At 29.6% G+C, this 261967-nt stretch overlaps 23 protein-coding genes and 4 long non-coding RNA genes across 70 annotated transcripts; 14 read left to right on the top strand and 13 right to left on the bottom strand.

Annotated features, from left to right (window-relative positions):
• Positions 1-21468: 21468 nt before the first annotated feature.
• On the bottom strand, positions 21469-24957 carry LOC122524927 (synaptic vesicle glycoprotein 2B-like). The gene is made up of 10 exons (XM_043647447.1): positions 24717-24957; positions 24386-24548; positions 24189-24310; positions 23858-24102; positions 23510-23682; positions 23037-23214; positions 22413-22527; positions 22162-22321; positions 21636-21763; positions 21469-21536 (listed from the first exon to the last, which is right to left on the bottom strand). Exons 1-10 carry the CDS (start codon positions 24955-24957, stop codon positions 21469-21471), a joined length of 1593 nt encoding a protein of 530 aa, XP_043503382.1.
• Positions 24958-43906: 18949 nt separating this feature from the next.
• Positions 43907-85998, top strand: LOC122525168 (phosphatidylinositol 4-phosphate 5-kinase type-1 alpha-like). Of its 11 annotated transcripts, none has more exons than XM_043647837.1 (18): positions 43908-44786; positions 49217-49251; positions 51001-51129; positions 51516-51764; positions 51884-52036; positions 52339-52503; positions 52586-52801; positions 53606-53832; positions 54355-54490; positions 54697-54784; positions 60202-60264; positions 63160-63237; positions 65656-65709; positions 66391-66777; positions 69906-70113; positions 71198-71409; positions 75853-75953; positions 77556-77780. In XM_043647837.1, the coding sequence occupies exons 1-18, from the start codon at positions 44663-44665 to the stop codon at positions 77574-77576; spliced, it is 2646 nt and encodes an 881-aa protein (XP_043503772.1). In that variant the 5' UTR covers positions 43908-44662; the 3' UTR covers positions 77577-77780. The 11 variants fall into 11 exon arrangements, with proteins under 11 accessions (XP_043503774.1, XP_043503772.1, XP_043503773.1 ...); XM_043647838.1 differs by lacking the exon at positions 77556-77780 and adding an exon at positions 85662-85998 and having other exon boundaries at positions 43909-44786; XM_043647833.1 differs by lacking the exon at positions 77556-77780 and adding an exon at positions 82868-83098 and having other exon boundaries at positions 43910-44786; positions 53609-53832.
• A 4950-nt stretch (positions 85999-90948) lies between these two features.
• Positions 90949-128893, top strand: LOC122525079 (tropomyosin Per a 7.0102). 15 transcript variants are annotated; one of them, XM_043647673.1, is made up of 10 exons: positions 90949-91053; positions 96535-96690; positions 96918-97043; positions 110726-110859; positions 113717-113834; positions 116579-116649; positions 119401-119476; positions 119980-120042; positions 121383-121452; positions 128758-128893. In XM_043647673.1, the coding sequence occupies exons 2-10, from the start codon at positions 96577-96579 to the stop codon at positions 128838-128840; spliced, it is 855 nt and encodes a 284-aa protein (XP_043503608.1). In that variant the 5' UTR covers positions 90949-91053; positions 96535-96576; the 3' UTR covers positions 128841-128893. The 15 variants fall into 15 exon arrangements, 13 of the variants coding, with proteins under 13 accessions (XP_043503608.1, XP_043503612.1, XP_043503611.1 ...); XM_043647677.1 differs by lacking the exon at positions 128758-128893 and adding an exon at positions 127857-128233; XM_043647676.1 differs by lacking the exons at positions 113717-113834; positions 116579-116649; positions 119980-120042; positions 128758-128893 and adding exons at positions 113040-113157; positions 118811-118881; positions 120512-120574; positions 122849-123078.
• Positions 128894-134660: 5767 nt separating this feature from the next.
• On the bottom strand, positions 134661-149797 carry LOC122525030 (LIM and SH3 domain protein F42H10.3). Its single transcript, XM_043647570.1, has 6 exons — positions 149712-149797; positions 144917-145011; positions 137211-137482; positions 136741-136950; positions 135632-135774; positions 134661-135000 (listed from the first exon to the last, which is right to left on the bottom strand). Exons 1-6 carry the CDS (start codon positions 149778-149780, stop codon positions 134821-134823), a joined length of 969 nt encoding a protein of 322 aa, XP_043503505.1. The 5' UTR covers positions 149781-149797; the 3' UTR covers positions 134661-134820.
• Positions 149798-150734: 937 nt separating this feature from the next.
• Positions 150735-153684, bottom strand: LOC122525031 (3-hydroxyisobutyrate dehydrogenase, mitochondrial). Its single transcript, XM_043647571.1, has 7 exons — positions 153174-153684; positions 152544-152722; positions 152252-152373; positions 151983-152193; positions 151784-151910; positions 151489-151660; positions 150735-151174 (listed from the first exon to the last, which is right to left on the bottom strand). The coding sequence occupies exons 1-7, from the start codon at positions 153303-153305 to the stop codon at positions 151161-151163; spliced, it is 957 nt and encodes a 318-aa protein (XP_043503506.1). The 5' UTR covers positions 153306-153684; the 3' UTR covers positions 150735-151160.
• A 1536-nt stretch (positions 153685-155220) lies between these two features.
• LOC122524925 lies at positions 155221-159141 on the top strand. Its single transcript, XM_043647446.1, has 12 exons — positions 155221-155389; positions 155473-155617; positions 155732-155914; positions 156033-156187; positions 156252-156342; positions 156435-156501; positions 156623-156863; positions 156948-157131; positions 157716-157806; positions 157932-158087; positions 158662-158745; positions 158836-159141. The coding sequence occupies exons 1-12, from the start codon at positions 155221-155223 to the stop codon at positions 159139-159141; spliced, it is 1872 nt and encodes a 623-aa protein (XP_043503381.1).
• Positions 159142-159757: 616 nt separating this feature from the next.
• On the bottom strand, positions 159758-161403 carry LOC122525029 (proline-rich protein PRCC). The gene is made up of 3 exons (XM_043647569.1): positions 160878-161403; positions 160722-160778; positions 159758-160641 (listed from the first exon to the last, which is right to left on the bottom strand). The coding sequence occupies exons 1-3, from the start codon at positions 161241-161243 to the stop codon at positions 159772-159774; spliced, it is 1293 nt and encodes a 430-aa protein (XP_043503504.1). The 5' UTR covers positions 161244-161403; the 3' UTR covers positions 159758-159771.
• Positions 161404-162393: 990 nt separating this feature from the next.
• LOC122525028 (alpha-endosulfine) lies at positions 162394-165116 on the top strand. Of its 2 annotated transcripts, none has more exons than XM_043647568.1 (3): positions 162394-162453; positions 164185-164304; positions 164821-165116. In XM_043647568.1, the coding sequence occupies exons 1-3, from the start codon at positions 162394-162396 to the stop codon at positions 164989-164991; spliced, it is 351 nt and encodes a 116-aa protein (XP_043503503.1). In that variant the 3' UTR covers positions 164992-165116. The 2 variants fall into 2 exon arrangements, with proteins under 2 accessions (XP_043503503.1, XP_043503502.1); XM_043647567.1 differs by lacking the exon at positions 162394-162453 and adding an exon at positions 163415-163813.
• A 2132-nt stretch (positions 165117-167248) lies between these two features.
• Positions 167249-177201, bottom strand: LOC122525027 (long-chain-fatty-acid--CoA ligase ACSBG2). 3 transcript variants are annotated; one of them, XM_043647566.1, is made up of 14 exons: positions 171852-172012; positions 170308-170375; positions 170149-170203; positions 169868-170072; positions 169634-169768; positions 169359-169554; positions 169177-169278; positions 168953-169099; positions 168536-168869; positions 168394-168469; positions 168087-168301; positions 167856-168007; positions 167645-167770; positions 167249-167540 (listed from the first exon to the last, which is right to left on the bottom strand). In XM_043647566.1, exons 1-14 carry the CDS (start codon positions 171871-171873, stop codon positions 167346-167348), a joined length of 2028 nt encoding a protein of 675 aa, XP_043503501.1. In that variant the 5' UTR covers positions 171874-172012; the 3' UTR covers positions 167249-167345. The 3 variants fall into 3 exon arrangements, with proteins under 3 accessions (XP_043503501.1, XP_043503500.1, XP_043503499.1); XM_043647565.1 differs by lacking the exon at positions 171852-172012 and adding an exon at positions 176939-177201 and having other exon boundaries at positions 168394-168869; XM_043647564.1 differs by having other exon boundaries at positions 168394-168869; positions 171852-172011.
• Positions 177202-177784: 583 nt separating this feature from the next.
• Positions 177785-178411, top strand: LOC122525026. Its single transcript, XM_043647563.1, has one exon. It carries the CDS (start codon positions 177949-177951, stop codon positions 178180-178182), a length of 234 nt encoding a protein of 77 aa, XP_043503498.1. The 5' UTR covers positions 177785-177948; the 3' UTR covers positions 178183-178411.
• LOC122525024 (protein TIPIN homolog) lies at positions 178224-179491 on the top strand. The gene has a single exon (XM_043647560.1). It carries the CDS (start codon positions 178331-178333, stop codon positions 179174-179176), a length of 846 nt encoding a protein of 281 aa, XP_043503495.1. The 5' UTR covers positions 178224-178330; the 3' UTR covers positions 179177-179491.
• On the bottom strand, positions 179258-180028 carry LOC122525025 (U6 snRNA-associated Sm-like protein LSm6). 2 transcript variants are annotated; one of them, XM_043647562.1, is made up of 3 exons: positions 179921-180028; positions 179678-179768; positions 179258-179579 (listed from the first exon to the last, which is right to left on the bottom strand). In XM_043647562.1, exons 2-3 carry the CDS (start codon positions 179766-179768, stop codon positions 179431-179433), a joined length of 240 nt encoding a protein of 79 aa, XP_043503497.1. In that variant the 5' UTR covers positions 179921-180028; the 3' UTR covers positions 179258-179430. The 2 variants fall into 2 exon arrangements, with proteins under 2 accessions (XP_043503497.1, XP_043503496.1); XM_043647561.1 differs by lacking the exon at positions 179921-180028 and adding an exon at positions 179833-179864.
• Positions 180029-180150: 122 nt separating this feature from the next.
• Positions 180151-184625, top strand: LOC122525022 (lysophosphatidylserine lipase ABHD12). Of its 4 annotated transcripts, none has more exons than XM_043647558.1 (10): positions 180151-180556; positions 181850-181982; positions 182306-182424; positions 182510-182615; positions 182850-183049; positions 183125-183260; positions 183524-183641; positions 183720-183881; positions 183986-184113; positions 184324-184625. In XM_043647558.1, the coding sequence occupies exons 2-10, from the start codon at positions 181912-181914 to the stop codon at positions 184370-184372; spliced, it is 1089 nt and encodes a 362-aa protein (XP_043503493.1). In that variant the 5' UTR covers positions 180151-180556; positions 181850-181911; the 3' UTR covers positions 184373-184625. The 4 variants fall into 4 exon arrangements, with proteins under 4 accessions (XP_043503493.1, XP_043503490.1, XP_043503494.1 ...); XM_043647555.1 differs by lacking the exon at positions 180151-180556 and adding an exon at positions 180563-181071; XM_043647559.1 differs by lacking the exons at positions 180151-180556; positions 181850-181982 and adding an exon at positions 180563-181071.
• Positions 184626-185186: 561 nt separating this feature from the next.
• LOC122525021 (glycerophosphodiester phosphodiesterase 1) lies at positions 185187-188274 on the top strand. 6 transcript variants are annotated; one of them, XM_043647554.1, is made up of 8 exons: positions 185365-185567; positions 185936-186055; positions 186183-186396; positions 186481-186536; positions 187089-187264; positions 187346-187547; positions 187649-187878; positions 188084-188274. In XM_043647554.1, exons 2-8 carry the CDS (start codon positions 186038-186040, stop codon positions 188220-188222), a joined length of 1035 nt encoding a protein of 344 aa, XP_043503489.1. In that variant the 5' UTR covers positions 185365-185567; positions 185936-186037; the 3' UTR covers positions 188223-188274. The 6 variants fall into 6 exon arrangements, with proteins under 6 accessions (XP_043503486.1, XP_043503489.1, XP_043503487.1 ...); XM_043647551.1 differs by lacking the exon at positions 185365-185567 and adding an exon at positions 185187-185273 and having other exon boundaries at positions 186183-186536; XM_043647552.1 differs by having other exon boundaries at positions 185366-185543; positions 186183-186536.
• Positions 188275-188715: 441 nt separating this feature from the next.
• LOC122525020 (dystrophin-related protein 2-like) lies at positions 188716-191782 on the bottom strand. Its single transcript, XM_043647548.1, has 10 exons — positions 191530-191782; positions 191243-191450; positions 190941-191184; positions 190752-190863; positions 190491-190657; positions 190313-190428; positions 190018-190240; positions 189616-189937; positions 189212-189511; positions 188716-189006 (listed from the first exon to the last, which is right to left on the bottom strand). The coding sequence occupies exons 1-10, from the start codon at positions 191627-191629 to the stop codon at positions 188885-188887; spliced, it is 1914 nt and encodes a 637-aa protein (XP_043503483.1). The 5' UTR covers positions 191630-191782; the 3' UTR covers positions 188716-188884.
• Positions 191783-192034: 252 nt separating this feature from the next.
• LOC122524657 (serine/threonine-protein kinase RIO1) lies at positions 192035-195800 on the top strand. 2 transcript variants are annotated; one of them, XM_043647025.1, is made up of 4 exons: positions 192035-192530; positions 192995-194001; positions 194082-194599; positions 195537-195800. In XM_043647025.1, exons 1-4 carry the CDS (start codon positions 192424-192426, stop codon positions 195636-195638), a joined length of 1734 nt encoding a protein of 577 aa, XP_043502960.1. In that variant the 5' UTR covers positions 192035-192423; the 3' UTR covers positions 195639-195800. The 2 variants fall into 2 exon arrangements, with proteins under 2 accessions (XP_043502960.1, XP_043502962.1); XM_043647027.1 differs by lacking the exon at positions 192035-192530 and adding an exon at positions 192543-192856.
• A 1298-nt stretch (positions 195801-197098) lies between these two features.
• Positions 197099-197683, bottom strand: LOC122524658. Its single transcript, XR_006305596.1, has 2 exons — positions 197287-197683; positions 197099-197205 (listed from the first exon to the last, which is right to left on the bottom strand). It is a non-coding gene; the product is annotated as an uncharacterized LOC122524658 (long non-coding RNA).
• A 125-nt stretch (positions 197684-197808) lies between these two features.
• Positions 197809-206711, top strand: LOC122524656 (activating transcription factor 7-interacting protein 1). Of its 2 annotated transcripts, none has more exons than XM_043647024.1 (14): positions 197809-197898; positions 201609-201953; positions 202142-203200; positions 203290-203633; positions 203716-203976; positions 204068-204388; positions 204468-204615; positions 204714-204889; positions 204970-205059; positions 205146-205206; positions 205284-205360; positions 205456-205555; positions 205644-205813; positions 205928-206711. In XM_043647024.1, exons 2-14 carry the CDS (start codon positions 201686-201688, stop codon positions 206021-206023), a joined length of 3171 nt encoding a protein of 1056 aa, XP_043502959.1. In that variant the 5' UTR covers positions 197809-197898; positions 201609-201685; the 3' UTR covers positions 206024-206711. The 2 variants fall into 2 exon arrangements, with proteins under 2 accessions (XP_043502959.1, XP_043502958.1); XM_043647023.1 differs by lacking the exon at positions 197809-197898 and adding an exon at positions 200518-201037.
• Positions 206712-208029: 1318 nt separating this feature from the next.
• On the top strand, positions 208030-210771 carry LOC122524599 (probable E3 ubiquitin-protein ligase RNF144A). 3 transcript variants are annotated; one of them, XM_043646929.1, is made up of 5 exons: positions 208030-208180; positions 208775-209642; positions 209719-209881; positions 209961-210283; positions 210412-210771. In XM_043646929.1, exons 2-5 carry the CDS (start codon positions 209076-209078, stop codon positions 210646-210648), a joined length of 1290 nt encoding a protein of 429 aa, XP_043502864.1. In that variant the 5' UTR covers positions 208030-208180; positions 208775-209075; the 3' UTR covers positions 210649-210771. The 3 variants fall into 3 exon arrangements, with proteins under 3 accessions (XP_043502864.1, XP_043502863.1, XP_043502862.1); XM_043646928.1 differs by having other exon boundaries at positions 208030-208453; XM_043646927.1 differs by having other exon boundaries at positions 208030-209642.
• A 3790-nt stretch (positions 210772-214561) lies between these two features.
• On the bottom strand, positions 214562-221668 carry LOC122524598 (activating transcription factor of chaperone). The gene is made up of 3 exons (XM_043646926.1): positions 221511-221668; positions 220150-220482; positions 214562-215726 (listed from the first exon to the last, which is right to left on the bottom strand). Exons 2-3 carry the CDS (start codon positions 220406-220408, stop codon positions 214813-214815), a joined length of 1173 nt encoding a protein of 390 aa, XP_043502861.1. The 5' UTR covers positions 220409-220482; positions 221511-221668; the 3' UTR covers positions 214562-214812.
• Positions 221669-222089: 421 nt separating this feature from the next.
• Positions 222090-225176, bottom strand: LOC122524683 (hydroxysteroid dehydrogenase-like protein 1). The gene is made up of 6 exons (XM_043647064.1): positions 224631-225176; positions 224328-224477; positions 223973-224180; positions 223667-223900; positions 222966-223309; positions 222090-222580 (listed from the first exon to the last, which is right to left on the bottom strand). The coding sequence occupies exons 3-6, from the start codon at positions 224130-224132 to the stop codon at positions 222371-222373; spliced, it is 948 nt and encodes a 315-aa protein (XP_043502999.1). The 5' UTR covers positions 224133-224180; positions 224328-224477; positions 224631-225176; the 3' UTR covers positions 222090-222370.
• Positions 225177-227560: 2384 nt separating this feature from the next.
• On the top strand, positions 227561-232359 carry LOC122524850 (carbohydrate sulfotransferase 11-like). The gene is made up of 5 exons (XM_043647329.1): positions 227561-228168; positions 230259-230653; positions 231128-231415; positions 231509-231744; positions 231860-232359. The coding sequence occupies exons 2-5, from the start codon at positions 230330-230332 to the stop codon at positions 232023-232025; spliced, it is 1014 nt and encodes a 337-aa protein (XP_043503264.1). The 5' UTR covers positions 227561-228168; positions 230259-230329; the 3' UTR covers positions 232026-232359.
• A 2049-nt stretch (positions 232360-234408) lies between these two features.
• LOC122524856 lies at positions 234409-235994 on the top strand. The gene is made up of 3 exons (XR_006305650.1): positions 234409-234897; positions 235284-235451; positions 235531-235994. It is a non-coding gene; the product is annotated as an uncharacterized LOC122524856 (long non-coding RNA).
• Positions 235995-236629: 635 nt separating this feature from the next.
• LOC122524855 (sodium channel protein Nach-like) lies at positions 236630-241208 on the bottom strand. Of its 3 annotated transcripts, none has more exons than XM_043647341.1 (10): positions 240746-241208; positions 240383-240644; positions 240072-240288; positions 239739-239996; positions 239355-239493; positions 239103-239180; positions 238782-239012; positions 238531-238697; positions 237921-238024; positions 236630-236748 (listed from the first exon to the last, which is right to left on the bottom strand). In XM_043647341.1, the coding sequence occupies exons 1-10, from the start codon at positions 240746-240748 to the stop codon at positions 236645-236647; spliced, it is 1563 nt and encodes a 520-aa protein (XP_043503276.1). In that variant the 5' UTR covers positions 240749-241208; the 3' UTR covers positions 236630-236644. The 3 variants fall into 3 exon arrangements, with proteins under 3 accessions (XP_043503276.1, XP_043503275.1, XP_043503277.1); XM_043647340.1 differs by lacking the exon at positions 236630-236748 and adding an exon at positions 237376-237584; XM_043647342.1 differs by lacking the exons at positions 236630-236748; positions 240746-241208 and adding an exon at positions 237376-237584 and having other exon boundaries at positions 240072-240183; positions 240289-240475.
• A 95-nt stretch (positions 241209-241303) lies between these two features.
• On the bottom strand, positions 241304-247136 carry LOC122524853 (cAMP-dependent protein kinase catalytic subunit 3). 2 transcript variants are annotated; one of them, XM_043647339.1, is made up of 6 exons: positions 246969-247136; positions 245772-246569; positions 243235-243397; positions 242265-242528; positions 241657-241987; positions 241304-241562 (listed from the first exon to the last, which is right to left on the bottom strand). In XM_043647339.1, the coding sequence occupies exons 2-6, from the start codon at positions 245860-245862 to the stop codon at positions 241416-241418; spliced, it is 996 nt and encodes a 331-aa protein (XP_043503274.1). In that variant the 5' UTR covers positions 245863-246569; positions 246969-247136; the 3' UTR covers positions 241304-241415. The 2 variants fall into 2 exon arrangements, with proteins under 2 accessions (XP_043503274.1, XP_043503273.1); XM_043647338.1 differs by having other exon boundaries at positions 245772-247136.
• A 2455-nt stretch (positions 247137-249591) lies between these two features.
• Positions 249592-249948, bottom strand: LOC122524730. The gene is made up of 2 exons (XR_006305612.1): positions 249824-249948; positions 249592-249716 (listed from the first exon to the last, which is right to left on the bottom strand). It is a non-coding gene; the product is annotated as an uncharacterized LOC122524730 (long non-coding RNA).
• A 2049-nt stretch (positions 249949-251997) lies between these two features.
• Positions 251998-252962, top strand: LOC122524729. Its single transcript, XR_006305611.1, has 2 exons — positions 251998-252421; positions 252582-252962. It is a non-coding gene; the product is annotated as an uncharacterized LOC122524729 (long non-coding RNA).
• Positions 252963-261967: the final 9005 nt, after the last annotated feature.

The following is a 261967-nucleotide window of genomic DNA, read 5'->3' as shown; positions in this document are numbered from 1 at the left end:
TAATATCAAAATAAATTGAATTAACTTAACAGTAACTTAATGCAATATATTGCATAATTGCGTACCTTGAAATTATATATAAGAAAAGTTTATGAAAAAAAAGGAGATAGGGAAGAGGGGAGGGGGTCGTTGATCCTTGTTAGTTGACCCTGAGACAATCAGGGTCGGCATAGTTTGAGTTTGAAAGATATTGAACACGGGTCACTCGATCCTGCACCTTTGTTCCTTTCTATCGAGAAGGACTCTCTCAATCGGTATCCTGATGTCATCTCACGCTCCGACACTCCGCGGTCACTGGTTCGTCACGAACGACTTACCGACTTTACGGACAAATTCATCCGGTACCACACCAATGGGGTGCTTCCTCTTAATGACACGCCTTCTCTTTTTCTAACTGCATTCTTCTTTTCTTTCTCTTTCTATTGCCATTTTGATATTTCTATTTTTGTTCTTCGTACGTTGTCGTTGTGTTGTGTTGTGTTGTTTCGTTTCGTTTCGTTTCGTTTCATTTTCTTTCTCGTTTCTTTTTTATCTCTCTCTCTCTCTCTTTCTCTCTCACTCACTCAATCTCTTTCATTATTTTTTGGTTCTCTTTTTATTTAACTTTGTTTCTCATTCTTCTTTCTCGTGAACGTGAGCGAAATTGAAACTTTTAAATGGTCTCTTCTCCGATAGGGTGGTCTAGCTATGAACTGAAAAATTAGAGAGCAGTGGTAAGTGACGGTCATTGATCCAACCGCTTCAATCTATTTCCACTTGTACCTTTTCTTTCTTTCTTAACCTTTGTCTTTGTCTTTCCAATCATTGTCATAAGACATTGCTTTTCTTTCTTAACCCTTTCTTATTCTAAAAGGAAGTATTTTTATTTTATGCTTGGAATTAACGTACCGATACAAAATATTATTTATTCTACGTATAGTATCGTATTATTTATTTTGTTAATACATTATTGTCCGGTTAAATTATTGTTACGTTAATATTTTATACTTTTCATAGTACAATGATATTTGGATCGAAATATTTCGATTGGCATAATTCATCCCGATTAATTATATTTTTTATTTACGTTCGTACATTACTTTGTTTTTTTTTCTTTTTTCTAAATCGGCAAATACTTTCTTATAACGATTACAAATATACTTACGTGTGTTTTGTTAATACAAATTTTTAATAATATGATAATATGTAAAAATTACTATGAGTTACATAAAATTTGTAAAATAATCATTATGTTAATAATTAGTATAAGCATTAGGGTTGTTTGAAAAAATATTAAAACTAATCGAGTTGCATACAAAAATTGCATACAAAAGTATCGTAAGATTATTGAAACATTTGATAATTAATATGAATCATCGAAAAGGACAATGAAATCGATCAAATGCAATGAAATTAAAGAAATAATGAAAAATACAAGAAAATAGGAAGAAGAAAAAATAATGGCAGGGGTGGGATCGACAGTGTCACTCGACAGGATCGAAGGTGTCACGGCACGCGTGTTCTTCAATTAACCCTCCCCACGATTATGGTATCGCTAGATCCGATCGGATTCTTCGAACGATCGAGCGGTACTTTCGCTTCGATCTCAACGTAGGATGATTCGATGATACCTACCATGATATTCCATCTCAACGCATACATTTATATGCATATATGTGTATGTATATATGTTTTATGCATAATCGAAATCGAGTATTATGTTAAAAATATTTTTCGATCGATGCAAGACCGTCTCGACAGTTTCTTCTTTTTATTTTTTTTTTATTTATTTATTTTTTTTTTTATAAATACCAGCACAACCCACGTTGATAGATCGTCTTTTCTTCTTTGCAATCGATGATCGTTTATTGTAGAGTACTCGCATACTTTCAATATTAATTGTAAGCAAGTAATCATTTTTTTTTCTATAAGAATTTTATAGCATTGTCCGTTTATTCATTTTTTGTTTGCATTATTGCAATTTTAGATATTTAATAATTTATTGTGTATGCTTTTTATTTGTATAATATGTAATTTTGTATAATAATATTATTTTTTAACTATCGTAGTATTAAGTGTAAAATTGTGAATTTAATTATACGTAATATTAGATTGTTCGAAAAGTACAAATTTAATTACTTTAAAATTATTATTACATAAAGTAATGCAAAATTTACAATATCCAATTATTAATTATTATTAAAATGTCAATCCGCAATAAAAATAATTTTAAATAATATCAAATATTACTGAAAATGTATATGATAATAAATTTTGTTAAATAATAATAATATTCGAATGAATTTGAATGAATCATTAAGCCGTCAAAAATAAGGACAAATATAAATCAAAGAAAACTGAGTTATAAATTAGAGAAACGATAAAACAATTTCTTAGTTCGTCTATGTCCTCTACCCCATCCCCTTAGAAAATAGTCACGTACAGCAGTCGGTCGACATTGAAAGTTTACAAACGGTACTTTAACGTTAACGGTCTGCTCGTAATTAAGTAAATTGTGAATGTTGGTTCGCGTGTACCCAACATACGTCATGCGTTATGTGACGCGTGCGTAAACACTAGTACGGATCTCGTGTTGGTTGCTAGACACGACACTAAATCGCACATACTTTACATGTAACTGACGCATTTGACTAAACTTCCGATATACCAAATCCTCATAACAATTCTTTTCAACTTTGTCAAATAAAAAATAACAATTCATATATATTATTTGGAAATTATACAAATTAAAATAATACGCAATAATATGACAAATTATAATATCAAATTGCATATAATGCATATTGCAAAATACAAATATACCCAATTAACATTTAATTATTATAAAATCTTATCCAAAATTTCAATAGCAATTAATTACAATACATTTTATCGTTCTCACTTCCTTTCTCTCTCTCTTCCCAGAATGTACTTCATATAACCACCTAATTAATTTCATAATTACTATTGTGATATTAATTAAGATAAAGTTTTCAGATAAAACATTGTATTTTAATTTTCTTTTTACGAGATAAGGGTACGAGTCTAATCCAACAAATATTGAATCTGGTTCTCTTTCTGTCTGTCTGTCTGTCTCTCTCTCTCTTTCTTTTTATTTCTATCTTTGTATCGAACGGATAGTCGCAAACTGGTAGTTGAGTTATGAAAAGGAAGAAACGTTAGGAGTAAACGACGTGCTTGGTACGCTTCTACGTTCAGATTTAGATGAATCGAGCGACAGCCCCGAACAAGTTAATTACCAAGTACCGACAACTTTACGGAACGCTTAACTTTTTTTCCACGCAAACTTATATCCGATAACACATGTAAGAGCCCGAGGGTCTCTACTTCTTCTTCTTCTTTTTCTTCTTCTTATTATTATTATTATTATTATCATTATTATTATTATTTTTTATATTTTTCTTCTTTTTCTTTCTCGTACTACCACTGCTACTACTCGTTTTCTTCTTAGTTGAAAGGAAGACGTAACTTTTCTTTAAAAAGAGTACAAACAAACACGAATATTTTCGATTTGACCCGTTAAGTTCCGTTAAATAATAATTAAAAAATAATTAACGAATTTCTCGAAATAGGAACGAACTATAAAATCCGCGGGGGAGGGGTGGTACAAAAATTGGAAATTGATTTTTATTGGTAATTAAGGAATTTTTAATTATTATAATTAAGGATAAGTGTTGGAAAAGTATTGGAATTTTTTCATTCCTTTTATAATTAAATATATTTTAGAATTAGTTAGTCTCGTATTTTCTTTTTTCTTTGAGAAAACGTTAATTTACTTATTATTATAATCGATCGATTTATATTCGTTATTGTTAATTTATTTAAATTACTTATTGGTTATCGAATCAATAATTTAATTTTTTAATTTCATTTAATATAGACACGTTGTTAAAATATAATATATTTGAAATAAAATACAATTATTCTATGATCATAATATGAAAACATTAAATTTCATTTTTGTATGTTAAATAAAACACAAAACACAGAGAAATGAGTTCTAAATACAAATCTAAATAATGTTTGTTTAGCCAATGAATTTAAACATTAACTGTTGATAGCTGCGTCGTATGTACGCTTGTCAGTCATAGTTCGACATTCATGGTGAAACATTACGTACGTATGTCACTCAAGTTGTTTCTTTAATTCCAACAGCGTGAAATATATAATTTTTCTATTTTCCTAAAAATTTAATTAAATGTAATTAAATAAATACGCCCTTCTCTTAGACAAACATTCATAAATCGAAATAAGAATAGGTAAATGAGGGTTACATAATTATCAATGATTAAAAGTAATATTAAATCTTATAATTGATATTTTCTACAAAATTTAATTAAATATAATTTAATAAATACGCCCTTCTTCTAGATGAAATAAGTAAATTCATGTTTCAAAAATATTAACGATTAAAAGTAATATTAAATCTTATTATTTATATTGTTTTTTCAACAAAAATAATTTAATTAAATATAATTTAGTAATTACGCCCACCTTCTAGATGAAATAAGTAAAATCGTTTTACATAAATATCAATGATTTAAAGAGTAATATTATGTCTTATAATTGATATTTTCTACAAAATTTAATTAAATATAATTTATTAAATAAGCACCCATCTCTTCTAGACAAACATTCATAAATCCCGATAAAAAATAAGTAAAATTGTGTTACATAAATATCAATGATTAAAAGTAATATTAAATCTTACAATTGATATTATCTACAAAATTTAATTAAATATAATTTAGTAAATAAGCACCCATCTTCTAGACAAACATTCATAAATACAGATAAAAAATAAGTAAAATTGTGTTACGTAAATATCAATGATTTAAAAAGTAATATTAAATTTTATAATTATCGATACAATCTTGTCTTGTAGGTAGTCTCGCGATGGCCTACTTTCGAAGTTCGAGAACGTCTCTTTCTCTCTCTCTCTCTTTCTCTCATACACACACAGTTATCGTATAAGTTGTAGATACGCACGATCTCAAGACAGAATTTATCGTTTCGCGGTTGAGACATCTTCGTACCAGTGGTGGACAGATTCTCTCGCGAGTAATCGAGATGTTTCGCATAACGGCTCCTTCCTAGATCTTTCCGCCTTCCCTTCGAGCGTGGCTATACGCTTCTATGCGATCCTCACGGCCATTGAAACGGAATCGGATGAACCAAGGAATAAACGAAGGAACGAACGAACGAACGAACGAACGAACGGTGCCTTTGAATAATTAAGATTATTCCCGATCGTTGGGATCTTCGCTAATTAGCTATTCCGTAAGACTCATATACTGTACTATGTGTATAAATACCAATATGTACACTATCAACCAAAATTTTGAAACCATTAGATGAATTCTTAGAAACAGGATATTGGTAAAACAAATGAATATTTTTATAATAGTAAACTGTGTTTCTCACAAAAACTTTGTAATATCACGTATCCTTTCTAATAATTTCACTAATTATTTGTTTTAAATAATATTATTACATTGGATTATATCGATATCGTTTGTCGTGTTTGAAAAATTTCATCTTACATATTTAATTAGTGTTAGCTATAATTTTTATGATTATTTCAAATTGCATAAAAAGCAGAACAGGAATATATGAAACAATTGAAATAGTGATGTTTTTTGCGAGAAAGGGTTCCATCAAAAATTTTTACACTTTAACAAGGTTCCGTGAACCAATTAAGATTGGAGATAATTAATTATTAATGATAAATAATTAACTGATATAGTTAGAAAGAAAACATATAAACAGCTACATGAATTGGAAGAGGAACATTTAATCTTAGGTGGAGACTTTAATGCACGGATAAGAAGGAAAAGAACTTCGGCAGACCAATTTACGAACAAGCAACGATAAGATTTATTACATTAGATAAAAAACAAAGGTTAGCAAATATTAAATAATAATTATTTGGTTAAATGGAGATTGAAATGATAAAAATGGGGATGAATTATTTTTTTCCATAGAAAAAATATCGAACAAGAAATTAATCAAATTTGTTTCTCGTTAAAAATTTGGTAAAAATCGGATACATCAACAATTTAATACAATTTGTTTATTCATAACAAACTTAACTGTATTCGTAATAACAGTAAACTATTTAAAAAGCAAATCTTTTTCAATTTAATATCCCTCGGCCACGCTTCGTCCTGTTACGAATAGGATAAAACAGATTCCCACGAAGAAAGTGTACAAAGAAAGACGAATTTTGCTCTCTATTTCCTTTTTTTTTTAAAAAAAGAAAAATAAATAAAAGGAAAGATCAAAAAAGGAATGAAACGATTCTTCGTTTACGTCTTTTGCAAAAGAAGGGTAATTTCATTCTTGTTCCTCTTCCTTTATTGTCACGCGATCTAAGATCGATCGGTAGGACCTAACTTCTTCTCTAACGATTCAGAAGATCTAATCGAACGATTTACGTAATCTCCTATTTTGTCTAGTACTCATTGTGAAATACGTCAATATAAAGAAAAAGAAAATTGAAAAAAAAACAGAAAATGAGAAGGTAGATTCTAATTCTAAAGAACGTTGAAGAAAACCTTTCGGTAAGATACGATCGAAGTATACAAATGAAAATAAAAGATGTAATCAACCATTGAATACCACCATTACAATATGTAATTTTATACCATATACACCTTCCGTATTGGGTGAACCATTTAATTCGTCACTAATCGATTTATTTATTTTTAATGTGTATAGTTAACATTAATATGTTTTTTTTGTATATACATTCAACGTTTTATACATATATTTTTGTATCAATTCGTTTGACAGATATTTGAATATTTTAACAAATAAATTTTAATTTTATATATTCGTATCATTTAATATTTTCGATACATAACAAAAATTTAAAATAATATTTATAAAATATTATTACATTTATTTTATTAAATCAAAAATTATATATTTTATTAAAATATATCAATTCCTTTTTTTTTTTTTTTTTATACAGATTGAATCATTTAATTTGCGAAAGATTTAATAAATCAATTTTTAATAGACGAATAAATTACAAAAATAAATGTTGTATATACTATAATGAAACAATTGTTAATAATATATTTATGTAATTCTAATTTATAACGTGTAAAAATTAATGTCCGAGTTAAATGATAGTAATCTTTAACGTTATACATATTGTAATTTATGTGTCTCGTTGTAATATGTTGTAAGGACGATAAAAATATTTTCTTTCCTTATCGGTTCGACTACGAAGTAACATCGAGTGTCTGGTTTAGTACAGAAGTAGTGGCAGAAGGTACAACTTCCCACGAAGAATCTGATTGGACACGCTTGTCCCTCTGGTCTGTTCAGAAAACACAAACACTACGACGAATACCAAGAGAATGTCTTTTCGTTCTGCCGTTGCTGCTCTACTTGCGTTAGCCTAACGTTATCGCCTTCGATTTACTCACTCTGATCAACAACTATCCAGATCATGAATTATTTGTTTTTTTTTTTTTATTAATTATTTGATCTTTGACAATTTTTATAAACATGAGTTTTTTTTGTTTAGAATCAATAAAAAATTGTTAATGTTACAATTAAAGAAAACAATATAATGGCAATTATTTACATGTCTAATATTTTGATTTCGATTCAAATTTAAATGAAAAAAATATTAATGATGATCATTTAGATATAAAATGTATAAAAAATTAAACATTAATTATATTGTGAAATATGATAAAAATGTTGTAATAATATATTATTAAATGAACAATAATAATTAATTAATTCTATTTTATTGTCGATAAATTTACAAAAATAACAATTTCAAGATTTACGATAAATCATTGTATGTTGAGATATTCTAAAGAAATTTAATTAGCATAATTTGCATATAAGAATAATAAAGATCTTTTAATTATAATATATTGCTAAATGAAGGATAATAATTATTAAAAAAAAAAAAAGAAAATAAAAAAATAATGAAATATTGAAAATTCGTGGTAAAGATAATAAAATCTGAAATTGTTGTAACATTTGAGTAATGAAATTTAAATGAAGATGATTCAGGAATACGTGAGAGGAGAAGTATGTATTAGATTAGTAGATAGTAAATGTATCTTCTAGGTATATATAAACCTATATAATATACGTTTGCTTTACGGAAGTACATAGACGGCGATTCCTTGATGAAAATCGTACCGGATCGTGCAATGCAACGCATTACGCTCGGACGAAAGGACGTTGCACGCGTCGCGAACCGCTGACGTCACCTTGGACATCCTCCGTGAACACGAGAAACACGAGAAAGAATTTGTACACGCACGGTGATGATAACCGATAGACAAAGAGAATAAACAAAAAGGATAAACTCATCATTTCAAATATCTTAACTATTAAACAAACGAAAATAAAAAACAACAAAATTATAATAACGAATCAGGAAGAAAAAATATTGGGTAAAGTAATTTTTATCCAAAATTAAACGGACGAATTCTTTTAAGTAACATAACAAAATTTGATAGTATAATTTTTAATGAAAAAAAAAAAAAAAAAAAGAAAAAAGAGATAGTGCGGATAAAATTTGTTTTATTTAATTGAAAAAAAAAATCCGACTATTAATACAATTAATAAAAATCTTTACTTAATAATAAATAGATTTTCTTTTTCTTTTTAACAATCTAAAAAAAAAAAGATTAACGAAATATTTGACTATCTTTTTCCAGAAATTTTTATTTTTCTTCCGTCTTCTTGATTAGTATCGTTAGTATCTGTTACATCTTCTTCAATTTGATCTGTCATCACCGAGGATGTCAACATTTCTGGTTCGTATTCCCGATATCTTCGATCCAATTGAAAATTATGTTTAAATTGTTCGAAAGCTTCCCAGAGTTTGGCAAATTTTGCTGATAAAAGGTTAATGAACTCGTCTCGTTGATTTTTAAGTTTACTCTTAAAAAGTTGTTCCAATCTACGCATATCCTTCGTATTCATTTCTCGATAATTTAATAACTCATTGTCCTTAATAAAATTGCATTCTTGATCCTGCGATCTTCTTTGCATTTCTATCGGCAATTCTGTTCTAACGGGTGACTTTAATGAATTGTGTTTCATCCCGTCTTGATCGCTATGCCTTAAATAAATAATTTTCATTTGTTTGGTCACGCAGTGTATTTTAAAATAATTTAGAATATGTATTTTGTTAACAAAAAATTCATTAACGTGCATGAATATTATAATAATAATTTTTCAATAATTTTAATTATAGTAAAATATCGTCAGAATTGAATAAATATTGGGATGCATTCAGATAATGTATAAAATAGATAAACAAATCTAAATATTAATCATTGTATTAGAATAAAAATTAACGTATATAAAATTTGTACCAAAATTTAGGCTGCTGTCGAAATTCCTTCAAATTATTCTCATGCAATCGTATAACTTCCTCCTTCAAACGTTCCTCCCAAACATTCATCTGTTTACGAAAATTCACATAAGAATTTCGATTACGTTTATCCAAATTCTGCAAATGTCTTTGTATCTTTTCATAAACTTTTCTAGTATTTTGCATTTCAACGTCTTGACGTATTCTTTCATTTTTTATCAATTCGGTGATCTTTTGAGAATCTTTTTCTTGCCATTCGTTCATACTCTTTTGTAAAGTCTTCGTTATTTCCTAAAATATTTTTCTTACAATTAAACAACAAGTTATTACGTCGATTATAATGATTTATTAGAATGAAAATATTAATAGAAGTTGATTTAACGTGGCAAAAAAACACGTGTCAATGATCTTTAAAAATAAATTATAAATTACTTTGTTAAGTAAATTAAATCGGTAAGTTGATCAAAATGATTTATTAGAATAAAGATATTAATAGAAGTTGATTTAACGTGGCAATAAACGCGTGTCAATGATCTTTAAAAATAAATTATAAATTACTTTGCTAAGTAAATTAAATCGATAAGTTAATCAAAATGATTTATTTGATTAAAAATATTTATCATAGAAGTTGGATTTAACGTGGCAAAAAAACACGTGTCAATGATCTTTAAAAATAAATTATAAATTACTTTGCTAAGTAAATTAAATCGATAAATTAATCAAAATGATTTATTTGATTGAAAATATTTATTATAGAAGTTGAATTTAACCTGGGAACACATTCCGGTAACCTTGGCAATTTCTTCGCTGATCCTCTTCCTCTCATCCAGTTGCCATCTGACGATTTGCGCCTTGATTCTCGCGTCTAAGTTGTTTTTCCACGCGTGTAGATCGTTTTTCAGTATGTTCTGTGTCTGCGCGTGTTTCTCGTAACACTGCAAGGCGTACCGTCGATTTTGAAACTTTTCCAAACCGAATTGTTTTCTCAAAGCGACTATGTCCGTTTCGCATTGTGACAATCTACTTTCTAACCACTTCAAAGTCTTCGACAGGTTTTCTTCCCGAGGACTCGAACATTTTGCTTCGTCATTGTCACCGGATGCTTCCATTTCTAACCGAGAAAGTGTTTTCAATGTTTCCAAACATGTTTTATTTTATTTTATTTTATTTTTATTATTTGAAGCTTCGTGCAATTGCATAATTTGTTAAAATTTATAACCATAGAAGGAAAGTGGTTGAACTACAAGGTAGTTCGCCCTATTCTCTTGCAAAATATAATTTTCGGCCTCCAAGAAAAGAAAAACTTATAATATATTATATAAAAAATATTAATATTGGTATTTTTAAAATGTTTTATAATGTAAAATTATTCTTTCGATATTTTTCTAGAATTGAGATTTTCTTCAAGCTTTTAAGAGAGGATGGGAAGAGAATTTTAAACATTCAATAAACGCAAAAAGTAGGGTTCTTTTTTTGTCAATGTACTTTTATAATCTAATTTAAATTAGGGATAATTTAAATGAAATGAAAAGATAATAAATATTGAAATGTTGCGCCCCTTTCCACATTCTCCCGCGTTGCGAGGTTTTGAGATATTGTAAATAATTTCCAGCAAGTTAATAATATGTTTACCTAATTTCGATCGATCGCAAATTTGATAGCAACAATTTGTTTCGGCGGTGTTTCGTTCGTCACCAGAACTACTTTCCCCGGAAGACGAATTCTTGACATTGTTCGGCTCGTTGGAACGAAAGGACGAGTTGTCTCGTCGATTACGATCGTAATTCTTCGGCAAAGCACTTAGACAAGCCTTGTTGTATCGAAAACGTGTCGTCTGATAAAAAGAATCTTCTTCGGGATCGTTGAGAGTGTAATCCACCAACTGTTCTGTCGAGGATTCCGATTCTTCTTCGATCGGTGATAATACTCTATCCTCTTCTAAATTGTCCTTGTTACTTCTCGAGTGATTTGTCTTCTCCCTCGATTTTCTGTCTCCTGCAATACGATTACTAAAACACTGTAATTCTACTGTGTAAACGTATCTAAACGACAATGCACGAAATAAAACACCAACAACAAATTGCTCTCCCGTGGTCAGATTGCAAAAAGAAACTAAATTGCTCTTTTTATCAGAGTTCAAAACAAATTTGGTGTTCGGATAAATTGAAAATATTCAATTATCGTATTTTTGTCGAATCAGAAAAATATTACTCTTCTTGTCAAATTTAAAAACATATAATGCTAAACTAAATAGAAAATTACTAAAATATTGTGAGATCGCACAAAATCAACTAAATTTAAAATTTTAAAAAACATAGGATGACTAAACAATCTTTTAATATACAATGTGTGTGTGTGCACATTGAAAATAATCCTAAATCAACGATTGCAAGTTTAAAAAGTTTACAAATTGAACAAATTTAAATTTGAAAAAGAAACAAATCTCATGAAAAATAATAAAACCGTCCGAAGGACTTACCCATCACCCAGATCGAGGATAAAACCTTCTTTCTCTATGATCCCATAAAAGTTTTCACCTTCGACTGGACTCTATAAAGCATCCCAGGGTCATCAGAATCGTCGAAGCGAAACAAAAGCCTTCGCCAACGAGAACGACGCACGTTCGAGATGATAAAAAACAATCAAAGAATATCTTTTCTTTATCCAGTGAGTCAAACCCTAAGCGATGCCCACCCACTTTGGAAGCCACCACCCTTTCGACGTGTTACACGAGTGCCGACAAAAGGAATAAGGAAAAGGGAAGAAAAACAAACGAGAAGTAGAGAAAACAGAAACAGAAAGTAAACTGAAGGATGAGAGGTGGAAGAAGGAGGAGGAGGAGGAGGGTGGGGGAGGGGAAGATAAAGATGATAAAGAAGAGATGAAGAAAATAAGAAAATGAAGAGGTGTGAAGGTTGGTGGAGAGGAGTCGATGGCGGTGGAGGTTGTGGGAGGGGAGGGGGGTTATGGGGAAAGAAGGAAGTGGCTTAATGGCCGAAAAGGATTCTCGTGCTGAGAGTGCAATTTTCAATTTCGCTGACGTCGCGCGTAACTTCTTTCCGTCCTTGTCTCACCGAATTATTGAGACATTGGTCACTTACTCTCTCTTTTTCTCTGTTCCTCTCTTTCTCCGTCCTGCTGGTTGTTTGTGATGCGGTACGGATTTGACATGGACAGCTGTCGGATTGGTACGCGCCGTCACGCGAGATAGAGATGGAGAGAAAGAGAAGGATAGCTACTTCATGACACACGATGTCGTGGAATAGAATAGAATAGAATAGAATAAAAAAAAACTCCCCAACGAAGAAATGGTAGTAGGGAAGGAATAAAGAAATAGAAAAGTATTTCTACTGGCACGAACTTAAAGCTTGAACTAGCAAACGTTAACTAAAACTTTGTATACTTCTTGAAAAACTTTTATCTCTTTTTTTTGTTCCATTTATTCTTCTTCTTTCTATTCTATTTCTTGGATTTAACAAATGTGTGTTATCTAAGTGACTCCCTAAATTATCAAGGTTTCCATTTCCACGAGATTTGAATATTAATAAGGTTTGATTACTAACCTAAGTTTAAAGTTGATCGTTAAGACCGTGAAGTTGTTGGAATTCATTATTTGGAATTTGTGTAATCGATCATCTCGAAATGTTCGATGTTCACTTTTAGTTTGAATACGATATATCGATTTTTGTGTTGAATTTTATCAATGAGACGGTAGAGATAAATAAATCAAATATTTTATTCTCTTATTTATATTTGAATTATTTAACAATTTTTATTTCCAAACGTTATCACCATTAGATGGAATAAATGTGGAAGTAATAATTATTTATTAAAGAAATGTATGCTCTTGTGTCTTAGGAGGTATGAAAAGTTCTAAATCTAGCATGTGAAGGCATTCTACGAAATAGAATGATTTGGCATTTCATACATTATCTAAACCAGGTAATGTGCGAAATAACATTTACACACATGAAATACATAAAAGTATTTTATATACGTAAAAGAAGATATACGAGGGCTGAAAAGTTCTAAGTTTAGTATGTGAAGAGTTGAAAATTTTTGTGAAGATTTATTTGAGTCTTACTTCATCATTTTTTCAAGATTGCCTCGAAAATTTTTCCTACTTACAACAAGATAATTCTTAACAGACATTGTTAGTGTATAATTAATAAAAGAGAGAACGAGAAAGAGAGAGGAAATGTTATTTAATATCCTCATTTTTTTTAATGATTCAGCGTATTTACTAATAAATTCATTTATAAGATTAAAATCATATTCTCAAACAAACTGGAACATAATTATTACACACGTTCGAAACGAGATCGCATTTGAGTCGAAATAAAATTAAACAAATTAGCGGAACGGTAGATAAAATACACGAGAAATAATCTCACGAAATTGTTGTTGTGATCGTAATAATTGATAAAGAATGTAATAACATAAACGAAAGTGGAATTAAATTCTTTGTCGGTTCGTGTACAGTTTACTGACGAGTCGAATGAAAGAAAGAAAGGAAAGAAAGAAAGAAAGAAATACGGAAATAAAAGCAGACGATGAAGAAGATGAAGAAGAAGAAGGTGAAGGTGAAGGAATGAGAGGAGAGAGGGTTGGGAGGAACGGTGGATTGTATCTGCGGGGGAGGGGGAGGGTGGTTTGTTGAAGAGAGAAGAAAGACCGAAGAAGAGCGATAAGAAGATGAGATAATGAAGAGGATAACCGACGTGGAAAGTTTATGAGAAAGAGATAGAGACGAGAGGATAGAGATAGGTTAAATGGAAACTGAGTGAGAAGGGGGCTGGTGGAAGGAGAGAGGAAATGGACGAGAGAGGCGCGAGAAAGGAGGTAAGAACGGTAAGGAGCAAGGATTCACACGGTTCCAGGACTGGCATAGCGGTCCTAGCGGTAGATACTTGCGGATAATACGCTCATTTACATAGCTAACTATATATATGTGTATATATATATACGAGTATATAGTATATTCTGAAATGAAAAAGTACTTGACGACATAGATCATAATATAAATCGCATACGCGTATACATAGATTAGTATAACTCATACCTGATGGATCCTATAAATTTTATATATATATAAATAACTTTTGACCTATTTAAGAATTTTTCACATACTCCATCAGTGTATGATTGTACCTAAAAATCTATGACACATTTTAATTATTATTTTTTTTCTACTTCTTAGAGTAATAAATATTAATTAAATATTATTTTACAATCTAAATTATTCATTTGGTATTCTTATATATTTATATATATATATATATATTATTTTGTAGAATATTCATTAAGTATTCTTTTTATTTTTGGAAAGAGATTTTGTTGGATAATATCAGTTTAGAAAAAAGAAAAGTTTAAAGAAATAATAATTAATTTTTAATATCACCTAAAAGCTTTTGACCTATCCTGTACATAAACATCCGCGTATTTGTACCGAAGGAAAAATCAAGTAAGAAAGTTTGACGTCATATTTCATAATTCATTCATAAATCATGTACACGTACGTATTCATGTAAGTATAATACATTAACTCAGGATCATAATTTACTAGAATGATCGAACGAAAATAAGTTTTGACATATAATTTCATTTTCTTTTGATCTTTTTAAAGAAAATTCTATTCCTAATAACCGCACAATTAGTTTACGTAATTATTGGTAATTATAATTAACAGATACAATCTTTTTCATGACATTTTTAAATTTGCATGAAAAAAAAAAATAATATAATCAACTCGAATCAACTCTACGAAGATTAATATTAAACGTAATTAATTAATTAACTGGAAAGTATACTAATCTGATCGTCGTGTTACATTATAGGTATGTACGCATGTGAGTAAATAAGTATAGTTAAAAGAAACACGTGTTCTACGTGTTGCGGCTCGTTTCAGTTACTAAATCACTTCGCAACATTCTAAGTTCAAAAAAAAATAAAAAAGTAAAGGCAAATTAGCTTTCGAGAGAAACGATAACGATCATCCAGAGTATAATACATAAATATGTATACTCGTATGAAAACTTAAAGAGAGACCGTGCGTTGAGCGTTATTCAGAATCACGATAATTAAAATGTTAACCTTCTATAATCATCATATTACTTCGAAAATTTTCAAAATAAAATACACTTACACATAGATTTTTGATATTGCGTTTTACATATCACCATATAATTATTTGGTCATTCATATATACATTTATGAATTGTTATTAAATGTTTTTTGTGAGATCTATTGTAAATTATATTTAATATAATAAATATATACCGGTAATTCAAATTGGAGGATATTAAATTTGAAATTTGAAATTATTGAGAAATATTTCTTCCGATAAATTTAATTTCAATATAAACGTATTATGTCATTTATTTTATTTTAATTAATGAAATAATTCAAGACTCTCTCTCTATTTCCAAGGTTCATGCTAGTTTTTAAATAAGAACCAATATTTTTTCTAATGGAAATATATTTTATAAAAGAATATAAAATATATATTTATAAAAGAATATAAAAATATGTTTAAAAAAATGTTTTTAGAAATTACACGTAAGCTCTAGTATAAAAAGAAACCAATGGTTGCATTTATGATATGAAAAAAATATTTGCGTTTACGAAAACTGTGTTAATTATATTGACGTTCATATTATATTATTCATATAAAGTTTCATTTACAACATTTTGTAAAATAATACAAGGAGTAGGGTACTTATGATATTAAAATTTAGTTGAGATGGAAATAAAATGTCGTTGACGTCTAGGCCATTGTGTTTTAGTCGGTTCACTGAATTCAGAGACACAGCGACGGATCATCGAGGCCGTGAGACAGTTTGGAAGTGAGAGAGTCAATCTCCTTTTAAACAGAAAAGAGAAAGAAAGAAAGAAAATGAGAAAGAGAGAAAGAGAGAAAAGAGAAGAAAGAACGAAAGAATTAATTTACGTCACGGTCTGTGATTTCATCGAATGCCGTTACTTTTTGCATGCAACCGATTGCGCCGCGTTTATCATTAAAACAATCCACCCAAACATTTCGATCATCTTCTTCTTATTCATATTATTCTTCTTATTGTTGTTCCTTTTTTTTCTTTTTTTTTTATTGAAAATTAATTCAACGAATTTTTTATACACGTAAATCTTTCCACACCAACATCATTTCAATCATCTCTTCTTATTGTTCTTTATTTATTTTTATTGAAAATTATTCGACTAACTTGTATAGAACTCGTATTCTCTCGAGCGTGACGTCTTCGAATGAATGCAAGGACAACTTTATGTTTCTTTTTATTTTTTTTTATTTTTTTTGGGGGGGGGGAGTGGGAGGTCTTTTATTCTCTTTCTGATCTTCTCTTTCGGATCTTTTATTCTTCGTTTCAAGTTTCAAAAGGAAATTTATTTTACGAAATGTCGACCTTGAGTTAATTAAGTCGTATTTACTATGATCATTTCGAAATTGGGATATACATGGCAAATATTTGTTTGAAATTTGTTAACATAGAAGTTAATAAATTTATCGTCTTATTGATAATATTGGAATCCGTTGAAACGAAGAATTTTTATATGAAAGAATAGATGATAAAGAATCAATGTTACGTTAATTAATTTCATTTGCGATTTGAATATAATTTTGGTCTTCTATGTGTAAATATAATTTCATCGATAATATTTTGAATGGATAAATGAATAAATTTATGATCTCTCGTTTTTCAAAATTAATCTAAAGAAATAGAAACGTAATTCAACCTTGTATTGAATAAATCAAATTTACGATTTGTCTCTTAAAATTGAAACGAATGAATAATAAATAGATTTATCATCGTTTCATCTACATATACGAGAATAAATTTACAAAGAGAAAAAGAGAATAAGAAAAATAAAGAGTTCTAAAAAGAAAATATAAAGAAAGAAGCAATGTAATTCAATCTTTCGATGATAAATTAAATTTACGATAGTTTCAAAATTAATAAAAATTTGTCAAAAATCCTTAAAAAGGGATATTCCAATGTGAGCACCTTATTTTCGACGTAATTTTTGGTAATTTAATGTAATTAAACGTTTCTATCTACAGTGTTGCTTTTTTGCAGTTATATTTATACATGTTTCAAGTAACATATCAAATTTTTTTAAAGCATTTTATTGGAAATTGTACATATTACAGGATTTTACTCAGATCAAGTAACGAAAAATGTTTATGTCATCGGGAATACTGATTGCGGCCGCCTTCGGAATCTTAAACGAACAAATTTTATTTTTGATTTTATTCATAACGAATTTATTTATCGTTGGGAGAGAGGGAAATATAATTAAAAAAAAAAAAAATTAACAAAATAGCAGGTCTTCAAATAGGGAACTTCGATTTTTACGAAAAAATATTCACTACTCAGGATCCAAAAAAATATTAATATTAAAGCAATCGAAAAAAATCACAAATATTCTACATTATTCTGAGAAAAATGCACATCCCGATTTGAAGAATGTTATTTTAATAAAAACGTATTTAAAGTTTCACATTTAATCATAATTTAAATGTGAGCGAAACCTTCGTATCTTGATTATTAGAATGAATTTCATTATGAAATTATCGAGACCGAATTATCGAAAAAACAAATGTTTTTTTTAATCAGGCGTACTAAAATACACCCTTAAAAACAAAAGAAACGAACAGATTTATCATTTCTACGTCTACGATAACAAATTTAGAAAGAAGAAAGAGAACGAAGATGTTGTATCTGGTGTTGAGAGAAGTCTTAATAACGAAGAAAGGAAAATAAAATAAAAATAAATCAATCCAGAGAGAAAGAGAGAGACAGTTCGTTACTTTCGATAATTATAGCTGTTTACGTCAAAGCATACCGTCCGGTTTAATAGTTGGACGTATCCGAAGGGAGCAATGAAGCACGTTGAAAGTGACTCACTCGTTCATGGGGAGGGGTAAAAAGGGAGGAAGAGGATAAGATAGTGGTGGAGGTGGAGGTAAAGGTGGAGGTGGTGATGAAGAAGGAAGAGGTGGAGGAGAAGGAATAGGAGGAGGAACGGTCATCCACCGACACTGAAGAAGCAACCTCCGAGATTACAGAAGAACTGCAACCGCAACGACTTTTGTTACTGACCTCGAACCTTTCCTCGACTCATTAACGACAAATGAGAATAAGAAAGAAAAAACTCGATTGTTTTCGAGTTTCAACGAATCGATCCTCCGTGACGAGTTGCGAGTTCTATTTCTCGATGATTCGGAAAAGAAAAAACTAACTGAAGCAAAAGAGAAAAAAACGAAGTCAAAAATTGGATCCGGTCAAAGTTTAATTAATTTTGAGACTACTGTGCGAATCTTCTTCATTTTTTTTTTCGAATCGAATTGGGGAGAGGGAGGAAAAAAGAAAGAAAAAAAAAGGAGAGAATAAAACAATGTCTTTCCTATTTATTTTTATGGTGAAGGTGTTCGATGATTCGAGTCTACCTCAGTTTTCGATTCTTCCTTTACCGACTTTCAACTGACTTTCTGTTAATTAAGTTCACGGAATAAACTCGGGACTACCGTGATCTTATTTTCCCACGCATATCGATTTCACAGATATGAGAAAGTACTTTTTTGTTTTTATTAAATATCCAAATAAATTGGAAAAGAAAAAAAAAAGTAATTTATTTATTAATTATTTTCGTACAATCGTTTATATTTTTATCGATGACTTGCAAATCGACGAATTCACAAAAATCCAAGTATTATCAACAATTCCAAAACTTCGTTTCAATGTTAGACCAAAAAACTTGTAAAAAAGAGAAACAATACCGACATCGATCGGACTAGAATTCGAATAAATTAAAAAACAAATTCTTCCGTATTAAACAAACTTAACTTAAAATAAAGATAATGAGAAAAAATGTAAAAGAGCAAAAGAAGGGTGAAGAGAAGGAATAAAACAATATGAAAGAAGAGATCGAATCTCGTGAGAGAGAAAGACATTTCCTCTCTTCCTCTAACGATCTAATAATTCTAACGATTCAATACGGGTGGAAGTCAGTAGTCATCATATCGCGATTTCACAGATATGCTTTTCTGTCCAATCATTCTTCTTCACTCGAACCTTTTTCCATCTACAATAGTTAATTGTATCCCGAATAAAAGACAAAATACGCGTGGGTAAGTCAGCGGTATGAAAAAAGATAAAGAGAAATAAAAATAAAGATAAAGATAAAGATAAAGATAGAATAAGATAAGTATCTTTATCGAGACGATACTGTTACTGTCTGTGTTACTCCTTCTATTCCGTGAAAAGCTTTCTCAGCGCGAGGAGCAGCAGCAAGCATCTGCCACTTCCGTTCCTTTCAATCGGTTCGTTGCCTTCTCTACGATCACTCGTTTATCTAACGATTTTGCGCCTTTCGATGCGTTTATAATAGGGGACCCCAAGTTATTCTATACCACGAGATCGAATTAGAAACTCGTTTATTATACACGCTTAACTGGATATTTTACAGATGTGTTTATGTAACCTGTGTATGGGTCTATTATTACGCGTATATTGGAAAGAATTTGTCAATATGTAATTATTATATTAAATATTTTTCGTAATATTTATCTACATATAAATAATATTTACATTATATATAATACATATAATATTACATTATATATATGTTTATGTATCTTGTGTATGCGTTTATTATTACGAATATATTGGAATTTGTTAATAATTATTATATATATATTAGATAAATAAATATATAATAAATGTATTATTATATATATAAATATTTTTCGTAATATTTATTTATATATAAATAATATATATTTACATTATATACATATAATATTACATTAATATATGTTTATGTATCTTGTGTATGCGTCTATTATTACGAATATATTGGAATTTGTTAATAATTATTATATATGTACATATATATATTAGACATTTTTTGTGATAATATTTATTTATATAAATAATATTTACAATTTGTATTAAAAATTTATTTTCATATTTGATATTTAAATAAATAAACACATACATAAATACTGTTTGTATGTATGTGTTTGTGTTCGGATTAGACAATAATTAATACATATAATTTAGCTAATAATTAATACGATATAATACATCAATTTTTACAATGTGAAAGTTGGCATCAAATTTGTAGACTTGTAAATTTTTTGAAGAAGAAAAATTTGGAAAAAAAAAAGAAAAAATATAATCATGTTTTAAATATTGCCTACAAATTTTTTTGACACGCCTCGTGCATATAGAAACATAATCGCGAGTATCAAAGTTCCCCTTAAAACGATTCTCAATTTGTTCCTAAACATAATCTAATACATATACCTAAACTTAAAAACCTAATTCCTATAAATAAAATTAATTTATATACACAAATATTTGTACAATTGAATTAAAAATTTTCTAAGCTCGTGTAGATTCGGAATCTCGAACAAAACAATTAAAAAAAAAACGAAAAAAAAGTAATAAAAGTTTCAATTTTTTAACTTAAAATATGTACCTTGAAACTTTTGGAGGCTGAATTTTGTGAACATTAAAACGCCGTGTATCGGCGTTCCAATTGGAATTAGAAAGATTTCAATGGAGATTCCGAATAAGAGATTGGACGACGAATAAGAAGAATAAGAAGAAGGTGTAGAAAAAGGATAGAGGAGAGCGAGCATGTGGGTGAAGGCTGGAGGGCTCTCCAGGATGTGTCGAAAGTGAAACCCAAGGCCTCCGTTCGTACGTGTTGCACTCTCTACTCTCAATCCTCCTCATTGTGTCCATCCTATTTTTTTGATCCTAAGTTCTCCCACATTATCTCAATTCTAATAAAACACAAAAATCCTTTCAGGATCAGACAATCAAAATTACCAATTCCAACACGATTTTCATAATCCACGTGCTTCCGTATTTTTTTTTCCCATCATTTTTGTCAGAGTTATTCCTGATTTTGTTTCATATTCTTGTTTTTTTTTTTTAAATTGTATTTCGATAAATCTTTTCGATCATTCCAATCATTTCGATTAAATGAACTTCTTGATAATATCTTTTTCTTTTTATTGCAATTTCTTAAAATGTTCCTTTTTTTCTTTTTGTTTTATGGTGATTGGTTCAGGAAATTTATTATCCAGACACATTTTTGTTTTCCTTAATCTTACTGGTCGGTATGAAATATGCTAATACGATACCAACTGAAATTAGAGAGAGAGAGAGAGATAATAAATTAAGAAGGTATTAGTTTGAGATTTGTACAAAAATATTAAGACTTTAATATGAAGATTTATTCTTACAAAGGGGAAAGCAAGCTATCGTCATGATCGGAGTTATGCATCCGTACTGAAGCAACACCGGAAACACGACATTGCCGATCAGAGATCCAGATCTTCCTATTATCATTACCAAACTCACTGCCATGGTTCTATTAAAAATGAAAAATACAAAAATTTAAAAGAAAATAAACGACCTAATTAAACTTATCTGCAATAAATGTTCTATGTTATTTATATTTGATAATAAATGTGGTTGCATATATGCACGTGTGTATGTAAGTGTGTATGTATAAAATATTTATTGTATTTTTATTCATTATTAGGATACTCATCTAAAATTCATGAAAATTTACGAATATCCATGAGTGGATTGAAAAGTTTTGAGCCTAACATAAACAATTGTTTTTTCGGTCAAACAATTTGTCTTAAAATTAATAACAATTTTCTGATCAACCTAATCGTCTAAGTATTAAAAATATTAATCGGCACTAATCTTTCCGAGGAACCTAATTTATTTTATATTTTTAATTGATAATAAAAATGGTACCTCAAAGTAGTTGGAAATAAAAGTACAGTGGCACCAACTATGATGTTCAATGATACCATCATAATACCAACAAATAGACATGTTAATATTAATGTCAACGTGAAAGTAGTGGACCATATCATGGATATCAATGATGAGACACACACCGTGTAACAAATATCTGCATACGAAATGAATAATATTAATTTGTATTATTTTGTTTTTCCTTTTTTTGTACGTCACACAAATGAATTTTTTGATTGGTTACTCACATAAAAGATTCTTGTGGCCCAGTAAATTCACAAACATGGTGGCAATAAAAAGTAAACATATTGTAGACAACGATACTATCGTTGAGTCTGTGTACATCTTTTCAGATATTACGATCTATGTGATAAAAAAGATGATAAAAAGAATTAATTATATTCGTTAACAGACATTTTCGTATCTAAAATGGTAAATGTAATTTTTAAGAATATTTGAAGAAGAACTTAGGATAACGAATTGTAATTTATATTCTACAATATCAGCTGTTGTTTTAGAATTATGCTGTAAATTTTTATTATGCTAATCCAACAAGTCGTCAATAAAAATTTAAGTTCTTCTTTTTAAATTTTACAATACAATAAAAAATATTAAATTTTAGATATTGTAAAGATACTCAGAATATTACATTTCTGTTTCTTTTTTTTTAAATTTATAATAGAAAAATGTGCGGTTTCAATTGTAATTTTTGAGCACCCGGTATAAATGTTATATCTAAAAAAATTCCGAGCTGATATGATAAAACTTATTTCTGAATTAAATACACCAAATATATCCAACAAAATAAATGAAACTTTCAAAAAATCAGTAACATTTATTTGAATTACTTTATCTTTTTAATTTGAACTTACGTTTGAACAATCGACTACTTCGATCAAATCGCTGGTTAAATTTGTACTCTTTGAATAAGTGACGATGTCTAGAATTTCACAAAATGCTGGTTCGTGATCGGTAATATTGTAATCAGTCGGTTCGAAGTCATTCAATATAGAGAAGAGTTGTGGTTGCCATAATCGAATTGTGTTGAGACTACAAAAATAGCAATAATGTTATCAGAAAAAGTGATAAGCAATATGTTCAGATAAAAATGAATTATGTTAGAGAAAAATTGTCAATGATCCAAGATATAGTTAATAACTTGAAAATATTCATTCCTTAACGAGATATATAATACAATAAGATCGTAAATTAATTTCTATGTGTTAGTTAAATTCATATCAATATGAATATCTTTCTTTCACCCTCTTGTATAACAACGTTAAGTCATATTTTTTAAGGAATTAACAATCTTAAATATTCTGAAAGATTTGTTTATACAACTTACGAGAGCATGCTGCAAAATTGAATAGTCAAAATCAAAAGTAATCGGAATACATGTGGTCTGAAAAAGATCGGTTTCATTTGAAGTAGACCACTTTTAAATGATTTTTTAGATGGATCCACCGTTGTTGAATCAGTTGAATTGATTGCTTCGAAATCGTCAGCTAATTCGGTTATCTAATTAATAATTTAATGTCTCATATCGTTCAAATAAAATTATAAATTATATAATTAATAATATTATATAAAATATATAAATAAATACTTTTAAATATTCAAAATAAAATTTTATAAAATCCCAAAACTGAATTATTATGATTTTAGTAGTGAAAAGATTAAAATAATAATTTACCGGATAAGTTTCTTTTGGTTTGCCAGTGTTAATACTATAAATTTGTCGAAAAACTTCCAAAGCTTCTTCCTTGCGTCCTTGACTCATCAGAAATTTAGGACTTTCCGGGAAAAATGAAATTAGAAAGACACCGATCAAAGTAGGCACTCCGCAAAGAGACAAAAATATTCTCCACGAATCGTAAACAAAATAACCGTTCCAGAGAACGATTGACCAATTTTGTGGTATTACCAACCAAGCCAAAGCTTAAATCAAAAATAACATCGATCAATTAAATAATTAAAAGTATCGTTTTATATTATAATAAAATACAATTCTTGATTAAATTTACCCGAAGTCATAAGGGTTCCAGCAGTAACAGTGAAACCAACAATAAGTGTAACTCTCGATCTAGCTTTGGCACCAAAAAATTCGGCATAATAAGTCATTGTTCCAGCATATGGTCCACTAATTCTAAGATTCATAACAAAGAAATAAAATTTCATTCAGACTTGGACTAAATAATTTGGAGTTATGGTTAAAACTTACATAAATCCGCTAAGGAATTTAAAAAATAAGAGCGTTTCAAAATTTTGTGAGAATCCTGATAATACGTTGCAGATTCCGTCTGCCATGAATCCATAAATTAGAATTGATTTTCTACCTTTTACATCTGCTAAGTATCCCCATATTAATCCACTCGATACCATACCTAAATAAATATCAAATTTTAATTATGAATTTTGTGAATGAATTTCAAAGAATTTAATATATGTTAGAGATAATTGGTTTGTATTTTTTGAAGAATATTTTTCTGAAAATTTTGTAAAAATAATTCTTCTTAAAAAATATTAGATTTTATGGGAAATAATTTTCTCACCGATATAAACGACAGCATTTAATATTCCTTTGTGAATAAGACTTAATTGCAAATCGCATTCTGCTGCAGGAAGAATGACAGATATGTTACCAGTATCAAAACTGGATGCCCAAGAAACTGGTATTATTGCTAAGTATAATAGAATATGAAATTTTCCATATCCGGTCGCATTCACAGCGCTTTCGAAATCAGCTGGTGGCAACTTTATATCTTGTACATCTTTAATTACAATATTATACATAAATTACATTAATTTTATATATCAATTAGGTGAAGGCAAAATATTCTTTAGAATTTTATATTTAAATAAATGAAACTAATATTTTCTGTATTCCCCCCAAATTTTGAATATTTCGTATCTAACTAAAAATCCGTTACATATCAATTGTAAATCAAAATGTTTCTAAGTATTTTCTATTTCAATAAAGAAAATTAATATTTTATATTATCAATTTTTAAATATTTTATATCTAATAAAATAACACGCTATAAAATATTTTGATCATTACAATACCGGAGCATCTATTTTAAAATGTTTTATATTATATGTGTCTTTTAACTCTCCCTTTTCGTGGGTTCGAGTTTCTGGAGTCAAAAGCACACGGTTTTTGATTTTTTCCGAACAAGTCACCTATCCATGTTATTAACCGTGTCCACGTTGCTTGATTGTAATTATCTGACGAGAATTAGTAATTTAACGTCGCTAGACTGTTGACTTTCAAATATTTTATATTAACAATTTCGACATTACTTAGAAATCAACCCAATTACATAAAAAAATTAATTAAACGATATTAACAAATTATCTATCACAAAATATATTTAAAAATAAAAAACAAAAGGGAAATCACAATAATTGCGAATAAACTTACATGAATTATTACGATCACTGATACTTTTTTTTTTATTCATGTCAATGGCACTGACCGTACTGTTAGGTGGCATATTCAAAAGATGTGACAAGAGTATGTGTACAAGTATCGAATCGCGATGTTGTGGTTCAAATGCGGAAACAAAATAGTCATCCAGAAACTAACTGTGGAATGAACGACGAATAGGAGTGTTATAGAGAACCTTTAAGCTCTTTCTCTTTCTCTCTTCCTCAGTAAATTTGTTTACAGATGATACCACCTGATCGTTAATAATAGATAAACACTATTATCACTTGAGCAAACTAAAAGAATAATTTTCAGCACAGTCAGAAAAATCTCTGATGCCAATGGTCCAAGAACGTTATTCGTTAAAAACAAACACACGTGTTATACACACGTCAAGTATTTTATTTATGTTACTTTTCTTTTTCACGCCAATGTATTTTTGCATTAGGATAAAAAGAGATATATCCAGTTAATATATTCCATTAATTTTACGCTAATATTTATTAGATCAATGTTTATTATAAAATATTTATCAAAAGTAATTTTAAATATTGATCGATACAATAGAGACATTAATTATATGTATTATCCTCATAAATCACTAATTATATTTATTTACAATTAAAAACATTACTGGGGGATTAGCTACTAATATTAATTATTTATATTTTAATATATATATTTTACTAAAAATTTTGTAATATTTCCTATCCATATAGATAACACCGTAGATATTTTCTATTAAATAATCCATCATAAATTATAATTGGCAAATCCAGTAAAATTGTTTAACACTTTAATCATAACCACGAACGACAGTTTTATTTTCACATACATTTTTCATAAATCAATTCAGTCATAAAACGATAAAGATCGCGTGAATCCAGATAAATTCTTTTGAAAATCCTATTCTACTAAATAGAAATAGAAGCGTGGGAATTTCCAACGTATTTCGTTGTAAATCAATTTTCACGTCAATTTTGAAAAGACCACCCGCGTAGTTGTCATGATTAAAATTTAATTTATTAGTTGAAAGTTTTTCATCCTCAACAAAATTCTCTCTCTCTCTTTTAATTCTTTCTAATCTTTCTTTTTGTTTTTTTTTTTCGTCTGAAAAAGACGACCTTGTCGTATCATTTGATTTCAACGAGCTTGTCACGCTTCACGCGGTTTGCATCTTCAAAAGTCGTCGTTGTTTCTTTCTTTATTGAAACAAGCGTGTTCGATGCAGGAAATATCGTGTTTATCCTGACCTTAACGATATCTGCATTCGCAAAAATGTTCTGAACAACGTCGTTTTATCAAGAAAGTATATATTTAATTAATACAAGATCACGATTTTAACATAAATTTAATGAATAATTTTATTTCGTCTGTTTATATTTCGGAGCTTAATTCTTTATATTTTTATTTTTTTATCTTATGATTACAACCACCAATTGTCTTCTATTACATTTGGTATTAAGTAGTAGAAAAATATTGTATTCATTTATTTCTTATTTGTAATTTATTTAAATTTTCAATTTATATTTTTAAATTATTTGAAATATTTTATTTCTTACGATTTTTTATATATTTAATTATACAATTAAACCATCATTGTACAAATTAATATATATATATAGTTTCGCTTTGTAATTATAGAATTAAAAAATCTTGATTATTTAACTGCATAACTTCCAAGTGAGAGAGACTTCATTTTTTATTATTACTTTTATTTACAATTCCTATATTTGTTTTATTAAATACACATGATAGCAGACAATTACCATCTGATGATAATTATTTTCCATGACATTAATCATCAACGAACAATTTCATTAGAAACATTAACACGTGAACACTCATATCTGTTAATTAATTCAAATTAGGCAAAAGAAATCTGTGTTTTTGGATCCTACTTACAAAACATAATAATAATAATAATTATTATTGTTATTGCTAGGATATGAGCAAAAAATTTATCGATCCTGATGAATATCCGATTCGTTGTCCTTGGCAAATAAAAAATGATTTGATTTGGCAAGTTTCCTTCGATAATCTTCTTTCATTCTTTCGATCTCATTGTGATTGGACTTCATGTACTCGTTTACCTTCGTGTTAAAGAAGAAATGGAAAAGATTACAAGGTCGAACTATCGCAAGACAGAACGTTCGAAAAAGAATAAGAAAAAGAGGTTCGTTTCACCGGAGTAATTAAAGTTTCCTGCTTTTCAAATGTGGATTCGCCGTTGCGTGGCAAATGGCCTGCTTTTTAAATCGTACATTAAAGATCAAGAAAAATAAAAAGAAAGAAAGAAAGAAAGAGAATTTGATAAAAAGAATAATCGAACATTATTTGTATTACTAAACAAGTGACCGGATTGTTGAAAATAAATCTGTACAAACGTGCCTGAGTTAAATTTACCGACAAAAAATATTTAGATATTGTAGCTAATTATAATATCCAATTAATTGAGAGTATGAAGTAATTTAAGTTACGTAACCAATCTGTTTTTAATCACTGCAGATCGAAAAAGAAAAATATAAATATGTAATCTTTAAAACATTCCTTTCTTCATTTTCCTTAATCACACGTTTAGATAATATTAGGTATGATTTATTGAAGGGAAAATGTTGATGATGTAATTGGGTGGTTAAAATGTGACAGCAATTGATAAGTTGAATGGCATTTTGTTTCTCGGCGTTATCGTACGCCGCCGATCTTATTTATACTTCGGTAGCAACGTTAAATATTTGCAGTGCATGCTTCGCTTATAATCAAGTCTTGATCATAACGGGAATCGTAACGAAGCATATATAGTCAGAAAGAGAGAGAGAGAGAGAGAGAGATAGACAAACATAGTGAATTGCGTCGATTGTATGCCAATGTAAATCATTTCGTGCTAGTTGATTTGACTCGTACAGATTGCGGTATACACGCACACATACACTCACAAATTCTTATCTTAAACTAAATTTCTAAATCGTCTGTTACATACCCAGTGTCTCATTTTGAAGAATATCACCAAATATTTATGATCCTATCGATTTTATAATCAAAAGTTTCAATTAAAAGTTACTAGATTTTTAAAAAGAAATGCAATTTATTATAAAGGTCACTGTTATCCAAATTCAAAAGTCCTAAACATATTTTTTTTTATAGAAATTTATATTTTAATTTTAGTAAAAATTATAAAAAATATTAATACAAATTTAAATACCTATAATATAACTTTTGAATCAATGTTTTATTATATCTAACTGTAAACGAGTATTATATGTTCTCCTCTTAAAACTTAGCAACTGTTGTTTCTGAAGCATTTACCTATAGACAATCTATTCATTAGTTCCTTAAATATTTGATTATATCGTTTCAAATAAGACACCTAAATGTAACACTTAGATTTCAGTTGTTCATGGACTTACTTGATTCTGATAATCAATGTAACCACTGAAAATTCCTGAAGCTATTACAATAGCTACCCCCAAAATAACGCTTCTTTGAAACCAAATCGACTCCCATTTAATTTTCATCCTTTTTCGCATCGACCCGATGACTTTGTTCACCAAATTTGAAACTATTTAAAAAATAATATCTATTAATTGAATATATTTTCCTAATTTTGTTTTATTTTCAACTAATGTGTACTATTAACAAACATTTAATTACTTACACATGTTACAATTAGTTTCTTCAAAATATACACTTCGATGATTCAATCGTTAGCAATGAAATTTAGTATAATAAATATAGGAAGATAATTAATCAATGTTTAACTGTGACAGAAAATTTTTTTTGGCATTGAGACGTATTCAAAACAAGACATAAAAGTCATAATACGATATATATCGAAGATAATCGAACGAATGACGTATAAAAAAGTTGACATAGAATTACAACAGTTGAAAAAAACAAAAAATATATGCATTTAATTGCTAGCTATTTGCTAGTTCAAAATTCATAATTGCTAACTTTTTTAATGAATTATTTAATTAGTTATTAATAATTGAAAATGTCAAAACTTTTTGTTTATTTCTAAGTAAAGCAACGTAGTTTGCAACAGCAGAAAAAAATAAATAAGTGCGCAAATCTGTTAACAAAATGCTTATTTAAAATCCATAATTGCCAACTTTATAGTTTAATTATTTAATTAGTTATTAATAATTACATATGTGGAAGAGTCATGAGTGGGAGATTTTTTCAAAGTGCGCTTGCGCCTTGAATTTGTGGTTGCGCATGCGTATAACATATTTTTTAAAACTTTTTAAGGCTAGACAGAAGTACATAGAAGCTCACAAGTCCACTTTTCTCGTAACCACGTTCATCATAGTTTCTAACCTGACCATCAATGGGCGATAGTAGATACTTAATGCGATGACGGTACAATACTATAAAAGAATGCAATATTCTTTGATAGTATATGATAGTATATGACATATACTTTGATAGTATATATAGTATAGTTATATTGTAATATAGAATTTTATATAATTATATTTAATTGTGAATATATAAACACATGTGTGTGCCTTCAGAAATGCATTTATATAAATATATTTTAAAATGAAGCAATTTAAGACACTCAAATAAAAAAGAATCCAGAAGGTTTGATGATAAATCCAACGATGATCACCTGTAACAAGAAGAAAACTATATTAATCATACAATCAAGTGATACAATAGCCTGACATATAAGTGGTCCAATTCGCAGATGCACTTTTCAATTAAATCCTTTATTTACTTTTTATCAAATCTCTAATTACCGTTGCAATAAAATTAAATGTAAGCGCGTGATTTTACATTTATATAAAATAAATAAAAATAAAGAAATAGGAAAAATAATACTAAGTTACTAAAAAAAAATATCTATTAATTATTATGAAACACTTTTAAACTGCATTCTATAGAAAAGAAAAATTGCAAATGTAATAAAATACGATCAAAGTGAAAAATTTTAAAGACGAAACAAGAAAAGAGAAATTACTGTAATATTTACCGAACGTTATTTAAGCTTCAAAATTTAATAATACAAAAATTTTAATATTTCTGAGTCTAACTAAACACATATGCATCTTTTGGACGATATGGCACACAGATTTGATGTGCCAAGGAGATGGAATAGTCCATCATCTCCAATTACAATTACAAATTAATGACGAGCAAATAAATAATACAATAGAATATAAAATATGACTAAAGAGCTATTTTCGGAAAGTTCGAACTTGCTGTTGAACCTTTGAAAATAACTCAATAGTCTATGTAGTTGCCCTCTTCAGCCACAATTAAGTGGGGGCCTCTTCGGCATTAGCCTCTTCGGCATTAGCCTCTTCTTTCTTCATTCCCTGAAAACTGCATTGGACATTTTCTACGAGCGAGAGAGATAAGATCTTTCATACTACTTTTGCAAATTAACTCGTATTATGTTGCAATTCTAATTCTCAATTATTAAAAAATTAATTTACATTTTCTGTTCAATAGTAAAGCTCGTGAACTATCAATGAACTTAGAGTTCATTGACATATACACGAGCACAATTAAACGAATGTCCAAGCAAACAATTATCGATGACCTAATAACACGTCGCACTTTTAATGTCAAAGAATAAAATAGAATTGAAATAAATAAAGCAATAAATGTTATGCATTTTCTTGCAATATTTTCATTTCATTCATTCGTTATATTGAATTATATCAAATATTTCTAATTGAGAAAATCGCGACTGTGCGAAGTGCTAATATCATAATACTTAAAACTAAGTATCAAATAGAACAAAGTATTTGCGAATTTGTTCGACTCTATCTCGTTCGAGATAGAATCGAAATAGAAATAAATCTTTCAAATCGTTGCAAATTCCTTTGAATCTCATGATACATAATAAAGATACAGAAGAGTTACAAAATAGATTTACAAATATGATGAATGACAAATGAATGAATAAACAAAAAATTTTTGTAACAATTCTGTATAAACCAGGAGGCGAAATTTCCACTCCGGAGTGGAAGCAAAGCTCGTGCCTTTCCTGGATCCTACCTACTTAAAATTAAAGTTTTCACATTCGCTCAAAGAAATATGCTACCTGCCTACCAATTACCCATATTTAAAAAGAGCAAATACACATACGTACCCACCCACTCACTCCACGATTCTCTCACATACCACCAGGGTGCAAAAGCCTAAACTAGAGAGCATGCCCCGGGGCACCTCCGACACCCTAGTTCAAACGCGTGTTTTCTAAACTTATGGGAGTACGTACCAATGCTGTAATCGACTGCCAAGGCTAATGATTATTGCAATAATGACTAAAGCAAAAATACTGGTACATACTAGTATATATCAGCATACTAATATAATACAAGTATTGTTAAATTTCCACAAACAAATGTGGGAACTCTACTATTCAAAACGATTCGAAAAAGAAAATGAGAAAAATTTAATATAAATAAAAAAATACAACCATGTGTAATTTTCATATCACACCTAACTCTAGGTGAATGAAATTTATTAGTATTATAAAAATTATTTAGATGACGCTATGTCTTTTTGCGGGTGACTACCCCGTATACAACTACGTGCATGGACTATACGTCACAGCGGCGGTCACTGTGACGTAGGCACCGCTATATTACAAATCTGTCAGCTATATATGTTCCAGCGTATTGCATCATCCCTTTTAATTCAGGTAATTGAAAAGTATTTTACACCTTTCTATTATATATCAAATGATAGCTACACACAAGATTTTCATTCGTGAGTGTTTTCAAAACGAAATATTAAAAAGTTCGAAAGATCTATGTGACAATGTAACTTCCATATATCTCAGCGTCCCGCCAAATCTCATCAATGTTACTTTACAATATATCTTCTAATTTCCAGCTTTTTTCATGTTATCGATACTTACTACCATCTCTAATGATGCTCTAATTAATTATTTTTCATAATTATGTATTCAAAGATCGTATTTCGTGTTAAATTTGATTTTTATCACATACACACACATACAGGCATATATACATAAGTATAGGTTAACCACTCATACACATACACTCATGTATTTGATTTTCTTTATATTGTACTAATGTAATTTTATTTTTTATTTCTCTTAGATTTCCGAGTATTGGAGAGTCCAGAACGAATTCATACACCCGTTCTAATAATTGTGTTTACTCTTTTTTATCTTCATATTCATTGAGGTAAGCGTTATTCTTTTTTTAAGCCATATAGAAATGTATAGAAAGAGTGAGAACGAGAGTGAGAGAGAGAGAGAGAGAGAGAGAGACAGAGAGAAAGAAAACAAAACATTCACCTACAAGCAGCTATGAATTTGTATGTATATTTGTAGGAATTTCTCGAGTTGAAAACAGAAAAATAACCGTCGAAACGAAACGTAAACAGCCGAGCACCGAGCATTCGACACCTCTACGAGATATACGCAGAGAGATCTCCATTCCCCTTCCGTCTTTCAACGAGTAAATATCTAACGAACGTGATGTATAAAAAAAAAAAAAAAAAAAACAATTTAATTATTTTATTTCTAATCTTATCATTATTGAATTAATCGTTTAAAAAGTTTATTATAGCATTGGACAGCAAAATAATTGATATACTTGTTAGGTTATTCTTTATTGAGTTTACTACTACAGTTATTGTCTTCTTTAGACTTCTTTAAAGATTTTTATTAACAGTTACTAATAATATTTTATATTTTATATGCAATTTTACACAAGTAATGAGATTTAGGCAACTGATATTGCTTGTGTTTGTATATTAAAATACAAAGCAAGCACTATCAAACAAATAGTTGCATACTTTGATAAATTCCATAAATATTGTTTAACTTTTACTTTTAATAATTTTAATTCTTTATGATAAAATATCTTTGAAAGTGTGCAATGCCTTCAGAAATGATTTCAGGAAATATTGTAATATAATTTTTAGTATGTTTCAGCTTTTCAGAGTTTTATTTAATTTTATTTTATTCATCGTCATCCTAAGGGTAGGATACCCATCCTGCAGTCATCAATGAAGACTAAAAGTAAGTATATTTTCCTATTAAACGTTTCTATGATAACTTTAATGGTTTTTTATTATAACGATGATATTAATTGTTCTTTTTCTTTTTCTGTTTCAGAACATCATTGCAATTGAGCGCGTAGGCAATGAAGTACTCGTGTGTTGCTTCGATAAAATAAAATATAAAAGAATCGGAAAGTAAAGTCAGTGTTGTACGCCGTATGTAAAAGTTTCGTTTGCTCGGTAAAGAAACTCCGTAAGTTTCTTTTATTCGGTTTAAACGTGTGCTCATCGTCATCCTAAGGGTAGGACACCCATCGTGCATTCATCACTGAAGAATAAATGTAAGTCAATTTTTATATAAAACATTTTCTCAATAATTATAATAATGTTTTTATATCAATGGTCTATATAATCTTGTTTTTATTTTTGTTTCAGATCATCGTTGGAATAGTGTTACAATTTATTAATTAAATTCATTTGGAAACTCGTTTAACACTAGATTTTTTCATTATTGTTTCATTTACTATTTTTTAAAAACTTACAAAAATTGTTTGCATGAAGAAATGGGTAGAGGGGAGGAATTAATATTTACATATATTTCATTATGGTATTAAAAATCAACGTATATTTTAAAAAAATAATATTAAAATTTTATATATATGTAGCATATGTAGCAAAGAAATTTGATACGAGTCAAATTGGTTTATTGTTAGTTCATTAATCTAGTGTTAATTGAATTAACTGCATGTAATGCAGTTGTAGAATCAGTGTTGGTCATTGTCATCGTCATCGTCATCCTAAGGGTAGGAGACCCATCGTACATTCATCGATGGAGATACAAAGTGAGTATATTTTTTATTTTATAATTCAACAAACATTTTAATTGTTTTCAGAAATATTAATGTGGGGTTTTGAATTGTTTAAGAAGTATAAATATGAATGTGTGAATGGTATGAGTGTGAGAGTGATTGAAAGAAATGAAAGAATGCATCCGGTCGAGGATAAAGAAAGAGCGTGAGATAAGAATATTAGTTTTGGGTATAAGGTTACATCATCTGGACTTGTCGCCTTTGTATAGCTACATCGAAGTCTCCCGAACGTTCTCGATAATGTGAAATACCGGAAAACCTTTGCGCGTGGTTTGGAATTTTTTTTTTTTTTTTTTTTTTTTTTTATTCATTACAGAACATACAATCAATTCTCGACGAGAATTATAAGTACTTTAGGCTGGCGTGATGTAATAACATGAAATGTAAATAAATAAGATTTACAATGGTGAGTGTAGATATAATACATTAGACTCAAATAATATTACTATGTTTTAAATCATTCAAATCTTGTTTTAAGGTCAGAAGGGTAGAACCTTTTTAGTCTTCGTACTAGTTCATTTGCTTCCAGTAAATTTTTTGCTAAAGGGTTGGGATGTTTGGCTAAACGGGAGTTGTAGCGTTCACTGAAGCTAACAATTTCTTCTTTTATTGTAGATATTCTTAAATCTTGATGAATTCTTTCGTTTGTAACGTACCATGGGGCATTGCAGATGTTTCGTAGAGTTTTTGATTGGAACCTCTGTAAAATCTCTATATTGGAGTTACTCGCAGTTCCCCATAGTTGGATTCCGTAAGTCCATATGGGTTTTAGAATAGCTTTATAGATAGCGAGCTTTTTTTCCAAATCTAACTTAGACGATCTACCAAACAGCCAATAAATTTTTCTTACTCGTTCTTTGAGGTGTTTTACTTTGGTTTGTATATGTTGCTTCCATGTCAGCCTTTTGTCTAGGATAATACCTAAATATTTGATCGAGTCTCTAACAGGAATATTTACCCCATTATGACCACAGGGGGACACGTGCCTCTGCGCAATGTGAAGGTTATATGAGCTGATTTACTTTCGTTGATATTGATTCGCCATTTCTGACACCATTTTTCTAGTAAGTGCAATGACGTTGGAGAATATCAGTCGCGTTTTGTGGATCACTCTCAGATGCTAGCAGAGCTGTATCGTCTGCAAATGTAGCAGTAGTTATCCCTTCTGAGGTAGGTAGATCTGCCGTGTAAATTGTGTACAGTATGGGCCCAAGTACGCTGCCTTGTGGAACACCGGACAAGATTGGATAAGCTGAAGTGAATTGGTTTTGATATTTAACCATGAATTTTCTATCTGTAAGGTAGGATTTAAGGATCAGGAAAAAAGGATATGGAAATATTTTCTTAAGTTTATAAAGTAGTCCGGTGTGCCAGACTTTGTCGAAAGCTTGCCTTATGTCCAGGAATACTGCGGAGCAGTATTTTTTCTTTTCAAGATCTTGCGATAGTTGACGAGTTATTCTATGGACCTGTTCAATTGTTGAATGGTATTTCCGAAACCCGAACTGATGGTCGGGAAGAGTAGGGACATCCAAGACATTTAGTAGGCGATTAGTGAACATTTTTTCAAATAGCTTAGATAAAGAGGATAAGAGACTGATTGGTCGGTATGACGTAACGTCGTGAGGTGGTTTACCTGGCTTGTGAATGAGTGTAATCACTGCTACTTTCCATGAAGTAGGATAGTAGCCTAGGCGTAAAATGGCGTTGAATAGTGAGGTAATATACGCTATTCCTTTTTTTGGTAATTCTTTGATCATCTTTCCGTTGATTAAGTCGAGGCCAGGTGCTTTTTTCGGATTAACGTGTGATGCAATTGTTGCTTTGACTTCCATTGAGGTAAACGGTTCTATTTGTGGAGATAATTGGAAAGGTGAGTGCATAAATGTCCAGACGTCTTCATCTTCTGCAGGTACTGAAGGTGAAGATGGTTTGAATACATCTGCCAGGTAGGAGGCGAAGAGATTGGCTTTATCTATTGGTTTTCTTGCCCATTCACCCTGGGACTGACGGATAGGTGGAATGTCTTGAATTGGACGAGTAAAACGCCTTGTTGCTTTCCAGAGTGAATAGTTAGAGTCTGCAGTAGGAGTTAAGTTCTGAAGGTAACTTTGAAGACCTTCATTTTTAAAGTTCTGCAGTATTTTTTTTAACACTTTGGTAGCTTTATTAAGTTTACGTTTGTCCTCAGGAGATCTACTATTGTGCCAATTTCTACGCAACTTACGTTTTTCTACAATTTTATTTAAAATATATGCAGGATAGTCATGACCAGAAATATACTCCAGAGAAGGTGTAGAGGCTCGAACTGCATTTATTATGTTGTGCGTTAAATGGTTTACTGCATGGTCCACATCATCAGTTGTTTTCAATGGTAAAGTGGTATCAACAGTATTATTGAATGTTTCGCGGAAGAAATCCCAATTTGTTAGTCTATTGTATAAGGAGATTGGTGGCTTTTTGTCGATAATAGTTGTATTTATTGTTGCTATGATTGGAGTGTGATCGGAAGAAAGGTCAAATGAAGAGCAGACCTGTATATATCGAGGAGATAGATTTTTAGCGATAAAAAAATCAAGCAAGTCAGGGATTTTATTTACATCAGTTGGCCAGTAGGTAGGCTCACCTGAACTAATGCAACATAATCTATTAGTTTCGATACTTTTTGAGAGTGCTTTACCTCTTGGTGTTATAATTCTACTACCCCAGATGTTATGTTTGGCATTAAAGTCACCTCCGGCTAAGAATCTAGAGCCTAGACTTTCGAAGAAATTATCAAAATCTTCTTTTTTGATAGTATGTCTAGGAGGACTGTACACTGCCGAGAAAGCTATTGGGCAATGCCAGTCATATATCATGACACTTGTTGCCTGAAGATGATCTTGTTTATATGGCGCAAGCTCGTAATGTCTTATGTTAGATTTAACTAGAATCGCAGTACCACCATGTGCCCTTCCACTTGGATGATTCGTGGAGTACATCTTATAACCGAAGATTTTAAAATAATTTTTAACCGTAAAGTGTGTCTCCGATATTAATATAATTTGTATGTCATATAATTTTAAAAATGCTTCCAGCTCCAATTTACGTTTCATTAGGCCATTAGCGTTCCAAAGGGCAATGCGTAATGTCTTCATTATTTATTAGTACACGACAGCTTACTTACTACTACCGTTAATAATGAAATGAGATTGTTTGATTGTTCGATTTGTTTATTTATTAGTTCACTTTGTTTTTCGATGAGTTTTTCTAGTCTACTTATAGAATCTGTAAGACTTGAGCCGTTATTATTGTTTACGTTATTTGAATGCTGCGGATTTGAAGTATCTGATATTTGTATATTTTTATTTACGGCTTGTGCGTAAGACATAGATTGGTCGGCGTAACGTTGAATGTTTACCGGTGGGTTGGTTTCGAGATTAGATTGAATATTTACAGTTTTCCTTATTCTAGGTGTTGGAAACGTCTTTTTGTACATCTCTTGGTAGGAAGGGCACCCTTTGTAGTTCGCAGTATGGTTGGCACCGCAGAGGAAACAAGTTGGTGGAGTATCTATAGATTTCTTACAATCTGCCGTAGCATGCTGACCAGAACATTTAACACACTGAAAATTGCGATTGCAATACTTTTGAGTGTGACCATACTTTTGACATCTCTTGCATTGAACAATTTCCTTTTTCTTACGTGGTGATTCAAATTTGACTATTGTGTTATTCAGTTTTTTTATATTGTAGACCATGTTGTTGTTAGGTTTTTGTTTAAGGTCAATAAAGAACATGGATAGTGGGTTGTGTGTAGCTCTGTGATAAATATTACTGATGTTTACAACTTCGTGACCCAGCTCCATTAGTTCGTCTTTCAGGTCGTTCAAATCAGCAGAGTGATGTACGTTACGTAACACAACTCTAAACGAACGTTCTTGTTTTAATTGAAATGTGTGAAAGCTAGCATTTAATGTTTTTAAGGTTTTAGTAATATTTCTGTAGGAGTCCGCATCTGCTGGTAATATACGAACCTGATTATTACTAATTTTATAGGTGTAATTATCTTTTTTAACTGCATTATTTAGGCATTTAGTTAAAGATTGAATGTCAAGGACGTCATCTATGTAAATTGGAGGAGGTAGTGGTATTTTCTGCACTTGTTCGTTTTGCGGCATATCGCAATCTGTGACTATACTTGAAGTTAAGACCGAGAATCTGTTAACGGTTTCGGGTATTCCATTACTTCGAGGAACATTGTTGTTATCATCATCTATTCTTGCTCTTTTATTGCTACAAGAAGCATGCTCACGCCTATGAGTAGTAACCTTTTGCCATGGTGGAAATGTGGTTGATGTTTGCATATCCCGGTCAAGGATATGCGAATGGTTTATTGCCATGAGCTGGTGACCGATTTGTTAAAAATTTGAAAATTAAACAACCAGGTAACGAATTTATTCGTTATACATAAAATGTAAACAATATAGTTATAAACACGCGGATCTACACTCTGAACGTCCGTACACTTCGAATGCTAAGACGCGACGCGTGGTTTGGAATGATCGTGAAGTTTCCAGGGGAACGACGAGAAACAACGGAAGACGATGGTGGGGATGTTGGGTATAAGGTGGTGACGAAAAGGACTGGCGGAGCGTTCTGCGGGCTGTGCGTTTTTCTGTGAGTTCGCTAATAATTGACGAGTAATAAGTGTAACGGAGTGTACGGAAGACAACGGGGAACGGCGAAGGATTACGATAGGCGACGACGAGTCGGGTTCGGGTGTTCCTTGCGGTTGTTTTCCGACGTAGAGAGTTACACTTATTGTGAGCATTAGATCATTAGATTATAGATACTTACTATTTTATTTCCTACAAACATTATACCTTGTTATTATTTTTTAATAAATTAATACTTTACTGTTATCATTATAAATATATATCTCATCTCTATACGTAAATCTTGCATAATTGATATTAATAGTATTGTTTTTCATTTCTGTTTCAGATTGCAATCGTGCGCGAAGCAATATACGGGAGTGTTGTATCGATTAAATATAATTAAAATCACGGATTAGAAGCACGTTCGTTCGCTCATTTCAATTCGTTCGTGTTACGCGATTGTATTAGAAATTTGTCATATTAAATTAACTGCGACCAAAGCAATAATTGCATTAGATTTTGTTCGAGAAAAGTTATATTTTTATTTTAAAACAGTCGCACAGACTGTTCGCGTATTAGAGTCAGTGCATCAATGAAGATTTTTTACTTGCATTGACTGTGTGCAAAGCAGTCTTTGGAAGCAGTTGTAGAATCAGTGATCGGGCGCATAATAAATTCAAATCATACGCGAATTAGAGCCAGTGTTGTTCGCCGTAGAATAAAATTTCGGTTTCGCGATAAGAAACTCATCTATAGTTTCTTATTTTCGTTTATACCGCGTTTTTAGATTCACGCGAGGTGCATCGCCATGGTGCAATTGAATTTCATCCCATTGGAATGCATTGTAAGTATCTATTTTTATTTACATTTTATTCGATTTTATTTTAATATAATTTTGGATTATATTACAGATAACTTATCGTTATGTTCTATTTTATGTTACAGATAGGACGATGGATTTCCTTACTTTTCAAAGATGTGGAATGAATTCTTCGTTGGATCTTCGATGGATCTTCATTGGATCTTCGATGGATCTTCGATGAATCTTCAGTGGGTCTTCGATGGATCTTCAATGGGTCTTCGATGGATCTTCGATCAGCAGACTACAATACTTGCTGCGAAATAGGAGTTTTTTGGAGCCATCGTAGAATTTCTTACGCAGTGAGTCAAGAAGTTTAAAGTCCCTCCGGTGCTCAATCATGTCGAGGATGAAAGGTCCTAATCGGCACGAGTTACTGGTTGTAATTATTTAAAAAAATTATTGACGAGCACATGAGTAATTTCTTTTTAGGAGTTACTCATGAAAATTGTATGTTGTAATATATGTTGTATTGTATATTTTATTAGTTCAGGATAGGTTTTCTTGTCTCATCGGCTAAATTCGTTTAATTAATAATGTAATTAATTATTATACTTTATTTTATATTACGTGTTTTGTTCGTGGTTAGTAGTGGTGAAATCGAGCATTAATTTACTCGTTTTCGTCCAGAAAAGCATCTAATAAATGTCTTACATGCATTGCTTCGTACTTAGTTTATCTAATCGCGATTAATTTTAATATATCGGTACTTCGATATTATAAATAAATGAGCAAGAAAACAAACTTATTCGCGACGGATAGATTCTAGCAGTTAAGTGGTGGCTCAAAGCCCAGTTCTTTTATTAAAACAGCCAACTTAATGAAAGGAGTCGTCCGAGGTTTTGAAATATATTAAAATATATTAAAAGATATTAAAAGTTATTATTTATCAAATAAATTGTAGAGTCCTTAGCCGCTTAGATAAATTTCTATAAAAATGTATTTATGTCTTATGTATATATGTGTTTTTAATCATATTTTTTAGATCAGGATTTTCAGCTTCTAATATACTAATCTCCCGTTTCTCCCCCCTATACTTTCTGCGTTCTCATCTATGCTTGTGCCCAGGTGCTACTCGTATGGGTGAGAAACGGTTAGTATGGGTTTAGTTTTAAGTTTTTCTCCCCTTATTGGCGGCTGTCATTGTGCTAGTGATTGCACGATGTACTTTACACCTGTGTGTGCGTATTAGGTATAGTGTTTTGTACATCGTTTCGTGATAGTTTTTAATTAATGAATTATTTAATACTTAGAGTACTGCTTAGTATAGCACACCTAGAGTTAGGTGTGATATGAAAATTACACATGGTTGTATTTTTTTATTTATATTAAATTTTTCTCATTTTCTTTTTCGAATCGTTTTGAATAGTAGAGTTCCCACATTTGTTTGTGGAAATTTAACAATACTTGTATTATATTAGTATGCTGATATATACTAGTATGTACCAGTATTTTTGCTTTAGTCATTATTGCAATAATCATTAGCCTTGGCAGTCGATTACAGCATTGGTACGTACTCCCATAAGTTTAGAAAACACGCGTTTGAACTAGGGTGTCGGAGGTGCCCCGGGGCATGCTCTCTAGTTTAGGCTTTTGCACCCTGGTGGTATGTGAGAGAATCGTGGAGTGAGTGGGTGGGTACGTATGTGTATTTGCTCTTTTTAAATATGGGTAATTGGTAGGCAGGTAGCATATTTCTTTGAGCGAATGTGAAAACTTTAATTTTAAGTAGGTAGGATCCAGGAAAGGCACGAGCTTTGCTTCCACTCCGGAGTGGAAATTTCGCCTCCTGGTTTATACAGAATTGTTACAAAAATTTTTTGTTTATTCATTCATTTGTCATTCATCATATTTGTAAATCTATTTTGTAACTCTTCTGTATCTTTATTATGTATCATGAGATTCAAAGGAATTTGCAACGATTTGAAAGATTTATTTCTATTTCGATTCTATCTCGAACGAGATAGAGTCGAACAAATTCGCAAATACTTTGTTCTATTTGATACTTAGTTTTAAGTATTATGATATTAGCACTTCGCACAGTCGCGATTTTCTCAATTAGAAATATTTGATATAATTCAATATAACGAATGAATGAAATGAAAATATTGCAAGAAAATGCATAACATTTATTGCTTTATTTATTTCAATTCTATTTTATTCTTTGACATTAAAAGTGCGACGTGTTATTAGGTCATCGATAATTGTTTGCTTGGACATTCGTTTAATTGTGCTCGTGTATATGTCAATGAACTCTAAGTTCATTGATAGTTCACGAGCTTTACTATTGAACAGAAAATGTAAATTAATTTTTTAATAATTGAGAATTAGAATTGCAACATAATACGAGTTAATTTGCAAAAGTAGTATGAAAGATCTTATCTCTCTCGCTCGTAGAAAATGTCCAATGCAGTTTTCAGGGAATGAAGAAAGAAGAGGCTAATGCCGAAGAGGCTAATGCCGAAGAGGCCCCCACTTAATTGTGGCTGAAGAGGGCAACTACATAGACTATTGAGTTATTTTCAAAGGTTCAACAGCAAGTTCGAACTTTCCGAAAATAGCTCTTTAGTCATATTTTATATTCTATTGTATTATTTATTTGCTCGTCATTAATTTGTAATTGTAATTGGAGATGATGGACTATTCCATCTCCTTGGCACATCAAATCTGTGTGCCATATCGTCCAAAAGATGCATATGTGTTTAGTTAGACTCAGAAATATTAAAATTTTTGTATTATTAAATTTTGAAGCTTAAATAACGTTCGGTAAATATTACAGTAATTTCTCTTTTCTTGTTTCGTCTTTAAAATTTTTCACTTTGATCGTATTTTATTACATTTGCAATTTTTCTTTTCTATAGAATGCAGTTTAAAAGTGTTTCATAATAATTAATAGATATTTTTTTTTAGTAACTTAGTATTATTTTTCCTATTTCTTTATTTTTATTTATTTTATATAAATGTAAAATCACGCGCTTACATTTAATTTTATTGCAACGGTAATTAGAGATTTGATAAAAAATAAATAAAGGATTTAATTGAAAAGTGCATCTGCGAATTGGACCACTTATATGTCAGGCTATTGTATCACTTGATTGTATGATTAATATAGTTTTCTTCTTGTTACAGGTGATCATCATTGGATTTATCATCAAACCTTCTGGATTCTTTTTTATTTGAGAGTCTTAAATTGCTTCATTTTAAAATATATTTATATAAATGCATTTCTGAAGGCACACACATGTGTTTATATATTCACAATTAAATATAATTATATAAAATTCTATATTACAATATAACTGTACTATATATACTATCAAAGTATATATATGATATTTCAATTATCAATAATTAAGTAAATAAATTATTTAAAAAGTTAGCAATTGTTGATTTTGTATTAGCAAATAGCTAGCAATTAAATACACTTATTCATTTATTTCAGCTGTTTAGCTGTTTTTTTAACTGTTTTAGTAGCTGTTTTGCCAACTTTTTAATGTTAACGAATGAAACACTCCGATCGAATCGACCTCCGTGAGTCAACTATGAAGATATTCGTAAGAGTTGAATCGGTAATACAAACAAGTTTCTATTCTATTCTATTCTCTAATATGTATACCTTTAAAGATTTAAATAGATTTTTCGATATAGTTATTATTAACAGTTACGATGAGCTAATCAATCTAATGATTCATATTTCGTAAGAAAATTGACTGATTCATCGAAAAGTTTTATTTATTTTCAAAGATAAGTAAGTTTCACAAAAACAAATATTACATCTAATCAAATCGAATCAATATTTAAATTAATGAAAAGTAAAATTAAAAAATCTTGTAATTGAAATAAAAAAACCAAAATTAAACGATAATTATTAAATTCTGCGGTCGATAAGGAAGAGAGTGAATTATCCACGTTAAAGGAATCCAACATGGCGCCTAGTTGTCTATCAATTAGATACGGTCGATACGTTATTACGGAATTAAACCGCATGGCGGCGTGGAGGGAGCGTCGACAAGATGTCCGGTCGATAGAAGTCGGCGTGGCGCGGCACGGAGTAGACGAGAGACGACGACTCTCTCTTCTCGTTCGTGTCTGTTCTTGGGTTAAAGAGAACGAAAGAAGAGAAAAAAAAACGACGAAAAGAAAAAGATATAATTTAATTATTGAAAGAGAAAAGAAACGGTAGTATATCGTAATCAGTAAAAATAGAGTTATACACGTTGTGTCGAATAAGAGATGTTTGTCATTGACATCCTTTACGTGTGAAAAAAAATAAATCGAGAGAGTTTTTAGTGTTAGTAAAAAAGAAGGAAAAGAAGAAAGAGAGAGAGAGAGAGAAGAAAGAGAAGGAGAAGAAGGTGACGTGTACATATAAAAGAAAGAGATAGAGAATGTGCATTGAGACAAGGATACACGTTGGTAGCAATACGTGCACTCTGGAGCCACCACTGTGAGAGAGACAAAGACAGAAAAATTGTAAGGTAGACAGACAGACAGGGAGAAAGAGAGAGAGAGTGACAGAGAGAGAAAGAAAGAAAGAGAAAAGTTTCTTTCGATCACGCGTCGAGGAAGATGCGTTCGCGCGTATTAGTAACGCGGAGGACGACGAGGAAAGAGAGGAGGCGCTATCGCGAAATCGTCTTGGTGTTGAATTTAGCGTGAGTCAGTCGTCCCGTCGTGGATCGTAACGGGCGGCCACCACGTACAAGATGGCTTCGGGCGACAATGTGGACGCGATCGAGGTGGTCGAGACGAGCTTCACCGGACCGGCCCAACCTGCTGCTGCTACTTCCGAGGATTCCACGAGGGCCGATCAGTCAGCCGAAGACGACAGTAAGTATTTCTATGTTTCATTCCTTTTTCTTTTTTATTTGCATTTTTAACATACATTTTGCGTCCTTCCTTTTTATACTCACTGTTAATCTCTTTTTCTCTATATCTGTTTTATTAGTTTTTCTTTATATGTCTATCTCTTTCTATCTCTATCTTTTTATTTCTTTCCGTTCTCGTATTATCGACATAACCTATAACGAGACACGGAATGAAAGAAAGAAAGAGAAAGATGAATATTTACGGTTAGTTAAATAAGTAAAAAAGATACTACTACTACTACTACTACTAATACTATTATTACTACTACACAACTACTACTACTGTTACTTTACTCTTACTACTACCTACTATTATTACAATTCTCCGAAAAAGGAAGGACGAATGCGTTCGCAAAATTCGATATCCTCTTTCAATTTCTCAAATTCTCCTTTGCTATGTTATACTTCGGTCGATTTTTCTTACATTAGACTATGCCGAAGACTAAAGTACTAAAGACTAAAAAGAAATAAGACAATAAAGAAGCCGTGGTATCCCTCGGGGAAGCTCCGAAGCGTCTCGTAATCTGGCTCGCTCGAGCACGATTTGACAGCTGATGGGTGTCACCCGTGTCTACCCCCTTCCCCCTCACACTCCCCACTTTCCCAGCCCCCTTTCCTTCCACAGCCCATCGTCCATCGTGCGCCACGCGCGTCTTCTCTTCCCGAACGAAATCGATGCCTCTTTTACTTCCCCCCTTTATCCCTTCTACTCAACCCCTTCTAAAACCACCCTCTCAACAACCCCTCGAACCTTTCTATCTATTTTTCTCCATCGATTGTGTCCATTATTCGATCACACGAATATATCTGCCCCGGTGCGCCGGTTATTGATACTCAATTTTGAAAAATAAATATTCTATTTTTGTATATTTTTTGTATTGTATTGTATATTTTTCTGTTACATTTTTTCTTTTTTAGTAATTATTTATAAATTTTTCTCAAACCAAATTTGAGATAATTAATTGACGTATTTGTTTTATCGATTGTTAGATTTGTTCTACATCTTTTTTGTATTAATTTGTGGAGTAATTATTTCAGCGGTGTTTTCAATTGATTTTGAAATAATTATTTGTAATATTAATTTTTATAAACAATTGTTTTTGTTATCAAATTTTGTATTTATCGTTTTAGCAATTATTTGATCGATATTAAAATGTGTTTCAAATTGATTTGTATATTATTATTGAATATGAATGGAATTAACAATAGATTTCTTTTTAAATTTTTTGCAGTAATTACTTATAGATGATATTGAAACGTGTATGGTTTTATTTTTTATATTTCATTCGAGATATAATATTGAATTTTAATCTAAAATTTAATTGATGATTTTGTAAATAATATTTTTTTCAATTGTATCTGTTAAACGGATTTATTTTTTGAAAATAATTTTATACTGGTTGCAGTCTTTCTTTCTCTTTCTTTATCTTTGTTTCTTTCTTTTTTACTTTTGGCACGCGTGAAAGTAGGAAGAAGGGGCATTGTACCGTTTATCGAACCTACGCACACTGATCCCAAGTCTTCAAAACGTGGCCAAAATATGAAAATGTAGTTTAATTTTGTTAAAAATTAATACTTGGCGTGGTTTTAAGGTCGCTGATTACAAATCTGATATTATCATTTTGATAAATAGAATATTAAAGACAAAATCGAAAATAATTTAGAATGCATTATCACTGAAAGTAATATTGTGTGTTTAAGAATAGGTATTGTGATATAGGTAAAATAACAATAAAGAAATATTTGAAAGAAACAATTATTTATTTATTAGCTTATATTGTGTATTCAGTTTATTTGTAATTAAATAAAGTAATAGATAAAGTGTAAAACGTTTTTAGAAATACGTTTGTGCATTATCATAAAAAATCGTCATGAGAACAAGTTAATGTAGGAACTATTAGCAGGTAATTTTGTAATATTTATTAGATAAACTATCGATAAACAATTTAAAACCGATTAGAGCGCAGAATTTCTCAAGAATTTTTACTTACAATTAAAGCTCTTTTCAATAAATATTTCTAATACCGTGCATAACATATAACAATTACATTTATTACTTGTATAAATATTGAAAAACATAATTGTTAGGCGAAAATTTCATACCCATACTTTGAAATCGGTCAGATATTAACTTTATTATACGCGTTTAAAATAACCGTTATTCTCGGAGAACAGCGACTCACAAATACGGATGTTGTACTCAACGCTCATGTTTAATTTAAAAATTTTACACATATGAATAAACATTTATTTATTGTAAACAGTTGAAAAAATCACTACGATATTCACTGAACATATTTCAAGGGTTAAAAGTACCAAATAAAAAACTTGTTTTCGAGTATTGGCCACGTTTTGGGAATATGAAACCACTGTGAGAGGAACGTATCGCGTGCTGCACGATGCAAGTTGCGTGTTTTATAACCGAGTATAAAACTTTGAAAGAAAGAGAGAAACAGATACAGAAAGGAAGAGATAGAAATGTTACTTGTGTGTCGGTCAAGACGATTAACTCTTAAAACATACTTGCACCATTAGGCTCAACAAAGTTATTCTCGTAATCTCTCTGACGCACACACTACATATATTTATATGTGTGTGTGTATCTCAAATGTCACAGTGAACATTGTTAACCCTTCGATTAGACCATGCCCAGTAACTTTGTTGATTTTTCCCCTTTTTTTCTTTCTCTTTTTTCATCCTGCAAAGTTCACTCTCTGTTCCATCCCACAAATATGTTTACACGTGTGGATTAATGTATGTGTGTGTCAAAAGCTTTGATCATTCTATCGTGCATTGCACGTGTATGATGTATTGCATATACAGGTAGTTCAGTTTAATGAGAATACCTTTTAATATATTTTCTTCCATGTATGCGTGTGTATGTGTATTTAGGTTGGACAGTTTGATCAAAACACCTCAGTTATTTATGGTTTAATGGAAAAAGTCATTAATTGATGCAGTTCAATATTTTATTTCACTACTGTTTACTAAATTTGTATTAAATGCATATCTCGATTTCTTTGCAATATTAACATTATAATATCTCTTTAAATTATCTTTTGATACAAATAGATTTATAGTTTATTTTTTTATACAGAATTACAATAAAATATCTACCACTATTATTGAGTCAATTTTGAAGAGTCTTCTTTTTAATTTATATTTTTCGATAATTATTTCGTGTACCTTGCATCGATTAAATGATTTAAAAAATTCATACCACCATCACCACCACGTGCGTCCAATTGAAACGACGTAATTTTGTCCTAAAATTCTTTTCCATAATAACAGTAATAACCAAAAAAATATTTACGCGTTCCAATTTAAATGCCCCACCTGGTGTAGTCGGTGCATACATTGTAGTTGAAAAGATTCTTGGTTTAAAATGGTATTCCATTTTACGTTCTTTTCATCTTAAAAAACTCGACAATTTTTGTCACCGTTAAATTTCGAATAACCTGTTCCTTTTATCTGTCATTTCCATTGAAATGACTCCGTTTTGTATATTCAGCATGTATACACATATATTTTATTGGAAAAGTCATAGCACGGTTAAAGCTTATATCAATTTTTTCTTCTTTTCTATTTTTATATATTTTTTTTTTTTTTTTTTTTTTTTTGTTGAACAACCGACCGGCCTTTGATCTTTTGATCAAAGCCTTCACTACTCTTCATAGTTATACTCCCACCATTACCACCCACACCACTACCAGCATTCTATGAATTAAACCCAACGTTACCGAAAGTGCTACCTATAAATCAAAGGCTTCTAATTAGACCTTATATAGTATATTGATTATCGATTACATTAAATAGAATTTGATTAACACGAGATGTGATATTCTGGTCCTGGTCCTCGATTTGACCGACGCTTGCTTGATATCGATCCTAGTATGATGAAGTGAGTAAGAGAGAAACGGAAGGAGAAATAATCAGTTCCTTTTAAAAATGGCGAATACGTTTCATCCCACGAATTGAAATCTGATGAGATCATTTCCCTAACAATAGATTTCACTTCGTAAATAAAATATTTGGATTTAAAAGGAATGTGTTATTTTTTTTAATTTTAGTTGTTATATATACTTGTAAACAAATGATTATATATAAATGTACAAATTCTATTGATTTGTAAGATTGTCTTTACTTGTAATATATAAAAATAAAATGTTTAATTTAATTCTTTTTGCCTCCAAATATTTTAAAATGAACTAATAAATATGAATTATTCAAATGATCTTAATAATATTTATTTGTAATATAAAATTATAAAAATGTTTAATGTAATATTCTCTTCTATTAATTATTCTGTTTCTTGTTTTAATATTTTAAAGAAATAATTTAATAAATGTGAAAAATTGCGATATTAAATATTTGCATGTGTTGTTTTCACAGATAAATCCACGGGAGAAAAAGTAACTGCACTCGATGTAAGTATCATTATCTAATCAATGCTTATAATACACATTATTGTTTGGAATTTTTCGATCTGTCCCTTTTGAGTTTTCAAGAATAAAGAAATAAAGAAGAAAAAAATGTTGTTATTGACGCAATTAGTTCGTTTACAATACTATGCTTTCTTGACGCTCGAGAAATACGTATGTACTTATTCGTTTGTACGTCAGAAGATAACGTGTAGCTCCTATCGCATTCAAGTTTTTATCGTCCGACGACGTACATTACAAGCAGTGACAAAAAGGAAAATATTTCTGCAAATGAGTACGGAATAAAGAGTTGGAATTATTGTTAGAAATAAAACGTAAGGGAAAAAATCGAAATTGGACAAGATTTGTCCAAATTTCTTTTTGTAAATTTACAAAAAATATACACACACGCAGAAAAAAAGATATTCACGATGAAAAGATTATCTCGTCGTAGATTGTAAAATATTGAAATTAAAATTGAAAATAATATATATTCGATAGAGAGAGGAAAGGAAGAAAAAAATATTGAAGTAGAATAGATTTTGATTTGTTATTGTTTTAATTGAAATAAAAATCTCTAAATATAACAGTTTATTTAAGTTTATATAAATAGAATAGAATTAAAGTAGGACAAATTTAGAAATCGAGATAGAAAAATCTTAAAATTGATTACGTTGTTCCTTTTTTTATTTTCTATTTTCTATTCGCGAGCAGATATTTTTGCTAATTAAAATATTCAAAGAGATAATATCTCGATACTTCGTAGAATGTTAACATGTAATAAAAAACGAGACTCTCCTTGCATAACTCTCATAGTTACCGTAGTCAAAGAGGTGGGACGGTTCGAGGGAGGAGAATTGGGAGGGAGAAGAAAACTAACGTCGCTTCGTTAATCGCTTCGTGTAATACCGACCTCGTAATCATAGTCCTAGTCATCGTGTTCGCATTTTTTCTTTCTAATTTACATCGAAAGTTTACAAAATATCTATACGATGTAATAATCTTTAGCAAATATAACACAAAAATGAAAATCTTATCGATTATCGTACAATCATTTTTAGGTCAAATTTATAATTATCAGTTTCTATCATATTTCATTTTTGTATCTTCGCAAAAATTAATAAAAGTCACGCTAACAACATTTTATTAATTATAAATAACGACAATTAATCGGTTGGAATTTTCGAATCAAATGTTTTTTTCTGAATACTTTTATTCCTTTTATTTTTAACACTAATAATATATATTTTATGAATTATCGTACAATAATTGTTAACCAGAATTGGAATCACTATTATTTTTGATTACTTTCATTCTATTTATATTTATTTGTTTATTGCAATGACGATCAATAAAAGAATGTAACTTAAAGTGTACATATGTGTATACAGATCTATACGTGACTTAATACATAGTTGGACTTCCTTTTAATTTCCTCGGGTGAAATCAGCTCTATTTCCGGTCTTAAAATACGTTAATCGATTCGTCATCGATTTCTTGATCAACTGCATTTCTACTTTTCTTCTTTATTTCTTTACTTTCTTTTTCTTTTTCTTTCTTTTTTTTTTATAAATATTTCTAAAGAATAATTTTTCTATTACAATTTTTTCTTTGTTATATTTCATATAATGAAAATGTCTCCTATATAGAGGATAATTTTTAAATTTAAATAAATAAATTGGTTAATAATATTTGCCTAATTTTTTTTTTTATATCATGACGCAGGAGATAGTAGACGGGTAGTTTATTTTGCAGAATTCAATAACACAGCATGGAACGGCGGGGCTCAAAACCCCTGCGGGGGTGTCGAGAAATAAATCGGAAAGGGAAAGGAAAATTGGACATCGTCGAGTTGGAGTGGGAGGTGAAATTACGTACAAAAAGGTAATATAATTGTACAAAAAAAATATTAAATCGATACGTAAATTAAGAAAATATTATATTTGAGATTAGTCAATAAGTAATTTAGAATATTTCTTTATTTCAAAACTTGTTTGTTATTCTATATCCAAATAAAAACAACATTACAATATTTCTTATTTAAAATTTGTAATATGTTAGATTGAAATAAATAAATAATTTATGTTTAAATATAAAAAGCAAATATATTTCTAATTTTTTATATTAGAAATTTTAATATTACTTATTGGTCGATCCAATATATACATATTTATTAATTATTATTATTTTTATTATTATATATGATAGTATTTTGTAGGTAAACCTATTGTAACTATATTAATAAACGTTTTCTTGTACAAAACAAATAGATACAAACGACACAGATTATGGGATCTATACAACTTGGTATACAACATGCGGTCGGTGGTCTAGCAAGTAAGCCAGAACGAGATTTGCTCATGCAAGACTTCATGACCGTCGAGACAACGAATTTTCCAAGCGAGGGATCGAATCACACTCCTGCTCATCACTTTTCCGAATTTAAATTTAAAAATTACGCCCCAATTGCATTTCGATATTTTAGGGATCTCTTTGGCATTCAACCGGATGACTTTTTGGTAATACTATTTAACGAAATAATAATTATAATGATAATTCGTATTTTTCTTTATAGAATTAGAAGTCACATATTTTTATATTTAATTTTTCTATTTATTTTATTTGTTATTTTCTTTAGATGTCAATGTGTAGCGCCCCTTTGCGCGAGTTATCCAATCCGGGTGCCAGCGGAAGTATATTCTATTTAACGGAGGATGATGAATTTATTATTAAGACTGTTCAACATAAAGAGGGAGAGTTCTTGCAAACTCTTCTACCAGGATATTACATGGTAAGAATAATCAGATACACAGATTGACCCACGACAACAGAAAGTTTTTAATAATCCTAGGTAATTGTTAAAAATCAAGTACAATAAAACACACAAAATACAAATATAAATTAACAAACGAAAAGAGTAATTTATTTCTAATTTCACCATTTGGAACATTTGACACGTTCTCTACAATTTCGTTGTGACGTTAATTTTATTATATATCAAATTGTTTCATATATGTATCCGCAACAATATGATTTTTTAATTTGGCCAGTGAATCAAATTGACTAATAATCAATGTGTTTTTTCGTTTTCAGAATTTAAATCAGAATCCAAGAACATTGTTACCTAAATTTTTTGGCTTGTATTGTTATCGGTGTAACAGTAAAAATGTTCGATTAGTAGCTATGAATAATCTCCTTCCTTCAGCAGTAAAATTGCATCAAAAGTACGATCTCAAAGGATCCACGTATAAAAGAAAAGTATGACGTGTGATTTTATTTATTCTAAATTTGATTTTTCTTACTTTATATAGTCTTCATATTTCTATTTATCATTTTTTAGGCATCAAAGTCAGAAAGATCAAAGTCGTCTCCAACGTATAAGGACTTAGATTTTATGGAGCATCATCCAGAAGGAATTTTTCTGGAAGCTGACACGTACAATGCTCTAGTTAAAACAATTCAACGAGATTGCCGGGTATTGGAAAGCTTCAAAATTATGGATTATTCGCTTCTTGTTGGAATACATAATCTGGATCAGGCTGCAAGAGAAAAAACTGTAAGTAAGAAAATTTATTTATGTATTTGTTTTTCAAATTTATTAAACTGTAGATTTTAAACTAATTTGCTTACCCTTACACCAATTTCCGTAAATCAAATGTGAACCAAATTTAAAATTGCATTAAACTTTATTTTTTGCAAAATCATCAACACCGTCATAATATGAATAATAAAAAATTTGGTCGTTAAACTGTCACGTAGAACACCTGAATTTTGTATTCAAATCCTAAAGTGTCGAAATTACTGCCCACTATGCATTCAGTCATAGTTGTATTAATATAAAAAATAAAAAAACAATTGATTCACAATCCTGTAAAAATCATTAATAATCAATAATCAGAGTATAGTGATTCTTAAAATATATGATACTACACTTCGAGGATTGTTTAATATCTTTTATTTAAGTATGAGTTCTTCCATTATAATGACACATAATAAATAAAAGATTAACAAATATTTTTAACACAATCTCCGTTCAATGAGTCGAGTCAGAAGTAAATAAATGCACGTGATTGAAACGTGATCAGTACAGGAGCGTATTCACTTTCAAATACTGTAAAACTGTTCTGCTAAAGTTCCTAAAAGTTCAGCCGTGAATCCAAAGCTTGGCTATCCATTTATCAGTTAATGTGTATCAAGAAAATTTGTATACATCCATCGCATGTTTAACACGTCAATGTTTAGTTAACTTCCCCTGACTCGACTAACACTCGAATGGGGTGTACAGAAATAGTTGTCGCAATAAATAAAATAATTCCAAGTAAAAATATTCCAGAAACGTTTCGTTGATTCATTTGATTAGCAGGAACAAAGAATATCGGCCAGTGCGGACGACGAAGTTGGCGAGATGACTGGCGAGGGTGGAGCTTTTAATCAAGCGGAAAGAGAACGTGACAGGGAAGATAGAATAGGTGCTACGGCATTGAATCGATCGAGAAGCATAAACAGGCAAAGATTGGTCGCTCATAGTACAGCTATGGAAAGTATTCAAGCTGAAAGCGAACCAATTGACGAAGAGGATGATGTTCCGTGAGTTTTCTTTTACACGTACATATATTTTTCATCCATTATTTTTATTACAATATATAAAAGATGGGTCAAAAATTCTTTAATAGGCTATCAAAAGTTAATGAGCAATTTTCTTCAAAAATTAGCTAATTTTTTTTCCTAAATTTTTGGGTATGTTTATGTAGTAATATTTTATTGTCCATTGTGTAAGAGCAAATAAAAAATTAGTATGTATTCCGTATCTTGGCACCATCTTGTTCCTATTTTAAATGCTGACCAAATATATAGGAGTGAAAGTTTTTTTTCTTTGTTTAACTTCATCAATTAACTTTCCACTTATGAGAACGGTCAATACAATACTACTACATCTACAATTGCAAGCTTAAAGATTTTGTTTCAATTTATTTGTAGAAATCATCTAAGAATTTTGTTGACCTACCTAGAAATTTGTGATTCCATCCTATGCAAATTGATTTGTTGAAAGTATAAATATCAAGAGTTAAGTATCTAAATGTTAAATATAAATTATTATTTTTTTCCTAGCAGTCCTGGTGGTATACCTGCAAGAAATGCTCGTGGTGAACGGCTATTGCTATTTCTTGGTATCATTGACATTTTGCAGAGCTACAGACTTAAGAAGAAGCTCGAGCATACGTGGAAATCGATGATACACGATGGTGTAAGTTTAACAATTTATTTATATTATATTACAAATTAACATGTACAGTATAAACAAATTTCTAGTCATCAATTTATTTATCATTGTATTTTCTATACCATTTAACAATTTGATTTTAATTCGACAACAATATAAATCTAAAAATACACCAATTAAAATAGATTGAATAGATTGAAACAATATTTTTTGTTATTTCTTCTCTTTAGGATACAGTATCAGTACATCGACCAGGATTTTATGCTCAGCGTTTTCAAGACTTTATGGCCAAGACAGTATTCAAGAAGATACCTTCACGTAAGTACCATCCTAATCAGCCTTTACTAGCAAACTTGACGTCAATGTTAACATTAAACAAGGCTCATTCTTAAGTTGTAAGTTTAATTAAGATTAATTGATTATTATCGCGATGGCCATTGCTTTCTGGTTGATGTGATTTATCTCGATTATGATTAATTTTTTATACTTTTTATATTTTCTCTCTATTTTATATATATATATACACATATAATAATATTTTTAAAAACGTTGAAACGTAGCTAATTATCTTTGTCATTCAACAATGATATAACGCTCTAACATTTTTTAAGGTTGTCATTGCAAAGACAAACATAAAGATAACTATAAAAATGTTTTGTTTTTTTAAACTATTGACTGTGATTATATATCCTTGTCTGTCTGAATACTGTATGTATATATATGTATGTATCACACATATACTGTGGTTCAACCATATGCAATGCTATTCGATGATGTATTTTTCTTTATTTTTATTTTTTTATTTTTCTTTTTTTTTTTTTTTTAATTCGATAATCGCGTATTGGAAATGTACTTTACAAAATTATTAAATTTTCTAGGAAGAATTAGGATATTTGATTATATTATAAACAAAAGAAAAAGGGGAAAAAAAGGCAAATGGCATAGCTAACATTATTTAGCATATGGCTTTTCCCACAAGCACACTTACATTTAATATTAATAAAAATTAATATTTGTCGGTACTTAAGATTGAAAAAAAGTAATACGTATACGTACATTCATTAACACAAACACAACGCAAATTAAAATATATAAATAGTGCAGTAAGCCGTAAGCTAGGAAAGCTGTATTTTGTTTATGTGCAGTATTCTCATTGTAATCTTATTGAAACAAAAAGAAAAAAAAACAAAAACAAAGAAAAAACGTGCGAAAAACATAAAATAAAAACAGAGAGACAGATAATATCTTAATTAATAACACGTACTTATTCGATATTAGCATAATTAACTATGTCCTTTTCCAAAGAGTAACAAGTTCTCGTTTTTAAATGTTCATTTCAAACAATGTCCAATATGTGAGACTATTAATCATATTATTGTTATTATTATTATTATTTTTAGGATTATTATTATTATTATTATTATTATTATTATTATTATTATTATTATTATTTTTAGGATTATAATTATTATTTTTAGGATTATTATTATTAGTAGTATTATTATTATCGTACAAGTCGATTGTATCATTTTGTTTAAATCATGCATTTATCATAAACGATTAAACTACTCGCAAGAAAAGAAAGGAAATGAAAAATTAAAAAAAAAAAAAAATAAGCAATTTCGCGTAAAAAAAAAAGAAAAAAAGAACATATATATATATATATTTTATATTTTACAAACTATCTTCCTTTTTCTCATGCAAAAGATAAAAATAGATATATCATAGCCGTCCAGAATAATATTTTAAGAAATCGTAGGGAAGTGGTTTTTTTTTCTTTTTTTTTTTTTTTTTTCAAAGATAACGATAAAAATAATTGCACGGATCTCGCTGGTATCTGAAAATTTCTATTAAATCATTCGCTTTTATAATACATATATGCATTAAAATTTATGTAGATATTTAAAAAATATGTATATAAATATGCATATGCATATTTTATGGACAAAAAAGTTCGTGCCATTTAAATCCAATAGAAACAAATGATACAAAAAACCTAAAAACTGCACAAACTTTTTTTGTCCAACTAATATAAAATAATAAACTATAATAATAACATTATATACATATATATATATATATATATATGTGTATAAATATGAAATTCGAGCTGCCAAACAAACGTGTAGATTAATATTATTAAACAAATTCACGAACAATTAAAACGTGATATTTGAATAAGTAATACGCCATATCGATAGCACAAATTTGTAGTTGTTTAATGTAGGATTAATGATTGTTTTAAATTTATTAAGATATTTTCAGATACCATCAGAGATAATTCATATAAAAAATATAAATCAATCAGAGTAGTGTATATAGATGTATAACAAAACTATCCAGAGAAAAGAAAAAAGAAACCTTAATCAGTAATCGTATAATCACTTATTGGGTTTTGTTTTGGTGTGACTAATTGCTAACACAATGTATACGCACATTTATATTTTCATTTTTTATTTTATCTCATTCATGTTTCATTTTTTTTTCCTCATTTTTATGCATTTAATATGTTTTAATTTATTTTATCTCGGTTTATATAAAAAAAAAAAGATAATCTCTCGTTCGTACATCATTTTAACATTCTCGTCCGAAGGCAGTATTTAAATACAATTAATTAATTAATTAATTTAAAAAAAAATTACATTTAAACGAGCAGTATTTTAATCGGCTAATTTGTAAAATTAATTTAATCGATAGTCTCTGTTCACTGGTGTCCACAAAACATAGCTGAGTATTTGAACATTGTCGGATATAAGTAGAAATGAATTATATTTTATTCGTTAATTAGCATATACAAATGAAATTATATAATAATAATAATAAAAAAAAAATTTGACCTCGACTTTACTTCCTATGCGTGTGTGGACTTGATTGCGTATTGCAATTAAATATTTATATATAATAAAGAAAAAAACAAACAGTTCCTCGATAAGCAAGTACTTACCTGTGTGCCAAAGTTTTGTAAGACTTGTTTATACATTTATACATATATATACATACACACACACACATTGTATATTATTTAAATAATAATAATTAGTAGAGTGTACATGAGTTGCCTCTTCTAATACTAATTCTATTTACACGTAGAGAGCTTTCTATTTTATTATTCATTCGGGTATGCAATGTGATTAAAGCTTGTTACCGAAAAGGATATAACAGAATGCACGATACGTATTAGTATAATATATAAGTCAGTGATTATGATTATTATATAAATTAGGACTCCTCAAACTTTCCCACTTGGCGACCCCCTTTACCTAAATTAATATTCTTGTAAATCTAAACTCTACACTATATCTTCTTTTCTATTGTCATAAACTCACAGATATACTATACGTGTATTGTTTTGAATGAATTTTTAGTTCGTTCAGGGTCAAGGAATTTTTTACTTTTGCTCAAATATTTGCGAGCCCATATTATTTGGTGGTTTGTCATGGTTGCGTTGAGAAGTTCTGATTTAAATAATATATATTTTTTGTACATCTATTCTTGTACAATTTAATTTAAAATTGAAAATTATTTCAACAATTTTATCTTCTTTTTTATCCGATTTGAAACATTTTTTTCCAAAATAGGACGTAAGAAAAAAATATGTATTTTAAATGATCTGAAATGATTAAAAATTAGTCCACTTTCATAATCACCGATTCATATATTCGTACGCAATTATAATTGATTATTAAAATGATCTGTGATCGATCGTTAGGATCTATTTCAAATAATGATTTATTTTCGTGCTTTCTATCATTTTTTACTGACCGAGAGTTCCTCGTAACGAACAAATTGTCAAAACTTATTTAAGATGTATATACAATAATTAATTTTTTTCGGATTTTGAAAAGAGAAAGAGTGAGAGAGAGAGAGAGAATGAGTGAGTGAGAAAATGAGGTATGAAAATTAGAGATAGAAATATCATTTTAAATGTTAAACAAAGGAAAATAAAAATTACAAAACAAAAAAGATAACAAGAATTATAGAAAGCAGATATTAGAAAGTAGAAAAGGAAAGTAAATAGAAACAAAAATATTCAGCTATAAACTCACACTGTGGACACCAATGTACAACATTTATATACGTATATATATACATACATACATATTTATATATATACATATATATTTTTTGCCAATAAACATTTTCACGATTGACAATTTCATTTCATTTAAAGAGCCTACCCGCACTACTACTGTCTCACACTTGATCTATTTCTTTATACTTTTATCGTTTTCTTCGTTGTTATTTTATCTTTTTTTTTAAATACAAAATATAATTATTAAACTTTTGATTATGAACAATGTCGCTCTTTCGGTGCTAACGGCGCTTATAGACGTCCAAAAAATGTTTGCTCATATCGAACGATTTCCGAACGTTTCGAAGTCAAAAGGTTTATAAAAGTAAAAGGGGGAAGAAAATGAACTAAATTCGTCTGTGTGTGCTGTGTCATACTAATTAATTAATCAATTATTTTGTGTGTTATTATAATTTTAAATCATGTTCTGCACTCCCATATCTATAATCATTGATTTATCCAGATTTTTATTTAATTCATTCTTTTCTTTTATTTTTTTTCTAATCTTTTTTTTAATTTTTTAATAGTTTTATTTTAAATTCATTTAATCATAATCATAATCATCATTGTCATCATTTTATACACCTTGCATACTGTCTTCGATAATTATTGTGTTTTCCATGCGATGTGTTCGTTGTTTGTGTTTTTCTCGTACAACACATTTTGAGGATTTTTCTTTTTTTTTTTAATCTTCACTTGTTAACGCAAATATATACAGGGTGGATCAACATTTTCTGAAATAGGCCAAAAGCTTCTGTTTGATTTCTAGTATCAGTTATATATTCCTATTTAATTTTTTTTTTGTAAAATTATTGCGTGGAAAAAGTAATTGATTTTTCAAAAATTGTCTGGTCAATTTAGAAAACTTTTGGCTCACCTTGTGTATATTTATCTATATCTATTTATCTATCTCTCTATTTATATTTATATATTACATATATTATAAATATAAAAATTGTGTTGTGTCACATATTTCAAAACAAATGTACATTACCGTTAAAAAAAGAAAAAAGTAATTAGGTTTCCGATTAAAGAAGCAACGTGGGACGTATAAAAATTAAAAAGAATAAAGAAAAAAAGAAATAAGCGAAATAACCCAGGGATAAAGAAAAATTACTAATACTTACACTTACACGCGAGATCGTGATAAAATTAGACATCGTGTGAATGTGTCTGTGCATATTTAAATTGAATTACGGAATTTGTCCAACAAATTCTTTAATTTTATTTTTTTCTCTATTAATTAATTCGAACATATATATATATTTTTTTTCATATTTTATTTTATTTTTAATTCTTATTCCTTTCTTTAATATATATTTGATGAGCCTATAAATACTCTTTAAAAATCCTCGACTATATTTGTGTTACTTATTCTTTTTTATAATTTCACAAGACGGAAATTTTGTATCACTTAAAGAAATGATAAGAACAAAAAAATAAATAAAATAAATTTAGTTAGAAAAATATAAATTATAATAATGAGAGCAACCGGTATGTTGTTAGAAATGATGTTGACGTAAATAATTGAATATAACGGAATCAGCTAAATGTTGATATTTCTGTGTCCCGTGCATTACTTTCCGTGTCAACCCCAAACGAACCTGATCTGATCTGACCTGATCTGCTACCGATCGATACTCGAAAACTCGAATACGAAAAGTGGACCTGCCTGAGATTAAGGGGAACCATCGCAAATTCCGTAACCTCGTCACCAGCTACATAGGTAACTCTGTCTGTCTCTGTTGGTCCGTCTCTGTCTGTTCTACATTTATTTTTTATTTATTTATTTATTTATTTATTTTCCTTTCGTTTTTTGGTTTTGTTTTCAAATTGAGTTCTTTTTTTTTTCTCTCTTCTTTCTTCGCTTTTTTCCCTTCTCTTTATCTTTATTTTCCTTTTTTTTTTTCTTTTAATTTTCATTTTGTTTCCCTTACTTTCTTTTTTCTCACTTGTATGATCGTCCGTAAAAAGTTTGTTCCTTTGTTCTAACCACTTACGCTTGTACACACTCGTATTTGGATTTGTTTTATTTTCTTTTTTTTTTTTTGTTTTTTCTTTCTTTTAGAAGGTAATATTTATTACAAAACAATATTTGTACTATTTTGTAATTTATTCTTGTTCGGCACCCACGCTCACGCGCATCAGAAATGCTTCTCAAAATCTTCTCTACTTTTCTTTTTCTTTTTTTCCTCTTTGTTATTACCTATTTGCATATTATTTCTTATTTATTTGTAAATCGTTATACTTAATTAATTTTTATTGAGCTTCCTATTCCTTTAATTTCGTCCTTACTAATCGCTTCTATTAGCATCTTTCGCGTCTTAAAATCTTAGCTCGTTTCTTATCGTGTATATGAGCGTGTGCGTGCGTGTATATACGTGAATATATGTATTTTTGCATCTTTTTTTTATTTATTATTTTTATAGAATTAATGAATGCTTTAAGTATATGATAATTAAAAATTATCTTGCACTCGTTCTAATGTATTTTCTATATTCTATCCTTCGTGTTAGTGTAAGTATCGCTTATGTTTCTAATCGAATAATTAATTAATCAATTAATTAATCACTCAATCAATTGATTAATTAATTAATTATTCTGCCGTTAGAGTAGAGAACATTGATTCTAGAAATATTCTAATATCTTCTTATCAATCTAGTTAGAAGATTTTCTACATTCCCATAAAAAATGTTTAAACTTGCTAGAAAAAACCTTACGTGTGGTATATTTGTGTGTTTATGTATTAGAATTTCTCATGATGAGACGTGATCAAAAAATGATTGATCTTTCAGTCGCATGTTTAGTCTTCGTGTATCCTCTCGTTGATGATCCATTTGTTATCTTTGTAGCTTTCTGTGTGTTATTACATCCAATAATCGTGTACTTGATGATATTTTATGTACAGGATGGAATAAAAGTTCTTAAATCTTTTTATTTTACATTCAAAAACAAATTGGAAATAAATATTAAATTAGTGTTACGAGAAAACAATTTTGTCGAATATATTCTTAATTAATCATACGTGGGAACTTTTGAACCACCCTGTACTTCAACCTTTCTTACCATCCTTTTTCTTATCACTTTTTTTTTTTACATCTATCTTTATCTTTCAATCTCTCTATCTTCTATTTATCTATACTTTTTATTTTCCTTTTTTCTCTTTTTCTTATTTTTTGTTATTTTTTTCCAACTATTTAAACACATTCATCAAGAGTTCTCGAAATGTGGTCGCGTTTTATTCGAGATAAGAAAAATAAAATAAAAAATAGATCCATATAGGATTATTCCCATTATCCTGAAACAGAGAGAGAGAAAAGAAAATTTAAATAGTACGGACCAATGACCAATCAACTTCGCGCGTATCAATATCTTTTTTTTTATTATTATTATTATTATTATTATTTCTTTTTGTTGAATTTTTTTGGTCTTAATTCCAGCCACATGTCCACGAGAAGATATTCTTTTTTATTTCGTGCAGCAATTAGTTTAGCCTAGACATAACCCTCCTCTTGAAAAAACATCAACGAAGATTGTTATAAAAATAACAAATTATTATTAATTTTAATATTAATAATAATAATAATAATAATAATAATAATAATAGCAGATGTGTACGATTCGCTACTTTTTTAGGAAATTTTTTTAACGGACGTTCACGATCACGTACGTACGTATATATACACACACATATATGTATATGAGTATATGTTTGTATAATCAAGGCTTCTTATACTTTTTTACTTTGCGAATATGAAGAAATATTTTCACAATTTTGGTATATAGATTCCTTTTTTTTTTATCATAAACTCACAGATATACTGTACATGTAATGTTGTCAAAATTTTGAGATTTCTTTAAATTTCTGCAATCCCGTATAGGGTTGTCAAGGTTGCATTGAGAAGTCCTGGTATATATACAAATTATATTTGCGTTAATTATACCAATATACATATATGAATATATTATTATTATTTTTATCGCTAATGATTAAACATAAAAATAAAACACATAAATACACAAGGCATGTAGCGATTTACACGTAGAGGGTTTAACTACAAAATCATTGACAAACTTTTAATGTAAAATCTATTTTAATTGTTAGAATTAATTAGAACGATTTATTATTGAGAGAAAAGCATATTTCTTCCTTTTCTTTGTTTTTTTAGAGAGAGAGAATTGCTTTTCTTTGAATGTTGTCAGCTTGGATACGTAGTTTGGTTCTTATTATTTTTTAATTGTTATAGAAGAAAAAGAACTAGGAAAAAAAATTATTTATGTTTAATTGTAGAACGAAGAAGAAGAATAAACATCAAACAGGATTTAGATTATACTTATATGTAAAAATATTTTATGTTAGAATTATAATTAGTGATCAGTGCTGTAGCGAGGATAAAAATAATAATATTTTGTAAAAAATAAAATAGGAACTTGCTACGGTACTGACTAAGCTTCAGTAGCGTATAAAATTAATGATATTTTCCTTATTTATTTAAACGGGCACTCCTTTAACATTAAATTTTATTATTATTATCATACGGATATTAAAGTTCTAACAGAATCAATAGTAATGAACCAACCGTACCTGAAATTACAGCAAATGTTGTGTTTTGTGTTACAGCACTGAAACATTCCCCATCAAAACGAAAAAGTATAACGAGGCCGCTGAGGCCACTCGAGGGTGACTTCGATTCCACCGGTAAGTCCACGTCCATTTTTTATCGTTTCTTTTTTTTTTCCTTAAATTTTGTCTCACTTCAATTAAGAATTGTTTCAATCTTATCTATTTGTCGACAAATTTTAAACCGCTTCGAAATTTACGCTGCAAACGAGATCTTTTTTCACGTTGAAACACTTTTTTATAAAGTAAATTAAAACTTTTTTTTTTTAACCTATTTTTTAACCCAATTTTTAACCCAAAATGTTTTTCAAATATTTCAAAAGAAAATACGGGATCTTCTGTAAAGATATACAAATATTTATATACGCATATATTAAAATTAGTTTGATGATTTCAATGCTGAGTAAAGTTGAAGAAGAATATTAATTTAAAGAACAAAATTTCGAATAATTATTTTAATTATGAGTTTCAACGTGAAAATAATGCTTGATAATAATTAATCGATAAATGAAAAGAAAGTCGTAGAGATTTTTGAAACTTTTTAATTATGATTAATCATAGTAAGGATTTCTTTGTATATTATTTAGACAATCCTTAAAAGAAACAAGATGAAATTCAAAGTATCAGAATATATTTAAAGTTCACAGTTTATTATACGTGACATAATTTTGTTTATAAAATGTTTCAAAAATCATGCGACGAGTACGACGAAATTCTTATCGATCCACGAATTTGATCTCTTGGAGAATATTTTTCTAATGGCTTTGCGCTGAACTTCACACGTGTTAGCAAAGCACAGCGAAGAGTGCAGTAAACTTAGATGCGGCATTCCCAAGTTACCATTGCCCAGATCCAAAACCTTCACGACCGTTCCGAAATTCGAGAATCCTACGTGAAAAATAATAATAACAATAATAAAAGAAAGAAAAAACCGAACAACGAGAAAAACAAGTCCTGGACCCCTTCGATCCCACCAAACACGGTTTTTCTTTTACCATCCAGAAGAGAGCTTTCACAAACAGAAAAGAAAAAGGCAAAAAAACCAAACGAAAAGAACATCAGTATGTACGTATTTCGATTTTTGTGTCATTGCGTATTATTTCCCCGATAAAATATTCGATTGAATGTTTCCCCCACTACTTCTCCTCCTTTGTCACAATATTTAATTGTAAACGAAGTATTTTCATTCGTTTTTCTTTTTTTTTTCTTTTTCTTCACGTTGAGAATTGTTTGACATCCCTTAACTTAACTTTTCCCTTTCCTGATCATAATTTGTCCCCAATTTATGGTGAAACGTTTTCCCTATAAATATTATTCTATGTTGAGAGATGAAAATTTTATGGTTTTCCCGTTTTATTCTATCACGTTGATATCCCTTATTTACTATTGTCACACAACCTAATCTACCCTAAATCACCCCGAATCCAGCCCTTATCCTTTCATCGGCCAAATTGCAAGGAACCTATGCATACATAGCTTTTTTTACGGTGAATGCCAATCGAATGCGAGCAGTTTCTGGATATTACGTCATCCCTTTGTTTTTTTTTCTGCCATTTCGAACGTCCCTTCCTCGAATCTTGGATTTCTCTAAATATGCATAGCGGTATTTAATCGGAACAAATAGGAGCAACCAATGCACAGGGAGATATTTTTATTCGAATGCTGGCCAAAAATATTTTTATTCGAATGCTGGCCAAAAATATTTTTATTCATTCATCTAACAATATGTTCCTACAAACTTAATATTTTATTTCATTTTGGGATAATTATATATATGTATTTGTAAATTATTTTAATATTTAAACATTCACATCGCGCACACAAACCATAATAAGAATTTTATTGAATTCTTAATAAAATACTAAAAATATATTGTTTATAATTAATGTATGTATACTTAATTTTACAAAAATAATCAAATTTAAAAAAAAGTGAAAAAGATGTTTTAAGATATAAAACAATTATGGCATATTAAATATTTGATATTTTTCATAAAGCAGAACATTAGTTTTTTCAGTAACCTATTGTAGTTTGCTACCAAACTGTTGTTGATGAAAAAAAAATATTACAGTTTACTTGCATATACGAAGATGAATTAAAAAGTCTTCGAGTTCCTAAAAAATAGTTTATTTTTTCTTTTTTAAAGAGAAGTTAGTTTGACTTAAAAAAAAATTATTTTCATGTTAGGCTCAAAATGTTTCAACCTACACACCTAAATTTAGGAACTAAAAGAGATGAAATGTTATTAATCATTTAAAAAAAAAAATTAAAATGTAAATATTTGGTCAGTTTTTAAGTGCAAATATCTCACTGTGCGATGGGACAGAGAACCAAGTATCAAAATCCTCAGACACTAACATAAGATTCGACAATGTTCGGAATAAGAAACGATGGATGCAGAAAAAGAAAAAAAATTTTTCTCTGTCCGATCGCGTTAAAAGCCAGGCACATTGCTCTAATTACGGTAATGGTATATGGTGTTGTATGGTGGTTTAGCGGTGGCGGCTATGGGAACCTCGACAATGCATGCTACGTCACCCACGAAGCCCGGTGAGTCTCACACGATCTCAATTTTTATTTCGTTAATCTCTGATATCTTTCTATAATATCGATCCTTCATGGATCGATTGATCATTATATCTTTTATCTCTTCTATCGAATAACTTTTTATATATTTTAAATAATATAGAAGAAAAAAACAAAACGAAAAAAACTATCTATCGTTCGTTGTATTGTTCGAAGTTAAAATCGTAGAAATATGAAAATTACGTAAAGTCATTTCGAGAATATTTTCAACATTTCTCATACATTGTTCATATTAATAAAAAAAAAAAATAAATAAATAAGTTAACGAGCGATGCAACAAACATTTCATCGTTGTTTGACGTAACATTGACCTACCTTATGCATGTCGTAAGCCCCTGAAGAAATCCATTTTATGTATATAATAAATAATACTATTTGTTACAAAGAAAAATTCCTAAAAATAAGACGAGAAATGAACGTTGCATCGCTCGATTCGTATAAACGCGAATCAGTCTCATTCGGCTTCTCTCTATTTTCTTTCTTCTCTTTCTCTCTCTTTCTCTCTCTGTCTCTCTCCACATCTCTCCCCCTCGTGGTTCCAAACCCAACGTCATCGTATCGGACAACAAAACTGTTCGCACGGGATGAAACAAAAAATACGACTAAATTCGGTGACTCGGTCGCTTTTGACAACCAACGACGAAGCAGGCAGCCCAATGGATATCGCACCTTCCACCACCAGCACAGTTATGTCGAGTGGTTCGGTCCCAATTGCCACTTCCACACCTGTAAATCTAGCAGCTGGTCCAGTAAGTCCACCACCATTGAGCTTGGGCATCACCCAATCTGTTCCTCATCAAGAACAGAACGCTTTGGGTGGTGGGAAATCAGCAACAACAACAGCTGGATCAACAACAGCAACCAGTTACCCGGCCGTATTGAAGGGAAGAAGTGGTGCGAGTCCTCCTAATCCTAATCTGGTACCTTCTGGAAAGGTTCCACCACCTGTACCACCTAGAGGCTCAGGTGCAAGGTCTGCCAGATCACCTGGACCTACCACAACCTCCTCGTCTTCGATAACTTCCAGTCGAGGTGACGAAGCAGCCCTAATCACGAGCAGACAATACCGCTTGCATGACAGTTCGACTATCCTGCATCACCGTCCCTTACCCTACAATACTTCTACTACTACTACTACTATTTTTGACACCCCCACAACCATTTTCAACACTACCACCATCACCACTACTACCACCACCATCACCACCACCACCACCATCGGCACCAAAGAATATCCAACAATGTCGGCCGCGATCTACGACGCATTGCATGCTCGTGCATCCACTCCAGCCTTTTTACCACCCTGCCATGAGAACCTACCCCCCGTCGATGACGTCATCCGAAACAGGGGTGTCATCGTCGAGGAATCATTCGAGCAACAAGACGACGAAGAGGAGGAATTCGTTAGCGTTGAAAAGATCGACGATCGTTACTTCATCAAAACCAGTCCTTATCCTTTCAGACCTGAAAGAAGGAAATACAAATCTACGACAGACGTAACAATGCAGTCAACCAAATCATACCCCATCGAAGACATTTCTAAACCAACTAAGAAAATCGATCATATGGCTAAATTCACTTATTTCATAAACCCGGCTTCCAGAGATGATCTCATGAATTATAAAATGTCGCGGAAAGATAAAAAACATTCGGAAACTTATCACGAACGAATGAAACGTAAACAGATGGAAATCGATGCTTCGATCAATACGATCACTGCGATTACTCAACAAAACCGATCAGATGTTCAATTCGATCCAAAATCTCGATCATGGAAAATGTTTGATTCAACTGAGAGACTTCCAAACGAGTCAACCAATGTTATCTCGAGAACGACCGATCAGAATCCTTCCAAAATTGTCGAAGTTAAGAAAGAAAATCGTTTGTTAAAAAAAATCAAAGAAAAATCCATCAAAAGGAAGAAAAGATTGGCACCAATGCCAAATTCGAAGAGACAATTCAATCGAGATTTTCACGAGGCTGGACAAAAAAGGATTATGAAAGAAATCGAGAAAGTGTCCTTGGAAAAGGATACAAGTTCTAGTACTTACGTTGATGGTACTGCATCCTGCGATAACGTCAACATCGATATCCAAAATGTTGATACTTCTTATCAACGTTCGACACATTACTACGATCATCAGGTTGATCAAAGATTAGAAAACGTTAGAAAAGATCATCGGGAAAGGATCAGTAGTCCAATTGCTTCCACCAGTTCGAAGGAACCACAATCCGGCAAATTTCTGAACAAATTTACTCGAAAAGAATCGAAGATGATGAAAATGAAAAGTGGATTGGATAAGAAGACTGTTATTCGAGATCAACATTTTCTTTCGACGGGAGGAAACGTCGAGGGAATCAATTTAAGAGACAAATCCGACAAATTGAAACCGAATTATTCGTTCTTGCACAGTTACAAGAACACTCGATCATCATTCAACAAATAAATTCTAATCAGATCGATTCTAACAATTACATCGATGAGAAATAATCTATACACGCATATATAATACACATACATATTTGTTTCTGCATGCTAGTGGAACGTAAACACGGTATAAAACATATACATATACACATACACACAAAGGACACATTTTTACATATAAATTATTTTCTTACTTTTATGTTACATCCATCTCTGCATCTCATCTATCTATTTTTCTATATTTTTTTATATTTTTTTGTTCTTTTCCTTTCGAATTTTTTCCTTGGCGTATTTATTGTCTATGAAAGTTGTTCCCTTTGGTTTTATTCATTCTTTTAAATTAATAGTTCTGTGTGTTAGGATTGTTAAAAAAAAGGGACCAATTCAACAGAATAAGTTGAACGAGTTTATTTAAAACCAATTTGAACTCCAACACTCATTTAGTATCCTTCTCTTCGATTGCATCAACTCAGAACGTCGATATTGGGACATCGACTGAGGCGTATTAAACAAATAAAAAATAATTGAAAAATCAAATAAAAAGATCAGGAAACGACACCGATTGTGTGGATGTTTTCGTTGTGTTCGAGTATCTTCGAAGGACATTATTGCATGCGTAGGACCTTTTAAATTTGTCTGTTTAGCTTTCTATCTTTCTCTCTTTCTCTTATAAATATATATGTATATATATATATATTATATAATATAATATATATTATATTTATTATATATAATTATTTATATCAGGACTTCTCTTAAATTGTTCCATTTAACGATCCCCTTTACTCCCTTTTCATTCATAAAAATTCAATACGTGTAGTGTTTCTACACAGTTTTTAAATTAATTTTCAGGAATTTGTGAAATTTTTAAATTTTACTCAAATTTCTACGACCCCCATATAGGGTCGTCAGTATTAAATCGAGAAGCACCGATTCATATAATTTATATATTATAATATATATGAAATTATTAATAATTTATGTATATATATGGCCTTGAGAATTAGCTTATGCTTGGCGTTGTTTGCTTCGAATTTTTGCTTGGTTTTATTGCTATGTGTACTTTTTAATGTATATTTTATATTACGGAGATGAAAAAAGGGACGTTCACGCGATTAGAATGTTTAACCTTCTTTTTGATCGCAGTATCATCCCTCTTATCTCCAATATTTGCTCCTTGTGTACGATATATATAAATATTTTATTACGATCCATTCCTGCCTGCGTAGTTTAGAAGCGAAGTAGATAAGAGAAAAAAAAAGAAAAGGAAAAAGCATTTTTCGAACACGTACATTTTGTTTGTTCTATCTAACAATTTTTAAAAACAAGCTAGTTTAATAAATTCATTATAATATCCCCCCCCCAACTCTCCCATACCTCAAAAAAACTGAAGAAAAATATTTGAATTATTTACAAAAACAATTCATTCAGAATTTAATGATAATCCTCTCCCCACCCCCACCCCTCCCACGATTTTCACGATCGCTTTCCTGTTAGATCTAATTCTAATCTCTTCATTCCTTTATAAACGCATCCGAAAGAAATTTTGTTGAATAATGAAATCTCAACACATACACAAACAAACGCTCCCTGTTAGATTGACAGCTATAATAATAATAATTATTATTATTATATTAATTAAAAGAAAAAAAAAAGACAAAGACAAAATAGTCGGTAAATCGCAGAATATTGAGTGTTCATTAGTAGCTAATTGTAGTTGCGCTTTTTGTAGGTGGCACCCTCCCCTCTACCTGTTCCACCCCGCCCCCACCTTTTGACGATGCAGTCCGGTCTAACGACCAGACACTGGCTTCCGGTGGTCATCTACAGCAGGCTGTTACTACAAGTATACTCACCAGCAGCTTGAGCAGTGCCCATTCCAAACACAACAAGGTCGTTCATCACGTCACTCTTACCAAATCAAATCATGATGCGGTCAGGTAAGAAATCATCAAAATTACTTTTCGTACGTACCGATAAAATTGTTTTTCTTTTTTTTCATATATATATATTCTCCATTATTTATTCCTCACAGAAATCTAATTTTGAACGATCTTTACGTTTGTTGTTAAAAATATTTTTGTGTTGCAAAAATTTTAATAATTAATTATTTACATTCAAATAAAAGTTAGATGAATTATTTAACACATTGACTGTTTTTGTTTTTTTTTTTTTATATTCTCCATTATTTATTCCTCACAGAAATCTAATTTTGAACGATCTTTACGTTCGTTATTAAAAATATTTTTGTGTTGCAAAAATTTTAATAATTGATTATTTACATTCAAATAAAAGTTAGATGAATTATTTAACACGTTGACTGCCGCACGGCGCGCATTTCGCGTGATTTGTCTGTGGCGTCTACATGAATTTTTTTTTATTATGGGATGCATATTTTGTTAAAATTATTTTTTACGACGGATAAAGGGATTTGTATAATTGTGTTTATTGCATTATTTGTGGTGAGGTCACCGGTGACCCCCGAGACGTTGTAGACCATTTTTGTGATGATCGGTTGTTTTAAACTGTCCAATAATGGTATTAGATTAGAATTTATGGAAATCTATAGTTGATTTGTCTAATCAAATGACTGCTCATAGTTCACCACTGCGAAAAATTATAATTATTTATAGTGAAGTGTAAGTATTTAGTGAAATGTTCATCATCAGAACATTGTATTTTATTACTTAGAGAAAACGTCATTACATGTAATACATATTTTTTCTTTATAATTATAAAATTATTTTTGCATATTCCGTATATCATTATTTTCTTCAAACCTTTATAAAAACAATGATATTATTTAAAAATTTATCAGTATTCGATATTTACTCTAATAATGTATATTTACTATTGGTCGCGTTGAGGTCACCGGTGATCTACACGGCAGTCAACACGTTAATATCATGGCACCGAATTAATTTCTATACGTAATATAAACAATTAGAATTCTTATCATAATATCGAGATAACCAACATATGATCATATATAAATAATAAAAACATAAACATTATTATCTTCAGTATATCGGACGTACACTTGGAGAGTAGTGGAAGTGGAAGTGGTAGCGGTGGTAGGGAAACTAAATCATCGCTAAGCGTTGAAAGTGGTGGTAGCAGTCGTGGTGGAGGCGGCTTAACGTGGACACCACCTGCTGGTAGTGCTGAAGGATCAACACCCACCTGGACGGAAGGGACACCATCTTTTACTGAAAGTTCAAGCAGCGGTGATATAGGTAAGTTCATCTACGCCCTCAACATCTACTACAAATCTTGAAGATGGTTTCAACGATTACGTCTTCTTCTTCTTCTACTTCTTCTACTTCTTCTTCGTCTTCTCCTTAATCCTCTTAATCATTATAATCATCATCATCATCTTCTCCTTTTTCTTATTCTCTATTTATCATCTTCTTCTATCAAATTCTAACACGTGACAACTCGAAAAAAAGGAGATGATGATAATTAATTAATTAATTAACGATAGGATTGGCAATGAGTTTATGGGTCTGAGAATTGATTATGTTTCCGTCATCAACGTGTCTCGTTCGCTATGTTAAATAAACGTATTCGAATCAGACCCTGTTTTGAAAATGATACCATTCTCATTTTTAACCTTTTAGTTATGGTGAATATGGTTGTGGAAGAAGTGTGTCGCTTATGCGAATTGTTTGACAGTAAAGTGCATGTAATCAAAATTATTATGATTGAGGCTGCGTTAAAATTTTAAATAACGTTCGTTTATGTTATTGGATTGGTCAATAAGTTGTATCGGAATTCGAAATATTTTATATCGAAATAAATATAAATTTAATAATAACGGGACGATTAGTATAATAACAATATTATGATTGTCTTATAAATAATTTGGAAAGTTTTTAATAAAAACAAAAAATTACCAGTAGTGTTTATTCATATATAAAATTATTTTAAAGAGAGAGAGAGAGTAGTTGCATTAATATTTAATAATTAAATAAAATAACAAAAATATTCCGACATTAATTATTGTCCAATTAGAAAATATAATATCATCGTTTATGCCTATAAATGAAATTGAAAATAATCATAATTTTCACCGCTATCATGCACCGTACACGGCTTTCAAAGCAAACAAAAAATACAAATAAATAATTATAATTCTTCATTGAAAAAATAATCATTTAAAGAGAAGCAACTATTATGACGCACAATAACTAAAAGGTTTAATATTTTATATTCTTCATTGAAATATTAATTTAAAATTTATAAAAACAATTTTTATATAAATAGAGTCATATGTGTATGTATATGACGATAATTAATAATTAAATTAAAATAATATAGTGGCCTGATTCAGTATGTTAAAAAAAATAGGTGTAGCTTTCATATTTTTGTTGTTGTTTTATTTTTTTATTATTAACGTATACTATAGTAATTATTTTAGTTAATTATTAAAATAATCATTTTCTTATATTTTCAACAATTTTTGATACATCATGAAATTGTGACACTCATTTTACATTCCAAATTCAACAAGACACCTCTAAATTGAAATATCTTAAATATTATAAATTCTGATTAATAATAAATAAAACGTTAATATATTAGAAAGAAAAGTAACACGCTTGGCTCGAAGAAATAATAAACAAACGATAAGCTTTTGAACACTTCGAGTTCGTTTAAAAATGAAATTCGTACAATCATTTCATTTACTTCGTAGCTAAACTTCTATTTGAAAAAATTAACTGATTGTCAATATTTCTTTTTCAAATATACTCGAAGTTTTATGAGTTTAATTAAAAAAGAACATATAACGCAAAAGATTGAAATTATCGAATAAATGAATACGATTGTCAACTATAATGACTCTAGATAGGTATTTAAAAAAAATATAACGTATATGCATAAACAAAGTGAAAATACGACACGAATAGAATTTTATGATTATTTTTCTAATATTTTTTTTTACTTACTATATTAATTAAAAACAAACTGCCCAACGAAACTAACTTCAGATACGAAAAGTTAATTATATAAGTTTACATACACGTCGTGGATATTACAACTAACACTTTTTATTATTATTAATAATCTTCTAATTTATTGTTTTTCTAACTCGAGTATTCAATTATAATGACATTAGATACAAAAAGAAAAACAAATCAATCGTAACATATAAAAACATCATGGATACTTCACTACAACTAGTGTTTTCTTTAAATTTTATTAATTACTTTTTCTTAAATAATTGTTTTCTAAGCAAGCGATTAGAAAAAGAGCAAACATAAATGATACGCATCACCATTGCCTTTGATTATTTCTTTATACTTGCAGGTATCGTTAGCCTGGATAATTTCGTAACTCGTTCTAATCGTAGGAGAAAGTGTTAAGTTAATTGACGAATTTTTTTTTTTTTTTTTTTTTCTAAAGAATGAAAGAGAAAGAGAGTGAGAGAATGAGAAAGTGAGAGAAAGAAAGAGGGAGAGAGAAAGAGAATAAGGGTTTGAAAAATTTTAAGAAATGAAATAAAAAAGAAGCAAGAAAAAGGTCATAAAAAAAGAAGAAACAAAAAATACAACAAATAACTCAGTGCCTAAAATCTAATCTCGTTGTCTATATGTTGTAGATTGTATTTCAAGGTTATCGTCCGTAAGTGTTGCGAGAAAACGTACTTAATTCACACACAGATACACACACAACCCTTCGAGTGCCCTCCCTTCCCTCCAAGTGATCGAAAACTGGCACTACTGGACGTTTATATAACTGCCACATCGAAAGCGTTTATTCTTTCAAAATAATAATAATAATAATAATAATAATAATAATAATAATAATAATATATAATTGTTATTATTATTTTTTATTATAATAATATCGAGAAGTATGATATTCGATTAGAAAGATAAAAAAGAATTGAAAAAAAGTATTCTACAAATTTGAAGAAAAAAATTGATCATTTTCGATAGACGCTTTCGAGATTATGTTCGAAATAATTATTCGCTTGGAAAAAGATTTAGAAATAGTAATTATAAAAAAAAAAAAGAGGACAAAATAATTTGAAAGGAACTCAAGGTGTGTTGTCATGTGAATTTACAATATACATACAAAATACAATTACAATATACAATACATACGTAAATATTATATATATATATATATGGAAAATATATATATATAAATATATAATTACTTTTTAATAATATCCTTCGTTATAGCCCTGTTTAGCTGATTTCGATTCGACATATATAAATCATTGTTGTCAAATATATTTATATATTTGATTTATATTTTTTTTCTTTTTATGCGACTACCAAATAAAATGATTGCGACAATAAAGCTAATACGTTACAAAAAAAAGAAACAACAAGTAAAACATTTTCAAATTAATCAAACTTTCAAACAAAAATACAAAAAAAAAGAAAAGAGGGAGAGAAAAAGTTCAATTAATCATTTGCGTTAAGAAAACTTTCTTTAATAAAAAATAAGTAGGCCAAAAGTTTCGAAGTGATTTGAAAAATTAATTACTCTCTTTTATGATCACCATTCGGGTTCGCGATTAGATTTGTAGTCTAGAACTACGAACAAAGCTTGTAGTTTTACAATAAGAAAACAAAATTAGTCTATAAAGGGTCTCATAAAAAGAATAATTCGAATTGAAAATCACGTAAAAACTTTGGCCTCAATTTTGATAGTTTTTAATCTTTCTTCTCTTCTTCTTTCATCTTCTTCTTCTTCTTCTTCTTCTTCTTCTTTTCTCCTTGTTGATCTCGATCCGTTATCTATCTCTTCTCTTCTCTATATTCTTTCTTTTTTTATTTTTATTATTATTATTTTTTTTTTTTTATTTAAATCCTTTCGTCCACTCTCTCTTTATATATTTTCATACAATTATAATTGACCTAATCGAGCATCGACCGTCGCTTAGGATCGACCACGAGTTTAGAGATAAGTTTTAACCACGATATTCACTTATTTTTTTTTAAATCTACGCATAATTAAGCCTGAAGCACATCTCCACTTTCTTAGTCTCTTATATCACACACGCTTTATTTCACTCAAATTAGAGCCGAGACACACACGCATACACACACACACACACACAAACAAACAAACAATTAAACACTTGTGAAATACATATACTCACTAAACGTTTACACCAATGCTAGGAACGCACTTTTTTTTTGTCTTCGTTTCAATGCATTTTTAGGATTCGATCCTACTATCAAGAATTTGATTCATCATTATTTATTTATATATTATTATCTTGCAGACACTTATTACATCTTTTTATTTATTCTCATTAATACATAATTTACAACTAACTGAACATACGTATATATTTATTTATTATTGTTTTAATTAATGTTAGAAAAAAAAAAGAAAAATCATTTAAATTCGACCGAATATTCGCGTGATCAAAGTTATTTTTTGTAAGTGCAATTGCATGTGTAATTCGATAAATAATTTTGGTGTGTTACTTTGTAAATAATGAATTTATTATTGAATTTATTTATTCGATAAAAATTCTGGATAGTACGGATCATATAATTAGCTTTAATTAATAAATAGAACAGCTAGAGATAGATTCGTCTATTTTTGCCAACACGATCGCTAAATAGATCTCCGCATAAGAGGCTAAATTGTTCAGGTCTATTGGACCTACACCATCTTTTTGCACTTATTACGATTAAGAATAATTTTAGGATGTCCGACAACGCCGATCAGAGGAAGCCATCGTTCGGAAGATGGTGGAAGAATCGCAGCCACCGTTGAAGAGGCACTTGCAAGTCTCACCACTGAAATGGTAAGTTCAACCCCGTTAAAATGATTGATCGATCATATGTTTTTCGACCTCGATCATTCGATCGTTTCTTCTTCTTTTTCTATCAGAATAAAATAAATTAAGAAACTTTTTATTAGTATTATTTTCTTTTCATATTTCATTTAATTGAAATAATACGTAGCCGGCAGCCATCTTGCATTTTTTATTTCTATATTTATGAATAAATCGTGAATATTCTCATTTTCTTCAAAATTATTTATCTTTGATTTATTTTGTTGTTCGTGAATATTTTAAATGATTTATAGTTAAATATTGTTTATTAAATTAATGAGAATTTAATTCTCAAATTTGTTTAACACGTGCGTGAAGAAGAACCGATCGATAAAATCGAACAAAAAAAAACAACATATCCTATCCAAAACCATTAGTTGTCCATCATCCAATCGTCAGCTCGAGTGGCCGAGGGTTTTTATCGTAGCTAGCTAAACAAATTTCCTATAAAGTAAAAGCACCATAACAACGTGTATGTGTATACTTTGTGTGTGTGTTTCCTCGAAATAATCGGTGTTCTTAACTTTTCCATACATTTTTCGTAATTTTTTTATATTAACATCGTCGTTTCGAGGAAACAATGATTTTCATTAATTATCGTGTGTGATTATCCTAAATTGAAAATAATTATTTCCTTGATTATCCTTTGATGTATCCTTCCTGGCTAACAAAATCGATCGAGCAACACGAGGACCGTTCCAAAGTATCGATAATTATTTTTTATTAATAATTCATTAACAATACGCTTTTTTATATTTAAACAAAATTTATAATTCTATTGCTTGAAATTAATAGAAAAAAAAAAAACACTGCGATACATCAAATGTAAATTCTTACGAAACGCACAGACACTTTGACACGCATACCACATATACGTATGCACATATACACACATACACACATAAAGTCTCGTGCTCGCTTCGATTTGAAACGCCTTTAAAAAAAAATATACATACCTTGCATTCCAGAACACCAGCACAGTATTTACCTTACGTTCGAACGCACAAAGTGTTTTACGAATAGATAAACAAAATGAGCGTACAGCCTTGACGATTTGCGAAAGCCAACGTTCAATTCACTGATATATATATATTTTTTTTTTTTTTAAATATATAAATTATCATATCATACTTATAAGGAGTGAAAGAAAAATCGTGACTCGAATTTTGATCAATTCTCTGTGATCCTAATTTTATTTTATTTTTATTTTGTACTATATTGTTTTATTAAACAATAGTAAACGTTTCATACTCGTTTGTTTGATATAAATAGAAAAAAATTAATAATGTTCGATGTAATTTTAATTGTAAATTTATTATAAAATAATCTTTATAGAAAATAATATATTATTATTATTATTAAAAATTAAATAAATTTGTAGGATATTTGAATTTAATTTGAATCACGAAGGGATTGAAATGAAATTGTAAAAGATAAAAAATAGCTTTGGAACGATCCGAGTTGCGAGGAGGGAGGGAAAAAACGAAATCGTACGATTTTTTTTTGTCTTCTTTTCTTTTTTGTTTCTTTGGAAGTGTGTTCTCTTTCACTATTTCTTTCTCGACGAATCAGGAAATTCTACAACGCGAGTGAACGTATTTTACACGCTGTGTAAAATCTAACAACTCGTCCTCGTCGGCGTCGTCGTCGTCGTCGTCGTCGTCGTCGTCGTCATCGTCATGGTCGTTGTCTTCGTTCTCTTCTTCTTCTTCTTCTTCTCCTTCAGAAAGCTTCCGTCTGTTCGTCTCTTTTTTATAAAAAATAAAATTATACGTTTGTACGTGCGTGCGTCAACCATATTTCTTTGGAAACTTATGTATGACGACGAGCTACGACGAATCATCGACGGGCGAAAGACTTCTTAAAAAGAATTTAAAAAAAAAAAGAAAAAGAAAAGAGAATATCATCAGTGAAAAAAAAATGAGAGAGAGAGAGAGAGAGGAAAACCAAAAAAAAAAAAGAAAGAAAAACAATTTTATTATATATTTTATTATATTTATCTTTAATAAATTTTTTTGTATTAATTATCATTGTTAAAATTTTCATTTTAAACATTGAAAGAAAAAAACATCTGCAATTTTATATCGTTAGTTTTATTTGTGTATATATATATATATATATATTTTTTTAACGATAATTTTTGTATAAATAATTATTTTATTGATCATTAATAATTTTGTATTGTCATTGTTGAAATGGAAATATTCGTTTATGTATATATTTTTTTTGAAACGATAATTTTTATATAAATAATTATTTCATTAATCATTTAATAATTTCGTATATTATTGTCATTGTTAAATTGAAAATTTTAATGATGAAAAAACAAAAAAAAATACAATAGTAATTGTATTTCTTATTTTTATATATAATTTTTTGTATAAATAATTTTTCTCTATTACTTAGACTTTCTTTCTTAACGATTCAACCTATTTGTTGGTTTTTTTTTCTTTTTTAAATTTGAGAGAGTACTTAATTTTTTTTTCTTATATTAAAGGAGAAGCACCAATTAACGTTTTGAGTGTCATAAAATATTTTTCATTAATTACTATTTTATAAAAATTTCTGTACACCTCTAATTTACATTAAATTTATGTTTTATATGCTTGAAATAAGAATAAATTCAATTGACACTCGAATTGTTAATCAATTTCACAGAACAAGAAAAGCGAATAATCTAAATGACATAAGCGAACAAAATAAATTTATTCATTAAAAAGTATGTCACTTATAACAAATAATTAACACACATATACACAGACATACTCGGGTAAAAAAAAAAAAAAAAAAGAAAACGAAAAATCGTCGGCCTATAATAATTGATAAAGAAAAATATCGTGCAATCTTCTAAGGAAACAAAAAAGAAGAAGAAAAGAAAAAAACATAAGCGAGAAAAAAAGATTGAATAAAAATTAAAAGCTAATAAAAAGAAAATAAACAAAAAAAAAAGAAAAATTAAAAGCATTAAGAAACTAAACGCGCGAATCGATCTGTAAATAGAAGAACACGCATTCGCGCACGTTTGTTCGATCATCGTTCATCGTAATGGCGTGTGAACCGATATTAACAAAAACAAAACAAACAAACAAAAAAATAGAAAAAAAATAGAAGAAGAAAAAGAAAAAAGACAAGTGGAACGAACCCCCTTTTGATTCTCCAATATTTTTATTACGAGTATATCTAGTTCAGGGCTTCTCAAACTTTACCACTTTAAGACAACCCCTTTTACTCGATCAAATATTTTCTCAACCCTCGGTATAAATTTTACGCCATCTTTTCTTTCTTCCCTTTAATAAACTACTCACAGACGTACAATACTTGTAACGTTGCCAAACTGATTTGAAATTAATTTTCTAGTCGTCTAGAAAATTTGTACTATTGTCAAGGTTGCATTGAAAAGTCCTGACCTAGTTTAATGTATTTCACTTTACGTATATATGTGTATATATATAAATGTGTGTGTCTCACGTTATGTCTGTATCTTTCTCTGTATATGTGATTATAATTAGCTGTTCGTAAGTGCACATTCACACACATTCACTCACTCACTCAACACACTCACCTAATCAACGATAAGCAATCGATGACAATTAAAATACGATCTGTATAATACTGATAATACTTTTAATTAGCAGTATAGAGAGGTGTGAGTAGTATGAGATCGTGTGTGAAAATAATGATAATAATAATAATAATATTAATAATAATGAGAAGAAGAGAAGAACAGACAGGGGGATAGAAGTGAAATCAATTCTAGTGCCGTATTTAAAATATCCGGTAATTATGGCAGTGGATTAAATTAAAAAAAACAAAAACAAAATTGAACGAATGAATTTTATTCAATACAAAAGTGTATAATTTAATTATTTAGATCACTGTCATAATTACCGGCACAATTATATGTGTAAAATTTCGTAGTGCGAAGCAAAGATGAAAATTGAAAAAGTATAATCGTCGCATTGCTATTGTTATATCATTTAATTATTACTATATTATCATTATTACTATTAAAAACATCATTAAAAATCATAGGGTTAATCTTCTTTGACGGTGGTTTCGCGTTAAACAAAGAAAAAAAAAACAAATTAAAGTTGAATATTAAATAAAAGAAAAAAAAAGAAAACAATTGAAAAAAAGGCCAAAATGTTGTTCAACTCGTACGTATTAAATATTGTATATTTATAATATATACACACATATAAATAAACACATCTACGGGGTGGGTAAAAAAAGTTTTTCGGTTGGTCCCAAAGTTCTTAGATGATTTTCTAAGTCAATTATTATATTCAAGCTAATTTTTTGTCCTCATTACAAAATTCTAAGCCTTGTTTGCAAAATTACGAACTTAACTGCAAGCCTAAAGAAATGAATGAATCATTCGAACTAGATTTGTTTTCAATATCGTTCTGTTAAAGTGGTTGCGTGTCAATTTGTATTCGTTTTTAAGTAAATAATTTTTAAAAGTATTTTGATTTAAGAATTTCAAGGATTCATTTTTAATATCATCTAAAAATCGATGGAACCTGTCCTGAGAATCTTTTGTAGCCCACCCTGTATTGTATAATAAAAATAAAAAAAATCTCTCAGTGTCGAGCGCGCTTTGTCGAAAGAATTCGTAGTTGTCGATGGTGTTTAGAGAAACAAAAAAATGAAAATTCTAGTCGCATTCGTACTAATCTACTCTCAGAGATATGAAGCTTTTTAAACAAAAGAAAAAATATTATTAATAATAATAAATAATAATAATAATAAATCTTGCCAATATTTTTTCTTTCATTTTTTTATATATAAATAATTATTATACATATATATATACATATATCGTTGTAAAACGTGAACATTTTTTTGGAAAAAAACGAAAACGTGTGAACGTAACACAACTGATCTTCGAGTTCGTAATAATTATTAGTCGCTTTTCGAAAGATTGAAAACAAGAAAATATGTGTACTGTGTTTTTCCTAATGTTTGACATAGAGGAGGATTTATTATATATATATATACATAAAAAAAAAAAAGATAAAAAGCTTTAAAACCGATTCGTAGCTTTGTTAAAAATCTCTTCGACGTGTTTTATCTCGTTAGGCTATAAATAATTAAATTAGCTTTAAAAAAAATTAAAATAAAAAATCGAATCTCTTTACTCATTATTAGAGAGAAAAAGAATGAGAATAAAAGAAAGAGAGAGAAAAAGAATTTCAAGGCCGTAATATTTTTTTATCGAACGATAGCAAACGTAATTTGTCTAGTCGTCGATGTAAAAAAAATAAAAAAAAAAAAAAAGTAAGAAAGAAAAACGAATTAACAAAAACCGATGTTTGAGTTTCTATCATTTTTTTACTTATTACTTATTAATTAATTAATTGGTTAGTTTGTTAAAAATTAGATAGATTATATTAATTCGTGTAATCGGTGAAGAAGAAAAAAATAATAATTACGATCGATGAAAAATGATTAACACTTTTCGGTAGGAAAAGTTTTGTCATTTGGCTCGTCTTCGATTGAATTATATTATAATTTAAACAATAATTATTTTTGTTTAATAATTATATTCGATTAGAAAGTTAAAATAATTAAAAATGATCGATAGACGAGATCCAAGTTGATAATTTTTCTTAAATAATATGAATAAAATAACATCGAAGATATTTAAATATAAATATTCGATAAAATCGATTATCGCTCGCTATTCTCGACGCATTATCTCATTCGAATCATTAATCGTTATAATTTATGACAATTTTTGATGTTCTTCCCGAAAGTATTAAACTGGCATGTTCTTCTGTCCACGGAACCCCCCAACACCCCCTGCTTGGTCTTCCCCCTTCACCCCCTAAGTTTAATTATTATTAAAGTTAACATTGGAGAGAAAAATATGTGTCGACATCTAAATGTAAACATTTTTGAGTTGATTATTATGATAGTGATCTAATTATGAATCATGCATGATATTTTTAATTTTGATAAAAATTCTTTGAATTGTTTATTTCTTAAACATTATTTTGTCTATAATAATACACAATCAGAGATACGGGAAAGTGGGGACTTAAGTTTATATTTTTCTGCACAATAATTTTTGTGTTATATGTAATAATTATAAACAAAAAATTATTTGTTCGCGTAAAATAAAATATAAATATTATAATAATATTTGAAACAATTATTAGTTTTTTAATTTCATTTCATAAAAATAATTTTTTTATCAATGTCATTTAATGCTTTAGATCATATTAGAAAAAAAATTATTTGTTCGCATAAAATAAAATATAAATATCATAATAATATTTGAAACAATTATTAGTTTTTTAATTTCATTTCATAAAAAAAAATTTTTTATCAATATCATTTAATACTTTAGATCACATTTATAATAATCGGCTCATTTAATGCGATTACCCCTTATCTAATTTTGTTTGTATCTCTTTGTTCTCATACGTATGTGTATGCGTGATGTGTGCCTTCTTTTTATAATACGTCGAAATGACGTCAAAGGTTAAAAATCTCGAGAGCCTTAACCTTCTGTGTTTTTCATTATCGATGTTTGCTTTAATTACTCACACCTGTTCCATCTTTATCTTTATCTATCTCTTTATCTGCAGATATTAACTTTCGTTTTGTTTACCAATTTTTTTTTAATTTCCTTTTTTTTCTTTTTTCTTTTTTGTGTGAACATGTCTCACATTTTGTGATCCTTGAACTTTGTTAACGAACGATCGTTTAGATTAAAAATATTCTTAAATTTCGTATTTTGTTGTGTTATCTATAAAAAATTAGAAAAAAATTGTAAAAAAAAAAAAAAAAGTAAAAAGCAAATGAAAGATAAAAAAATTAATCACAGAAGGTTAAGTTGAAATGTTTGATTTGTTTTGTGCTCTCGACAACTTCAGAAACGTACGAGCCAGATGAATGTTCGTGGTATTGGTGTTGGTGGTGGTGGAGGGGATGGTCAATCCATTCAATTGGAGCAGAGATCATCCTTCTCAATGTATCGACACTTGAGGACCAGTCTGAAACGCACCAGCTCGAATCACGTCGCGATCATGAAAACCATGCAAAGGGCACTCAACGTACGACGTCGAGAACCTTAATTACGATGATCATTATTTTATAATTAGGATGAGAACAAGACAATCATTTTTCTCTTAATCCGATCTAATTCAAAAAATTTAAAAAAAGAAAAACGAAAAAAGTATAAATAATAAATCGTTGCTAAAATGATGATTAATAACAAGAGAGAAATTATTTCAAAATGATTTGTTTAATTAAATGGAAAATTATCATAAAAAAAAATTAAATGATTATTTTGAAATTGTTTATCATTACTTTTGCAATTTATATAGTAGATTGTTGTAAAAAATAATGACGAATTAAATAAGGTATTAAATCAAAATTAATTCCTCATTATATTTATACAATATGTAATATTAATATATGTGATTTATATTTTAAATTAATTGAATGAGATCGGTTTTGATCGCGAGTGGTGTTATTCTTTTTATTTATTATAATAATTAGTTGAAAATTTCTGGAAAGAAGAATCATGTCCATTTGTAATACCTTCAAGGACGGTTAAAATTGTTCCCATTTCCAAATTGGAATGTCTTATTCCGGACATATCTACTTAAATGAATCATTAGCCAAATAATTTTATTATCAACTGCGAACATATCGCAAAAGAATCTCTTTTTTATGCTTCCTTTAAGGCGTGTTGGCAAGCTTGATTCGTGATTAAAATAAGTCAATAAATAAATAAATAAATTAAAATTAACGAGGCAAGCGTGTTCCTTCGGAATTGACGATATTTCTAATTTCTCAAACGACGCTCAAGCATTTTTAATTATTTTTATTTCTTCTTCTTCTTCTTTTTCTTTTTTTCTTGCTTTTTATTTTTTCTCTAATATTTTTATCTTCAATTTTCTCACCGTTATTATTAATATTATTATTATTATTATTATTACTATTTTTATTATATTCGTATTCACTTATTTTTTCTCGTTTATATATATTTTATCTTTTTCTTTAGAATTCTAATGTTATCTTTTTCATTAGAATTATAAGATAATGGTGATTTTAAGTTCGCGGAAAATAAAAACATATGTATAAATAGGATGTAATTTATATATTATCATGTTTACTTGTACACTGACAAAAAAAAACATGTGTACCACATGTACATACATACATATATACATAATTACATACATAAAAATCGTTTGCTACAATATTATAAGCGCATGTGTTTTTCCCATAACGTTTTAACGAGTTACAAAAACACCATTATTTCGTTTCCATACGAGTTAACAGATAACAAATTGCATATTACGAAAATTGTACGAGAAAGATTGAAACTCCGAAGATATTAAAAATAAATTAATAAAACGCTTAATTATATAATTAAAACAACAAAAAAGACATATAAAAATAAAATTGTATTTGCTTTCGAAGAGATGAAGATAAAATTGTCCAATTTATTCAATTATACAGAGTGAGTTAAAAATTTGTAGATGATTCAATTATAAATTAAAATATCTTCTTTTCGAGATTCTTCAAAGTCTTTCATTTTGCAATAAAAATAATTACCAGCCTAAGAACTTTTAACTCACACTTAAGATTTGCAAATTTCATTTTGAAATTGGAATCAAAGTTTGGTTTCTTCGTCTCTCCGATGCTTTTCCATTATGTGCGATGTATTATTTGACAAAAAAAAAAGATTAATAATTAATTTTGTAATTAATTATTTATGCGCTCTCTAAGCGAGTCTATGTATCTTATTGCGTTTAGTATTTAAAAAAAAAAAAAATGAAAAAAGAAAAGAAAAGAGGAAAAAAATGCACATGCAATACGACTGTAAAATAATCTGATTAAGATACTCGAAACAATATGAATGTGAATATTACTATTATACATTATTATTATTAATATTATTAATCATTATCGTCATCGTCATTTACCATTATCATTATCATCATTTAAATAAAGCAATGATTATTCTTAAGATTTGAAGCACCAATCTTTGTCTGTCTCGCTCGTCATTTTCGTGTCAATTTTTGATATAGCACACATTTTAAAATGAAATATTTATTATATTATTGGGTTAGCATTTTTTTTTTTTAATATTCTTTCGATTAATATTTAAATTAAATTATCTATATTTTAGAAAATATTGATCAAAAATATTTTAAAATGCTGACCAAATGAACTGAAGTGTGTTTGAAAGTGAACTCACTAACAATGTTAATCTTCCTCTCCCCTTTTTTTTTCTTTCCTCCTCTCTTCTCCTTTCTTTTCCACATCCTTTTCTTTTATTTATTTATTTAATTTTTTTGTTGTTCTGTTTTGCTTTATACATATCTCAAACCTTTCCTGTTTTTTGTTTTTACGAAATGTTTTTGAAGTTCGATTTCACGTGACATTAAACATCACGAATTTGGTTTGTCATGACACTGTATAATTTTTATGGACATAATCAAATTTAATTTTTCTGATAATGCAATATTTAATTTTTACAATTGATAAAAATTATAACATTTGATATTTATGGAATAAAAAATCGTGATTAACTGTCACTTGATATCGAACTTTTATTATTACCCTCGGCACACTTTATTTTTAATTTTTTGTTTCAATCGTTTCTATTAATTTCTCATCCTTCTTTCGTTTTTATTTGTTCACCCTTTTCAGACCCACCTGTAGAAGAGTGAAACGAAGATAAATTTTAGGTAAGAGAAAGAAAAAAAGAGAAAGAAAGAGGGTAAGGAAAATTAAAAGACTATAAAAGGATGGAAAAAAGATTCCAAAAAATAATACGAAAAGACGAAACTAAAAGTGAAATTCGAGGAAGTCGTAAGTTGCAATATAAAATATTGATATTTAAGTGAGTCGATATTTGTCTAGATATTAATTGAAAAAAGTTTTGTATATTGATCATTATAGGAGAATTAAGTGGAAGGTGTGAGGTATTCTCTTTCGTTCTTTTTTTATTTCGTATTATTTTACATTTTATTTAAAATGTAATTCATTAGGAGGAAAATAAAAAATAATATGGGAGTAAAAAAGATGGAAAAAGAAACGAAAAAGAATTAGGAAAAAATAGATCGATCGTATTATTTATTAAAATTGATTTCTTTTCTTTTTAAGAACACCAAACGTGTTCTTCGCGTAAAAATATTATAATTAATATATATAATTAATATAATTAATATAATTAATATAATTAATATAATTAATAGAGTTCAGAGACTATGATGAGAAGAAATGAGAATTGGACGACAGAATAATCCAAAGTTTAACTTTTCAAATTCTCATATTGCTTTTCTTTTTTTATTATTCAAATAATTTATTAGAAGTGATTGAAAAAATAAGTACAAATTATTTCTTATTAAATTTTCGTAGAAATTTATCTGTTAACATATATGATTACATATTAGATATTGAAAATAAATATATTACATATTGAAAATATTCAAAATTGATGAATTCTGTCTTCCAATATTTGTCTCTCTAATAAACGCATTTCAACTGCATTCAATTTCGCGAGGATGGATTTTATATTAAAATGATAAAGAAAGGGGGGGACGGGCCCAAAAATACTTAGGTAATTTAAAACAAAAAATTATATTATTCATTTTCAAAACATTTGAATTAACATTTTTTTCTTTTTATTAAATTTCAAAACTACGAGCCTACTTATTCCAAACAAAAATTTGTTGATACGTTTAGAATTTTTGTGCCCATTTTCTATTATAAATTCCACACACAAAAATCGCGTCAGTATTAAAATTAAGGTTGTGCGTTCGCATTTGTTCTTTATTGTAATTATTATTATTATTGTTATTACTATTATTATTATTATCATCACGTTTTTTCTTCTTTTTTTTCCGCGAAAGATCGAATAAATCTTCGCCGAGATCGAGAAAACTGAGATTGAGATAAAAATGTATTTTAATTCAAGGAAATGCGTTATAAAAATTGACCATAAATCTCGGGGAAAGCGTAACGAACGATATTAAACTTGATGATCGTTCTCAGGATCGTCATTTAATTCGTCTCGATTATGTGTGTGCGTGTAATTAAATGAAAAATAGAAAAGAAAGGAAAGAAGGAAACTATGATCTTGTTTTGAGATGATCGATATAATCATAGACCTTGACCAAACATAAAAATTCATAAAAAAAAAGAGAAAAAAACTACATTATTAAGAAAAATAATATTTGTTCGATTGGTCAACATCCGATTATTATTTTGTTTGATATTCGTATCGATGAATCTCATGTTTAAAAGATTTATTCTACCTGTTATACTATTCGCGAATAGCAAATTTCGGTGGAATGGCAAATTTCGGTTGATCTGGAAAATAATTCGATACATTTGTCGAGAAGAAAAAATATAAATAGAGAATAAGATAAAGCAAACAATGTTAAAATCATATCAACGTTTGTACAACAAACGTAAGATTGAAAAAAAAAAAACAAAAAGAAATAAAACAAAATAGCGAGAACTCCGGATACGCTTGACTTCGAGCGTTTCTTACGTGAAGTTTGTTCGCTTTTTACTCTTACCGTGTAAATAAAATTAAAAAAAAGGAATAAGTAAAAGATATTAATTGCATGTACGAAAGAAAAATTTATCTATACATATATACATATACATATAATAAATATTTATATTTAAAATTAAGAAATTACCGCGCGTGCAAAATTCACCCCCCCTCTCTCGTCCACGAAATAAAACAAAATATTGAGATCAGAATATTATGTTTGTAAAAATTTGTTCTTTCGCATGTTTCTTTTTTTTTATTTATTTATTTATTTTTTTCTTCTTTAATTAACATAATATATCATTGTAAATATGTATATGTATATACTTATACATGTATACGTGTGTGTGTGTGTATATATATATATATATACGATAAAATATATGCCAAGCACACAACGATGTACAATAACAAAGAATAAATTATTGGTTGCGTCCTATTTATTTTAACGCCGAAAACGATTCGTTTTATTTGATCGTATATATTAATTAATTAATTTATTTACTTACCCACCTTTTTTTCGTACGTATAACTCAAGAAATTCCTTATCATATTTTTCCTATCAGCGTTTAAATAAAAATCCAAATTTTTCTGTCCATTATTTACGAACGAAACCAGGTAAGTTGTAAAATATAATAATTTCATTATATTTATCGATATTATATTATTATATTATTATTTTCATTTTTATTATCACGATGATCATCATCTTCGTTATAATCTTGATCGTTATAATGTCAATGTTGGCTCGTTACGCGAGCCCACACTCGAGGAACTTTAATAGCAAAATTAACGACGTTCAAGCTAACGAAGAAGAAGGTGACTCAACTTGCTTACGAAGGCTCGATCAAGCGTAAAATTAGGACGGAAGGATTATCCAACGTTAGATTTTATTCTCAGGAAGGTAGGTAACAGTAGCGACTAATTTTTAATTCATTCATAAATTAATTAATTAATTAATTACGATCTTTCGTTGATGTCCCTTTGTAAGATCTAAATTGTGGGCCTAAAGTTGTCCAAATGAATTATTGAAATTAATTGCTTTATATCTAATACGATTAGACCCTTTTTAATTATTGTAGATTATTAAACTACAAGGTTTGCTAAAAATTACGTTCAATTACAAATCGAAGCTGTTTCGCAAAAAGTATAATTAATTATTATTAATGTTTTTTGTTTTTATACGAATTTATATTATTGTATTAATTATATATTATTTTTACACTCGTTGATCGTAAATAGTGATAGATTAATATACTTTTTTCTTTCTATTTGAAAATAAATTGTGCGGTACTCAAAGATCAAGTTCATTTAATACGAGAAAACTATAAATACAAGTAAAAATCTCTTCAAGAGGAGTATACCATTACTAACGTAACATACACACATACATACATATAACATATCTATACACATTTATATGAGTCAAGGCTACGGAGGGACCCTTACCTACTTTTCCCATATACGGTAGTGAACCGGACCGATGACTGTGCGTGCAAGATGTAACGTTTTCGATCTTACGCAAAACGTATCTTCGCATGCGATAAGCGAACAGAAATCGAATTAAAAAAAAAGAAAGAAAGAAGAAGAAAAAGTATAATAATTTTCTCCTGTTAACACTAAATTACGTGGAAAAGTTGTATACGATATCAAAGATATGTCTCTTATCGGTACGATTGTCTTTCACTCTGTTTTTTTTTTACTTTTTGTTTTCTTACAGAAGGATAACCTTTTCTGGAAGTGTTCGAGCCGATGAATGACAAAAAAAAATAAATAGAAGGAGAAGGAATGATATAGCTTCGATGAATCGATATTATTAGATCGTATCGTATCGTATCGTATCGTATCGTTTTAGATTAATCTGGATATTATCTACAAGAGTAATCGTTACGTGATATACATATATTTATGTGTTTGTGTGTTTGTGTGTTTGTGCAAAGCTTTCAAAACGTACGACTCATTCCCGATTTACCATGACACCAGATGATGATAATGATGGCGACGATGATGATGATGATGACTCAAGGAGATCAGGTTGACCCCAATGCCAAAATTATCATCGTCCGATTTATGGATTGTATTCTTTCATCGATATCGATACTCTAATATTTATTTTTGTATTTTTCTTATAGTTAATTTCGATTCGATTTTTATTTTCATTCGATTTGGCTTCTGTTTCTTTTTTTTTTTTTTTGTATTATTTCATTGCTTTGGGTGGCTATTAAGTTGTAAAGAAAATTTGGATGCTTTGGAAATATTTTCAAAATGGCCGAAACGTGTTATTTTGTAAGAATTATACGTGGGTAAAACGTTTGAGAATCTTTCAAGAATACGCTCTCGTTCACTGGCTGCCATTTTCTCGATCTAATTATAAACCTCGAAATTGGGATATGCGCTGACATTATAAGGCACGCTCTGTGATCTATCGTAAAACATGCTATCCCGAAAATTAAATTCGTTTTATTATTCAATATTTTCAAATTAATTTTAAAAATCAATTATAATTATTAATAAATAAATATTATTATCTCGCGTGTTCGTTTAACAAATAATTCATGTTTAGAATTAACGAATACTGAATTTAATTGAAAATTATTTGTTTTTAAATAAGTTGATAATTCGAGACAAACTTTTTGGAAATCTATAAATTCATTTCTAATGAAAATAAAAATTAAAATATTCCAATAATATAATTGAAAATAAACGAACATAAAAAGAAAATTGTTGACTTTGACTTTGGCAAAACAAGACTCGCAAAATCATGATAACGATGTTTCTAAATTCTTGGCTAGCTCTTTGAAATAGAATTCTAATAGAAATCTCGGGATGATTCTAAAGATACTCAATGGTATACGTTTTCACGTTCTCCAAGATGAGGTAGAAAGAGGAAGGAAGGAAGAAAGGAGGAAGACGATAACGAAGAGGAAGGGATGAAGTAAAAAAAAAAGGATAGAAAGATAGAAAGGAAGAGAAGAGATAGGAACACTTACTCTGTAGAGCAAAGACAAGCAAGTATACACGCGAACGCACGTACATATATACATATGCGTGTGTCTGTGTATTTTTACATATTTGTATATTTCATACATGTGCGTGTATACGTGCAGATTCCTCAATAAACGAACATATCTATGTATGTATGTATGTATACGCATGTGTATGTGTGTATAAACATTTTCATAAACGCACGTTTACGTGTGGATTCTTCAATATTTATGTATGTGTATGCGTGTGTACGTATTTTTCTAAATGTGTGTACACATGCATAATCCTCGTTTTTCTGTATACGCGTATATTTTTGTAGATGTGTATACATGAAGAGTCTTCGGTATTCGTGTATCTCTGTATATGTTTTCATAGATGTGTGTATACATGTGGAGTCCTCAGAAGAACGCGAGGAAGAAGGTGGGAGTTAGGTTCTCGGTAGGTTCGAGTATCGTCTACACCGGCAGTCGTGTCTTTGCTCTTAGCTCGAACACAACTCAACCGGACGACAACGAGAAAATTCTTCTTTCCCCCCCATTGAGTTTACTCAGTGTGAGTACACACGTGCATAGTCTTTTTTTAAGTTTTTTTTTTCTTTTCTTTTTTCTTTTTTTTCTTTATTTATTACTTTGTTCAGAAAGAAATTGAGAGAAATAAGATAATTGATAATTAAAAATATATACATGTACGTATACACCGTAAATAGTGTGTGTACAGTACGTGTATATGTAAATGTGTATGTACGTATATAAATATATATATTACGTGATATTAAGCCAGCTAAAAATAACTAACGTGCAATAGTATATCTAGAAGTGATTGTTAAAAATTGGAAAATCTTTCATTATTTTATTCGAAAGAGGATTAAACGACTAAAGTAGGTATATTATTACGTGATTTATGTGTATTTTTGTATATATTTTAATCATATTCAATATTGTCTGTGTGTGTGCGTGTGTTAATATATTTAAGTAGATCAAAAAATGCATAAAATAATAGAAAAAAATAAGAAAATGAATATTGTAAAACATTCCAAGTTTTAAATATCAAAAGAATGATTTAAAAATCAGTGGAACATCGTTCATCGGCAGTTGTTTTAAAGCATATCAATCGTCTTCACATTTTATAGCTTAAAACGACTTTGATTCACTTTCAAAATTGTTCTGAACAATTTCGAATTTGTTCTGGTAAATGTGATTTCCTCGAAGTCAAGTTGTTCCTAATCTTTTCGTTCCGAACCTGCAACTTCAGCATACCTCAGCTACATCATTCTTTACGTTGAGGATACTCGTGTAGAACCCCTCTCATGCTATCTCAATCCCAGAGGTTTTCTAGAAACCAAAGATAGGACCCGTTTCTCAGACTCGATTCAATAATTCTTCCCAGGCTTTTTCTATCTTCTTCCTCTTCTTCGTTGAACCGTATACCTTTGACATGAAAACCAATAGGCTGCTATAATTTTTTTATTTTGCCAATATCCGATCTAGCATTCAGCTGGAAAGAAGATGATGGCATTGAAATCTCCAAAAGATCATCGGTTCTCATCAATAGATATTTTTCCCTTTTTTCTTCTCAACTTGTTCCTCTAGAACAGTATTGTTTTTTCTAAGATATGACCAGATGATCTTCCGGTCTCCTACACTCTTTCTCATTCTCTTCTTCTCTTTAGCATCAAATTTCTGTTTTTCTTTCCCAAAACGAAAAATTCAAGTGGTACAATCTCTAAAAGAAAATAACAGTTTGCCTAATTATTAAGTTAGCTTCCCATATATCACCTAACATCGAATTAACTTAATAAAACTTTAGGACAACTTCCCCAAGAATTTATATTAAAAAAAAAAAAGAATTAAAAGTGCGGTAAAAAGACGTGAATCGTTTTGAAAGAAAGTGAAACCGATCAGGAATATTCTTCAGTTTGTTAGATTAAAACTTGAGTCATGAGCATAAGAATGAGAAAGAAAGAAAGAAAGAAAGAAAGAAAGGGAATGCATGAGAGAGAAAGAGATAGATCAACGAGCTTATGGAATTCTCGAACGTGCAAACTCGCATCTCGTTGTGAAAGAAAAAAAAAACTTATGTACAACGTAGGAGAGTCTGAAGTATTCGAAACGTGAAAAAGAAAAAGAAAAAAGGGAGGGAGAGAGAGAGAGAGAGAGAGAAGAGTTGAATTGGAAATTTTTTATTCGTGTTTGAGATGGTCCTTGAGATTTAAGTATGCACATACGTATCCTTCGTTTATGATCGAGATTGAACAAGGTCGAGATCTTGTTCGATATAGAAATCGGACGTTCACTGATCTCAATACTTGTATTTTTTTTTTAGGTATAAAATATCGCTTCTTTGAATAATTTTGTTTAAAGATAATTTTTGATATGTTTTGGATTATCTGTTGGAAAGTTGGATTTGAAAACGTTTGAGAATTGAATATAAAATTCTTTGATATCATCGGTGTATTATTATGACTCACGAGATCTCTTTCTCTCTCTTCTTTTCTTTTTAGTTTTTATTTTTTTTTATTTATTTCTTTTTTTTTGGTTTTAGCATGCGTATACAAACATAGCTCAGCGAGGGAGCTCGAGTTACTCCGAATCGACCCGATTTCGATGTATATAAATATATATTTTTTTGCTAATCATGAACTTTTGCCAAAAACGAGAACACGATTCGAACAAAGAAAAAAATACGAGAAAATGATTTTGTAACTATCGATTGGTTACGTAAAAGTCGATTGAAATTTTAAAATTTTCAATCCAAAATAAATTCCTTTTTTTTTTTAATTATTACATCAATATAAGAAAAAAGATTTTACAACTATATAAGATGAAATGTAACAAGAAACAATGTAAATTCAAACGTTCGTCCAATTAATCGTCGTAATAATTTTAAACAAACAAAATAATTAAATTACTTTTCAAAAAATATATACATTTGAGATATAAAAATCGATAAATTAAATTAGCCTATTTTAATTATAATAATTATATAATAATTTTATATTGAATTAATTAGTACAAAATTATATTCTCTCTAGTTTATAATTTGTAAATTGGATTTAAGTAATTAAATTGTTCGCGTAAAATTAAAGAAAATCGTTGCGGATCGTAACCCGAATTGAGAGGAGGTGCAAAAATGTCGCTTTTTTGAGAAAATCATATATCGCGCGGATGTAACGAGACACCGAGGGTCGATCTTCGCTGTGCGTAACCCGAAATGGTCCGATGTCGGCAGGCGGTAACGATCTCTCCTACCACCCTCCTCACCACCTTCTCCTCCTCCTTCTCCTCCTCTTCCTCCTTCACCTCCTTCACCTCCCTCTTGCACTTATAAATAACCCTCAGTCGCGATGCACGCACTTTGGATCGAGCTCTCGTGATATATACGTCTCGAATTATTTTTTCTTTCTTTCTTAACCCCCCCCGTTCCCGAAGAAAATGCAAAAAAATAATACTTGCATATTTTGTATTTCATTTTATTTTTTTTTTTTTTCATATTTTCTTTAGTTCGTCGTCAGGAAATTGCATTGAATTTGATTGAATTTATTTTAAAGAAAATTATTATTTTGTTGACCATTGAAATTATTTATATCGTAAAACAAATCATCAAATAAATTTGTATTATATTTTTTGTGACCCAAGTTACTATTATAATAATTACCGGCACGTATGTTTTCTTATAAATCATTTCTTTTTATTTTTTTTTTTTTAAATTGATTCGATCGAATGCAAATCTTCGTAGGAATACGTTTTTAAATTTGAATGAAAATCAATCACATTTATAATCGGTTGAGTGAATTCGATCCAGATGAAAAATAAACGAAGATAAGAAAATGAAAATAAGAGAACAGGAATTAAAGGAAAGTTCCGTGCAAAAGCGAAAGCAAAGCAAATTCTTATCGGACTATCCTCCTCCATATCCCAGTATATCTGTTTTCCTCTAAGGCACGATGTTGAAGCTCGATGTCCTTTCTGTTCCTCGTTGAGAAGCCTGGCATCTCTGATTACCAGCAACAGCAACAGCAGCAGCAGCCAGCCAGCGAGCAGCAAAAGCAGCTCGCTCGTTCGTTCGAAATCGCGCACATTCGCTCGCGCATAAACCAGTGACGCGGATATGCGTGTGTACTCTCTCGCATTGGCGTACAAAGGATGATAACAACAAAAAATAAGTTAAAATATATTATCTGACCGAGAAAAAATTCGATCGACAAATCGAAGAAATAAATCAACGACGATTCTGTTTTTGTGTCTTTTTTTTCTTTTTTTTAATTTTTTTTTCTTCTTTTTTGGATTCGTCCTAATACGTAATGGTTAAAGGGGATTAGGATGACGAATTAAAATGAAAAAAAAGTAAAAAATTTCGCTCTGTTTAACACGAGAGAGATCTATCGTGTGATACGCCAATGTACTTCTTACGTTCCGCGCGCGAACGAGAGCTCGCTTCGAAAGCAGGAACGCGATATTCGAGAGCGAGGAACACGGCCGTTCTCAGTTTAAAAATACGCTATGAATGATGCAAATATATATAGTCTGCTAGTTTCGAGGGAACTAGTTTCGGAGTGCCTGATAAAATAAAGAAACACAGATAGAGATAGACAGAGAGGGAGAAAGAAACCAAATTTGTTTGCTTGGACGTATCAAGTCTTATCAGATTATGAATTTAATCTAACGAATTTAGGATACGACAAAAATACTAATATATTTTCTTCAATAATCGTTATTTAATTAAAGATTTTTTCCTATGTTCTTTTTTCTAAATGAAAATTTAATAAAAATATAAATAAAAAAAATATTTTATAGGATAGGTTAAAAGTTTGTAGGTGATTTTCAAAATGTATTGCTAACTTTAGTAAATTTTTATACACGCCGGTGTATATTTGCAATTTTATAAATTAGACTCGTAATATTAGAATCTAAAAATAAATTAGCATTTAATATCACCTAGATACTTGATAACAAACCTTTTATGATTAACAATATATTTACATATATAATATAAATATATTTTGTAATATATAATTATTTAATGAACAAAAACGGTCAGATTGTGTATTTTTTGTTTTATCTGGCACCTCGAAAATTAATTTATTAATAATTTCAATTAAATTTATAATATAAAAATTAGGGAAGCATTAAAAGTAAGAAAGAAAATAAATAAATATAAAAGTTAGAAAAAGAAGAAAAAGAATAAGAAAGGGTGGAAGAAAGATCGTAGAAGTGGTTTCTTTGCGGGCACGTCGATTACTGGCCGCTTAAGCGAGCTGTGGCCAGAGCTCGGAGAAACGATCGGATAAAACCTGAATGCGGCCGCTGCTGACTTTTATTTTCCTCCTTGGAGCGCTCCTGAGGACGACGACGCGCATACCATAGCTCTCCGGAGCCAACAACAGCCAGGACTATACTTCGAACTTGGAAGATCTCTTATTCTTTCCCAACAGAAATTCTATCGAATGAAACACAAGAAGAAGAAAATCTAAGAAAAGGAGAATTCGATTCTATCGAATCTAATACACACACACACACACACACACGTTCAATTTATTAATAGAATGCTAATCTATATAATTGTTTATAGAACCATTCGCCAATTTTACACGTCAATTCGAAAATTTGAATGTTGCAAAGATTTTCATAGGATATTCTAGCTTCCTGATTTTGTAATTTATTTTTAGATAGAACAAATTATGAAGTAAGAAAATGTATTCAAAGATAATTGAATGAAATTTGTTCTATCTTCTGATCAGATAATTGTTCTTTTGTTTTTATGTAATGAATGTTATGTGAATTTTGTATGCACACGAAAGTGGATTGAAAAGTTTGAAACACACACACTTTTAAACGATAAATTTTAAATTAATCTATTTATTAGGTATATTGTATTAGAAAATTAAGTATTTATTAATGTAATATGAATGAACATTTTTCTTTAATGATTTTTGACTACAATAAGAGAGCAATAATTAAATTATTGGATTATTTCGATAACAAATAATTTCGACAATATAATCACAAATTAAATGAGAATTTTTTTTCCAAGCAGATATTTATCGTAACCAAGGAGTGAGCCAATAAAAGCAGCATCATGGACGCGATTAAGAAGAAGATGCAGGGAATGAAGTTCGAGAAGGAGAGTGCGATAGATCGCGCCTTGCTCTGCGAACAACAGGCTCGCGATGCCAATGCACGTGCCGAGAAGGTTAGTATCGTTAAATCTTTTTAATTATTATCGATCCATATAAAACAGAAAAGGAAGAAAAAAATTAAATTTTAATGATGCAATTATAAAATACCGGTTGCTCTTCTCGGAATACATTTTTTTTCTATCAAAAAAATATGCATTCGAATAAATGAAGTATCGAAATAATAATAATAATCATAATAATAATAATATCAATAATAATAACCATAAATTTGATCGTTTAGGCTGAGGAAGAAGCACGTGCGTTGCAAAAGAAGATCCAGACCATCGAGAACGAGCTCGATCAGACCCAGGAAGCTCTTATGCAGGTTAACGCAAAATTGGAAGAGAAAGATAAGGCCCTTCAGAACGTAAGTACACTTCAGTACCAATTTTAATCGAGCTACGTCGTCCCAATATCGGTTATCGTCTGGAAGAAAATCCTGAAACAAAACTACCAAATAAAGAAAAAAAAATTAATTACGTAAGTAAATGATGAAAATTTTGAAACTGGCGGGTAGTAAAAATATGTTCCACCAGTTCGCGCTAGTTGCGTTTACCGACTGTACTCCTCGATAAAGTAGATGTCGCTTCGATAGATTCGTGACGAATAATCTTACGAAAGAAAGAGAGAGAAAGAAAGAAATAAAGAAAGAAAAACAATTATCTTTCTCTCTCTTTTCGCGTAGACGCAGTTCGTGTTTAGAAATCGGGCACGAACGTCGTCCCATGTGTGTTTCGGGGAGGTTCGTGAGCATTCGGTTGGCATCCAGTCGACGGTGGGTGGGCGGTTAGGAAAGTAAATAGGCGGTAGGTTGGAGAGGGGTTAACCCGAATTGTAGTCTTCGGTTGGTTAGGTGGGGATAGACAGAGGGTGAAAGAGAGAGAGAGAAGGCGTTAAGATCGTAAAGAGAATGGTGGAGAGAAAGGGATGGAAGAGAGAGATAGAGGATGATAGAGGAAGAGTGGGGATGAAGTTTGCGTGGTGAACGGCGCGACTGCAGAAACGTGTCGCCCGAGAGCCAGTGACAGACAAGATGGCGGTAGGGCTTATGCGGTGAGCGAGCGAGATAGATATAGAAAAGAAGAAGACGAAGAGAGGGAAAAAGAGAGAGAGAGAGAAAGAGAGAGAAAGAATAAGAGAGAATCAAGACGTGAGTGCAGCTCAGCACGACGACACGTCGCAAAGTAGCGCGCGCGTTCCGCTTACAGTGTTAAAGGAACACGTTTTTATCGAGTATTAGTTATTAAAGGTCCAAGGATAGTTATCGTTGGTCAGTTTGCCGTAACTTTTAGTCAAAATCGTCCATTGTCGTTATTAAAAATTGAAGGTTTGGCATACTGGTGCATGTTCCGTCCAGGATCGTCCCGATCATGGAGCATTTGCCGGCGTCGACCGCAAGACGTCGCGGTCATCAGCATCACCCGCGTCACTCGACACGGAGACGTCTCGAGGCATCCGGCAGAGGACCCGCGCAGTGTGGCCCTGCCGGTATAACAACAACAAACAATAATACTAATAACAATAACAACAACAATAACAATACCCTCCTCGAGGATCACACAGGGTTCCCCGAGACGACAACCTCTTTGGGCTCCCATTGGTTGCGAGATTCTTTGTCGAAAAGAATCGAAGCTAATAACGATGATGTCAAATCGAACAAATCCACGAAAACTATCAGTAAAGATACTACGACGGCAACTACAACTATTTCAGAGATTACGATTATTGGGACAAATGAAGAGAAAGTTGAGAATAATGAGAATTTGGACGTCCGATCAAGGCTCGCGCAGTGTAGCCCGGACGTCCAGTTTGAAGTTCGAAAGGACAAGGAAGATAACGTAGATATCGATAAGGATACGAACATTGATAAAGATAATGGTCATAACAAGGAGAAAGATAAAAAGAAGAAAGCCGATAATCGTCGCAGGACGAAGGATTTAAAGGGCACCGATCTGACGCGCAAACTTAGGCTCGTTAATGCACCACGTGCTTGGGACACCGAACGAACCGTCGTAATCAAGGACGATGAGAAAGAAAGTAATAAAATAATTAACGACTTGCTGTTAGACGAAGTAGAAGAAGAAATAGACGATGAAATCGATTACGATGACAACGAAATGAAAGAGAAATTCTTCCTCGACAGACTCGAGCCTGAGCACGCGGTCGCAAGGGCTCGAGGTGATGGAAATTCTGACGACGAATCAACGAATGTCGAAGAGGACCCTGAAATAGCTGAGTTGGCTAAACTCAGGTGTCCCAGCGAAAGGGCCGAAGTACAAGCTGAAAGAGAAGCAAGAAGAAGAAAAAGATGTGCTGATTATCCTGGACTCGCATTTGGCTCTTCCATATTCTCCAGCGACACCATGATGAAATTCAGTCTAATCAGGAACGAATTACAGAATATCATGGGCAATCAACTAAAGCGGGTCAGTCAGTTCTCTTTTTTAATGTTCTTTTTTTTATACTCGTATGTCTGATAACCTTAGTCACGTCACAGTGGCCTTGACAACGCGACAAGGTCCAAACAAAGATCATTTGTCTAGTTCTAACGATGACTGGAAAATGTTTGACTAAGGATCAATTTTCTATTTTCTTTTTTTATTTATATTTGATTAGTAAATCACTCTAATCTTTATTGAGAGATTAGTATAGTCGACTTTTACCTTCTAATACTATCTCGATTAACTTTCTTTTTCATTTATTTAATACTACAATGGCGTGGGCGTTGATTACGTGACCAATGTAGATATGTATTTATCCATTTGAAATGTCACTATATTCGATCATGCTCTATTTATATACGCTAATTCAAACGATACTCGTTGTTGATTTATATATATCTTTTATATATAATCATAGTAGAGCATTTCAATTGTAACATCTGTTCTGATTTAAGTGTCCAATCCTGTACATAAATCTTGTAATCTATTCTTGTTATTTTATATTCAAACGGGTATATTAACGAGGCGACATGCAAAAATTCCATGAGTTCGTGCAAAGTTCATCGCGGAAGTTAAATGACTACGTCGAATTATATCAATTACGTAGAATTATCAGACAACACAATAGATTCAAACGTTTTAAATTAGTATCGCGTTAGTTCATATCTTTTATAAATCAGTCTTCAGAACCCAAACAAGAACAAGCCTAAATGCGTTATGTTCATCTTAAAACTTGCTCAAGTTATAATAGAATTACATTAAGAACTTCTTTCTTCTGACGTAATCGTTTGAATTCTTGTCACATTTTTGAAATAATATTAATTATAAAAATAATAAATTAGGTCTGTGTGTTAGGATTGCGAAATTTTACCACTCGTTGTTTTAATCTCAATTACAAAAAGAAAAGATGAAAAAGAAAATATGGAGATTATGTTAGCCAATTGATTTCATCTTTGCAGATTATGTTACTCGAAACGTTCGACAGATGGCAACCCTATCGTTCCTCTTGAAAATCATAAATATTTAAATGCGCGAGATGAGCTCGAAATTCTTGGACGATATTTAATATTGATTATTCTTTTTCACGAAATTTTTTAAATCTTAACAATATTCCCAAGCTTGTAGTTTTATAATCTGAAAGGAAAATTGATCTAAAATATTTTGAAAAAGAATACTTAATATTTTAAATAACCTAGGAATTTTTAACCTCACCTATATTTTTCTTTGTCGACATTTTGAAAAAGGAAATTGAAGAATAACAAATATGGCGCCGCTAAGGCACGCATCTTTTTTTGGTAACAACGTCGTAGCAAGCAAGCAAGTCTTGCATCTTGCACAGTGTGTTAGCCAAATACACACATGTACATACACACACATTCTTTCTCTTTCTCGTTGATGTTCGTTCTAAAAATAAGCCGCGGATCCAGCCGTCTTGCATCTTTTTTTATTTGGAACTCCTTGAGAAGAGAAAAGGGTGGAAGCGGGGTTTGAGGATGAGGAATGGGGCTGGGGAATGTCGGGGGAGTCTTTTGCTTGCTTGCGTAAGCGAACCACCCGGAACGCGTTCAGGAATAAATTTTCCTAAGCGTCATCTTTCATTCCCTTGTGTACGCGTATTTTTACATGCACTTTCTGTTTTGTCTCTTCTACCAGAAATTACAAATTCCTTTGAATTAGTGAAGAATTTGGAACATGCACTCTAAATTCTTCTTCGTTTTCTTCTTCCTTTTATTCTTCTTTTGTGTGTTAAAGATGAGCAAGCTCGATGACGACCTTTCAATAGCTCGAATGATTAATCACGTGAAATCAAACTTGAATGTTGAAATTTTTTATTTAATTTTCTCTTATCTTCAATATTCTCTTATCTTATTGATGTCTGTATAATGTGTTTTTTACAATTCTTTGAATAGAGAAAAGAAATCTGCTTTGACTTGGATATTAATAATTCAAAATTATTCATTCTCTAATAATTTTTTGTAATTATTATAAAATACAGTCGGTATTATAGTTTTTGAAATTTTATATTAAAATATAATTATTACAGTGTTGCGAGTGAAAAAGGAAGATGACATCATGAAAGGATAAAAATACGAGTAGATGATGTAAAAATAAATCAACATATTTAACAAATAAATTATCAAATATTATAATTCAAAATGTTTAATAAATTAGTATAATACATATAAAGTATGTCAAAAGTTTCAAAACAATTTTGAAAATTAAATTATTCTGTTTTTAGATTTTTTAGACTTTTATAAAAATTAGGCTTATAATTTAACAAAATTTGCTTAAAAAAAAATAGAGAAATAGATTTGATAGGAATAATCTACAAACTTTTGACCCACTCTGTATATTCGTATCTTTAGAAAAGGTAATAGGATAGTTGATGATCATCTATCTCATTTTATTGACCTTCCAAACGTCAGCGGTTGCGTTCCCTTCAACGAAATAAAATGTGTAAGCTTCTACGAAGGGACAACGCATCCTTGAGAATTCGTCTCCCTTACTTGGTCACGCTCGTTGCCACAATAAATTCTCGACGATTTTTTTACTTCATGCACTTATTAATATGCGTCATCGATTCTTATTTCGATAGATTATTAAATGAATTTAAAATACACAAAATGGCGATGAACAATGCTTACTGCAAAAAATCAATTATCGTTTTATTTAAAAAAAAAAAACATAAATTGATGCTCACATTTTTTTTTTTATAATGGACAACTACACTAACATAACAAGTGATTACTATCATCGCTGTTGTTATTATCAATGTCTTTTCTTTTTATCGAGGCAGAAATACTTTGAGAAATAGAAAAAAGTGAAAAGCGTTCGAGCAAGAGGATAAGAATACCGTAAACCGGATGTGACATAACAAATTACAACCTGACATAAATGTCTTAACACAGTGATATTGTTGTTATTGTGACATTGTATATTAATAGTAAAATGGTAGCCAACCAATCACTATTATTTTAATATGTTAACATACAAATTTATTGCTCGTTTATTTTGATTGTTTATTATTAATTCTTTTTTATGGGGTAATTGTTAATTTTTGAATTATATGTTCACATAAATAATTATTGTTCATACATTAATATTATTATTTCTTTTATATAAGAATATTTTGTTTACTATGAAAAATATATTCGTGCAACGTTTACGTGTTTTTTTAATAAATCCAAGTGAAGCTTATGTTAAATTAGGTGCAAAGAAAAGAGAAAAAAAAATACATCGGCAATATAGAACGTGCTTCGAAATGGAACAACGAAGTACGTAAGGTTTCTCACGACTAGTAGAACATTTGATGCGAGCTTAGGACGCTTAGCAACAACCAACTGAAAGAATACAAACGATCGATAGAACTTTCCAAGCGCATATTTTTTTCGTTTTTTTTTTTATTTTTCTCCATTTTTTCTGTATTTCTCTATTTTTTTCTTATTTCTTAACATTTCTTCGCTAAACTTTCCAGTAGGATAAAACATACTTTCATCGTTATTGGGGCTACATATTAGTTCGATTAAATTAGAAACAAAAAAAAAAATAATGTTAACTCGGTTATATTTCCAATTGGAACGAGTATACTTATCGCGATGCTCTCGACGTGCCTATTCGATGACGTTCACTTGTGCGTCATACTAAATTGAAATAAACATTCCTTTTACGATTTACACCGTGTTCTCTCCTTTTAATGAAGTGGTGTGGTTGACGTTATTAATTAAAATCGACGGTGGTGCATGAATTGTCATTGTTCCTAACTTTCGATCGATATTTCTAATCGAGTCACGATCGATTAGTATTCCAATAAGGACAAAAATATGAATCGATTATCGACGATGCAAGGTCAAACAAAATTTCTATTTATTTATTTTGTTTTCAATTTTTGATTCATAGATTTATCTATGTGTAATAAATTGTTCTTTTCGCTTTCTTTTTTTATTTTTCAAATAAAAATGTTTCATAATTTATTTTAAAATGAAACAATTTGACGTAAGAAGATCGTTAGAATACAGTTGATCATTACTTTATTTCTCCTGTCATCCCCAGGATTCGCATTTTACAGCCATCGTATCTCGCTCGTGTCAATTTTACTTCCCAAGTAGGTTGACGAGCTTAATAGAGTTACACAATGACCGAGAGAACTATTTTGCTTACCTCCCACCGTTATGTTCCATATCCGTTTGCCAAACGATACGACAAGTGTTCAACAACTTAACATTTCTAAAGTATTGATAACAATTAAATCCTTTTCGTGACATAAACTTCATTTAATTCGATATTTCAATTAAGAATTTATCTTACATTTCGATCAAAAATCATAGATACGCGTATTTCGATATAGAAAATAGTTGTAAAAGTAAATATATAAAAGTGAAATTTATTTATTCAGAAATTTCAAATATAAAATGGACCCAAAAAGTTCCTAGATGATTTTAAAAATCAATCATTCTTTTTTGAGACTTTTTTTTAGGCTGGAATTAGTTCATTTACTGATTGTGAGACAAAAGCCTGTAAACAAATTATTAATTTCATCAATCCAATTAAAAATTCTGCAAGAAACTATAAATTAGTAAATTAATTTTTTTGTTTTTAAGATTTTAGTAAAGTAATATTAATTTTTTATTCTGTCGTGTTTCATCAAACGATCGTTTGATCGATGAAATTATATTCATATGTATATCCATATATTTACGAGTATGCCGTAATATTTCGTTCAGAGTACCAAACCGGTTTTTCATCCTGGATTCGTCTTATATCTCTTTCTCTCATGTCAGTGTCACGATTACGCGAAAATAATCTTTTACGTAAGATCGCGTTTGTTATTAAAGTTCCCTGACATTCTTTTTCCTATATAATCGTCTCTTTAGAAAAGTATTCGACCTATGCGAACCGGTTGTTCGGACTTCCTAGTAAGAATTTTTACCGTTATCATTTCACTTGTTTGCTTTCAATCTAACGAATCGATCATTACTCATTTTGGCGGGAATATTTCAACAGTTTTTATTTAAATCTCAACAATATAAACATAAAATAAATTAATCAATTATATAATCAAAAAGATAATAAAATAACGATTAATCGTAAAAGAATCGTATCAGCAGTTTCAATTTTGTAATTTATTGAAAAATAAAAAAAGGGAAGGTCTATTTAAACGGAAAGTAGTGTGTGTGTACGAAGATTATAATTCAAATCAACTGATAAATTATTTTTCCAAAAAAAAATGACGAAAAGAAATGTACATAATTATAGAAAAAATATATAAAATACTTAAAAAAAGATATAAATATTTAAATTTCGAATAAGTTGTATAGAATAATTTAAATTTAATAATGTCTATGAATAATATAGTAAAGAAAAAAAATATCTTCATAAACCGGAAAGTAATTTATAAAGATTATTTGCGAGTTGATTTCAAACGGTTGGGCGCGCTCGGTATTGCGGGCGCGGTATTTCCGGGAGTATGGTTTTGCGCGCGCGGCGACACGTCGATCGGCGCAGCGATACTTCGAGTTCGCCCCGCCTCTCCCCTAGCGCGAGAAAGAGAAAGAAAACATCGCGAGTACTCATCGAAAGAGGGAGAGAGAGAGAAAATCCCCAGACAGAAAGAGAAGTTTTTTCTTCGTTCAACGATTTTTTCATACTACAAATAAAAATATACAAAAAATACTGACAGAAAGAATAGACAAACGAGAGATGGAAATAGAGATTTATTTAAAACGGAATTATAATTCAAAATAATAACAAAATAATATAAGAAGAAATAAAAGGAGAAGAAAAGAAAAGAAAAGTCGTAGTAGAGTAGCGGTAAAAGCTTGAACGACATATCCAACAACTACGAACAACACTAGGATATGAACTTACATTAGTGGTATAGGGACTACTTGTCGGCGGCGTTGGTTTGCGCTGTGTCTGTTAAAAGGTATTGCGCATGCGCGTTGTCCAGCGGAGTCCGGGGGCAGCCATCTTGATCTCCAGTCAACAGCCAGCGGCCAGTGGTCGTCAGTGCGCGACAGCTCGGTGCTGGTTATTATATATATATATTTCTCTCTCTCTCTCCTTCGTCGTTAAACATTTATTCGGTGTATTAGTCTATCTCGCTTTAACACCGGTAAGGAACACCCATACAGTGTTAGTCGTCAGTTCCGTCTCTTTCTCTCTTACGTTAGAAATCCAATCTCTGTCTCCGTCTGACTTGAAATCTTTCTTAAAGTATTTACCTGCGCGCGCGCGTGTGTGTGTGTTTGTTTCGGCGGATTTCCACGTCGTCGTCGTGGTCGTCGTCGTCGCCGTCACCGTCACCGTCGCCGTCGTCGTCGTCATAGACGAGAGAGCGTCGTGTCGTTTGTCGTGTCTCTGGCGTCTCGTGTTCCGTTAAATCCGGCGAGAAACGTGCGCGGCGCCGCCTCGTTTTAATCGAGTAAAACGTATCATCTACGATTGATCATTAACCATTGATTCATCCTTCATCACAACCCATTCTTATTCTAAATCAATTGTCGTCAATTTCACTCTTTTTGTGCGGTTTTTGTGATACAATATTATAAAAGAAAAATTACGGAAAAATTAAAGTAACATCGATCGAAATTAAAGGGAAAAGAAAATTTCGATAGAATTTCAAGATATTTCATATTCGTCAGGAGAAAGAGAAACTTTTCTAGATCCGATCATTTAATCTTTCTTCAATCTTTTACGAGTCCACACACACACACGCACACACGATATCCTACGTGTGTGTATTAGTTAGTTAGTTAGTTTATTAGTTAGTGTCTCTCGATTGAGGACAAACGAAGAAGAGGAAGAGGAGGAGGAAGACACAACCGGACGAAGTAACGCACACACCACCAAACACACAGCCGACAGAATGTCGACGCAAGTGCAGGGTAACCTTCTCGATGTGCTCAAGAAGAAGATGAGGCAGACGAAGGAGGAAATGGAGAAGTACAAGGACGAGTGCGAGGAGTATCAAAAACGGCTGCAGGTGGAAGCTATGCGCCGTGAGGAAGTGAGTGTGTAGAGCCTCATGCGCCAATTATGCGCGCGCGCGCGCGACCAACCACTGCTCTCTTTCTCTCTTATTTGTAACACGCATACATATACGTACACAAGTTTATCGTAGTACACCTGACCACGTTTCTCGATCAGTACTTTTCGTTAAATTACAATAAAACAATTTTATACTCGAATATGTTCCTTCTCTCTTTCTCTCTCTTTCTCTTTCTCCCTCTCTATCTCTATCTCTCTCTCTCTCTCTCTCTCTTTCTTTCTGTCCCTCTCTTTGACTTGGGATATTTGTGTATGTTGTATGTAGAAAGAGAGGGAAAAAGATGAGAGAAAGGTAGGAACTAGAAAGGGTTTGCGACGCCATTTGATTCTTTGGAGTTTCTTCCTACAAGAGCCGGCATATTCGCGTGAGGATAGGAATCGATCGTGTCAGCTCGATACCGTCGTCTTCTCTCTCTTTTTCTCTCTCTCTCTCTCTCTCTCTCACTCTGTTTCTCTTTCTCTCTCTCTCTCTTTCTCTTTCTCTCTCTTTCTCTCTCCAATCTCCTTCAGGCTAAAGGGAGTCGACTACAGCGCCAGAGAAAAAGAGAAAGAGACACTCCGACTCGACGCACTCGAGACGTTCTTGATAACCGGCGAGGACCGGCTTGTCTCTCGCCATTACTCTTCTATCTTTCTCTTTCTTTCTTTCTTCCTATCTCATTTATCTATCTACCTATCTATTTATCTATCTATCATACATACATGGGCGAGAAAGTCCACGTTTCTTGTTTCTTTTCACAAATATTCTTATTATTTCTTCTCTTTTTCTCTCTCTCTCTCTCTCTCTCTTTCTCTCTCTCTCTCTCTCTGTCCTTTTATGTATCTCTTTCTTTCTTTCGTTCAGTCGATCAAACAGAAATCTGCCTGATCTATCGGTCAACTTAAATCTTAACTTTCTCATCTCGTATCTTATCAACTTCATGACCGAAATGCTTAATTTTTAGGTTAGATTTTTTCATTCAAGATCTTCATCATTTTCAGTCATGTTAACTCGGAATTGTAGTTACTAATATAGTTACGTTTTCGAAGTCCTGCGTATCAACGACGTTCTAGTTTAACCAACGAGAAATGAGGATCGATAGATGTTATCGAACGTTCCGGGGTGGATGTACTCGTTTCAAGAGGTCACGACGAATTTATTATTCAAAGCTAACTTATACTTTCTTCCGCGTATTAGCATCTTTTGTAAACTCGCTAAAAAGTCGTTACATCATCAACCAGATGTGTCAAATTAATCATTTATTTTGAGTTGAAAAAATTGTTCAATATAATGTGTACTTTTAGTTGAAAATCACTGATGCTGATTGGTTATTCGCTTGGAATTGTCCGAATGTTGTTCTGTAATTTTGCTAATTTTATTTAAATCGTTTCATATGTATAATATTAGGAATATATTGAATTATATACAGGGTGGGTTAAAATAAAAGTTCATAGGATACGTTTTGACGTATTTTGATTTAAAAATTATCGAAGTTTCATCTTCATTCGTTTATTTGCTACCTTACGTGTAACCTTTACATTTATAAGTATTAGAACGTTAAAAAAACATTCCGAAAACTTTCACTACTTCACACTTTCTCTGAATATCATTTCGCAAAACTAACCTTAAAATCGATCTTATCTCTTCTACGCAAAAGAAGATAATATCATTGTTTTGTTTCCAATATAAAACGCGAAATTCATCGAAAGAATCACTTTATTTTTAATCGATAAATGTCTTCATGATTGCCACCACTCCGCCCCAAGTGTTTGAACATTGATTATTTCGCAGAAAAGCAAAATGTTCTCATCGGTCGACTTTGAAAAGACATATTTTATGCGTTAAGATAGCTTTTGTATCTGCTCTGTATGCCTTTTCTTTAATCGAATACAAGGATATATGTTGTTTGACGTATTAACATCATCTCCAGGTTGAAATACGTCACAAATATCATAACTTATAGTCAAACAAACGTTTCTTTGTGTAGTATTCAATAAATAAATAAATAAAAAAAAGTAGATATTACAATTAAAAAATATTATCTTTAATAAATAACAAATATTTTTCATTGTATATTTGCAATCAGTAATAAATAAGATAATAAATAATTGTACGGACGTTCACCATTTATAATTTTGATTCAAGATGTCGTTTTCTTCGATTGTAGTTAACTTCATTTTTTTTACGATTAACTTGTCATGTGTATGAGATTATTTAAAAGAAAAGAAAAGAAAAGGATTTACAGAGATTTTTTTAGATAATTATTTTTCATCCATTTTATTATCTCGACGTGATTACGTAACTCCTCATGTAAGAAAGATAAGATAAGGTTGTATTTTTGACTCTAACCACAGTGAAGGCGAGAACAATCATGAAATAATCCGATGACATTCACCAATGTAATACGTTTATAAAAGAGTTAAAACAAAGTAAATAAGTATTTAGAGAGGATTTTTTAAAAGGCCAACGGATATTTGTTCGAGATCCGTTCGGGCTTCACTAACCGGCTTTTGTCGTTGATCAACCAACTGCACTACCGTATCTTCTAGCATAACCTCTCTTTTCCTTATTATTAATCACATTTATCTTACTTTATTTCCTTTGGTATAATTTATTTTCGTTACACGATAATAAAATCTGAAGTTTTATTCAATTTTTCTTTGAAAAATGGAAGTTTATGTAAAGACAACTGCAGTGCTGCGTGTCGTTCTCCATTTTTATTCTTCTTCCTCTTATTTATTCTTTTGGTGCAATTTATTTGATTACTCATTATCAGATTAAAATTCTGATTTTTATTTTGCTTATTTAAGGGAAAAAAAAGGATTTTTCGAGCCACTCCCAATGACAGACAAGCATAGAAACGTAAATCGATCAGGGAATATTGAATTAGGCGGGAACTTTGATTGAGTGTTACACGCATCGAGAGAACATCGAGTGGTTTACATAACAGGAGAACGCGTGTTCTAAAGCGGATGTCATCGCTCCTCCGGAAGGTGCTCGATCGTCCATGCTGACATCCGTTTCAAATCTGTCGAAAAAATAAATTTCTCTGTCCATTCTATTCCAATAAAATAAGGAAAACATTTTCTTTGTGTCGGATAGCACTTTATCAGAGTCAAATTAATAGAAGGTGTGCCAAGAATTTCTAAATGATATTTTAAAAATCATTTATTTTTTACCGAGAGACTTTTTAAAAATCAATTTTTTTAAGATTATAAGACTAAAATGCTAACTAATGAAAATGCAAACTTAATTGCAAACCTAAAAGGTCTTTAACAAGAGTAATTAATTTTTTAAATCACTTAGCCATTATTGGCTTACCCTCTAAAATAGTTTCATGTATTTTTAATTAAATAAAATTTGCATATTAATTTTTAAATAGATTTATGTTAATAAAAAATTAATTATAATAATCTATGTTTTCGTATATAGTAATGTAATAGTATAATTTTGGAAAGGTGTCGTATTAAGAACGGAAATTCGACATCCTCTTAGGTTAAAGTTAAAACAGGAGGGCCATTAACGCGGATTGCGAGTTCGCTTGGGTGGGCGTGTCAATTTCCTCTGAATCTACATATAACCTTTATATAGGTACGATATAGGATCATATATGTATATACCTCTATGTATACCTAAGCATACTTACATGGCAAAGGTAAAATGATCGAGGACAAAGACCAGACTATGCTCGTACTAGGGCAGGCCATTTGATCGTTAAATACAATACGTAATCGTTGCAGGTGCAGTCGTTAAAATATAAAAAGAATAAAATGGTCACGTGTCTGGCATACTAATTTTCTAGGTTATAATGTATGATCAAAGAATTTCAAAAAAAAAAAAAACAAACATTGACCCTTATAACGGCGCCATTTTAAATTATTTTTGGCTTATGTTAATTCTGTCAATTTTGTATGCAAAATTAATTGGGTCAATTCATTCGTTTAAATTAATCGACAAAAATGATTAATACTTATTGATAAATTTAAATGCAAATGTATTTGTAACCTTTTTTTTAGAATCGTAGGTGTCGAATAGAATATAATAGTTAATGACTAGTCGTGCTATTAAACTCGTTGATGTAATGCGTTAGCCGAAGGAAGCTTAGGTCATTGATATGCGCTCAAAGACCTTGACGATCTCGTGCCGTGTATATAGTCCGTTAGAATGGACTTTAATCACGTGCCGTGGCGTTAAGAATTAAAAGAGAAATTTTCGTTATAGTTAAGTCGGTCAACGAGAAACTAAATTAAATTTGTAAAATTAATTTTTTATTCGTTCTACCTTTTTTTTTTATTCAAATTAATTTTTTTCAATGGATTTGTGTTTTATTTTATCGACCGAGTAACCGATGTTGGGACTCGTTTGCATTATTTTTATTATATTATTATTATTATTATTATTATATAATTTATTGATTAAAAAGTAAAAATTATATTATACGATTTATCAATGTAAATTATTGTTTAATATGATAGAAAAATGATAGAATAAATTTTTGCAAAAAATAAGTTATATTTGTACAAGTTTTGGTGGTTTTAATATCTTAATCTAAAGTTTGTATTTCTATTTTTATTTCTCCAGGCCGAATCCGAAGTCGCTGCACTCAATCGTCGTATTCAACTTTTGGAAGAAGACCTCGAAAGATCCGAGGAACGTCTTGCTACTGCCACTGCCAAATTGGCAGAGGCATCTCAAGCAGCAGATGAAAGCGAACGGTAAGCGAGCATTTATCATTTTTTATTTCAAAATATTCATTCGTGATAAGAATATCAAAAAAGAAAAAATAAGATGTATATCTTAGATACTTTTTCATTCCAATGAATTGATAGTTTCTTTTTTCTCCAAAAAAAAAAAAAAGAAATCTAAAAATACAAATATTTAGTTAATTGCAAGTATAAAATTAAGATTGTTCGTTCACATGATTTTATTGCATTGATTTATTTATAATTATCGATACATTGGAGTATTCTCAGTTTTTACAATAGAGATGTTATTTATTCATATTACTATTTTTATTAATAAAAATATTTTGTAGTATTTTATATGTTTATTTTTTTGTTCTGTGCTTTATTCTTAAAATCTTGTGTATAATCTAAACTCGAATGTTAAAATATATTTCAAACATAAGAAATAGATGACCTGTAGTCACTTTTATTATCAACGGCCAATTTATCAATCATTCTAAGTATTGCAATCATTAAATAAATTATTATCATTTGAAGAAAAAATTAGAAATTCCTGATAAAAGCTGATCAAAAATTATTCGATTCAAAATGAATAAATAACAGATCTATCATTTTAAATTAGAATTAGATAAATAGTATAATGATAATAAAGATAAAAAACGAAAAAACAAACAAATACAAATCACAACTTATTATTCTTTTTTTTTTTACAAAACCATTGCTCATTTATAATTAAGTTTAAAAAAAATAAATAGGAATGCAAAATTAAATTCGTTTTTTATCTTTATGGAAACCTTAAACGTTGTAGAATGATTTTAACAAAGTCTAACATCTTAACGATCTGCGACATTTTAAAAAAAAAATGAAACCAAGAAGAAAAATTGATATAAACGTAGGAGAGCGAGGAAATTGTTATCTTCACTATAGAACACATTTTATTTTTAAACTAACACTTTGGCATATGATGATCGAAAAAATAAACGTTCATATATTTAATAATAAAGTCGCTCTTTTAATTCAGATCGATGGTTAATCGATAGTAAATGCTACGTACTTATATATATATATATATAGTTGCTTATAATAGTGGTGAATCAAGCGTTAAACGCACCGAACTATAATAGTTATGTTTTCCGATCGTCTACATGCACGTATATTCTTACATATACTTAAGTACGTGTTCAAAAAAAAGATGTTCGTTACATAAAGTTGTCTCATACGTGTGGGTATAAAATCATCGTTGACTCAATTATTTCTCGGATACAACCTAGACATTCAATTAATTTCATCCACTTTATTCAAAAAAGGATCTAATTGTATTTATTTATTGAGTAACATCAAAGTTAAAATTTACATCCAATTATGTAAGAAAAAATTATTAAATAAATTACGATTGAAAATAATTTTGATAATTGTAATATTTTATAATTATTGATAAAAAAAAAGAAGTAATGTTTCTTTTTTATAAACAAAATAATACTAAATTTAAATTAAATGTTGCTCGCTCTTCTATAAACAAATTTTAGATTAAGAAACATTAACTAATATTTAATTAACATTTCGACGTTGAAAGAATCATTAATAAAATACTCTATAATTTTTTCTTATTTTTTTTTTTATTTTTATATCTTTTACCATTAAAAATTAAATTTCCTTTTTTTATAAGCCATAAATTAGTATATATATGAACATGAATCAAGAAGTTATCGTAATATCCTCAACAAGGACTTTGAAGTTCCAAGTTTAGCATCGGTAGTCAGTCTCTCATAATCGGAAATATGAGCTCATTCTTTAAATATCATGCTTGCTTTCCATTTATCGTCGTCTTCCGATAAAACAACGATATGTGTGTTTAATAGGATTGACGATTTTGCAATCAGATAATTATACTCATTCAAATTCAATCTTTTTTTTTCTCTCTTTACTTGATTCATCCAAAAAATATTATCTTGAAACTTATATTTCAATTTTAAATTAATTATTTGAATATATTAACAATTCTTAATAATTTTAATTATTATCGAGTGAACTTCAAAGTTATGATTGCCAAAATTAATTCAAGAATGATTAAAAAACAAAATTTGTTTTATTTTATATTTTTTTTTATTTTTATTATTTTTTTTTTTTAATTTCGTTAAATTTACTGGAAGAAATTTTCTTTCAACGGCGAGAGAAAATAAACTAAAAATCGTAAAATAATCGATCGCTAGGATACGCAAGGCACTCGAAAACCGAACCAACATGGAGGATGACCGAGTATCCTTGTTGGAGCAACAGCTAGCACAGGCTAAATTGATTGCCGAAGAGGCGGATAAGAAATACGAGGAGGTGGGTCACGTACGCCAGAGAACAAAGAACACTTTTACAACCAAAATATATATATATATATATATTTATATATATATATATATATATATATATATATTTGCATACGACCTTTGTTCCTTTCTCGATAAGAGTCGAACCAAAGAAAAATTTCCTAAAATGTTGATCGACATTATAATTAGATCAAAATTATATAATTCAATTCTATACGTGTATAATCAAAACGAATGAATATTTTTGTACATTGGTTCGACTCTTCACAGGATCAATTATTTTAGGTACTCTTCAGTAAGCAGAGCAGAAATTCGCCTCGGATGTACTCGAGACAAAAATTAATTAATTTATTATTAATTATAGATATAATATAAGAGTTATATCTTTCCTTTTTTCTTTTTTTCATCTCATTGTCATCAATTATTTATACTCCGTGTGAATTATTGTATAATTTTTAATTCTCTCTAGCACACACCGAGTATATTAATTAAATATTATTACAATGAATTTCGTGTAATTGTAACATTTGTCTGTGTCGTGTTTTATCGACATGTTTCCACATTTAAAGAGCCCGCAAGATTCTCGAGAACCGCAGCTTGGCGGATGAAGAGCGTATGGACGCCCTTGAGAATCAGTTGAAGGAGGCAAGGTTCCTAGCCGAAGAAGCTGACAAGAAATACGATGAGGTTTGCGAGCCCACGAGTTTCGTGCGTGCAAGCTGCAGTGACAATGATAATAATCACGATAATGACGATGCCGTTAACGATGACGATGATGGTTCCTAGTTGATAATCCTAACAATAGTGCCTAAAAATATCCAACCTAATTTTTTATTTCTTCTTTTCTTTCTTCTTCGTCTACTTTTTTTTATTTTTTAATTCCATCTCTCAATCTTCGCCCACTTTACTTCGATTATCTATATCTAATAGATAATCAAATTAGATGATCTGTATCCTAATCAAACCCCAAGTCTCCCATAACGTCGATAAACTTTTTTTCCTCCATTGTTTTTGTGTCTTCATCGCGAGATCGATAGAAAATCTTGGTTGCAGAATCTTTTCGACAAATATCAAATTTTTCCCGCCCATTTTGTTATCCGTTTTGTTCGAAACTTCAAGTGATCAAAATAACGCGGGAGGAAAAGTTTTTTTTTTTAATATGATAGATACTTGATCTGTGATGCCAAAATGATATAAAAGAAAAAGAAAATATAATCGTCGACCTGTTGATGATGATGATAAAGATGATGATGTTGTTGTTGTTGGTAATGTTGTTATCGTTCGATGTGTAAACGGTTCGCGAAATGAATCAGAAAAAGAAAAGTGCAGTGATTACGAAATGTTTCTTCTTCCTCTTCGTGAATTTAAGAGGAACGAAGATAACTTCGTTGGAATGAGTGATAAAAGCGTCTGTGATTTTATTTAAAAAAAAAAAAAAATAAGGGATGGAAAAAGTGTTTTGTTTAAAAAAAAAAAAAGAAAAAAGTGTCCGGTTCGTATACTTCGCATCGAACATTTTGTTTCATCCTAATTGAACAACGTTTAAAATCATCATGAAATTTGTTCGCGATTCTATTAGTGTTTCTTATTTCTTATGGGGTATTTTGTTGGTTTTTTTCACCCCTCTTCTTCTGTGTTATATTACGGAGAGAAGAAATCGTTAAAAAAAAAGAACGTATGGTAGAAAATAATTTAATCATGGTGCTGCTTTCGTCCAAAGACAGGACATTTATTCTACACTTTATCACGACTAAACACTCTCACGTTATTTGTTGATTATATAAATTTACTTTATTTTTTTTTTATGAAATTCGGAACGTTTATTCGTGTGAAAATTGATATTTAAAAAGAGAAGAAAAAAAAAATCACGACAGGGGTCTCAGAGACAGTGACCGTTCTTTTTTGTGGTAGGTGTCCTGCGAAAAATGATTGTTTCGAAATTACAGAGATGTCAACAAAATATAAATAGGAATATAACATTTTGAAAAGATATATAAATCAAATTTAAAAGAAAAATATATAGAATTACAAATTAAGGAAACATAAGTTTTTGATTAAGTAACATTGGGTTGGTGGTTTTTAATTTTTAAATTTTTTTCTGAACAATTCAAGTTAGAATTCGTTAACGAATAAATATGTTTTCCCCCCTTCAGCTTTTATTTCTCTGTAATTTCAAGTAATTCACGCGTATTAATCATTCCCTAATTAAGTTCTCCAATTACGACTTCTAGCGTCAACATCGTTGTTGTTAATCAAGATTTTTTTGCATTAGAAAACTAACGATGCCGTGTGAGTGCATTTTTAACATAAGATTTGCGGTTTCATTGGTGATAATCATCAATAATACATAGACCCCCACTACGGTAGTGTTGTTAGATCTACGACTACCGGATATACGTGTCCTGCCTTTAATTATTTCTAATTAACGATCTAACCAATGGTGTTGTTACATTTCTTTAGATAGATGCTTGTATGCGTGCGTTTTTATTGTCATGATTTATTCTAACGAATTGAACGATTTTTAACTTGCCAATCGAGTTTATAGAAGCCATATTTTTTAAGCGTTTATTATTTTTCATTTTTTTGTTTATCTAAATTAAAAATTTCCTACGCTTTTGTACTTTCCAGCAAGCATGATTAATTTTCTTCTCTTATTTTTTTTTTCTTTTTTTTTTTATGTATTACGTGATTATAAAATTAATAAAAATTCGATACACAATGACAGTAAATTTATTTAATTTTTTTTATCAATTAATAAGAAAAAAAATAAAACTACGAACCTAATTATAGGTAATTATTTTGCTTTTATAGCAGATTAATTAATAGCACCGACAATGTTTCATGTTTTTCAAGGATGAAACAGTTTAACGCGTGCGTTACGTCATGCTTGCTTGGAGGTTCGTGCATGATCCACAAAAAGATTATTATGGACGAGAATAAATGAAATTTTATGTATAATATCATTTTGAAATACGAATCCTACATATTTTTGCTCCTCCACAATAATCGAAATGTGTATCAATATTGTTTTATAATCCTTAAAATGAAAAAATATAGAAAAATATAAAAACGTGATCGGAAGAAAATCGATATTAATAATAATTAAAAATTGTTTTAAATTTGTAAATAATACAAAACGTTATTTTAATTATTTCAATTCTTAATAATCTCAATTATTCTTCCAATCGCGTTTGATCGAAACGAAAGATATTAACGTATTCCTGAAAAAGAAATAAAAAAGAAAGAAAAGCTTAAAAATAACGTGTGAACGAATGGAATTCGATTTAACCCCGATTGACAAAAAAATAATTGCAAAAATTGAAAAAAAAAAAAAAAGAAAAGAAAAACAAAAAAACAAGAAAATAATAATCCTAACACAGAGAACAAATAGTAGGTGGGAAGAAACGAGTGTATGTGTCGTTTATATACAGGTTGCCCGTAAATTGGCCATGGTCGAGGCCGATCTTGAGCGTGCCGAGGAACGCGCCGAGGCCGGAGAGTCGTAAGCATCCGTTTTTCAAAATCCGAATAATTTTTTTTCTCTCTCTCTCTCTCTCTCTTCATTATTACGTTTTTTTATTTTCCCCCATCTCCTTCCAAAAATCTCAAAATCATTCGCCCAACAACAAACAACCTTTCTTCCCTCGTCTTTACTTTTCCCCACTTCTTCTTTCGCTCGGTGTGAACTCAAACCCGATATTTCTAACGAATGTTGCAAATGTTTTCTATTTCGAGTTTATGTATTTTTATGCCTCGCACCATCACTCACAGACCCCCGCCCCCCTTTGCCATCACTCACCAATATTACCACTACTACCGTTTATGCTCACGAAAAATCATTAAAAAGACAACGATCAAATGCGTAACAAAAGAAAAGAAAAAAAAAAGAAAATGTTTTTTAGAATATCTTTGATGATGCTCGCTCGATTTTTAGCCGCTATGTTTATTAATTACGTCATCTCGATGTTGTTCTGCTCAATGTATTTTATTACATCCTCAGAAATATTGTCTTTACTTTTTTTTAAATGATACTTCTCTCTCTCTCTCTCTTTCTTTCTCTCTCTCTCTGTCTGTCTTTCTCTCTCTGTCTATTCTTCCATCTTTATCTTCGATTAATTTGATTTCGTCTATGACTTTTTTCCCCGCTGCACGTGCGACGTTATTATTAATTCTTTCACTTTCAGACGTTGTCGTAATAACGACATTTATTGCGTTTATGTATGATTGTGTTTGCGTGCGTATTCAAATTATTCCGTAAGCTTATACAACACTAATTTAAAGTATGCGTTCGTCTAGGGAAATCTAAGAAAATTGTCCATATTTGACTTTATATACTTTGATCAGTTTGTTTCATTAATAATATTAATATACCGTAATCATAAATCGTAAGTAAATAAACGTGATTTCCCTAGAAGTATGTTCGTGACCAATTACAAGCGAGAGAGATTTCTTTTTTTTTTTCTTAATACAAACAAAATATTTACAAATTCCAAATTTTTTTCTTCATAAAAGTACAGGGTGGGATTATCAAATCGAACCGTAATGCTATTTAAAAACGTGTTATTTTATTTAAACAAACAAAAAAGAAAATAGATAATATTAAAATAAATTATTTAACCACTTGCATATAATTAAAAAAAAAAGAAATATTTTCATCTACAAAAACATTTGAGTTTTCTAATTAAAATATCATCCGACCCTGCAAAATTTATGCAAAACCCTTATGGAATAATTAATTTTTTCACATGAGATTCAGATCAACGTGTAAGACAAAGTGAAAAAAGAAATTTGTTTTCTTTTTTTCTTTCTTTCTCTCTCTTTCTCTCTCTTTTTTTGGCCACGAATAAGAGGCAAAGCGCAGCCGACATGAAATGTTTATTTATCACACGGCACGGAGTGCACTGCGAGTGTCATGAATAATTTAACAGCTAACGACGAGACATAAGGAGGAGGTGGAGGAGGAGTAGGAGGAGGAGATGGAAACGTAAAAGAAAAGCAACAACCGTGCAAAGGATGAGGACGAATATGAGAAGGAGACAAGGAGGAGTCAGTATCAACGTGTGTGTGATAGCTGAAGAATTAATATCCCCTAGCGTCTCGTTTTATTCTGCATGCGAGACTGAACGTTAACGCATATACATATTCATATGTTCACAAACGATTTCTAATTTTTAAATATTTTTTTTCTATTGTTTTTTTCTTCTTCCCCCCCAATTTATTATTCTAAATTTAATTGTTCTACCCCCCACCACACCAAAGTTTGATCATATCTTTTATAATCGTTTATCTGTAATTTTTGATTTTGTTTTATTATTATTTTCGCTGATACACGTTCTCACACACACATATATAAACACACATAGAAATGTTAATGCATTCTTGACGGTTATATCATGAAATATATATTTTATCAAACTATTTTACTTTCCGAATATATTTGATTAAATTTTTCTTACAAAATATTAATTGGAATAGAAGTAATAAAGCATAATAACAACAGAAAATATCAAAAATTCACGTTATTGAGGGGGTTCAAGAATGTGTTAATATTTTATTTAATCACTGTCTTATCTCATATTCTTTTTATTTTTGTCATCTAATAAATCCTCTCATAATCAACCCTCTTGCTTCTTTCGCATGACACGTGTGGCTGTTGATCACAGGTCGCGAGGAAACTAGTCATGATGGAGCAGGACCTTGAAAGGGCCGAGGAAAAGGCAGAGTTGTCGGAAGCGTAAGTGGGACCACCCGCATTTTGCATGATCTTTTTCTTTCTTCTAACTATCTTCTTATCTCTATCTATCTATCTATCTATCTATCATCTATCTATCCTTCTTGACTCAAATTTATTTTTATTTTTTCCTTTTTCCGCCATTACCATTCCTCGTCGATGTTCTTCGTCGTACGATCGATTTCTCAAAGATTACAAAGATTTTTATTAATTATTATTATTAATATTATTATTATTGTTCGCGATCAAATATAAAAATCATGGGTATGGAATAGTAATTCGTTTTCTTTTTACTCCCCCTCCAATTTGTAGAAACATTTAAATTGATTGTACAACGAATTGACAAGAATTTTTAATTATCATACAATAAATCGAAAGAAGATAAAACAAGTATGTTGTTTTTGTTATTGTGATTATGAGATTTCGATCGTCGAAAAGATCGGGGTAACGGGAAAGGGGGGCAAAATATAATTGAAATTCTGTTAACTATTTTACGATGGCTTTTGTTTGAATTTTTTACAGCAAAATCGTCGAGCTTGAGGAAGAATTGCGCGTGGTCGGTAATAACCTGAAATCCCTCGAGGTCTCGGAAGAAAAGGTAAAACAAACAATTCAAAAATCAATACCAATACCAACAAATTGCAAATACAAATGATATCTTATATCTCCATTTTTTAATACTCGATTATAAGAGTCTCGGTGAATAATCAGTTATAATGCAACCTCGGATTTAAATTTTACCTCTCACAAGATTGGTTAATGAAAATTATAGGAACAAAAAATAATCAATAATTTTAATTACTCGCGGTTTTAATGAGAAGGATAACGAAAGGGTTAATTACAAGTATTTTCAAGTATCTGTAGTCGCTTAATTAATGAGTTTTTTTTATTCGAACGAATGAAAAAGGAAACAAACTATATCTTGCTCTCTCTCTCTCTCTCTGTTTTCTTAATTTTTCTCTATTTAATTACATATTTTGGTTTAATTCTCAATTTCATCAGATTTTGATTACATGATTAATTAACGTCCTTTTTTTTTTCTTTCTTCTTTTTGTAAATATATTTATTATCGAGAAATGTAATGTAATGTACTGTACGTAGGCCAACCAGCGCGAGGAGGAATACAAGAACCAAATTAAGACCCTTACCACTCGTCTAAAGGAGGTACACATCCTTTGGGAGTGTCTTGCGCTTTTGCATTATTCTGTCTTGATTTACATTTTTTTTTTCCTTTTTTCATTTAAATATTTATTTTTTATTGTATTTTTTTTCCTTTTTTATAATTTATTTTTTTTTTTTTGGTTTGTTTCAATGGATCGATTTCGGCTGTGACAACATCGCATTAGATCGTAGTACTAAAAAATATTAACAGATCCTGCCACCCCCCCCCCACAACCACCACTCTTTTTTTATATATACAAATATACCATTTTTCATCGAAGTTCGAATTTTGCAAGCGAATTTAGAGCATTAATAAGACGTATATACACCAACAACATAAATATAATTAAAATAATATATAAAGCAACACACACACACACAACTAATTGTCGTTTTTAATAATCTTGTACTAACGATGCCTCGTGTGTTTTCTTTTTTTTTTGTCCAATCTTGTGCGCTTCACTAAAATTAGGCGACGCAGAGAGAGGAGACGTTCGAGGGACAGGTGAAGATCTTGGATAGTCAGTTGAAAGAGGTAAGCATGATTGAAAATGTGTAATGAAAAAATAAGTTAGACAAAATATTTAAGTTATATTTGCATATATATAAAATTTAGTAAAAAATGTTTGTATGCATAAAAATAAATAAATGTTACGATAATATATAGAAAAAAAAATATTAAAACGATCGACGATGCATAGAAAATATTTCTAGTAATATTTATTATGTACATTTTTCGTGATTATTTAAATTCAAAAATGAAAAAATAAAATATAGGATAAGTGACGTAATATTATCATCATCCTTGGAAGAATTATGTCACGTCGTTTCAGGTATGCGAGGAATGCGAGTGTTGTTAAATTTTTAATCAATTTTTAATCATAGACAAAACGTTCATTATAATTCTTACAAAAGTAAAGTTATTAAAACTTATTGTTAGAAAGATTAATAACTACAATAACAAATTCATTGATTTTTATTTTCCAATGAGTGTATTCTCTTTTTTTGCATGGTGTGAAAATTTTACCAATAATACTATACGATTGAAAGAAAATATACGACGTCGATTTCGAAAATTTCCAATTGCAATTGCACAAATCGAATTTATTGATATAATGTTGAATTAAAATGTTTCTTTTTTTCTTTTTCTTTTTATTCATTTGAGAAAAAATCTGAAAAATGTTGTTATTACAATCGAATATCAAATTTGATTGATTTCATTTCGTAAGTTCTTTTTTCGAAGAATTTTTCTTCTTTTTATTTAATTTCGAAATCGACGAGAACAAAAAATACATCATAATTACTTCGAATTGATTCTAATTAAATTGTGAAACATTTTACAGGCTGAGGCTCGCGCCGAGTTCGCGGAGAGATCCGTGCAGAAACTCCAGAAGGAGGTCGACAGGCTCGAAGGTGCGTATAAAATCAAAATAAACAAGACGACGAGCTTCGTCGGTTATCTCGTCGTTTTTAAGGGAAAAAAAAAAGAGAAAAAAAATATGGCGGCTTTCGTTTATTTTTTACCGCGTCCTTATCAGTTCGATTCTGTTTCAGCAACATTTCCTCTTTCTTTTAAAAAAAAACCATTTCAGTTACATCTTTTTTTTTTACTTTATACATTAAAAACTAGTTGAATTTTTGTTTATTTTATTTTTGTTTAATTTCACACGCCTTGTCTTTCTTTCTTTCTTTCTTCCTTTCTTATTTTATTTTATTTTATTCTATTTTATTATTATTTTGTATCATTCTTGTTCTACATTCTAATTTATTTAAAAAGCATGTATTATCATATAGCATCGATATTTTGAATCATCGTTGTTATTTTGTTCATGTATGATGTACATACAATGATAGTAAGAAAGAGAGAGAGAACAAACATAATCGATCATATTTGATTATCTACAACGTGTATCGCTCGTTGCCGTCGATTGAAATTTCTTCAAGATTTCAGATCAATTTAAAGGTGTATACTTGTATACACACGTATATTATATTTTGAAAAGAAAAATATCTCGAGGTAATCGGATATCATGCAAAAACTATCTTTTAACTGATCAAAATAACATTTAATCGACGTTTGATTTGTGGATACGGCTCTTAATTACGAACGCATTAACACCAACTCGAACAATTGTCAATAAAAATCCAATTTTAATAAACAATAAATCATGCGTATAATTTAGAGAAAAAGAAAAAGAAAACCAATTATTTGAAAATTAAAAAAGAATTTAAATTAAAGAAAATAAAAACTATTTGGAAACGTGAAAAAAAAATTTTCCGATGACAAAAATTTAGATAACACGATGACTAAATCAACAAAATTCGTAATAACTTTCTACGATAATAAATATAGAAAATAAAATTGGATTTTTGTTAGACGCAAAGAAGAAGCTTTGTGAAAATTAAATAAAAAAATTAATAAAATTATTTTGAAGCACGATGATTGACGATCGTGAATTGAACAGTAACATTAAAAATCAAGCAAGCCTTCTTTCTTTAAAAAAAAAAAAATTAAAGTGCAGTTTTTCTTGCAAGTTCGTGTGCCGTGTTTTTCCTGTTGCATCACAACCTCCCTTCAATCATTATCCCCTAAAAAAAATAACTATAAGCCGCAACCTTAAACTTTGTTTGTCAGCCTATAATTATCACTCACAAATCAGATTAAATTTCTGAACGACAGAAATTATGCGATAATAATTAATTAATTCAAAAAAAAAAAAAAAAATACTATATGGATCCGTCGCGCGCATACGTCGTGTCTCTTGGCCCTTGGCCCTTTTTCTCCCTCTATAACCGGTGATCTTTACAGACGACCTCGCCGCCGAGAGAGAGAAAAACAAATTGCTCCAGGAGGAAATGGAAGCCACCCTGCATGACATCCAGAACATGTAGATCTTGTGTTGGTTGGTCTGGACGTTCGTGAAATCATAACAATAATAATCTATATCGAAACGATCATAAACAAACAAATGAAAAAACGAACAAAAACGTTAAAAAAGATATATGCAACAGAACTCAACACAACGAGAACAATGAAAATAAGAGGAAGATAATATACACGCATAAACACACACACACACACACACATTATAATAATACACATAAAAAAGAAAAAGTAAAATAAAAATTCAAAAAATTGAGTCCAAAAAAAGAAACACCACAGATATACACGTACACACATACACACAAACACAAACGCGTACATTAAATACGATGAAAATGAAACGAAAAAAAAGATAATAATAATTAATAATTAAAAAAAAAAAAAACACAAAAAAAGAAGCAGAGGAGCAGCAGCAGCAGCGTATAATAGCGAGAAAGAGAAACGAGCCACGCGTTATAATTAAATAAGTCGATTATTATTATTATTTGAATTATTTTCCAATAATTCGGTACGCGTTACTTCTCGCGTGCGGATTATTTTCCGTGTGGTGGGGTGCACACTCTTTAAGTAGAAATAATAATAATAATAATAATAATAATAGTAAAATAATAATAATAATATTATTATTAATAATAAGAATAATATACATATATATAAATAAATAAATATATATTTCTCTCTCTTTTGCGAGAGTCAGTCTGACTGTGTGCGTGTGTATGTGTTTGATTGTATGCTACAAGTGCTAATATGAACGTACGTATGCGTGTGCAAATGTGTGTGGGTGTATATGTCAGTGTGTGGATGAAAGAACGAAACAAACAAAAAAATGAAAGAAAGAGAAAGAGAGATGAAAGTATAGAGTAAATGTGACGAATGTATGCAAGAAAGAGATAGAAATAATAAAAAAAATTATAGGCAAAAAAGGTTTCAATCCATGCGTGTCTCGTATTATCGATTATTGAATTTCGATTCGATTACGACGATCACGATGATAAAAATAATAATAATAATAATAATAATAATAATAATAATAATAATGATAATGATGATGATAATAATTATAATGATGTTCATAATGATAAAATTATTATGGCTATGTAGGGATGTTTAATACGGGGATGGTTAACTTAAAAGTTCCTTGATGGATCAAAAGTTACTAAGTAAAAAATTAAATATATGATTATTTTTTTGTATCTTCATATATTGTTAAACTACAAACAAGCCTAATTACAAGCCTAAAAAGTCATTTAAAAAATAAATAAATAAAAGAAGTGTAATTGTCCAAAATGATTTAGTAACTTTTAATATATACAAGGATACTTATGGGATTTAACGCAACCCTGTATACAAATTAGGTGTGCTACTCTTTCTCTCTCTTTCTCTCTCTCTCTCTCTCTCTCCCTCTTCGTTTATTTTCGTTGTCGGAACATTCCTCGTTACGAAGATATATAAGAGATGAATGATTAATATAAATATAATAATACTTACATTCCTCTCGGGGCTCGTTTCTCTCGCGGACCTCAATTATTTTTTATTTATTTTTTTATCCCTCCCTCCTAAATTTTTTTTTTAATCAATTCTATCCAGAAAAAGGTAAGAGAGAAAGAGAAAGAAGAAGGATTGTCGCATGACTTTCCTCTTTTCTTCTCTTTTACCTTCGAAACATATACACCACCACCACCCTTCCTTTCTCTTTCTTTCCTTTCTTTTTCTCTCTCATTATAACGAGAATGAGTAATTTAAAGTAAAAAGCGTGCATTTAATTACGAGATGTCCACTGCCAAATCGTCAAGCGGTTTCGTCCTCTCTTCGTTAGAAAAAGAAACAACAAAATTTAATACTTTCCTTCCTAAGCCACCTTCCCAAAAAAAAACCATCCCCTAACCGTCGTCCGCTATTTTCCCCATATTCATTTATTAAAAAATATTTTTTTTAATCTTCGTTATTTCATCATCGTTATTGTTGCTATTATTATTATTATTATTATTATTATTACTATTGTTATCATTGTTAAAGAAAAAATCTTTATTTTCGATTCACGTTTAATGATTCTCATTATCAGTCATCAATCAAATTAAACTCTCTTCTTTGCGCGATTTTTTTTGTAATATTATAAAAAAAAAAATAATATTAAATTAAAGAAAGAAACTAAATGAAAGAGGATAATCATTGCCCGCGAGAGGATCGAACCGCTCTACAATTAATTAATTACTTAATTAATTTTATAAATAAATCACCGCGAGAATGAAAGAACAAAGGAATGCAAAACAAAAAACAACTTTCTTTTTTTTTTTATTTTACAATGCAAAAGCACAATCGCGAATAACGCGAGTCGTAATATTTAGTATAACGTATAATTAATTTTGTTTATTAATTATATTACATCCCGAAAACTAAACTTTTCCATTTACTATCTTAACTCTCTCTTTCTCTTTCTCTTTTATTCATTGTTTCACATAAATATAATTTCCCTTCCTCGTCCTTCTCTTCTCCCCCCCTTCTCACACCTTTTAAACTCCTATAAGTTGCGAAGAGAATGTTTAGAAAAGACATTAAAAATACAAAAAACGAATATTATAATAATATAGTAATGAAAGAAACAAATAAACGAACGAAAGGGAAATGCAAATTAAAATATTAAGTTTACGAAAGAGATGAGTTTTTAGTTTATTAATTTACTTAATAATAATAATAATAATAATAATTATTAAAATAAACGAATGGAATGATAATAATAACACTCTAATAACACATTGTAATAATAATGATTATTATTATATACATATACATATATATTGCTATTATTATATATAAAAACTGTTTATAATATATATTTTAATTTTGAAAAACCCGAGTGTGTGTGTGCAGTTTGTTGTTGTCTCTATTTTTTTTTCTTTTCTTTGTCTGATTTTAAAAATCGTTTTTTCTTTTAAATTTTCATTTCTTTTTTTTTTTTGCTTCTAATTTTTGCTCACCATCAACTTGAATTAACATTGAATTGAAAAAGATATAATAAAAAAGAATTTTAAGAGCGTAAATAAAAATCAGTTGGGACTGATTACGCGTGTAATTTATATTTACACATAAATATTTAATAATTGGCTGTGCCTGCCTGTTCATTTTAAAAAAAAAGAAAAGAAAAAAACAACCCCTATTGTGATCTTGCATGTCGTACAAACACGAAGAAAAGTGAACTACGTGATAGCTGTTATCATCGTCTAAAGAGTAAGTACTATCCTGCTTGTTGTTTTTTGCTAATTAACATTTCCCGATAATTATTAAGAGAAGGAATACGACGAATGTTTTTCTTTCTTTTTCTTTTTTTTTTATCATTATATTCAATATTCCTCGTACTCTTTCTCTCACTCTCGTTACCTTTTACCTCGAATTTTTTTATTGGATAAAATGAAAATGAAACGATTTGTGAATCATCTATTTTATATTACGTGCAACGAATTAGGGGTATTATTTAAAATATATTTTAATATATATTAGTTTTATAACTAGGTAATCTTATATAATAGTTTTAATATACATGATGTTTATTTTAATACGGTGTTAAAATGTTATTTTTACGGTGTTAAAAAACATTTCTAGATGATTTTAAAAATTAATTACAAGTAAAGATCTTCAAAAGAAGAGTAATTAATTTGTAACATTATTTAGAAATTTATTTAACAAACCTTGTATAATTAATATAATTTATATCGGGGCTTTTCAAAATTATCCAATTGACGAGCCCTATTTACCAAGCGAATATTACTTAAATGTAATATTGCTGAAGTAATTTTGAATTATTATAATTTCTGGTCATTACGAGTCCAGGAATTGTTTAGTTTTGCTAAAATTACTATAACCACCAAATTCAGATACGCAACTCCCTACATGGGATCGTCTGGATTGCATTGAAATGCCCTGATTTATACAATTTAGTTAACAAAAAATAATAATAATAATAATAATCGATTCTATATAATTGATTTCATATAATTAATAATGATATAATTATAAATGAATTTCAAACGCTTAGCCACCCTTAACAAAAATAGAAAAATATTAATTATAGTTTTTTATTATTTTTTTTCTTTTTACATAAAGTTCGTATATATTATTAGTTGAAAAGAAATAATAATATAAAATAATAATAATGCTTTTTCCTCCCAAATTAACATTGCCAATGCTTGCAGATGAGATGGTGGTAGAGAAGGAGAAATTCAAGGAGATCGGTGATGGACTGGATAATGCATTTTTCGAACTCTACGGCGTTTAATTCGCCACTAACCGCCCCTCTAACGCTTCTCCAATCAAAAAAACAATATAAAAAAAAAAACCTTTCTTACAGTCTCGCTTGCTCTCTTAACACGTATTCCGTAAGTTTATTAAGCTCTAACGTTTCTTAACATCACAATAATTGCTTCGCTATTAAAAAACAAACATTAAAAAATTAAACACACCAATTTAACACTTACTTTACTGCTTTTTTTTAATTATCTTTTTTAATTTTAATTATTTAATTTTTTATTAATATATAAATATTATATATATTATTATATATATATTTTATAATATATATATTTTATAATATAATATTATTATATATATATTTTATTAATATATAAATAAATAATTTTAATTATTTTTTTTTCTTACTTCACAATTGAGTTTTTAACACACCAGTCATAAAAATTATTGAAGCTTTGCAAATTTTACCCAAACACATGCATAATAATCATATATTCATAGTAATAAATATAAGGGAACAATGATGTCGTTAATTTGTTCGATTACTTCATATTTGAAGAATGAAATAAAAATCTATTTCTGAGCCCTACTTTAAAAAAGAAAAAAATAAAGAAAAAAAAGTCATTTCATACATTAAATAAAAGTAAAATATATTTTTTTGTTTTTCTAAAATAATTTCTATTCATTTCAGACGAGCTCGTCCACGAGAAAGAGAAGTACAAATATATTTGCGACGATTTGGATCTCACCTTCACCGAATTGGTTGGTTAAATTCGACCTCCTTTTCGACACGTTCTTCTGTCAACCCCTGCTGTCGAATTTCAATTAATGAAACATCAAATTCAAAAGAAGATACAAGCGTTATATCGCGATCGTCGTTTAGCCCTTTTTCACGGCGCGGGCTGGTTGCTATTATACATACAACAACAACAACAAGAACTACAAAAATATATATAAATATATTTAAATATTTAAATGTGCACATACACACGATGTATATCATAATTAATTTTACTATATGTAACTCTGTCTAATTGTTGTATATTATATAAATACGTTCCGCGTTAATTTTGGGTCGTTTTTATTTTTTTGAATATTTTCACAATCTCTCACACATTCTACATTCAAAATTTCGCGCTGAACGATCATTCGATGACAGCGTCGCCATCTCGTGGAATCGACTCGAATCTCGTCAGCGCGAAATTTCAAATTGTTACAAACTGTTCTCGCAATCAAAAAAGAACAGAAATGATTTATTTGAAACAATTTATATTAATCCTTACATATAATAAGTTAACCTAGAGAATTAATAAAAAAGAAACTAAATAACTCGGCGATGTTGGTCGAGAATCCCTTATAATTCTGAATATCATTCTTATCCTAAATTATTATTTTTATTAATGATAATCAACCCATCCTCTTCGAACACCATTATCCAAAATTGAAAATCTAATAATTCAAGGTATACTAACTGATAATCTCTCTCTCTCTCTCTCTCTCTCTTACATAACTTAATAATATTAAAAACACTAAAATATGTATCTATAATACTAACAATCATCCAAACTAATAGCACGTTCCCTCCATTACAGACGTCCTGGTAAACGAGCGCTGTAAGTACAAAGCCATCGCCGACGAAATGGATCAGACGTTTGCCGACCTCGCCGGATATTAACGAATTGCTGCTTTAACGCTTTACGAGCTGGTCTATATTGAAAGTAAAGAAAATTGAAAAATAGGGTTAACACACTGACGGGAAAAGACGGGGGAACAACGATCAATAAAATTGTTATTCACGCTATGATTAAAAGAAATATGTGACCACTGCCAGAGCACGTTGACAAGTTCGCCGACACGTTCAAATTCATTTCAACTTTGACACATGCATAAACATGTGTGCATATTTAACCCTTTTATGATTTATCAATTTTTAATTTTATTCTATCAATTTTTGTAAAATTTACTATTACTTGATTATAAATTATATCGAATTTGAAATAATTAATTATACTATTAAGTATTAAATTTAAAAATATTCCATGCTTAGATTTAATTATTTAAACATTTTTTAAAAGTATTAAAATATATGTATTTATAAGGGTTAAAAGTGTACACATGTATGTTAAATAAGAACCATTTTCTCTTCTTCAAATTTTAAAAAATCATATCGAGCGTGATATTAAACCAAGCGTGAGCTCGGCTAATTAACGAAATTATTTTTATTTTCTATTTCTCATATTTTCTCATTGATCTTTTTATCACCAATTATAAATCTCTCGCGTACGATCGTGCAAGTGTGCGATACCCGATTATTATACCCGTTTAATAATTTTCTTCTTTTTTATTTTTTCGCGTGAATATGCTTGATAAAAAATATTGTAAAAGAATAAAAATAACAAATCGCGCTTCGTATTATTGTAATAAGCTTTTTCATCAGCATTCGTAATTAGTATACCTATCGTTCCTAAAATCTTTAAATAATTTCATTCCTATAGCTTTTTTATACAAAACGTGTTCAATAAAATACATACACAGGTACATACTCACACGTACACATAATAACATTAAGAAAAATAAAATAGATAAATAGGCGTCATTTATCAATTCAGTTATACATTAATGTTTTTTTAAATGCAATTTCAACAAAAACCATTTCAATATACGAATTTGTAAGAATTTCGTTTTTTAAACAATAAAGAAAACTTGTATAAAGTATAGAAAAAAAAATTAAGCAAAAAAATTGATAAGGAAGGACGCAAATTGTACATCAGTGAAACCGAAGTGCAAAAAAAAGAAAAAGAAATGAAAAACAAATAAAATGTGTCTACGATTGTAAGAGACGAATTTATGCTTTCAATGAAATTCAATTCGTGTAAAAATTTGTACGCTTATGACAAAAAAAGAAAATGAAAAAAAAAATATCCAAAGCATTGTTTATAATTAATTAACGTTGACAATCGTCTCAATATATTTACATAAATATAAATAATAATAGTAATGATAATAATAATCTTTCACACCCACATACACAAACACATCCTGATGAACGATATTATATGATAATAAAAATAATAATACTAATAATAATAATAATAATCATTGATAGTTTATGATAAATAGTAATTAATTTCATGATTGTCAACTATAATGCGGTAATTATAATTTATACACAAGAAACAATGTCTTGCCGTTTTTAATTTTAAGTCACAGTTTTGATCATCCATTAAGAAATCTCCCTCTCTATTCGAAATCTACATAATTTTTAAACAAATTTCATGTATATTTAATCGCTTTTAAATCTTTCCAATGAAATAAGGCTATGCGCTGCAATTTTCGTACAATCGGCTGAATTCAACGTAAAGAGCAAAATATATGACAATGTGTGCAAAAAAACAAAAATGTGCTTGGAGTGCCGAAGTAAAGTTTGATAATTTAAAAACAAAAAGAAGAAAAACTACACTTTTCTTTGCCTTTCATCATAATATTTTTATGGAATCCGCTATAATAAAAAAATTACTGAGAAAGGGATTAGACAACGATGTTTTTTCCATTTTACAATTTTTTTAGGGGTCCATCAGGATATGTGGATATATCCAATATAATGTGCCTGCAGTAAAACTCAATACTCAACCTTTTCCAAGAAAATGAAGGAAGAAGATTCACATACATTCTTATACACCAGTTCATTTCATGCTAAATAAAAAAATAAATTTGTTATAGTATAATTAAAAAGAAAAGAAATTCTAGAAAAGATTTGCATGGGTAGACTGAAAAGTTCCGAGCTACATGAACGACGATTGGTTGAAAAGTTTTGAGCCTAGCACGGTGTAGAAAACTATAAAACTCAATGAGCTTACCACTGTGTAGAATTTTTAAAAAAAAGGTATCCTGTCAACTTGGCTCTCCTCTTGTGAGACAAGATACACAAGTTTGATTCAAGAATGGGCCAAAAATTCTTAAGTGATTTTAAAAATTAATTACTATTTTTTTAAGATCTTTCAAGACTATGATTAGGGTTGTAATTTGATGAACAAAACATGGAGTCTTACAATTTTGCATAAAAATGGAATTCCAAAACATATTTAATAAAACATAATTGATTTTTAAAGTAATTTAGAATTTTTTTAGCACACTTTTACAGCATATGCATCTTTATTTAATTATGTTTACACGATTATTGTTATTACTATTATTATTATTATTATTATTAGTATTATTATTATTATTATTAAAAAAAGGCACATATATTTTATCTCGGCATACTCTTGCAAATCAAAATTAATCAGCGAATATTTGAGAAAGGAAAAATGGGATGATGAGACTGAGTGGTTTACAATATATTATATAAATGATAAGAAAAAAGAAAAAGAAATATTTACATAACATACATATTCATTATTTATGATTTTCATATCATAATATAATATTATCTGTCTAAACACAACGCTAACATAATATATTTCTGTATATTTCGAGTTCGTAATCATATATATATATATATATATCCTCATTATCATCTTATCAGCAAAAAAATAATTTGTTCTTTTATTTTTTATTCTTTTTCTTCGTAATTAAAGAATTGCTGAGTAACATAATACATACATATCGCCAAGAAATATGATTCTCTCTTCGCATATCACGAAGTCGGCCGACGACGACATTGCAAGTGCATTTTATTCAAAAAAATAACAACGTTTTTTCCATTTAATTGCTACTTCTTTTTACGCATTGCGTAAATTATATTTTCTTTTTTTTACTTTTTCTATACTTTTTTTTATATTTTTTATTGATAAACTTACAAGCACTATCAACAACAACAACAACGTCGGCCCTAAAAACTAAAATCAATCTATTCAGGTAAATGTTGATATTATTAATATATTTATATATTTATTTATTTATTTATTTATTTTCTGAGGAATCCCATAATTATTGCTTTAAACGAATAAAAATAATTCTTATGCGTACTTTTTTTTTTGTTCGGAAGAATCGATGATTTATTTCATTCATTTATTAATTTGTTCGAAGACACTACGAAACAAAATTAAAAATAATAATAAAAAAGAAAGGAAATATATATATGTTATAGAGAAAAACAAATTATTCTACAAAACGCGTTTTAAATGCGTTTAAATAAATTTGTGTATACAGGATGAGCTAAAAGTTTTTAGATAATTTAAAAATATAAATCAATTACCCTTTTTCGAGACTTTTTCAGGGTAGTTTTATTTAAAATGTAATATAGCAAGGTTTCAAAAATATCGGAAGAGAATAATTGATTCTTCAAATCATCTAAAAATTTTGGATTTACCCTGTATATAATACATATTAATTTATTTATAATATTCCATAAGATGGTAAATGGTATCCTCAAATACTCTGCGTTGCGAGATGATACGTATTTAAAACATAATAATCAAAAATAACGTAAAATAAAAGAAAGGGAGAAAAAATTTATTAAAAAAAAAAAATTAGAATAAAATGATTTAGAAAAAAAGACTCGCGCACAAAGCTTACAACAAACGGGACCGCAGGATTGCAATGGAACCTTAAAAACTATCAATTAGATAGGGTCGGTTAATATTATTAATTAATTAAAAAAAAAAATAATAAAAATAAAAGAAAAAAAAGGAAATAAAGAGAGAAAAAAAATAAAATTGAAAAAAAGAATCAGCGATAACATTTTTAACGATTATTATCTTTTATCCTGTTCTTTAAAAGCGAATTTAACATTTGTGTTTTCGCTTGCTATATTTATACCTATGTAATTAATTAATTAATCAATTAATTATTAATATAAACTAATATGTTCGTGTTCTCTTTTAATAGCAATTGTTCGATCGTATAATAAAATACATGCGATAAATCTTTTCTATATAATATAAAGGCAATAATAATAATACTTATTATTATTATTATTATTATTATTATTATTCTATGTAGTAGAAATATGTATATGTATAGGGTATCAAATATTCTCGAAGAAATGGATGAAATTAAGAATCCTATAAATTTCTATATATGTATGAATGTGTTTCGATATATATAAGGCACATAGCAGTTCAATAAATAAATTCTTTTCATTCGTATTTCTTCGCAAAAGAGTAAAGATTTTTAAAAATTAGATTGCAAGAAGAACATGGCGACAACGACGACGAAGGCACAACAATCACAGAGTTCATTTTTCAAATCATTTTTTTGTTTTTTGTACAACGTAAGTATAAAGTGCAGACTAAAAGTTTCTAGGTGAACCAGAAGTTCATAAGTGATTATAAAACTTAATTATTCGACTAAAAAATACATTAGACTCCTATTTAAACTCACAATTTAATGAAATAAACTTGTAGTTGTACAATGTGTAAAAAATATTAGCGTAAAAAGTGTCTAAACAAAATAATTAATATTTAACACGTTGACATCCTTGTCGGTCACCCTTAACCAACGTTTGTTCTATTTATGAGACCACGAAGATCCTCTATTTTTATTTTTTTATATCTAATATCAGAATTATGGGCTTCTACAGCAAAACACGTAAAACTAACATGGTAAACAACGTGTTAAAATCATTTAAGAAATTTTGGTCCACCTAAAAGCTTTTACGGTCACTCTATTTAAAAATGCAATATGCAACAAGGATCTCATAATTTATAAGAAAGACAAATAAAAATAATGAGAATCCTTTAGCAATTAAGGAATGTGTGTAATAAATCTTATTGAAGAAAGGCAATACTTAGAATTTTTGATTGGTCATTTGCTGGAATTAGAATCTTATAATTTAGTCGTGGAAAGTCGCGTTTGCGCCAGCAACGAGCGAATGAAGACAGAATTATTTTCTATATCGAATACAGGAAAGTAAAGCAATCTGTTGTAACTATTATTATATTCCTCAGTTCGCTCGAAAGAAAATATATATATATATATAAATATATATATATATATATATATTTGTAAAATTCATTACAAAATGCTTGGTCCCCAAATCGTAATCATATATAGCTATTATTATATCTCTATTATATTAGAAGTCTATATATATAGATAACGTTTGATACATGAAATGCAAAAAACGCGGTATGTAAAAAAGAAAAAAGAAACTATGAACGCTTCGCGATAAGAAGAAGAAAATGTAGCAGCGCGTCTAAAAATGACACCGACGATGATAACGTAACAACGTCAACAACAACACGAGCAGAAGCAGCCTTTCAATGACAAAAATTATTTATCCGTTATCTCATTTTTTATTCTCTTCAATTTAAAAAAATATATTTAAAAAAAAGAAACTTTAAAGAAACAACAATCTCGCGCAAACAAGACGATCATTTCGAAAGTGGTGTCCTGTTTGAAAATATTGTTTAATTTTTCTCTAACACGGCAAGGAGAGCATTGTACATAACAGTTGGGAGAAAAAAAACAGACGATCTCTCTCGCAAGCAAAGAATATTCTCTCTCTCTCCCTCTCTCTCTCTTTCTCCCTCCCCCCCTCTCTCTCTTTCTCTTTCTCTCACACAAACACGCATGCACACCACCAGTGTGTACACTAGTAGCGTTTCATTCGATCGAAACGGAGAAATTTCGATCAAACGAACGGTGACAACAAAAGGAGGAGTTAAGATGATGGCAGCTGCTAAGATTCATCGTTCAAAAAATAATGGCCCTTAGATCTGCGCTGGCTCGACATAGTTCGCTGGCAACATACCATGTCGACCTGTACGTTGTACCAAACCAGTCATCCATCCTTCGTCAATGGCTGTGCAGTTGACAATCAGGTCACCATCACAGAAGCTTACTTCGTCCAAATCTTGTGCCTCGTAATCGTACATCGCTCTATATACTCTCTGAAAATATTATCAAATACTTAATAACTAGAAAATTTTTCTTTTTATTTTAAGATATTTAAATTTTTAGTTAAAGTTATGGGATGGTATTCAATTATTAGTAAATTAAACAGCAGGGTTTTTCAAACTTTTCCACTTAGCTGATAATAAATAATATAAAAAAATATATTCAAAAACAATACGTTGGTATACATAGAAATATTATTTTACCACGTATTAAAACCATGAAAACGTTTCTGCGGCCCGAAATTTAGTTACACGACCTTATTCGAGGTGGTAACCCCATATTTTAAAAAGCTTTGGTGTATAATATAGTATATAATTAAATTATATTTATACTTATATCATTTTCTTTACTAATAGTAACTAAAACATAATTATAAAACAAAATAATTTAAAAACTTTGAAGAAGAGACAAAATAATAATAATAATAATAATAATTTACTAATAAAAGTAAAATATATAAACAATATATAGACACACAAATAAGTGCAAGACTTTAAAATAACATTTGGTCATTGCAAATGAAGTATTAAAAAAGAAATACTTTACTTAATTATTATACATTCAAAAAAATAAGATAATATAAATTAAAGCGTTCTAAATTGGCGCGTAAAATTTATAACTTACTCCGACGTTGGTAGGTGGCGGTGGTGGTGGCTGATGCTGTATCACGTGATTATTATTCGTCGCAGGCGTGAGCGATCCGTAATAGTCGTTCACCGGGTCGATATCCGCTACGGAACCAATTTTTCGTGTTGGTGGATTCGTAACTGTACAATGTGAACAAATTTTCTTCTTAATAAAAAAATAATATTAATGATTGGATAAATTACAAATAGGTTTAGTAATGTAATAAATATCAGGATGATGTAGCACAAGAAAAAAAATTCTCCAACTGGATAACGAAGGTGCTGTTGCTGGTTGCGCTTAGGAGAACTTCCGGATAGATCTTGTCGGACAGATGTTGTATGCGAACGTAACAAAGGACGACGACCGAAACAACTATGACGACGATGATGATGATTATGATGATGATAATAATGATAATCATAATAATAACGTCTAATGAAATGTTCATTTTCTGAATCTATGACTAAGCCAAGTCACGAGCTATTTTTTTCCTTTTTTTATATATTACTGGTGGTCTAATAAGTTTTTTTTATTTTTATACTAATTTTAGGGGGATGCATGTACTTGAAATTATTATTATTATTATTTATTGTTAATTATTAACAAAAATTATATAATCTAATTTAGATATAGAAATTTTGAGCAATCCATATTCTTAATCTAACGCTACTGCAAATTTGTGTAAATAAAAAACAATAATATTATAATTTTTTGTATTTTAATCTCCCCTAAAATACAAAATAAAAATGTAGATATTAATTTTCTTATTATTTATTAATCAAAATAGTAGTTCAATTGAAATAAAATTATCTTATAATGCAAAACATAAAAATATATATATATTGTTAATTTTTGTATTAAATATAAATATAAAATAAAAATATAGTGTAATCTCTAATTGAAATAAAAATATTACGAAGACAAAAAACTATATTATAACAAATTAACCAAAGTACCTGCTGATTATACTTAAAAAAAGGGGTGTTAAAAAACGAAATAGGGTAATGAAAGAACGTATACGTATATGCAAATACTTATATAAAAAGTACGTATATGTAATGTAATGTAATGCGTTATAAAAGCAGGATCAAGGAAGAGAAACTTACCTGGACCTTTGTCACTGGTATAAATGACCGTGGTTGCGGCTTGCCTAGCGGAATAAGGACTCGGCCTTGCTTCACTAAGGGGATCGTAATCAGCGATCCTACCTGGTGTCCTTTGTACAGGCGAGTTTGCCGTTCTCGCAACTGGTGGATTCGCATTTAGGTAACTGCTCGAGGCAGGTGTGATTGTACCGTCCGTGTACTCTACGTACTCTAAAAAGCATAGAAAAAAGCAACGAAAAGCTAACAAATAATTGGATTCAGACACGTAATGGGGAAGAAAATAAAGCAAAACTAGGCAAACGTTTACTCGAGGACACAATTAGCTTACGTTTTTTTATGAATTTGTTCTGTGTTTCTTATGATAAAAATAGTCTTTTTTTTTTTTGTTATATTGGATATTCAAATGATTTGATTTGACTTTGAAATGTAATTTAAATTTAAAAAGACAAAGAGAGAGAGAGAGAACTGACCTATTTGTTCGCCATTTTCTCCGGTCATGGTCCTCTTCTGTTCCATGATCGCTTTCTTCTGAAGTTCACCATGGTAAGCAACGTTTGAAATGATCTTACTGTTCTGCTTGATTCTCAACGTCTCTGGATCATCCGCGACTTGCGTGAACTTTCCCTTTGCCTTCTCGAACTCTGCGTGATACTTAACGTTGCTTTGAATTTTCGTATTCTCTGCGATACGTTTTAATTCTGGTGTTTCCGCCATTGTTGTCGCCTTTGCTTTTGGTATGTGTCTGCATAAAAGATATATCAACAAAAATTATAATAATAATAATTATATCGCGATGATGACGACGATGATGATGATGATGATGATGATAATTAAAAAATTATGTGCCGATGAATAAATAAAATTCTACGCGTGTGCATTCATATTTAAATAAACACACTGAAGTGATCAGCTGATTTTGACAGATATAAAGTGTCACAAGATATGTCATGCGGATTATTAAAACATTCTTATAATTCCACTCACGAACTTTGAACACGACAAGGATTACGATATGAAAAGAGATCGAAGAAAAATAACAATGGCACGCTTTCGAGTATTCAATAACAATGTAAGAGAGAAGATAGAACCAGTCACGTAAGCGTCTATCATTTAGCAACTTTGAAACTCGAGGAAGAGGAAGGGGGATCTTTCGAGATGCGTTGAAAATTTATTTATCGCAAAGGACAAAAATTTAAATATTACGTACAACATTAAAATAAAAAAAATAGAAAGAAATAATTATGAATTTCTTTTTTAACGCAACAGAAGTTGAAGAAAATTTATTTTCACGAAGATTTTTACGTTTAAATGATAAAATTGAAAAATTGAATAAATTGTAATTTTGGTAAATGAAACAAAGAAATTAATTTATTTATAAATATATATATATTGTTATTAAAAAATTAGGATAAATATTAAAAGCAAAAAAGAAAAGGACGATGACAAGAGGTCAATGACGTGTTTCTTATCTCATGAGTCCATCCTCCGCAATGGGTGTCGATAATTTTCTCCGGAGAAATCGTAACGCGTTTCGAATGACCGAAATATAAAAAAGGGAGAAAAATATGAAGGGGAGATCGAATAGTGAAATTTTGCAAGACGAGAAGGATAGAAGGAAGATGAAATGAAATGAAATGAAACCATCAGATGAGATTAAGTAATCTGAGAGTTTCATCGAAATGCATACATGCAAAGCTTTCTAACTAACTACATAAATGTACATATATATGGTATATGCTACGAGCCAAAAAAGTTTGATATCTCTATATAAATTCAAAGAACCAGGATATTTGTAATAAAAAACGAGTACCCTTAGTAATCGAGGTAAATTAATTCGTTAAACAAATTTTTGAGTACAGTGGAATCTCCAAGTATCCGACAATTTTGTATTCGAACGTTCTATTATTCTCACATGCTTTATTATTGAGACACTGTGTATATATTACTTTCCTGCTTGTGTTATCTACTATCGAAACAAATAGTCGACAATGTATTGTAGTACATCCTTTATACAATATTACATCTTTCTTATTGTTCCAATATGTAATTAAAATCGTACGCAATTACTGTTCGTGTATAATGGCATCAAAAATGAATTGTGCAATACTAACAATAAGTGTTGAAATGGAAAAAATAAATACTCCATAAATTAAAAAATGATAGAAGTGCAGCACAAATTACTAGTTTTCTACTATACGAAAATTTCTTTATCCGAACAGTTGCATTTCGCAATTAATTCGGATAGCAGATATTTTACTATAGTATGTTTTTTAAATTTTGTATTACTTTATTTATCAAGGAAAATGTATATTTTACATAATTTTTTCTATTCTAAGCATCCTAACAATTAGTTTCTCGGTTTCTAATTGCATAGTTTTCCATACTTCTTGTTAAAGGTTAAAAAGATGTCACCCCGGTACGAAAATTCATTTCAAATATTGTTTTAAATTATACCAAAGTACAATGGTTACAAAGATAACGAAATCTCTTAAAACACAATTTAACTTATTAATATTTGATTTTTGATTACTTTATCGGTGTGTTTAATTTTCATGAAAATTGACCAATTAATTTAAACTTTGAAGGGATAGTGTATATGTGTTTGTGTACATGTGTGTATTTAGATAGATAAATAAATAGATAGAAACAAATGTATGATAGATGTATGCATGTGTCAGTTAGGGTAAGGTAAGTTCGTCGTGCACGTCGTAATCGAGATTTATGTCACGAGTCTGTTTTCCATATACGGTGTCTGTGGCTCTCTCACCATGCCATACCCAGTAATCATGAACGTATGTACGTTACGCAATTGCATCGAATAATTAGGTATGCATTTTCGTTCCTCTTCTTGTCTTTGGATACTTACAATGAGATAAGGGGAAAGAGAGAAAATAAAACCGAGATTAAACGATTATTATCTTCATTATTCTATTATACTGATTTTAAGTGTCATCAAATCGTTACTTTACATTATTACATTAATATTAAATAATTATATATGTAAGTATTGTAAGTGAGCAATTACAAAAATAATTATATTTGATATTTATAAAATTATACGTTTAACTATTGTAAATTATCAAAAAATAGTAATAAAATTACACAGTACAACGATAGTTTTACTAAATGCAACAATTGTAAAGCTGCACATAGTATAAAAAATTACTAAATAAAATTATAATAAAACTATACACAATACAATTATATATATATACTTTTATGACCAAACAATTCTAGATGCGAAGATTGTAATAAAATCACATGCTACGATATTTTATCGATATTTTGTTTAAATGCAACAATTGTCTTTTTTTGTCTCGTATACAGTTGGTTTAAATTGGAGACGTGTGAGCACAGAAACATTAAAAGGTGGTTAGGAAGAAGTTGATAATTCCAAAGAGGCTATTTCCTCGGTGTTTAACGGAGTAGCACACTGTACAAGCCTGGAATGGATTTGTTGTTGGGGTCAGAGGTATTAGATTCCAGTAGAGCGTTAAGTTTAGAACAGGCTTCGAGGAGAGCACAAGTACAACGAGTATATATAAGTGTCAATCGTATGAGGACGGAAGCCTTACAGAAATGAAACCGTTCGCATTCTTTCAATTCTTAAGAAGAAAGTGGATGTGAATGCGGAATGGTAGTAAGTACATTTATAAACATCTTCGAATTCGTACAGTTTTTTTTTCTATTTTACTTTCTCTCTCTCTCTCTCTTTGAAGATACATAAATTCATGTAAATTAAAAGACGATGTGAAATGCGAATTTGCAAATCGTAATCAATTCATAAGATTAGAAAGATAAAACGGACGTCTTTTAATCCTTTGAGCAGCTTTTCTCACGATACAATACACCAATTACAAAACGTTACTACTTTTAACCGTTATTCTTGTATAAATGTAGAAAAAAAAAGAGAGGAAAAGAAAAGGAAATAAAAAAAAAAGTAACAGTTCTGAAAAGTTACATAAACCGAAATAAAAGCGGTAGTAACTTTTAATTACTATCTAATCAAGACAAATGTATATAATTATCTGAATTATTAATCATCCGGAGTCCATTAAAATTTAAGCTATTCAATAAAATTATACGTAATCATTAAATACATTTATTTTAGATATAATTGAATGAGTGTCTGGAAAAAGGACCTATGTTAAATTTTATTATCGCTTATATTACACATTTGAAGTATATAACATACGCCTTTCTTCCAAAGACCCATTGCATTATTATCAAAAATGCATCCTGTAAAAGTTCACTGATAAATTAATAATGCATCAAGTTTTGACAATTATATCAAATCCAAAATTGATAAAGATCCAGCGTACAAAATCTGATAACTAATAAAATGATTAAACTTAGTATTATTTAAAGAATTATTATCAAAAATGCATCCTGAAGATTCATTGATATCATCAAATTTGACGATTATTATATAAACTCAAAATTAATGAAGATCCAGTGTACTAAAACCATTATAGTATCTGATAAGATAAGTAGGGTAGTAGTGGTAATAGTAGTAGTAATATTAAAATAATGATTATCAGTAAAAGTATTTAGGGGGTTCACGGATAAGTCTCTCGGCGTTCACGTTTTCTGCTATGGGTTTGGCGGTGCATTGTGGGACAAGGTCGGTTTGCCATAACCATGCAGACAAGAGTCACGCTACGCTGAACACTCCCCCTTCTTTTTACGACTAGCTGTTAAATTGCTTCGAGTTGAAACTGCGCACCGCCGTGACAGGACAGACGGCGATGTTTCCTGCTTCTTCTCCTTTCTCTCTCTCTCTCTCTCTCTCTCTCTCTCTTTTTCTCTCTTATTTACTTACTTACTTTACTTTACTTTACTTTACTTTCCTTACTTACTTACTTACTTACTCACTCACTCACTCATTCCATCATTCTCATTTTTTCTTTTTCTTTCTTTCTCAAGCGGATTATATTTACACGCAAGAGATCTACGTTACACACGAGTCTTATATTCGTATCTCGCGCTATTTTTTTCTTCTTCATAACCCCCTCCCCACTCTCTCACTCTCTCACTCACTCTCTTAAATAGCAGTGTAATACGCATGCGTAGTATAATTACCACCGCGAAACTACGTTTGATTTATATTGGAGTATGATGTACATTAGAAAAAGAGAGAGAGGAAGAGAAAAAAAAAAGAAATAAGAAGAAACAGCACTGTTAATTTGTGAGAAAAGCAGCGATTTCATTTTGATTATGTGAATATATACGTTATGTGTTGCTATAATATCGAGATCTAAATAGGGAACATTTACTATTCATTATTCTCGCTTCTAAATTTATATTCTTTCGTATTATTGTCTAGAAAAGAAAATGATAAAAAGAAACAAGAAGCTAAGAAATTAGAATTATTACCAGTTCTTATCTATTTCCCATCGTCGTTATTATCTCGCATATTACAAATACGTGAATAATTAATTAATTGTATGTTAATACATTTATTAATAACGTGAGGGTCAAAGATTTTTTTATTTAAAAATAGAAACAATGTTTTATTTTAATTTTTTCTAAGAAATCATATCGAATTAATTGGTTCAGAGTATAAAAAAAAAAGTTGAAAATATATTCGTGCACTCGTAACGTAGTAAAAAATTGTGCGAGTAAATTATTATTTATTTATTTATTGTTTAAATGCTAGGACAAAGATACTTAATATCTTATTCACTATCTCTTTGACTCTCATTTCATCGTCTCATCCAATCGAGAAGAGGCAAACGTTCTCGTGTGACTCATTCGAGGTACACCGAGGATGATAATTCCTCAGCAGGCACTGACGTCATTTAATGTAAATTCGCGAAAATTCCAATAGCGGCGAATGAAATCGAAAACACCTTATATAAACCGTACGTCGTAAAATAGAAAAAATAAAATAAAATTTAGAAATTTTCTAACACAACTTCTCTTATTGTCTTCTTTTCAGTCAGACCGTTTTTTGCAATAATTAGTTAAATTAAATACATGAGATCGTTAGTAAAAAGAAAGAGTAAGAAAGACAACAAAGTAAAAGACGAAGAAGAGAAAAAGGAGGAGGAGGAGGAGGATAAAGAGAGGGAATTGAGAAAAAGAAGGGATGACCAGACGAATGAATGAGTTTCACGCTCACACGTGTTCCGTCTCCCTCATTCGGCTTGTGTTCACTTGATCCGACACACGCATGAGTTACCACCACAATCACTATCATCATCATCATCATCATCATCATCATCATCATCATCATCATTAGTTACATACAAAGAAAATATAATATTAATCCGTTACGAATCTCAGAATCATGTACTATTTTTTTTGTATTTTTCTTCTAAAATTGAATTGAAGGAATAATTTTTAATCTTTCACCATCAAGAAAGCAAGCTTTAAAAGCAAAGTTTTCAATTAAAAAAATGACCAAATTATTTCATAGTTCTATTTTTTTATTCATATTCATTTTCATAGATCTTTGGCTATGGGGTATTTCATGGTAGTTATCAAGTATAACTCATGATGTTAATTCAAGCGTATAACTCATCGTTACGAAGGGAATTATGCGCGATAAAGGAGGACGTTCAGAGGAAGGAAGAATGAGATAGAGTAACGTGGCTTTGAATCTGCAGAGAGCAGGAAGATTTCATCATCATCGTCGTTGCATCGTACGATACAGTGGAAATATTGTCGTCGAATAATCCTTAGAACGATAAATCCTGTTCATCGAGTTTTAAGACAGATCCAAAGTTACAGAAGAAGAAGAAGAAGAAGAAGAAAAAGAATAAACAGAGTTAGAGGAAGAAGAGGAGAAGCCACAACAAGAAGCCACTCTAATTGTCGTACCGACCAATAATCGAATTATCGTCGATCGTTGCTGCTAAGAAAAATCCAATGGTCGAGTTAAAGATACTCGACACTGTGAACTCCATATCTACTTTATGATCTGTATTACATTTGTTTTATTATATCGATGGTTAAAAAACTATAAAATGAATCAAAAGTTTTTAGGCTTGTAATTTTGCAATATTAAAGGAAAAAAAATTTGGTAAATAAATCAAAGAAACTTTTTGGCCGGTAATTGACATTGATGTTATTTTTTGTGACACCAATGTAATGTACCATCGGAATGCATATAATGTTAGACAACGTAATTTCTTACCAATCATCGGTAATCAATTACATTTAATTGACAAATCAAATTCAATTATTTTTCTCACGTGGTCCAAAAATAAATTTATGAATCATATTGAATCACTTTTGTTTCCTTAAAGAAATATAATTTTAGAAATGATTAATTTAGAAAAGAAATCCACTTTGGGCATAGCTTCTTCTTCTTGTTCTCTTCGGCATTCTATATTTAGCATGGTACACTCGCGTATCTCCGAAGAAGAAGCCATTTTTAGAGCGAGCGAACGAGCAAGAGAGATGATAAAAACAGCATATGTTCGGAGCTTATCACAGGAGAGCGCTATGAGACTTTACGGCTCTCCCCTCGGAACTCCCGTCAGTCCGCCAGTTATTATAACTTCTACTACACAAACTTAACGGACCCGATTAATTTTCGTCCAGTGCACGAAATTAACCCTAACGCCAAAGTCAATTTCATTCTGCCCTCGACGCCATCTTTCTCTCTATTTCGATCTCTTCAAATCGTTCAAAAATCCCGACCATCGTTACGACCTAATAGCAATTCATCATTTTTCTCTTTTTAATTTAATTAATATTTATTTTATGCAGGGTAGTCCCGAAAGATTTTAATTGATTTGAAAAATAAATTAACCTTAAAGCGAAGTCAATTTCGTTCGAACCTCGGCGCCATCTTTTTTTCTACTCCGATTCGTCGAAATAGTTCCGAAATTCCCGACCACCAATTACAATCAAATGAAAATTAATTATTTTTTATGTTAATTAACTATGATTCTATATAGGGTGGTTCCAAAAGTATTCGAATCATTTTAAAGATCAATTATTATTTGTTGTCAAGACTTTTTAGGTTAATTATTTTTAAATTGCAATACTACAAAAAGTGTAGAAGAGTAATTTAATATCAAAAATTTGTTTCGTCAAACGAAACTCGAGTTAATTTCTATAATTTGTTTCTAACGATCAGAATTTTCGAACGAATTTGTAGAAATTTTAATTAGATCTTATCAAGAACGTCTAAAAAGATTAGAATTAGAATAAATAGACTTACGCCTCACAATACGGCTGTTTGTTGAAGCCTTTGTACGTTCGCATGTTCAAGGTCATCCCGCAACCCTGACACTTGAAGCACTGCTTATGCCATATCTGAAACAGAAAGTAGAACGTACTTTATTCTTCTGGTTAAACTTGGACACACAACATGAATTGTGAGAATGCATTTCTTAAAAGGAGTGTAAGATTTAAAAAGAAAAAAATAAGAAAAAACAAAAGGAGAAGAAGAAGAAGAAGAAGAAACGATAGATCGATCATTAAATGTTACGAGATAAATGTCATAAACGTCGTAAAGACGGATCGAGAGATCGAGATAAGAATTGATTTAAAGCTATCCACTTGTATCTATATATCTTTCTCTTTTTATTCAAGGTCACGGATCGACTTTCAACCTCCAACTTGTTAATTGCTATTAGAAGGTCGAATATATCATTCTCTTTCTCTTTCTCTCTCTCTCTCTCTCTCTCTCTCTCTTGCTTTTTCTTTTTTAAGCATGCAAGGAAAATCGTTTAGAATTTCCACGAAGGAAAAGTCTCGATCGTTGAATGATTTAAAATTATAATGACGTCGTTCTCACGGCTCAATGATTATCCCTGAACTAAAGGATGACTAAGCCCCCATGATTCTCACCGGACGTGCTTATCCGACCACGAAAATGTCGTTTGACCATTTTTGTCGAGAATACGAAATGTACTAGAAAAGAAACTAAAAAAAAGAAATTCTTTCTTATTTTTATTTTAAATGATTAGATACATCAAGTTTTATTCGAATGACTGTTGAATGAACACGTAAGTTTAAGTTGAAAGATGTTAATGAGAGAACTTTTCGAATAGACTAGCAAGCTTCCTGCCATTTATTTACTCATGACAGAGATCTTCTCACGAGACTTGGACCGCTGTTATGAAACAACCTCCTCGTTGTATGTAATTATTGTCGAAACTTTAAAAAATGTTTAAAGAATTTTTACGAGTGAGAAAGAGAGAAAGAAAATTGGCCAGTGAAAATTAGAAATCGTAGATCCTCCGATGATTAATTACGCAAACGTGTCACGTATAGAAATTTGTAAATGTTGTCTTAGCATAGAAATGTTTGTTTTAAAATAAAATTTGTTTCCAATTAATTAACAGTGTTTAGAATTTATTTTAAACGGACTAATTTTTGTAGATTAGACTTCAAATACTTCAAAAGAATACCTTTTAATTAGAAAACATGGTTCACCTTGTAATTTGGTACAAAATTGTGTAAAAAATAATAAAAAAATATAAAATATATATGTGTGTCTGACGACAAAAGGGTAACAAGAAATACGAAATGTTTCGGATTGGGGATTTTCTCGTGTTAGAGGAGAGCAAGCAACAGGTTGGGATCAACTCCCACCTGTTGTAATCGTATGCCAAACCCACGCAACACAACACAGTACAAGCCCTAGTGGTAACTCGTGCCAATACGTATTTATTCAAGACCGTTTCTTGCTAAAAGTAGATTTTGTCTATTTTTCCAATTGTCACCCTCGAATAAAAAAAAAAGTTACAGAAATGTACCTTTTTTTTCTTCTATCTTATATTTCATTATTTCCTTATTCTAATTTTTTTTTGTTACTCCTAACAAAGAGATCTTTTTAATGCTCCGATAATCATATTTAACGCCGACAAGATGGCGCGTCAGTTAAATTGTGTATTAAATCGAATGACGAATCGCGTTCGCGAGTTCTCCTTTAATTCTCAAGTCATTCGAACGGTATTACATTGGATACCGTTATTGTTGAATTACATACAGCATTCTTAAACAATCTTTAACAGTATTTTTACTCACAAATACTGTCTTTCCGATTTCAAACGTGATTTATATTACATTTTTCTTTATTTTCGCTACGAAACTCGAAGTAGATGGCGCCATCGCTAACTCTATACTTGTCCTCCATTTTTAAAAATACCTTCAAATGATTCTGATCGAGGTCCGCATTAATGTATGAAATAATTTCCAGGATAAAAATGAACTATTTTTTGTATACTTTTATTAGAAGAAAAAAGGAGTAAATTAGTTTTGTGGTATTTGTTCGATATAATAAAAACGGACTAACTTTCTATATCGTGGAATGACTCGCGTAGTTGAACGGACACAACGGTAGTCGAGGTCGTTGAAAATAAAGAAAGAAAGAAAAAAAGAAAGAAAAAAAGAGAAAAAGAAAAATAAAAAGAAGTAGATAATTAAACGAGTAATAGTCTCAGCTATTAATGGAGGGACGTAAATTAATTAGAGGACCGTGTTTCTTCACGAAATGCGGGTTGCACACTTTCGAATTGATAAATCAATTGATGGTTGAGAATAAAATTAGAATGTTCGAGAACGATACACTCTTGTGCCCCCTCCGAGTACAAAACACAAACAACAAATTTATCTTTCATTCGAATATTTTGTTCAAATTCCTAAATTGAAAGTGTTCTCGGTCATCTGTAATAAAAGCCGACAATACAAGTAATAAGAAAATTTAGAAAATCAATGGGAAGATCTTGATAGCTAATGGATTCAAATTTAGAATTACTTTAACGACGCCTTTTTTAGTTTGCAACACCTATGTAACAAGAGTCTCGCAAACAATTTCACCAATATTTTACTATTTATTTTAATTAATTTTTTATTTATTATTTGTGAGATATTCTAATTGAAAAAAAAAGATTTGTAATTATAAACTTTAACGCAGTATTTGATCTCGTAAAAAATATAAATAGGATTTAAATTTCCCACGCAATTCTCAATCATTGGTGAACGTAAATTATAATAAACGTTTTACTGTGAATATTAAACACACACAGACACACACACACACACACATATTGTGAATATTATTATATTTATTATATTTAATTAATGCAATCCAGGATTCAAAGTAATAATTTTTTCTCTATAAGTACGATACGTATAATTTTAGTTATATGTGTTATCCTTCACATTCGTTTTTAAGTATTTGATCAAGAATTGTTAATAATAAATAATAATAATAATAAAAATAAAAATACTTATAACATTCATTTATATTCTTAAATATTAATAAATATGTTTTAAACATATATACATAATTATAATGAATGGAAGAAAATATTTGTGCTGACTGATAATTATTCTGCTAACAATACGAAAAAAAGAAGGAAAGAAAATGGGAAAAATTCTGGTTACTTCTAATGCCATTCACTGGCAATCCGGTATTGAAGACATCCGGTGAAAGACGTAGATTGGATTTGCGTCAACGTACGATCGAATTTCAATGGTAATTGAAACTTGGCGCTTTTCTAAGGATCTAACGATCTACGATTCGTCGCGCAAGAAAGATTTTCTTGGTCAACTCGTTACAAAAAAGAAATAAAAACAAAATATACGTAGTTTAAAAAATCGAAGTTGAGAAGTTTTGAGCTTCGACAGAGTAACAATCATTTTTTTTAATGAAAGTGCATATGGGTATATAAAAATAATTGTTTTTACGTTAAACTCAAAACTTTTCAATCAAACCACGTGCATATATTTATTTGTTATCAACGTAACAACAACTTCTTAAACTTTTAACTCGAAAGTCAAAAGTCGAAAGATAAGAAGAAACTTTGTTGGAAAAGGAAAAAAAAAGTAATAAAAAAAAATCTAAAAATGAAATAAATTCTACTTGTCCCAGACTCTCATAAACGCATGTAAGAATATTGAAATAAAACAAGATTAATTGTTGATCTGTCACGACTATATGTATTCATGTTTCTCTTTACAGATGCATGATGAAACTTATGTAATTACTAAAATAAAAGATTATATAAGTCATGAATGTATCGTTATTACAGTTTATACAATTAAATAACAGTTGTTTATTAAGTTATTATACTATTGTTTATTACCCAAATATTATACCTGCACCTCATTATTATACTATTGTTTATTGTGTTGATGATATTATAGAGTATTTTTTTATTAAATATATATATATATATATATAAATAAATAAAAAAATAAACAATCTAAAATATTTGCCAAAATAAAATACTTGTTAACATTACTACGAAATAATATGCAAGTAAACAACGATAATATTTTGAATATATACAAAATTCTGCCATTACTTATAAATAAATAAGCAATAATAATATTTTTCCAGTTGTTTTTCTCTTTTCCTTTTCTCTCGAAATCGAATCAAGAATAACTTATACGTCCTTGCGATTCGTCGCGAAATGAATTCTCAAGTCGGCCGCGCGCCTTCTCGAGAGACTCACGAAACCATGAGTCGAAATAAAGTGAGACAGAGGGAGATAGAATGTGAAAGAGAGTAAGCAAGAGTAAGAAAGAAAAAAAGAGAAAGAGACAGAGAGAGAGAAGGAAAGGGAGAGAGGGAAAGAGAGAAAGAAGAGAAGGTAGAGAGAAAGGCGAAACGAAGAAAGAAAGAAATATAAAAAGATGAAAAGAGAAAGAATACAGTAAAAGAGTAAGATAGAAAGAGACAGAACATACTGAGAGAGAAAGATAAAAAGAGAACAAATATAGTAAAAAAAAACAAAGAAAAAAGAAAACAAAATATGGTAAGAAAGATAGAAAGAGAAAGAACATAGTAAGAAAGATAGAGAGAGACAAAATATAATAAAAACCGAAGATAGAAAGAGAGAGGATATAGTAAGAAAGATAGATAAATAGATAGAAAAAAAGAAAGAAACGGCTACATTTTATGTAATAAAAATTGAACAATAAATCATCGATTACAAAAGCGAATGAAAAATTACAAAAAGCAAACAAAAATAAAAGACAAAAATAATATCTTAACATACCTTATCGAGACACTTGAGCTCCTCGATCGGATAAACCGTTTTCTCACAACGAGCGCACGTCTTGCTCATCTTCCTTCCTTTCCTTTCGTCGTTTCTCCCAGTGGAAAATCAGAAAAGATGACGATTTACGAAACAGGAAGGGAAGAAAGGAAAAAAACTCAGGGAATAAAAGAGAAGAAATAAACTCTTACAAAGTATGATCAAACTTTAAACAAAAATAATTGACAACAAAAAAATTGAAAAAAAAAATAAAGAAAAAGATTTATAAATAATTTGGGTTCTTCCTCATTCGATGTTCTATTAATCGAATAGACAAATAGATAAAAACAGAGAAGGAGGAAGAAAAAAAAAACAAATTAAAGGATAGAAACTTGGAAGAGATGGAGGAGGAGGAGGAGGAGGGAAAGAGGGACACGTGCCTTCTTGGCACAGAATAGACACAACAAGCACTCGGATTTATCGATGGTGATGACGATGACGTCGACGACGATTTTGTTTGATGTTGATTATCGTCGTAGACTATGCATTCGATTACACTGTTTGCACGTTTTGTTTGTTCCTTTAATTATTTCTTTTCTTTTTGTCCCGCACCAAATTTCGTTTGTGCTCCACTCGAATTTGTTCTTGATCCAAACCAAGAATTCGTGATGATGATTATAATAATAATAATATTAATAATAATAATAATAATAATAGTAGTAACACCGATAATACGGATTATTGTAACAACGTTCCTTTTCTTGTATTTTCTTTAATTCGTTTTTCTCGTTGATCGGAGCACACAAGACGTTACGATGAAATGAAATAAAATGAAATAAAAATTATTTACACGGTTAAACTTGAATTATTTGTTTCCGGAGAGCCGAAAATGCAGGAGCCACGCCGACACCAGCAGCATTGAACCGCACTGCGCCCTCTCGGTTTTTCCAGATCGTCTATTATTCCTATCTCTTTTTCTCTCTCTTTCTTTCTCTCTTTTCCACTCTTTCTAACTCTCCCTCCTACTCTTTCTTTACTTCTTTCTTTCTTCGGAACTCTCAACGTAGTCTCTGTAGGCTCCTGCCGCGAGCAAAAACTCTCGACAAGTGACAGAAATGGTGGAGGTACCACGTTGGTCAACTCAACGACCCTCCGATGATAGTAACTTGGTTCCTTAACAACCCGGATGTCGCTGCTGTCGTGATCTTTCTTCTTTCCTTAATCGAATGAAAACGTCTCATTGTATGTATCGATCGGTAATGTAGAAATCGTTACGTATTATTTTTCAAATAAAATATTTATGAACTTTTTTATTGACTTTATATCATTCAGTTATTAAAGATTTAATTTATTCTTCACTTTTCTTTCTCTGTATTTTGTTATTTAAAAGCGTTTAATTTGTAGATGGCATTAGCATTCTACTACGTTAGTCAACATAATTACTGTTCTCGTTAAGCCACCATTTTTGTTTTAAATCTTGTTTCCTAAAACATTGAGTGAATTATTATCAAATAATAATGTTAACTTAAGTTTTAGTTAAAAAAAAAATAAATACATGATAGCGATTTAATAAAGTAGATTTTTTAAAATGTATTTCTAACCTGATTTTTTTATGACTAGAATTGGAGGTTTGTTACAAAATATGTAGTGGAAAAGTATCAGCGGGAAATTCAAACCTTCATTATATCGATCATTATTAAAATAGTTCATATAATATTATTTTATTGCAGAGAGAAAAATACGATTAAAAAAGTAAATGAAGATGTGCGATGTTAAATATATTGATTTTAATCTTTACCTTTTATAAATTGGTACACGATACTAAAATCTTTTTTTGATAAACCATGAGTATTGAGTATTCTATAAATTTGATGAGCTAAAGAACCCAAAGGAATTAATGTATTTGTCCTAGTGGCAGCAGATTGAGCCAAACTTAAATCCTTTGTCATAAGAGATGTACTAAAACCACCCTAAAGTAAAATATTAATTATTTAGTTTAACAAAAAGTATAATATTTAATAATCATCATTATTAAACAAATAATATACAAATTTTGTTAATATTTAAAACATTGTATATATGAATTAACTTACTTCATAATTTCTGGAACTAGGAACATCAGGAAGTATACCAGGAACAGGATTGTACAATTCCGAAGACCAACATCTTCCTGAACTGGAATTCACTATGTCGTTCAATACACTATCTTTCAAACCCAATCTATCAAATGCAAAATTCAGTAATCAAGTAATAATTAACAATACTTTGACGATATATTTCAATACACTTTACCTTTGACCAAGGTTGAAAATTTCGGCCGTACCGATCATATTAATAGCCAATAACATATTATTACATAATTTTGCTGCCTGTCCCATTCCAACATCACCGCAATGAACTATTCTCGAGCCCATAACTTCCAAAATAGATTTGGCGGAGTCAAAATTTTCTATAGAACCACCAACCATAAAAGTCAATGTACCATCCCTCGCTGCGTTTATACCTAAAATATAAAAATATAAACAATATATTTATATAATTCTATACATAACAAAATTTACCTCCGGAAACAGGAGCATCGATAAATTTGGCTTCTCGTTTTTCAACCTCTTCCGAAATTTCCTGCGACACGAACGGGTCTATTGTACTGCTGTCTATCAGGAGTGCACCTTTTTTCACTGAACTATAAAAAATACAAATCATTGATCTAAATGTGAGTATATAAAAACATACAGGATATTCCAAAAGTAATCAATTAATCGATGAATCATTTTTCGTTTGAGCCACGACTTGTGAGACACCCAGTATATCTAAAAATAAAAAAATGTTTTGATATCTTCGATGCACTGATACCTCAATACACCATTAGCACCGGTATAGCAATTTAAAACGTGTTGACTCGAAGGTAACATAGAAATGAGCACGTCAACATCCTTCGCCATTTCCGCGCCGGTCGATGCAGTTTTTGCACCGGCTTCAATCAAGTTAGAAATTGCTGATTTATCAACATCAAACACCGTTAATTGATAATCCTATAAAAAATACTTTTAGATCAAATCCTTCTATTCCTAATAATGGTTTAAGTCGAAACTGGATTAAATCCAAATATTGAATAAATTTATTCTATAATTTATTTTTTATTGTAAAAATATATTAAAATAATATATTAAATGAAAATATATAAATAGATAGATATCAAATATAAATTTTATGTAAACAATAAAACTCTCATATTGCTTCCATTTTCAAATCAAACTTTCATTTTAAATTAATAAAAAATATAATATAATAAATTATAAAAACAATATATTTTCAATATTTTTACAATTAATAGCATAAATTTGTTTAACAATCGTACAATCAATATTATGTTAGAAGAATCTTCGGAACGATGATATTAAATCACTTGTAAATCATAAAATAAATTTGTGTTCAATTTTTCGACCTTATCCATCGTCATAATTATCGGCACAATTTTCTTACCTTTTTTAAAATGTTTCTTGCCATATGATTACCCATATTTCCTAAACCGATAAATCCAATTTTGGAAAATCGACGCACACTTGTTGTACTCATCCACTTTGACGATTTTAAACCAAAAACGAGGAGATTCATTTTTTGTATCTATTCTTATTTGATTTTAATAATGTTATTTTCGTTGTCAATAACAAAAGCACTGTGATATTCGTTCACGATATTTTCTTAGAAATGATTCATAGTATAATATGCTAAAGAAATAATTTTATTTTAAACGCAAGTTCATTAAAAAACTAATGTATTCTTCAGCTCGATAAATATAAATGAAGTTGTTTATCTCTCTTTTACGAGTCCGTTAAAGCATCGATGACGCTACCATAAGTTAAAAGAAAGAGTAAAGTAGAAACACGTTGAGCAATCGTACGATAAGATATTATACGGATCAAATATTTATTCTAATTTAATACTATTCGTATGTATATTGATATATAATATAATACTATATTCCCTATGTTACTTATTTATTAATATTACAGCGTTACAAAGTATTTAAATAATTAGAATTATAAAAAATAATAAAAACACAAGATTACATTTATGCACTTAAATATAAAATATAAAAACAATTTAATAAACTTAATTCACATTTTTCAAATAGCACGTTAAAATAACGAATCATATATAACTTCAATATCCTGCAAATAAAATTAATTTATTTGAAAGAGTATTTTTCAAATCGCACGTTAAAAAATCGAATCTAACATAGATTGGATAATTCTAAAAATAAAAATTAATCCATTTGAAAGGTATTTTTCAAATCACACGTTAGAATCGAATAATATATACTCCAATATTCCAATAACAATAAAAAAAAGAAAAAAAAGAAAAATGAGAGAAATAAAGTAATGCCTTAGAAGAGTATTTATCAAATTACACGCTAAAAAATCTAATAAATATTTAATCAAATATAAATTACCCTCTTATTCTATTTTATATTATCATAATAATATAACGATGTCAAGTATACGATCGATATTATAATATATATTTTTTTTCTCTTTTATTTTAATTGCAGAGTCCAATAATTCCCTGGAGATACGTTAGGAAGAGAGAGTACTTTAAAAAGTATATAATACATCATTCAAAAGCTCATTCTATCGTAAATCACCTCTCCTTTGGACAGGAAGTAGATTACATCATATGCTTTTTTATCGACCTGACACACGTCATCGGTACATTTTAATTTTTCTCTATTTTTCAAAACCCCACTGCCGCCCCCATTATTTAAACAAGTCGTAAAATGAAAAATCGTTATTGTAAAACAGAATGTAAAAAGAAAAATAAAATAAGGAGAGAGAGAGAATGTGAAAGAAAGAGAAATTTAACAAAAGTATTCAACAAAAACTACCCTTCTGATGTTTTTGATGGTTCTTTTCTCTTCCCACCATCATCATCCCCCTTCTATATAAACAATGAATTTCTGAAATGACACCAATTAAGTTTTTACGATGGAATATCGAGAAAAGTAATTACACGTCATTAAATATTTACTTAATACGATATTTACAACATGACATTCAAGGATTTGAGATATTAGTGTTTACTTGTTAACTTCTTCATGTTAAAACTGTTATCTACGTGGTGTTAAAAGTGCTTGGAAATGTCATATCACAAGTACATGTAAACGATGTCCAGGTAGATACTTTCCGTATGCTCTAATTATTTTCCCCTTTCTTTCTGTCTTTTTCCTCTTCCCTTTTTTCTTTACACTCATATACATCTCTCTCTCTTTCTCTTTCTCTTTCTATATATATGTTTGCATATACGAGTATATAAGAACAGGATGGTAAAACCAACAAGTCGATGGTAGATTCTCGTCGAGTACACTTGTATGCTATAATTGTTGTGGTGGTGATGGTGGTGGTGGTGGTTTCGTATCATTCACTCACGTTTACTTAAAATCTATTTTCTTTCTTTTTTATAAAAGCTCTTTAAATGACATTAAAATCATTTATAATCGTTAACCAATGGTTCATCTAAATTATGTACGATAATGAAAGCATATTTGTTTCTTTATATTATACTGAAAGATATACGATTGTCAGAAAGCAGTGAAATTGTTCACAAATTCATTGAAACCTCTTGGATTACGAAGAAGGATTTTAATTTTACTTTAAAAACGACTTTTCAGAATTCTATTTGTTGCAACGTTTATCTGCATGGTTAAGATTTTTTCTATATAATTTGATTAAATGATTTGGATTATTTGTAATTTTTTAATTTGGATTTACTTTTTTGATTTCAGATACCTCTCCGGAAATATATTATTTGTTTAAAAAATTTGTCGACTATTATCCTTACGAATATTCGTTGAACGTTAATACTTATGATTGCTCGGCATATTTTTTATTGGGCTCGACCGAGAAAGAAATTTATAATGATTTGAAGAAGTGAAGTAAACCAGAATATTTTCACGTTTTGTTTTTTTGAAATATTTCTATTTAAATTTGTAATGAACATTTTTGTATCTTTAATTTGTTTAATATTTGTATTCATTTATTTAGAATTCCAACGTTTAAATCGAATACAGAAATTTTGGTCGTTCTAAACAACAATTTAGAAATAAATTCGAATATCTTAAACGTGACGATTTATGGAAACGCAAACGCTAATGTAGTATGCAAATCGGGAATATGGAGTTTGTCGGAAAATTATTTGTTCCCAAGAATCTTTCAAAATGTCGACAAGTATAAATAAAATATTTTTTATTAGACTAAAATAAACGATTAATTCTTTTTAAAAAATGTTATTAGGATCGCATAAGTATTGATATAAACAATAGAATAAAATAAATCATTTTTGTAGATACGAAAAATTGAAACAAAATGATGGAAAAGTGAATTTCCACGGCAGACAATTAAGAATAGCGACGCTTTATCGTCCACCAGTATCATATTTAAATCGTACGAGTATCAAAATTATCGATGACGTCGAAGAAGAAATATTTGACGCTGACGATGGTATTAATACTAAATTTTATAAATTAATCTAATTTAGAAAAATACATTTATTTCAATAATTTAGATCTCGAGAGAGATGGTATCGAGGTAAAATTGTTCTTACTAATGGCAGAAAAATTAAACTTTACTTGGATCATTAGAAAATCGAAATATAGGTATTAAATTCAATAAATAACTTTCGTTTCATTAAAAATCCTAATTTTTTAATTGTACTCAATATTATTTGGTAAAAAAAAAAAAAAAACAGATACGGAAAAAAATACAACGAAACTGTATGGAAAGATGGATTGATAGAACCCATGTATAAAAATAAGGTACATTCGTAAACATCATAATTTTATATTGAAACACTATAGATCCTAAAAAAAATGAAATGTAAAAAGAATTTTGAGATCTTATTTTTATTTTTAAAAATATATTGTTCACTTTTTATAGGTCGACATGGCGTTTGGCGGAATATGGTTGAACTTGGATCATTATAGTTTCGTCAACTTGACGGAACCATGGTACCAATTGTTTATTCACTTTTTGGTACCACGTCCACAACCAACAACCAGTTTCTGGGCTCTAACTAGACCTTTCTCATTAACAATATGGATTCTACTCGTCCTATCAATACTCTTACAAAGTATTTGCATGTTTATTCGTGCTCGATTCAATCCACAATTTCCTGAACGTAAGATCAAATCAAATTTTAAAGCAAATTTATTACGAAAACATTTCCCTTTTATTTTTAATAAAATTAATTCCATTCAAACAGGATTTAGACACTTTTTGTTAACTCTGATCGAATTGACCGGTCGATTGTTGGGTTCCTGGGCACCGAAAAATATGGTCAATGTTAAACTACAATTATATCTTTGGCAAATGTTGGGATTGATATTGGTTACTGCTTATTGTAGCAGTTTGGCAGCAAAATTAACTAATTCAGAATATGAAAAAAGGTTGGAAAATTAAATTAAAAGTTTTTAATTTTTCATCAAAGAAAAAGCACATTATTTTACTTTGTTAGCATTTTCTAAACTAACTGCGAGTTTATCTAGGGTAGAGTTTAATTTGGTTGTTTATGTGCACAAAAATTTATATTACTTGTTAAGGGTAATATGTTCTAAAAAGAAAAATGCTTATCGTGACCACGTGCGGTCTCATAAAGCAATAATTTACCCATGAAGAAAACAATAATTCAATGGTCAAATTAAGAGGTTCTACTAGACCCTCGACATTCGAGAAATATTAACCTTTTTTCGGATTATCAACTCTTTAAATCGCTGGAATACGCTTATAAATTATTCTGAAGTAGTAAACCATTTAATCGGGTATTTTTATTCCGAAACATCCAAATTTATGAAAAAGATATATAAAAAACGCACACATACACAGCATTAAATAATTATGAAAATTATATTTTATAATATTATATAATAAAAAATACAAAATATTTTTGTTATACTAAAAAAATAATGGACTTTTTTAAAATACACCTAATATTTCGAATGAATGATAAATAGCATTTGTTATCTTTTTACAGGATCGACACGATACAACAATTTCTCGAAGCTAATTTGAAGTGGGGAAGAAGACCACCGACTCCACCTTTCAAAGAATTTTTCGACTTAGACGTACGTAACAAAATGCACGCACACCATATGCACATTATTCAAATCAGAACAAAATTTAAGGACATTAAAAATTATACTTAATTTTACGAAGCAGAAAAACTGGAATTAATAACCCTCTTGTTTAGGATCCTGATGCCTCTCAATTGCCGAGTAGATATAAAGTTGTTGAAACATCGAAGGAAATTCATGAAAATATAATTAAAGGAAATTACGCTATACTTGGAAATTTCGTTGGATCTGTATTTTTTCCCGAGGATGAAGTTGCCAACGAAGATCTCAAAGTACGTTCAAAGATATTCAAATCATTTTTTATCGCTTCTATTTATTTGATCAGTATTTTGCATTAATTAAATAAATAAATTATCGATACACACATATATACATGAATATTTTGTTTCGATATAAATAATTGTTGATATTATATTATGTATAAAAAAAATGTTTAAGATGTAACAAATATTTAATTAATCATCGATCGTTATTTGATGTCATTTTTTGCTGATGGTGGTGTTTGCCACCCTCTAGCATACTTTTAAAATCAACAAATTAGGCTAATAATATTAAAGACGAACAGGAAGGTGAATATACTTAAAGGAGTATTCAATAGATTCATAAAACAAGACATATACTCTTACAATTAGTACTATTTTACACAGAGAGAGAGAGAAAGAAATTATTATTGATTTATATATATTTAATCTATTTTATTATTCCTAATATAATTATCAATCAATTACTAATATTTGATTGCAAATACTAATTAAAAATATTGATTAAAAATATTGTTAAAATACTGATCCAATAAAAAGCATAATAATATAATCTATTAATTCGATTGTATTTGTTATTTCAAAGAATTACCGTGTGATGAAAGAAATGGTCGGAAAATTTTATGCAACTTTTGCCGTTCAACCTTGGCTACTATCACCAATAAACAGGGTAATTCAAATAGATTTAATTTTATACCTAATAAATAGTTTCTAAATCCATATTTTATTTTTCTTTTAAATCAATTTATTTCTTTTCCAGATAATGTTACGACTGAAGGAATCCGGAATCGCCACTTTTCATTTACAAGATGTCGTACGACGACGTGCTAGCTTCAATCTTCGAGAAATTCTTATAGAATACGATGGAAAAAATGGACTTAGAGTACTCACTTTAACACCTTTAGGAGCTGGTTTCTTTTTACTTTTACTTGGACTATCGATATCAACTCTCGTTTTCTATTTAGAAATTAAATATGCCAACAAATCCAAATCAATTCGTGAGAATTTACGCGACATTGATCGAAAACGAAAATTATACTCTCGATCTCCATTGGTTAAAAATTAATTAAAAATTAATATTATCCGATTTATTAAATATAAACAATTTTTAATAAGTTACTACTATTTGATCTTTAATAATAATTAAATTGAAAGTAATCTAGTCATATTTCGTTGTTTTTGAGATATTTAGTTAATAATTAATAAGATAAAGAAACAACAAGTTAGTGCATTTGTTATTACAAATAAATTCTTTTATGTAATTTAAAAATTTGAAAAAAATAACGCGTATGTTTATGAGAACAACAAATTTTTAATCCATACCTCAAATGACTTACAATTAGACTACTTTCATTATACTAACTCAATTGATGTGGCAATATAACATTGCTTCGTACAGCAATATTATAAATATAGTTTTACAGAATGAATTCTGTATAATTAACACTGTAATAAGTATTTTCAACAATAACATAAAAATATTTATATCGCATCCATTGAAAACGGTCTCAATTAAATTTTATAATCAAATACTAGTCTAGAAAAATATCATTACTTTTATTAGTATTACAATATTGTATTTTCCTGTTATATATAATATATATATATATATATATATTATAACCGTTTTACAAAGGATGGTTTTTTTTAGTCATCAGGCTTGGTGATAAAATAATTGTACCTTTTTCACCTGCATTTAAAAGCCATATTTCGACTGCGTTTGTTTCCTAGTCATCCGGTTAACAGCCCATTGATTCTTCAATTCCACTTCCATGGCTTTAGCTTGGTGCGCTAAGTATGTAATTTGATGTTTCTTTTTTGATTGGAAATTAATTCCACTACTTTGCATAGACACAGGCCTTTGTACAGGATCTTCTGTTAATGCCTTCACCAACCATTCCCTTTCATCAGGTTTAATATCATCGCCACTAATTTCTATTATGTTAGCTTCTTCCACTTCCTTATTTTTTCTCTTTATACCTCTCTTACCGCAGAGATATTCTATAGCTTTCTCATCAAATGCTACATTACCTTCCGCATCTACATTATATTCTTGTTCAGGTATAGGTAATTTTGGTCCAACTTCTGCTTTATTTTTAATTAATATTTCATCTCTTGGTAGATTAATGATATTACTTGTCAACGTTAAATTAGAATTTGGAACGTTTTCTTCCGTATTATTGTCATCTATGATACTATTTACACTTGTATTATCTTTCAGTTTAAATTCATTTAATTGTTTGGGCATTGATACAAGATTCCTGCTTTCCGTGTTCTGCAAATTTGAAGATTCTATATCTGGGACAGAATCTATTTTATTCAAAGCAAAGAAATCTATGCCAGATTCCTGGTTGTCAGTTTCACTTGTATCGCTTTCTGCTTCATCTTCAACATTTGTTTTGTATTTAGATTTTATTGATTTATCATTGGGTAATACAACCTTTTTCGTCGTAGTCGATGTCAATACTTTTTGTGACTTGGCGACAATATTTGGTATCAGAGGTTTCTTAACTTTTTGCTCAAACACTTTAGGTGGCGGTAAGAGAGAAAAAAGTCCTGATCCTTTCTGCGAATGTTACAAAAAAGATATTAAGAAACAAATTATATTTATATAAAAAACATTCTAAGAATTAAAAATCATCTTACATCTATCGATGCAACTTTACTTTGCTTTTTCATATCCTCTTCGTCGAGATCCTTGAACTGAAATTAACAAATGTCAAACGAATGAATATTTATTATAACATTTTACAGATGAAATAATATTTGTTTTGAATATCCATTAAATCATCTCAAACTTACTTCGCACAAAGATCGAATCATTATTTTAACTGGCTTTTTTGCTGGCCTTTTGTCTTGTCCCATTTCCTTCTTAACTGCAATCTTACCCACTTCCTCATCCTCTTCTTCTTCCACATCCTTCAAATTCATTTGCTCCGGTTCAGTATTTTTAGGTCTCGGCAATACATTCCAATTAATTTTAAATAATGGTTCATTATTTACAGATAATTCTACATTTGTCTGATATTTAGGTTCAGATAAATGTAAATCTTTGTTTACAAAGTTGGTTAGTGAGGTTATTTCATTTTTACTATTGTTAACTTCAGTCGAATTATCCTCTTCATTTTCAGAATTATCATCACTACTATCGTATGCTACTAAACTCATGTTTTATTATTATATTTGACATATACGAAAAATTGATATTAAACGATTTAATAAATACAAGGTTGCAGTGATAATTTAAATTCACATAAGACGTATTTGATAACCTTCCACCTGAATACTTTACGACCGAAATGCCATCTGATAATCGATTTCAATAGTTATCTCTAGTGACAATCAAAGCGCCATCTGATATTTAATTTCAAAAGTTCAAACTTGAAAAGCACGCTTACTTTGTTTTTATTTCTTTTAAAAAGACGTAGGCTTTTTTTTGATTGGGTGTCATGTTCAAAAAGTATACATTTTTTAAATTCAAAATTTCAATGCAAATTTGAGTTTTTTTTCAAACAGCTACCATTTCTACAACAAAATTTTTAAATCCTTACCCCAACGTCAACCGATAGCTATTACCTTTCTTAATAATAAACAATTTGTTTTTTTGATTTCAGACAATACCTTACAAAGAAATCAAGTACACCATCAGAAAGGATTTTCAAATCAAGGCCCTACATATCAGCTTATGTCTTCACTATGTTTTCATTTTTTTTAATTTTAAATATTGTAAATTGTTCATAAAAATACTATGTATATATGTAAAATAAATATTATTTTATTATATTTAATGACTGTGTTAAAAAAAAGTTTATTCTTATACCTATTTTACCGAGGGCCAAGGTGGCATAACCCCTTAATTATTAAATATTAAAAAATTATGGCAAAATATATTATAGATTAATACACATTATACATTTAACATAAAAAAAATAAAATATTAAATGTAATAAGAAAATAAAAGATATATAAATAGATATATATATATATATATATAACATTAATATAAATAATGTAGAAATGATATATTTAATTGAAATATTATTAAGATTGTCTATTATATAATACAAATTTATTTTCAAGATCATCGTAATCTTTTTGTTTTTTTTCAAGAATAATTTTAGCTTCTAATAAATTTGGTGGGAGATCATGATATTCACTTAAAATATTATCTAATTTGATATTTTCTTCTACCATAGCTAAATACTGTTTATACTTTTCTATTATTAAATGTAATTGTAAATTATCGACTTTTAAATTATCTAATGTAGCTGTTACATTTTCTAATGTCTGATTATATTCTTTTAATTTCATCTTCATGATGACTTCTTGCGAGGAGAAATCTTCTAAATCTTTTTCTGCATTGGATACAAAATCAACAGTGGATTGTACAATTTTCAGCATGGAACTAATTTCGTTTTGAAGGGATCCTATTCTTCCATTTAGAAAATTTAATTCCATATTTATTTCTTTCAAAGAAATATTGTATTCCATATTGGCTACGTTTTTTCTTCGTTTGATGATTTCCAATGACGTTTTACTTAAAGATGACATCTCTTCCGATCTCATAATCATAAGACTTTTGTTTAATTCTTCATTCTTACTTTCGTCTACAGTTTGTGGTTCTATGTGTAATCTGTAAAAGTTAGATAATTCCTTCTCATATGCTATATTTTCTTTCTTACATTCCTCCAATCCTTTACGCAATGTTTGCAATGCATCATTTTCTCCATGCAGTTTATCATTTTCTAGTTTTGTATTAACATACTGGCATTCATATTCATAATCATAGTCATAAGTTCTTGCAGATTGTGGCTGTCAAAAAATGTTTAATTTATTGAATTATAATATTTACTTGTTATGTTTTTTACAGTTAGAAAAACACAAAATACTTTTTGTATTTTGTCAAATAGAGAACAATCAAATAAAATATTTTAAACAAACTTAATTTAAAAAATAAAAAATATATTTAAAATTTATTCTACCTTTTTGGTATCCATAGTTATCTTCAACAAATCATCAAATTAAATTTGAATATTTCTTCCTTATATGATTTGATATGAAGTCTTGAACATAACCAAAAATTGTAACGCAAATTGATTAATACAAAACAAAATTTATTATAAAAAAATTAATTATAAATGTCTTGAAGCAAACATAAACGGCTACTACTATTTTTTTGAGTTCAATAAGACTAACATTGTTTTGAACGACGCGAAAATAATCAAGGAACTTTTGATTTATCTAGAAATTTTAGATCCACCTTAGAACTTTTAACTTATCTAGGAACTTTTGATCCCTCTGTATACGTGTTTCCTTAAACATGCCGTCTATGACCACAGTTAACCAATTAAATACGACTCTAAACTCCTTAATGTTAGATTAAATATTAGTCATGAAAATGGTTCTTAAGGTTGGTTTTTGGTAACGGTCAGACATATGACTCTGCATGTGACGGGATTACTGTTTTTGAAGCATCTACGTTGACAGTCGATTGTTTTGGACAAAAAATTACTGACCACGGGAAATTATAATTTACGTTTGTCATTTTCCATTTAAAATTTAAAATAATAACTTACATAGTCATTGTTTACAAGACATTACCAGCTTATTTTGCATATGTTCTTTAAAGCCAGAGCATAGAAAGTGAACAGTGTATCTGAGAAATATAAAGTTAATCGTGTAGTATAATAAAGTCGCCAACAATGAGCGACGATCAGACAAACGAACCAACTGTCGAGGTAATTTATTATTTTTGTGATAAAAATGACCGGTTAATTTTACCGCCATCTTAACTAATCATCTCTTATCTTTACTCATATTACATTTTTTCCCATATTTCACTAATCATACATATATATATATATATATATATATGTATATACACACATGTGTATATTTAGTATAGCAAACTAACTACACAAAACACCCGAACTACGTTTTACACATGAACTACGTTTTTTCTTTGTAATTATATATACCTGCATTTATATCTAATATGTGTGTATATATATATAAATATATCTAGTTTTGCAATCACATAATTTTCTTTAGCTTCTAGAAGTATATTTCATAAAGAACTAATTGAATGTTATAATTTTTGTTTTTTTAGTTGTCGTCAAATGATATTGAAAAGTTGGAAGAGGCTAAGCTGAAAGCTAAATTTCCGAATGCACTTGGACGTCCTATTAGTGGTCATTCGGCATTTTTACAAAAAAGATTAGCCAAAGGTGTAAGTAAATATAGAATATTATATAATATAATATAATATACATATATTTTGTATGTATGGTGGTCTGTAATCAATGGTACCGATGAAAAACATAATAGAAAATGTAAAATATAATTTGTTCATATAAGGTTTTGTTTTAAAGAAAAATAAATTAGGAAATTTATTGAATATGCATGCACTTGATTTAGTTTTAACTTAACGGATGTTGCTATCTTACTTTTGGATATTACGTAGAGCATTTCTGTAATTCTTAATATATTTACAAACATTATCTGTACATCTCTTACATTAGTTGTACTCTTATGCTTATCAAACAAGACTTTTAATTTCCAAAATTGCAATCTTAGTTGCTTGTACCACCAGTTATGGAACACCCTATATATCATTAATGAATATTAAATATTAAAATGTTCCTATTTGATTTAGATCATAATAGATTTTTCTTATATGTATATGTTTATCGGTATAAATAAAAACTAAGAATGTAAAATGCAAATACGATATTAACAATTGCAGCAAAAATATTTTGATTCCGGTGATTATCAAATGGCAAAACAAAAATCAGCGGCTAAGCCAAAACCTGCTGGCATTTTACCAACAGGTGATGCTATTCCTACGCCAGAAACTGTGCCGCAGCGTAAAACTTCTATTATTCAACAAAAATTTAATACATCAACAACATCTTAAGGTTTTCACTATATATTTAATAGTAATAGTTATTAAACAAGCCATCGTCCGATTAATATGGTTCGATTATACAAATTAAAAACAAATTAGTTAAGTATAGTTATAATTCTTTAGATAAAGAAAAAGGAAAGAGAACTCTTATTCTTTTATCTTCAATTTTGTTAATAGCGCATGTTATAATATTATTCAATAATTTAATCATTTATCGTATTATTGCTAAACATAATTCTAAAATTGTCTTTAAAAAAAAACAACAGAAACGAAAAAATAATGTTTGAAATATTTTAATACAATAAGTAGTGTAAGATCCATACATGCAATAATTTTTACCTGACTTGTAATTAAATGGTTAGAAAATATTTGACCTAATTAAGAGATATGATACGTTTTATAAATCATTACTTTTGTGTTTTATTTTTTTTTTATTTTTTACTAAGAAAATTTGAATCACAGTAATTCAGTTTATTTGATTATTACAAAATCTTTTCTTTGAGTTTTTCTGATAAATAAAAAAATCCCAACTTTATATATATCATCTAATTTCAAAACGATAAATCTTATAAAATAAAAAAATATACATATAAGATACTGTAAAATTACGTGCATGACAAAAGTAGTAATAATGTACGAATGATTATTAATTAATAACGAATGAAAATAAATCCAGTGCTCTATCTACGCAATAGAGATTCAGGGTAAAAGATAATATAAATAATACAGATATGCATTTTAAAAGTTGCTGTGATGCACTTAGTAAGAGTATTTTCTTATAAGGAATTCAGGTTATCCTAAAAATCTGTGTGCAAAGTAAGATGAATCGCAAAAGAAGCTACTCTGCTTTGATTATTGTAAACTATATTAGTAATATATTGCAATTAAAATAACGAGTTGTTTTTTTTATTACCCAATTTTAAAAGAGCACCATTGTAATCTGATTGAAAAATCTAAGATTATAAATGATCTTATATTCTTAATAAAATAGGCTGTGAAAATAATATTTGTGCTGAGGACTAAATATTTATCTCTTGGCAAGCAGGCAACATATTAACACGTTAAGTGCCAAGCTTCTTTTATTGAACTTTAGACAACAATGATCTGTCAGTCGTAGAAAAACAAGAATGTTAGCCGTTGGTGATTGATGTGACTGATTGTGAGACAGAAAATGTAAGGTTGGTCCGTAAAAATCGGCGTGGCATTTAAGTATTAAGAATAATAAAACATATTTACAAAAAGATCAACTTAATTATATCAACATATATATTATTCATTCATTTATTTAGTTATTTATTTATCTATCTATCTATTTATTTATTTATTTATTTATTTATTCACAACTTCCATCATTATAAAGAAAATTATTTAAGTAAATATTGAACCATACCAATAATTATTAATATTATTATTTAAACATTTATGGGACATTAGTGAGTAATTATGTATTTTCATTTGTACCTCCTATATATAAATTACCATTTTAATATTTACATCATACACACCATTTCCCCAAAATATTTCTTATCATATATTTATTTTAGATTATCGCGTAAGACTCCATTGATTTTTATATTTCACTTATAATACAACTTTATAATGCACATAACTTTAATGTAGAATAACACTTCATTCTTTCTTCTTAATGCTATCAGTACATTTTCGTTTGATTAACAAAAAAAATCAACCCTATAAATGTATGCAAATATCATATGAATTCATTAATGGAGAGGGAGAGAAGGCACTTTTTTAATAGGACCATCATAAATTGTTTCCTTTACTTCGTGTAAGCGTTAATGAAATAATTTGGCAATAAAAAAAACTTAACATTAATTTATTTTAACGAATAACTTCGCTTATGTGCGATAGACTATTATTTTTTTCTTTTTTTTTTTTTGCAAATACAATTGTTCCCAATAAATGGCATTGTTAGAAAATTGTTCAAAAATTACTGTCAATAATTATCAAAATCTCAGGAATAATTAGAATATTATTTTAAAAAGTAGACATTTTTCAGAACAAAATAAATATCAGATCTTTCAATAATTGCTCTGCATATATATATATATAAAAAGAAATATTTCAACTTTTAGGCGGATATGAAGGTAAAATAGTTTCTCTTTTGTTCCTTGTATATGAAAGATAATTCTATAAGTACGTGTAATATACACACGTACATATCAATTCCATAATATCGCAGATATTCAACATATTAAAGCATCTGATATAGCGTTTAACCATAACGCAGATCGATATAATCAAATTGTTTAATCCCAATAAAAATGTCTCGTATTCTGAATTATTGTTATACATAATCGAAAATATTCATTATTCATAAATATAAATGTACCTTGAATTATTTTTCATTGATACATTTCTTCGATCAAATTAGCGTACATATTACTGACAACATTTCTTTTCAGTTTCAATGTTGGACCTAATTCTCCCGTTGGTACTGAAAAATCGTGGGGTAGAATACGGAATTTTTGTACTTTTTGTGCATTACTCGTTGCTTTTGTATTAGCTCTTTTAATAGCTTCTTCTACTTCCTTATATACCTAAAAAATAAAAAAAATAATCTTCGGTTAATATCAATTTAATATTGATTTAATTATAAATCAAATTGAAATGTGTTCAGGGAACATATTCAAGGAATATTTACAAGTGGATCTTTTGAATTCACGATTTCGCTGACCGTCTTTGCATTACTTCCTATAGATTTTAACCATCTTAGAGTATCTGAAGTCAATTCGTCTAATGGTTCACCAGTATCTGCTTTTGTTTCAGCCTATAGAAAAATATTAATATTTATTTTTATTTTGATATTCTCTCTTATTTAAAACAAGTTTTTTAACGTATCAATCGTAATCTACCTTTAATGTAACTAAAACAGTCAGATATTTTCTTTTATCTCCAATTAGCAAAACATTGCTAAGAGCTGGTAGTTCAGATAATATTAATTCTTCGATATGCACAGGTGGTATATTTTCCCCACCTGCTGTAATAATCAGCTCCTTTATTCTACCTAAATAAGAGCAACAATGATGATCATTAAAATAATATCATAAACAATAATAAAGAAAAGTAAAAATAATAATAATTACCGGTAATGTATAATGTGCCGTCAGCATCTAATTTGCCAAGATCACCACTGTGCAACCATCCTTCTTCATCTTTAGCTTCTTTAGTTTTTTCTGGATCATTCAAGTATCCCATAAAAATATGTCGACCGTACATGCAAACTTCACCTTCACCACTTTCGTTACGATTTTCTAATTTTGTACGAAAACCAGGTAAAACAGTACCAACACTACCTAACCTAAATAGACAAAAAATTATATATATATATTTATATAAATAACGTAAAGTTCTTAAATTTCTTTTTTAATTTTTTTTATTTATGTACATTACCTGCAATTATTGGGTACAGTTAAACTGTGCGGCCCACTGCATTCAGACATACCAAATGCCTCCATTATAGGAATATCTAGGCTTAAAAAATATTTTTTAACTTCTATACTTAAAGGTGCTGCTGCAGTGAAGAAAAATTTACATTTGTCTAAACCTAAATTTGTCTTAACTTTATCAAAGACAAGCCATTTAGCTATAACGTAACCCCAATGTTTATAATCTTCACCATTCATTTTGTTCATATTATAAAGAAGACCTTGTGCTTTAGCCCAACTTGCTATCCAAGTTTTGACACGCGAATTATTACGCGCTACCAATTGCATTTTCTCATAAATTTTTTCCCAAACTCTTGGAACACCTAAGAAGGCGGTTGGCTTTACTGCAACTAATGTTTCTACCAAACTTCCTTTAAGAGCATTTTTATCAGCAAAATATACCGTGGCTGCTAAAGACATAGTCAGAAATATGTCAACTAACTGTAATTATAAGACGATATTCAAATGATTTAATTTGCTTGATGATTATTATTAATTCATTTTATCAAATTGATATCCCTTACCTGTGCTGCAACATGTGATAATGGTAAATAACTGACCAAAACTTCCTTAGCAGTTTCAAAATCGACAAATTTAATAGTGGCTCGTGAATTGTGTATAAGATTGTCATGATTTAACATAACAGCTTTTGGATTACCAACTGTGCCAGACTAGAAGATTCAAAATATTTGTCAATATAATTGGATAATGTGTGTTAGTAAAATCTTTATTATATCATTTTACTTACAGTGTATACTAATGTACAACATTCGTTAGCACCAATAGTTTTTAGAATAGATTCTAATTTATCATCGGATTCTTGTTTACCGATTTCTAATAGTTCATGCCACTGAAAAAAAAAATACGAAATTTATAATATTTTGTTAAAATAATTGAATATATGTATATTATACTATTACATATTCTTACACTTAACACGTCTTTCTCTTTAGGGATTCCTTCGTATTGAATAATAGCAGTTAAATGGGGCAAATTTTTTCTAATTTGTAAAATTTTTTCCAATTGCTTGGAATCCTCAACGACTATTATATTCGCTTTACTGTGATGAGCACAATATTGACATGCTTCCGCAGAATTCGTCGTGTAAATCCCGGCAGCAAATCCTCTGAAACATTTATTATGCATATTATGATTTATGACATTTCAATAATGTTATACATTTTTATATTTATTTAATTTCTTACCCGGCATATATAGCAGCGACATCGGAAATAAACCATTGTGGACTATTAAATCCTAAAATACAGACGCTATGATATCTCTCTAAACCCAGTTTTAAAAATGCCTTTGCTACGGTTCTTACTTCAGTCTCATATTGCCTATAAATCATTTTTTAATAGCAAACAATGAATACCGTATATGTAATGTACATACAAAATTCAAGCTTTCGATTGATAATATTTTTAAAAAGCACTAACTTATAAGTGTATGTTGTATTTGTACCATCCAGTCCTGGTTGTGATACCAAAGCTAAATGATCAGGATATTTCTTGGCTATTGATGATAAAAGACCAGGTATGGAAATAGGTAAAGTTGCATTAATATCTTCACCTAATTGTATCCTAACTCGACCATTAGCTTTTGTTGTTACATCTACATCCGTTATTAACACCTGATCTGGGCCTAAAAATTATAGAGAAAAAAATATTAGACATCTTGATCATATTTCAGAGAAAATATGTATATGATAGAAATTTACCTTCAAGCCCTGTTTGACTAGCTACCGCATATCGAATATGAGGCTCATTAAGTCCCTGCGATATACAATAAATAAAAAACATATATTAAATCATAATAAATAATATAATAAATAAAGAGACGGTATATATGTTTAGATAAATGAAAATAAAAGCGTTACCTTTTCAGTCCTGTTATAGCCATTAAGAATACTGTTCACTGAAATAGGCTGCACAGCAGTCATATTTTCTGTAATGTAATAAAGAAAATCAATGAAATTATGAATTAATCAATGAATTGATTAATGAATTGATTTCATTATTTGAATAATTCATTTCATGATTAATGAATTAATCAATGAAAATCCTAAAACCATTAGCGTCTTACTGCAAAATCAGATTTATCTTGATAGCCATACTTATCCAATCTATACGTTTATCATTAACTATACCAAGAACAACATTTAAAAAAACATAATTTAAAAACAAACTAGATGTTCGTTATCAATCAGATAGCATTTCTAGAGATTTCAAAAATATTATTAAGATAACATGAATTCAACTATCCCGCGAAATGTATCATCCAACCCTTTCAACCTATTGCGATTTATCGAGTTTCCACTTGGTCGATTAATGACGCAAAAAAGAATAATACTAACGTAACTAAATGCAGCAATGTTATTAAAATGTAACAGTGTTTCAGACTGATTATTTGTATACCAATTAATCGAAACGAAAGGAAAAGTACAAATGATTATAATTATACTTTAAAGTACATAAATTATAAACTTAATTCGAATAGAAGAGAACTAATGACTCGCGAAAGATTAGCGCTCATTTTACGAGAAAAACAATACGTTCATATATATACGATGATAACAAAACGTTTTTATTTTTTTATCTATTGCCATACGTAACGCACATAGGCTGATGTATGAGCAAAGTCGAAGACTAAATTATCTTTTTATTCCTTCTCTTAATCTGACATTTCATATAAATTATGTATTTTATATTTTCGACAAATTTATTTTGACAAATTTACTTATTTCTCAACAAAATTTAGACCATTTTGTACAAAAATCTCAAAATTAATTGCGTGTGATACGCAATATAATTTGATTTTTAAATTTCCCGCTTTTCTATTTTTAATTTTTCTTTTCCCCATTTCCCTTTTCGCATATCTTCATAATTTCGAAAAAATACTTTCTTCAAAATCCAATTTATTGTTTAAACAATGATAAATTTTAAAAATGATAAACCATTTTTATATCGATTTAAGAATATTCGCACATAGCTTTTTTATAATTTTTTAATAAACTCATAATATTTTTCAGTAATATCGATCAATCAAATGATTAATATAACTATGATTAATCGAAAGAAAATATATAAATAAAAACAATCGTATAGTAAAAGTATGTTTGACTAATACCTGTCACATTAATTGAACTATACTTCATAGTTTTATTAATAATTCGTATTTTTCAATCGATAAATAATACGATGTTTTTCTGTAAATGATTGATGAATGATATTATCAATTAATATTTAAAAACACAGTAAATAGCTATGCAAAGAACTCAAAGTTCACATTACCGAGTACGTAATACATTGTACATATTTTCTCTTTCGCGTTTTGTTTCTTTATATAAAAAGCAATGCGAATTAAAAGATAGATAATTCACAACTAAAATTTTAAAATCAAGTTTTTGATTTAATTTAATACCTTTACAAAGTAGAATAACCATGGTTTTAGCGGTTTACGCCCGTCTCGTGTATGTCAGATTGTACTCAGAGAACTATTGAACTCACAGAAATCAATAACAAAATATCGGACCACCTTTTAGCGCGACATTTAAATAAGCTTCTTACGTTCTCTTCTATTCCGCGTTTGAATTAAAAACTTTCTATAATATATTTATACATATTATTATTATTTTGTATCTGATAAGTACATTCTACAAGTTCTGTTTAACATAAATCAATCAAAAATTATATTCAAATTTCAGCTGTTTATCTTAGAGAGCATGCCCAAGCGCGCAATCACTTTTTTATATTTGAATAACACAAATATTTTTAATACTTTTATGTATTAATTATTGTATATGTTCCCTTTCGTTTCTAGCAACTTATATACGAGTTATCTATGATGCGTATGTACAAGCAAATTTATATGGAACGATACTACTGCACAATAATATTAACATATAATTATAAAGTAAACAATGTTAACTCTAGTACAAATTTTATAGCCAAATGTTTTTAGGTTCACGAAATATTTGATACCAATTCCTAAAATTTGTCTTATCATTTTTAAAGTTTTCTACTCGAAATATTTATTTCCGTTTATTAGATTATCATATATCCTTATCTTATGTAACTACCATGTTATTATATAAATATGTATCATTTAAAGACAAGAAAATGAATAATAATGTTGAAATACAAGTAATTTGCATTAATTATGTGAAATCAAGTATGGCATATCTATTTTTTCTCTTTTTAAATAATGTTTGGATGAAAATATTATTAAAATAGATAATAAGATAATTAGATAATTACTTTCACATTAGATGACAAAGGAAAAAAAATAGGAACACGCTATCAGATAGTATTATGTAATGCTACAATATGCTAATAATAGTTGATAATGTTCACGTACTTTTCCATTTTCTGAATATTTCTGCATATTATTCATAAGAAAAAAAAAGATATAAAGTAACTGAGTGAATTGCAATATTAATAATAATATAAAGGATCATAAAAATAATACAATAAGAACAAACAATATTATTTTAAGTTATAGAAATCGAAATATATCATTTTAAATTTACTAAAGTATAATTTTTGGCCTTGGATCCACTAAAAACATGAAATATTAATAAACCAAATTAAACCGGTATAATAAATCACTTCTTTAACACGGAACTAAGTATTGCCTAAATTAAAATAAATTTTGAACGTGTGTTTCAGTTAAGTATTATCTATATTAAAATAAATTTTGAACATCTGTTTTAATTAACTATTGCTTAAATTAAAATAAATTCTGAACGCTTGCTTTAATTAACTATTGCAATAAATTATTGAATATATTAACGAGTGAAGTACAGTAATTACACACAATGTTATTCGAAATCAATCTTTTCACTGTCTTCCAGAAACTGACTCTACAATTTATCTAGGATATTAATTAAATATATAAATCTTTATAAACATATACAGTAAATATTAGTAAGTATTAGTAAATATTATGGAATTTGAAATTATACTGTAAATGTCCTTTACTGTGTAGCTTGTAATTCCGTTTGTTTACCATTTACGTTTCTAATGACTTTTATCATTAATAGAGAAGAGTTATAATTAAATAAATTGACAATAGTTCACATTTTGAATTATAATATTAAATTTATTAAATAACATTACGTGTAATTAATTGAAGTAATTTGATTGTCCTTTCCTTTAAAGATGACTGCACTCATTTATAGTCGCACGCATGCATGTTAGATACCGTAGTTATATTTCACTTGTAATTCTGATTTTAAAAATCTAATTACTTTGCGATCGAGATTACATTAATCCAATATAATTTCCTACAAATGACTAATTTATATAAGACAATTTAAAAAGTATCCAATATTCTATAAGCAATAAAGTATCTTTTCAGTACTAAATTACAATACGTGTATCATAACACAAAACTTACAATTAGATCATGGTCTTTAAAAAATTTGGAAATTCGATATAAAAAATATGGTAATATTATAGTTGAAATAATTTGAAAATGAAATAGTAAAAATTCTCAAAGAAAATCATTAATTTCATCGATTGCTTGTAGAGTAAACGTACATATGCGCGTACCCGTAACCAAATTAATACTTTACCGATCACTAGTATTTCAACAGAATACACACGTCCAACCGGCCGCTCAGCCGCAGATCTACTAGTAGATTCTAATAACAGATTCTAATAAAATTCTATTAAATTTCTAATAACAAATTACTATTCATATAATGATATTGATTGTTCATTACCATATCAACCGATTAATAAGTTATAGGTCGGCAACAAAAAGTTCATTAATAGGCTACCGGTCGATAAAGGTTGGCGAAAAAACCCTATTAATCCTTATCGGTCGTAATTCATATCTCACCTGAATACAATATTTTATTGCTGCGATCGTAAAAATAATAATTAAATAATTAATAATTTCATATATATATTTGTGTAATACATTCTTAACAAAAAAATTAATAATTTTTACAATAATGATATTCTTAAAATACCGAATTTATTTGCATATTTATAGAAACCAGCTATAATCTATTGAGAATCACATATATGAAACTGACGAACGATAAGTATTAATAAGCTAGCGGTTGAATTATTTGAGAACATATAATAAATGAGTTTATAGAACTGAAAGGGTACGATCAAGATCGAATACTTAATTCGATTAATTTCTAGAAAAAAGAAAAAAAAAAAACAATTTCATTTGCATAATACCATATTTCTTTTTATTCCTAAATTTATTCGATGATCGCGGGATGAAAACTTAAGCTATTTATAAATTTATTAACTACGTCATTGTGTTCAAAAGTTGGTGAAACATTGAAGAGTAAATTGCAAATAAATCATGATCTCAAAACAGAACAAATAATTTGTAAAATAAAAAATAAATTTTTGTATAATATGTAAAAATCGCTAAAAAAAAGATCGTTCGATAACAAATTAAAGCGCACAAGTTAAAACAATTATACATAAATTTTATATAAGTGAAATAAAACAATTCTTTTAAATCAAATATAAAATTTTAAAAAATTGTTGAAAGTTTTCGAAATATTAGTATCGAAATACTAGTTTCGAAATATTAGTATCGAAATACTAGTTTCGAAATATTAGTTTCGAAATATACATATTTTATTTCTCTTTTTAAAGTTTTCATGTAAAATAAAAATTATGAAATCATTCATCGTTATAAATAAATTAATAAAAAAATAGAATACAAAATATATAATTAAAAAAACTTAACAGATTTGAAATGAAAGAAACAACATTAAAATACAAGTATATCAAGGAAACAAAATGATAAAGAACATTAAATTATAAACATAATTTCAATTTTGAACGAGAGATAAGAAGGTCACGCTTCCATCGATCTCTTCAAATGCTTTATTAGCATAAGTTTATATACCCAATTGTTTCCGTATAAATGTATACCTACTTATGTATTCGTATGTATTACTATGTCGTATGTAAAGATTAGAATGTATTTTAACAATGTAACAAATTTCCAATCATATCGAGAGTCGTATATATGCATCTATTTTTCAGCTATTTGAAAAAACAAACCCAAAGAAAAACAAGGAAATAAGTATAAAAAGATGAAACATTTGCATAAGCATGCTGTCAAATGTAAATATATATAGCTTAACGAACTAATCAAAATAGAAAAATAAAACGCAATTTACGAATAGATCAAAAAATTTATTTCCTTTAAAAGATAATTTAAATTAATTCATTGACCTTAGAATTGATAAGAATACGATAAGAAATTGTTTGTCTGATTATAAAATATTAAAATTATTATATGTAATTATAGTATAGTTCGCGTATCGGGATGCTCGTGTAAGTGTTGCGTGTGTCCGCATGTTTATCAATACATAAATTTATTTCAGTATCGATAATTATAGGTATAAAAACAATATTATACGTAAAATAACAGATAGATCATCCTGTTAATTAAACCTCACGTTTTTACCTCGGTATAATTAATAATTCTACGCAAATTCTGCAACGTGTAAGAATGATCTTACGACTGTATTTTTCAATGCATTCAATAAAAAGAAAATTTACACTTACTGATGCGAGGTGAAAAAAATAAAAATACGAACAAAATTATTATGTATGTAATCACACTTAAATGTACGATCGTTTTATTTTAACATGCAAAAATCTACGTGGGTGAACCAAACTAACATAGAAATCATTTTTTTTATTCGATCAAATTAACTTTTATTTTTTTAAATGCAAGTTTCTTTTCTTTTTTGTCGAGGTTCAAAACTTTTCAATCCACCCACGAACATGAATGAGGATCCATGAAAAATAAAAGAAGATTTAGGGAGAAAATTCTAGTAATAAAAAGTGTAAAAACAAAACTAGCAGAAAGCGCCAAAATTTGTACAAATCTGTGTACGCGTATATTTACACATTTATATTTTATCTTTTTTAATTTTTTTATTTTCTAATTATTGTTTTTAATGTATATAAAATTTAATTTGTAACATTGCTCGATAACGTGATCCTTTAGTATTTTCTGAAATCTAAATTTCATTAGCGTAGTAACTCTGAATTCGCGATCGAAGAAAACCGGAAAAAGAAAAAGATACTAGAAAAACTCTGCCAGTAAGATAATAACATGAGGAAATTAATCGCGGTTTCTCATGATAAATTATTAAACAGAAACATATTAAAATACGTACGTATATAAATGTAAAAACTAACGTATTTAAATGAAATAATTTCATAAAGAGACAAAAAAATTAATAACAAATATTATTTGCCGATACGCTAAAACAAATTAAAAATCAATAAAGAAAATCTAAATGAAACTAATTGTAAATAACTTAACCTAATATCGATCGATCGATGATTAAGAATTAATAATGAAAAATTTGTAAAAGTTATTAACAATAAGACAAAAATTTAAGCAAAACTAATCCTCATTCGTGACGATTTTGATCAAAGTAGGTCTACGATGATTTAAATGTACGAGTGTACAAATATGTTTAATGTTATTAAAATAAGGAAACTCACCTGTGTTTATTCTTTTTCGTTTTAACGACTACGAAAATCCTATAAAAGTTCACAAAAATAATAATGGAAGATAAAGTTTTATTTTTTGTTGCTTGTTTTCGCGTTTATAAATACACTATTAAAATTAGTTATTTGTTCTCAATATCAAAGAACACTTTTGATAAGTCAGACGGTCACGCCACAAATGCCACGCATAAGCTTTGACTGGTATAACACTAGGAGGAGAAGAAGACCACGTGGTTAAGAAAGAAATACGTGTACTTTGTAGAGTCCGAATATGATTACTGGCATAATATTCTGTTCATTTTCCTTTTATACATAATATTTTTAATAAAGTCCCTTTCCAAAAACATATATCATTTATTTCATTCTGTGTCATTAAAATCTTTATTCTCAATTTTCAAATGGTTTGAGGTATCTAATCTTTGAATGATTAAATTTACACTTAATTTACATTATAACAAAATTACATTAAATTACAATAAAACAAACAATAGGGAAAAAAAGAGAAAGAGAAAGAGAGATCGTCAAGAAACATTTAATTATTTTCACGATTTATCAAACGTAAGAAAAAGAAATAAAATAGATAGAATGATCTTTGAACTGTGGTATGACAAGTTGTGTATCCAAATGTTACAAAAAAAATTGTTTAATCTTTGCATTAAAACCTGTCTACTTTTTTAGACGTCTTTATAATTGATTATAAATGTCTGATTGTAATTTATTTAATATTATGAAAAATACTTTAATATTTTATTGAACAAATATAAATATTAACATAAAGAAAAATATTATTTTTACTTAACTATGTTATTATCGTTCGTATTCAAACAGAGCAGTCATTGACGCATGTGCAATCGTACATTGCTAAAGTCCAGGATACATTTTTTCTTTCCATATCTTTTTCTCCATCTAATAGTCGAAAACATTTTAATATAATCTTCAATAATATATTTCTATTTATATATATTTCGATTTACATTAAGTGATATATCAAAATCGAATTAAAAATGCCTGGTACACCAATGGAACCAACTGGAGATACGTTGCAAAAGTTACAAACGGAACGTCCATCGAACGGAAATTATCCGCAAGTAGTACGAGAAATAACGCAAACTGATCATTTAAATAAAAGATTATTGGTATCGTTGTTAGAAAGAATGAAAAAATCTAACGGAGAGTTCGACAGTTTTATGGAAAAAGAAACAACTAATTCTCAGGAGAATGATGATAGCGAGTTTTAGGTTATGATTTCTGTCAATCCAATTTTTCTTGAATAATTTGGAAGATTACAACGTAGAACGAGACGAGATATTACTTTATTTTATTATTTTATATTATATTTATTTTTATTTATATTTATACTTTGAATCTGTGCAAAGATTTGTCGATATGACTACATTAGCAGATTTTTCTGATCAAGAAGATGAAATATTGGCAGAATATGAGAGAAGAGATGAAGATAGAGATGAAGAAAAAAATGAACTTTTAAGTAATGAAGATGAAGATGAAGAAAAAGATGACGTTCCAAGAAGAATCGATCCTACCAAATCGCAAAGGACCATCACTCGTAATCCTATACCTAAACTTAATACAGAACGTTTAAAAGGTCCTAAAGGTATACATACCATAGAAAAACATTTTGATGGATTTAAGTTTTATGGAAAAGGAAAGGAAAAAATGGATTTAGATCGCATCATGAAAAGATTGGAACATTGGGCGCACAGATTGTTTCCTAAATTGGATTTTGATGACTTTTTGGAAAAAACTGAAAAACTTGGTTCTAAGAAAGATCTTTCAGTATTTGTGACCAAATATAGAAACGATATGATATCATTAGATGATCCTGAAATCATCCAGAATAATTTAAGTGACGATGAGCCTATGGATAGTGAACCTGCTGCCATTGATGCATTTGATTTATTAATTGCAGAACAAATTGAAAAACAGAAAGAAGTTTTGGTACAACATAATCTTGACAAAAATGATACATCTGTTAATGATCATCCAAATGATATATTTTCGAAAAATACATTTACTCAATGTTCTACTCAAATTGATAAAATTGTAGAAACTACTAGCGGATCGCAAACTAATACTCCAGAATTAAGCTATGAAATAAAGGAAAGAATTGAAAGAAATAGACTGCAGGCTTTAGAACGAAGAAGACTTGCTAAATTAAAAGCAATGGAGGAAACCAAAAAGAAAAATGAAATAGGAGAAAACGCAGAAATATAAATATCAAAATAAAGGAATACAAATATCACGAAAGTTTGCTTTTACAAAATGTTTACTCGTTTTATAGAGATAATGAGTATATTTACGATATCCTTCAATAATTTATTCGTTCATCTTATTTCTTACATACAAAAAACAATTCTTAATATACTTATGTTATTTTTCATTGAACACTAATATAAATATAATAATTTTGTATGTTTCGTATGTTATAAAAAAGAGTATAATCATAAATAAATTATATTACTTCATAGTTACGTTCTACGTTTTTGAGTACTGATATATAATACATTATTACCACGTATAAAAGCGTCACCATATTTATCTTTTAATTGTCCATTAACATATTCCTCCGTTTGTTCTAATGCTATATTCATGTAGCCATCAAGACAAGCTAATACTCCTATAAACATTCACACAATTAATACAATATTATGATTGTTCTTGTATTCAAAATACAATTAAAATTAAAAAAAATGTCAGGTTTATATATTCATATACCTCTATAATCCACTCCGCTATTTAATTTAACAACAACGGGTCGACCATGAATTTGTTGAATAAATTGTGACAATGCTTCTTTGCGGCTCATCTACGAAAGTAAATATTTGTAAATGATTCATGATCGTCGACAAATTGTAAAATGTAAAATGTACCATTTTTTACATCTCTTCAATGAATTTTTTTAAAATGCAAATATTGAAATAAAAATAATGATTAATAAATAAACAAATGTGTACTCACGACTACTACAATATCACAAACTTTAGACTTCAATTTTAAAGAGTAATTATAAGATAAAACGTTAAAACCATTAAATAGCAAAAACTCAGAGATAGAAACTCGATATTTAAACGAATATTATCGATCGTCATAGTATTTTATTTGAACGACGTTAGGAGCGCAAGTATCGTAAACTTTAAGAAAATACTATCACATAAAACATAAATTTTTATATTTAAACATACATATATTAAACAATATATTTTTAAATATAAGAATATAATATTTAAATTGAGATCTTAAAAAATCAACAAGAACTTTTCGGGAAACCCAATAAAATGGAGACAAAGAGTAGTCGCTAATTAATAAGTTCAAACAATCGATTTAAATGCGATCTAATTTTTGTAATTAATTCCCCTTTGTCAAGAATGAAATTCAATTCGTAAAGAAATTTTGTTTACTCTCGACTAAACGAATTACATATTTTTGTAGAATAAATTGTACGTTGTTGTTGAAATTGAAAGGAAGATAAAAAAGAAAGAAAAAAAATAAAAAGAAAAAAAAAGAATAGTGTAATTCGTGGAAAAAAGACGATCAAGTGGAATTTCATTTGTTTTATTATTCACAAAGCTACGTCATATCGTATATAGTTTTAAAGTAAGCATTTGTTACTTTATTGTCTGCTTTCTTGCATTTGTGTCTCCTAAGCTTCTTCAGAGAGGTCGATTTGATAGTGGGTTTATGATTCGCTAATTGACAATAGTTTAATTCGTGCGTGTTCTTTTCTGTTTTTTTTTTTTATTTAAAAAAACCAACAAATATATAGGATAAAGTATTTGAAAATTTTTAAAGATTTTTATTCAATATTTTTAATCAGACGCTTTTGAATTTAAACAAAAAATATAAATCATTTAATTACCAACATTGTAGCTGTTATTCTTAACAAAAAAAGAAAGAAACAAAGAAACAAACAAAAGAGAAACAAAAAGAATAGTGTTCACGTTTTTTTTTGTTCAGTGATACTTTTATGTAATAGTTTATATTACATATCACAATGAAAGTGTAATTACACGTATTATAATATTAATATTAATTATTATTTCGGTATATGAAGATTTCTTATATTCGTTTGATATGTTATATTGGTTGCCAAAAAAACGTTTAATAAAAAGGTAACAATTTCTTTAGTTTTACCATGCATGGTAACAAAGGATAAAGAATAAATACTTAATAGAGTTAAGATTAACTTCTAAGTACGTGAAACAGACAGTTGATTATTAAACAGGGACAATATTCTAACACAAAAATAAATTCACATATATACATATACATATTATATATATAAATAGTAGATAAAAGATAACAAAAAAATTATAAAATTATATGAAAACATTATATATAATTATTTAAATTATTATAATTATGTTAATAGCATTATGATATTGTTTTATGATTATCTTTGGATTATACATTTGACAAGCAAAGTAATATTAAAAGACAATTCTAGATTATTCAACAGACGATCTTCTAACATAAAAATAAATTCACCCTTATATAATAGATAATAGGAGTAAATCAAATTTTTTATATCTATTTTTTTATTATTATTATTATTATAATTACTTTATGATTATATAGGAATTATGATTAGAGGAAAATTTTAAAATTAAAAAAATAAAGAGATTATGCAATTACTTTTACTATCTCTGCAATGTAAACTTGTGGAATAAAACTCTAACAAAATACCTATCAGATTATTTCTTTGTAGAGTCATAAATATTAATATCTATTCATAAAATACTATTAAAATAGATCTATTTGATATATTAATTGATAGCACGTTGATTGTTAACACATTCCATAAAAAAAATATGCTTTGATAAATAATAAATAACTTCCCGTATTATATACAATCTTTTTGCTAACTAAAAGTATTTTACATCACAAAAGGACTTGTGAAAAGGAATTCTTAAGCTTTGGTAGCTACTAACAAACAAACAAACAAACAAACAATGCGATCGACTTATCTACTCTTAGCAGCGGTGATACCATTCATCATCCTTAATATTTGGTACACAGGAATGTAAGTTGCTTTGTTGAAATCAATCAATCAAAAACTTCTGTGGTTAATTATTCTCTGGTATCAAATGTTTAATTGTACTCTTCTTTTTTTTCTGTATTGCTCGAGAATTATTTATGGCTAATCAAATCGTCTAATAATCCTAACAACCTTAATTTATAACGCTTTCCCAACATATTTATTCCAACTTGGAGTATAACATATAAGTATATACTATAAATAGGTGTAATTATATCATTTTTAATAATATTTTTCATTTCATTTTATTCATAAATGTCATATGTATGCATTTATAATTTTATTAATAAAATCTATATACATTTCAGATGTTTATGGTGGATTATAAAAATATCTATTGTAACATATATCATTTTATTTGGTATACTACCACTCATATTTCATTACTCTTACACAGTACAAAGAAAAATACTTTTCTTAAATTTTGGTAAGTGTTTGTCTTTTTGTAAATCATCGACACCAACAAATCTATTACTTATTCTGTAAACAATAAAATAAATTTTATTTTTTAGTACATTGGCCACTTAACACAGATTTTTCAAAGCCAGAGGATCTTGGCTTGAAGGGAGTTAGGAATTTTTATTTGCATACCGACGAACATGTTAAATTAGGAGTATGGTAAATAATATGAGAAATCTAATTATTACGAAATTATTAGAAACTATTAGAAATCTATTATTAATTATATCTAATTTAGACTTTTTTTCGACTTTCTATTCAAGTTGCGTAGGTCATTAATGATCGATAGATCATCCTGATCTAAATAAAAAGAAGCTTGGTGCTTAACGTGTCGGATAATTAATGTTATTTTTATATTTACATATATTTACATTATTGTATAATTGTTTTCAGGCATATATTGCCACAATCTTTAGCAAATGATTCTTTTGTTGGAACGGACGAAGCGTTTGAAACTTCATTGTATAACAGTAATAAGCCAGTTTTTTTATATATGCATGGAAATAGTGGAAACAGAGCAAGCAGACACAGATTAGAACTTTATAAACTTTTCCAACATTTGGACTATCATGTTATATGCTTCGATTACAGAAGTAAGTGTAAAGATTTTTCAAATTTATTCTCTGATTCACTTAATAATGTATAATCTTAAAAAATATGATATTTAGGTTACGGAGATAGCGATGAAGCAGATCTTTCAGAAATAGGTATTATCAATGATACTAAATATATTATTAAATGGGTAATGGCTAAAGTTAATGGTACTGCGCCTGTTTTTGTTTGGGGACATTCTTTGGGTACTGGGTAAGAATCGAAATATTGCTTGTAATATGTTAACATTTTGACTGCCATGCACGTTTTACATATTTTGTCGTAGAAGTCACACTTCTAAGATAAAATATAAAATAATGTGGTAGCGCCAGTAATAGATGACCCTTGTAGCTCCTTTGAAAAAGCAAATGCCAGTTATGAATTGTTAATATTGCAGTCGACTTGTTAATCATTTTAAAATATATGTTTAATATTTTTATGTATAAAATATTGTAATATGAATTCTTTGAATATAGGGTGTCAACGCATGCATTAGCATTATTATCTGCTATGGATGTAACACCTACAGGTTTGATACTCGAATCACCTTTCAATAATATTGTTGATGAAATAAGTGAACATCCATTTGCCCAGGTCTTTTTTATTTATATATTTTTAAAAATAAGCTTCTTCATTTTGTTTATTTCTAATTTTTTATTTATTTTAATATAGATGTTTAAACATTTACCATGGTTTCATTGGCTAATCGTTGAGCCTTTCTATCATAATGGTTTACGGTTTGAATCGGACAAACACATTGAAAATGTTACTTGTCCTATTGTGATATTACATGCCGAAGATGATAATGTTATTCCATTTTATTTGGGTGAAAAGGTATATTTATATTATATACACAACAGAGAAAGTACTGAAATAATTAATTAATATATATTACTATACTATATATATGTGTATATATATATATATATATCTTTTAGTTATACAAAGCAGGATTGAAATATCATAACAATGATACGAATCAAATCAAGATGTTTCTAATAGATGCATCATATGGATTTGGACATAACTATATTTGTCGATATAAGGCATTACCAAACATAATTGAGTAAGTAAATAAAATAAATACCATTTGAGAATTATTCTTATAATCATATTTAAAAATATAAAATACACTTTTAACCCTTAGACTACAAACAGTGCCTGTAAATGCAAAATGTTTTCTTACAGCAGACACAGTATCATTGTCACATTTTGTTTTTAAGTACTTCGCAGTTGAAAGTCTAAAGATTATCTTTTATTTAATCTTTGTTTTTAGGTCATTCGTAACAAAGTTACAGACAAACAAGACTGAAGAAAATATTTAATCTATCGACAGAATTGCTGTGCAATATTCCTGATGAATATTTTACTTGGTATTTTGTACATTGATAAAATGAATGCCATATGATCGATTAACTTTAAAAAAAAAAGTATTAAAAACATTTATGCACTAATCGTAAGATATTCTATTTGCAAAATACTCATTTACAAGCATGAATGTAATTATGTAAACAGCAAAAACAATTCATTACATCGGTTATAAATTTATTACAAAATATTACGGAATTATTATTCTAAGTAATACGGAAAATTTATTTTTCTATATGTCTCAATGAAAAGTAGCTTTCTCGTGTTAACATAAGTTTAGTGTACAGGCTCAACATTATTCATGCAAAAAAAAAATAAGATGAAATCGCAAACATAATTAATACTGTGATAGTTGTATTATTAATTATAATACATCTCTTTATGTATCGTCTTTATTTTATTCATCGAGCAATAGGATTTTTCTTTTTTTTCTTTCTTTTGTTTTAATATAATCTCAAGCAGAGTATACTTGATTCCTATAATATATACTTATATTCAACATAATTGTGTACTTGTAGTTTTATTGTAGCAAAAAAATATAAATATTATATCAAATAAAATTCAACAAGAGTTTTGTTTGAATTTATTCTAATTTCAATTTTAGCTTTTAAAAATAAACAATATTTGTTAAAGTAGTTTTGATAGAAAATAAATCTTTTTTTAAAATTCGAAGAATCTGCCTTTCATTCGAACTTTAATCTTACAAGTGATTGTTCGTTAAAATCTTAAGAATTATCAAAACATTCACCGTTGGCATAAACCCTTCTTTTTGACATTGTTAAATATAAGTAGAGAACAGCAACCTCAAAGCTTCTTTTCAACGAAACGTTAAGATGCTGTCACAATGGCGTTGAAAACGTAACGGTCGATTTATATTATTTTTAGTAGAGTTATTATTTTTCATTACATATTCAAACGTTTTGTTGTGTATATATATATATGTATATATATATAATATTTAAATAATTTAGTAAAATTATATAATGGAAGTTATAAAAATATATATTAATGATTGGATAGATTCTAATGCACCTACATAAACTACTATTTGCTCTAGTTTGTGTCATATGATTCCTATAAAGGAAGTTTATCTGTACTCAAGTTACAAATCTATTGATAAGGGTCAAAGTAAATATTTCCTTTGATAATAGTGTAAGTTTGACGGGATGCTTTTCAGAGTACTCGATTCCATATTGAAAAAGATTAATTTATTTTTAAAATACTTTAACATGTAATCGTGATCATTATTAAGATCAATCATTTATTGATCGAGACAAGTGTATATATATATATATATATATATATATATATATGCAAATGTGATTAATCAATAATTAGTTCGATTTAATTGTGTTATTATATGTCACGCCTTTAATCTTTCTTCTTGATTGTTTAAAAAATTTCAAAATCGATAACATGATTGATATTAATTCTATGTATTAAGACACAATTAAATTTTAATTACATTTACAAATTGATATTTAATATTTTGAAACAAGAAGTTATTTTTATGATTACAGGCTTACTAAACAGGATGGCATATATTGTGTAGTTAAATAAATGTTAAAATTGGCCTAAGACGACAAATACTTTTTACACATAATGCGTATATTACGAAGCGTATGAATCATCGAATTTGCGTAATTATGCAATGAGACATTATTAAATGACACAAGACTAAAATTAGAATATATATACATTTAGTATAACGCACACATATTTTTGATTACAAAAGTAACGGTAACATAAAGTTAAAATATTCTACAGATTATTATATTTCTAAAGATGCATGGGACTGTCGAACTAATTTTAAATAGTGCTTTATTGTGGATATTATTGGAAGCAACGTGGACCGTGTTAGTGAGCATTTTATACAGTTTCCGTATACCTTGGATTTTTTGGGGTTCTTTGATCATATTGGTTGGATTGAAACTAGTCCGAGTTCCACCTCCACGTGCAAGTATTGTGAATGAAGTACTCGGTGTGAATCCCTTTTTCATAGGAAAGGAAATACATACGACTGACAACCAGGGTGATGAAGAACGATATTGCATGTCTGTTGTAGCTCATCGTGGTGGAGGATATGATTACCCTGAGAACAGCTTGTCAGCTTTTCAAAATGTAAAATTATATGATTTAATGAATTTTTTTCTTTTATTACATTCATTTTTGTCATATTTATAGGGATACGACACACAAAGATAAATTGTACAAAATATTCCAAATGTTAGAATTCTAATATTCTTATATATATATATATATATATATATATATATATATACACTATTAATTTATATATTCAAATTTTATTAATACATTGATGGCTTAAGTTATTATTTTCTTCATTTGATGAATTTTCAAAGCATTTTTAACATTGTGTTTATTTGTAATCCTTTTTATATCGTTCGTTTAATAAAATAAACAGTTGCTTGCTCTGGTGTGGCTTGAAAACAAATACTAATCGAGTAGTTGTAATGTTTTAAATATTTATATAACTTTTTCAATACTATAACTATTAACCATACTTATATTAAAAGAGAACGAAATACTCCAATTACTTCGTATGGCTAACAAAAATATTTTGTTTTATTATAATTACACAAGAATTTAATATATCTTTTTTATATTTATATTATTCAATGTAAATTCTTAATTATATTTGTTATTTCACAGAGTAAAGATAAAGGATGTACTGCAGTTGAACTCGATTTGACTCTCACAAAAGACAACATTCCAATAGTATTTCACGATGCCAATATCGAAAGACTTACGGGTCAAAAGGGTGTAGTTAGTGAAATGACCTGGGATCAATTGAAGGAATTAGATATTACATATAATCATCCACTTAGGTATTTAATATAATCTGATTATTCTACAATATTTTTGTTTCTTTTATTCATAATGTAGTTAATTTTTTGTTTGCATCAAAGGAATAAATTTTCTGAAGGAGAAAAAATTGCGTTATTCAAAGATGCATTACAAACATGTTTGAAGAATGATTTGAGAGTGATTATTGATATTAAGGAAACGAGATTAGATGTAATACAAGTGATATTAGACGCTTACAAAGAAAATCCAAATTTATTTAAAAAAGCAATTGTTTCAAGTTTTAATCCTGTGATTGTATATTTGGTACGTGTTTAACATTTATACATATTGTAAAAATTAATGCAAAAAATTGCCTTAAAACAAAAATAAGAATATATTTATTTGTTCTTATAAACAACATTTAGATTAGAAGAAAAGAACCACGCATTGTATCGAGTTTAGCTTGGAGACCACATTACTTCTCGAGAGAATCTTATTTAGGAATAAATGGATCAGGACCATCGCGTTTCGTTAATCCATTTAAACATTTGGCAGCTTGTATAATGGACGCTCTATATGAATGGGCATTACCAAGTTTTATTTATTATATTGTAGGAATATCTATTATTCTTTTACACAAGGATATAATTAATCTGTAAGTTCACTTATCTATAATAGTTTATTATTGATATCGAACATTGAAATCATGTATTAAAACTTTAGATAATACTCAGCATAGTTGTTAATCTTTTTTATTGCAGAGCATTCAGAAATAATACTGAATGTCTGTAGGTGCTGTTTGCAATCAAAGGTTTAATTAATTAAATATAAGAATTTAAAAATCAATTAATTTTTTTTAGGCGTGTTATCGAAAAATGGCATAATCGAGGAATTCGTGTGATGGCATGGACCGTCAATTTACCATCAGAGAAATTACACTTTTATAGGCTCCTTAAAATAACGTATTTGACGGATACGTTGTTAACAGAAAAAGTATAATAATACTTTAATATTTATTCAGTATTTATAACAAAATGTATGTAGTACCGATATTGTATTCTTACAATTTGACAATTTTAGCACAGAGTGCATAACATTTGATACTCTAGTCTATTCATCGTATATCGATGAAAATGATTTTGTACATCATTTTTTAACTTATCGCTACATTTTTAACTTAAAGAAGGCATATTAACTTCGTTTTATATGCAAGACTGGGAAATATGCTCAGTATTATTTTAATCTTTTTTTGTTTTGTTTTTTGTAAATTATAATAATTAAATCTTTACAATTTTTATAATACATAAAGTAAATTCAAATATTGTATAAAATATTTTCTTTTCGTTCGATTATTGCAGATAATATACAAAAATCTAATCATATATATATTTTATAATTTGATTCAAGTGATACCATCTTGTATATTTAAATGCATTTCAATTGAATTTAAATGTATTTATAATACAACCATTTTTTTTTAATATATCTTTCATCAAAACGTTTTACTGTTTCATTTATTTTTACAAGGTGGTTACACTTAATTTTAAAAATTTTATATTACTACATTTTTCATAGTCAAATATGGACGGAAAATAATAATATAATTATTATCATTGACATGTGCGGAAAGTGTCTTATTCCGCTCTTTGCTTATAAAATCCTCAAACGTTAGTAGTGAGTTTAGTTCTACGAGATTCCATGCCTTCAATAAGATCAGTTAACAGATCTTCCATTTCTGTTGCTGCTCGCTTTAATTTGCAATTATCATTGACAACGTAGGACTCTGTATGCAATAAGAATACTTATTATTATAAAACAATCATAAAATGTAAAAAAAAAGAAGTACGAGTAGAAATACAAATAACATATAATTTTCTTATAAATTATTCATAATATTTAATATATACGATATTTTTATAACTATACTAATAATTATTGTCGCCGCATAACAATTAAAAACAAACGAATACTGTTTTAGCGTTACTTACCTTCCAGTAAACAATCGTTTGCAACCATGTTTTGCAATCTATCTAATATATCGTTGAGATCTCCTTGAATATTTTGTAAACTACTGTGTTGCGAATGTTTATCAGGACGTTGTAAAGAAGAAGGTGTATTGTCTCTTTGAGGTCCAACGGGAGAATCGGAAATTGTTATCGGTGATTCATTACAAGCAATATTTCCTATTACAAGTTTATTTGTTTGTCTATCGTCTTTGTAATTTGGATCTCCGTTATTTAACCACTGAGAAAAGCCACTGTCGGGTATACTTAATTCCGATCGTTTTCCTAAATACAACAAGGATGTGAAAATAATATAAAAACGTGCATCGCATATATTTTTATATTACATTTTAAGTGCATGCTATTATTATAAAGTAATCATTATTTACCTCCAATCCATGTGCTCAATTCTATGCACGTGCTACTAGGTGCTTTAACAAACGTAGAACTTGTAGAAGCTTCTTCAATGCAAGTAAGACCATTCGTATCATTTTTGTCTAATGATGTATTGAAATTATTTGAGATTTGTTTTTTGTTCCTATCAGCTACATTAGACAAATGTCTTTCTAGAGTGTCTTGACGTATTATCGGACTTAATTCAAATTCTAAAGGTAAAGCTGCGACTCTTGTAGACAATGGAAGCATCGGCGTGCTTTGTAGACGATTAATAAATTGCGGAGGATCGTAAGGAGGATCTGCAAATAAGTATTTCTGAAACATAAATTTAATAACGATATTAATAGATTATTATAATATTCCTGTAAAAAATAATTTTTATTATAATTGTGTACTTTTAATATTTTTAAACGTTGTAGTTGGGACTCGATAGTAGCTCTATGACGATGAAGTCTTTCAGCTCTAGCTCCTTGAATATCAAGTAATTCTATTTGAAGTTGTTTGTTTTCTTCTTCCAAATGTGTTATAATGCTTTGCAATTCCTTTTGAGGATCACTTAAAATTTTCCTTTTTATTGTACTTCTTAATGTGGAGCAATCTGATTGCTTTGTTACGCTACTGAAATATAAACGATTAGACAGAGGAAGCACATAAGCATTAACAAATAAAATTTATAATTTATTAACAAACCTAACAGCATTTTGTTGCAATTCTTCTGGGCTCATTATAACCATTTTAGAAGGACATAATCTCAGTTTATTTCTAATTAATTCAATAATTAATTTTGTTGCTTCGCGATTAGATGTCTACGAAAAAAAAATATTAATAAAATTTCTCATTTTTATAAGATACAAATAAAATAACATACCTTCGCACAATACTCCCGTATTGGATGTTTTAATTTATGTTTATTGGTTGTTTTACCAAGTAAAAAACATTCTTGACATTGATGATAGCCAGTACACTTTAAGCACGAGTATTTTGGTCCTTGCACCGGTGTTATTTTACAAGAAGAACATTTAATATTATGTACAACTGAAATAATAAATTGTTTGATACAAATTCTTGGAAATATTATGTTGAACAAAGGTATGCAAAACATTATTTTCAAAATATACGCGATGCTCACTGTTTTCTGCAGATTTCATTCTATTGAACGTCGTTATCCAAACAAGTAAAGGTGGTTCTTGCATAATCCATGTAGCAAATTCAGATTCCGTAACTCCTAAACATCCTTGAGACTATAATTGAAATATAAAAAATATTAAGTATACATTAATTACATTTTATAATAAAATATTGAAATATCATATATTACCTTTTCAAAACAACTATCGATATGCAATTGAATAAGATGATATCCATAGGTCATATTTTCTCCAAGCATTTCTGTTATTTTACATATGTTAGTTAACAATGTATGCAGACCAGCTCGGGAGAGACAAGCATTATGATCGGCCAACTGCTGATAAAGATATCCATACTTCTCTTGCAATCTTCCACAGCTCATCAATATTAAAGCAAGTTTAACAGAAAAAACTGTAATACTTCTAGTGTTTTTTCTAAAATATTTCATACTTTTTAATATCAATTCTTATAACAGTATTAATTAATACTTACTTGTCGAAGGTACATAAAATATAATTAACGGCAAGCTTAGTTACATGTTCCATATCAAAGTCAAAGTTAGATTCTTTGCGAGCAGCAAAATAAATGTCTGAGAGAACGTCTTCTATTTCGTTTGGATCCAAGTTTACTGAATTTTCTGTTATTGATAATCTGTGACGTTCAAATACACCAGCTATTAATTCTAGCTGTACGTGTTGCACTAAGGAACCAAAAGTAAATAATTATATATTATTTACACATAAGATGCTCAAATATTTTTTCTATAATATTCTACTTACTCTGAAGTTCTCTGTGTATAACTTGCATCTTAACAGCAGTTCTGTATGAAGCATAACGTATAGCGTTACAATCTTCTACAGAACGCATAGTATCCAACATTGCTATTATATTTAATGTACAGTTTAACTAATTTAATTGTGAGAGAGAATACATCAAATTGATATTGTTGTTAAAGTAATTGTTTTCATATTTTAAATTAATATTAAATTCAAAATTGAATAGATATATTTTTTGTTACTTTTGTTTCATAGATCAATGCAATTAATATAGCAAGTTTAATATAAAATAAAACAATATTCAAAATATATGCATCTGTATTTTTATTTTCATTATAATGTATAAAAAAACATATAATTTATGTAAATAAGCATTTTAGAAAAATAGTTAAATTTACGTTAACGTAACATTAGATAACTTACTTTAAGTTAATCCAATAATACAGTTGTGCATATACTTTGATATATTTTAAATGTTGAAAGTAAACAAAAAAACGCCTACGTAAAAGTCATAGAATAAATAATGTAGAGAGAGTGGCGCTGTAATTCACTCCGATGAATACTGGATCAGTATTTCTGTCACGGAGCTTAGATAGAAGGAGCACGAACGTATAGTATCAGAAGTGTCCCCGAAAAGTAGAGCAAATAAAGTTTCATTACAGAGTGCGCTGCAACTGCCTCGAACCAGTTTTTAAATTTAGCGGTTAAAAATATTATAACACAGAGTAAGCTATACTTAACCTACAATTCCAATGTTTACAGATTTTCAAATAAATAATTAACAATTAAAAAATAATGTTGAAATAAATAGTTAATGGCACATTTAATTTTTTAATTTCAATTTGTGTGACGTCACAGAGATTTACTTGCCCATTGCGCTACTCTGGTGGTGAAAATATGTACATGTTATTTGATGCTGTTTTTGGGGACACATTTTATACCAAATGCCCTATGCCGTGCGTGCTCCTTCTATCTAAGCTCCGTGATTTCTGTGTTCACTACAAGTATATATATATAACACCTTTGCTTTATTGTACATAGCTTTAGTGTTACTGTAAAGTAACATTATGAAATAGTTTACAATATTCAATAGTAGAAATATAATTATTTTAAACTTAATTTCATTCAATTTTAAATATAGTGTGCATAAAATAAGTAACGTTTGTTATTAGAATCTTTTTAAAATTATTTCATAGTTATACATTACATTAGCACATTGCAATATTGTAAGTTAAATTTCAAATTACTTAATAAATACGTTTGATATTATTATCATGCTCGAAACATATGATGAAGGACAATTTAGTGATGCTGATGAAACTGAAATAACGTTCGTAAATTTTCATTATTTTATTTTACTCTTGATAACCTTCAAAAATTGATAAATAATAATATTTGATTTTATATTATTATATATTTAAAGTTTCCTGATAATTATTTACTTCTGATATTCATTAATTATGAGCAGGTCGATTAAATCAAGAGGAGCACCATCGTTTCAATGCACACTGGTCAAAGATATTGCAGACTTAACGTTAACACAAAGCGATGACGAAGAAAATTATTTCAGTGATGATAATTATGATTGGGATGTAGATAATGCTGGAAATAATCGGAAAGATGTAGTCAAAAATGTAAATGCACGGAGTATCAATGCACAATCTGCTTCCAATAAGATATCTAATTATCAACCAAATGACAAATTATTTCGTCGTTATTCTAATAAGATCAATATGGAAAAATATGAAGGTCCATCACTGCCAGGACACGCTGCTAATTTTCTCATAGAAACTGACAAACGTATTAATAAGGATCGCATTAGAACTAAAGATAAACATGATCGAGCAACAGTCGAACAAGTTATGGATGCTCGTACTAAGATGATATTGTTTAAATTCTTAAATCAAGGAATAATAGGTGAAATAAATGGCTGTATTTCAACTGGAAAAGAAGCTAATGTTTATCATGCGGTATCTAAAACTGGAAATGAATTTGCTATCAAAATATACAAAACTTCTATTTTACGTTTCAAAGATCGTGATAAATACGTAACTGGAGAATTTCGTTTTCGGCATGGATATTGTCGTCATAATCCTCGCAAAATGGTAAGGACATGGGCTGAAAAAGAAGTTAGAAATTTAACACGCATAAACCAAGCAGGTATAAACGCTCCTAAACCTATTAGATTACGTAGTCATGTATTATTAATGGAATTTATTGGTACCAATGGTTGGCCTTCGCCTAAATTGAAAGATGCTGAGATCAATGCTTCAAAGTATAGAAAACTTTATACAGAATGCATCAAAATGATGTGGCAAATGTATCATAAATGTAAATTAGTTCATGCTGATTTAAGTGAATACAATATGCTCTATCGCGATGGATCTCTTGTACTAATAGATGTATCTCAATCGGTCGAACACGATCATCCTATGGCTCTCGAATTTCTTCGAAAAGATTGTACAAATATTAGTGGTTAGTCTAGAAATAAATACTAAGTCAAATGTTTTATAATTAATTCCAATATTAATGTAATCATTTATATTTTTTTTTAGAGTATTTTAAGAAAAATGACGTATGCGTAATGTCTGTAAAAGCATTGTTTGACTTCATAACGGATCCAACAGTGAATGAAAATAACATGGATGAGTATTTAAATATAATGTCAAGCCAAGTACATGAAAGAATAGATCAAGAAAATTATCCAGAACAAGAAATAAACGAGCAAGTTTTCAAACAAGCTTATATACCACAAAGATTAGATCAAGTGATTGATGTAGAACGAGATATAAAACTTGCTAAAACAAAGAAAGAAGATTTGATTTATAAAACATTAATAGGATTGAAAGCAGATTTGTCCAAACCTAATAAAACACCTGAAGTTATAGCCAAAAAATCTAAGAAAAGTATCACAGGCAATAATGGAGAAGAAGAAGAAGAAGAAGGAACAGACAGTAGTGATGATGAAAGTATATGTTCGAGTAATGTGAATTCAGACAACGATAGCAAAGAAAATGAAAAAAAATTTACTAATTCCGCACGTCCTCGTAATGAAAGTCCGGAGAGTAAAAAGGTTATTTATTTATTTTATCTATTACACGTTAAGTGCGAAGCTGATTTTGTTTTGCTTTCCGTTCAGGCGACAAGCGACGATCATTCGGTAGAATACCCGGTTATATATTAACTTAGGAAGTAACACAACATTGCAATGACAAATGTGCGATTGTGTGCTTGAACTATGCGAAAGATGCAACTAATGTAAAATAAGTAGAATGTATATTCGGTGTAAACAAAAGAAAATTGAAAAAATTATTAAAGAAAAGATGAAAGCAAAGATAAGCCACGATCACCTAAACAAAAAGTTCATTGTCGTCCTCTAGAAACTGACTCTGCTTGAATGGAAAGTTGACTGTTGGGCCTCACGGGGACTGACATAGCGCTTAACATGATATATTCATTTATTGTTAACATTATGACGACGTAAAGCACTACTTGGTATCATGCGCAAAACTGTTGAGTAAATGTCGGTGATGTAATGTTGGGGTCATGCATAAAACAAAAGAATTAAGAAAACAAATTTAATGTTAAGTCTTATGGAGTCGAAAAACCGTCAGCGACAAGCAAAATGATCTGAGTCAGTCTTGCTGGCGCCAAACAAAAGAATCCTAATTAGACGTCCCGTCGTTATAGTGTTACTTAAGCAGTAATCACCAATTTGTTACTGCGATTCGTTTGTAGTGCTTTTTTAAATATGTAACAGAATATCCCATCGAATGATCGTCGTTTGCAACCTGAACAGAAAATAGAGCACAATCAGCTCCGCGCTCAACATGTTAACATTGTTGACTGAGTGCCTATAACGGACAAAACGCTATTGTCGTGTTTCATTTCTGAACATACCGTAATCAAAGAGTTCATTTTTTTATTCTTTTTTGTATATGAATTAAATGTTTTTACATTTGTTAATTTAATTATACAACAATCATTTTTTTATGAATTTGTTTTTATAGGCTCGGAAAAAAGCTATCAAAGAACAACAAGCTGAGAAGAGGAAAAGTAAAGTCAAAAAGCATGTAAAGAAAAGAAAAGAAAGAATACTTAAAAAAAAATAGAAACATATATTGAAACAATATTGCATCTGATATAAATGAAATTTATTTTATTAATAAGATTAAGTAACAAGAAATTATATAACAAACAGTAACGTGCGCTAAAAAACTACAATTAATTATATATTTGTATTAAATTTGGTTTAAAAGAAGAGAGACAAAAAAGAATATGAGAAAAAATTGAAAGAAAAAGAATCTATTTAAAACGATAATTAAAGCACATATTTTTTTAATAACGTAAATGACTTACAATATAATTTATTTTCTATTAGATCGTTTGAAATATGTTGCATTAAAATTTTACAGATTATATTTACGATATAAAAATATTGCTATTGCGTAATTTAAGTAAAAAATTACGCGTGAAAATGTAATTTATTTCTTATCGAATGTCATAAGTATGTATAAATATGCAATAATCTATATTTGTATATATGAATTTAATTGACTAAGCTCGATAGAATGATATACTGAAATAAAGTAAATATAAAAACATTAATATTTTGAAAATTATTCATTCCTATCGACTCAACATAATAAATTAATAAAATCCTTTTTGTAAAAAATTGTAATTAACCAATATAATTAAATACTAAGACATTATTAATATATCAAAAAAATTCGATTATTTCACCTAGCATTGTTTAAAGAATTTTTAATAGTTAACTTTACAACATGTTTATTCATTTTTATTTACATAATTAATTTAATAGTTAACTTTTCACATGTGTATTACACATTTACATGAAAGATAAAAAGTCATTATTTATATTCATATGGATTCTATTATGTATGTAAATTGATTCTTTCTTGTTTTTTAAATAAATTTATGATTACTAGAACCCAAAGTTTACTTTCAGATTAACAAGCATGGTTTATTAATAATTTTTTTCATATAATTTCTTTTTATGCTCTAATATTCAAGTATTTTTTAACATATTCGTTAATTATACTTAATAATTTGGAATTAGAGTATGCCTACATGTGTATGTGTTTGAGAAACATTTATAAATCCATGTAAGTAACTATTTGTTGTGCGTGTAGAAAATTTTCGGCTCACATTCCTGAAATATTTTTGGTTATCGTTTAATCATATCTGTAAAAATTAAACAAATATTAGCATTTAGTGTTTCAATAGTAATATTTTTCTTTAGAAGTATTTTTAACGTAAGTAATTAGATTAGTTTTACTATATCTTATATCAGTAACTTTTAACGCACGCGTCTTAGATGTTTAGCATATTTTTTACGTAATAACCACACAAAAAATGGCTACCTAAAAAATAAAGTGAATAAACTCTTTATCCCTTTTTTCTTTTGCAGTTTCGTGTTTCTATAATTCTTTCATCAAATAGATCAGAGAAAAAGAACTAACTTTAAGATTTTAATTTGTATTTCTTCATTTTTTTATATGATCGATATTTGTACAATTTGTAATACAAAATGGGGAAAATAATATATTCATTGCCGCGATTTAGTCAATTTATTTATATATTCTCTTTGATACATGTTTATAATGCATTAATATATGTCTCTTCATTTTATTGTATCTTATACATATCCATATGAACCTAAAAAAAGTCTAATAATAGAAATGTATTATTAATATTAATCATAGGAAATACGTATAAATATAGAAAACGATTGTATACGAAAGCTATTAAACGTAGTATTCCAAATTCTTGTCGTGTAATCCAGTATGCGAGTTATCTTTCCTGTTTAAGAAAACATACAAGGAAGATGAAAAGAAATATTAACATTATAATGTATTCCTTAGAACATGAAATTAAGATAGGAGTGGGTCCACGTATGGTGAAAAAGAAAAAAAGATTCAATCGAAATGTATGTAAACTCCAAAAAAACTTTTAGGATTCGACTAAAATGTAGAAGAGGTTGTGAGAATTTGTACGCATGCGCGAGTAGAAACATTGCGTTGCTTGATAAAATGTATGGAAAAACTGGCATATATTAATTACATAACATCAATATGACACTTACACGTCAATTAATACATTCTTTACCAGATTAATTGAAGATTTACATATATTAAATATTTAATAAAAGGAAGATTTGAAAATATTATGTACGTACGAGAAGAAGCGGCAACGTCGCATGTTATTTCCTCGAAGTGCAACATTGCAGTTATATGATAAAGAGGTATAGAAGTGTGTCTTCGTTCCTGGGATATTTGTTATAAACATACGTTTTCTAAACGCAGATTATATGTGCATCATTGACTACAATCTACTACCCAATATCGTGACGTAAGTTAACATATAACACATGATTTCTAATACTAATATAAATGGTATCCTCCATTTTTAAAATAATCACTATAACATAATCGGAATGGTTATGGTTGGGTACAAGTGTCGATGGAGTACATTAACCTATTCCAAATTTTTGTATTTTTCAAAAATAATTTTTATTGTAAACTCTTGCTGATTATAACATATTAATATATCTATTACAATATTGTAACAATATTTAATAACGATCACGTTAATTTTATTTCTAAAACTTTACTAACAATAATCTCAATGGTATTTACTTTTTTATCAAACGAATTAAGAGCCGCCAGTGACTATGGGCCTTGAGTCCCAAGTCCGGTCACAATGCCTCTAATCATAGTCATGCACATATATACATTGCTATATAATCAAACAACTATATGCATGACTATATGTATACATATGTAGGACTAATAGCAACTATTACTATTAGACTTCAAAAGCAACCATTTTAGAATTCATCAAAACGCCATCTTGTTGTCTTCTACGAAATGGTTGACATGATGATATTTTGTTTCATTTTCAAACTAAAACATTAAATTCAACTATCTATTATTATTCTAATTTACTTCCGATGAAACATAATTATAGGAATTATATCGAATAGTGTCTTTTAATAGCAAAGCATTGTAATTACGTAATTACAATTATCGTGATACTTAAAATAAATTTATTTTTTTAAACATTTTTGTATACGAATTTTGTTATAATAATTTTTAGTTGTTTTTTTGTTTAAAATGAAACTATTAGATGTACTACATCGATTATACACTATCGATACATCATATCGATTGCATATGTAACAGGGCAACGTATTTAGAGCTGAAATAAATAACAAATTTGAATAAATGTTTAATTAACAAAAAAATAGATATTTGTAGGTTGGATATAAAAATTATATAATCAAAGTTTAAATCGAAATATAGAAGCGCAAATCGATCGAATATTTGGCGAATAATCACATGATTTCTCCCACTATAGAGCTCAAATATTGTACTACTAGTACAGCGCACGTTGGCCTTATCAAAAGGCGCAGAATGTACGAGGGTGGGGTTATTCATGGACCGTTCAATAAAGAGTACGTGTCGGTTTTGTTAGGTTAAAAAGTAACAATAATTATGTTAATAAATAATTATTTTTAATTAAAAACGAATAATTAATTATTTTATTTTAATTAAAAATCATTACGATCGTAGCGTTAAATTATTTTCAAAGATCATTCAATTTTGAATGTCTTAACTAATATTTTGCAAATTTAATAGTATTATAGTATTATACATGTAGAGATGAATATGTATCAATAGAAAATTTAGATTATAAAATACGCACACACACACACATACACATACATGCTTGATATTTTATATTTACATGTTATCTAATCTGTATAATTTGTTATTTATGCATTTAAAAAAAAACATTAGATAAATGTTTAATCAAAAAAACAATTGCAAGCGTTATGCAAATTTTTTATTATATTTCGACTAATAATAGTTTTATTTTGAAACTAAATGAATGTTTGAACTGATAGAACAAATGCTAATATTAACAAATGTAAAAAAAAAAAATATAAAATATTAGAAATTAGTGAAACGTGTGTATGAAAGAAGAAAAGTAATGTTCAAATGAATGTCTGCTGTAAACCGGTCTACAAGTTCAAGCAATACTATCAAGAGTCTACAAAAAGAGAAAACAGAAAACAAATGAAAGGAGCAACATATTTTCGAAAGAGAAATGATTCTTTTTGGGACATCTTTATTTACATCGGGATGGATGTATCCCCCTCCATGACGCAATACGTAAAGCTACTACGATGAAATCGAGTTCGTGCATCTTCGGATTATTTCGTCGGGACACATCTCGGGGCCTAGGTTCAGTGATTTACGTTACAATATTATCAAAATCCACCAAATAATAGAGTATTTTCGATACAGATTAGGCACATTTTCGAAACACTTAATGTGCTAATCGATTTGATTAGTATACATCGATAAATAATATCTAAGTCATACATCAAAACGAATTATTCGCAATTCGTTAATGTTAATTAATGACGCGCGATATTCGTCTTGTATGATTCTCTCAACGAAACCGTGCGTTTTGATATGTTGCTGTGATCAAAAGTGTTATTTTTTTATTCTTTTATTTTTTTAATGCGCCATAGATGTTAAGGACAGTCAAACGCGAAATAAATCAATTTCTTTTGGTTTACGGTAGGTCTGGTTGCCTATTGTTCGCCAAATGTATTACGGCTGATTAATATTAGTTTTTAGTTAAGAATTGAATACTGTATGTATTGTTGGTCCGCCATCTTGTAAATTCCACTATTTATGGGCCAGGGTCGAGAGTATAACAACCAGTTGACTGTAAGGGCCCTTTAATATTAAACATTCGATTATCTTAAATACCCTAATTGATATTTGTCTATAAATATCACTTATTATCAGTACGATTTACTTCTATATATATATTTATATAAATATATATATATATATATATATATTTTATATTTTCTTAAATGACACTTAAGTCAGCCATTTGAAAACAAATGAAACAAAATTGTCTGCCTAACGTTTTTTCCCGCGCGAGTCATGAAATGACATAAGTGGTGACATCGTGCGGTGAGCATTGATCTGATTCTTCGAAAATATTAAACTCATGCCAACTTTCTACTCAATATGTTCGTTTTTAGTGATTATTAACGGATATTTTTGTTTTCTCTCTTTCTCTCTTTCTTTTTCGCGGTTTCATTCATCGATTTCTCTTTCATTAGTACGTAGAGTTGTGTACATAAACATGCGTAAAATAACGTGTGTTATTATTCCTTCTTTTTCAGTACTATTTAATTAAAATAATAATTTTACAATAATTATAACAATTTTTATATTTTATTTCGTTTCTTAATGTATCGCGAGAGTTCCCTCAATTTTTATTCTAATATATGAATGAGAATGGAAAACAATTTATGGGTTACACAAACAATGTTTTTTTTAACGCGGCATCGTATAAAAAAAATGACATTCAATGTTTATTATATCAGTGAAATGTGATTAAGATTAAATGATTGTCACGCAACTAACTGGAATTATTTACAGTTATTCAAGTGGATTAGGTGAATTTAAAGATCTAGTTTCTATTTCTAAATGTTTTTTAATATATTTTTTGTCTCTCTCTCTCTCTCTCTCTCTCTCATTTGTTTTCCTTAAATAATTTCAATCATTCAAAAAAAGTACTTGAAAATTTTACTGAAATATTCGTTCAAATTTTGATGGCGAGCTGTTATCAATTTAATTTATTACATTTAAGTATCATTTGTCATTTGTTAATATAATTGTAACATTGTTATATTTTTTGCATTTTTCTTAAGAATATAAATATTTTCTTAGCTTTAATGGAGTATAATTTACAAATTTATATTAATACGTTTATTATTAATAATTATATATATTTATATATATTATTGTAATATTATTATGTATGTGAAAATATGTTGACCATAGATTGAAATTATTTATATATTTATGATTTAATAAATAAACAAAATAGTGAATACTATTAGAATCTTAAGTTTAATTATTTTCTTTACTCTTGCGGGAAGAAATTATTATAAACATTGTAAATAATAATAATATTTATAATTATAATTAATAATTAATGATGTAGTATAATTGGATTATTCGCAGATAAGAGAGTAAACTGTAAAATAATAAATGGGACTGCTGTGACATTTATCTCTTTATGTACTGCCTTTCTTTAAATAATGGAGACATTAAGAAATGATACACTAAATGATTCTACATCCATTGCAACTGATCATGCACACACCGCTGATATTCTAAATGCGGATGAATTGTCAAGACAAAAAGAAGATGAACTTTTATATGGGACGGCAGAAGACGGAGAGGAAGAAGAAGCATTGTCTGATGATAGTTTACGTTTAAGACTTTCTGATGACGAAGCTGAAGCAGAAGACATTATTCTACCATCTACAAATCCTAAGCTATGTGATAAAGAGACGAAAGATAAGGGTGAGTTGAAATTATGTATATATTTCTATTTCTTTTTGTTTTTGTTTTACCTAAGCATTGGAATAAATGTTTGATTAGGAAAGAATTATTATTTTTTTCAATTGATATGAATATTCGATGATTTGTTTAATGAAAATATTCTCAACAATGACGTTCATGCTTTTTCTAATTTTTGCTATTCTACATAGATAAGAATAGTAGTGATGAAGAATCTAATAAAAAACAACAATCCCATAATGAAGTAGATAATAGTGAAAGGAAAGATCTAAACACTGATAATGAAGAAGAAGCGGAGGTTTGGAAATCGAGTTTAGGAGAAACAAATAATCTAGTTCTAAATAGTAATAATAATGATAAATCGACTGGGGAGAAATGTAATAATGAATCAATTAATAGTTCTACTAAAACGAAAAGTAAAACCGATAAATTAACGAAAACGAAAAGTGGGACTTGTAATACTAGTAAATACAATTGTGATGATAACAGATTAGCTGATAATTTAAGCAATTCAATTAGCAAAGAAAAAGATAAATCTTCTTTGAAAGAGAAAAATGAATATAAAGAGAGCAATCAAAAAAGTATTGGAGATCAAAACGAAGAAGAAGATATTAGTAAAGAAAATGATCAATGTCGAGATGACAAACAAGATTCAATGCTAAATAAGAATGAGAAAATACTGAGTAGCAATTGTAATACGGATGTCTTTATTAATAAGAAAGCATTAAGTTCAACTTCGGACGATTGTTCAACAATTGATGAATATTCCGAGGATAAAAAAAAAGTTAATAAGACAGAAACAACTATAGCTAGTAAACGCCAGGAATTTAATCAAGAGTCTTTTAAAAATGATCAAAAAGTTAGTAACGATAAATGTAATAAAAAGGTATTAGATGATGAAATCAATTTAGATCAAACTTCAAATTCATCAGATAATAATACTTTAATAAAAAAGCAAAATGAAAAATTGAATTTATCAAAAAGCTTTGAAAACAATGATAAGTACACAATTCATCAATCAACGTCGGAAGCTATAAATGTGAACAATAATGATATTAACGAGTCTGCAATTTCTGTTGATGAAAGTTCTTTAACAACAAGTATAGGCACATCATCAGAGCCGTCGGTTGATAAAGATATAAATAATGGGAATGAAGAAAATATCGTTGAAATTTCGAGACCGCAACGAAAAAGAAGACGATCGAGGAAGATGACCATCTTGGAACAAGATACTATTCAAGAAAAGCATGGTATGAATACTATTCTTTAATATAGAGTAATATTATTTTAATACGATTTAAGGTACATACATTTAATAGAATAATTGTTTCATGTATAGAAGGACGACAGAAAAGAAAAACTGCTAAAAATGCAGAAGAAATAATAAGAAAAAAGTTGTTAGCTCAGGATAGCGATATAGATTCTAGTGATAATTCTGATAAAAATTTAATTTTAAATCATAAAATTAATCAGGATGTGCAACCTCTTTCTCCTTCTTCTTTAAAACGTCATTCTACTGAGATTGATTTAACTGTTAATGGTAATATGAAAAAACTCAAAAGTTCTAAAGTTGAAGATGTTACCTCACACAAAGAAGAAACAAATGATATAGGAAGTCTTAATTATATAAGTAAATTATTTAGAAGGAATGTTAAGGAAAAACTACCTAAATTAAAGCAAGAAGTAAGTTATTTCAATATTCTCTTATAATGAAATATGTTAATCTAAATATGTGATCGATATATATATAAAACACATGTTTTAGGAATTGGAAGAACTATTATTACAAAAAATTGTAGAAGCCGTAGCAATGCGTGGTGAAATTGGAAGATTAAGAGAACAAGCAAAAATATCTGAAAAAAATCAAGAAGCAACGCGAACTAGGTGTCAACAATTAGCAAAGCAACTAAAGGATTTTGAAATGGTTTTAAATCGTAATATGGCTGATAGACGGGCAAATAATGATAAACCAGTGGTACCGATAAAGATTAATCGATCTGTTGGATTACAAGTTAACTTTATTACGGTAATATATTACTATTATCGTTAATCTGTTTATTTTAATCTATTACTTTTTATTTATTTATTTATTTATTTATTTAATAAATATTATATAGGATCATGGAATACAAAGTTTAAGACAATTACAACAAAATCCTCCAATAAAATGTATAAATATACCACCTACACTTACTCCTATAGTCAATGAAACAAATTCACTGAATCAAAGAAAAGGAATAAAAGTAAGATCTCCAAGAAAAATTGAGATACCCATAGTCGCTCAACAACCTGTTACTATATCGCACAGTACAGTACAACCTCCTACATTAATTCCTGCTGTGACTCCAGCGGCTTTAGTTATGTCTAAACCTGTCGAATCTCAACATTCTATAAGTCTGCAAAATCCAACCAATAGTATTCAACAAATATTGCCAACTGTATGTATCATAAATATTATTAGATTAATAATATAAGTATTTACAATAATATATAAATATTTGACAATTAATTTAATAGCCACAACAGCCATTATCGCCACAAACTGTAATGCTAAATGGAAAAGTTCCGCAACAACAGACAAGTCGACAAAGTACAACAACGAATGTTTCCAAAACAAATACTAATGATCTCATTGATTTAACGGATGAAGAGGAAAAAAATAAATGTATGTTTCAAAATATTTACATATGGAAATATATGGAAAAATATAGATGTTTTATTATATGATAATTGTATAATCTATTGTCTGTCTATTCTTTATAGCTACAATAAACATACCAAATGTGATCAAAAACACAGATAATTTAGTAAATATTAAACCGAAGACATCGAACAATTTTCCTAGAGTAATTCAAACAATCCCTGCGAATGTAGCTATATCTCAACCTAGCATCAGGGTGGTTCATACAGCAAGTCATCCAACACCAACTGCTTTAGTAGTAAGTAAATTTATGTTCTTATACATACCATCTTAATCATGATATGTAAAAGATATTTAAAGCTGTATTTCTTTTGACAGAACAATATGAATGCACCTAGATTAGCATACGTAATGCAAGGTGGAGTTGTTCCAGGAAGACAATTATTAATAACATCAAATTCTAATCAAGTATAACAATATATTTATTAATAAAATTCTCTAAATTGAATTAAAAAGATATGTGAAAATAAAGTTTCTAATTACATAATTTTCAGATAAGACCAGTAGTAAGTTCATGTAACAGACCACCATTTACAACAGTTGCATATAAAACTGGTAAATAGTATTAACATTATCATATTTCTATTTAGTTAACATCAGTAGATTTTCTTTTTCTCTTTTTTCTTATTTAGGCATTTCAACAAATGCAAATGGTACTGTACGCGTACTCACAACACCGGCTGTTCCTACAAATATACAACCAAAAAGAGTGAGTTATTCAAAGATAAAATTTGTTATTTTCTCGGGAAGATTTATTATTACAATATAAATGAACTAATTTAAATATTATCATATTTATTTTAGCACCCGGCACCTCTTCCAGAATCTCCTCAGTATAACATTACTCCTCATACAAAATTGCCTCCACCAGCTCCTTCTTTGAAAATATCCAAAGTTGCAAATGGTATGTATTTTATGTAGTGCTACACAAATTTATTTTATAAAAACTAATTTATAAAAATAATCATTAAATGATGTTTTATATTTTCTAGGTATAGTGTTATCGTGGAATATGACACTTTCGGATAAATACGCAGATATAGTTAGTTACCAATTGTATGCTTATCAAGAAGTCGCAGGTGTATCTCCTAGTACGAATCTTTGGAAAAAAGTTGGTGACGTTCGAGCTCTACCACTGCCTATGGCTTGTACTCTTACTCAGGTAAATAATAATTAATAATAGAAAATAATATAATAGAGATATGTGCGATAATGGGAATATTATTTCAAATTGTTTAAATATTAGTTAAAAAGTTATAAATCGTAAATATTTTAGTTTTCAGAAGGTAACAATTATTACTTTGCTGTCAGAGCAGTTGATTCACATTCCAGGAAAGGACAATATAGTATACCTGGCAATATTTCATTGTAAAATATCAATTGAAAAAAAATATTCATATGTACACAATTTCTATTCCTTAGAACTTATTAAATTTAAAAAATTACATTTGTATACACATAAAAACACACACTATCATTCATACATACACATACACATACGAGATAAAGACAAATGCTTCACAGCTCCAAATATCATATATAATTATATTATTATCAATTACTTTAATATCCTTGTCGTAAGTGCAACGAGTAATTGATAACTTGTAATTATATCAATTATATATTAATTTTGTAAAAGATTTCTCTCATTAAAAAATTATTCTAGTCCAAATATATTCCTATTTAATTAATTAATAATACTCGCTCAAAATAATAACAACGGCAACCGGATTTGTGGAGCATTAAAAACAAAAAGAAATGAATAAAAATAAAATCAATTGTGAGAACAGAGTGTTGAGAAAGATATTTGATAAAAGTGTTCAAAATAGGGCTTGTCATTTTTTTACTTCTTTTTATAGACAAAGTTATTTTTAGAAACTCAATAAATTTCTTTAATTTATATATACACAATTTGTGTAATCATGTGAATCTCATATTAACTATTCTATTATAAATGTTGAATTAAAAATAAATCTTTAGTAAGCGTAATTTGCTTAATTTTTATACAATTTAAAACTGTTTTGATATTCAATAAAAGCGTTAATATGTGTCATTGTAAACTATTTTTATTCATTTAGATCAGCGGCGTGTTAAATTATTGCATTTATATCAGCAAATATTTATTATTTCTTCTTTGGAACGGAAACATTTGGATTCGATTAAATCTCTATCAAATGTTTTCAAAATTACAGTACTGAATACCTCATTGATATTATTTATTAATTAAATTATTATGTTTAAAATGAAATGAATACTATTTTTATCTCTGATACAAGAATTATTTGCGTTACGGATTTTATGTACCGCTGATTTAAATAATATGTAAATATCAATGTTTATACATGTGCTAAATAAAATTGTAATAATTATTAATAGACGAATATATATATAATGGAGATCATAAGTATATATATGATCTCTATTACAATCGTAATTTTATTCTATTAATTATCATTGCAATGAATAATTGTTTGTTATTCTATTTATTTATTACTTTATATTTTTTGCGAACATTCAATTATTAAAAATATATTTCATTATTAGAAATTTGTCTGTTGTAAATTTACCTCTAAAAAGACAATAGCCAACGAGAGTGCTTTTTTTACTACGCATGCGCAAAATCATTTTTGTGCACTCACCTGATCGTGTGAACGTTAAATCTAATCGAAAACTTCGTATAAATTTTTTCTATAAAATGACCGATTTTAAATATATTTAATAGATCAAATCTGAACGAAAATATAAATACTCTCATTTTATTAAATATTCCTCCCAATTGCAAGATACATTTATATTAGTAGTCTAAAATCGTATAATCTTGAAAAATATTTTTCCCCCACCCTTTTCAAGAAAAGCGCTCGCGCGCGTTCGTGCATAGCTGTAACACATAGAAATAATTTCCATAATTTTAAGGAATTCTAGAAACGAGTTTGAAACGTAAAATTTAGTAAATTCCTAAGTTGACCTTCAACAAAAAAATCGATCTCGCTCTGTCGGAGCATTTTTTTAAATAGAATAAAACAACAAAAGAGATAAAAAAGGACGACGACGAGGAAGACGTTTAAAATAAGGAAACTGTTTAGAAGGATCCTCTCGAATCGTAATAAAACATGACCCAATATATACATGTAAAGAAATTACACGATTATCTGATCGTTGCCTGTTTGTACAAATTTTTGATTAAATATAGATGTTTGCATTTCTTTTTATGAAAATCGAATAGTCAGAAAAAGAAAGATGATTGCATCGTTGCATTAAAATGAAAACAATCATGTAAATTGTCAAAATATATATATATATATATATCTTATGAAAAGAAAAAGAAAGATAAAAGAGAAGGAGAGAATGAGAATGAAAAAGAAAGAGAGAGGGAGTGAGAGAGAGGGAGAGAATGATGCGCGCCGATCGCGATCCACGCTTGGGTTCTCCTTAAAGAAAGAAAAATAAGTGAGTGGGGGCGGAAGTAGTCGGTCGAGATATATGCTACTATATTCTCTTATGCACTTTGATGTACTTCGTGACAGGACAGGTGAAAAAGCTTAAGGAAACTGTGTTATCGTATATTATCGACTCTTAAACAGTGCAGAACATTCCGTATAATTCGTGTTAACGAATATAACGGTGAAAGTTTATTCGCTGTGCTTAGAAGATGTGCGGATGATGTTTTTTTTTCCTTTTTTATCTTCTCTTTTCTCTCTGTCTTTCTGTTTTTTTTCTTTTTAAATGTCCTATGAAAAAAATACGTCATCGAAGATATATACCAGCGAGCAGCACGAGCGAGTGGAACGTGTTAAATAAATCGGTTATTTAATTTACGTTTAAACATTGTTCTACACGATAAAGAAAAGAAAATGCGAATTTTTTTTCTTTATTTCGACTACGAAACGATAATCTACGAATTTTCTCATTGTTAATTCGTTAATGTAAAAGGATTCGAAAAATATTTTCTTTATCATATATTTGTAATCGCAACGAAAAATTGCGCAAAAATTCATCGTTTTCATCGAAATGTTATGTTTATGCGAACATTGTATTTGCCAATGTGGCCTTTAACATCTACATCTACATAACTAATGAAATATCAAAGTATATATATATATATATGTTCTATCATTTCTTTTAGAATTCGATCATTTAACCAATGTCGTTTGATGTTTACAACGCACGAAAAGAAGAGCTATGACAAATGTGAAGTTGTATCGGTATAATACAGAGTTGTTTAAAAGTGATCATGGCAAGAAATCATCATTATTGTCATCATCGTTTAACTCGTCTATGTCGAATTATTATTTGATCCAACAACAACAACTGAAACAAAGTACATTGCATTTTTCAATGTTTTTATGTCGCAAACTGTCCTAAAAACGCCAGTGCATAGCCCTTGTCTGTAAGTGGATGTAAAAATCGAGATTTGAAATCAGGGGATGCCTAGCCTACACTCGCTCGTCGTACGACGAGCCCCCTTAATGGATATGGGCACGACAACTAGTTCGGTAACTTCTGTTAATCCACCACCCAAACCTAACAACAATCAAAAAAAAATAGACAAGACTAATAAACTTACTGGTATAAGATTACCATTGTTACGTAAAGAATCAAGTGTAGTCAATCTTTCTTTGACCGAAAGAACATTACCAGGCAAAGGCATAGACTCTCCGCTTTTGAGGCCGGAAAGCAGTGCCAGTTTGGAAGCTCGAGGTGGAAGTTGGATTAATTTAGCTCCCGGTGCACTTAGAAAATGTGAAACTGCTGTCGGATTGAGTACATCTGCTTTAGAAGGTAGAGCCATCAATCGCAGTAGAGTTTGCTCTCGCTGTTCTAGTTTATTGTCATTAGCATCTAGCTCAAGATACAGCTTAGCTGCTGGCAATTTTGTACCGACTGGTTCGCAACAGACCGTTGGGAGAATATTTTGTAAGCTTTGTCTTACCGACACATCCTTTTCCAAAACATTTAAAATCGAAGGCTGTGGTTGTTTTTACTGTAAAGATGTAAGTATAAACTATATGTATTCATTATATGTTAAAGAAAGATACAATGATCATTAATATAAATAATGTCTTTTAGTGTATGAAAGCATATGTCGAGTTTGAAATTGAACAAGGTGCTTATGAAATTAGCTGCCCGGATGCACAATGTGAACAAGGTGCTATCCTTTCGCTAAAAGAAATTAAAAGTCTTGTCACTCCTGAGTTATTGGATAAACATAGCAAGTTTCGTTTAAATAGAGGTAAATAAAAAATGATTCTTAATTCGTGTTAAATGAATTACAAAATATTGTGTTGCTATTAAATCTTCATTTTGTACAGATGTTTCAATGGATACAAAACGGGCGTGGTGTCCACGTGCAGGTTGCGAAACAATATGTTCAATCAATTCCAATGGAAGTAGCGGTATGCCTCCTGGACCCATTCACTGTCCTAACTGTTCTACAGATTTTTGCTCCATGTGTAGAGAAGCATGGCACAGTGGACCATGTTCCGACCTTCCATTAGGTATACCATTTGACAATGATCATATTAAATGCTGTCCTATGTGTTCTGTACCTATTGAAAAGGACGAAGGATGCGCTCAAATGATGTGCAAAAGATGCAAGCACGTTTTTTGCTGGTACTGTTTAGCTTCCTTGGATGTAAGCATTTTATTACTTTATCATTTTAGCGATAAATATATTTTTCACAATTTTTTAGCATATAATATATATAAATTATAATTTTAGATTTAATAATATACTGATATAAATTATTATTAATATTTTAGGATGACTTTTTGTTGAGGCACTACGACAAGGGGCCATGTAAAAATAAATTAGGTCACTCACGAGCGTCTGTAATATGGCATAGAACACAAGTAATTGGTATATTTGCCGGTTTTGGTTTGCTCTTACTTGTTGCCTCTCCTTTGCTACTTTTGGCTGCTCCATGCATAGTATGCTGTAAATGTCGTGTCTGTGGTTCCTCTAGGCTCGAACAGGAGGACGGTGATACGGCAACATAGAAACTGTAAAATATTTTCAAACCCTTTCTTAATCTTACATATTAATAATCTTTCTCTTATCAAAATGGAACGAATAAACTAGCTTCTTTCATAAATGAGCAAATATAATCGGCATTTTATATAGATATACATTGGTTGTAAATGGTGTTTTATTTGTTTTCTTTTTTAAAAAGAAGAAAAAATGAAAAAAGCAAATTATATAAATTAGACGACGAATAGCGTATATTTCGTTTTTATTTTTTCTTTTTTATACAAAGCGAATTATAATATAATTTTTGTAACTAATTTAGATTTTTTCAAATATTCATATAGCTATTTATTATTCCAAAAACATTCCAGAGAGAATCACTGTGTTTGTAGCATACTAATTTTATACTGCCACATAGATTATGCATTGAACTCTTCTTTTATAAATGTAATGCAAATCTACTATTTTATGGTGTCTTCTTGTTTTTATAATTTTATTTTTATTTTATTCGTGATTTTATGTGATAAGAACGCGTCGTAACGTGCAGATTGGTTAACAGTGTATATCTATATGTGTGCCTAAGTTAGAACTCAGCGAGGCTCAGACTTAAGCTTCGACTGATACTTTTAATTGTGGACTACATTATACAATATTCCACGTGTTAATATATTATTTATGGGTACTTTCATATATATATATTTACTTTCGGTGAATTAACAACAGTGTGTACATTGCATGTACATTATTGTAGAAGATACGTATATATATATATATATATATATAAAACAGATAATTTAGTTGGGTAAATAGAGTGCAATTGTAAAGAATATATCGAGTCCATAGTGTTGGTATATTGTAATAATAACTTGAACTCTTTAAATGAGTTCAGAACAAATATATTTGTGAGTATGCTAAAAAATAGTGTTATATACACATGCATATATATATATATAATATATATATATATATATATATATTTAATATCGAAAGGCATATAATATATACGTTGCTATGAATTTAAGTAGCAGCAGTGCAATTGTATTTATTTTTTTGACAGTCAATGTTTTATCTTGAAGTATAATTTTTTTCACTACTTAAGAAGAGTGGGAGCAACTATAGTTTCAAATAATACATACACACGCGCGCGCGCGCACACGCACACACAAAAGAAAGATACATACATAAAAGACACTGTAATAAAAATAATCTCGTTTCATCTAAATAAGAACAACTTAATATACCGTTAATTAATCTGGATAAAAATGATAAAAGATTTAAAAAATTTTTATTTTTTCTTCCTATATTTAAGATACGTGAAAAAATTATAACAAATTATTTTCTTCTAATATATATATATATATATATATATATATATGTGAGTATACTCTTTCTATGAAACAAAAAGTCTTTAAATATCGTGTATATTGTGCGGTATAATTTTTTGCTTCTCATTTACTTACCGTAATACAGATTTACTTTATGTAAATAAAGAGCACACAAAACTATGTAATCCAAACTATGCGCCCTCGCACATAGCTTGCAAAGCTAGAGCTATAATAAGTTATATTTTTAAGCTTGGTATATAGCAATTATGTATATATATTCCGTGATTTTGTATCATAGAAAGAAATAGAGAGAAAGAGAGAACGAGAACGATCATGGCTGCCAAATTTGCACATCAGATTTATATTATTAAATATTTTTTAATTAATTGCAAGCAAAAAAGAAGTATTAATGAATATCAAAGAATTTATAATTTGATTTTTTACATTCGAAAAAGAAAAATATATATAATTTTATTTAATTTTAAAAATATATTTTTATTTTCATTTTTATTTTATCAGAATTAATATGTTAAAATGTTGTTTGCAATATAATCGAATCGATTAGAATAATCATCTAAATACTTTTTAATGTTTACGTTTAAGTGAAGCATTTCAATGATATTTTATTACGAGCAAATATAATTGTCGTGATGAATGACGAATGGACTTTTAAAATATTTTTATCTTGTATTTTTTATTATATTTCACGAGGGGAAAAAGAATGCATTGTTTGCAATTTAATATACACATTCTTAAAAGAATATTTGCAAGTAATAAGAAAAAAAAAAGAGAGAGAGAGAGAGAATTACTCGATAAAAATAAGATGACATGTGTATCGGCGAGATAGACTTAATATAGATGTAAAGAGAAAAAAGCTTTTAACAAAAAAAAAAAAAATGAAGAAAAACAAAATATGTTTCAGTTTGTAAGTAAAAATTCAAATGTACTGCGCTTAGTTTACATTTGCATAGATGATGGCACAAAGTGCAAATACAGATCATAATTGATCGGGTGTGTATAATGCATTTGATCGATTGCGTATGATTGCGCAACTATTTTAAGCTTTATTTTTTTTTTGTTCTTTTTTTTAATTTTTAAATATCTCCTTACGTAACTAAACATTCATTTATATTCGTTGGTTCTTTTCTTTCTTTATTAATGCTTTCAACACTATTTGTTTCTTTTTTTTTTTTCTTTTAATAATTATTGTTTAATGTAATTAGTGCTTTTTGGTGAAGGATTGTCAATGTAGTCACTTCGCGTATACATTTTGTGCAAAAGGGTTTAACTAAAATTACGTCCGATTACTAGATTTGCATTTATGTTCTTGTATTTTACGTGTACGTTTAATTTAATCTTTTTTAGTAGCCTACTTGTTGGTTTTTTTTAATTTACTTTTTATTGTATTTTAATTAAAATATTATGAAGAAAAATATTAAGAAACGAATCGAAAATATATGCCCGCGGCGTACCTGTTGTTTAGAGATAAATGTTTTTTTTTTTTTAATATATATACACGTAAAATGTTTGTTAGTAATTATTTATACACCGAAACGAAGAAATCTGTTTGCAATATCTTTTTTATACTTGTAATATTTTCTTTATTTTTTGTTTGGTTTTCTTTTTTATGAGATGGAAAATCAAATATATTTATCGTAATTCAAATTTTGTTAAATAAAAAATTCTTCTAAAAGATTCTTCCTCTTTTCGTTTTAATTGTGATACTGCTTTTGGATTTGGTGCTTGTTTATTTGATTTTATCGTTTAAATAAAACATATTATTATTATTATTATTATTATTGTATGCAATGTTTATTTGTATTGATAACGAGATAATGATGATGATGATGATAATACAGAAGAGTGAGAGTGAGAGAGAGAGAGAAAGAGAGAGAGAAGGGATTAAAACACACAGTTGATAAATATTAATTAAAAACGTATTGTTATTTATACAATATAACCCATTTATTGTTTTTTTTTCTAAAGGTAGTAATATTTTCTGTAAGAAAATACGATAAAATTGAATTGGGTTAAAATTTTATACGGAATGAAAAGATTCGCAAATATTTACGAGACGACTTTTTTGAAAGAGCAAAACTTTCAGATAATTCGACAACAGCAGATTTCCGCTCGTGAGAACTTCATAGGGCTGCTTATCGTAATAAATTCCTCATGTATTACCCTAAATAGTCGTCGCATTTGCTAATCTTAATGGACCATAAAAGTATAAAATTAGGAGATGGTTATACATTCGATAAATTACAAGACGACAGAGTCCTGTAGTTCCACTAAAGCTGTGATAGATTCTACATTTTAAACATTTAAGAAATTAGAATGTTGTAGACGATCGATTAAAAAAAAAATTAAAACAACAAAAAATATATATATATATATATATATAAAAGAAAAAGGATAAATTATATATATACAAATATACAAATATATATATCTTCTTCTTCTTTAGCCCGTTTGCGCCCAGTATTGAGCATAGACTTCCCCCCTTAAAGCACGTTAAGGGTTTTTTTAGCCATAACTCGCCACGCTGGCCATACGGATTGGCGAGAATATATATATATATATTTGTATGTATATATATATATATATGCAACAATCGATGATATAAGTATAATGTTCTTGTATTAGTTAGTATAGTGATATTGTAAAATGATGTGTTATATATGTGTTTATAGAAATCTATAATTAAAATAAATTCAATAAATGTGATTACCTAAACAAACGGATTATAAAAAAGATTAGTGAAGAGAAGGGTAGAGGAGGAGTTGAGATAAGGAAGGAGGGAGGAAGCGAGAAAGGGAGGAAGGAAAGAAGGAAAGCAGGAAGAAAAATAAAAATCCTCCTCGGCTGAAATCATTACTTGATAAGACCCTTTGCTTTAAACAAATCTCTCATCAATCCTTTTAAGTACCCAATTTCCCGCTGTAGATCCTTTACTTGACCTTGCAACTTCTCATTGTATTCGGTAAGTTCTTGTTCTTCGCCTAAAATATCTTTGATCTCTTGTTTCTTTTTCTGCCTGTAACGGGTAGCCGCATTTTTGTTTTGTTCTTTTTTCCGTACTTTTTTGTCCTCGATCGTTGGGCGGGAATAGGGTTTGTGCCGATTTTTTTTATCAATTGAAGTAGATTGTTTCTTATCACAGGATATATCAGCGATCCAGTCAGGATCGTCAGAAATGGAATCTTCAGAGGCAGTGCTACCACTTGGACTGGTACATGAACTGTATGCTGTTGGGATGTCCTCGGTGTGCGATCTCACGTATTCATCTACGACTGCTAGATCATTGGCAACGTCTTCTCCGCCTAGTGGATCCAATGATACACTTTCGGGATTCCATTGTTCAGGAATGCATACTTCGTTCTGATAGACTACAGGTTGTTGTTGTTGTTGTTGTTGTTGTTGTTTTTCTGAAGATACTATGATATTATATACAGGCAGCTGTTGTTGTTGACTCGATATTACCGGCTGGATCATTTCCACCGGTTGCAAGGTAACAAGCAATTGAGTGTCAACAGTTAATGATTTATTGGGTGGAGGTGACTGTGGCGGAGTCAAAGTTGAAACTGACAATGGAATTATTTGATGGCAAGCCTCAACATCTTCCAAAACCGTTTCGAATTCTTCTAACAATGATTTAATGCTATACTGTTCTTGCTGATTTTTTATTACAGCCGGTTGTACTGATTTGTTGTTTTGACATTCTGAGTTTTCTAATTCTTCGAATATCGGCAGATTAGTCCTCTCCTCCAACCAATACGAGAAAGGTTCTGAAAAAATGATCTATTTTAGAATTTGTATTATTATTTATTATCTCTAAATAAGCGATACACCATACACAGTATGAGTTTCAAATTCCTAGTCTGGGAGTTTTATAATCTGAACGGGCAATTACTGTTTTAAAATGTTTCGAAAAAAAGGAAACTGATTTTTAATTTCATCTAGAAATTTTTAATCCATCCTATATATAATCAAATACACACAGTTAATTATTTTTTCTTGAATATTTCTAATAGAAAGTTTCTCTCTATTCTCTTTCAATGAAATCATATTATCTAATTCAGTTAATAATGCAAGAATATTGATCCTTAGAGAACAAACAACTATTCTTTTTTCTTTCTTTTTTTTATTCTATGTATCCGTAACTTTACCTTTTACAAAACATAGAGAATTAATTAACAGTACATTTTACTGATTTTTTGCATGAGAAATGATGTAGGAGTGGCGCATTGATGTATGTATAATTTCATGGACGTTCTGGTTCAACTAGAATAACAAGTTACTCATTTGCAGTTCTCGAACTATTACTATTGGAGTTTATAAAGGTAGGGCACATTTAATTTAAGACTAACGTAGATCACAATTATCTATTAGATAAAAGGAAAAAAACGTCTTGTAAAAGCTCTTTCTTTTTCTTTATTTCTCTCAGGATCATTTAACGATTTGGTATTAAAGAATAAAAAATAAAATAAAAAAAGAACAGAATAATCTTGCACGAGTTTTATTTAAAATATTACTGCCTGACTCGCGGGTCGTAACTTTTTTATTTTGTTTTTTCTTTATCACAAAAAAAAATACATATATTACTTTATTTTTTATGATACAAAAATGGATGTACATATTTTTCAAAAACAATAGTTGGCTTTTATAATATAAAATACATGTCTGTTAATGTTTTTACTCTTATTCCTAGATCAACGTGATTTTAACTATTACAAATTACGTCAGCCCTGACCCATTTTCTTGTGAAACTTTGATCGAAGACAACTCGATACCGTTTAAAAGTTATCGTCATTTAAATACGGAGGCCAGGAGGTTAGATAAGAATATTTTTTTGTTATTATTACAAAGAAACAACAGATATCTAACGGTGGGTTTTTGTTCTAATCATTATCATAATCATTGTCGTGGTGCTTTTGGATCGTTTAACAGAAATCATTTTTATTTGTTTTATTCATTGGGATATTAGGTAAATCTTTAGTGAAAAGATTAGCGATAAATAAATGCGTTAAATTTTTAAACCAAAACGATTAATAAAAATGTACATATACATAAAAAGGTTGCCGAGGAATGTGGGTAAAGTTGCCAAACAAGTATGAGTTGAGCGATAAAATATGATTAGGGTATTCTAAAAGAGAATCGTGTGATAAACAAATTTGGTGACCTTTTTAATTAAAAGAGAGGCCACTACCGTCGTTGTTATCATCATTACCATCACCATCACTGAATGTGGTGTTGCTATTTTTCCCAAATTATTCGATCTCTAAGGATTTTCTCGTTTTTATGAGAACAGAAAAAAAGAAAAGAAAAGAAAAGAAAATAAAAAACAAACAAGAAAAAATTAAGTCAATCGTCATTATCTGGAAAATACGATTGACACATGTTTGAAGATGGATAGAAGGATGAACATGTTGATTTGAATCCAATTATCAAAGATTTTTCCTCGTTCCCCCTACTTGTGCATTTAATAAAAGTTATTTCCCGTTTCCTCTCTAAACCCCTTATTCAACTCCCACTTAAACTCCGCATTAGCTTTGTTTATTTCTTAGAATTCTTTAACGGGTTACTCTCGTTTCTTGGCATAAAGCCTAACAACTTTCCGTTTCTTGGCATCGATTGCGATCTCTCTCTTTCTCTGTCTTTTTAAACAACTATTCAATGGTCAGTAAACACGTTTACCCCCCGTAGTGAATATCAAACGATTTTATAACGTAGACGAGAAGTAGATCAATTGTATTCATTGCTACGTAGAAACGTGTTGATCTCTTCTAACTTAATTCAACGAGGCATCAATCTTATCTGATTCTAATGTTGAGGATGGAAAGGAAAGAGGAAGGAAAGGGTGGGGGATCCAGTGGACATAGATAGATAGTATATTAATCGATTTGATCTAAAAGTTAGAGTGTATATCGCGATAGGAGAGATACAGAGATATTGTTAATTTTTAGATTAGAAATAAAAAGTGTAAGGTGTTCTGTGCTTATTAGCAGAACAATAATGAACGATTATGAAGGAAACCTACCCGTGTAACATATAGCAGCCATTATTATGGGACACGGCAACTAAGTCTCCGAGCGAACGACGAATTTTTTTTTTATTCAAGTTTGGAAGCTCGACAAAATGTGTATATATATATAAGATATATATACATATATACACGTATATGTATGTATGTATATATAAATGATATGATATAAAATATGTATAATAAAAAATATTAATGTTTATAATTGCACGACGACGTATTTTAATACACGAGGGGATTGATGATTGTGTTGTCGTCGGTGTTGGTGTTGTTAGTTCAAATAGACAGATGCAACAGTGTAAGTCACTGTCAAATCGGTGATGGACCGATTTCAACGTCTTTTTACAAGTTTTTGAGAGTTGACAATGATCTCGCGGTTCCACGTGTAACGATATGCGAACTGCATGCTATTATATAACATTAGCACGCTCCAACATCGAGACGCCGGATCTTTCACTTGTGTCACTTTTATAGATGCCAGTATTGTTGTCAAGTTATTCTTTTTAGTTATTGTCGTAAGTATCTCGGTCTATTGTACTCTCAATCCATTAAACGCTCTCTCCAAGTCGTATCTTGTTTCTAAGTTAAACTGCTGCTGTTGCAATTCCAACTCCTCCTCCTCCTCCTTCTCCACGACAACCACCACCACCGTATGTAATTATCCCCCGTTTCGGTCGTTCCTTGTTCTTTTTATTTTATCGCTTTTTCTTTTTTTTATTTAATTCTCTCTCTTTTTTCCCTTTCTATCTCAATTCGGTGATTATAGGGCAGCCAGCTGTCTACTTTCCAGACCGATTATCAAACATGCAAGAGAGAAATCTTATCAATTGACTCTACAAATATACAAGGACGTGCAATTCTGTAAATAAAAGAACAAGAGAATGAGAGAGCAAGATAGAGAACGAAATAGATTGATCTGAAAAAGTTGTTCCTCTTGGTATTTCAAACGGAATTAATTCTCGATAATAGCAGCAACAGTAAGCGGCAGTTTCTTCTTCTTATTATTATTTCTTGTCGTTTTAAATTAGTTACGCATGTGCCAATGATGCACAACGATGTTCCTCTCCAATCGTAAACATACACGTAGTAATACAATCACACCACCCTAGTGCCAAAACAGTAGCGCATGCGTACGTAAGATATAGCGTTGTATTTGAATCTTCTTCTTTTAAACTTTTTTCTTTTTGTATATACGTATACCGCGTTCTCTTATGTTCCGATAAGAGATCATATAAAAGATGAGAAGACAGTTTTCTCAACAGACAGATATTTTATATCGAAAGAAATCGCGCATGGTACTGCACACTGCTACTAAAAGTCGTAGATCACGTACAAGTCTCGCATAAGAGACTTGGCTGTATACTGAAGTTAAACCACTCCTCCTTATCTTTGGACTTTTTCCCCTCTGTCACCCCTTCTCTTCCGTTTCGAATGCTCTACGTCATCACCCTATCGGCTTCCAAGCAAAGCCATTTGCGTAGAGGTTAACCAGTTTGTCCCACTCTTTTTCACAAAAGAAAAGGATAAAAACTGAAACAACTGGAAGGAGAAAGAAAGACAGAAAAGAGAGAGAAAGAGTGAGACATAGAGAAACCGGGTGAATTCTTTGAGTAGGAAAAAAGCAAAAAAATATTTATACAGAATATAAGAGAGAGAAATAGAGAGAGAGAGAGAGAGAAAGAATAGAGGAACAATTTCTATGCTTTTGATACGCCCATACCAGTTAACAAAATTATATACTAATAGTTTGACATTAATATTCTTTATGTAATCACTTTTTTTCTCTTAAGTTCGCACACAATCTCTTTCATATACTATTACTGCTTTTGCTATAATTTAATACGATTTAAAAGTATGTCGAATAACATTTTGTTAAGTTGATTAAATGGCTGCATGTAAATTTATGAAGGAATTGATTTTTCTTTCTTCATTATCAATGATGATTCGACAAAGATGATTTGTTATTATTAATAATCCAAGACACTGCAAGATTATTTTATTGAGAATAGAGCGAAGCAAAGATGCCTGTTAACGTTGTTCGAGCTTGAATAACAGATTAGAGATCTTTCAATTGCTTTAAAGTACTTTGATAATTTCTTGTCGATTAAACATATCAATCTGATTAGTAAGATTAATGAATAATATTTTATATGTTTAATATATATTACCTTCTTTTATCCATTCATTTAATTCGTTCAATTCATCTAAAAGTTTTTCTGCCCTATGTGCACGGTTTGTTGGTTGATCGTCATACATAACAGGTTCATCAACAGCATATTTAGTGAATTCTAAGGACTTATCGTTGTACATAATCCAATCATCTTCTACATCTTCCATAGACGTCCCCTTAGGGGACTCTGGTTCCATTTTCCATTTCCACATCTTCTGATTTTGAGGTTCCACCATTGTTGATGAAAATCCAATCATGGTGCGTTATAAAATTATTAAAAGAAATTTGTGTCGTCTTTACGACGTAGCTCGTGGTGAGCGCCATATTGGCTCTAAAATCATAAAATTATGATTATTTAATTATATGAAAATATACAAAATATATATATATATATTAAATGATCATTTGATTCTAAAAACAACGTTACTGCAATTTTGATTATCTCAAAGTGTACAAAAAAAATATTTGATGATGATAAATAAATTGTTTAATTGTTAACTATTTGAATTATATAATTAGTTATTTTCTATATAACTTTTATAGAGATTAATCAGAAAACTTTATTTCGCAACGTCAATCATTCGAAATAGATAACAAACAAGATAACATGTGATTTTCAATACCTTAAAAAATAAGACAAAGAACAAATAAAACGACAAAATACTACGTCGAAAAATATTGGACTTTTATTGCTTTGGGACACAATTGTGCTATTGTTGGTAAAAATATTCGTATTTTGTTGGAATAATTTAAAATAGATGGGGAATGAAAATGATCGATATCGTATTATGATGCAATCTAAAATTATTAGAGTTGGATGAGCTATATAAGTGATAGGAATCGATTATTTTAATTTGAATAATATAAATAACTTAAAAATCTGAGTGTATAATGAGAGTAATGAGAGTGTATGAGGAAACTCCGTATTTAAAAAAATACACGTAGTGAAAATCTTGAGGAAAGAGTTATGCATGTCGTGGCACGATGAATCACAAAATGGCAGCACATTCGTTGGCGTGGCTAAACTTTTCTCGAAATATGTGGAAAATCTTTTTCAAAGTTTCTTAATAAATTTTTTCAATTAGTAAATTTAAGAAGCTAATATTTGTTATTTTTGATTTGATTTAATTATTTATTAAATATATTATAAAAGTCGATAGAACGTAATTAATGAATTAAATCAAATTAATCCCATAAAAGAAATCCCATAAAGAAAGTAACACGTAAAACAACAAATACTGCAACACGTGTTTAATTTTTGAAGAAAAAGCGATACATTTTTTGTATCATTCGAATCGATTTTTTATCTAATTCTTTATTTTGATTTTTCTAATTAATTAATTATTAAAAAGTACTCACTCCATTATTAATTAGTTGTATAGGCACACTTGCGTGTGCAAGTTCGTTAACCACTTAGTAAATCATCTTCCTCGTATTATAAAACGGATGAAAATATTAAACGTATTCCTTCTTCGATACATCGATAACGAATGAACGTCTCCCTTCGTCTGGTTCACTCGATGAGGTCACGTAACGTTGTCGATCCCTCCCATTTTCACCAGTCACCGAAAAGCAGTAACGTACTAAGATTTCCCGTTGCCCTGCACTTTTTCATTCATTTTTTATATTTTTACTTATTTATTTTGTATTACTTTTTTTTATAAAGGATATTAATATACATAAATTAAATGAATTAGAAACAATATTACATTGTATTTAAAAATATTAAATTATGCATTTTTTAAAAATACTTATATGCTCCGTAAATTGAATTTTTTGTAATTATAAAATAATAATTATTGTACATATAATTATTGAAGATTAATCTCGCAAATGAAATTATTTTCTCATCAGAGTTAGACTTGAACAAAAATAATTATGTGACTTTTACAATTAAATTTTAAATAGATAATTAACATATACAATTTTACAACATAATATATACAAAAGTGTTTTATTTCAGCCATGTACGTCTAACATAGGATATCATTTTACTTTTACCAATAGTGATTTACTCGCTGTCCTAGATATTCTGAGGCATAGAAACTAGAATGCGTTAAATAACGTGGAGAATATTTTTTTTGTTTAGATATATACAAATATATATTTAGTATGATCCTCAATTTAGTTATAATCATTGAGATTAAAATTCAATTTTAATAAAACAACCAGTGGAAACTATTTTTTTAAATAATATGTTATTATTTATTCATCTCGCACTATTTATCTTTGATGTATTTAAAATAATCATTTCGAAATTTTTTAACTAATAAATGACCAATCTTCAATCTGAGCGACATGGGTGCGGTTAGAGTTATAAAAGTTTGAATGCCATGAGCCCAATACCCGCTGCTCGAGTCCACCTTGCCAAGCGTTGCTATTGCATTCTTAGCGTAAGTCATTGCATTAGGAATAAAAATGCTGGACACCTGTTTTATATCATTCAAATTAAAAGAGAAAAGTTTTGTTAATGACATTGGAATTAGGAAAATTTGAGAATAACATTTTTATACGATTTATGCAGAAAGTAGTCCTTTTGTTTAAAAATTTCAGTGCTAGAAAATGATCTTTGGTTGCGGAATCTTTAGTTGCAGTATTTGGGTGATTACTATGAACAAAATAAATTTCTTTAATATGCTTATTCATATTATTTTTTTAGGCTGTTTATAATTTAGATCGTGCAAAAATTAATGTGTGTATCCGATTCGGAAGTTGATGTAATAATTATCTTTTGAAACCCTTAAAATATTCACAAAAGCAAACTTTCTGGTCGAGATACTCAAAAAAATATAAAAATGACAAATAGAAGAATACCTGAAGAGAAGGAGAGAATGAATTCATTTTAGTATTGATAAAGAGTGGTGCTAAATGTTGAATCGTAATACCAAAGTGCGAATATTCCATTCTGATAGCATCGGAAAAACTTTTTAAATAAGCTTTCGTAGCAGCATAAACAGTCATTAATGGAAGTGGTTGATGTTCCGATCCAGAAGATATATTTATTATAGCACCTTTTCTACGTTGTTTCATTTGTTCAATAATTAATCGTGTCATCATTGTGGTGGCTCCGACATTTATCGTCATCAGTTCCCATAACTCATCTTCCGGAACTTCATCAAGATACATAGGATACTTGTACATTTTGCCAACGTTGTTTACTAAACAAATATTATAAATAAAAATGTAAGGAATTAATTAAATATAATTTTGATTTTCTTTAAAAATGACAAATAAATTAGAATTGTAATAATAAATAATAAATGAATTGTAAAGGAAAATAATAAATTTCATTAAGTTTTTATTTATACACAATTGATAGCAAAGTGCGGTTTCATTCGTTAGAATTTATGGATATCGTTTTGGGTCACGAATTATCATTCTTTTTTATTTATTTCTAAATGAAATAAGGAATATTGATTTTTCTTCGAATAATTTACAACATTAATAATTAAATTATTATACAGTACAGACTTTCATTGATATGAACGTATAAATATTTTTTTGTTTTTACTTACCTAGTATTCCAATTGGTTCGTTTAATTGAGTTCGGATTTTTTCAAAAATCGGTTTGCCTTTGCTAAAGTCTGCCTCTATGATTTTTACTTCGATGTTAGGGTTAATGTTCAATAATTCACTCTTAGTTTCTTTCAATTTTTCTAAGCTTCTACTTATCAAAATTAAATTAATGTGCCTCATTGCTAATTCTTTAGCATATGCTTTTCCAATGCCATCGGTTGAACCAGTTACCACTGAATAATTTCAATGAAAAATAAATTTAATGAATATTTTCTTCAGATTGATTTTTAATTTCTTCCACTTACCAGCCCATTCCCCAAATTTCGTACGAAAATCGATCGGTGTGGAGTTGATCAAAGGAAATATCGTTTCCCATAGAGTTGATAATAATCGGCTTATCGAAATGGACGATATCCAAATTACAAATAATGCGCTTAACCACCACAATATTATTAACATTAACATTATTTTCTTTTGTAGAGTTAATAAAATTTAATCAACTACACTTGTAAGCTGAAAGAACACAAATGTTGTTTGACGTTAATGTAGATATTACAGAAGAATAATTAAATAAATATAATAAATATATAAACAAAGAAGAAGTATTTTTTTTTGAGTTATATTTTGTTCACTTGTATATTATTTTTCTCTTTCTCTTACACGAATACATGCAAAAGTATACATTCACTTAATTTACGTACACTTCTCTTCGGAGACAACTCTGCAACGATATCCCAAGCAAGACTAAAAGCGATCTGTTATGGGTAAGACTATATATAAAAAGCAAGTAATTTACTTTCTCTGAAAGACCTTGAAATTTTTGATATATTCTTAAAAACATTTTTAATATCATGCATAATATAATAAAATAATATAATATAATATAATATAATATAATATAATATAATATAATATAATATAATATAATATAATATAAAAATAATTTTATAACTTTTTTTTTACCATATATATATAATCAGGTTTTTATTGCACAACTTACAAAGTTTTTTACAATGTCTTATCATTCTATCACATATAATTATCTCACTTTTTTTTTTACCAATATCCAGTTATTCGTCCTTAGGATGAAAAATATATTGAGGATGGAGAAATAAACATTTTTTACGATCTCGCTGAGATTTACCAAACAATAGACTTATAACAATAACAAAAGATAAAGACAAATATTTATGACAACGGAAAAACTCGGCAAAATGACTCAACTAATATACCAGATTGGATTATTGAACGTTTATAGTTGGAGGTACGACGAAGGTCGAATAAAAAATAATTTGGATGCAAATTTTTAAAGGTACTACAAATCGGTTGAATAATTCTAAAGCGTAATAAATCGAGGTTACTGATATAACGTTATAGTGTAATCATTCTGTTATGGGTGTCCCAAATATCACCCCATTGTAATGATGTTCGTCAATTTTAAACATAAGCACTGCATATCGCCGATTTAACGATTATCCGAAATAAAAACGATAACTCGTCAGCACCATCATTATTAGCATTATGCTCACGTTCGAATTAAAACAACGATAATCTGTTAGCACTCTTGTTATTAACATTTTACTCACGCTCAAATTAAAACAACGATAACCTTTTTTTTTATGGAATGGATAGTTGAAATTTTTTTTATCTTCATGAAATTTTATCTATTTTCAAAATATGAATTCCCTAAATTTTTCAATTCCATGTAAAGTTTAAAAAAAAAATTTTGTTTTTCTCATCATGCGAGTATAGGTATAAGCATGAAAAATTTACTTTCATTAGTGGTCGGGTCAGTTCATCCATCTTCGTTGATTTACGGTTATTCGACTGAATTCGGTATAATTCGTTACTTTTAAATTTTATCCGTTACAAGTGCAATTAATGTACATGTATACAAACAAAAATGTGATAATAATTTAAAATAATTATTAAATAATTTTAATAATAAGTGTGTTTTTTTTTTTTCATTTAACTCAGATTCCGTTCATGTAAGTATTTTTTTCCTTTAGAATAACTGGTCTTTATTATAATTTTCACTGACAACATTGTTGACATGTGGATAACTTAAAAGTATATTTACTTTATACTTGAAATTTAATATTTTTTAAAACAGAAAACTTATTAAAAAGTTATTAAACACGCGAAATATTTGATGCATGTGCATAGAACGTGAGCAAATCTCTTATCACGAGAGTATAGACTACCGAAAAGTTTACGAGAGTGCTGACGGGTTAAATCTACCTGTAAAGAATGAATCATACATGGCTATATATGATCATGTTGAAGAATGGCCATGCATGAATAAATGTGTCTATACATAATCTTATATAGTTATAATAGCTATACAGGGTGTCCCATTTAAATCGATCCAGTCTTAAATATCTTCGAAACTATTGATGGTAGAAAAAATGTATTAGACAAAAGTTGAATGATTTAAGGGGACGTATTCTAATATGATCATGTTTGGCCATATATGATTCATTTTTCACGAGTAATTTTTTAAATATTTAATTATAAACAAATTTGTAAGAAATAAGAAGAACAAAGAAAATGATAAAATATAATTTATTCTAATTGTAAGGATCTGTTATTCAATTTATATGAAAAAAAAAAATAAATGATTAAGTATAATTTTTTCTAATTGTAAAAACATGTTACTCAATTTATACGATGTCCAGTTTATTTCGCAAGACGAGTTTATGCAAGAGAAACTTCCATGACATAATTGATAATAATCAGTTGAATAAAACTTGTATAAAGACGCAAATGACAGAAAACTTATTGACGACTATTTTTTCTATATAAAAAATAATGAATAATACAAAATAAATAAAGGTATGTAATAACATGGGGGATAATAATTTCAAGAATTTGAGAATAAGAGGTTGATAAGATAAAAATTATATTTGGCAAATATTTTCCGATCAATCAATTGGCTTATTATAATTGATTATCTATGCTTATAGGAATTTATACTGGCGTAATAATGTTATTAACTTTAGTATACGTGTTGTGAATTTAAGTTGTACAATTGTAACCATAAATTGCGCCATATAACAACCGTTAAGTGTGATCGAGATGAGCCAATCGTTTTGACTATTTTCTATAAATCTTTTTTAAAAGATCAGGCTGTTATAAAATTAATGACAAATTGTACGTAACTTTCGATAGAACAAATGTTTACCCATTATTCCTAGAACGAACATGAGTGTTCGCTATAATTGAAGTTAAATGTTGTAATAATACTCACCGATCAAAATACTTTCTTTTTTAATTAATCGTAAATTGAACAGATTGTTATATAAAGTAATGATAAAAAAATTGATCAATATTTCGAAACAAAAATAAGAAGGCTAAAATTGTACGAACGAGTTAAAAAATGTAATGGATAAACAAATTGTACCTTTGCTCACTTTCACTGCATTTAAACTTCTTGCGTTGATTTATGTCACTTTGGTAATTGTGTACTTTACTTTGTCATTTGAAAACTTATTTCGTAGTTTTATTTTGCGTCAACTGTGTATTATTACAAATGAATGAAGTGTGTTCGGTAAATATCTCGAATATATACACGCGTCTATGCTAGAATAATTTTCAATAGATCAAAAATATCTATACGAGAAGGATAATAAGAGAAGGAATAAGAGAAGGAGAGGGAGAGAGAGATAAAAAGAGAAAAAAGCAGGGAAAGAGAAAGAGAAAGAAAAAGAGAAAAAGAGAAAGGAAGACGTTTTACAAGTAAAGAGGCGCGCGCAGCTTCTTTCACTCTGTTTAACACAATACACGCAACATAGTAAAGAGAAAGAGAGATAGATAGAAGTAGTGAGAGAGAGAGAGAAGGAGAGAGGGAAGGAGAAACATGCATGGGAAGGTCTTTCAGTATCGTCTTTGTGAATAGGTAGAGGCTCGAAGCGTCTCGTATTCTTCTATTCTCTCCATTTTTGAATGATCAAGATTCCTTAAGAAAAAACTATAATAGTTATGAAAATTTAATAAAATGAAATCCGTGTGATACAAAAATTATTATTTGTTCAGAAGTTTTCATTAAGTTCAAAGTTCAATGTCCGAAGAAGAAGAAGAAGAAAAAGTGCTCAGTTACTTTGAACCTTGACCCTCTTCTTGGTCTTTTTCTTGACTCGGTTTGTTAAAAAGGAAAGGAAAAAATTGATGTTTGCTAACAATTGAAAGGATCGTCTGTTTGAATTTTTCCCGCTCTTGGTGGACGAACGTAGCATCTTTTTCCTGACGGCAAATTGTTGACGAATAGGCTTACGTTTCGTAAGTACACCGCGGGATACGAACGTTGGACGTTTGAGATATTTCGGCGCTGTCAGTCGAGAGGGCGAAGTCGAGCCAAGTCGTTGCTTTTCAAGTCGTCAATGATAGCTGGAAGATTCGTAGAAAAGTAATATCAGTGTATAGATTATTACTTTTTATTGAGATAATTGGCTAAAACAAAAGAAGAAATTTATATCGTCTTTTTAAAAAAAAATCATCTTCGGTGAGTAGAAATGCTGTATTTGACCCTAAGTATTGATTTGTGTAGATTAGTAAGGATCGTGGTTTCCAACTACGATAGTAAAGAGATTAGGAAAAAAGTAATATCAGTGATCACACACACACACACACAGACACATTGTTTTTTTTTATCAAGATAATTAATCAAAAAAGAAAGAACTTATTATATCGTCATTTCAAAAATTATCTTTGATAAGTAGAGACACTTATTAGATCCTAATTCTAAGTATAGTTGTGTATGGATAGTAAAGGTAAATTGGTAACGCACGTGTGGAAACATCTATGGTTAAGGGTAAAAATGGAAGTCGCCTTGAAGTGGTTTTGAAATGTTCGATGGTTTTGCTTAATCTATTTTTATTTATGTTAAATAGAACCTATACATTTGTATGTACAATCTCGTGTGTGTGTTTTCTTTTCTTATTTGAATTAGAAATAAAAATTATACGTTAACGAAACGGAGGTTACATTTATATCGCAAGAGTTACAAATTCTTAAGCTTCAAGCTAGCCGCATTTAGCATGATCGTTGATCGTGCGAGACAAACTGCATGGTGTGGGTTCTAACCGGTTGATGAATCTAAAAAGGTGCAGGCCGATGATCGGCCGACGGATGCTTAACGACACGTGACCTCGATCACTTCTTTCACGTTTAAACAACTTTTTTTTTTCTTAATTGCATCAATAATAACGCAACCTATTTTCTCCGAATATCCTTTCTTTTTTTTAACAGCTACGAACATGACGTAATCAAAGTGTTGGAGCATGAAAAAGCAACGGTTCGTACGGTTCATTCGTTTTTTAAAAAGAAATCTACGAATCGAATCGTAACTTCGTATTTTATGCTTAACGACCAACTGTGATATAATTTTTTTCTCGTCGAATCATTTTATTTGACTTTTGAGATAGGGTTCGTTGAGTTTGATAACTTATCACGAAGAAATTTCTCGATACTTTTAAAAATTGTTTTGTAAATAGATCACGAATGCGGATGCAATATTTAACTGTGTCACGTTTAAATAGAATCTTTGTTAAAAATCGGTCGTTTTGGAATGATAGACAGGGAGGCAGGGGATGGTCGCAATAAAAAAAACCCACTATACATCGTTCGACCTTTCTTTCCAATTTGTTTTCAACGTAAAACGTAGCAACATTCTCAATTGCAAATATGTCGCATGTGACTTGCACGCTTTGGCGCGTAAACGAGATCGAGATTACGTTCTATTTCCATAAACTGGATTCCGTTAATCCGATCCGTTGTTTAATCCGTTACTTTTGCATAAATGTTCAGACGATCATCTGGACGGTTTGAGGAAACATGTGCGAGATCGTCGTGTGTGAATTGTGCGTGGAAAATCAAAAGTAAAAAGTAAAAAGTACAAATAAAAGTGTATGAAAAATAAATGATAATTAAAAAAACAAATATAATAATTTATCGAATAAAAATATGTTACAATTTAATGTGTTCCTCTAATGCCCGACAAATGATTTCACGTTCGATCGATGTCATGGACAAAGTTCAAGAACAGGTTTTGCATGGCGTGGTAATTGAAACTGGTATACCGAGATTGTAGACTATATGTATATATATATATGTGTATATATATATATATATATATATTAGGTTAACGTAATCATCTAGTCACTAACGTAACTATTTTACGCATGTGCCTATATAATTTTTTCAGATACTTTGTATATTTCGTTTGTGGAAATCAGTAGGGGTTATAATTTTTTAATAGACACGAGATTTTAGACTGTTAAAGGAATTTAAATGTAAATGTCGTTTAATGTTACATACATATATATATATATCATACCTGTAGATTGGTACGAGTTACATTCGATTGATCGGAATAAAAGATTTATCGTTTCGACCTCGTATGAAATATTTAATTTAATTTATTCGTTTAAACCAATGTTCGTTGCTTTTATAATGCAATCACTTTGCTCCAGTTATCGGAGTTAAAAATATTGTTGATGTGCCTTTTTTTTTGTTTGTTTTTTTTTAAACATTTATCAACGTCAACGTGGATAGATGGACTCGAACGTGTGAAAACGTTTCTCGTGTTTGCAGAAAGAATTGCGCAAGCAAGACAAGATTTCACAAGAAGATAATTCAATGTACCGTGTGGTCACTAAAGGACGATGACAGGATGTCGTGTCTTCAAAGAAATAATATTAAATCTCGTTATTTGGAATTCGATCCTAAATGCAGAGAAAATCGACGAAGAAGTTTTATTAGAATATGGCAACCCGAAGTATCTTGAATCGCAAAAATATATGTACTCTTGGACCGGACCTAATGCGCTTGCGAGATCAGCTTTGTTGGAACGTCAAGAAAGATTGCAATATAATTGCGAAGAGTTTCTTAGACGTAATAATGTGGAAAGTGGAACTTTGACCTCTGAATCCTTTAGAAACATTCTCGTCGACGAGCAACACGAGTTGCTTTATTGTTACGTACCAAAGGTATCGTTGATATTACTAATTGTCTAAAAGAATAATAGATATTTTGTGATTAGAGTCTCTTATAAGATCCGATAATTCGTATATTTAATGATCGCTCAAAATAGATGTAAATAATGATTATTTTATGTAAATGTATGAAACTTTGAAAATGTTTACAATGCTATTAATAAGACGATAATGTATTTCGCTTTCTAATTTCATGTTGACATTTGTTCTTATTATTTTTAACGGAATCAAAATTATATAATTATGTATGAAAAACCGGTCACGTGGTAAAACTTAGAACATAATGATCAGAAGAAGAAGAAGAAGTAAAAGGATAAAAAGAAATAATAAATGAATTATGACTGCGTGTGGAAAGAGAACGTGAGGATATGTTTCAAGGACATATTCTATTGCCTTTCAAACTAGGAACGTGTACGTGCGCATGTGTATTCCTGTTAAAAAATTTCAAATGAGTTGCCTTTCTTACAGGTTGCCTGTACAAACTGGAAACGTGTTTTAATGGTTGCAACAGGAAAGTGGCCTGGAAATGATCCTTTAGAAATACCAGCCGACCAGGCTCACTCTCCGGGTGTATTTTTGAGGCTAAGTAATTACACGCTTCCAGAAATTGAACAAAAGTTACTAGCGTATGATAAACTTATAGTCGTTAGACATCCGTTCGAAAGGTTGTTATCAGCATATAGGAATAAATTGGAAGCTAAGAATGAAAAGAGTTCGAGGTATTTTCAAACGCGTTTCGGAAAGAAAATAATTAAGGTGAGACACTTTCGATGATTATTTTCTCGTTAAATGTATTTAATATTTTATAAAAAAAAATTGTTCTTTTCTTTTCTTGTTCTTTTTTTATAGAAGTATAGAGTTAATGCTACGCAAGAATCGTTAAAAAATGGCGATGACGTTACGTTTCGCGAATTCGTCGAATTTATTATCAATGATTCTGAAAATGGTACGAAGAACGAACACTGGAGACCGATATATGAATTATGCCATCCATGCATAGTTAATTATAATCTTGTAAGTAAGTATGAGACCTTGGTGGAAGACGCTACGGAAGTGTTGGAAAGGATGAACGTCGTCTCTGTTAAGTGAGTATTCTTCATTTGCGATTTAGATAAGCTATTAGATAAGTATACTTATGCCCAGCCTTGAGATAACCCAGTCATAAATAACTATGGCGATTGTTTTTATTGATTTATCTAGTTTTCCATCTAAACCACCGAGCAGCGAGCCAACATCCAAGAAGTTGGATCGATATTATTCGATGCTAAGTTATAAGCAATTGAGGAAGTTGGAAGATTTGTACAAATTAGATTTGAAATTGTTCGATTATTCGCTCGAGGATGTTCTAGGATTTTCATTAGCTTAAATTTTTAGTGAGAATTATATAATAGTAGGTTGTAATAATACAAAGAACTGAGTTAAGCTGAATTAAAAGATTCTATAAGATATTTTCTAATTTATTTATATTAGAATGAATAATTATTGTAGTCGAATAATTTATCTATTTAAGAATTCACTCGAGTCACTACGTTACAACAATTTTTATTTTAATGCTGATCCTTGTGCCAATAACATTTAGATCTATGATTGTTATGTTTTGTATCATGTTTTTTGTGTTTTACGATAATGAGAATGCATTGTAATGTGATTTTTATTAATTGCTGTTTTTATATAACGAAATGTATATGTAATCCCAACTACGATTGATTCTTGTATTTTCCTTCGAATTCGACGTTCCATTTTGATGTGATTTGTTTTGTTTTTTTTTTAATATTTTGAAATTGATATTAATTTGGATTAGTTTATAAATATTTTTACACACATTTTTAGAGATAAATTATATATAAATTTATATACAAATTATTATTCGGGATTGTTAAGAAGAAAATTATTTTTCTAATACGCAAACAAATGTTTTACGTTGCTGTTAGAAAAGAAAAAAAATGTTAAAAGAAGAAAATTTACGTAATATTTTGTTCGAAATTTGAACTCGTATCTGTCTAGAACATTGTTGATAGGAATCGATGTTTGCTTAGTGTGCTAAATTTAAATTAGAATTTCGAGATGACGAACGAGACGGGGATTTAATACTGCGACTAATTTTGGCTAAAAGATTCGAACAACATTTCTATCTAATCATAAAGGAAAATCCTAGAATTACGTGTTAGCGTACGCAAATAACAAACAATTATGATCTATGGATCAATCAACTTGAAGGTTTTTCCTAAGTTCTTGAATTTATCATAATGTCGATAAGAAGAAGAAGAATAAGAAAAGGAAGAGTTCATGTGCATAAAAAAGCAATAGAAAAGAATTTATGAACAATTTAAAACCCGCAACGAGTAACTTGTTTGAAGATACTGCGATTATTACAAACATACAAGTCGTATTAAAATAGAGAAAAATTAATATTTGTTAGAAAAAATTCCTGCATTTTCATGATACATTTATTAACTCACGTGTTATTTTATGAATAATTAACAAAGATGAGAAAGCAAACCTCCATCGCGATGAAGGATCGACCAATCGAAGCTCTTTCTCGATCGATTAGCAAAAAAAGAAAAGAAAAACATAATTAAAACTAAACAAATATTATTTATGAGTATATATTAATTTATTCTATTTCTGTAATAAGGTCAGCAGAAATCGTTAAGACGTAGAACTATCCTCCATGTGCCACACCTTCGCGATTATGCGAACTTCCTACTTGTAGTACATTACCATGCGTTATAAACAGCTTATGTTAGTTTAAAAAGTAGAAATGAAATTAGATGAAATAAAATACCATATACCGTTATTTGAAAAAAGAAAAAAAAACACAAAAACGTTAAACTCTCTCGAAGATTTTCGAAATATAACCCCCCAACGTCTTTTTTTTTCTAAATTTATTTTTTTGTGCAGTGTGAACGAATTATTGTAAAAAAATCTAGAACTATAAGAGAAAAGAAAAAAAAAAAAAGGGAATAAAAGAACAATATTAAACGAGAACATTCAAAAGTATGATACTGCACGCGTCATCCTTGTTTCTTCTTCTTTCCCTTCTGCTCCTCCTCCTGCTGATTTTTGTTCTCTCCACTTTTGTCACGTGTAAATTAATCCTGGCGCCACACGTGAGACAACTGTATCAACCCGAGTCTTATTGCTGAAAAAACGAAGAAATTCTTCTCGCGTTATAAATTCGAATGCGTGGGCGTTCCATCCGGACGGGGAGGCATTTTGTTTAAAAATAAAAATCACTTAAAGCCATGGCGGATGCGAATTTTTGTCGGCGCCCAAGTCTTACGCATCAAAATTTGAAGCTTCGTTTTTCACGTTGTACGTTATAATTTATTAAATATATTACAGGATTGTGAACATTTGAATTTTGACTCGTACGTTAAAATCTCTTAAGTATTTTTCCGGATCTCATTAATTAAATAATAATTTTGGTTTTAATAAATTGGTTAATAAATTGGTTTGCTTTTTTAATCATGCTGATTTCAATTTATTTCGTTACGTTTGAAAAAAATATAATTTTTATTATTTAAAACAGTAATATATAATAAAAAAACAAAAATAGAAAGTAAAATAATTTACGATATTTCACATCGAATTTGTTAATTATTGTTTGTTTATATTTAACAAGCTTTTTTTTTTTTCTCTTTAAATACTAGAAAATTTTTAACATAAATTTATAACATTATGTTGTAAATTATTAATAACGTAATACGTAAATTATTATTATTATTACGTAATAACGTAACATTAACGTATGTTATTTTGTTTTATTTGTTTTAATTCATTTGAACATAATCGATCGGATTGGATATTTCGGAAAAATTGTTGAATCACTCAAAGGTATAATAACGAGAGAGAATGCCTTAATATAACTTCGAGGTAGCCAGAGAACACTTTTAAACGAAGTTTCTTTCGGCGTTGGACGGTTTCGAATTTTGCAACGACGGTGGTGGAATCGGAGCTACCAATCCTGGAGCAGAGATTACACGGGTAAGGTGCGAGTTATCGAATCGAGTGGGGCGGAGCTCAAACGACGACGTTTTGGTTCCTGGAGGAATTTCGGGATCTTCGATTGCGGATCCTTTTCTAAGCGAATCCAGTCTACGATCGGACGTAAAGACGCGTGGAACGAATTCATCCCTGCTTTTTCATATTATTTTTTATATCAGGAGGGAAAGCTTTTTTTTTTGATAATTGATCTACTCGATCGACCGTTATCGGTCTCACGTACGTTGTTGATTGTGAGTAAAATCTAGAATAAATAATATCGATCATTTTAAACATAATTCTTGATTTTTAATATAATTTCGTATATACAAAAATGTGTAGTTTTATTTATATATTTATTGAAGTTTATTTCTAGAGTGAAATAAATCGAATACAAAATATCGATCACTTGAATATAATAATTTTTAATTTTTAATATGTTCTTTTATTTTTTTTTTTATTAAGAAAATGTGTATTTTTGTTTAATTTATTTATTACGATATTTTCTAGAGTGCAGTAAATCGAATTAAAAATATATATTTTTTTAAATATTATTATTTCATTAATTGTTAATATAATTTTATATAAAAATATGTGTACTTTTGTATTTACTTATTGATTAATTTACTTTTTTTCTAAGTGGAGAGTGAATTGAATAAAAGACAAAATCGAAGATGCCACAGGCGGCTCACGAAACGAAAAACATTCTTACCACTTACTTGATCCTCATTTTACTTTTGATCTCATTATGGTTACTTTACTCGGGGATATTTTAATCCCTTACAATTAATTTTTTTTTCTCATAATGGTATGTAAAAAAAAGATTTCATATATTTAATCGTACATTTTATTTTATTTTAAATTTATTTCCTTAATCGATTTTTTAGGGTTGAAGCATGAAAGACGAATAATGCGAGTTTCTCGAAGACTGGAAAACTTTCTTCGTTGATATAAATTGAAATTGAGAATTGAAGCATCAATTAAACGTTTCCGGATTCTTCTTGATCTCGCTGTCGGAATACGATCACCGATTTGCAATCACGCAATATTTAATTTAAGTTTTAATTAAGTTTTAATAATCGAAACGAAATAATGTCAAGGAAAAGAAAAAAAAAATAGATTTTTAATTAATTCTATACGGAAGACGCGTGGAAGTGAGTGAAATTATTATAATTAGAATGTAATATATATTTCTATGATTGTGCCAATTTATAGAAAGTGTGAAACATTAATAAATGTTCAAGATGAAAACATGTAGGTGCGCGCTCGTGTGTATGTACGATCGAATGAATGTCAATACATGTTCGTAACGCGTTAATGTATTCAATGTTTAAAAAAGTGTATGTGAAAATAATGGACGACGATTATTTATGAAAGGAAAGATCCTACGATTTACGTGTCAAAAATTTGATCTAAAAAAAAACAGGAAATTGAAACAAAAATTCTGTTCGAAATATTTTACGCTTGCAGAGAACGTTGGACGCTATCAAATTGGAATGAATGAAATTTGTATTATCAACGTATTCGAATTATTATTACATATAATAATTATATACTCGAATATAAAAGAAAATATAATTTTGTATAGCGTAATTTTTGTAGAGAAAAATTTGACACAATTTTAATTTAAATTTAACGAGTCAATGGCCATGAAGATGAAGAAAAGTAAAGATTAAAAAGAACTAGGTATGTGTATACAAGCTTTGTCTTTGTGCCGAGAAAAATAAGTAAACGTTTTGGTTACACGGACGATGAACACTGAAAGCGTGGGTGTTAATACGAAAATAGCAGATACTTTCGGTTCTTCAGAGTGTTTCACTGTTTCATTACTACGTACGTACACATATACTTACGTAAGTAGTTGTGTATAGAAGAGGAAAATCAGTAATTTCTATATCCGATCCAAAAATAATCCGTTAAGAAGAAACATAGGAACATCGATGTTCCTCATCTCGAGTTGTTCCAACTAAAAAAGCAATAAATATCGACTGAATAGAGTGTTTATTCCATCCTTCGTTTAACACATGAAAATGATTGCTTACATAATTTCTTATAAATCTTAAAAGTTCCGGAAATAAGTGTGTACCATAGATAACGCAAGACTTCTATTAAAAGGAAAAACTTTCAAGCATTTATCATCGAAAATTTATCAAATACTATAATTGGAGATTCGTATTATGTAATGAAAAACAATATATTGGAATCCTATTAATAAACTAATTTTAATTTTTAAATTTGTTTTTTTTTTTGCAAGACACTTTTGGGGTACCCTATATATAAAAGTAATGATTAAATTAATTCATTTCATTGGTCTTGTTGATCATTTATTTAACTCAAAGATAAATAATATTATTTTTCATGGTCACATGCTCAATTGCGTTGATTAATAATTGATACCTGTCGTGTGACAAGAGCTTCGTGATAATCATCGTGGTGGAATACATCGTAGTGGTAATATCGTTTTTTGTAATAAATAATTTTACATTTGAGCTCGTGGTAAGACTGGCAAATGGCCACCACGTTCCAGTAATCGCTGGAAATAGATCTACTTGATGTGAATTTGGGTCGTTCCAAATACTATTATCGCGTTCTGTTGAATATCATTTCTGAATGAATTCAAATTGGAATTGAAATATAAAACAGAAGAGAAATCGATTATTTTTTTAAATGAATTATATAATTGATTTTTTATTATTATTATTTTTATTTCAATTTAATTGAGGTGCGAACAGAAGAATCGGTCAATATTTCAGAAAATTATTCAAATATAATTTTATATCTATAACAATGCTGATTATTTAACCATGTTTTTTAACTTAATTATTACGAGTTTGTTTTTTCGAACAAATATCACGACAAAGAAGATAAACGAAATATATGATTTCTACAGCACTAAGGATACTACAACCAAGAAACAGGCTGAATATTCCACCAACTTCAGCTGAAATAAATGACATTTAATATTAGATAACCAAGACATTTATTCTGCCGTTTCTACATTCGTATACTTGTTTATTTTTGTTGATTAAAACGGCAAGTATTATTTTTTGTTCATTACCTAATATTATAATATATAATATATGATATCTTAACCGGATTAAATAACCGAGAATGGTCGTGCCGTTATAATTAACAGAAGTAAACTAGATTAAGATAAACGACAGATAAGAAAATATATTTTGAATTAATCAACGTATGAGATTAAATTTAATAAGTTTATTTATTAATAAGAATAAAATATTAAACGATTATCAAAATCGTTGAAAATATTCAATACCAAGATTTTTCCAATTGATGGATGCAGACTTTGTGTTGAAGATCGTAAAAAAATCCATTTTCCAAAACACCTTTAAAACCGTATGACTAGTCGTTAAATGTTGACTGTAAATAAAAAAAATTTATTTTATTTTATTATTTAAGATAATTATCTTACACATTACCATACATGAATATTATCTAAAATCATTTTTTAGGGAAACGTATATAGAAATTATTTTTCCTTAATATTTTAATTTGAATATCTTTTCCTTTCACCAATGGAATCTACGAGTTTAGAAATAATCGTTTTACGAAGGTTATCTGGTTTTATTACGAACGAGTTTTCTTGTTCTACGTTTGACGTAAGATAAACGTCTATAAAAATATTTATATTCAATTTTTAATCACCTAATCTAGCAAATAAAAATATTTCTAACCTTTGTTAATAAGAATTGTGTAATAATGCGAATACGTGGATGGATTGTAAAGTTTTTAATTTAACACAGAAACAATTATTTTTTCGATCAATTTATTTGAAAACAAAATAAAAGTCTTCATTATAGAGACTCGATACTTTTCAAACCCATCTTTCGTATTTGTTTAATAATTAATTATCGTGAAAAACTTACTATATCGGCGACACAGACAATTGTGTATTTTTCAAGTAATATTTGGACGTTGATACCTTGTAAATCGTATCTTCGCAAAGATTTGAACAAGAACAGGTGTCGTAATTAACGGACTTTACTTTATTGTTATATTTATCTAAACACTTGGAATCCTTAAAATCGCATATCTGGATAAAAAAGATAAATGGATTATATCGAGTACGTTTCGACGTTTATTCATACCAATTAATATCATTACAAATTTATTATACCCGAAACGAAGTATAATTTGCCATAGGTGCGTAAATGTATCTAACACAACCGCACCTTTTATATACTTCGGTGATCTTACAATCAACGAAACAATTAGATTGGTGATATTGGTTAAAAAAACGTAAGTTGCTTTTCTGGGTGTTGGGAATGCACTCGAGTTGTAAGTTACCGTTGGAATTAGTGTGATAAACATTTGGTGGTTTCTTTTCTATAATTGGTTGCACACTTAACTAGAACAAAAACAAAATAAAAATATCAGCCAAATAATCGTCTCAAATATTAAATAATTCATTTAGATTATTCATTTCATTGTAACGAACTTTTAATTCTTGTCCTTTCTGCAAGGGATATCCAACAGTCTCGGCGTTTGGATAAGACACTGTGTGATGAACAAATACCTGCACAGCAAATTCATTTTTTTATATATGTTTTTGTTGCAGTCGTACGTGAGTGGGTTGACAAATTTTAAGCGTAACGTAGAAATAATTTTTGTTTTCGGTCAAATTTACTCATTTTTTGACATAGGCTGAACTATTCAATTCATCCTCATATAAATTGATTAAATATCGTACCAAAAGTTTGACGGTGTTTACAAAATTGGTTCTTTCAGTTTCGTTTTCTTCAAAAAATAAATCACGATTGAATATTATAGTGAGGCCAGATTTTGATCCAGTTTTAACCGAGTGAAGTACGGGTACTTCTTGAAAACGTCTACAAATTTTAAGATTGTTTGTAAATTATTTATATGATTTATAGATATCTTATCTACGAAATGAATCATTTATTATGAAAGTGGTTGTAAGTCTAGTTTAGAAAACAAATTAAAAAAATACATAATTTTTATTGAATGTAAATAAAACATCAAAATTTGATGTTTTTTTTTTTTTTTCAATTTTATTCAAAAGTGAACTTACAACACTTTCATAATAATTAGTCGATTAATTTTGATATCTTACTTGTTATATTTCATGAGATATTCTAAATAATAATTGTAAGAACAGCAAATCCCATGATAGGTGTAAGATTGTTTGACAGAATCAGTACAATTAATTTGCTGTCCGTGCCACCAACAAGATTCGATCATATCGTAGCAAGGTTTGATGGCTCCCAAAAAATCAGTCAATGTCCATTGATTTATTTTTAAAAGTGCATTATATTTTTTCAAACGGTTTGGATGTCTAGCTATTTCTGGCGTAGTTATATCAGTTCCATATCTGTAAAGAAAGAAAATTATTGTCATAACATTTTGGTAAAATACAAAGTACATTTAGTATATTTTGTTGATTTACTTGATGAAAAACATCGCTTCCTCGTGGCTCATATTAGCAGGTAATTTAATATTTTTCATTAAATCCAATTGGGTTTTAAGCATAGTTGACGTGGTAGGGCAAATTGTTATCGCTGGAAATGGAGCATTGATAATCGGTGAATAAAATGTTTCGATGTGAAGTTCGGTCGGATTATTTTGCATATTTATCAAAAATTTGTTCAACATAATATTCACACCTATTAAAATACATAGACATAATTATATTGAAATTTGATGATTATCAAGAACATTTGTAAACTATTTATCTAATTTTATTGTTTTAAATCGGACCGAAAAATCCAGCGACCATTATGATAAGCCATAGAAATTTTCCTATAGAACTTTTAACGATACTTTGCATTCCGAGATATTTAACACCGTGTATAGAACTGGATTCGGTGAAATCTTGAAGAATTTTTTTGACCGCACGCTTTTTGCGATCTGCGTTTGCCGAAATTAGCGTTGACTTGTTTTTCTTCAACGTCATTTGATTATTAATCTTTCTGATGTCACGAATACTTTGCTTGAATTGTTCATTGCTGTTAAATTTTTCCTGAAACAGAATATTCTTTTTATTAGTCAAAGTTTAATGATAAGTTATTGCGAAACAAACAAAAAATTACAAATAAAATATTATTATAATACTAAAATTACCATAATTTTTGTCGATGTGCTTATTATCAACTTCCTCTTGTCAACTTAAATCGAATGTGTTCGCTGTTTGCTGAATGTGCTGAAAATGTAGCGTGCAACTACGCGTTTATGTGCTTTTTATCGTTGGAAATAAATTATTCAAATAATTCGTGCGATTGGTATTATCGTCTTTTAAATCACCATTGCACGTGCATTCGTATTTCAATTATTAATATCATTAAAGATATAAATAAAGATAATCGACATTTAGAAATATAAAGAAAAACGAAACAACAAACGTATTAATACGAATTCGTTTTGCGATGATCGTTTTAAAATACGACATCGATTTTTTATTTACAATTTGTCGATAAAAATTTCTTTTTTTTTTTTTCTTTTAAAACAGACAACTACGCTTAAACAGAACGTACAAATAAATAAGTGCATGCTTTCGGAGATATAAAAATATGCTTATTTACAATATAAGAAATCTTTTTGTTTCTTATGAAAAATCACTCTTAAAAAATAATCTTTTTTTTTTCCTTTCTTTACAGAAAGATATTTTTCCAACGACGCATATACATATATAATATATATATTCTAACAACTTATGAATTGAACTTGTAAAAACAATAGAAACGTATCACCGCGATCAGTATGAGATATGAAGATGAGTCTTCAAAAATTGTTGCTAAAAGTCTTGAAAGAGTGCTAATTGGTCAGCTGGTAATGCTGGTTGTGAACGCCAATCGGTTTCAGGATAATCATCAAAACAACTTGGATCACCAGGTGCTTTAACTCTTGGCCTGATGGGTGGTGTCAAAGCTCTCTGAGGTACCTGTTTGTGATTGGTTTATAATAAAACATTAATAATGAGTTATTCTCGACTTTTATATTGCGATAAGAAATAAATAAGAAAATGAATGAAGTACCAAGGGCCACTCGACCAACTTGAACCAACGATGCCTCTTAACATCTTCAGCACCTTGTCTCATATTTCCTAATCTTTTAGTTCTGTCTGCTATGAGTAATTTCTTGATGAGATCTTTCGCGATAGGATCCATGTGTTTAGGCCACTCTATTCTACCGCTTAATATTTTCTCATATATTCCAAAAGGATTATCATCGAAGAACGGTGGGAAGCCAGCCAACATTTCGTAAATTAGGACACCCAAAGCCCACCAATCTACGGCTTTGTTGTGTCCTTTATTCTGAATGATTTCCGGTGCCAAATATTCCGGCGTACCGCAAAGAGTCCACGTTCTGAAAATGTTCACGTTAATAACCAAGAAAAAGAAGAAGAAGAAGAAGAGAATTTCAAATCTTTTTAGCAACGATTTCAACTACAATTAAGTAGACCGAGTTGATTGACAGATGTAAATACTAGCAAAAAAATCTCCCTAGGAATGTAGGGTGATTATTATGACAGTAGAAAAAGATTAACGCAATTGAAAGTACGCCAAAAGAAATGTGAGATATGATTTGTTCTTTTTTTTTTTGTAAATCCAGAAATCAGTAGAATAAATTAAACCGATTTTACCTGTCGGTTAGTTTTTTCGAGAAACCGAAGTCGGTAATTTTAAGATGTCCTTGGCTATCGAGGAGAAGATTTTCAGGTTTTAAGTCTCTGTAAATGATGTGTTTGCTGTGAAGGTATTCCAACGCGCAAACAATTTCAGCCGCGTAAAAGCAACTGGTCGGTCCCGAAAATCTTCCGGCTGCTCTCAAATAAGAAAATAATTCACCACCGGCTACAAATTCGAATAGCATGTAAAGTCTTGCCTCGTCTCTGCCACTCCAAAGCCTGGAAAAGAAACAGAGACGACAATTGCTTTTGAGAAATCCGTTTCTCTCGTCCTCATTTTGCTTTCTTTCTCTGCGAATCGCTAATCTCTATTTAATAGTGCGAATCGTTTAAATGAGCTTCTACCCGATATTACTTTACTAGATTTCTAATTATGCTTTTCTCTTCATGCTACTTTGTATTATTATAAAATATTTTTGTATGATGAACATACGTGTGTTGGTAGAAGTAAATGATATTTTTAAGGATATTAGATGTTAATAAAATTTTTGTTTAATAGTCAAAAAATGTTTTATCCAAATTGTGTTGATAATTATGATAATGGCCTAAGTCAAAAAATAATATTAATTTATCTTACGATTTTTATTTTATAATACACGAAACTGTGATAATTATACGCGGATGTTTCCACACACAATTTAACCATAAAATGTATTTTCTCAAATATAAGCTTCTGTCGAAGTAATTCAAGCGTGTATCCGTGTTATTGTTAGGAACAAAACAAATTACAATGTACTAGTTTTAACTCTATGAACAGGATAACTATTTTAATAAATTAAAACAATATTATTTGATGAAATCATTTGAATTTGTTTCTATTCATAAAAGTCATTGTGTTTGATATATTTAAAAAGGTACTTTTAAATTTGTTGAAATCAGTCAAAAGAATGAACGAAACGATTGAACAAAAGATACCTATGCTTACATGTTGACGATGAAGGGGTGATTGACCTCTTTCAGTACCGTGATCTCATTTCGAACATGTTCGACTTGTTTCAATCTGATCACGTCGGCCATTGAGAGTATCTTCAGTGCGAGAGGTTTTCCACGATGTCTGCATAATACAACTCTACCAAATGTTCCAGTACCTGGAAAATATACGTGACAGATGTTCTTGAAAAAAAGAAAAAAATAGAAATCAAAAGAAAGAAAGAAAAGAAAAGTCGAAAAGACGAAAAGTCGACGATGCATTTTGTAATGACACCCAATTATCAACGCTTTCTCTGTTCGTTTAAATACGTGAGAAACATTTAGCACACGGAATTTGTTTATAGCATGCTTTCCAATAAAGATGATTGCGATGATCAAAGTTGGTGAGGATTAACGCACCGTGACTAATTAACCCGAACGTGTCTCGGTTGGTAATAAATGGGTGGAAGTGGGGATGGTGGGAATACAAGTAGTCGAATTTGGCGAGCAAATTAATCGCTTCGTTGCAAAACAAAAATAATACACACACACACAGACAGACAGACAGACGTATCATTTCTTTCTTTTCTCGTATCTTTCTCAGCGTTACTTTTATCGGAGACACAAATTATCGAAGAAATGACTATGTTTAGAACGACGCGGTTTTCTATAGATAGTTTCTCTCAAACGAATTTGGCAGCATGAGCTTACAGGAAGATTCGTGAGGAACATTCGTGTCTGCCTTTTACACGGTAACGACCACTGAGGTCTGCCAACGACAGCTGACAACAGGTGTCGATCGGTGTAGAACAACGCCGGCAGTACGAATTTCCGGCGATGGCGTAGGTGCGCTTTAAATACGTTCATTTTTATTCTAACCAACCGATCATTTTCAGATTATAAATGTATGTATATATCGTTAATCTATGCATATATATATATATATATATATAATACACGTATGTACTATCTTTACTATAAATCTTTCTAACGACCATTTCGTCAGTGTTTTCGATTCCAAAAGTTCGACTAGAAAAATTGTTATTTTGCTGATTTATTACATTTTAATATAAATATATTATTTTTTTTTGCGGGAATGTATGAAATCGTACGTTTAATATACATACACACACAAACACATGTATTACGCGTAAGAGTCCACATTATGAAAAATGTTAAGTCTATTTTCCACGGAACGACGACGAGGGTCCTATAAATTATTTTTGCCTTGTGTGCGAATATCGAATACGAATAACCAAGAGACACGAGCGTGTTTTACTCTTTCTCTCTCTCTCACTCTCGGGGGTTTCGAGTGTCAGGCCACCGAGTTCTATGAATTGTTTTTTTTTCTTGTATTTTTTTTTTATATATCTCGTGGACACTCGAGAACGGTTTGGTTTTGATCCAAAAGCTTGTTATACGTCTCAAAGAAGAACAGCACATCTGTTTCGAGAGATCGATCTAATTCCGTTCATTCGTATGTTATTTTACGAGGACGAGAATCGAGCTTTTAAACGAGCTTACGCGATAAAATATTAATGCGTCTTTATTGTGAAACGATTTGTTTGGCTTAAAAACTTAGATACCCGTCTGTTCCGGGACTTTATTTCACGAGAAAAATGTATCATTGATATTTCCTCATCGAATTTCTTAATTGAATTTTAGTTGGATACGTTTAAACTTCAATCGAAACGAGAACGGGCCGATACAAATTCTCTTTTTTTTTTTACAAGCCCACCGAATTTACACTTGCTTCCTGAAACTTGTTTCGTCTTTTTCGTTCCCGCGTGTAATTCGAATTTAACGACCAGTTAAATATATTATTGTAAGAAAGAGATGCTCCTCTCACTTTCCAATGACCCACTTCTTCTTCTTCTTTTTCCTTTTTTTTCTTTTTTCTTTCTTATTTCATTAGTAATTCCATTTTCAAAAGATCGAACCTTTTACCAATTTACGCAAGAATTCGTTTCTTTTTTATTTTCTTTTTTTTTACTTTTCTTTTTTAATGTTAAACGATAAAGCAACAAATTTATATTCGATTGTAACATATCTGAGCGTGCTGAAAAGTTTTGAGCCTGACAGATTTAGAAACAATTATGTTTTCGGTCAAAGTAAAGAAAATTAAAAGAACAGACACAAAACTTGTCAACCCATTCTCAAGTATTATTTCAATTATTTTTTATTTAATATAATATAAAATAAAGAGAGAATTATTATAAAATTAAATGTAAAACAAAATATTTTCTTATATAAATTGTATCGAATTTTCTTCGTTTTATTTAGAAAGATGTAATATATAATGGAAATCTAGCGTACATCTCGGAGAGAATCGGCAACGTCTGGTTGCGGGTCATATCGCCAAAGGGGATTACCGTTGTCTCGAAACCGGTTCGTCGATTTATTTTTCGATCTCGTGAGTCATTGATAAACAAAGTATAAAACAAAAGTAAAATTCAGAGAGAACAGAGACAGAAAAACAAGGAAGAAGAAGAAGAAGAAGTATAAGAAGAAGAAGAAGAAGAAAAATATGGGGAGAGGGGATTGGGGACTCACCGATTGTTTTGACGATTTCCATGTCATCGATGTCATATCGGGGTGGGTCCTCTTGCGAGCCCTCTTCGTCCGACGTCGTGTCTCCTGACATCTTTTCGAATCAACTGCGGGAGATCCCGCGTAAAAGATTTCAAGAAAAGATGAAGAGAAAGACCAAGAGTGAAAGAGTGAGCGAGTTTGTATGAGTATGAGAGAGAGAGAGAGAGAAAGAGAAAGTTTTTGTGATTTATTTCTTTCGTTAGCGAGTTCTCTCTCAGTCAGAGGCTCTCGCAACACGTGGGGAGAGGAAAGAGAGGAGAAAAGCTGGTTCAACGATCCACCCGCAGTTGGGTATTCTTAGATCACCCAGAGCAAGCAACCAACAGTCTATCTTGTAACTCTTTCCTTTCGACCCTTTTCGCAAAACTGTACTTAAGGTATTTTCTTTTATTTTCTTCTATTTTATTTTTTTTTTTTTGGAATAAAATTATTCAAGTCCTTTAAAAATGTTTCTTTTTTTCTTCTTCTTAAATCGAGTACGTAGATTAATTCGATCGAATGTTTCTATCCACGTAGAAAAGTCTTAAAATAATCGTCAAGTATTCGATCGATCGATTCAACTCGACTTTTATTGCACGACACGCACGATTAACTACTACTACCATCAAATTACAACGCAGGAGAGAAAGTCGAAGTGTCACTCGAATAGTTAAAGAGATTGACGCGCACCTTTCACGTAAGATCACGGAATGTTTATTTTTTTTTTGTTTTCCTTCTTTTCTCTATCGTTCACTGTTACTCTCCTCAACGATGATTTTCCTTAATTCCCAAGTAATTTTTCATACGGAGATGATACAAATTTTTACAGTAATGTACAAATTCTTCTCTTACTATTTTATATTAATTTTTTCTCGCACTATCGTTTAGGAAGGAAAAAAAAAGAAAAGAAAAATACAAATAAACAAAATAAATATACGACACTCGCGTGTATATTTTTATAAATCGAGATACACACGTATTTATACGCGATAATATTTATTTACAATATCTATCACAGCTTTCGACTCGTAATCAAATAAAATAATCTTGTCGGCTCGTAAAAAATAAAAAATAAAAAATAAACAATAAGGAAAACAATAGGACGAAAATAATGATAACAAAAATTCTTATAAAATGTCACGTGGTAGGTGAAAAAATCCAACGAGGAAATATATTCACCGATCCGTCGTCTGACATTATCCGAGACTCACTGGCACCGATTTCTCCTCATCGAGGTAATGGAGGAGGAATAGGTGGGGGTGGTGGTGGCAGTGGAAAAGGTGGAGCAGGGGGACGAAGACGAGGACGACGAGGAGGAGGAGGAGGAGGAGGAGGAGGGGGTGGTAGAGAGAAGTAAAAGGCGAAGTAGAAGAGGAAGAAAGAAGAAGAACAAGAACAAGAATAAGAAGAAGAAGGAAGATGAAAGAATATTATATTGAACGTTCGAACGAAATCGTAACTCGGTCTCGTTCGTTTCTCGATCGCGTCGATTTTAATGACAGTTTCGAAGAAGGATACCCTTCGATTCGTTTCTTTTCTCTCGCATGATCTCTCTCTGAGCGTACCCGATGCCAACCAGAACTAAACTGGTCACCGGTTGATCTCAAAAGGATCTCACTCTCTTCCATCTTCCTCCTCTCATCGTTCTTTCCACCCGACCCCCTTTAACTCTATCTTTCCCTTGACCTCTCCGTCCCTTTCTCTCAGCATCTTTCCCCCCTCCCTTCTCCTCATCACTCTTTATTTCTCTCTTTCTCTTTCTCTTTTTCGCAGACTCTCATCGAGCATCTGAAATCTCTTTCGTGGCAAGCAACCTCCACCGCTGCCCCGTCGCTGATTTATAAGCAGCAAAAACGGATCGCGGAAGATCCGTACTTTCGTTACACCGTCCTCCATCTCTGTCCATCTTTCTAAATTTCTATCTTTTTATCTCTTTCTCTTTCGTTTTCTCATTTTCGTAGCCACGAGACGCCTTTCAAAAATACGAAATTAGACTCGAAAAGCGTGAGCGGTGGTGAATGCTCGTCATCGGACTGCTATACTACCGGAGGGAGAAGAACTGCTTGACTGGATTTAATAAGAAAATTGCAAAATAGATCGTGACAATTTTTAGAAAATCTTTCTAATCCCTCTCTCTCTCTTTCTCTTTTATAATATGAGTATATCTGCATATATACATATGTGATTCAGCTGATGTGAGATGAGTCGAACTTCCTTTTCGATTATCTACGACTTATAAATATAATTTTATTAGCTTAACCAATAAGTCCATGCAGTTTTATTTATTTAGAAGAAAAGAAACTGTACGGATTTATTGACCAATTCAATAATCGAATGGGTGTCAAGAAGAAAGGTCTATGTAACACACATTGCAAATTAGTTACAAAAGACAACATAATATTAAACACAGGCCCTTCTTCTCGACACTCTTTCAATTATTGTTTAATTTTTGTAATTATTTGGGAATCAGATATACACTTTTATTATTTATACATTTTTGTTCGTTTATAAGTACGTCATTTTTTGTTACATCTCTTGAATTGTTAGAAATAAAATAAAAATATGTTTTTTTTTCTATATACACGACGAGACATTGATGCCGTTCATATTCGAATGACCATCGGCTGATTTGTAATATCCTTCGAAAATTCGCTTATTTTTGATTTTGGCGATATTCCAGATGCATTTAGCCACCCGCCGTGTCGATCCGGCACGTCGACCGACGGGCTTTTATCGATATCCCGTCGTTCGATCTTTCCTCGCATAACGATTATCGTAAATCATAGAAAGAGAGTTTCGATAGATGGACACGCTCACAGCGGAACACTCTCTCTCTCTCTCTCTCTCTCTTTTTGTGTTTTTTCTTTTTTTACGATCAAAAATAATAATGTGAATGATTTTAAATGAATATTTTTTCTTTTTCTTTTTTTTTTTTCTAGGGATCTAACAGTTTTCTTAGAACACGGATAATGTCGTGTTATATTGCGCGTTAAAATAATTAAACTACCACAACTATCATCATTTATATAATATTATATAATATTACGTTGAGAGATATTCTAAGTTTATCTTCGCTAAAATAAGAAAAGAAATAAAGATAAAATAAAAAATAAGATGATTGCAGTTATTAGAACGTGTGTATACGATAGATAGGCGGTGCAAGTTTATTCATTTCTGACTTATTATTTCTATCGTGTCTATTGCGTAAAAATATGGGGTCTCTTTCTCTCTTTCTTTCTTTCTCTCTCTCTCTCACTCTCATTGTCGATGATACTATAATTATAAATAATAAAAGTACTTTGACGAAGTAGAATTGCAATGCTGACTTGCACGCAATTAAGATATGCCGTACGACTAGAACACTTAATTAACATAACTCCGCATAGTATATGAGAGACATACTAATTACAAATTTATTGAACATTGCGAGTAAATTATTAAATTTTTCTTTTCTTTTTTTCATTTTCTGTTGTTGTTCTTGTGAAATTGTTCGTGTCACGGATCTTGTACAGAAACGAACCGGGAAAATCTTGTTGTTTTGTGCTACATCGTTTTAAACGTTTACGATGTTTTCTTTTCTGTCAAAGATCATTAGCGTAAACCGAACTGAAAATAATAGCTTCCTAGAAAATCGTTTTTGCAGATTCATTCTCTTGCCAAGACACAAGTGACTTTAATTATGTTTCTCCTAGCTTTGTATTAGAACTAATTCTCTCTCTCTTCCCCCACCACCCCTCCATCACAATTATCGCAACCGACGACACCACCTTTGCCTCTTCCTCGACCTTCTTCGTTTTTTTTCTTCTGATGTTTTATAAGTTTTCAAATGGTTTCCTTGGTTGATCGTGTTGTTTTCAGGATTATTCAAGATTTTCTAATCTTCTTCCTTTCCTTTTCTTTCTCGTTTTAATTCTCGTTGACCGGAAGCTACAAAACAAAGAAACATTATTAACTCCAAAAGAAAAAGAAAAAAAAAAAAGAAAAAACAAGAAATTGTAAATCTGTTCAAGCAACTAAACGCGATTGAACGTTACCCTTCGTTTCGGTCAACATTATTTTTGGCTACTCGTCGGTTCGACGATGACGTCCGTTGAAAAAGTGTAGATGACAGCCTCGAAGACGTTTTCACGAACCTCTGTTTTACCATTTTTTCAAATTTCAAGCTCATTAATATCTTACAGAGTATAATCAGTATCCTCATGAAAAAGTCACAATGAATTTATTTCTTTATTTCATACTTTATTATATTCTCGCGTGTACACTAGTGGATCGAAAAGTTCAGAGTCTAACGTTGGAACCAATTTTTTGTCCCCGTTTAAACTCACTATTATTTTGCGACGTAGTTTCAAAACTTATTGTAGAAAAAGTATAAGCTCAAAACTTTTCAATCCATCCTCGTACATTTGTCCCAAACTTTTTTGTCAACTTTTAATCTCGTCGATGTCCTCGTTCAAAATTTCGTAATTAATTTCTTTTTCGTCATTCATTATCCTTACTTCCTTTCTTCTATATGCAAATATAAATATATATATTGAATATTGTGTTTAATAACGGTAAAACATTTGGCTGAATAAAATTAGCCGGTCATCAATCTTAAACAATATTTATACTTTACGACAGACATCGTATCGGGTTGTTAAAGATAAATGGACTTTGAAGTTGGTATAATCGTTCATAGTCGTAGACGTTTTCGTAGTAGCGAATGGATAGAAGTAATCCGACCAGTAAACGTCGTTTAAAAATCTTCAAATATATTCAATCGATACTTGTGTGTTGTATATTCTCGATGTTCGTCGTTAAACGAAACGGAAGATGCAAGGAAGAAAGAATCTTCTCTCCTTTCCATCTTGTTCGGTTATGCGATACGCGTGGGACAGTATCGATGACGTATACATATATTCAGTATCACATTTGAATACTTTTTCAAGAAATTATAATAAAATAAAGAAGAACAAATAAAATACCGATCGATTATTTGAATATTTAAAGTTTCCATATTTGAATCTTTCAATTTTTCAAGGACAACCTGGGACCATTCCCGATGACGTCGAATAACGCCTACGATTCTGGATGTCGATCAAGTCCGTGTCTGTGGTTAGAAACTGAAAGGAGAATGGCCAACTGTTATGATTTATAAATTACCCACGTGCCGAGGATATTTTAGAATTCGAATAATTCACGCGCGTTCATTTATCACATAGCCACATTTACAGTCTACGCGATTTATTCGAGATACCTTGAGATTATCTTATTTATTGACAATACATAAAATATCTAATGCGAGAAAAGGAAAATCAAAGACGAGTCAAAACTAACGAGGATTCGATGATCAAACGAAACTTGAAAAGTATTTAAAGAAACAATAAAAAGAAAAATTACAAAAAAGAAGTAGTTAGCATAAAAAGAAGAAGAAGAAGAAGAAGAAGAAGAAGAAACGATTCGATGACGTGGCTCGCGATCGTTCACTGCGAATGCGTACTACCCGTTGTTGGATTCGTTCAAGTTCTTCATGGCTTTCTCCATTGTTATCCAGACCAACCACCGACACGTTACTCACCCACCATAAAGATAAAGTCTCGTGAATCATGTACGCGTAAGTAATGTCTAACGATAGAAAAGAGGCGCCTTTAAGCTGATACGTAATTCGCTTTTAAAACGTGCTAAATAATAATAATAATAATCAAACCGGAGAATTGTATTTAAATGCGGAGACGTTTCGTATCTCGCTATTCTCTCTTTCTCTCTCTCTCTCTCTTTCTCTCTTCTTCTTGTGTATGATTTCATGGAAGATGAATAATGCATTTGGTGCAAAGCGTCTGGATTATGTCATACCTATGAGCGTCTGTTCACTCGTGAATCTGTACAATCTGCTGGTAACGACTACCATCTTTCTCATTCTCAACTTTGAACACGATTAATAACAAAAAGTACTTTCTCACCATGAGATAGTACTTTTTGTTTTTTTTTTAAATAATATTCTTCTCTCTTATACCACTTCCATGAAATTATATACCCATTTTTCAATACACAAACACACACACACACTCGCAGAAAGAGAAAAGAAATGAAATAAAAAAAAGTTTTATTTATAGTCGAACGATAATCCTTTTTGTTAGGTGTTACGATCCTTCGGATCGTGCGATTTTCTACAAGGCTTATGATACTGACTGTACGAGAAGGAACACTTACTCGGATCTTTCTCGGAGCTAGTCATGGCCGTTCGCGTGTCACGCACGCACGAGCGCGCGTGTGAAGAACTTAGGTCGGATCCCGTGGTTCCCATGGAACAAACTATCTAATAGTATTTTTCAAGTTTCCCAGTAACGAGGACAGAGACTATTTCCGGTTCCGTAGAGAGTTATTCCCTTCCTGTACTGCGACAATTTTCCATTAGTCCGTGTGTATTCGTAACTCGTGTCAGTAAAAACACCGGGGCGTTGTGATCGGCTTTTATGTTTTTTTTTCTTTTTTCTTCTCTTATTCTCTTCTCTCCTTACATTTCTGTGAATGAACGGAAAGATAAATTAGAGGTCGTTATAGATTTTTATTCTTAGATAATATCTATTAGGGAAAAAACACAAATTGTTCGATGTATCGGATGAAATATATAACAACGAAAAAAATCATAAAAAGTAACGTAACACAAATTGTTTTATACTCGACACACGTGTTGCATACATTTTTCTTTTACTTACGACGAGCTTGGCTTACTTTTTCTTTCCCTTTTTCTTTTATTTTCCCCTTTTCTTTTCTCTTTTTATTTAATCTTTTTCTTCTTTTGCTTTGTCGAAGGAAAAAAGAGAAAGATGTTTGAGAGCGGCAAAAAAGACAGGACGCATTAAGTCGAGACCTTGGCTCGATTTATACAGAAAATGTGGAGCAGGTGTCTACCTGGGACGATCAGGATGCAGCCAGGCCTGTCCGTTCGACCGACGGGCAACGTACACAAGCCAACCTGAAACCGGAAGCACCGCTTTCTGCCTTGCTGCTCACGAACAATAAGATCGAAAGATTCCTCAGAGAAGCGAGCACGATCGAATACCGAGCTGTTTTATCATAGATGAAAGATCTATAAAAATTCCTTCCTCAGGTCAAGTATCTCGCAAAATGGAGATCATTGTTTTAGATTCGAGACAATATTGCTAATAAGATTTATTACTGAACTATCTCAAATAATTTCTTTTCTTGTATAAACAATACGACTAGATTTTTTTTCTTCCAAAATATTCAATCGAATGCATCGAATATTTCGTTTGTTCGAATTGTTGACCGTTCAAGTTGAAATCGTGAATGAGTCGTCCGGTTACCTGGTCAATGATAAGTGCCGATACGATGACGTTTAGAAAATCAGCGGGGAGCGGCTACGTGACCGCGTGGGTCACCGGAAGCCCGCTTCAGGGCTAACGGAAATGAATGCGTGATCGTTATCGGATTCGAAAAAAAGAAAAAAAAAGTCAGTTCCTAAAAACAAGCGGATTTCCAAGTATCACCGGAGACACTTTTACGCTCAGTCTACCGTACAATTTATTTTCTTTCTTTTTTTTATCTCTATTTCCTTTTCGATACTTAACCAAATTTATACCAGTTTGACGAAATAGCAGGCTGTAATAAAAAAGAAAATAATGTATTTTATTTTTTAAAAACTGTACCCACGTATGTGTCTTCCCATAGCGAACTTGGAATTCAGAGAGAAATCATAATTATTATTTTATTTTATTTTTATTTTCGTTTGATATTTTTTTTTACGACGGTGATTACTTTTTTCTAACATATGTACGAATGGATTAATTAAAAAAAAAAGAAAAAGTTATTTTATCGATTGAACGAGATTGTCTATGAAACAACGTCGAGAAACATCTTTTCACGGTCGTTGTCATTACGTGGCGCTTATACATACATCTATATAAATATATATATATATATATGTATCTGTTACATACATGTATATAAGTAAAACGTATGTGGCAACAGGTGTGACGCAACGGGCAATCAAAGCACCGCTGCTATTATGATACACTCTTCGTCGAATCCGTCGATTGTCCTCCACGAGGTTGGTACGGTAGCCTCGCAATTTCAAACGATCATTATTCCATACGAGTTCTGTCGTAAAATTCACCTCGCTTCTTCATCGGTCTACCAAACTTCTTCTTTATCAAAGAAAAGAGAGAACAAAAATGAACAAACAAAAATTACGAACAGAACAACGAAGGGCTCTTTTAATAATCCTTATTTCGTATTTTTCATATATTTGTTCTTTTTTTTTCGTCTAACGTTCATCGCATTATTTTATGAAGTAACTTTTTATTAGTATTTACATACCTTTCCGTGTGCACGTTTTACGTAACGAAAACGCACGAAGGAAGGAAGTTATCGTGTAGGAGAAACTAATGGATAATTTATTTCTTTTTTCTTTTTTGTTTTTTTTTATGTTTTTTTTGCCGCTAGAAAATATCTTAACAAATACGTTACGAAGGATGTAGAATTTATGGTTGAAGAAAACTACGTACTTATATACATATATATATATATATATCTTTTTTTAAATAAAATAAATTAATTGTTAACTATAACAAAAGTAACATTGATACTGTTAGTTATATCAAAATTAAAAAAAAAAATAAAAATGAACCAAAAATTTAAGTTTTGTAGATAGAAAATAAAAGATACGACGAATAAGAAAAAAAAGAAATACATAGAGAATAATATTGAATTTAAAATAAAAAAAGATATTTCTCAATCACGTTAATCAAAACAAAGAAGAACGATCATAAATCTTATTCACTTGTCTCTTATTAACTTTCTAAAGTATTTGAAAATTTACGATGAGTATTAGCAACCGTTAAAGAAACCTTTAAACGACATATACCCTCGTAAAATAATACCTGCACACATAGAGTTAAAATTTCAAGTAGGTAAGTTGGTACTTCATGTATGGTGTATGCCAGAGTAATGCGTGTTATCGACTCCTACGGCTTAACTCTTCGCCTACTTACAAAATATTATGTTACCTAACGAAAACGGTCACCGTTAACGACGCCAACGACAACGCCAACGACAACGAGGACGCCCTTCTCGACGAGTTTAAACTAGCGATCGCGTTACTCACCTTGCATTCAAATATCGATTCCATAGGAGTCCGTCCACCTGCCGTTTACCAAGAACCATATCTTACTTGCTGCTAGCCTTCAATTTTTCCAAAGAAAAGTAAATGTCGTAGCAACGTGTTCGCCATTTTTCTTCCCTCTTTATTTGTCTTTCTCCTTCTCTTTCTCTTCCTCCCTCCATCCTCCTCTTTCTCTCTCCCTCTCTTTCTTTCTTACTCTTTCCGTCCCTCTTTTCTTCCCATGGTATTACACCTTCCATCCTTTCGAATCGAGTAAAGTCGAGCTGCTACTGCGTGCCTTCCGACGAGACGGAGGTCGTTGCTCGTTCTCCTCGTTCTCCTCGTTGCTAAGTCGAATGAATATCCACGTGGACGACCGGATGAGGTCCCCTCCCCCCACGAGTCTCCTTCCAAAAATTGACCTGATTTATCTCGAAAATATCGACCCATCGATACTCCCACTTTGCATTATCGAAAAGTTAAGCCAAATTTTGACAATCGCTGGAAAGGAACTAATCAAATGAAAATATCCATGCATTTTATTTCATTGGTGTCAAAATAATTTGCAACTTTTTAATATCGGCTTATCGATATTGACGTTGTTGCATTATCGAACAATCAAATCAATTGTTTAACGTTTACTGGAAGCGAATAATTCTAATATTTATGCGCTTATCTGCTTGATGCACAAATAATGCGGTTTTGAATATCAAAGTTCTTCTGCAACCTCTCGAATCGTTTTATGTACGTTCGTTATCGTAATGGTCAATTTAAATTTATAAAATAAAAACAAGTAAATAAAAATATATTAAACAAAGGCCAATTTCATCCGTTACAATTGCGTATATTAAATGACCTAAATTACAAACACAATTAGAAAATACCTGTGTCGAATTTGAAACAATATAAACCGTAATTACTTTTGCTCTCAATTTAATACTCACGTATACTATTGTTGTTATACGCCAAAAGAAATATTTTTACCACGAATTGATGATCCTTGATTTCCTATTGGATGTATTCGTCGTTTTGTAGCTTCGAACGAAGCCGATAAACAAAAGAACGTTTGGTGTTTACGAACCGATAGCGATTACGAAATGGAGACGACGACAGCCAGGTTATTTTTTTACCTTTAACGTTTTTTATCAGTAATAGAAAGATTTAACTGCATGTTGGAAAGCCGGACGCTGTGTATGGCACTGGAGCTCCACGGGTCAATGGTTTAAAACTCCCGTGAATTCTTCCAGTGCCATTTACAGAATCCAAGCCGAGGTTCACGAAAATTTTCTTTTCTTTATTTTCTATTGGCCCCAAAAGTTTGATGAAGATACGTAGGAAATCCTGAAGATGAAAATAAAATTAAAGGCATGTTATTTATATTCATTCGGTTAATATTTTTGTAATTTCACTATTTCTTTTTTAATGTTTTGCGTTAGTAATTTTTCAGAAATAAATGATCATTTAAATATTAATATTTTATTTAGTATTGATAAAAAAGAAATACCTTTATACCCACAAATATTTGTCTTCAGTTCTTGTGGCCATAATAATTAATAATAATTATTTAGTATTTTCAATAGATGATTAATATTAAAAAATAAGTCACGGTCGCGTCAGAATGCTTTGATTTTGACATTTTATATATTTTATCAGATAATTTGTAAAAATTACTAACGCAGTAAATATCAAACGAACTATAATACTTCAGCACACTTAGCTTGGACTTACTATTATCTCAAAGTATTATTTCAAAGTCGCAGTAGATATTCTCGGAGCAATGGATGAAGGGAAGCAAGATCGGAACAAGCAGCGAATTTTCTTATCTCGAACATTTGCAAGCGATTTGTAAAGGTATTCCACGGTCTCGTTCGCGTTTTAGCGATAACATCGATCATGCAGCACGGTATGACTGTATAATAAGGTTTCTTTGCATCATGATTGAACCTCTGTCACGTATTTTCGTCACCCAGTCAATATCATATATTTTACATCTTCAATTTGATCGCTGTTTCTTCATCAATTTTAACAAATAAATCTAACATAAACGAAACGGAAACATCTATAAAAAAGAAACAAAAAAATAATAAAAAAAGAATAAGTCAAACCAATATTTCTCATCTTTAACTGCAATCACTATTCGTTCTCGTCAATCTAATTCAACATAAATCTTTAAAATACCAAAATATTACAAAAAAGAATAGAAAAATAAATAAAACAAAATATCTGAAATTACTTTTGTCATAACAATTTCTTCATAAATTTTAAATTAGAACAAAAATGTGTGTTAAGAAAACATTTACGAAAATAAAATACAAAATATCTTCTCTCTCTCTCCTTTACTTACTCTTTCGATCATAGAAAGAAAGGAAGACGTCTGTCGGCTTGCAACAAAGAGGAGACGCATTTTGTAGCAGAGGAGTCGAGCGAGGATATTTTCGTTTTCTCCTCTCGATCGAAAGAAGAGCCGACAGGAGAAAGAGAAGCTTTTAGAGAGAAAGGGAGCGAGAAAACAGAAAACCGAAAGAAAGGAAGAAAGAGAGAGAGAGAGAGAGAGAGAGAGAAAGAAATGATCGTCGCACGGATTCCACGCTCCTTGCATTTTACCCCCTGTTGGTAGTTTCTCTTTCTCTCTCTCTCTCTCTCTCTCTCTCCTTTCTTTCTTTCTTACTCTTCCGTCACGGATCGACGGTTCTTCCCGGAAGCGGTGTCTGCTGAATCTCGCGACTCTGCGCCACGATTCGTTCTCCATGGCTCGTCCTTCAAATCCTCCCCCTTCTCCCTTTCCTTTTCCTCTTTACCTCCTTTAGCACCTTCCTTCGTGTACTCTTATATACTCTTTCTTTCTTTCTTTCTTTCTTTCTTCTTTTTATTCTTACTCTTTCTATATATTTTTCTTCCTTCTCTTTTATTTTCTTCAATCACGATACGTTCCCTCCCCTCCCCTCCCCCGCCCCATGCCACGCCATTTGCCCCATCCCATCGTTGAATCTTTCCCACCGATTCCACTTATTCGATGGGCTCTTCTCGTTGTCTCCTTTCTCTCTTTCTCTCGTTTCTTTTTTCTTCTTCTTCTTCTTTTTGTTCTCTTTTCATGCTCATCTCCTCCCACCACCCCAACATCTTTTATACCTCGATTCCTACGAGAATTACATCGAATTCCCACGGTTAACCACCATCACCATCACCATCACAATCACCAACACTAACGTAATCACCACTGGAGTTACGTTGAGACGTTAAAGGCCGTTGTCACAGTGTGCTAAAGCGAATCGATTACGAGCAAGATCTTTGAGGTCGATCGTTAAACTGTGTTGTTACCCCTTCTTGGAAAATAATCGTGACTAGCGATTGTAATACGGTTTGTAAGATCGTTCACGTAATTCTTCATAAGAGAGATGAATTAATCGTCTCAAAGAGGAAACTAATTTTCTTTATGAATTTTATCTAACAATCTAATTTCACTCGCAATCAGTCATCTTACAGTTAACTTCATAATTCACGGCTAATTTTTTCCAATGATTGGTCTACGCATTACGTTTTCTAGCAAAGGATGGATTATGACTAAACCTTTTGAGGTAACGTAATTGGCGATTATTTTAAAAGTATATCAAAAATGATTTAATTGAATGATACAGTAGAAAAATAACCGAAGGAAATAAACGTAAGATAAGAGATTGTCGGCAATTGATCTTGATTATTATATACATGTTTCCCCCCCTCCCCCGCTCTCCCCATATAACGATCATAACGGATTTCAACGTTTTATTTCTAGTAATCGAGATAGGGAGGTAGGAACACGGTTAGATTTTTTTTTTCTTTCTACTTTTCTCATATGTAATAATTATTATTAACATTAAAACACTGTACTACGCGGTTCAAGTAAATTATTTAACACATATAAAATTATATGCAATAAATGTATGAACTATGAGACAAATGTAACAATCTCTCTTGTTTATTTTCGTTATTGAGTTACTTTTTTGAAAATAAGAAGCAAGTCTAAAGGGATCTTTCTTTCCGACCACCATCACCGACCGCGAAAAGGATTTGCTCGTAAAACGGAGAAAGCAAGTACGCGGTTCTCTAACGTCAGTTCGTTCAAAGGAGAGCTGCTTCTTCCAACGTTTGTAGATAGAAAAATTTTCCTCCTCTTGGTGTTCTCACGATTCGAATCTCACCGTGCCCATCTTCTCTTTCATGAGTTGTAGTCGACTCCAAGGTATATGAATCGCAATTCTTTTTCTCTTCTAAGTACAAACGTTCGTTCCTTCTATCTGCTACGTTCTCATACTTGCTACGTTCTTCCGGTCGTCTTGTCGTTCCTGTTCTCACGAACTCTCTTATTCGAACTTTCAGAAGAAAAGAAAGAAAAATAGATAGAGAGAGAGAAAGAGAGAAAGAGAGAGAGAGAGAGAAGAAAAAAAAGAAGAAGAGGAAGATAAGATACAAAAATAACGGTCTTTCAATCTTTTCAATGTTGGATTTATAAGTGGAATAATTACAACGTCTACTAGTAGCTAATTTAAATTGTTAATAATAAGGATTCTATTTTAATCTATTCGAGGAAAAAGGAAAACATTTTTTAATTTTGTTGTTTAATGCAAGAAGTTAAACTTGGATAAAAAGCATGATAATATTCTACAGTTGTTTATCTCTCGAAAACTTTAAGAGTATGTACATGTATACACACAAACACATATATACACACATACATATATACAGGATGTTCCGGGTTTTAATGTTCAAACTTTGTTACTATATACTCTATGGTATTAAATAAAATAAAAATGTTATGCAAATATAGGTTACATAGAGATTTATTAAAAAGTTATAACAAGAATACGAAATTTTAAGTAATAGTAATAGTAACTGACTTGTTACTATAATCATTGGCTCGAATAGATCAATCTACTAGCTACTTGGCATCGTTATTTCCAGTGTTAATTAATACTCCATTTCAAAATGTCTAATATCTTTGACAATAGATAGTTGGCATCGATCAAAGATCGAATTTAGAACTTACTAATATCTATATTGCTGGTGAAAATTACTTTAATTATTAGTTGATTTCAGAAAGGTAATAAACACAGCTTACATATATATAAGCACACTGAATGTAAATATTGCTGATCTACCCGAGCCAAAGCTCATAATAACATCAAATTAGTTATTATCAATATTACTTATATTTCATATTTTTAGTATAATTTTTTAATAAAACTCTACGTGTAATTTATATATTTACATAATATATGTTTTCTTATTTAATGTCATAGAATATAATGATAAAATTTTGAATATTAAAACCTCAGACAACCTGTATAAGTATGTAGAAACTTGTAGGTACGCGAAACCACAGGAAGAGAGAGAGAAAGAGAGAGAGAGAGAGAGAGAGAAAGAGAAGATCGCTTTTTTATGTTCGTCATCCTTTTACTCGGCACGTCAGCCCACGCGTCGGTGATTTACGAAGGGAGCTTCGATTTGCTGGTAATAAGGGTGCTAACCTTGGCAAGCTTCTTCGGTACGATGATGCGAGAGATCGATTATGGATCAACTTATTAAACCTTGTCGATCCTAACGAGCCTTCGTCAGATTTTTATTTAGATCCGATATTTAATTTATTATTTATCGATGAAAATTTTGAGACACGTTAATTATATATTTATAAAAAGAGAAAGAAGAAGAGAGAGAGAGAGAGAGGAGGGGGAAAGATATTATATCATGAACATTTATTAATAGAATTGGTTTTTTTTTCGCATCAATCTCATGATGTCATAATAACTAAAACATATAAAAATATTTTGACTTTTATTTGCATTATTAACACATTACTTACCAGTAGACGATTGATATTCTTCACGTAGAGAACCGTTTATTGACCCGTGGGCTAAAAATAATTTTTTCGTTGATTTCGTTCATCGACTGGTCGAATCAAAATCGGTTCTATTTCATTGCTATTGTATTACTAGTAACGTGGTTATATAAAATACTTAATTTATGTATTTGTTGTAATTTGAAACAAATTCTCGATTGAATTTTTTGTACAATTCGAAGAAGAAATTGAATATAATTGATTCGTAGGCAATATTAGCGCAACCAATTTCACAATATCACGCAACTTTATTTTCACTTGGAATTTATTTTTTTGCTTGGTAATATATTCACTAAAAATTTCATCTGAAATTGGACCCAAAATATTCGAAATTTAAAGAAAAATTATAAAAATGTAATAGATGCAGCTTTTTACATTAACAATTCAATAAAAAAAGAAACACGCGTGCAGTAACTGTTAAATCTTTAAATAAATACGTCTATCGTTCGCAATAAGCGAAACAAAATTTATTCTGTCACCGAGGTGATCTCGAAAGAAACGAAAAAAATAAAAAAGAAAAAAAATATGAGGTTTTTTAAATAAAGCACAAATGATCAAAAAAATCCTCTACCGTAAAGCTATCGCTTAGCACGCACCAAATTCGTGTCGCAGTATACTCGAGCTTGCTATTTATTTTATTCTTTTATATTTTTTACCGCGCCTCGCGTATACATAATATTACGAGTGTTCTTTTATTTTTGTTTACGAATATTCGCGGTATTCGATTGATTCGCACGTGCGCGAAAGCATCTCGTCACAGTACGGAAACGTTTTTTGAGCTGCCATGACGTTTTCCCTATTTCTCTCTCTCTCTTCCTCTCTCTCTCTGACTCTCTTACTGTTTTCCTCTTTCTCTCCTTTTCTTCTTCTCTGGTCATCCAGTGGTGGAGGATTCTTGGCGAACAGGTTCCACGTGATTTCTCTCTGTTTCTATCTCTCTCGCTCCCCCCTCCTCTCTCCCTCTCTCTCCCTCCCTCTTTTGCTTTATGTATAGGTCTGTCTCTCTCTTTCTTTGTGCACAGGTTCCCTTCTTTCACGTTCTCGTCTCTACTCGTTTCGATTCCACGTTGATTCGTTCCTCGGCGAGAAAGATCACGCGTTCTCCTTTTGCTTCTTTCATCTGAGAGTCAAAGAGAGAAAGAAAGAGAGAGAGAGAGAGAGAGAGAGAAACTGCTTCTGGATAAGGAGACACGAGAAATAACG

Source organism: Polistes fuscatus, unplaced genomic scaffold (genome assembly GCF_010416935.1).
Source record: "Polistes fuscatus isolate 324 unplaced genomic scaffold, CU_Pfus_HIC Scaffold8, whole genome shotgun sequence".
Lineage (NCBI taxonomy): Eukaryota > Metazoa > Arthropoda > Insecta > Hymenoptera > Vespidae > Polistes > Polistes fuscatus.
Note: the sequence above shows the minus strand (reverse complement) of the source record. Positions and strands in the feature narration are given on the sequence as shown.

Coding starts and splice junctions, on each gene's coding strand:
- LOC122524850 (XM_043647329.1), top strand. CDS start 230,330: ATGACAGGATGTCGTGTCTTCAAAGAAATAATATTAAATCTCGTTATT. Junction 230,654..231,127: donor TTTATTGTTACGTACCAAAG/GTATCGTTGATA, acceptor CCTTTCTTACAG/GTTGCCTGTACAAACTGGAA. Junction 231,416..231,508: donor TCGGAAAGAAAATAATTAAG/GTGAGACACTTT, acceptor CTTTTTTTATAG/AAGTATAGAGTTAATGCTAC.
- LOC122525021 (XM_043647551.1), top strand. Junction 186,537..187,088: donor GCTTGTCAGCTTTTCAAAAT/GTAAAATTATAT, acceptor GTTATTTCACAG/AGTAAAGATAAAGGATGTAC. Junction 187,548..187,648: donor ATCCTGTGATTGTATATTTG/GTACGTGTTTAA, acceptor AACAACATTTAG/ATTAGAAGAAAAGAACCACG.
- LOC122525024 (XM_043647560.1), top strand. CDS start 178,331: ATGACTACATTAGCAGATTTTTCTGATCAAGAAGATGAAATATTGGCA.
- LOC122524925 (XM_043647446.1), top strand. CDS start 155,221: ATGAAAGCATATTTGTTTCTTTATATTATACTGAAAGATATACGATTG. Junction 155,390..155,472: donor TTGCAACGTTTATCTGCATG/GTTAAGATTTTT, acceptor TTTTGATTTCAG/ATACCTCTCCGGAAATATAT. Junction 156,864..156,947: donor CAATCCACAATTTCCTGAAC/GTAAGATCAAAT, acceptor CCATTCAAACAG/GATTTAGACACTTTTTGTTA.
- LOC122525028 (XM_043647568.1), top strand. CDS start 162,394: ATGACTTCTTGCGAGGAGAAATCTTCTAAATCTTTTTCTGCATTGGAT. Junction 162,454..164,184: donor CATTGGATACAAAATCAACA/GTGGATTGTACA, acceptor TTGTTTTTTTAG/TTGTCGTCAAATGATATTGA. Junction 164,305..164,820: donor AAAAAAGATTAGCCAAAGGT/GTAAGTAAATAT, acceptor TAACAATTGCAG/CAAAAATATTTTGATTCCGG.
- LOC122525029 (XM_043647569.1), bottom strand. CDS start 161,243: ATGAGTTTAGTAGCATACGATAGTAGTGATGATAATTCTGAAAATGAA. Junction 160,779..160,877: donor TGATTCGATCTTTGTGCGAA/GTAAGTTTGAGA, acceptor TGTTAATTTCAG/TTCAAGGATCTCGACGAAGA. Junction 160,642..160,721: donor GTAAAGTTGCATCGATAGAT/GTAAGATGATTT, acceptor TAACATTCGCAG/AAAGGATCAGGACTTTTTTC.
- LOC122525030 (XM_043647570.1), bottom strand. CDS start 149,780: ATGAGCAAGACGTGCGCTCGTTGTGAGAAAACGGTTTATCCGATCGAG. Junction 137,483..144,916: donor AAACAGCCGTATTGTGAGGC/GTAAGTCTATTT, acceptor TCTTTTATGCAG/ACACATACCAAAAGCAAAGG. Junction 136,951..137,210: donor AGAAAATGGCGAACAAATAG/GTCAGTTCTCTC, acceptor TATGCTTTTTAG/AGTACGTAGAGTACACGGAC.
- LOC122524657 (XM_043647025.1), top strand. CDS start 192,424: ATGTACATGTTATTTGATGCTGTTTTTGGGGACACATTTTATACCAAA. Junction 192,531..192,994: donor GATTTCTGTGTTCACTACAA/GTATATATATAT, acceptor AATTATGAGCAG/GTCGATTAAATCAAGAGGAG. Junction 194,600..195,536: donor AAAGTCCGGAGAGTAAAAAG/GTTATTTATTTA, acceptor TTGTTTTTATAG/GCTCGGAAAAAAGCTATCAA.
- LOC122524927 (XM_043647447.1), bottom strand. CDS start 24,957: ATGTATAATATTGTAATTAAAGATGTACAAGATATAAAGTTGCCACCA. Junction 24,311..24,385: donor AAATTCCTTAGCGGATTTAT/GTAAGTTTTAAC, acceptor TATGAATCTTAG/AATTAGTGGACCATATGCTG. Junction 22,528..23,036: donor AAGTAGTCGATTGTTCAAAC/GTAAGTTCAAAT, acceptor TTTATCACATAG/ATCGTAATATCTGAAAAGAT.
- LOC122525020 (XM_043647548.1), bottom strand. CDS start 191,629: ATGTTGGATACTATGCGTTCTGTAGAAGATTGTAACGCTATACGTTAT. Junction 190,864..190,940: donor TCGATAGTTGTTTTGAAAAG/GTAATATATGAT, acceptor TTTCAATTATAG/TCTCAAGGATGTTTAGGAGT. Junction 190,241..190,312: donor TTGCAACAAAATGCTGTTAG/GTTTGTTAATAA, acceptor TTTATATTTCAG/TAGCGTAACAAAGCAATCAG.
- LOC122525026 (XM_043647563.1), top strand. CDS start 177,949: ATGCCTGGTACACCAATGGAACCAACTGGAGATACGTTGCAAAAGTTA.
- LOC122524853 (XM_043647338.1), bottom strand. CDS start 245,862: ATGTCAGGAGACACGACGTCGGACGAAGAGGGCTCGCAAGAGGACCCA. Junction 243,398..245,771: donor GGAAATCGTCAAAACAATCG/GTGAGTCCCCAA, acceptor TATATTTTCCAG/GTACTGGAACATTTGGTAGA. Junction 241,988..242,264: donor TCGAAAAAACTAACCGACAG/GTAAAATCGGTT, acceptor GAACATTTTCAG/AACGTGGACTCTTTGCGGTA.
- LOC122524599 (XM_043646929.1), top strand. CDS start 209,076: ATGCCTAGCCTACACTCGCTCGTCGTACGACGAGCCCCCTTAATGGAT. Junction 209,643..209,718: donor GTTGTTTTTACTGTAAAGAT/GTAAGTATAAAC, acceptor AATGTCTTTTAG/TGTATGAAAGCATATGTCGA. Junction 209,882..209,960: donor CAAGTTTCGTTTAAATAGAG/GTAAATAAAAAA, acceptor CATTTTGTACAG/ATGTTTCAATGGATACAAAA.
- LOC122524683 (XM_043647064.1), bottom strand. CDS start 224,132: ATGTTAATGTTAATAATATTGTGGTGGTTAAGCGCATTATTTGTAATT. Junction 223,310..223,666: donor CGAACCAATTGGAATACTAG/GTAAGTAAAAAC, acceptor ATATTTGTTTAG/TAAACAACGTTGGCAAAATG. Junction 222,581..222,965: donor CATTCTCTCCTTCTCTTCAG/GTATTCTTCTAT, acceptor GATATAAAACAG/GTGTCCAGCATTTTTATTCC.
- LOC122524855 (XM_043647340.1), bottom strand. Junction 239,181..239,354: donor TAAACACCGTCAAACTTTTG/GTACGATATTTA, acceptor TTTGCTGTGCAG/GTATTTGTTCATCACACAGT. Junction 237,585..237,920: donor CATCAATTGGAAAAATCTTG/GTATTGAATATT, acceptor CATTTATTTCAG/CTGAAGTTGGTGGAATATTC.
- LOC122525168 (XM_043647830.1), top strand. CDS start 44,663: ATGGCTTCGGGCGACAATGTGGACGCGATCGAGGTGGTCGAGACGAGC. Junction 54,491..54,696: donor AATCGATGATACACGATGGT/GTAAGTTTAACA, acceptor TCTTCTCTTTAG/GATACAGTATCAGTACATCG. Junction 70,114..71,197: donor TCAAATCATGATGCGGTCAG/GTAAGAAATCAT, acceptor TATTATCTTCAG/TATATCGGACGTACACTTGG.
- LOC122525022 (XM_043647558.1), top strand. CDS start 181,912: ATGCGATCGACTTATCTACTCTTAGCAGCGGTGATACCATTCATCATC. Junction 181,983..182,305: donor AATATTTGGTACACAGGAAT/GTAAGTTGCTTT, acceptor TATACATTTCAG/ATGTTTATGGTGGATTATAA. Junction 183,882..183,985: donor CATTTTATTTGGGTGAAAAG/GTATATTTATAT, acceptor TATATCTTTTAG/TTATACAAAGCAGGATTGAA.
- LOC122525027 (XM_043647564.1), bottom strand. CDS start 171,873: ATGGTTATTCTACTTTGTAAAG. Junction 170,073..170,148: donor TAGTCAAACAGGGCTTGAAG/GTAAATTTCTAT, acceptor TATAATTTTTAG/GCCCAGATCAGGTGTTAATA. Junction 167,771..167,855: donor CTGTTTTAGTTACATTAAAG/GTAGATTACGAT, acceptor ATTTTTCTATAG/GCTGAAACAAAAGCAGATAC.
- LOC122525025 (XM_043647561.1), bottom strand. Junction 179,580..179,677: donor TAGCGGAGTGGATTATAGAG/GTATATGAATAT, acceptor GAATGTTTATAG/GAGTATTAGCTTGTCTTGAT.
- LOC122524656 (XM_043647024.1), top strand. CDS start 201,686: ATGGAGACATTAAGAAATGATACACTAAATGATTCTACATCCATTGCA. Junction 204,389..204,467: donor TTCAACAAATATTGCCAACT/GTATGTATCATA, acceptor TTAATTTAATAG/CCACAACAGCCATTATCGCC. Junction 204,616..204,713: donor TGAAGAGGAAAAAAATAAAT/GTATGTTTCAAA, acceptor TATTCTTTATAG/CTACAATAAACATACCAAAT.
- LOC122525079 (XM_043647665.1), top strand. CDS start 98,047: ATGGAGCATTTGCCGGCGTCGACCGCAAGACGTCGCGGTCATCAGCAT. Junction 110,860..113,716: donor GCAGCAGATGAAAGCGAACG/GTAAGCGAGCAT, acceptor CCACATTTAAAG/AGCCCGCAAGATTCTCGAGA. Junction 121,453..128,757: donor GGAGGTCGACAGGCTCGAAG/GTGCGTATAAAA, acceptor CCTCCATTACAG/ACGTCCTGGTAAACGAGCGC.
- LOC122524598 (XM_043646926.1), bottom strand. CDS start 220,408: ATGATTGGATTTTCATCAACAATGGTGGAACCTCAAAATCAGAAGATG. Junction 215,727..220,149: donor AAATGAATGGATAAAAGAAG/GTAATATATATT, acceptor TCATTTTTTCAG/AACCTTTCTCGTATTGGTTG.
- LOC122525031 (XM_043647571.1), bottom strand. CDS start 153,305: ATGAATCTCCTCGTTTTTGGTTTAAAATCGTCAAAGTGGATGAGTACA. Junction 152,374..152,543: donor GGTGCTAATGGTGTATTGAG/GTATCAGTGCAT, acceptor TATTTTTTATAG/TTCAGTGAAAAAAGGTGCAC. Junction 151,911..151,982: donor ATTTTCAACCTTGGTCAAAG/GTAAAGTGTATT, acceptor TGCATTTGATAG/ATTGGGTTTGAAAGATAGTG.